The sequence below is a fragment of the Parambassis ranga genome, chromosome 9 (assembly GCF_900634625.1).
Source record: "Parambassis ranga chromosome 9, fParRan2.1, whole genome shotgun sequence".
In the NCBI taxonomy this organism is placed as follows: domain Eukaryota; kingdom Metazoa; phylum Chordata; class Actinopteri; family Ambassidae; genus Parambassis; species Parambassis ranga.
In genome coordinates, this window is record NC_041030.1 from 8,825,392 (window position 1) to 9,046,957 (window position 221,566).

The window sequence follows — 221,566 nt, forward strand, 5'->3', positions numbered from 1 at the left end:
TGACTAAAGGAGAATTCTACTCACGATAGATAGATAGTCCTAGATAAAGAGAGATAGGTGCACTTTATTCAAATACAGCAGTTCACATTGCATTTGGCTCACAAATAGTTAAAATCAAAAGCTGTGTTGCTACAATAAAGTGTCCAAAGTTAAACATTAATATAGAATAAAACACTGACTTTTTAAAATGCTTATAAATATGAAACATGTGTGATAATATAAGGTCATTATATATATAATTTATTTAAACATGTTTTATATTGAAAAACTTTAAAAAACTTTAATTTGAACGAATGAATCTTTTATGCCATTTGGCTCAGACATCTATATAAGTTAGTAAGCTATCCGTCAGCCGCAGGCCGCAGGCTACTATGCTGTAATACCATTTTTTAACACGTGGTGTACCAGTGAGTCAGTGCGGCCTGTAGTGTGCCCTCAGGCCAACAACCGAGGAAGAAGAAGCATCAGTGCGACAGGTGCAGATGTATGGTGTAGAAATGAGCCAGCAAGCACCTTTATGATGAACTGCTGGATGAGCTACATGACCTCTGCCTGCTGTGGAGACCGGGACTCTGCTCCTGTTGATGTCAGGAGGCCGGAGGAGCTAACAGCCCTAACCTGTGCTCGGCTAAATGCTAAAAACAAACCGCGCTGTCGGCCACAGTTCGGTAAACATCTTTGTTTCAAGGAAAGTTCTGGATGGTGCTATTCAGCTACATCTAATTCTGGACAAACATAAATCAGGTAAGACTCATCTAATTGTTCCTTACGCTGTTCTGTAATGTCTGAGTCACAAAGATGTTTGATGACAGCGCAACACATCATGGTGACAGTAGTTAAAGTAACAGTTTGGTTCTGGACCCGGGTGATTGAAACATCATCAAAATTTGATTTATCAATAGTGTGTAGGACATACAGCATTATAATAGCAATGGATAGAGCTCTAGTTTAAAGAGATACAAATACAGTTACTGTACTGTACTGTACTTATACTGTTAGTAAATCTGTGGCATCATGATTAGTGGCGGAGAAAAGAATAAACAACATTCTGTTCTACAACTAGTTTTTGGACCTTTTCCCTGTACGAGATGAGTTTTTTTGATATGTTGTATTTGAGTTTAGAAAAATCACAGCTGGTGAAGGTGTTATCGGCTCATCTGAAATTTAAGCCTGACTATATACAAAACAGTTCATCCTGCCAATGGAATTTTAAAATTGCACTAACTTCACTGTTCATCTTGGATAAACCAGGCACAAAACTGTGATTCATATTGTGAAAAGCAGAGAAACAGTGGTGCTCTTATAATAATAGAGGTTGTGAGTGATCAGCATTTTTATGTTCCCTTCCAAAAGAACACATTTGTGTCTGGATTATTGCAGCAGATGTGTTGAACTGTCCTCCTTCTGTGGACACAAATGTTTGTAAAAGGGACAGAGGGGCAGACTGATAAGGAGGTGACGCACAAGAACGTGTCTGAATGTTGAGTGGCTGTTGTAAGGAGGATGATCAGAAACAGAGCCCTGTAAGCTTGGTGCTTCATTTGTGCAAACTGACTCCTTGTTTCTCCTAAACAAGCCAGGACAGAGTCAAAGCAATTGTGGCTGTATGCTGTCATTAGTAGATTTGATTCACAATCAACAGCCTCCCGCTGAGACAGATAAGAGAGGAGGTCCTGCAGTGATGATGTAGACAGATGTAGCTGTGTGTCTGAGATTTAAGTACATTCATTTAAAGCTACAAGTAGTTGGTTGTCATCAATAGAGGTTAACATACTGCACTCTTCTTACTGCATGTAGCCAATCACAGTCTGCTCCCCTGGCATGCTGGGATTTATCCTTCAAGTAGACTTAAAGAGAAAGCATTGGGAAGATAAGGTAAGGTAATTATTAAAGTTTCCTAATGGAAGAATCAGATCAATAGTGACAAGAGTGCTCACTAAGTGGACAATGCACACAGCAGTTTAATAGAATTTTAGATTTGATATTGTCCTCAATTACAAAGACATTGCCATAATGTCATGAATATATGATGATAGCAGGACACAGAAGTGTAATAAACACCTTAACCTTTTTTATGCAGTCACAGTAAAAAAAAACATGTGTTTTCCAACTGCCCATCAGATCCAGAAGACAGCAGCTTGTCCCTTAGATCAGATGCCAATTGTGGGGTGGGGGGTGTTTGCATCATAACATCTCCTCACTTGCTGGCTCACTTGCCTGATTTTAGAACTGTTTTGTTCAGGACAGTCCCTCACCGTGCAGTCCCCTGGCACTGTAAGATTAGAGGGGTGGGGTGCTTTAGTCACATTAATCAAGGGATGCACTTCTTTTACACATATTTGGTGCCACCTATTGTTGTGGATGTATTATTAACTTGGGCATGGTTTTCACATCACTGAGAGACATTTGAAGAGAATATTTTGTGCAAGGGCACACTCATGTCAAATACTTGACTGTTATAAGTTCGTTCGTAGCCACCTATATAATGGACAGGATGTATGAGAAATGTAGCCAACATGGCCTGTGTGTAAGGGAAGAGGACTTGTTGTTGAAAGAGCTAGACCCCAGAAGATTATCATTGATGTAGGCACGTTGTTGTTCAATTCAGCCAAATCACACAATCAGAGCTGAAGGTTATAAGCTTTAAAGACAGAACATTTTCATGCAGGGTCCAAGGCTGAGCCTAAGTGTTATATAAAGCAAAGAAGATGTGATGTTATCATGGAGGGTTTCCCTACATGCAGACAGCTGCTTCTGTGGGAAATATCAAAAGCTGTAAAGATACTTGTCACCACAAGTATCTTTACAGCTTTAAAGCTTATAACCTTCAGCTCTGATTGTGTGATTTGGCTGAATTTAACAACAACGTGCCTACATCAATGATAATCTTCTGGGATCTAGCTCTTTCAACAACAAGTCCTCTTCCCTTACACACAGGCCATGTTGGCTACATTTCTCATGTCATATTCTCCTAAGCATAAGGAGATCATCTGACCTGCTAGTCTAAACATCATTATTGTTGATCGGTGAAAGCCATTGATCAGGCCTCAGTTTTTTCTTTGTAAATGTTTGTGATCCTGTTTTAATTTGTTTGCTTATTAAATATTGCCACACATGCTTTAACAAAAATACGTCAAAAGCATGCAGTTTTTTCCATGAAAGGAAATCGCTTAATGCCAACTGAGTTATCCTTCAGCTACTGCAGGACAAGTATTTTAGTGTCACCGTGTAAAAGCATTTCTCAGAACTTACAATTTGCCGTGGTTTTCAGTTCCACTTACAGACATGATTATCAGGGCCCTTCTGACGTATGACTAACCCACTCATGGAGAAAAGTATGTTTAGGTGTTCACAAGAAGTCCAATTCACAGATCATACCTCAATATAGAGCAGGAAGCGTAACCTGATAATCGTGCATCGTGAAACATTAGAAACTGTTTTGTTAAAGGGCCTCTAGTCACGAGCAATAAGGCTCTTCAGAGTTTAGTAGAATGACATAATGAGAATATTTATAATTACTGTTATTGCAGTGTTCACATCATTTCTGTGCCCCACTCGAAATAATTATGTTGCCAGACTGTAATTGTCATTCAGATTGCATTGTGATCTCTTTCTTCAAAGCCGATAGAGTTTGTTCACTGCTCAATGAGTCATAAGTAACAGTGATTCATGTCAGCCAGAAAATCCCTTTTATGAATGCAAGCGCACTTGATGACTGGAAGTGCTAAAAATCTGAGACTGATTAGACCCAGCTTTAATAAAAGGCTGCTCTGGGTCCACTCAGTGTAGCTAAATGTACTTTTGGTATCTTGTTGTTACAGTTTATATCTTCACAGGGAAAGTTCAATAGCCATTTAGTTTAGGCCGCAGTCGGATATGTGAGTATTTTACAGTCAAGAATAGTGGTGCTGCTAATATGCCTAGAGATAAACACTGGGTTTCTCTTAGTATGATAATATTGCAGTGGCTGAGAGATCAGTGCACACCAGGCAGCAGTAACAAAAGACTAATAACATACAAACTATGTTATAATCACCATTATTATTTGCTGTTGCTAGAGGCAGCCTGTGCAATGTCTGTGCGTGTGCTAAGAAACCATTGTGGTTCATGTCTGTGAGAAGACCTGTGAAATATCAGGAGGACCACACAACAAATCTTGTGGTTCTAGCAAAAATGTGCACCATTGCAAGCATGCTCAGTTGCAAATCAAAGGGCTCCAGATAAGATCTAATGGCTCACACTCAGTATCATGCTGCATGTTGATAATCCTCATTGTTCACCCAGGGTCAAAAAAATGAAAAGAGCGGCCACACTGCCTCCATTAAATACCTTGTTGCAACCTGCTTCTTAGAACTAAATAGCATGCAGGGACAATAATAGCAAATTACATAAAGGGGCTCCAAAGGATAGAAAGTTGGTGAGATAAAAGCTGTATGTTTTATATAAAAAATGTGTTTTTCTTTATTAAAATCAGAAAATAACACTAGGTTTTATATCGCTCCATTACTGCTGTACAACATGAATGATAGAAGAGAGCATTACTCACAGATGAACAGTTATTTGCCATGTAATTCATTCATATCAATTTGAAATGTTAAATGGAAGGAAATGCTTCAAAACATCATTATATAGATGTTAGAACACAAATAAAAGTCTGTACAACATACAAATAATATGATTCAAATAAAAAACATTCGGCTTCTTTCTTTTGTCATGGTGCAAACATGGTGCCTGGCCGAGCAGAAGCACAGATGTTTACAGCAGTATTTGGGTTGAGTTTACAAAATAAACCCTGGTGAATTAAAGAGGCGAATACACAGCCAGTACATTTCAGTACCTTTAATACAGTTCCTAACAATACATTATACCATTATTGAGCCACGGCACAGAATTTACATTCAAAAAAAAATCCCACACTTAGTCATGTACCTTTCCTATAGAGCAGGTCCAAATCCTATTTTATTACCGTACACAAACTAAATGGCCTTAAGTTGTTTATCTAATTTACATGACGGCATGTCATTTGTGTCTCTACGGTCTCTACATGGCCGTGGTTTTACACTTCTCTACACTCTGTATCGCGCACAATGAAGTTTGCCACATTACACTTGCACGCACACACAAACACACACAGACACACACTGACTGCACTAAGTTAATGTAGTGGTTGTGCTGCCAGACCAACACAATGCATGCGCTGACACAATAATATATTTGTTCACTTATATAACTCTAGGTTTTTATTTATTCTGCCCATCGCTATACTTTTCTGGCATAGATGAATTAAGACAAATTAGTTACAGTACCGGTAAAAACATAATAATTATTGTACCAATTAAGTAAAATAGGTTAATTTCCCACTGCACACCTGACGGCACATTAGTGAACATGTTACTGTTTCAGACTCAGCATGTCAGGCTGAAAGGATGTTGACCGAATTTAGAGCTGGATCAAAAACATCAGGGTGAAGTAGTTACAGCCAGATAAATGGACTCGGCAACATAATCCAGGTTACGGCTGTTGATTGCACTTATATTCAGACAGCCACTGGGGAGCAGGTACACGTGTCTTCTGTTTGACAGAAATTCTACTTGCTGTCCTAAAATGGATAAAAAAGTACATCAATAAACTCATAATAATATCATGGGTGTTACATACTGACGTTATTAACAAAAAATCCATCAGATTGATAATTTTAATTATTAATAAACATGATGAATAAAAACTGATTGAGGTCAATGTCTAACTCTACAGATGCGCTAAACAGATCACTGTCTATAATTATATTTATAGTTCATGATTTATTAAGTGAGCCTGGATGTCAGACTTCTATTCAATTTATAAATGAATGAAAAATTAGGTGCCAGTTTTAACACAATAGCAAGCACTATTGTAATAATGAATCCTTTAGGTCTGAGCTATGAGTAATTAGCTGTTCTTTCAATCACAACTTGATTGTGCTGCTGTCTTCTCACCATTCAAACCCATACAACAGAAAAGTCCTCCTTGTTCAGTCAAGTGGTCCCAGCAGCCTGGAGTTCCCAAGAGTCGCAGCTTTTCTCTCAAAATGGCCCTGATCAACCTACATCTCTCAACAATGCTCCTAATTTCTCCCTGCCTGGAAAAAACAGTAAACAACTTTCACATCAATACATGCAAAATATCAAATGAAATTTTGTTACTAGTATCCAGTATTGTTACTTTACAATATTGAATACTAGCCACAATCTTCAAAAACGCAATTGTTCCTTAAGTGAGCATGTCTCACCATTCAACAAGATGGGCTGAGTTACTGAGCACAGTGGCCACAACATGTGCTCCGCCTGCAGATGGTTGGGCCCACAGTGATCTCACTATTTTCACAGCTTGAGACTGCACAGATAACAGCTCAGAGTTCTGCTTTAAAACACACAGGAGGTGTCCAACAGCTTCACCTGGTGAAGAGGGAAGAGGAAGATATAAGGCACTGATGTACAATACTTGCTTAAGCTGAAAAGGGTACTATTGGATTATAAAGTGGAAAGAACAGTAAAAGAAATATGCTAGAATTTAGATAAAATAAAGCAACAATATAAGTGCTTAAAAAAGAAAGGTAGGAAAAGGTGCATACAAATACAGACAGAAAAAGTGCATAGATAAACATATATACTACTATGTTAATATGACGAACATTAAAATGACATAAATATAAAACATCACAAAATTAAGTATGTGGGTGATCTGGAATATCTGTGGTCCTAAAATAAATCCTTGTTGTTTTAGTTGTTATTTATTTTAAGAATAAACTCTCCCTGGGACATAGGATGAAAACCAGTTATATCCTGTTATGCAAATGTGACACTGTAGTCTGATAGAATGTTGCGATAACCTGTATCAATAGCAGCACTAAGAATGAGACGTACATTGAAGGCCTAGTAGCATCCAGATGATGTCATCAACTGCTTTCAAAGGGCTGTCGCAGTGTTTTGATTAGTGCAGAACAGTATCTGAAACATTTTATTCTGATTTCACTAAAATATTCATGGTCATATACTGTAGAAATAGGAAAAGAGCTTCATGCTTCTCTGTTGTGATTATGTACAGCTACAGAACCAAGGCTACGGTTTGAAGGCAACAGAACATTATTTTGACAAACAAGACTTTTCTATTTCATGCGGAGCCCACACAGTTTGAAAACGCAAAGGAAAAGAAAAATCATGCCTCCACAGTGACCATCACCCATCCATACAGTGTGTCCAATAAATAAAGTAAATAGGATTCAGTGGGTCAAGTGAATTCACTGTGGTGCATATAATTTATCAATGCATTTGTAACAATGTATTCTCACCATATAGTCCAAAACAATGGGAGAAGGACTGAGCACAGAGGAGCTCCATACCCTGTGACACACAGTACTGCACGGGCCAGGCATCTCGCTCCAAATCTCCATAGCAGAGCGCCTGTGCAGGCAGCAGGAGGAAAGGGAAAAGCCTGCGCCTCTGTGGGAAAGAGATATGGAGACACCAAATTATGTGAATGAAATCAAAAAGAGCTACACAGCTGACAAAAATGATTTAATCCTCCATTAAAGATCATATTGTAAATGTACAGTCACCATAAGGACTTGTGTGACCATGGCCCACTGTTTCTGAGAGAGGTCTGCTCCAGTTGGGTAGTGAGCAGACGCTGACAGAACCACTACACTTCTCTCAGGAGCCTGCTCCAAATCCTCCAGAAGCTTCTCCAAACAAACACCTCGGTGCAAGTTGTCCCAGTAATAATACTGATGGATATCTTGTATCCCTGCTGCCTGGAAGATACCAGCCAATGAGTCTGCAGGGTGGATCAAGATAGAACATTATATTAGATGCCTAAAGCAAAACAAACCACTGAAGATCAATGCCACTTTCATCCCAACTATGTAATTACAATATGGTGCCTTCACCACAACCTCTAGTCTCAGCTGCAACACTCAATGTGAACTGTATTTTATTCACACAGAATTATTGAGTGTAATTGTAATTCATGCTAACTTGTGTTTCTATGGACACAGCTCACCCCCCCCCCATTCAATAAATTTATTCTGTACATTAATGGTCTTCTTGTGGTCTGAGTCAACATAGCAGCGTACAGTAGCACTTGCCAGAAACATTACTACTGTAGTTGTTAGACAAGAATGAGACATGGGCTGTGGCCTTCCCAGTGATTAGATCCATTATAACAACAGACAATGACAGAAATAACACCACAGGATGCTGTGGTGTTATTTCTGTAACCTCATAGGTTTTATTCACCATCACAAGGGGACGAGATGTACACAGGCCCACACCAAGCAGGACTGCTATTGTACCACTGCCTCAAGAGTTCAGCTCCAAGACGCACAGCACCAATAAAACCAGGAGTTTGGACACCAAATACCTGCAACAAAAGTTACCACCAAGGGTTAAGTTATTACAAGAATAGAGTGCCTATCATATTGATTTATACTGAAAAAACTAAAGGCAAACCCCTGACTTCATAATTAGGTTTGATTGACAGCATGATTGGATTAAAAAGGCTACAGCTTAATCTGTGTTCAAGTTTGTACCAGAACTACAGTACAATAAGTCATAGTGTAGACCGTATGAACAGCAGAGATTACCCTGTTCTCCATTTTAGCCCGAGAACTCCTCCCCAGAGTAACCTCGGTGGCTTGACGGGAGAATTCCATCAGACCAAAAGAAGATGGGTACTCTGGGCGAAGCGTCGGGTCAGCGCTTAACTGTTGTCTTATTTTTCCAACAAGATGCAATTCCAAAGTCTTTCCTTCTTCATTGTAATATTCTGTGGAACAAACAAGGTGAATGAGAGGGAAATGGTCACAGAAACACTCAGACACTCATCCTACAATACAATTGCCGCACTATTTCCTAAAATTGTGCAATGAGTATTTTTATGTCTGATTGCTCTGTCTTCTATAAACAAACAAGTGGCCAATAGTACAGGTAGTGTACGTCTGTTGTAACGCGTCAGCAAAAGGCTTAAAACGTAATTGTACTGTACCATTACTGTACCAAGAAGCTGAAACTCAGCCTCTGCACTCTAAACTGCCTCTTCACAAATGGTACAATCACATGGACCTGCTTTCCACAAAGCAAGGACACAAAACTCAGAGCTGCTGCTCTATAAATGCTGATTGCCAGGACCTGTATTGAATATTGAAAAATTCTTGTTCTGGTTTGCTGTGAGCTTTTATCAAAATGTCTGAATAATGCATCAAAGAATGTCTATAGACCTCTGTCAGTCAGTTATTTACTGTAAATGGCTAGCAACTGATCACATGTGCTGCTTAGATTTAGAGCTGGGGTAATCCTCTCTTTTTTTGTTGACTACATACCTTTTAAAGCTTCATGACAGACACATTTTTATGCTATGCAACTGCTGTTGCTATAGTTATAATAAAGGCATATTTTTCAGTGTGCCTCTTCAAAGACTATAGCTACCATACGCCATTCCGACATGACAGATTTTGCAGTGAAGAAAACCTGTATAAACAAACAGTAGGCCAAGGCATTGTCATAAATATTCATTTAAGGAGTCACCCTTCCTTATCTTGTCGAAAAAAAAAAAAAGCCAATAAAAAGCATCATAACACAAGCAGACTCACCTCTCCCTGCCAGATAAACTTTCCTGGCCTGCGTGTCTTTCTCGAAGGCGGACAGCAGCCTCGTTTCAGGGCCCACTGTTACAGAGTGAGAACTAGTAAACATTGTGAGATGACCTCCTGGGTCTCCATTTTGCTTGACCTCTTTTCCATCCAGGCTGCTCTTGGGTTGGCTCATCTTGAACCCAGCCAGACAAATCAGCCGGGTATATGTGAGCCTTTTGTTTAGGCTCTGTTGCCAAGCTACAGCACGTATTTGGATACTGTCACCCAGGCAACAGTGATGGATGAGTTTGTCACGCCCTCATTTGTGGGTCTGGCGAGTTTACTTTTGCCATCACAGTGAGCTATCATCAAATAGGCTTGCCTGTTTGGAAATGAAAGGATCAGTTATCAGTTAAGTTAAAAACACAACCAGCTCTAGAATAAGCCTGTTTGCTTCATCTGCAAACAATGACTGTAAATTAGTCCTGAGAGGATCCTCATGTTCTCATTGATGTTTGTTTCAGGAGTTCTTTTGTGGCTGTCATTAATTAAAAAGACCGCAATATGCAGTGAGTTGAGAGGCAACCATTTGTTCACCCAGGGCATGAAGAATGAGCATGAGCTTGGATTTATGTTTACAAAGGATTCCCTGCATTGAAAAATTGATTTATCTCAGACATATGCATACAATAAAGGATTCTTCAGAGATCAAACAACCTCTTCATTGTGGAGGCATAGTTCATTTGAAATAAAAAAAAAATGTAGAAAATAAGAATTCTGCGTATGTGTGTACTCCCAGTCATGTTCTTTGTTACTCAGAAACCTATCAAAGAGACACACATCTTGACGGTCTAGTGGCTCTTTGGGTTGTAACACTACAGTGCTTATGGGATTTCTGGGAAATGAAGGTTTTCTTTCCAGCATGGGAACTGAAAACCATTTCAAGGGGATGAAGGAAGTAGTGGTGAGTCTCACCGTAAATGAAAACCCTGAATCAAAATAAACATCTAGCAGGTAATATAAAAAGGGGAAAATAAGTGAGCCAGGTTTTATGGAGCTGGAATCACAAATCACTGCACTAGATGGCAGTAGATGGCCAAATCAAGCAGTTGCACTCCAATTAGGTAACTGTGGAATGATGTAAAAGGCACTTGATTCTTTCAGAGAAAAGCAGAAAATTGTTATGTGAAATTGCATTTTCCCCCCCAGGCATAAAGTTATGACAGTAAGTCCATTGGTAATGTGTACAACTTAGCATTCCAAGGTGGATTGTAGTGATTTCATATGTCCTTCTGACTGTCGTCAGTGCAGAATAAGTGATTTCTTTCTGAAGAGTGCAAAATTTACCTTTCACTGAGTACAGCTGGACATGTGATCATCTGGCTGAAATATTAGTATGATGTCCATATCCATATCCAGTGGTCCAGCTGTATGTAATATAAATTACAAACCTCAACATGGGCCCAGCAGCAAATATTTCTTTCCTCAATTCTTGTATCTGTGACTATACTGTAATGTCATGAAGCTATTAAAGAGAACACTACATTGTAAGCTAGACCCAAGGTTAAGCATGCTTCCATGTTACTAGGAGGAGTCTGCCATACTTGATCTAATTATGAAGAAGCTGATTACATTACATTTAAGCAACTGGTGAGATCTGAAGTCTAAGTTTAGTGTCAAATGATTTTTTTGTAGTTCAAAGTCTGTTCTAAAAAAAATCCAAGTGTCCTGAAAGAAACTCTGAACAATCTGTTAATACAGAAAAAGCAGAAAAGTTGTGTCAAACAGTCCGCTGCATATTTTAGGTGAGATTGTTTGCACGTGTAATCAAGAGAAGACAGAGAAAAATGTGGAGTGGATCCAAGATGAACTTGACTTTAATGGAACAGCCTTTGTCACAATGAAGAAGAAAACATTCACACACAAAAACATGACATATGGTTACTTTGTTGTATTGGAAGTTGGACTAAAAGTGTGTTCGTTTTTTTTTAAGTTTCACCACCATCACCTCTTGTGCACACTGCTGAATGTGTGACTGTGTATAAATTCAACCAAAATGAAGTCTTCATTTGTTAAGAGTTATTTCCTGCAATTATATCTTATCAAAAAGTCCCAGTTGTACCTTAAGTGGTGGCTATTCTTTTCTTTTCCCTACAAAAGTGTTTAGAAATGATTTCAATCTGATCCTACTCATGGAAAACATCAGCTGATAACAACAATGTGGCCTGGCTTCAGAAGGAATTTCTTTCATTCTTAGTTGTTGTGGCTTTTGTTGTTGTGTTGGTCACAGTTTGTTTTGTAGATGTTTTTTTTTTTTTGTTTTTTTTTTTGTTCATAGTCCCAATTGTTGTAAATGTTTCTCTCATAACATGAGATGAGGCTTAAACAGTAGCTAAAACAGAGCAGATGACAGTGGTTTTAGTGGGCGAAGGATTAGCTAAATTTGCATTGGAACATTGCATTGACATTTTTCATATCAACAGCAGTTTTACATTGTGGTGGAAGTGTATTTTCCAGTATGGGGGTAGGGCACCCTTGGGAGGTCACGAGTTGCCCAAAGGAACGAAAAAGTTTTTTATTATTATTATGTTGTTCTGTTTATTTTGTCTTGGAGACTAAAAAAGTTTCTTTCCTTTTTTTTTCTACTTGTGAATGTGATTTTCTATCCTCAGGCAACCCTGATACACACTGAGGTCATTGTGATCAAGGAGCAAAAGTATTGACATTGATTTAAGAGCAAACATTTGGAAGCCCTGATGTGGTTTGAATTCCTCCTTCTGAAAATGTAATTTCAAAAACACCAATTTACCAATTTAATAAACTTCTTTTGTTCCAGATTGAAATTAAATTATTTAATCTGAAAATAGCCTGTTAAATTTAATATGATACATTTTGTATTAGATAAACATGCAAAAAGTAACTTAAGGGACTTCCACGGTGGTGAATTTGCACACAGAGTACATGTTACGCAGTTCCATAGTAGTTTATTTCTTAATGCAACAGTTGATGTTGAGGAAATAACACACCACAAAGTGTGGATGTGTCAGTACAATAAAATAAATTATGTGAAGTTTCCTCCATCCCATTATTTATTTATTTTAGTTTTATAATGGACCTTGTGTGTTATTGAGCTTATACCATGGCTACTAAACAAGGAAAAAAGAGGGAGGGAGTTTGCCAGCCATTTACAATATTGCATCCTGTACAACTCTGTATATTACTGATGGGTAGAAAATTATATTAAAAAGTGTCCTGTTGTCTGTAGGAGCCATTATCAGCCATGATATACCTTAACATAGTCCAGGGACACACAACTGAAACATTAAGACTTTAAACAGACACAAGCTCACTGATTGAGCTGAAAAGTTTCTGTGATGAAAACAAGAATCTTTCTAGAATGAAGACAGCCTTGCAAGAGTTATTACTCAACTTTTGTATTTTGCTACAGATTCAGTGTATCATAAATACATAACTTACAACATACTGTACAACATAGGTTTATGTCGACATTAAAGACAACCACAGGCCACTCTGTGTCCAAAGATTCACTGGAATGCACTTAAAACTTGAAGTAATTGTCTTAATAAGGAACAGTGTGTCTTTTCCAAACAGTATAAAAGACGCCTGGAGGCTTTTCTGTGGCGTCTCCGATGTCTGCTGAGAAGTGCTGAGGTACAGCAGTCCATCTCCTGTCTGTAAAAAAAAAAAACCACAGCTACAGTGTTCCCATCAGACCAAAATCAGCTGTTTCTCCGTGGTCTACCCAGTCAGCTCTATGGGGTGAGCTTGGTTTCAGCTGCAGCCCGTGTCAGTGCCGATGATTGTAGTTTTCCTTTAGCTTGTCTTCATTGCTGTTTGGTCTCAGACTTTGCAGGTATCACAGTAACAGCTGGAGAACGTAGTTTGCTTCAGTAGATTGACATTTTACAGTTCATCCGTCGTTTTCCTGCAGCGTGAAGCTGGAAAGACAAAGACACATGAGCATGTAGTGTTTCTATAGAAATGAATCTGCACACAATTCTGAATAGTCTTAAGTCTGATGTCATTATGAAACTCATCTTTAACGTAGTGAGTGAGATGTGACCACACAAACACATGTTGTTTTCCTGTGTGTTACCGCCTGTCACACCCTGTACAGTATTTCAGTTTTAATCAGATAAAAAGCTCTCGAACCAGCAGCAGCATTTTGTAAGCATGTTGGTATTTTCATGCTACAACATTATCATTGCACCTTTTATGAATTTCTTCTTAAGTCTTAATTACAGGCAGTTGTTGCACTGTTGCCCTCATCCTTTTGTCCTTTGTGAACCTTTTTTTTCTTCTCAACAAGACAGGAATTCTGATGCTATCACCGCCACTCTACATGTCTCCACAGGAAGACATAAACAACCTTGAACTGTGAGCTTCACAGAAATGTGAATGCATATGGGAAAAATGGGCAGGACACAGTTTCTTTTGAGTTCCCTGAGTTTTATGGAACCCTTTGTAGCTATACAGGGGGAGATGTAATCGCTGCCTGTTTCACCTGTGACACATACTGTAGAGAGCCAGATTACTTGATGGTGCTCTTGGCAGATTTAATAAACAGAGGCGTAAAGAATATTTGTAAGGTTTCACACTTAAAATAAGGGATTATTTTAAACTGTAAACATGGTGTCCATGTTTAGTTAGTTAGTCTTTGTAAATGCTCTCAATAAAACTAAGTAAAGACCCTTGAATCAACTTAGAAGTGTACAAGACCTTCTGTCACTTAACCTGACTGTCAACAGGTGCTGATTGAAGGAGTGTAATAGAAAATGTATTACTCGACATATATTTAAGGATTTGCGGTTTGATAGATGTGTTGGGGTGTTTATAAACTTATGCAAATATTATTTTTGATTGTGAAAACTACTGATTATTATATGTTTAAAGTTTCCAATGATACCAAATGTATACTAACCTTTTACATTTTAAGTTAACCTTTCATTTTAAATAGTCTGAATTCCACCTGATTAAACTCTTACCCCTTTCACACCAAAAAGCTTAAGTTATTGATTGTAGGTGTCGTGATATGGATTTACAAAAATCACATTGAGTTTTGGTTTGTTGCCTTTTTATCTGGCCAGGCTTTAACAATTTAGAACCACAGTGTTGATGAATGTTTGCTCAGCTCCCGGATGCCTCCATTTAAAGACCGTGATGCAGTGTGATTGCCTCTGATATCAGCCAGGCTTGAAAAGAAGTGTTGGAGGTTTCCCACAGGTCAACACCACCATGTTTTTCTTTATCCTGACTCCTTGTTTCATGCTCTCTTGGGCCTGATCTGGCTCTAAGCTAAGTGAATGCACATGAAGCCAGTGTGTGAAACTCTTTGCAGGCACAATTAGCATACTGCAGAGAAAACCTGAGAATTTCAGGGTTCACAGCACAGGAAAAAAAGCATTGTGTGTGTGCATCGGTCCCTCCTGAAGCACATTCAAAACATTGAGTTGCCTTGACTTGTTATGCTGGTATTCAGGTTGCTTTGAGGTCACACGTGGCACCATAAGCTACCACACATTAGCATCTCAGTGTAGCAAAAAGCTTGTCACTAGCAGACTCTGCATCAAATGTGACTTAATCTGTACAACCTAGTAGATATAACTGTTTACACTTCTCTTAATTTGTCCACCATATTTACTGCATGCTATATTTGTATACTAACACAGCTTGCATTGATAAATCACTGGCATTTGGGAGGACACTGCATGCATGTGTGGGTAATGTAATTATATCTACATATTTAGCCAGTATAATGATACAATTTGTTCCAGTAACACACAGTTACTTACAGTATAAACCGGAGATGCCAGGCTTATAAACACAATGTTCTTTTAGATTTGTTCTTATGAGTTGTCTGACATATTTACACAATCATTTGGAGTAATGAGCCGCTTGTAATGACTTTAGTGAGTCAGTGTTTGTACCGGAAATGTCATTCGCCACCATCTCCCTGTGCAACATCTACTTTTTGTGTAGTACTACTTATTTGTGTTTATTTAGCACACCAGAATTTTAATTCACAATCTGATGTCATGATATTCAACCATAGTCATAGTCATATTCCTTTATATGTTACATAGCATCAGTGACAAAAAGTGTCTAATATTTTTACTACTGGTGGATTTGATGCCGATTTTAGGCATCCTTTTCATTTGTTTTATTCTCCTAATGTGTACAGTTTAGTGGCTTTTAGTGCACGGTTGCAGATAGCTATGACCTTATCAGCTTGCCAGCGTTTGGTTTGTCCAACATGTTGCGGCAGCATGGTGAGAAGACGACCAGCTTCCTATGTAGTGGAGTTATTTAAAGACTAACAAGCTTAACGAAGTGACAGGCAAAAGTCAATTTTCAGAGGGGAAGTTTTAGATACCATCTTATTTCAAACACAGGATGTTCACCCAGCAGATAAGGTCTAGGCCTCATTATTATTATTGCTTATATTTCTGTACCCAATTGATTGGGTGAAAAAAAAATCATGCATTGGAATTGAATAGAACTAATTATCTGCCATTACCACGGTGACAGATTTCACCAATAGAGAGAGCTGCACTATTTCAGCCATTATCAGGCACACACATAGCTGTAATTATAAAATATAATCTCACACCTGAATATCTACTGTAAAGCACTGCATATATAATACATTGGTCCTGTTCCTATATGCTCAGAAACAGAGCTCTTGTCATAAATGTAAAGCAGTTAAACAGACACACAGCTTTTTCATCTCTGCTTCACATTCAATAGGATATTTAGCCCACGACCTATTTAGCTGCTGCTCTTTGAAATAAAATGTTCCGATCTGTGTTAGCTTAACTTAAGTGTTCTCAATCATGGATAAACTGTGCTTACAAACTCCCTCTGCTCATAACACAGCAATGCCTTTCAAATACACCAAGATTTATCTCAAATACCTCCAATATGCATATTACGACTAATGTTAGCAGCAGTATAATAGACAAAAACAAAGGCAGACAGCTCAGCTCATGTAATTAGGCTTTCACAGGGAAAAATGCACTTGTCATACAATGTGGTGCGTGACAGAAGCTGATGGTTGTTCTGGATGTTGATAAGGGCACCGCTGATATACCAGCATGTGTTTCTGTGAAAACAAAGTAACTATTGATAATGTCTCTCATGTTCAGTGTGCTGCAGCCATACTTCCTTAGTAACTAGTGTCACTGGTTCCAAGTCAGCTTTTTCATCAGTCTGGACTTAACCTTGCTGTTGTGTGTTTTCCCAGGTTTTAGGGAAATATGTTTGCTTTTGTGTTCCTAGTTAAATGGGCAGAAAGTGACTGTGGAGGTTAATGCCAGACAGCAGCATTGGCACTAAAAAAAGATCAGCATTGCGGACTGTACCTGGAACAGTTTGTCATGTCCCTTCGTTAAAACCTGTCTTTGCGCTTTGGACCCGTCAGAGTCATTCTGGAACGGCTGGTCTCACTTAGATTTGTAATCCTGCTCAAAGCGCTGGGTGAGTCCGCTGAGCCTTCCCCTTGGGGTGATTTACTACAGAACACACCGGGCTCCTTTTAAGGAAGACTTTTATATGCTCCTAAATGTCTCCTGTTTTATAGCCCCATTGATTATGTCTGTAAAATTCCTCTGAGGGGATATCATGTAAGGAGAAGAGGAAAATGATTTATAGTGTGTAGAGTAAATATTTAAAATGAAACATCCCCTATCCATAAAACTGGGCTTCTTGTGGGAATTCAAATGAAAAGGCAGTGGCAGTAGTGTTAAGAGAGGTGCCTTTTGTCAAATACAAATAAATTATGAGACTAAAAACTTTTATTTTACATTTCTATGCATTTACTTAAATATTATATATAAATTTTAACCTAAATGTTTGATGTGTAGCAACACTTAAGACATGACATAAGTTGGATAAATTAGCTACATGTGGTAATTAAATATAATAATATTACTTTTAATATCAATAAAATCATATTATTATTTGTATATATTATTATTTGTATATATTATAAATAAGGTATGTGTCTATAATAACTTATAAATCCTGCTGCAATATGTAGTTTCCTCTGTTCTATAATAGCCCTGCTATCAACTTGTGGTTGTGTATTAGAATAGTAATAGTGCACATATTTAGCTGTCCAAACCCAGTTGACCTGTATAAATGAGTATGTTCCTATTGGCTGTCAGTCTTGTAAACAGCATCTCCAGTTATGGGGGAAGTCTTGTGCATAAGTGATAAAGATTTATCTGCAGCAGGGGGTGTTGGGCAGGGCTCGCTGAGGCCCACTGACAGGCAGGCGGCCACGCTAATATTTGTCCTCAAATGATGCCGTATGGTGTTCCAAATCAGCCTTTTTCTACACGTCTCCCCGCTGTCTTTACAGAGCAACCAGTCCACCTTCATTATTGCAGGACACAGCACAAGCTTCTATTTTTACAAAAGGAAAGTTGATAGACAATACAAAATTAATGGCATTAATTATTATATCTTTAGTAAGCACTGTATACAATATAATATATACCCACCATAAAGCCTGTTCTATATTTATACACTGACTGCAGGTATAGTCCATTAAATGTTTATTGAATCATGCCTAAAAACCTAAATATTCTTTTCAGTTGTAATACTGTAAGAGCCCAACAGCAGCCAGTACTTCAGAAATGATTTATTTTTCTGCACTGTTCCACTCAATATATTTTACTCCTGGACTGCAGCACACTGATGTATTTGAACATGGCCAAATATGGATCTCTACTTCTATCAAATGCACAAAATATAAGCCTTCAATCACATAGGAGATATTTCACATTTTTATTTGCAGCCCTAAGATGCTTTGCTCTGAGAATACGAAACTAAACTAACTATCCTAATTTCTTAATTATCCTTATCTTTTTATCTGAAACATGCATGCATGTTTACCATCATTGTTGTGTTGTGGGTTAATTTAAGTGATTCCTCATGACATTAATTATACACTTTTCACTGGGCCTTTTCACGCTGTCCATTCATGTCACATGACAGGTCTGCATTATTAATGACAGGCTTGTCATGGGGGCAAAGGCAAATATTGCTCTAGCTGCAGAAATAACGGTGATACTCTGTCAAATAGTTTACACTGAGATGTTGGATGTTATATTGTTTGCATTTAAAAATGTATTTATTTAGATGTCCTATCAATTGAAACAATCACTCAAGTAAAAACTTTGCTGTAATGATTGTGATCATCTTGGTGCAGATGCAACTGTCAGTGTTGAAGATGAGCCAAAAAGACTATATTATGCCTTTGAAGAAAGTGAGTTTTTTTAAGGGTTTAAATAAAAGATGATTTGATGAAGTGCATGAAAATCAAATTGTAAAAGAAAAAAAGCAACTTACAGTGTGGTTTCAGGTTCAGAAATATCACTGAACTGCGTGCTTCCGTTGGAGCGCACAGGACCGGGGGAAGCCTCCTCACTTTTGCTGCTTCCCTGCGTACTGGCCAGGCTCTCGCTGCACTCAGTCCTGCTTGTAGTAGACTTTTGAAAAGAGTTAGCTGTACCTGACTCAGCTTGCCATAGAAAGCAGGAGCAGCGGGTCTGCAGTTCTTTATAGAAAGTATTAAGCCATGAAGTGGACAGCCATGGGCAGCCCAGGATGCTCTTGAATGCTGTACGAAACTCTGGGCTCCTGCAGTAGATGATTGGATTGAGGCCGGAGTTGATGTAACCCAGCCAGTTTAACAGTCGAAAGAGCCACTTTGTGGGAATGTCTCTGTTGAAAGCGTTGATGATGTTGGCAACAAAGAATGGTAGCCAACACACAGTGAAAGTCCCCATGATGATCCCCAAAGTCTTCAGGGCTTTATGTTCTTTGACTAGCATTAGTCGTGATGGCCTGCGCTTGGCGCTCTTTCTCTTCACAGCACTGTTACTGGAGCCCGCACAAGCTGATGGCAGGACATTGTTGATGTGGGGACCAACTTGAGTTTGTGCTGCTGGATAGTCATTCTGAAAACGAATCCGATTTTTATCTATGAGCTGGACTTGCCGTGTTGCTATGATGAACACTTTTGCATACACAAATATCATTATGAACAGTGGAATGTAAAAGGACACTATGGAAGATATAATAGCAAAGAACTTGTTGGTCACAAAGTCACAACATTGTGGGTTTTCGTAGCAGTCTCTTGCCTCACTGTCGTCGTTGTCCTGCCAGTACCCTTGCATTATCGGTACAAAGGAAATTAAGGTGGATACAAGCCACACTAAACAAACTATTATTCTGGCGCGGCACTTACTGAGTAGAACCTTGTATCGTAGGGGCCTTGTAATGGCTATGTAACGGTCCACTGCTATGGCACAGAGTGTCTCAATGCTTGCTGTCACACAGAGGACATCCACAGAAGTCCAGAGGTTGCACAAGATTGTATTATTGAGTTTCCATTTACCTGTCACCACAATAGTGGTCCCTAGAGGCACCACAATGACCCCCATGATGAGGTCTGCACACGCTAAAGACATGATGAAGATGTTTGTTGTCGATTGTAGCTGTGAAGTACGTGCTACAGCGATGATGACCAGCAAGTTTCCCACCACTGTGATCAGTATAATGATGACCAGAACAATGAGAATCCAGGGTCCGAGTGCTTGGTCGTCAAACGCTGTGGCGTTCACAGAGGTTTTGCTTAGATTGGCATCCATTATTCACCAACTCAACTCAGTCAGTTGAAGGTGTTTCGTTCTCACATAAAAGTTAACATCAGTGAAGATTCTGCCTTTCTTACACATGAATCTGCTCAAAATGATGAAGTTCGTCCCACTGAATGATTTCTTTTCTGTTTAGTTGCTGTTCATATTTCACACCTTTTGAGTCTTGTTTAGTAGTGGTCAGAAGAGACTCTCCATCTTTCCCAAGACGTAATAGTTTGCTTGTTTGCTTTTAACAGGTTCTCCAAGAGAAAAAAAAAATAGAATCCAAATGGTCCACAGAGCCCCGAAACAATATTACTTCAGAGTTGCAGCACTTTCACAAATCCAAACAAAATGTCAAGTGAATAAAAAAGTTCGGGAGAGGAAAAACAAGCACTGTCCATTTAAAAACGTCCACTGGGATTAGTTCTTTTGCTAAATCTTGCATGAGCAACAGTGCCACTGTGGGACTGTTTGGAGATCAAGCAAACAGTGACGCTGTTACAAGAACCAGCAGAGTGCACCAGAGTGGCTGCCCACTCTTTCTTTTGGTCTCTCTCTCTCTCTCTCTTACTCACTCACTCACTCACTCACAAACACACACACACACTCTCTCTCTCTCTCGCTGTCCCTCTCTCAGTGCAGGTTGCCCAAGATTGTACTGGCTGTAATCACACCCTGGCTGAAGGGAGGAGTTGAAAAGTGTGCTTGTGTGTTGAAGCCATAAAGGGATCAGCCACACATGTATATTATACAGACAGACAACTAGCATTAAAATGTAAAATGTATGATTTCCTATTAAGTCTGGATTCTACTGATATTGTGTTGAGTGTAACAGCTACAGCTTGTTGACTCATTAACTATATCTGTCACCAGACTATTTCAGCAGTGTGGCAGTCAAATCATGCAGGACTATGTCAAACACACTCCTCCAACACTCAACATATTTCTAGTCTACTTTTCATTCATCTGAACACCAGCTTTGCATATACTGGACCATATCAGAAGTTTTGCTCATTATCTCCACTGTAAAGTTTATTTGTAATACAGTTTGTGGTCAGCTTGGGAGACCACAAGGCACGAGGCACTCCTGACTGTAGAGAACAAGTGCCCTCTCTTTGACTCTCAGCTGTAAAAGAAAATAATAGATCGCTATCTCACTGTTACTCAAGCCAGTGCGCTGAAGAAGAACAATCAGGCAAATTCCTGCCTTTCATGTGATTCACTTCTGATATCCAGCACTGCTGTAGTGCTGGATAGATGTCTTTAGTCGCATTACTTGCAAATGCACCTACAACCTATATTGAAAACCTCAAATACACCTTTACGTTTATTGTTACAATGGTAATTTGTGGATTGTAGCTTTGAAGAGCTTTTTAGCTTTTATGGAAGTGCATGTAAAATCTTAACACTAAAGACAAGACCCTTTATCATGGCAGACAAGATAATGCTGAAGAAACTGACATCAGGTGGGAGACATTTGTCTTGTAGCATTTAGTATTGTAAAAGTGCCTAAAATAAAAGTGTTCTAAAATAAAACCATGATCTGTAACACAAGCCAAGTGCTTTGGCTTGTGTTAAAAGGGTTAAAAAATATAATAAATGTTAGATTTGTGGTCACCATATGTACAATTCAAAATGTCAACATTTTTTTCAAGCTAGTTTTATTATTTTGATGATTTAGCATTACCAAGTACTGAGCTTCACATATTATAAGATAGGCACTCCAAACCTGAGCTGCAGCCAAGAAATGTTTAGCTTAGCTTAGAATGAAGAAATGGGAGGGAGCTAGCTTAGTTCTGTCCAAAGCAAATAAAACACCAGCACCTCAAGCTTTTGCAGTTTTACACTTTTGTTTTTGTTCAGATTAAACAAATAAGATATAGTGTGAAAATTTGTGAACTTTATAGGTGCTGGTTGGTGGATTTTCTCCTCTAAGGACAGAGCCAGGTGTTTCCTTTTATTTCCAGTCTTTATACCAGGCAGAGGTTGAACCAGCTGCTAGGTTGAGCTTCCTATTTAACATAAGAGCTGTGTCAATTTTCTTATCTAAGTCTTGGCAAGAATGCGAATAAGCATATTTCCCAAAAATGTCACTCTATTCGTATAAGAGTTTTTTCCCTGACTGATGCACTTTAATAGTAGTAATCATTTAAAAACAAATGCTCTTGAGAGAGAATCCAGATATTCTTTGTTGTGCCTGATTGGGGCATGCTTCTCTTTGCCTTATATAATGCCTTCTTCCTTTTTGCTCCATTTAGGTTTAAATGCCTATTTTTTTCTTAGTGTGTCACTCATCTGACAGGAAGTTGTGGAGATGTAAGTGCATTCACAAAAGGAAAAAGCAAGCAAAAAGCAAAACAGTGGTGCCTTTCTAAACTTGATGACCAAGAGGCCCCATCTGACAGCATTTCTGTAGATGAAGGTCACCGCTAGAGCTGACAGCTTGACAGCTGCTCATTTGTCTTTGCGTGAGAAGATGCCATTGGTGAATCTGGACTTGGTCCTAGTCTAGTCAAGCACAGCAGCTGGCACAGGCAGAGTTGTTGATAGTGGATTCAGCCATGACGGCATTCTCACCATTACATAGCCCTGTTATGGTAACATTAGTGTACTATGTACACAGTGATTTATGCTGCATAATAAGAAGTTGTTTAGTAAAATAACTTCAGATTTTGTAATTCTGATTTTTATCAAACATACATTTTATACAAATTGGCTGTGGTATCTAAGTGCTGTGTTGCAGATAATTCAACTGACGTTGGCATGATAACCATCTACTTGTAGACCACATCTACATTGAATACAAGCGGATGGGTAGTGAGTCAAAAGCAGGGGCGTCAATCACCCTATTTTCATGTGCATTTTGAAGATTGTCTTTTAACTTATGTGAAAATTACATTTGCTGCAAAAGTTAAGACGTAGCAAACACTGACCTCACATATTAAAAGTAACAGAAGATTTACCTCACCTGATGGCTCCACTAAATGTGGATCAAAGAAAAGACAAAAACATTACAGCAATTTTATATGGTGATTATGTTTTGTTGCTTTTTTTTATTAGACATTTACATTTACTACTGTGTTTCAACAAAACTAGTGTCTTAGTATCTTAGATGAAAAAACAGGCTTATGTAGTCTATTCTAACCATCCAACAACCAATCTGCAAGATGATCTACTCAGTAACCTAGGCAACATAAACCAGTGGCTGAAGTATGGTGTAATGTAAGTGGTGTGGAGAAGGTCTTTGCAATACTTTAAAAAACCTGCCCATTGTGCTCTTCAGTATTTCTTCCCTGGTCACTAAATTGTATGACATCACTGATGTAACGCATGGCAGACAACTGTATAAGTCATCTTGTTTTATGCAACGATTCAGCTTTGTGCAGCAAGGCTCACTATGGTGACTGGTGTGTTCACATGCGTTATGGGTGGCACAGTAATGGATCGACTAGTAATTGTCTATTTAGCCAGACAACAGCAACTCCTCCTAGAAAAAAGGATACCAGGCTCACGTCGTTGATGTTGTACAGCAGTGCACCTGATGTGAGAAATATGTATCTGAAATATTTGCAACACCATTACCTGTTCCCTGCATTGTGTGAAATGAGTTGTAGCTTTGAAGATATATTTGACAGCAGCTGCATACTTCCTTGAAAGAAAATCCGATTTACACTGAACACAACCATCCAGGATCTGCTTAGTTCATGATGGCAGGCTGTAAATCATCACAGCAGTCATAAAGCTTCAGCCTACACACTCACTCCCCATACATCCTCTACCCTGGGATTGTTTCCCACATCTCCATGGAAACCTCTAAACCGATACGTTCCATTCAGCAGTACCATGTAGTGCAGGTCTGAGGTCTGTGGCAGCCATCTGGACTTTACAAATCTACATTTCAATCCAAAGTCCAATTCATTTGGCCAACATTGTGAAGCTGGCAAAAGCCAGAGGGTGTAAATCTAGACGAACTCAGAAATCAACATTGTGAACTGCTGAGATTCAGCAGATGTATTTGTATAAGACTACATGTGAATCCTCAAGTTGTTTGGATCTGCTGAAGTGCCACCCATTGCTAAAGAGAAAAGAGAGACACTTAATGTCTTCATCATGTCAAACAAACAGAACAGGAGCTTGGCTACATATATTTTAGCTCAACAAATTGTGATACATCATGCTACACGTTCATAAACTACCACAAGAGTCTGGGTTAAATTTTAAACAGTCTTCCTTGAGATTCTTTCACACCACTCCTTTACTGCAGTTTAGATTGTTGTGACTTTTCCGTACATCAGATGTTTACAAATGTCTCCTGTGAGTCTTTTTTTCTCTTTTGCACAGGAAACTCTCCATTAGCTGGAGAAGCTAATCAAAACTGAAAGGAGTGGCTGTGTGTGCATAACAAAATTTCAGACCAAAGAGCAGTAATGATGGCTACACTTTATCTTGTAAGAAAAAAAGAAGCTTGATATAATAATATGCATTACACACTGTTACAGGCACAGAGAATTGGAAAATCTGGAAGCAAACGAGTCACGGAAATTACACTTGACCAGAGAACATTTCTTCCTCATGTCTGCATCCTGTGGGGGATAAAGCCCAAAAGCAATTCCTTTGCCAGCAGATATGTAGTATGCAACCATGTGTTGAGGTGAGAGGAGGGTGGTTTACAGACTGCGCTGTTCAGCTTTCCGCAACTATCATGTTGTGGGTAAATCGCACTCATTATGCGCTGAGTGGAACCACATGGTGAGGGTTTCTGGGGATGTATGCAGGGAATACTAAGGGTTTAAGGCACCAGTGGCCTCTGTCCCTGCATACACTGCACCCTTAGGACCAATGTATTTTTGGAATCATTCAAAGCATTTTCTTCTAACTCCATGCCCCCCAATGCAAACTTATGCTTTATGTGCATTTTATGGGATCCTTGATTTGTTAGTAATCACTTTTCAAATGAAATTAAAAGCACTGGTGTGTTAGTGGCATCCGAAATTGAGTAACACCAGTGTGTAGAACATGCAAAAACATTTTTTTCTTTGCTTCCATGGAAACATTGTGCAACAACATGAAAGAAACATAGTCCTTGTGTAGATATTTTATGTTTTATATCACAAATTATACCTTTAAGCTTAATGTAATGTTTGGATTTGTGTGTTTTCTTTAAGAATATCCATATAGGATTCAGCTTCTGTTGATCAATAGTTACCGAAATCAGGATCCAAGATACACATCTCGTTTGGCTAGTTAAAAAAAAAAAAAAAAAAAAAAAAATCATGCTGACGTTTTCATTTGGTAAACACTGACACTGTGATCTCCTTTGTCCCTGTGTGCGGTGAAACTGCTAAATCCTGTGTCAGTAGGAGCAGGTCAGTATGAGGCTTTAAATCTGTAAGACTGCTGACGATGACCATTACAACACGCTATTAAAAATACATACAGCCACAAGGTCTACCATTATTGTCCAAAGGCAAACAATAAATATAAGACAAAGGTTGACACTAGCTTTATATCCTAATAAAACAAGTGGTGTGCTTCTGATCATCCTCCGAATCAGTGTCAGGGTAATGAAGGCAGGAGTGCAATGTTCTGGCGCCAGAGACAGAGACACACAGACCATGAGAGAGAGGAGAGTTCTAGTAAGATCCAGCTCTCATCAGGTCTTGAGGGGCCCAGTGACTATAGCTTGCGTCAGTTGCATATTAACCCTCCACAGACTGTGTTCACACACTCAATTAGTGGCGGCAGTGTAGGTGACATCCTCTAGCAGGCCTGATCGTCTGTCAGGTAAACATGTAAGATAAAGTTTAGCCACGTCAAAATGCTGATGTCCGGAGTGATGACAGTCTTGTCAGTACAGAAAAAGAATGTGAGACAAAACAACAGTTAATTGAGCATAGTGAGGTAAAAATAGGGGCAGAAGAATATCCCTAAAAGTATAATTGGTAGGTCAAACAACAGTCTGGAGGCAGGCAGATACAAACATGCTTTAAAAGGTGGTTCTAATCATCAGCAACTTCCTACAGTGTTGGAATCTGATATTCAGCAGACATCCCTAATCCATAACAAACCATAAGGAAATGTGGGGCACAGCAGTAATTTAATTTATAACATCTGTTTAAAATGTGGAAGAAGTAAGGTTCCCTTACAGACAACAGATCTGTGTAGTTCTAAAACCAGACAGTGGTTTACATTCTGTCATGTACTCCCTGAAAGAATAATCTGAGCCAAGAACAAGGTAGTGACACAGAATTAAGCTTTAAGATAAAAAAAAAAGAAAAAACATAAACCAAACCAAAGCACGAAGATACAGCACCGCATATCTTTTTATAGCGCAGATTATCAGTCAGTTGTTGAGAACGGTACTGCTTGTTTGCAAGACTGAAACAGGTTTGAACAGATTTGACATTATGAACATTGTGTTCAAGATTGTAAGATATGAACAGTTCTGGGAATCGTGTTGTTAGCCAGTCGACCTTATCCTCCAACCGATCACTCTACTTTCACATACAAGAGACTTCGTGTTGCTGTCCTATTTGCTAAATTTGTGTCATAAACAAAAGCTGTGGTGTCTGCGCTCTGTCAGCAAGCTGTCATTGTCCCGCTCTAATTTTCTAAACCCCAGTGAAAAGTGTGACTTCAGACATTACCTCGAGTGACGGACTGACACGCTCCAAAACATAGTATGTGCAGTCACACTGAAAGAGGGACAGATATACACTCATTTTCCAGACTAATGTCAAAGCCCAGCCCAGTCTGAGTGAGTACTTTGGGCTGCACTTAATAAACAAGGTGTACCATTTTCTCTGGCTGCATAAAGTCCAGCATGTAATAATTGAGACGTGGGAAGCCCGTCAATCAGGGACATAAACAGTCCTTATTTGGGCTCACAGAACCCCTTTGACTGGCCTGCATCCTCAGTGGTCATGCTGCAGTAACCAAATGTTTCCACTAGCTTGTCATGTACATCTGCACTGAACAGTGCTCTAGCCACAGTGTTTCAAGGCACAGCATTGTATCTCAGCATTGCACCACCTCCCACATTAAGTGTGCTCATTACAGAATGAGACATTTATTGTATTTTAAGGGTCAGAGAGAATGTTCTTTTAATATTTCTTGTAAAAAGACCACAGCTGTGGTGAATCTGACAAAGAGCACAGGTCATCTGAAATGCAGCCAGGACATTCTCCTTTAGAGTTAATATGTGGAGAGTCACCTGATAAAACAGATGAAACAAACACAACCACACTCCCACTAGTACACACACACATTCTTGTCCTGTTAAAAATTGCAGGGACATTTCACTGACTTCTATTCATCTCCTAATCTCAATCTCTAACCTTAAACTGAACCCTCACCACTTAACCTTAATGCTGAGGCAAAACCAAAACCAGTAATACATTCCTTGGTTTTTATTCATCCTCGACTACATTTACACAAAACTATATGAACCAAAAATGTAAACATTACTCTCAGCATACAGGCTGGGTGACTAGGAATGAAAGAAACCTCCATGGAAAGATAAAAGATAATCTCAGTTGTGGGGGCAGTGAGCGAGAACAGAGGACAAACCTGTGCAAGACAAATATGTACACAGGTATTTTTATCTTTCTACTATATTTAGTATTTAATGGAATTGAATGGGCTTTTACTGTTTTTTGAAAATGAAAATAAAAGTATATTTACGAAATTTTGATGTTTACCTGTCCAGGGTGTACCCCGCCTCTCACTCGAAGTTAGCTGGGATAGGCTTCAGCCCCCCCCCCCCCCCCCCTCCCGTCACCCTTCAGTGCAGGATGAATTGGGTTGATCGATGATGGATGGATGAATGGATGGAAATTTAAATGTTTTAAAAAATGCTGTTACATCTATATTATAATTCTGTATATAATGTAAGCAGAATTGAAATATATTAAATTGTATTTTGACTTTGCACTGCGTCCACCTTCTGTCATAAGATGTTTTCGTAGATACGACCCAATCAGATGTGTTCTTTTAGCGGGTAGCTCTGTGGAAGTAAACCAACTGTGTGTAGCCTGCAAACCATCACGTCACATTTTTTGCAGATTACAGGTGACAGTGTATGGGGAATAATGAACAAGGCAGTGCGAGAATTTTGACAAGTTCAGCTGAGCAGTGCTCATGCCGCTGCCAGCTCACTATTATGCCTGCGTTAACGTGCCAAATTCAATCTCATGTGGAGTACACTACCAGCCTTGTCTTTCCACACGTTGGCAATGTGATCAGTTATGTTGACCTAAGAATAAAATGTATTTAATTTCAAAATAGCAATTAACAACAGAAAAAAAGCCAATAGAAGGGATTTTGGCCTCCATACAGCGCTATGCCCTGCTGTTTGTTTTGAAAATATACTGACTAGTTTGATAAAGTCACAAGATCTGTTCCAAAAGCTGTTTTTAACCCAAGTGGAAAAACTGACATTAACACTGACCAGTATTTTCTCTCAGCTGCTTCCCTAACATTAGAGACTTCAAGAACAATAAACCCAAACATAGTACTACCTATTAACCTTTTTTCCACCTTCTCTCAGTGAGAGTAATTACACAAACACCACTGACGTATGCAGGCAAACTCACCTTTTAATGGGTCACAGAAAGTGGTGTGAAGAGCTCCCAGCCTGGACTTCAGAGAGAGACTAAGAGAGATGCTGTCAACTTTCATTATGCACAATCACAGAGTTGGTGTTGGACTTTCTGAGCAGTCTGGCAGTCCAAACAACAAAAATAAACTATCTGGCTTTTTTAGCTGCTCTTGGACAGGTTGGTATTTTTGAGGGAAAAAATCAGGAATACTTGTGTTTTCATTCCTTTTGCCAGATAAACTTCATAGTGTCATGCATCTGTACAGAAAAAATAAATCATATAGACTCCTGGATTCAGTCTGTAAAGGTTGAAGCACTGTGTGAATTTCATATTCTTTTATAATGATAGCAGCAATAATAACTTTAATACATGGTAAAATACAAAATCCAAGTAACATTGATATTTTGAGGTTTGTAATCCATAATCTGTAGTGGATTAAAATTGTAAAAATAACCCATTTACCATTTCTGCGAAATGACTTTTCTTTCTTTTTCACTTAGCACAGTCTTATATCAGGATACACCGGGGATGGTGTTACAGCATTCTGCTGGTCTAATTATTATGTTTTCGAGTGGACTTGAGGTCTTAACAGCAATGTGGGAATTGAAGTTACCTGGCATTTGAATTCAGCTACTACTACTGTTTGTCTGAATGTGTGAACCTCTTTAAATAAATCTTGTGAGGCCTGTGGATTAGACCTGATTTGTTGAATGTCCAACGAAAGCTCACAGATACCAAAGCATGTTGCGTGTAGTTCACTAGTTCCTGTTGGGACTCATGAGATCAGAAAATATGTAGAGTAAATGGTTTGAGTGTAGCTGCTTACTCTCAGACAGCTGTCTGCTCCATGTATGAAATCACTTTATAAAATCCCATACATTCAAATTAAACAGAGAACATGCATATTATCAGAACCAGTGCAAGCTGGTGGTGAAATTGATTTTGTGTGCTACCAAATAAATTATAGCCACAGATTAGCTAGTTAAAGTAAAATAACATTCTCATTCTCTATTTCTATCTCTGTCTGTCTCTCTCTATATTTATCTACAAACACACACACACACCCCGTTTGACACATTTTCACTGGTCGAATGACTGAATGACATGCGTGACGATGGACCTGAACTCTTACCATGTAGCTACACTGGACCCTGAATAAAGGCATTACAGAGGCCAGACAGCTGGGCCTACCTTCTTTGAAAAGAAGCTCACTCCAGTGGCCTTTTCTGAGAGGCAAAGATGTTAATGGCCAAGTCATTAAAGTCTAGCGTTCTGATGAACTCCTGCTCGACAGAGAGCATAGCCAGGGCGTTTATTCTGTCCTGTTCCATTTTACTTTGTAGAAAAGACTTTAAGTGCGCCCACTGTTTTTTTGTTATCAAATCAACCGAAATTACAAGTAAATCAGAAGGGGGTGGGGGGGGGGGTGTGAAATGACACCTGTCAATCATTTACCCGCCACCAGCCCGCTGCTGATTGGTCGGAACTGATCGGCCTGTGAGTGAAATGAAGTTAGCCCAAATGGTCAGTAAACGGTGAGGGCCGAACACGATACCCGTCAATCATCTACACCCAGAAAATGAGTAAGAGCAGATTGATGCCCTCGGGTTTCATAAAATTCCCATTCTAAATCCCATTTAGAAATATCCTGTGTTATTCATTTGGTGCTGTTGCCACTTTAGGTTTCACTAATACTAAACGTTAAACTTATTATTTAGAGAATAGCTTCTCATCTTTATTGCATAACATACTGGTGGCTTAGCCCCACTAGCCCATTTATACCAGCCGTCACTGATCAGAACAGAACATGAAATCTCATGTTAAATCTTGTTTATATATGTGTTTTATTCTCTTCTCTTTTCCCCAAATATAGTTGACACATGTTTATGATTCGGAGTTCCACATTGACCTCCCATTTGACTTTTATATTAAGTCTGTACCCAAGTTTATAATCATATTCTTATTTTAGATAGTAAGCCACAAGAGGATTGGACAGGGCTGACCTCACTCGTATCTGACAACATGTATTGACTAATTATCAGGACTGTTGGACTGTTCCTCTGCATTGTAACTTCTCTGCCAGTCTTGCTAAAATGAACTGTAGTTTGGGTATTTATTATCCAATTGTTTGGATCCTACAGTAATTGGAGATTGTATAGCATATGAATCAGTGATTTGTTAAACACTGCTTTTTTGTTTGCTTGTTCAGTTTTGTTTGTTTTCACTTTTTTTAAATTGCAGGACTCTAACATATCCATTTAGGGCATTTTCTTTTCAACTGTAATTGCTCCTACCCTCTGCCTATCACCACCCCATCAAAAAAACACAAGCTTGCTGCACAAGCCTGTTATTATCAGCATTGCTGAGAACCTATTGACATGGTTTCATGCTCAGATCCAAGTGTGCTTGCTGAGCAACTGCTCACCTTGCTTCACTGTGAAATTTCATCCTTATATAAGTGTAGTATTTTCTCCAGGCAATTTCTATTCTACAGCAAAATACAATTATTTGTATTATTTGTACAATTTTATAGGTTTGTTTAGTCTTCAGTATGTGAGATGTTTTGCAAAACGTTGAAGAATATAAGGACATTTAACTGTGCAAGAACAAAGGTGTTTATTATTTCCACCAATAATATTCGTTTGGTCATTAAAAGCTGATTATTTGTCAACAGTGTGTAAAAATTGTTTTTTACTTCCTACAAATGGCCAAAAATAAGTTATTACAAGGTGTAACTGTTACAACCACGGCCTTAACAAATACTGTGCAGTGCTATTTTCCTGTTGTGGGTTGGTATGCAGTGAAGCCCTAATGTAGTTTTGCTTTTCAGCACTCAACATGCCCATATGGGCAAAGAAACACACTCACTGTAAATACAAAGCACAGTGGTAGAAAAATGTAGTCATAAATGTATGTCATTTTAGATGTACATTGATGAGGAGTGGAGGACATATTCCTTGGTGCCTATGGGTGACTGCACCTTTAAGACTTTGTTAGAGGGCTCTGGCGCCATGTAAAGCATATTGTAATAAGGCTTAACATGCTGATTGGAGATAAAGCTGTGAAAAGGAAATGTAGAGGAAGGGGAACTGGGTTGTGTAATCTACTACTGAATGATCCCTCATTGAGGAGGAGAACATGTTGTAGAATTAAGAGTATTTTGTTGGATTATGCTTGATAAAGTAAAATCATGCTCCATGTTATTGCTTAGTTATTTCTCTAATTGCACTGTTGGTGATCCCAGGAGGCTTGAGAGATAAAGGGACAAGCGAGCAGTCGGGGGAAGGCGGCATCTGCCTTCCTTTGTTCAAAAATTCCTGTACTGCACGCAAGTCCCTTGACATGCTCACCTCTTTAACACCAGTTAGACTAGACACACCTCAACATTGGATTCTAATGTAACATGGCCTGTTTACCTGTATGTTCGCAAGAATGTTGATTGGCCAGTTCATGCTTGATTTCCACCGGGGAGACAGAACACACCAAATGATCGATGTGAATGTTAGAATGCGTGGGCAGAGGAGGGATAAGCTTGAAGGAGACGATAGGTAGGAGAGGTTTTAGGCTTCGAGACAACTGAAGGACGTGAATGGCATGAAAACATGAGAGTGCGCCCTCCGATAGCATCTCCTCAGTCAGCTTCCTCTTGCTTTGGAACATTGCTCACATTGCTAATGGTATATGTAGGCAGTCGACAAGCTTAAACCTGTTCCTCTGACTTTTAAATAGCACAGGCGGGCCTTGTGTTTGGTTCCTCCTTTGTGGCATGGCCAGTCTAGTACCAGCCCAAAAAATGCAAACAGGACATCTCATTGCTCAAGGGAAACCAATCCTCATTATGTGGGAAAAAAAACATCATGGTTAGAGAAACATGTCTTGTTATCCCAAAGTCATTAGAGGTACTGCCTCTGAGCCAGAATAATAGGCTGTAAATGTTGCCCAAAATGCCCAATCTTTTGCTTTCTGCACTTCATAGAACGGCACTCATTTCTTAAGATACGACAAAAAAAACTATAAAATGTTGATTTTTCACTTTATATCCACATTATCTTTGAAAGTCTTCAGTACAGACTTACAAGTGTAACTCAGTTTGTTATCTGATTTCCAGTTAGTCAAGTTGGTCACAAACAAGGTCAAGGTCAGCCGAACGGTAGAGAAGTGGAAAACAGAGAAGATTACTCAGTGTTGATTACAGCTGACGACAGCGGGACAGATTTCTAATGGAATTATGTGTTACTGAGACTTTGATTGCTCCTGTAATTACTAGCTTATCAGCAACGGACTAATGACAGTGTGATCAGGTGGGCAGCATTACCTCAGTGCCCCACTGTGGATCTCTATGTCGCTGTTTAGATACAGATCAGATATTAAAGAGTGATACAAATCAGAGCAGAGAAAATCTGTGCTAAAACTGCTTTAGTTTTTGGAAATAAAGGACAGTAAAATGGTTAAATGATGACATTAAACATTCAGAGTTTTATCTGTTGCAATCAAATGCAACAGACATAAAGTATGGCTTCACATTTTTAGGATTTTACTGTAAACTTTTAACCAAAAGTATGAAACAAAATTTAAGCAAAACCAAAAAAATCAGCTTGGTGTTTTTCCACTGAAGGAACCCATGGGTCATTTTTGGTCTTGGTACAGGATCTAGCTGCTGGAAATCCATTCAATCATCAAAACCTGCAGGACTCTATGTTGAATAGATAAATTCAGCCAGCTTTATTACCTCCTGCATTAAAAAAATCAGCAACCCAGCAGAAAACAGACAAGAAGAAGACATGGAACTGAAAACTGCACCAGTGAGGAGTTGCAGACTTTGTTTGTTTATTACATCACACAATGGAAACACAACAGGGCAGATTAGGGGCCCCTGCCAGACCCGAGTTCCTGCAGTGAAAAAAGCCTCATCTAGCTGGCTGAGGTTTGTTTTTTCTTCATGATTACTTTGTTTATTGTTAATGTATTCTGCTCCTAGACCCACTCCTGTTTGTATTATTGTTATGATGCCATTTAACGTATTGGCTCCTGTGCACAGTAATGTGTTTGCTGCACATGCTTTTAAAGCTCTGAAGTGTTCATCATCACCTTGTGCTGTAAACCTTTTATGAATGTGTTTCCCTGTCCTTTACTGCATCAGCTGCAGCCGTGATGTTGGTAGATTAGACCCGCAGTTACCAGAAGAAATGCCCCCTTATAGACCTAATTTAATGACACTAAATAACAGTCCTAGGCTAAATGGGGACTTAATAGCCATGGGGAAGTTATTTTCTGAGATGTGGAAGCAATTGCCTTTTCTGATTGTGACTCATCTGTGACAGAACAGACAGAATGACCTTTGGTTTTCTGCTGCAAACTATCAGACTACATTTTTTTTAACAAAATAAAATTCTGTCTTCCATGTTTACGCCTCTAGCTGTTTGGTTTTCCCATTCCTGTGATTTTACCCCTGCCTTGTTTTTATTGATTTATTGCTGTTGTTTTTGCTGCATGCTTTGAAATATCTGTATTGGTGACCTTTGGAAGGATGTAACTACAGAAATGTGAACAACTTCCTGGAGCTAAAGAGTCTGAATTTGAGAGTAAATATACTTTTCCAAGCTCATACTTTATTAACATTTTGTATTTAAACAATAATAAATATAACTACAGTTGCAGATTTGAAAATACATTTTTCTATTGCTTCCTAGTGGCTTTGTGGTCTTTCAAATTACTGCCTGTGAGCATGTACCACTAGTCAAACATTAAGCTGAGCGGTAGACCGTGATCCAGTGTGCGTCCATGCACAGAAGTTTTGTCCATTATTTCATGCACTTTGCACGTGTGTCTGTTTGTATAAATTCTTTGCATGTGTTCGTGTCTAATGTGCAAAAAGCCGACTACATAAACCTATCTGTAATGATGGTTTTCCCACAGTGTGGAAGATGCAAGCTGCTAAAGTGAGAACAAATATTTGTCCACAGACCATTTTTTCATGCTGCGTTGAAATGATTGCCATTTTCCAAGCGAAGAGCCACAAATGTGGACACACAGGAGGTTAAGTTCAGTAATCCTGAGATTGTGTGATTCTGCACAGCAGTCCTTCCCACCAGGAGACAGAGGTACAACACTTTGCCAAGAGTCGTAAGTAGTTAAAATCAAATAAAGTGATCTGATTATCCTGTCTATTGTCATGACCCTCTTAGCCCTAATAGAGTGGATGACAAAGCCAGTGTGCGCTAATGGATTTTGTAAGAGTGCACTGCCAGAGATGAGTTCAGCTGGAGTGTACATCACAAAGAAAAAGTTCATTAAATATGCTTCAGTGATTTCTCAGGCACTTTTGGAACACCCGCCCCTCTTATTGCATGGAGGGAGTTAATGTAGGTGGCTACAGAGACCCATGGGAAACCAGGAGAGTTTTTCTTTTATCTAGCACAGTGTCTGATTTGGATTTGATTGGATTAGTTTTACCTCAGCCTATTTTGGTCTCTCACAGTGTTGAGTCTGCTAGTTAGCTGCAACTTTAAAGCCATAAAGTTGGAACTGTTACTGGAGTTAACCTTGCAAATGTGCATTTTTTCATGTCTTTCGTCTTTTGTCTGGCTCCGATGTTTGCTTTCTCAGTCTCCAAGTGTCTTCTAATTGAATTCCTCATTTATCTAAGACTAAAATCATGCTTCCTTCTTGAGTTCAAGTTTCCTGGGTTGCTGATAGATTGCTGATGCCAGGAGGGCAGGTCAAGTCTCATGCCAAAGATGATCTGATGCTGAGTGTTACTGAGTACATCAGGGGCCATGAGGATCCTGCTTAGTGTTTAGTGTTGTAAGAGCAGTAGTTGTGACAACAGCATGATTGTCAGGGCTAAAATCTGTGTGTTAGTTTCAGACTTTACTTTGAGCTGATAATGAGGGAGCTCACTACTTGACGACCCCTGCATTTTTCACATTCTTCAACAGGTGTTGGACACATTTCATCTCACTGTACATCACACACTGCCGCAAATTTAAATTTAAAAAAACTTCTGACGCCAAAAGTCAAGCTGTTCCAAATGTGTCCAGAAAGACAAGAGAAAGATTACATGAAATATGTAACACAGTCCTTGATAGAGTATATCTAGGTAATTATCACTGTTACACTACTATATGAGCACACAATGTGTGAAAGCTATGTGTTAATTCATAACAGGTGCACACGCTCAGTCATGCCATTGACAATTTCCAGAAACACAGTGAATCAAGTTTCCCCGCTGAGCTTTTTTTAACTCTCGATGTGATCACGGTACAAAGGAAATTTCCAGTGCTGCATGTCGGTGTGTTGAATGAACGGTGTTGCCATGTGTGCTGTGTAAACTCGACCTCCATCTGCAGTTCCTAAAGCAGGTAAAGCCCAGATGGCTAGATTACAGCTGACCATGTTTTCACCCTAAAAAAAAACATCACAACAGCAGAAAAACAAAATAGCAGAGGGTGGCTTTCTTTGTATTCGCACAAGTATCACTTTCCTTGGCCCTTCTGATGAGAGAGTAGATGGCTGGCAGCTGCTCTCTGGACAATATGACAGGACATCACAATATATGCAGTAATACGGGGATTGATTTCATAAAAGTAAATCAAAGGCTTGTATACATTGCACAAACGTCATGCATGCTGTCTCCTTGTCTGATAACATAATAATCCAGCTGCAGTAGTTTCTGTTCTTCATGTCTGAATGAGCAGAAATAGCCTGTCTTTGATGTTGCGACACAGTATCCTCTGTTGTTGTTGTTGTTGTCGGTGTGTGGCCTGAGAGCAAGCCTCTCTCTCCCAAACACTATATTGTTTGCCCTCACTGTGTCATCCCTTCCCAGCTTTAGGGAGTGACCAAGGTCTGTGAGATTTGTCATTTCAGTCAGGCGCCATTTGTATATCCAGACACATTCATCATTCATCAGATGATCAGATTCTTTTTAGTTTTCTTTCCAGATCAGATAAACCTGCATTTCACCTTTCACCTTCTAGCCTTTACCTCACACCCATCTGCAAAAAAAAGAGTATTAGCATTAGCATTGCTGTGAGCTGATTGGAGATGACATACCAGAGGCCGCCTTGCTTATCAGCACAGGAATTATGCAACTTCATGTATATGATGAAACTTTGATGTTTGAGATTAAGAAGCTGTTTAGTTCCAGTGCAGGGAGTCGCCTCCCCACAGCTGGCTCAGATGGATTGTTGGGGAACAGGTCTGTTTTTAGACTTGTGTAATAAGTTTCACCCTGATAGTGGCTGCAGAGTACAGAGGCTTTTCTGATGTATTTAGTCCTTAATAGCTAAATAAACACTGTTGAGTGTGTAAGACTAGCATTATCAGCAATCCAGAAGATAACACAGGGTGTTTTTACTGGAGGAGACAATGGGAAATGAGGGCTCGGGGTAGGGATGGAGGGACTGGAGGGTGGGGGTACATGAGACCATTGTGAACGTAGAAATGTCTGGGTTTCTTTACACCATGAGATTAATCTCTCTCGCACATGCACACACACACACACACATAACCACAGCCAATGGGATTTTGTGGGAACTTAGCTTAGACCAATGGGAATCCTCACTACAATTATACACTTCAAAGGCGTGTTCCCTTGAGATGCTAGGTATATATGTTCTAAATAGGAAAACAAGAGATAGTTGCATAGACCTATATATTTATTTGGAATGCCTCAGGGGTGTATTTTAAGCCAGTGGTGCAGTTAACAGTTGCTTGTGAATGGATACATTGACATTCCAGTCTTGTTCTCAGGCCCTCATGCTGGTCTCTACATGGCCATCCCCCTGGGTCAAGCCCTGCCACAGGGCAGCTGCAGCTGATTCCTGTTTAAGATTTTACTCAAGACTGAGAGAGACAGTCAATGAATTGAAGCACATACCTTTCCTCTACTGCCAATAAATGCAAAGAATTTATGAGACATGTAGGACAGGAAATCACATTAGACTGCATTACATTAGATTCCTGCAAGCCAAATATGGCAAGAACAATGCCTTTTTTTATAGTAATGTGATTACTTTTCCACTAATTTATCACTATTTTAAATTCAATAAATGCATTACAGTACTAAAAAGAGTTTGAGGGTTGGCTTGTTTGTTACCTTAAATGGATGGTTGCTATTAATTTGAGCTAGCATGCATTAGCTTGGTGCAGCAGTAGTCTAGGATGATAATGCTATCCACAGGTGTCAGACGTAGTGTGAACCCAAGTGTTGCATGTGAACATGTAGCTTTTGTGGTCTTGTATTGCTTCTACACACAGAATAATAGATGCTTTGCCATCTGACAAAGCTTATGTTTACAAAGCGACTCCCTATGTATGCAAATGTATACACATATAAGAGTAGAACTCAGCCTAAGCTACTAAAAACACAGCGATGTGTAGTTACACAAATGAAAACATAATTAGGAATACTATATTTCATATCCGCTTATCCCTTAAATCCTGCACTGCTTTGGTTTCTTGGTCCTGGCATTCTGCATGCTGGCTCTCTGTCAGTCTGAATAAAACAGAGCCATCATAACACCCACACAGACTGTGGAAGAAATATTCTATGCTGGCATGTCAACTGATCTATCTGTGGTAAATGAAATAAAAAAAACCCGTACATGTCCTCTGACCATGTACAGTCACATGAATATTAAAACACATTGCTTTCTAGGAAGTAGTAAACACTGACAATAAATTGGCCATAAATGTTTTTTATCTGGGAGTAAACAGTGCTAGAAACTTTTCTGTTTTAAATTGGAATGTGGTACTTCATGATACTCTTAGCTAATTTAAAAGAAATGTTATGATTTCAGTCCGTGTTATATGAGAATTAATCATAGTCTTGCACAACTGTAGCAAGCAGCTGTGTTGTCATAGATAATCTTTGCTTCACTTTCCTAGGCTCAGTTATGACTTTTAAATCATTACAGATGATTTTGCTGCTGCGTTTGTATTTAAGAGTCCGGGTGAGGCATATCTATCTGTCAATCTATTTAGTTTTAGATTTTAATGCATTTTATTTTCTGTTTTCAGTTAAAACAAAAATCACATTTCTATAATGGTACATTAGGTCTCTACATTAGGTCGACTCTCTGGAGAGAAGCTGATTACTTCTTGGGATTACATCACATTAATGGATGTGATGTTATCGACAGTGACATACTGGCATACTGCCATACTGCGGCTCATTCCTAGCCTCTTCTCCCATGATAACTGTGATTACAGGACACATTGAACATTCCTACTTAGGTTGGGAAATGGCTTTTCAAGGACGCTAAATTGCCTTGTATAGGTTCTGTGTGTCAATTTAGCTTTGGAAGCATTGGAGGTACTAAATGCTGACCGTGTACTTTGTGCTGTCAGCAGCCAAAAACAGCCAGTTTCTGGTTTTAGCCTGGTGAGTAACTTTAATGATGTGATGATGTGTGGTGTTGATTCCTCAGGTCAGAGGCCAGCGGATACAGTGGGATAAACTGAGTTGTGTCTTTTGAGGTGAAGTGAACGTTCTGCTGCTTCCACTTCTGTGGTGGCTTTACTTGGCGCAGGGCACTCAGCCCGTTCTCATACTTCATTAATCCTTTCCCAGCTCGACGCTGCCTACAACCAATGATCTATTGGAACAGAGGTTGTTTCAAATTGTCACCACTTTACCCACCCATCTGCTACTATGATTTATAACCCACCAGAGCCAAGGAAAAGCACAAGGAAATTGCTTCTATGTGGTTTACTTTGACAACATCCATTGACTTCTAAAGGAGACAAACACATCGCTCTATCAAGTAGTTAATAGCTGGAGACAATGATTTATTGAATTAGGTCAACAGATATAGAAACAAAACCCATCCAGGGTTCATATGCCTTTTTTTATGAAAGCCAGAAAGTATTCTTCCATATTTCCTTCAGATCAATCTTATCTGTCCTGCTGATGAAAATGGTTTTAAAACATGGAGACTTCCAGAGACTCAGGTTCACACAGCAGAGCCAGGGGCTGAGGTAACCAGGTTCCCACAATACCCACAATAATATACACAGAGTTATTGTTATTGGAACACGGTCTGCATTTTTATGTTGACGTGTCAGCCACCATAGTGTAGGTCCTCTTTCATCCACCAAGAGGGAGGTGTATTCAGTTTGTTGCAAAAAACAAACACAAAATTAACTGTGTGCTAACGTGTTTTATTTTTTCTGTGTAAAATATTCTAAAATTAGTGTCCAAATTTGGCCATTAAATTGAACCAAAAATCAGTATTTTATATAACATCATTATATATGTTGTCCACTGCCTGCATCACTGTCTTGAAACTGCTTTTATAACATACGGTATATATCCATATGTTTATAGCAATACTTCTATCCCACCCGAGTTATATCCTTGTACTGTAGGAGGAAACGTGGCAACTCTGCGAAAACATTTCAAACACAGTACCACACTGAGGACCTGACTGCTGCAACCTAAGCCTTGACAGATTGTGCCATCTGTACTGTATATTACAAGCTATGTTTACTGTGATATATTATTGTGAACACTTAACTTTCTGCAAAAATAACAGCTGTATAAAAAAATAATTCATTTACCCAGCATAACTCTTAGTCCCGTTTCCGTACTTATGGCCAACAGTTATGTTGGCTATGAAAACACATTGCTTTCCAGCTTTCACTAATTGTTGATGTCTGGGGATGCAGGGCTGGAATAGAGCGCTATTGGCTGAGCAGCAGGAGCAGTGCCTGGATAAAAAATTGGAGAGTAAAAGTTGTCATTTAAAGACATTCACTTGAAGAGTAGTAGTGGAAGAGTTTTTGAAATTGATCAGATTAGATGTGAAAAAAATCATGGTCTAAGCAGGAGAAAGCATTATCCTCCTACTGCTGCCCAGTTGTTATTTCAATCTGCAGGTCTGTGCTGCCAGAAACCTGCGTGTGTTATTTTGGAGACCAGAGATGAGATGTCAGGCTCAGGAAACATTGCTGATGCGTATGACAACCCCCTTAATGCCTGCTTCAATTCACACCATCCATCTCATTTTACAGTGACTGGTCATTTGTCTTATGTTTGTCAACCTTTTCCCTCAGCCAAGCATGAAGTAGGCTTTGACTGAGCCTCCTCTGGGAAGAACTATAAAACTTGCACGTACGCAATGAAGGTTCAGTGATGGACTTAAATCTAGCAGACGACCTTCAGAACTCCTGAACTTTTAAGAACCCTTTTAATGAAGGTAATCTCATATCGTTCAGATGAGCAACTTTCACACATAGTTTGATCTTTTCACACTGAACGATGTGATAAGTCACAAATATAGCCTTGCTGTTGCCCATAACAATACATTCTTCAGTCCTTTCTCACCTCTCCTTTCATCTCAGAAAGAGAAGTCCACGTTGACTCTAATTTTGGATCAGAGACGGTTCCTTTCCTTTTATAGGAGAGGCGCTCCTGCCTCGGTGGGTAGACCGTGCTGTTTCTTGCCACTTTTGCAAACGTTTTTCATTCGTACGTATATACATAACATCAAACATAACATGCATCACTTCTACGGTTTGAGAGTTATACTTGTGAAATGGTGTGTGTGCTAGTCTGTATTACCAACACTCTACTGATGACTGAAGCTGAGCAGATGTGAATTTTGAATTATAGTCTCCTAAATTGCAATATTGTTTTACAGGTTTGTCCCACCTTGGTCCATTGTTCTTGCTCCTTTGTAGTCTGTGTGGTATTTCTGTAACTTTACTAGCTAAAAATCATATTTTTTTAATGAATTTTTATTGAGAAAATTACAAATTCAAAGAGGTAGATTTACATAGGTATGCTGTCATGTTTTGTCCACCTCTACAGAATGATAGCAACAGCTGTATGTCCAAACCTGCACATCACACGCATCCATAAGTTGTGTCTGTGCCATCTTATCCATTTTGCTTTTGTTACCTCCACTCAGTTTCCTCTAGGGAGTCTGAGGTCAGGCCTAAGGACTCCGCTGACTACTTATTGGTGTGAAACTACAATACACCAGGGGTTTGTTGTGCAGTTGATGAATGCAGTGTGTAGTGCCAGGAGCTAGGATGAAAGTGATATCCGCTCTGGAGGGAACAAGCAGCTTTATTTTCCTCCACAGAATGTGGTGTCTAAATTCAGTGTGAACATTCCACACACAAAATAACCACATCTGAGCTCAACGCTGCTGAAAGCATCGGTTATCATAAGGGCTGCCGACTCCTTTTTAAAATACCATCATTGGCATCATCTGTAAGAAATACCTGAGTGAATCGATAGTGTGAAAAGAAATTCAATCAGAATGGTTAAAAATAGGGATAAAGGAATCATCAGTGGTATCAGTTCACGCTGAATGTTCCAATTTGCATCTTCACACACCCAGCTCTGTCTAATGACTGTGATGTAGATCTTTTATTTTTTTTTAGCTTTTTTTCATGATAATAACTCATGAGAACATTGCTTCAAATGGTGATTGAAAGGTCCTTTTGTGACAGACCCCCCCTAGAGACATTGATTACAGGGTCACCTCTATACACTTGCAGAGATAGACAGCAGTTTCTAAATATGTTTTGCTCAGTAATCCCCTATGATCAGGCATTGAAACCCAAAGCAAACATTAGAAAATTCAACACTGGGGAATATTCTTGATTAAATTGTATTTTGAAGACAAACTCTTTACAGAATCAGAATAAGAATTCCTTTATTTATCCCTGTGGGGGAAATTCTTTTTACGTCAAAGATCTACTACCCTGGTTTCTCTTTAGTCGGCTTATATCCATTATGCACTTTATTTTGTTACTTTCATTTATGTTTTATATATATATATATATATTTTTTTTTTATCTTACTTTAAAAGCTCATCTTTTCGATCGGTTATGACCATTACGTAATAAGTGCACATGGAGGCATGTTATCCTATCAAGTGGGGAAAATCTTGGCCCAAGAGAAAAAAAAGAAGACAGAAGATCCTCCTCCAACCTGTAGGAAATGAGATCTTATCTAATACAATATGGATAAAGTTTGATATCTGCAATTAAAGGCTTCACACTATGAGCTGTGATTGACGGACATGTTTCTGCAGCTGGCAGCCCACTCTGACTTTAAGAACATTTTAAATACCGTACATGATGAAATACATTATTTCAAATAAACTCTATCATTGACATGACAGCCAATGCAGCTACAAAGGAGTTAAATGCTCCCTGATGACATCCCACAGTCATTTCCTCATTCCTGAAAAAAGAGTCTTATCTTCCTGAAACGACTGTCTCTGTTTACTAACACAGGGAAGTATTCTTGCTTAGTGTACTGTGACCAAAAATAATTTAGAAAAAAAAGAAATAGGGTAAAATGCTCCCCTCTTCTGTCTGTATGATGTACTCCACCCTTTACTGGAGAAAAGAGGCACATTCCACAGGAAGTTTACCCGTCGCCTCTTCCCTTCATCCCTTGGTCTTCCTGCCTCGACTGATCTTTGCTGATTACGGTTGGCTGGGTGGGCCGATAAGAGATGCTAATGAGGAGAGGAGACCTATGGCTATTTAGCGATACAAATCGTTTTCACAGGCAGATAAGTCATGACATTTTTGCAATAAAGATTAAACATTATATTGACATACTCAGCTCACACACAGAGTTTGAAGTTCAAATCCAGCCCATCACAAAGCTAACACGTCCATTAAGTCAGTCAGTGATTTGATTTTTCTGCTTTTGTCTTTTGTAGCAGCTGCAACAAGTTCCATCAGATTGTATGATTGTTCCAGACAGGTCAGCTGTTTGTCACCATAGCTGTCAACATCATCCACTCCCAGCCAGCACACCTGCTGCCACTACAATCACAAGGCTAATCCAGAACCTGCTGCTTTATTGTCTGTGACCGCCTGTCATCACATACTGTGAGACGGAGCACGTCCCTATGCCACAAACACTATGCATGCATTCAATATTTCACTAAAGAGTAGGTGATGCTCAGACATACAGAGAATGTGATTCAGGAGAGCGCAGCCAACATCACAGCGGTAGAGGGATACGTACAGTTTGCCTCACAACGTGATGTCTGCATGGCTTTTCCTCTTAAGTCTAAACCCATGAATGTCTGGACCATTCATAAATATGAGCGATCATCTGTCTGTATTGGTGTTACCAAAGTATTTCCCTGCCTGGCGACTGCTGTGCATCAAACAGGGCAGTACAGCCAACATTTTAAACACACCATAGATAAAGAAAATAGGAACAGTACTTCCTATTAGAATAATATGAATGAAGTAATGGTACTTGGCTTGAGAGAAGGCGTTTTGGACCGGACAGTCCAGCTCTTTTGCTTTCCAAATGGACTGTTTATATGCATGCAAAACCATCCATCTTGCACAGATGTTAGATGTTATATTATGCACCCACAACTAACAGAGACATTTCCTTTTGTGAACGCTGAAAACTTTGAACACATTATTTGTAGTTTACACATGTTTATTAATGCATTTCATGCAAGTAGCAAGTAACAGGTTTATCAAAATAGCCTACCCTGCCCACCATGTATGTTTTTAATTAGGTAAACTTTCCCAGGTTGCTGAAGCAAAAATTAACATTACATTGATAGAGGATATGACCTCAGTGTGATCTCTCAGCTACACATCTGATGCCAGGAAACAGAAGGCAGATTTAGGATTCCACCACTTTGAGATTCTGAATGCAAATAAGCCCTAAAACCAACCAATGAATGCATCACGAGCAGAAAATATGAGGCTGCACTGGGTGGCCCTTTTGTTTTTGCACTTTATATATTTGTTACTGACATCTTAAAGGCATCTTTATATCCTCCAGGGTTTTAAAATATATCTTCTATTGAATTAGCACTTCAAGGGGAATGAAAATGAAATTAGCTTGTGTTGGCTGCCAGTGAGGCATTACAGGAAGCTTTTACGCTTCACAGCCAGGCTTAAAATGCAAAAAGGGAAATCTGTTCTCAATTTTCTGCGCTATTACTTTGTATGGGTTCCTTTTACTAAAATATATTCAGTGCAACACGAGTGGAAATTGGTGGAAAATCGAGTGAAGAAGAATTATGTTAAAACCATTCAAACCTTGATAGGTAAAGGGCCCCAGCTACGGTGCATGAATCTGGAAAATTTGAAAGTAAAATAAAGACTTCTTCATCCTGTGTCTGCGCAGACACTGCGTGGCTCTGGTGAGGGTGAAGTCAGGGACTGTGTTATAGTTAAGAAAGCAATCTGCTGTGATATGAGCCATGACCTAGTCCAGACTAGGTTATAATGAAAGTGATCAACATGTTCCCTTAAAATGTCCCCTTTGATACTCAAGATGCACTTTACTGCACAGTGTCAGTATTTCTCAGGGAGCCAGGTTTATTTCAAAAATGTACCTGTTTGGCTTCCAGAGTCCTGAAGCTCTATATAATGTCAGAGTTTGGACCATACCTATGGAAAGCTTTGAGCTTCTGACAAATGGGTGCAATAATTAAGGCTTGAACCTCTCCATTGTTGAACCCCAAGAAAGTCAAGAGTGTTTGCTCAGGTATGTGATGATTGGCTTTCTCTTACAGGGGGATGAGATCCAGATGTGCAGTGTGTCTGCTGCTTGAGTGAAAGAGGGCACTCCAGCTCTCACATGTGGCTACATTATGTCTCACACACTCTAAATGTCTAATAATCAGCTGCTCTAAAACAGCAGTGAATGCCAAAACAAGCCAGGCGATAGGAAGGAATCTGACAGTAGCTCTTCTAGCAATCGTGTGAGATTTGTTTTTCAAAAATAAACTGCTATATGCCAGGAACTGGAATACAGATGTTTTGTTGAAATTTAATATACACACAGATCTGGATAACGACTACTGTGTTTTTATCAAGCTTGATGGAATATCTAATCAAAACTTGGATGCTGGTCGAAGTCTCTACAGTAACATAAAGACAAACCACATTTTGGAGGTTTTGCATATATGATGGATTAGATTACGATCAACAGTATTTTCATATGGGGCTGGGGCTGCTTGTTTTTAGCTAAAGTCACCTAACATGCATGCATACATACATACATACATAAACGTAACAATTAGCTGTGACACGTATGACAAGCAGACAATAGACAATACTGCATGATAATACTGTATGAACAGTGGAAAGAACGTGAAAGGTCATTTCAAGCTGAAAAAGGCCATCTAGATGAGAATGGCTACCTGGAATTAAGGAAAGATAAAGGTCAGGACGTAAGTGGTTTCGGATATGCATATGTGGGTGGGTGTGTGCAGAGATTGCTTAAACCAAAACAGAACCAATAAATCAATCTTTTTAATACATTTTATTAAAGAGAGAGGATTTGGAAAATTCACAGGTAGGTAAAAGTGTCAAATGAATCCTCATTTTTTCAAGTTATAAAACGTGGCAGCACAGTGTACCAATTTTAAGAGTAGTGATAATATTTAATTATAAAAATGCATTTTTATATTGGAGGATATTTTCACACATGAAGAAGAAATCGTAAAAGACACTCCAACATCTTGTGCTGTTTTGCAATTCTGTGTGTTCAATGTAAATTAATTTATGGAATTCAGTTAGATTATCTGTCTATTCTGTTTTATTTACCTTCTTCAGTTACATTAACTGTATTTCTGTTCATGTCTGCTGCTATGCATGCATACAAGTTTTTTTACTGTATATATTGTATTTATTGTTCTTTGCTGCTATTTCCTTATGGGGATTAATATAGTAAATCTTAATCTTAGGTTACTAAAAAAAACGTTTTCCTCCACTGAAGGTTTTACAGCATCCCTTCAACCCTGCCGAGCATGAAATATTTTTGTTGGAGGCTTGCTTTCATATTTCAAAATCTAATATTTCAGTGTCTGATGTTCATTAATGAGCTCAAAAAGACACACAAACATGCTTATTAATATCAGAGTTAATTATACCCTTTTTTTTAAATTGGCAGATTTCAGACTTCTCCAATGACGTCAGTGCAGCTCTGCTCAGCTCACAGACACCATTAGACTCTACTTGTTGGTATGCATACATAACACTTGCTTTTTTGACCTTGCTTTTTTACCTTATCTAAATCCAGACGCCAAATTGTAAGGATGTTTTGGTTCTCAGGAGACCACACAAAATTAGAACAAAGTATGTTTACCTTTAGCTTTTGGGTCAGTAGAGATCTAGCATAGTGTAGATGATCACACACAGGGAAAAGAGTGCATCAGAGCTTTGTCATTTATCACCAGAGCACTAACAACTGTGCAGCTGAAATAACTTAATGGCTCAATTATTTCAGCAAAATGGTCACCACATGTTTAAAAGCGTGGCTACATTGTGATTCCAAGGCATAAGCTGTGCTCAAATGAATGTTGTGAATTCTGTAAACAAGTAATTGTGCGTGCATACATTGTCAAAGAGAGATGTGAAGCATTACTGCTCTGTAACACATTAAGTATTTTAACCATTTGCTGTGAAAATTATAAACACTAACTTAGCTGTTGAAATGTTTTGTTCCAGCTTTGTCCAAAGCCTGATATGACTCACACAGACAGCATGCAAACTCTGACAGATACATCTCTTTTGCTGAGGTGAGGCATGATTACTGTTCTGTCCTTGAATGAAGATTTGTAGAGTGAAAATGTGCTAGGTGAAAAAACCATAGCAACATTTATTGTGTGATGAAACAGTGACCCCTGCAGGAGAGTGTCCTGAATAACATAAACATGCTTTAGACAGGGACTGGAGGTGAAAAGTACTGAGGCGGCAAATAAAGTTGAATATTCCAAACAGACTACAAAAACAAATTGTTAAAAATAATATATATAGGTTTAGACCATATGGGTTTATTTGATCATTTCTTATCCCCTATATAACCCCTATGTAACAGTAAGAGCAACATGTTTTTGGATTAGACTAGATGGCCTTATCTGAAATTGTCAATAATTCTTAGGACAGATAGACACAGACACAGTTACCTCCTGATAGACACACCTGTCACATTCTCTTAAAAAATGAGATGGCTGTGTTGCAAGACATCAAAAGCTCATTGTTCATTTGAAAACAAAGCTATGGATCTGTAGAATGAAATCCTGCTGTATAATCCTATAGCACTGCATACTGAAGCAGAAAACCGTGTGGAGGGTTTGTCACAGAAAATAATACATTTAAAAACAATGAACCTCTGAGTCTGAACAGGACAAAGTCCTTCAAGTTCTGACTTTGTCATTTGAATGTATAAAAATGTGGTGGACCATGCAGTCACACTAGCTTACATTGTGTAATGTCATAGACTCAATAATTTCTGTGAAACAAACATTTTGTTCTAATTTTTTTGCAAAATTATTATTATTTTACAGCTTTGACATAAAATGCAATATTTATTCTCAGCCTATGGTTGTGTGACCGTTGATTTTCAGCTTTGCTTGTATTAAGTGAGGAAAAATATAAAAAAAATGAAGCTCAATCTGTGAGAGCTACACAAACATCAATAAACAACATGGCAGAATGGCTCAAGACATTGAACTATATCTACTTCAATTGAATAGGATAAATGACTTGATATTTCACAGGTAAGCATTAAATTATGTGGCTGTAAATGTTCTCATGATTCATGTGGTCAAAAGCAAGCTGTCCAACAAGAGCCGTGTTTACATTCATGCTGTGGAGTAAGAGATAAATGCACTGGATCTGACAATGGTCAGTGTGCCCCACTGAACAGTGCTCTGCTATACAAGAAGCAAATTCATCTATAAAATGTCACAGTCTTGTTTTATTGGACTGAATAGACTCATGTTTTCCAGAAAGCTCATAGGTCTGTAGAAGGACACGTTTTGTCTAAATAATATCCCTTTGATCACAGCTTGTGATGTAATTAAAGATACAAAGGGGGCTGAGCGAGGGTCGGATGCACAAATGGACTACAAACTTCACATTTTCTCTGCTTTTGATTTCAGGCTGTGAGACAGAAAGAGCTAACAAGAGAAGAAGCACCAAGCGCGGAGGTCAGATGCAGCATTTGCACTGAGACGCCACATAGCACCGCACACTTGGACTCACATCTACGGCCAAGTTAGAGTTCCCAATTAACCTAACGAGCATGTGTTTGGAATGTGAGGGAAAAACCCATGCAGGCTCAGGGAGAAGGTGCGAACCCCAGACAGACACCAGGAACCTTCTAGCTGCCCCGTGACCACTGCATCAGTAAGAAGTAAGAACATCAGTAAGAACATTTTCCAATTCATTAATATAGAGGAACTCTAATAAATGTAGACAACTTGATAACAACAGAATTCCACAAAACATAAACAACACTTAACCGGAGACTGAGACAGAAACAATACAATGGTAAAATAAATATAGTGTCAAATACAGTGTCGTCCATAAAATGCTATGTAATGGTCATCGGTCAATAAATAAAAAGATAGGCTAATAAATAGTTTAAATATAGTCTACAAATTTTGAAGTAGTTGTTGAGACATGGTGTGTAAAGTGTGTGTCAGAGGTCATTAGGTACTCAGAATACAGCTAAGACTATATAGAAATTAATGTAAACAAATAGTTGTTTATGATTACTTTAGTCCAGCTAGTCAATCCACCAAAAATTGGTTTTCAAAACATATTTTTATGAAAATTAAATTCAAAAAGTCATACTTCAACAACAAACTTGACTGGACTCACAACACAGACGCACTGTACAGGAAGGGCCAGAGCAGGCTCTACCTGCTGAGGAGACTGCGGTCTTTTGGAGTGAAAGGGGCACACTTTATGACTCTGTGGTGGCATCGGTCATCCGCATGGTCTGCTGGAACAGCAGCATCACTGAGAGGGAGAGGAAGAAGCTGGACAGAGTCATCAGGAGGTCCAGCTCTGTCCTGGGCTGCTCTCTGGACTCAGTGCAGGAGGTGGGTGAGAGGAGGGTCCTGGCAAAACTAACATCCATGCTGGACAATGAGTCCCACCCCCTGCAGGACACCCTGTCAGCTCTGCAGAGCAGCTCCACCCTCGGTGTGTGAAGGAGAGATACAGAAGGTCTTTCCTTCCTGCTGCTGTCAGGCTGTATAATAAACACTTCTGATAGGTGCAATACTCACACACCACAGTGTACAATAAATTATTTATTTAGTTTTTGATGCACTATGTACAGTTTATAAACCATTTCTACCTCCACTCACCTGTGCAATAACTGTTCAATATGTAAACTGCAATAACTGCAATAACTGTTAATATGTAAACTGTTTATAATGTATATATCTTTTTATTGGTAGTCTATTTTATAATGTATAAATCTTTTTCTTAACTTATCCTTTGCTGTCTGTATGCCGTTGCAAAATTGCAATTTCCCCATTGTGGGACTAATAAAGGTTTCTTAATTTTAAGCTTAATCTATAATGGTATGATAAGAAAAATATCATACATTCATGCTGTGACCGATTAGAAAACATGTCAGTGGATTTATTCTTGGTTCAACTAGTATTAAAAATTATCCAAAGGGAATTATATGTATTATATATTGTGTTACGAAAGGGTTACTTCTGGCTGGGGTAGACAGGTGTGTCAAGCACTGACAGTCAAGACACAAACTAATGCGATGGACTCCAAATCCGGTTGTTTTTCAAATTAAAAGACTCTTCAGCCTCCCATATCCAAAAAGTGAAATGAAATAACTTTACTTCTGCGCCACGGCCGGTACCGGTCTGTGGCGTTAATCTCCGGGGGTCTTGGACCACCACTCTCTTACTGCAGAGCAGACTGTGGGCGACTGTGCAGTGCAGCGCTGAGCCAGTCAGGTTATTTTGAACTAACAGGAAGTTATTGTTCATCTGACCAATGGCATCAGGAGCAGTCCAGCAGGACTGGAATCCACAGAGGAGCTGAAGAAGACTCCTGCTATCTACTCTGCCTGTAGCTTCGTTAGCTCGGTTATTAAGTTAACCTGGCTGACCAGCCTTCTCTGCAGCAGTGGAGGTCTGTCATTTTTACAGCGGTACCGACGAGCAGAGCAGCCAGTGAACTAAGTGATATTTCAGGTCGACGACATCGGCGGACATGTGTAATAAGCTACACTGGACACCAAGGACCTACCTGGCTGCCAGTCTGCTGACTGACAGCTGTCACCGAGCTGCTTAGCTTGTTAGCTAGCTCCGTGAGCTAACAGCTAATAAATGTTTTTTCGGCTAAATTAACCAGCCAGCACCGGTTCCAGTTTAGAGCAGAAAGCGGCGACTTTCTTTCAGTGTTTGACTCCGCCTGCTGTTCAAACCATGACCTAGCGGGGGAGCGTCGGCCAGCAGTGTTTGGAATATTTTGAGGTCCTGCTAGTTTAGCTAGCTTGTAGCTTTTAGCTAGCGGCATTCATTCAATTAGTGGAAAAACTGCTGAACGTCAACATCACCACCTCAGTGATTAGAAACTGAATATATCCACAACAATTTCTGCTTCGGGACAAGTATATTTGGACCTAGACGTGTTTTGGATAACATCTGGGCGAAATGAAGAAATTTTTTGATTCTCGACGGGACTTTGCGGGCTCCGGGCCTGGTTCCGGAGCCGGTGGAGGAGGCGCTGGTTCCGGCGGTGGTGGCAGCTTCATCGGACGTGTGTTCACCATTGGACGATATCAAGTGACCGTGGAGGAGATTGTCGCCGAAGGTGAACTACGTGGCTTTCCCTTGTGTGGATTAAACACATGTCACACAACCACTTTCCATGTAGCTACACAGCCTGAACGGTGTTTTTGACAATCAAATAACATAATTACAAAAAACAGTAAACCTGTTTTTGTTTTTAGCTAGTAGGTAAACGTTGCTAGCATAGTGATATCTTACCATGCTTAGTTATTGGTAGAAAGCTATGAAAGTCGCATTATCAGCTACCTAAGGTAGCCCTATGATTCTTATTTACTTGCCAGGTAGACATTTCCTCATTGGTCTGAGCTTGCTTTTTTGAGTAATGACCACTGTAGTAGAAATAGTAAAGGGGTTTATTATAGAGATATTAGATGATCAGACTTTCTCCTCTTCACTCTTCACCTGAAGGCTGGTACATGGTATAACTGGATTTTCTACTGTGCTGTGAAAGACCAGACCCATGCTGATTCATCTGTCCTGTTATTTACTGAGGGAGTGACAAATGCCAGATGTAGATTGCAAACATTTGGATAAACAGAAGGAGGGAATGGTTATTAGAATATGTTCCTTCTAGTTAGTTAGTCTAGGCTAGTTTTGGTATGTTATGTTATGTATGTTTGGTATTAGATGAGTTCAAGTGTGAGGGTTGGTTGGTTGGATATAGTCTTAATGAGAATATGATTAAACAGGGCAGTACATTTCTCATGGTCATTTGTGCAGTCAGAGTCTGCCATGCTCTGTTAGCTAAGAGGGCCTGATACTAAATAATAGATGAAAAAAGACTGATTAATTTATCAGTACTATAGATGGGGACCATCTGTTTGGCTTCACTCTGGCTTTATGAATGAACTTCAGAACTACCCTGCACTGAAACAGAAACTTGGGTGAAAGTTCCTAATTTCTGTGAGTGGAACCTATTGCAAGTGTCTTATCAGTCCATGGAAAACCACGGCCTTGGTGTATACATTGACCCGAGAGGTACCATTTGGTTTGGCAAAGTACCTCAAAACTAGGGTTTTGCATAGACAGTGAAAAACATTTCACTTGTGATTGTACATCTTTTGCAAAATGCTACAGATCATATTTTCCTGTTCTGGCAGTAGACCTGCTATTTGCAATTTGAGCTCCACTGGTGTCACTAGACCTATTTATTCAAATGATTATTGTTGCAGGACTAATACTTCTTGTAGTTGCTTGCTGGCTGTTCCAGGTGAAACATGGTGGGGTTTTTTTGTTTTTGTTTTGTTGGTCCCTTGTCTTCTTTATTACTCTGCTGCCTTTGTTGTAATAGACAGTTTTTACAATACTGAGAATACTGCACTCAGGGATACATTACACTTGCTCAGATTTTAGCCTTAAGCCCTGAGATAGATTCTTGAAAGTATCATTTTGAAGATTGTGTTTTTGATATTCGGGTTTGAGACTAAAGTCTGAGATTTCATTCTTACTCTCAATAGTGTCAGTTGTCTTGTGTTGAGATAGAATTACAGTTGGTAACATTAGTCTCTCCTTTTTCTGCTGCTACGTGGGCATGAGTCATTCCCTTATTTGTTAGTCAAAATCCAGTTTACTATGGAAAAGAACTGTCTTAGACTGACTTAGACAGCAGAGACCATGCCAATTTTCTCTCTAGTAGATGTGTGCTGCCAATATTACTCGCTGCAGTGTACATGTTTGTAAACAGGATAGTAGCTTTTGAACAGGAGTCGTGCATTAGTCCAAAGCCTAGATGGCCATTATGTAAGTTCCATTAAAATGATGAAAAGTAATGCACTTTTTATCATATTGCCTCGAGATATATTTTTTGTGCATTTGCTTGAGCATGCATGCATGCAAAGTCAGAGTAGTGTAATCCTGACAGTCACTTACGTCAAGTGGCAGTGGCTATTTGTGGATGTACTTACACTTGTTTGGTCACACCGTCTTCTGAGATTGTAGAGACCACTGCTAAAAGTTGCTCAAGATGGCTGCTAATCCTTCTAATTTCTAACTGGCATCCTTTTAGATTAGACTGTGAGAGACAGCAGTGGCTCCGCTGTTTTTACTGTGATGGACCACACTCACAAGGCCACCCCTTTCTCTCTATTCTGTGTGGGCCTAAGCTGGGTCTATGTGACTCACTGAAACTTCATCTTAAACATGTGCTTCTTGTGTCTTACAGCCAAGTGCCAATTCCTTATTGCTTTTGTATGACTGCTGCTTCTTACACTTCCAGTCACTGAAATTACGATGACGACTAAAAAATTGCCATGTGTCATTCATAGTGGCCTAACTTAATCCTTTTAAAAGAAGAACAATGAAATGCACATGACTTCATTTCTGTCTGAAAAAGTCTAGTCTTCAAAAAGTGTTGCTGTTGCTTAATGCTCCATTAATTTCTTTAACAGTACAGCTTGCAGTAATGTAGCCCCAGGCAGTCCTAATCAAACGTCATCCAGCCTGATCACATGGAGCTGTCCATGGCTTAATGATGCCAGCTGGATGAGTAAGCCTAGTGCATCGCATTAACATGAACTGTAAGAGAAAAAACTGTAACAAAATTAACATTGTAAGGTGAGGTAATGTAACATCATAGTTATACTTTTACTAGTGTAAACCTTAGGCCAGCTCATATATATATATACATTCCTGCAATGGCAGCAGATTATCACCTGGCCCACAGTAGAGTACATTGTTATTTTACATTTCTGTGATAAAAAAGATCTAAACATATGCATGCTGTTTGTGTGTCTCGCTTCATGCATAATCTTGCTGATATGGTGGATGTGGTGTGATGTTAAGAGTTGAATGTACACAGCCATCAGGTGTTTTCTTTCTTGATTTGTGTTGGCATCAGTACAGGATGATGAATCCTCTCAGTTCCCTCTTCTGTGGGAACTGCTGACTCACACGATGCTCTTTAAAGCTGTTCTTCTTCCAGCATGCTAGCCAGACAAACATGCACTCATCACACTTACACTTCTTTCCCTACCTTTTTACTTACTGTAACATCATGAAATTTCCATTTTTCTATCGTTGGCATCATTAGATATCAGGGTTAACATGCAATATATCTGGTCTGTCAGGGTAAGAGGTACACTCAGGCTCATAGAATCATGTCTTGTACAGGAGTCTTTGCAGTAATTTTGTGTCTGTCTCTCTTATTTGCAGGAGGCTTTGCCATAGTTTTTTTGGTGCGGACTCATCAAGGCCTGCGCTGCGCCCTTAAAAGAATGTATGTCAACAATGAACACGATCTGCAGGTCTGCAAGCTTGAGATCCAGATTATGGTGAGTAAGATTGTCCAGCAACTATTTTTTGCCACTTGACACAACAAACTGTCATGTAGAGGAGGATTTAATGTTAACCTGCTAGCATCAGACACAGAGAAATACAGATACAAGTACATTATGGTCTTAACATGTCCTGCATATGTTATCTTAAAAATTACCCTTTGACCCAGAAAATAATTGCGATAACACAAGAGAGCCCTGGGGTCAGTTTGGGGATAATGCCTTTTTAACACGTGAAGTTCTAAAGTTCTGTTTTATCTAAACTTCCTTGTCCTTACATTTCCCAACTGGAGTCTTTTACCGTAAGTTGAAACCCAGCAGTTCCTGCAGCCACACCCTGTGTGGCATGATTATCGGTGGATCAGTATTTCAAGCATTTAGGTGGATAAAAATAGACTCAGTAGTGTGGGAAATGAATGGATTTTGTAATTCACAAAACCAAATGTTTTAGAACTGTGTAATCTATGAAAATGATATCACTGTGTGCAATTGTTGCTCTCTGTGTTTATTTACACAGAGGGACCTGGTGGGTAACAAAAACATAGTTGGTTTCCTGGACTCCAGTATAACTGCAGTTGGAGCTGGTGATGTGTGGGAAGTCCTAATCTTAATGGACTTCTGTCGAGGTAAATTCCCCCCCGCCATGTTTTTCAATCCCTGTTTAATTCAAAGCCTCATTACCCTCGGCTCCTCGCAGCATCCTGTACTGTTGAAGGCAAATATTCAACTGATAGCTGTGGTAGTCAATAGAACTTCTGTTTCAGTTGATACATATCTGAGTAGCGATATTTATGCAAAGTTCAAATGTGGAAGAGTAGTTCTTTTGTATACATTTATTAAGTAAATGCTGTTAAAATATGCAGCTGTTTTATATAAGCACTAATGATAACACACTTGTACAGTTAAATATCAATGCTCATCTTCCATATGTTTGAAGATCAAGACCATGATATTTACACGCTTGGTTTAGTAGAATCAAGCTGAAAAAACCTTTATATTTTTTTTAAATATAAAGACAAACAGATTATACAGTAGCAGTGATCAATTAGGCACATTGTTAATTCGTTGTTCTTTAGGCTCTCAGTGATATTTTTCCTTCTCTAGGTGGTCAGGTGGTGAACCTAATGAACCAGCGTTTACAGACAGGCTTCACTGAAGCCGAGGTTTTGCAGATCTTTTGTGACACGTGCGAGGCAGTTGCTCGACTCCACCAGTGCAAGACTCCAATCATCCATCGAGATCTCAAGGCAGGCCTAATTCATTTCCTAATATGTCCTCACTACTCACTGCACCGGGCGACCTAATTGATGACCACATAAATTGTGACGCCGTGTTGCCAAGTCTCATCTTGCCTTCCTTGTGTAGGTGGAAAATATTCTTCTGCATGACCGGGGACATTATGTGCTTTGTGACTTTGGAAGTGCCACCAACTGCTTCCAAAACCCACAGTCAGAGGGGGTCCCAGTTGTGGAGGAGGAAATAAAGAAGTCAGTTTGTATCTGACCACATTGTTTACATCTTCTGTCTTTCTAACTAACGTTTATAAGCTCATTGGTCTGCTGTTAATGCCAGGTACACCACTCTGTCATACCGTGCTCCAGAGATGGTTAACCTCTATGGTGGAAAGGTCATCACAACAAAGGCAGACATTTGGGTGAGGCAAACTTTCCAAAACTTCATTGTTAATTCAACAATGTAATAGCTGTTGTATCAGATTATTTAACTCATGATAGGCTGTACACGAGTTAGGATTGTCTTTACATTTGCACTGTAATATGTGTTTCTAGGCTATGGGTTGTCTACTCTATAAGCTGTGCTTCTTCACGCTGCCATTCGGCGAGAGCCAGGTGGCTATCTGTGACGGTAGTTTCACTATCCCAGACAACTCCCGCTACTCCCAGGACATGCACTGTCTCATTAGTGAGTAATCCTTCCCCATGTTGTTTTAATGTGCATGTGCATTCTGTGTGCTATTAGGTTTAAATGTGTATGTGTCTAATCCAAAATAATTCTGTTTGTGTCAGGGTACATGCTAGAACCTGACCCAGATATGAGACCAGATATCTACCAAGTATCCTACTTTGCCTTTAAAATGGTTCGACGAGAATGTCCAGTCCCAAATGTACATGTAAGTCTTTACATAGTCTTATTTATAGTCTGTTTACTTATTTTTTTGGTGTGCTTTCCAGGTTTGTCATTTTTCGTGCTATATAAGTTGCCAGTGAAAGATTGGCAAGATATCTTTTTGATACTTGATTGAGATTTTGCTGAAGTGCAGGTCTTCTTCTTACTGTTATAGAATTTGACTATTCCTGCAAAACTCCCTGAGCCCATTAGAGCCAGTGAAGCAGTGGCCAAAAAAAATCAAACCAAAGCCAGGTGAGTTTGAAGCCAAACACGTTAAAGGGTAGTATTATTTTATATAATGTCTCGACCCTCACTCTCTGTTTTCCATCCATCAGGCTGACAGACCCAGTTCCCACCACAGAAACCTCAATTGCACCTCGACAACGGCCCAAAGCTGGCCAGGCTCAGCCGCAGCCTATATCAGGCATTCTTCCCATCCAGCCAGCACTAACCCCACGCAAGAGGCCCAATGTGGCTCCTGGGGCACCCCAGGCTATAGGTACAAGTAGCTCTGTGATATCTGTATGTGTCAGGATAAAGACTGTAAATCAACTGCATTAGAGTTTTAAAGAACTTGACTGTAAAGCTTATCCATACCTTGTATTTCCAGTGTGCCAATTAATGGAGTCATTCAAATAACAGGTCCACTTGCAGAGACTTTTGCACACATTTGTTTAACTACACACAGTGTTCTTTTTACTTTTTACCCCTTTAGGTGTTGGTATCGGTGTCCCACCTACAGCTGTGTCCGCCGTCCAACCAGCTCAACAGGCTCCTGTTGCACAAACAGCGCCACATCCAGCACAGGCAGCCAACATGCAGCCACAGACTACACCTCAGCACCAGCAGCTCCTCATGAAGCAGCAGCAAGTCTCAGCCTTCTTAAGCCCACAGAGTAACCCCCAGGTAGGAATCCTGCCCAAACAAGGCTAGTAAGCACTGTTCAGCTGCAAAGTGTGTGTTGTCAGTCGACACACTGTTGCATTTTCAGATCAAAATCTGTGTGTTTTATGCTAGTTTTTCTGTATTTTCAGTTAATTTTTATTGTGTGCTGTTAAAAAATACACTGCCAAAAGTTTGTTGCGCTTGACAAAAATGAATTTTAGCTGGGCCAAAGTTTCAAAAAAATGAGCGTTGCTCATGATTGGCTGTGTGGTATTCCTGTATAGCCTCAGCTTGTACAGAACCTCCACTATCAACAGCAGCAACAACAAACCGCATCTGAGGCATCTACACCTCTGCAGTCCAAAGTTGTTGCCTTGCAACATCAGCAGCACGAAGTCTATGAAACAGCAGCTCTACATCTCACACCCATTCCTGAGTCTGCAGTCATTTGTTCGACAGAGGACCCAGAGGTTGTGGTAACATCATACTCCTGCTGCTGTCTGCTCTTCTTTTGGTCTGAGCTGATTTGTAACCCGTTTCTAATAAATCACATCCTAGATGTTAGATGCTATTTTCCTCTTCTTGAGCAGTTTAAAAATCAGAAACAAACTCCGAATGAACTTGTTGGTGCTGTGTAGAAATGTTTCATATGTTATAACCATACATGCTGTATGAATCATCAAAATCACTTCTAACCTGCCACTAAATTTTCAAATCAAGGTTTGATTTCTTTTTCTGTCTTACTTTTTTCCATAACTGATTTTCATGTTGTATAGAGTTGTGGGTTTGGGCATGTAATCTGCCTCTTTTTGAATCAGTTTTAATATTCTGTTTTTTCTTCTGTAATCTTACGTTTCTTCTTTATTTGTCATTGCAGACTGCTGGCAGAGGGATTCACAAAGTTGGCTCCCTGACACCCCCCTCGTCGCCAAAGATGGCTCCTAAGAGCGGCCACAGACGCATCCTGAGCGATGTCACCCACAGTGCTGTGTTTGGGGTCCCAGTCAGCAAGTCCACTCAGCTACTTCAGGCAGCCGCAGCTGAGGCCAGCCTTAACAAGTCTAAGTGAGCAGAATTCACTCCCTTTAGTGAGGATGAACTGTCCTTTCATTACACTGTGTGAAGCAATAGACAGTCCATTCATGTGACACAACCCCGGAGGACAAACAACCTTTTTATACCCCAGAGAATTGAGCTCAAGAAGAATCATTCAATTCAGTCTTTAAATAATTTTACTCACTCATTTACATACATCAGTAGGCCACTGTCTCTAATGCTCTTTATTGAATTTTATTGATTTATTTTTCCAAATCTTTGTGCTATAGATCAGCCAGCACTACACCGTCGGGCTCCCCCTGCTCGTCCCAGCAGAGTGTATATCATCCAGTTGATGCTGACCCCCAATCAGCACTCACTGCGCCCAAAACTCAGCCCAGCTGGAACCCCTTTGGGGATGATAACTTCTCCAAGCTAACAGCAGAGGAGCTTCTCAACAAAGATTTTGCTAAGCTAGCTGAGAGTGAGTCCATCTCATTCGCTGCATTCTTAAACATGTAGAATTTGTGTGTAGTTTCATTCATAAAACAAATATTTTGCTTGTGCACAGCTGCGGCAGAAGGAGAGAAGGTGACAGGCTCCAGTGAAAATCTTATTCCCGGGCTTGGTGCTTTTCCAGGTGAGACTTTGTTTAATTCTTCTTTGTGTGTTGTCTGATTGCACTCTATACTCCCTATAAGACTTTCTGTCAACAAGTGGACAGATGGTATGAGAGAGGTGGATTTGTTTTTATGCTGCTTTCTACATGAGTTGTCATATTAGTGTGCTCATGCATCCTGTTTTCCCTACCTGCTATTCTGTTCCTCTTGTTCTTATGCTCCCTCATTTATTTATTTATGTATTATGTATTTTTATCCATTGTGCAATCTTAAGCTGAGAGGTCTGCAGACTCTGCACGTGCAGGTTCAGCATTGTTGACTGTCCCGGAGCCTTTTAATTCCCTCTCACTTTCTGACACAGGTAATTTTCTTGTCAGCACAGAAGGAGCCAAGCCTTTGAGTCTCCCAGGCTTTGGGATCCTAAACAAATATAAATGGAATGGAAGCTATGAGTCACTTTTTATGAGGTAGTCCTTGATATCACACTTACCCAGAGGTTAGTTTATGAGTACTAGTTATGTGGTTTGGATTTGTACACAGTCCTATCTTGTTGACATAGCAAGCGGCTTCACAGTGGATTCTTGTCAGCTTCCATGAATAGACACCATAGCTCCAGCTAGATCGCATCTCATTTGCAGATCCGTGCTTTCACTGTTGCCTGGTAACACACAGGACAGATTCTCCTTTGTTAATTGGATTGCCAGAATGCTGCAGGAGCCTGCTTACCAGTGCCACTAAGAACAAGAGAAAACTAAGCATGCTGTCTTGTTAAATGATGAGCACTCTATGTTCTCCTCAGTTTAGCCTTAAGACCCTGGAGGTTAATATTTTTTAGCTGTGTAACCTTCTTTGTGTTGTTGCTGTTTAATGCCTGAAACTGGGAGGATAAAAATGTTGAGGCTATTACATAATGAAGGGTGTGGTTAATCTTCTCCACCCAGCGTGAGTTGTCTGTTTGAATGTCTCTGCAAACAGGATACACACAAGCAAACACACTCAGACTTGTGCAGATTATTAAGATCTGCATTTTGGAAGAGGGCAGAAAAAATGTTACCTAGCATTTTAATACTACATATGTTCACTATTGTGAAAACCTTTTCATCAGTGTTGGCCTCTTTTCTATAGTGAAGGGGGCAAAAGGTCACATCTGCTGTGCCATTTTCTGAGCCAACACATTCCTTATCTAAGACCCCCCACCCTATTTTGCCCCATAGCAGTTTCTTGTAAGTATGAGCTCTGGTGAAATCTTTTTTTTTTTTTTTTTTTTTTTTGCATGGAGTGCTTTTTTTTTACTTAAGCAGACCGGCCTTTATCATCAATAACATTTTGATGAGAGTTGATCATGCCCAGTTAACGGCGTATACAGTGTGTGTGTAATGTTTGCACTTATTGAAAATGAGTTAAGAAGTTTTTGCATAGTGATGGCTGTAAAGGGACCCGGTGACTCTGGCATAATATGTGGAATTAAATGGTTGGTGTTGAAGTTTGTCCTTAAGAGCATGAAAAAATGTTTTCTGCCGTATTGTTTTAGTGTCATATTTCTACTGGTAAACAATAGCAGAGGTTTGGAACTTGAAACCATGCAACGTGACTCAAAGTGTGGCTGCTTTGGGCTTGCTCTTACTGTCGGTGTTGTATTGCTGCTGGAACCCGAATTTCCCTGAGGAACCTTCCCAAATAAAATAGAATAAAGTATATTCTATTCTAACATAAAACTAAAAAACTAAATATACAATGATTTTTATGGTTTCACTAATACATGCCAGTCATGTAAATAATTTGTCTGTTGTATTATTTTTTATCTTGCATCCCTTTAGTCATTTGCTTCTGTTTTTTTTTCTTTAGTATGCTCGGTTGTCCCTTGTTGACTTTCCCTCTCTCTTTTGGCATCTCTCTTTACTTCACTCCATCTTCTTTCTCTGGCTCACTCACAGAGAATCTGATTGAGGGACTGAAGTCCCCCGAACCTTCTCTGCTGCTTCCTGACCTTTTAACCCTGGCTGACCCCTTCAATACTTCTGCAGAAAGCTCCACCAATGGTACCAGCTCTGTTCTTGTCCTCCTGCATTGTCCCAAAATTCCCATCTGCTCTGCATGTGTTTTCCCTGCCTTCTGTTTTTTTTTTCTCACATGGTAAAAAAGAAAGACCTACCGGGAAAAGAAGACTGTCCTTGATCCCCAATAAAACAATCTTTGATTTCTTTTACACTGCTAATTAATACTAAATAATTATATTATTGTTGTTTTCACTTCCTGTCTCTGTGTAGCAAAGGGAGGTGTGTGTGTGGATTCACTGATTCCTGGTTTGGAAGCTCCACAGGCCCAGAGACATTCAGGCCAGCCCGAGCTCATCCCTGTCAGCATGCCAGGTTAGCATCCTGGAATTGGAAATCTTAGCAGAATGTTTTGCAGCTTTTTTACTAAGGACTAACTGAAGTGTGGTCCTGATCCTACCTTAATCTCCTATTAAATTTAATTTTTTGTCTTTGACAATTGCTGTATACCTGATCACATTGTCCTGACAAAGATGGTGCAGTGACGAATGAATTGAGGGTTTGGCTCTGCCTTTGACATTGATCGATATTAGCTGGATCCAGCATGTAGGTTTTAGGCCACTGCTGAGTGTAGGTGTCTCTTTTATAGCTGACAGTGAGAGCACTCGTGTACATGTAAAACACTGACCTGTCTTACTAACAAAATGCACATTCGTCTGCTCCTTATGCTAACTGCCTTATTATTAATCTAAACCCTTGTCCCTCTGGCTTTGCTTCATCCTGTCTCAGACTCTCTCACTGGGGAGGACTCTCTGCTGGTTTGCGATCTGTTATCTCATACTTCTCCGGGAAGCCAGTCTGTTTCTGCTCTCCCTTCCTCTTCCCCCTGCTCCTCTGCTGCTCCTTCTGGTCCTGGATCCTGTCTAGAGGAGCGGGCACCTGGTCAGACTGCTTCTGGTAAGACCTCCTCTTTGCAGCTAGCTGTATATGTCTCTGAGTGTTTAAGCCACACAGTAGGAAACTGATGCAATCCAAGGCTTTTAAACATTGGGGGTACCATTTATTTTTAATCTACTCGCATCTTACTTTATTTGCTCTTTTCTTTGGCTGAGTTAACTTCTGCCTCTCTTCCATCGTTACTTCACTTCCCCCTCCTTCGCTGCAGACTCTGCTTTTCTTATGTCGTGTGGGGAGAAGGGCAATGAGGACGAGTTTGACCCTATTCCAGTGCTCATCTCCAAAAACACAAATCAAGGTAAGGTCCTGCAGAGATGAGCACTCGCTTGCTGAGGCCCGTACCATCAGCCACAAAGATGAATGACTCCCTAGACCAGTCACCGTAGCTCACTCCTCTGATTGCTGATGTGAGACGTCTTGTATGGGTGTGCTTGTCACATCAAGGCTTTTTATCCCATCAAGCTCTCACATTAGTCATCTGCCTCTCCTTAGTTGCTGATGTTATAATGCCAGTGCCTATCTCTATTAGAGACTCCTTTTAGTTTATCTTAAAAGTATTCCTCATGTAATAACGGCATTCCCTTACTCCTTCTCCTGTAATGATGCAGCTGTATGAAAATGATCCCAGCTCACTCTCTGCTTGTTTCTCTTTCTGCTCCTTGTTCATGCTCTGCCATCATTTCCTTCATCCTCATTGTCGTCTCGCTCTTAATTTCTCCACATCACCCCCTTAATATGACTTATTCTTTTGCTTGTCTTTTCATGATCTCCCTCGGCTCCTCCATGTCCATCTCTGTCTCTGTTTCTCTTTCTTTCTGGCACGTTTCAGGTGGTCACTCGCGCAGCAACAGTGGCAGTTCAGAGTCCAGCATCCCCAACTTGGCCCGCTCCCTTCTGCTGGTGGATCAGCTCATCGACCTCTAGAGGGGGTGGGAGAGGTCGAAGGGGCAGTGTGCAATCCTTACAAAGGGATGGGGGGGAGGGTGGGAGGGAGTAGAGGCAGGTTAAACAGAGGCACATACATGTAGCACCTTATGAAGTGAGAGGAGCCAGCATAGATTGGTTCAGTGGGACCTTTCTCTTGATGTGCCTCCTTGGCCTCAACTCCATCTCTAGTTGCCTGATAAGCTGGTTTCATGTATCTTTGCTGGCCGTTGACATTCCCACGCTGGTAAACATCTTTTCATTAATGCTTGAGCATATCGTCTGCTTCTCTCCTGGCTTACACCATGGTCTTCCTCATGCTATCATCATACTTGCATTAGTCTCCCCCATTAAGTGCACAGCCATGGTGACCAGCTTTCATCGTACGCACAGGCTAAACTGCTTGATCACAGCTGCATTGTGTTCACTTTGTGCACTTGTTCACGGTTGAAGCTGTTTTTAAACAAGCCACCTTCACACGCGGTCATGTGTGTCAGGGGTCTGAGTAAAGGGTGTGGACTGAAAATGCTGTAGACCTCTTAGATAATTTGATGCACTTTCCACTAAAAGCTTTGAATTAAACTAGTGACCAAACAAAGATTAAGAAGCTGTGCTGCTGCACCGATCTAACTTCTTCTAAACCAGTGAAGGGTGGGCAGTCCTGTTTTAGTGTTGCGTGAGGAGAATAAGGCTGCCTTTTCGGTTTGGATATGATGGAAAACCACGTCTGCAGTACCTTAGGAAGTCTAATCTATGCTATTAAGCCCATATTGATCAGTCACAACATTCTTGTCTATGCTAACTTGGTTTTATTTCTCTATTTCTTTAAAATCCTAATATTGGTGAAGTCAGTGTTAACATGGTTGAGTAATTCAGCTCCACTGCCACAGCAAAACACTCCCACTGTCAACATCATCTAATTGCATCATTCTTATGCGCAGGGTCACAAACTTGCCCTCACATTCTTGACCTCTTGTCAAGACAAGCACAGCAGAAATGAAAGGGAACAAAACCGTTTGATTTGTAGTAATGCCAAAGCTGAAGGAGATTTTGTAATCATGCTGTTTGCCATATGTTCATCTGCTCTCAGGGTAAAAAAAATGAGCAGATATTTAGCAGCATACCACTGTTACACAGAAGGGAGTATGGTGTATGACATATATATATATATATATATATATATATATATATATATATATATATATATATATATATATATATATATATATATATATATATATATATATATATATACACACACACACACACTACACATTTTTTTCTGAGTATTAGCTTTACATCCCTTTTCTGCTTCTCTGTCGTTTCTCCATTCTTACCACACAACTGACCAGTTGGCCAATGCGACTCATTTCAGCCAGAGGAGATATTACAATACACTCCATTATATGTACATAAAATCATGCTTTTTTTCTCACGTTTACTCTTGTCAGCAGTAGAAGAAGTAGATTTTTATTGTGTAATATTTACTGGCATTTCACCTGTCATGATATGGCTAAGTGTGACTATAATTGATAGTGCTTTAGAATGAATGTATGAACTGAGTCCCATTATGAAATATGTCAAAATGTTTTAGGATATATAGATATGGATGTATTTAAGAGTGCAAAATGTTGCCCCTCTCCTCTGTCTAAAATCCTCTTCATTCATTTAGCTGGTGCTTTTTGTTTAGATGTCATCATCAGTACATGAAACAAAGTGCTCATGGCTTATCTGACTGGATTGTATTTGTAGAGGTCCATTGCCTGTTCTTTACATAGTGCTTGTACCTGATTGGGATACAGTCTTCTAACTCTTAAAGCAAGACAGAGCTAATGACGGAGTTTACTTCCTGATATCTCTGGAGTACCTTTTCTCTTTCATTGTGGACCGACGATATATATAGATATCATTACAATATATCACTGTTTCATCTTGCTGTCATGTTTGCTCTGTACTGTATCATGTTTGTATCATGTTTGCTCCTCTCTCTCTCTCTCTCTCTCTCTCTTTCTCCTTCATCCTCTCTCTCTCTCTCTCTCTCTCTCTCCCTCATCCTCTCTGACTAGCAGCAGGACTGGTTCCCCCTTAAGTTGACGGGTCCTGCTCAAGGTTTCTTCCTCTTAAAGGGAGTTTTTCCTTGCCACAGTGCTCTTAGGGGGGTTCCTGTGAAGCGCTTTGAGACAATGTCTGATTGTAATATGCGCTATATAAATAAAACTGAATTGAAAATTGAATTGAATTGATGAACTGACTTTTAAAAAGTTGCATCAAAACCACTGCAGCTAACTTTGTATTGCAGTTTTAATGTCAACATCCCATCAAGTATTACCTTTCATTCTGCCAATTCTCTTGCCAAGGAAGGCCCATAACCTTTTTTTTAGGACGCTTCAGATATGCTCCAAACAGCACGCTTCCCCCTGACATGCCATCACTAGATAGTCTACACCCTGAAAGTTCTGGACCTAGTTAGTCTTCTTTCCCTTCTATGACATTAAACACTAGGTATCAACTTTATTGTAACAATTGGTATGCTACTATTCTTGTTGTCTTTCCTCCTTCTACTGTAGTTAAGTCATTTCCATTTCTGTGGTTAATCTATGCAATCCACCTGTAATGCTTCTTGTCCTTATCAGACATAGTTCTGTATCCTGCACAATTCTAGCCTTGGCTATAGAGTTTTACTTGTGTTGCTGTGTGAAACTAATTCTAGTATTTACTGGGCTTGTTGGATTGAAATCAGGACATTACAATGTTACTTTGGTTATATCAAAATGTCTAAGTTGTATTTCCAGCAGGTGTTCAAATGTGAATTGAGGATCAATAGAGTGTACTTCTATTTGTATGAAGTGTCAAAAAGAGGAATACACAGCAGAGGGACAATAAAACTCATCAATGTGAATGTAAATTAAGTCTTGTTGGGTGATATTTGATTGTGGATTGGACATACTCCTCAAAAGTGTGGAAAGGGTTTTCCGGGTATTTATATATATATATATATATAGGCCGTGTAACATGAAAAAATGGTTTTATTTTTCACATATTTTATTGTGAGAAACAGCTGTTCTCCCACACACTTACATGCGGGTTGTTTTGATAGTCCCCTCTTTAAGTGGTCAGAGTATCAGTAATTTGTCAGTTTAATGAACTCTTGCTCAGATCGTGTGGAAAAGTGTATAATATGGGAAATGGGCCGTGGACAATTTATAATAGATTAGCAATGAGGGAAATCATCCAAGACATAAAAACAAAGCAAAAAAAACAGTGTTTCCTATTAATGGCTGCAACTAACATCTTCCCAAGAGCTGCCAGTTAACCACTGCTGTCAACACTGCTGAGGTAAGACTAAACTGTCTCTGCTCATTTGTTCAAATCCTGTTTGTCCCTAACAACATTTACCTTTGAGCCGTGAAGGTTCCTTTGTCCTTGTTTCCACAGAACCTACAGTGCTGACCCCCTCTAAGCTCCCCTCTGCCTCAACTTAATATAAATACTACTAAACGCCAAACTGTTTCCCACTAACGCCATGCAATGCTTTTTAAAGGTTGAGTTGAGGGTGCTGCAGCTGTGCTCAAACTAATTTGTGGAAACAAGGGTGTATGATGTTGTAATAGTAGAGCTGCTAGTCCTGTCTGTGTTATGTGACTTGTTCAGAGTAGAGTCTTTCTGTATTGCTGTAGTCTTGTGCTGGTTCTACACTGTTGGGTCATAGATCTGTTGTTTCTAGATTTTAGAGTGTGAGACTAAGAGTCAGTGGTTTACTAGAGAAATGAACTGCTGGACCTCAGATAGTGAAGTTCTCGAATTTGTGCTATAAGGTTTGTTGACCTCTGAAACATGTGTGTCTGTTTTCTTATACAGACCTGCAGGGGGAGAGTAATGGCTACACTGTGCTTGAGGAGGGCCAAGAGTCTGAAGCTCCAGAAGGAACTTCTCAATCAAACCAGGGCTGTGTGCACTCCAGTGATGAAGACGAGGAGAAAGATGACCATAAAGAAGAGCAGCAGGATGAGGAAGCCGTCGAGGGTCACGTAGCAGCTCATGACTGCAGCGGCTCCAGACCTCTGCTGCTGGACTCCGAGGATGAAGAAGAACACGGATCTCTGCCCTCATCACTGCACTGCAGCACAGAACCAACACAACCGTCCGCTACCTTCCATCAGCCGAGCACATTAGCTCAAAATCATTCCCAGCATGCAGACGAGCCAGCAGAGGGGACAGATGTGGCAGTGGATGTCTTCTCTAAAGCCCCCTTTCGGATCGCACAAGAGGACACAGGTGATGTTTTTGCCAATGCTCCGTTTCCACATGCCCACCATGCATCCCAGCAGCAGTTCGATGTATTTTCTCAAGCTCCCTTTGGAAAAAGGAAGGAGGGCACAGGAGCACAACCGCAGACCTCATATACCCACTCAGCTGGAGTTCACGCTGTAACCTCTGATCAAGGAGTGCTGGGACAAGTTGCCCAACAGCCGTTCCGCCCTCAAGCTCTAGCCAAATACTCTCGACACTTTGAGGGACCTGTGCCACAGCAGCCAGTAGCAGCTCATAGAGTAGTGTCTAATTTGGGCAGACAAGCCACTGTAGCATCAGTCCCTGTTGGGCCCCTGCACTCGTGGACCTCAGAAGTAAGTGCTGTAGACCCCTTCGTCTCTGCGCCCTTTCACCTCAAGGCCCCGCAAGAAAAGCCCTGAACGCACAATCTGAGGACAGGGCGAAGGAATCAGCGCCACTGAATTATGCAAACTGTAGCAGGCAACCTGCATGCTGTCACCAGCTCTGCAGCTGGACTGCAGGCCCGCATGGATCTCACTCTTAACTTGCTCCCATTAGATCTGATAGTGCAAGCTCATCTTTAGACTGAACTGACATCCCCCCCCCCATTCAAAGTCACCTTCCTGTAAACACCCACACACATAATATGGTGGTCAAGCATTTGATTGTTTTCTTGCCTACCTCAGTTACTTTTATGCTGAAATACCACACGGCAAGGAAGCTCATAGATTGTCTGCAGCTTTCTGTGCATTTAAGCTTTAAGGGACAGTTCACCCCAAAAATCAAGTATTGGATTTTTTTATGGCTTGTATGACTCCAGCTAACTTTCTTCTGCCTTTCACAAAAGAATGCAACCCCAAGGCACTGTGGTGCTTGAGGCACCAAAAAGTCAGATAGCAATGTCCGTTTCCACAAATTATGCCTCAGAAAATCCACAGACCTAGTGAAAATTGTAATTACACAACAGCCGTATTACTGCACTAAAGCAGAGGTCATCTTCCCTTAATGAATATAGGAGTTGAACCAAGGCATTACCAGCATCGTTTAAACTCAGTCATGGCAAACCTGAGCCTTTCTTTATGGTTGGATACACACCACTCTCTGCTCCATGATACACTGAGTAGATGGATAAATGCCATGGATATTTTATTTTGGGATGAACAGTCCCTTTAACTGTGAAACCTTGATCTGATAATGCCTCATTCGTGGTATTTTTCTTCTAATGGATGAATTCATCTTGAATAATGAGAAGCTTGAAAGCTGAAAAGACACTAAAAAGCACCATTAGAGTGTGAAAATTCTCTATTTATAATGAATTTAAACTGCCTTACACCCTCAGATTCAACAGTTTTGGGCCTTTTTCTCTTTATGCTTGACAGATAGTTATGAAGCAGATGCTGGACAAAAAATGCATAGACAATTCAAAGATGATGTTTGTTGACATTAATTGTAACTTTTTTTTTATCCAGAATGTTTGTGATATGTATTAATATGCTTGTGGTCGCTGTCCTGTCTTATGAAAATTGAACATCAGTGTTTGTTCCATGTAATGTACGAACCTTATATACATGCATAGAAAATTCATTACATTAGATCCTATGTTATATAAATGTAGAGGATGGAATTTTATTTGTATGTCTGACATCTCTGAAGCCTTACACTTCCAGTAGTTCCCTCCACATCAAAAAGCATTGATCACTTTTGCCTTTCGTGCCCTCCTTTAAAACAGAAACTGCTGCATTGACATCATTGTATTGCACTTGCATTCTGTCTGCAGTACAAACTCAAGATTTCCGTTCAGTGTATTTCTATAGTAGACGTATTTACGACAAATGTAACTGACATTTATGAACTGAAGTAGAAACTGACAGCTTATAAACGATGCTCTGCTGCAGTCACACGAATATCTACAGCACGTATGCTTCGCAGTTCCAGTCAGGGATTATAATAATAGCATCTCGTAAGTAAGATCTTGAATGGTGTCTGATTGATTACATTCCTTTGTTTTGGATTTATTTCCATCGCCATTTAGGACTATTTTTTTGTTTCTTTGTCGTGGAACACTCCTCTGTTCCCACTGTGGCACTTTTTTAGAAAAGAGGATACAGCCTGTTTCAACCCAAAGTTTAAATGATGTGCTCCTCAATGTCAGATCTGTTTTTTTTCTAAGTGTACAATCTATTTACTTTTATATAAATGTTCACTTTTGTCACCCTACTTGTATACATGAACATTGCACATAGGCACTGACACAGTCAGGGTTCTCTAAGAATGTGTTTTGTCTGTAACACAGCTCTAAGAATTTTGACTGACCGTTGTTGTGGAGGAAACATGGAGGAACAGCTGATGACACTGTTGTACAAGAAAGCACTCAAAATACTTGTTATGCTGCACAGCCTGCCTTTGAAACTATGTAGTAAGTCATTAAAAACTATTAAATGAATGTAAATCAGTTTTTAAGGTTTTGTCATTTTTACTATTGACTTAAATATACTTAATATTGTGAAAAGTAGTTAAAATCAACTTCATCTCAATAAACATAGAACGTACACTAACAGAGCCTGCTGCTACGTAATGAGAACCTTATGTAAAGTATATTCTAATACAAATAAGTTGAACGTAGTTCATGCAACATAACAAACCATGTTCTTTTACGGGCTTTTGGAATAATTCTTGCTATAATAGGTTTTCTGAATTAAAATATACAACGATTTAGTTAAATGTACGCTGTAAGAATTACAGCATGTATTGTATTGTCTTCCTTTTACGTCTCTTAAGCTGGTGCGTCTAGTTCCACACACTGCCGTCCAGTAGGTGGCGGTACTGCACCTTTGAGTTAGTTGCCATCAGAATCCCCAGAAGAAGAAACGGAAGTAGTAGAAGAAGAAAAGAGCTGGCGTAGTCTTTCGTTCAACAAAATAACGACATTTTTAACAAAGTATGCGGTAAGAATGAAGTTTTAACTGGTACACAATCTGAAATAAGATGTATGTGTGCAGTTATATAGAAAAAAGCAGTGGAGGTTCAGGTTTTGTATTTTTCTGCTATGAAAGCACGCGCCCTTTCATGCTAGCTAGGTGTTTTTGATCGCTGTTCTGTTTTTATTTATTTTAATCCCATCAGCTGAACTTCTGCATGTTGGGTTCAAACAAACAGGTAACGTAAGCAGCGTGTCTTTCTGAGCGCCATGGCTACTCAGAGAGTGCTCCCTCAGAGTAAAGAGACTCTGCTGCAGAACTACAACAAGAGGCTCAAAGATGACATCAGGTCCATCCTGGACAACTTCACAGAAATCATCAAAACAGCGAAGGTAGCGCCTACTGCGTTCCTGTCAGTTCCTCTGTGCATGTGTTTATTTCTACTCTCATGCCCCGTGTTTTCAGCATTCTTAGTACTGTGCCCACACACACCACCTGATAGTCTCCACCTTTTTCAGATAGAGGATGAGACACAGGTGTCTCGACCAACACAAGCGGAGCAGGATCATTATGAGATGCACGTCCGAGCAGCCAACATTGTAAGTTTTGTACAAAGCACCTGAATAAGCTAAGCATGGTAAGAACCCTGTTAGTTTATTAGAGGGAACAAAGCTACTATAATGTCTTGTTCCTGTTTTCTGGACCATGTTACAAACCTTTGTATAGAATCTGTATGTATCTTTATAGTGAGTGAAACGGGCACTTAATTGTGGAAAAAACCCACATATATTATGTAAATGTACCTAAATACAGTAATTCATGTAATTTCTTCACCAGTTTCCCTGCTATGTTGTTACTGTGTCAGGTACGTGCCGGCGAGTCCCTCATGAAGCTGGTGTCGGATCTGAAGCAGTTCCTGATTCTGAACGACTTTCCCTCTGTGAATGATGCCATCAGCCTCCAGAACCAGCAGCTCCGCTCACTGCAGGAGGAGTGCGACAAAAAGCTCACATCGCTCCGGGATGAGATCGCCGTTGACCTATATGAGCTAGAGGAAGAATATTACTCCTCCAGGTACAAGTAGGCTCATACTTGCCCCCATCCCACCACCCCACTGTTGTTCCATGCCCAGCACCATGTACTGCCTCACCTTTTACCATTTACTGCTAAGCCCGGGTCTGAGCTCGGCAAACTTTTGTCGTCACATCCAAACAGAACCACTCATCAACACAAATCATTGCTGAGGGTCATTGTGAAGGACTTCACTAAGTGCTTTTACCTTGTCATTCATTGGTAGTGAGTGCCTTGACTATAATTATAATTTTTTGTAAATATTAATGTGTTACAGTAGGTCAAAAGTACAGAGGGTCTCAGATTTGAAGGGGCTTGCCACTGTGGTGTGTAATGGGGCATTCAGTGCAGTTTACTGTTGCACTGAATTTTTTTTTCTGAACAAAAAGCATCAGTGAAGATTCACTGCAGGTATTTATCTATATGTCAGATCAGACTACTACTGGTCTGCAGCAAATTAACCTGAGAAAAGTTTTATTTACATATTATCAGGTACATGGGAATGCAACTAAAATGTCTGCTAGTGTTTTTACTTGGATATTTTTAAATGGACAGCAATGACCAGTGTTTATTGGAAAGATTCTGGATGTTTCAGCACCAAAAAAAAATATTAGCAAGGAACACATTGACAAAGATAAACCTATAGGAGATTTTATTGAATCAGTCATTTAAGATTTTTTTATATGCAATATTTAAATTCAAAGTAATGTGATTTTAAAGATGGATTGTAGAATTTGACACAAATAAGACACTGCTGTTATTTATTTGTTACTTAGTTTCTCAAACAGATTTGTTCTGTAAAGCAATGAGGAGATTATTGTTGACTCCGTCCGTACAACCATGTAAGTGGTGTACCAGCATTTGTCAGCTTAGACCCAGAGTGATTGAGAAATAAAGTAGAGACAAAACGCTGCAGCAGTTTGTCTTTTTATTTATTAATTGTTTTTTCGTTCTTTTTGTTTTTTTTAAAGAAAGTTCTGAGCGGTGTTTCTTGGTCCTGTTTGGAGCATGCTGGGTGTGGTCTTGCCTTCTTTGCTGCACTTGCTCTGCTTTTTCCTCCATCAGCAACTAATCCCACTGCTGAACTGAAATCCACAGTTGATCAGTCATCCCTCTATATAGTAACATGACAATAAGTAGTTGTTTTCATGTGCTGACTGTTTCCAGTGCTTCTGCATAACCTCAGTGCATATATGGAATGTGTGCCTTCACGTGCTCCTCCATGTGTATGAATGTGCTTATTCTGACCTGCCGCTCTTGTCTGCTCCTCTTTTTCTGTGCTGCGCTGATTCTTTGCCTCCTACTGGTTTCTGCTCTGCAAAGCTACAGTCAGTGGGACAGCACTGATCTGCCACTGTGCGAGGCCTACCGGCGCCGAGACAGTTGGGCCTCCCCGGACAGCAGCTGCAGTTCTAACCAGGGTGACCGCGAGGATGTGGACGGACCTCCCCCGCAGGAGACAAACCCCCAACACCACCTCAATGGACATGGCGCTGCCTCCATGGAGAAACCCTAACAAAACTGGACACTGGTTTGAACACAGAACACTGAACCTTCCATTGAATGTTACAAGCTAGTCTTTAATTAGTGCTGCCGCATATTTTTTTTTCCAAACTGGACTTAAACTTATTTTACATTAACAGACACCGGGAAAATAATCCACTGCACAGAATCAAACATTCCCCCAGTTTAATTAATGCAGATAATTGATGCACTATATAAATGCATTGTCCAACTTTGCTCAAGTATTGAATAGGAGTGTATGAACTTAGATTGATCTTGTAATGTTTGTTTTTGTTATTTCTGACTTTTCATATTAAAGAACATTTCAAGTGTGGGTTTAATTTTTATTTTTTTTTAGCCATGTTTCTGAAAACCTAGAGATACAAATTAACAACAATGTAAGACTCATGAACTAAAAAACAAACTGAACAATGCAAAGCCGGATGTCACTCAGCACAGCTTGTTATTGTCTATGTTCTTCCCTTGCATACTATGGTCTTTATTGCCTTATTTCTTAGTTATCAGGCAGTTCTGAGAAAACGCATTACATAATTTCATCATCTAAATACACAGCAGTTGAACGAAGCTATATACAATAATTACAAGGCTCAATATGGTCTTAGATGATCCCTAAAGAAACAGTTCACAAATTACACTTGTGCCTTAATACATAAAGATGGTGTTATGTTGTGTAATTCCACAAAAAAAGCTTGTTAATATCTTCGATTCATTTTCTTGAACTTCTCATAGTGGTAGTCATCTGTGGCCTTTTCATTACTCGGGCGTTTGCGATAGTTTGGTGGTGATGCAGCTGTGGAAAGAGTATAGTTCAGAATATATATATATATATATATATATATATATATATTAGGAATACTTTTTTGTGTGTTGGTTAGTACAGTGTTTACAGCAGCACTGCACCAAACACAGCATAAATATATTCTCTTACTCTCTGGTCCCGGTTTCTCTGTGTCACCCACGCGGAGTGGTCTCGCTTTAGGTTCTTCTTTGTGCCTGTGGTGCCTCTGTGGTGCATTCACATCCTCGTGATAGACTGCAGGGAGAGAAATGCATGATTGCATGATTAGGAAATCGCCTTTCGACTCTTAATTTATGTTTCTGTTTACAAGCTGACAGAACTTACAGCGGTTGTGTTGGACATAGTTGACAGCAATATTCGTGGGTACAAACGATGTGCCATGGTCTTTTTTCTTGTTCCTTTGTTCTGCTATAAGTTTGGCTTTTGCCTCCTCTGTTTGGATAATGTTCTTTATCTTTGCACTGGAAGAAAATAACACAAACAAATCAGAAAATAGTTCTCTGCCAATCACTGCTATGTCTCAATGGAAAATATCTAGGGAATCTACATACTCAATGCCAAGATCAACTTCAGGGATCCCACTCAGCATCTGGTTGGATAACATTTCCTCTGTCTTCTTGGCAGAGTTGACTCGGATGTTGTCGGGCAGCTCATACAGGTGGTCCTCTGCATTCTTTACTTTAATTTTCTGTTCCTCAGCTTCAACCAAGCCTTTCTTCTTTTTAAGCTCGGTCTCAATATATTTCATCCTGAGGGGAGATTAAATGTAATTAATTACATAAAAAACAGATTGTAACCAGCTATGTGAGTCTCCATATTTGTATACGTACATATCTGCGTCCTCATCTCTTCTGTTGGTCTCAGCTGAGAAAGACGTGCCCAGGTTGAGGTCTGTCTCATCTTCTGTCCTACATGTACAACAAAGGTCATCTTGACACATACTCTAAATTGTATTTTGTAATGATACAGCATGTTGAATACAATGCAACAGAATCTGTGAGGCAGGCACAGAGTTACTTACATGTCTCTATTCCTGTCTTTTACCTTCTTCATGTCCACAATCCCACCAGTCTTCAGTTTAAAGGGGTCATTCTGTAAGAGAGTCATTTCGTTTATATGGTTGATTTTATTATTAATCGACTTGAAATCTAAATTTCTAAAGGATCACTTACGTCAATTTCAGCCTCTGGTGGCAGCTTTTCGCCAACCAATAGGGCAGTCACACTAAACAAAAAATGTAACACAATTTCTTATAATTACTATTATTATTATTAAACAGGTTTTTTAACAACGCATTACTATATAAAACAGAGATGCAAGTGCTGCATTCACGTACCTGACGCCGTTCTGTCGTCTCCTCAGGCTCTGAAGCTCTTTAGCCTCCTCTACCTTTGATCTAAACAATCAGAAATACATAAAAATGTAAAATATGTAAAAGTTAAATCAGATTAACCTCCTCTAGCAACGTGTAACTTTTTGATGTTGATGCAGAGGCAGCTGGCTAGCTAGCATAACGTTTCTGTAATTATCATGTCGTTACCAAAATATGTTACCTGACTTCTTCGGTTGTCTCATCCTCCTCCTCATCTGACGAATCCCTTCTCCTCCTGATGTTTTTACCACAGGGCATTTTAAAACACTCTAATGTTATTTTTTAGCTCTCGAAAGTTGTGCTGGGTGATAGCTTAATGTTGCACAACGGGGGGGAAACTTAACAACCGTACGACAATAATACGTCACTTCCGTATGTGTAACGACTACTTCCGTTCTTTTTAGGGACTCATAACAAATATGGCGACTTACAGACAGGTCGGCAGGTTGTTTGGAATTTCAGCAAGACTTGCACACCCGTAGGTTTACCTATTTGTCAAATATGAGTGAGCAATGTCGTCTGATTTCACTTTTTGTGTGTGTATGAATGCATTGACACCTAACATCCTAGGCTAACATGAGCTAGCCGTCTTGCTAGCATGCTGGCTAAATGACGCAGACTGAGCATTGCCTAAACTCTTTCAGTCACTAACCTATAAGCAATTATGCTCGATAATACACCTTTTAGGACTTCCTAAATAACTTGCTTATAACTATTTACACACTTTACTGCCTTTTTGTTTACATTTGGAATTTACAACATTTCCTTAATTATTTTTTTGCTTTTATGATTAATTAAAAAATCTGCCACAAATTCTTGACAGGGTTGAGACAATTCCTGCAAGAAAGGAAAAAACGAAACTAAAACGGCTACAAAGGGTTTATGTCTTAACATTGTGCACAAATAATGTTTAGTAAATTGGTCTAATAATCCCACTGGTCTTAAATTCATCACTGTTACCTCTTTACATGGGAATGGGATAGATGAAAGCAAATGTGTATCAAGTGTCTCATATTTGTTAGTTTCACTGTTGTAACCATTGACATTTCTTATTTTACAGTCTTGCTGGCAGTGGGTGCCAGATCGCCGGATTACATTGGCCGTCACATGCAACAGCAGTTACAAACAAATGGCCCCAAAACCCTCTTTGGGTTGTTCCTGGTTTGTATTCCATTAACTGTTTTTCTGAAATGTAACAAGTTCATACAGATGTGGTTGACATAAAGTCACTTTTAATCTCATACCACAGTAGCAGGTGCTGATTGGCTTTTTAACAAACGCTCAGGAATAATAATAAAAAAAACACAGTTGTATTTGTACGTGCAGTGCAAATGCTGTATAAGACACATCATTGTAGCTTGTGGAGAAACAGTTAATCATGTTATCATTCTTTCTCTTTGTGTTGTGTCTCTTTCCAGGAAGGACTATGTTTGTGCAGACACAGGACACACCAAATCCAAACAGTCTGAAGTTCATGCCTGGTCGGACAGTTCTTGATACAGGAACCATGAATTTTGCCGGACCCCGTGATGCATACTGCTCGCCTCTTGCAAGGTATATGACTTCATAGAAAGTTACTGATCATAGTGAATACATTCAGATTTAGTGTAGATTTACCTAACACTATGAATGCTTACATTTTACACTTCTTATTACTGTTAGGTCAGTTACTTTAAGATATTTGTTACCTACTTTAGTGCCAATAGTGTGGGAATCAAAGCAGTATAGAATAAAAACTTCTATTAAGTGACTCAGTAGACTTCTGTCTGCACCTCAAGGATGTCCTTGAGTCTACACACAGTCCTTTTAAGCAGTACTGATTAACATGTAATATAAAGCAGCAATAACTATGTGTTCTGCATTTATCACAGCAAAGAAAAAATATTTACAGATTGTAGCTGAAGTAACAAGGTCAAGTGGGAGAAGTGTTGTGGCTGATGTGCTTTGTAGCTGTGGTTTTAATGTAATGTCATAGTGTAGGGGCATGCCAGATATAACTCCAGTGTTTTCGAGCCATGATTTCAGGCCTGCCCAACACAAACTTGACCTGAAGACAAAAATACACTGTATATTCCACATACATTTTCTGACAGGAATCGTGTGCTTATAAACACAACCTCAGTAACACTCTGTGTTGTACACAGACAGCTGTTTAGAATTGATGGTGTCAAGAGTGTCTTCCTAGGCCCCGACTTCATCACTATCACGAAGGTAAAAGTGCATCCAGTTTACATGAGTTTCATAGTTCTGAAATTGTTTGTGATAATGTGTGTTCTCTTTCTTGTCACTAAGTCGGATGCAAATATGGAGTGGAAAGTAATAAAACCTGATGTGTTTGCTGCCATCATGGACTTTTTTACCTCCGGACTTCCTGTTGTTAATGAGGACAGCACACCGAGTGCCGATACAGGTCAGGATTGCAGTCAGCTATATAGGGAAATACTGAAACAGACAGAACTGGTTGGACAAGCTGTCTTTAAATTGTCCACTTGTGGTTTCAGCGGCGTCAGATGATGATGATGAAGTAGTTGCTATGATCAAAGAATTGCTGGATACTCGAATAAGGTACCTGCTTTTGAAGTTGTAATCTGATTTCCATACCTGCTGCTTGCCTCTGTAGTTTCATGTGTTCTTTTTTTACACCTGTTGATGTTCCCCAGGCCTACAGTGCAGGAAGACGGAGGCGATGTTGTGTATCGGGGATTTGAAGATGGCATTGTTAAACTGAAGCTGCAGGGCTCCTGCACCACCTGCCCCAGTTCTGTTGCTACATTAAAGAATGGAATTCAAAACATGCTGCAGTTTTACGTCCCTGAAGTGGAATCAGTGGAGCAGGTTTGTCTGCTTTTAGTTACATACACTTTATATCTGACTTCTCCACTGATATTGTATATTTAACAACCAAGAGAAATTATTGTATTAAATGACTGAAATAGTAACACTTGAATCTAAACTATCCTGACATTTGCATTCAGAGTTTGCTGCAGTTTAGTGTAATCCACTCTGTCCTCTGCATGTGCAGTGATGCAGTATTCCAACTCACAGCCTTGTTTGTCCTCTTAATGGTGATAGCTGCCACAGATTCCAATTTCAGGTTCATCTGTTTATAGCACTTGGGTTTCAAGTATGCAGTGACTGGCTGTTTGCCTCGTTTAAAGTTCTGCATTTGAATCATGCTTTGTCTTTGGTTATGTGTCCAGTGGCAGTTTATTCTATGCCTGTTAGTAGAGTCCAAGGACACAAAAACATGAAAACTGCACTTTAAGGATGGTAACCTGATGTGTGGTTTTCTGCAGGTGAAGGATGAGGATGAGGAGGAGGCTGCTCAACTTTGAACTACTGAAACCAGAACCATATTTACACATTCCTCTGTCTCCCAGCAAGCTGCCTGCTGTAATGCAAGCCATAGATGCATTAAAATGAGCTGATATAATATAGCACAGCTGTGAATGAACTCATCACCATTATTCAGCCAGATGTCAGTATTGGTTTTGGTAGCTGTAGCGCCCTGTCGTAGAAACAGGTGACTGTAGAGGTAAATAAATTGTATTTATTTATTTCAAATTATCACAATTTCTGAATCACCCTGTATGTATAAAATACATTATCCTGTATGTATATAAATAAAGTTTGTTAAACTCTTGACTCTAGGTACATTCTTCTTTAGTACATGTAGAAGGTACCAGCAGATCCTCAGAATTATTGTTAATCATGTTTTGTCAAAAGGGAAAGACATTTTCCAAGTAAAACATTGTACCCAAATATTTCTAAATGTGAATTAATCTGAATATTCTGTCGTTCTTTAGCAGTAGGAATGCTATAAAATCCTTGCTTGGACAGATTTTGAATAAGTACTTCTATATTCCGTGTCAGTTGGCAGGAAGAACAGGCCTGTCTTTATGCAGTGATGATGACTCCAGTGTGCAGGATCTGGAAACTGTCCCGCCCCCTGGTCGTATCCGGGTGCCACGTCAGATATGCGTACATCACCTAGGTGCACCCTAATTGACAGGATAGCTCGACCAATCGGAAGACGCCATGGAAGAAGGCGCCTGGCTCTGATTCAGTAAAATCGGAGGGGGGCGAGGCTTTCTGACAAGGCGTTCCCTAGCTACGAGAGAGTCCTCCTGAGTAGCTTTAACTGGCACCCGAACAGCAGACATGTGTGGTGAGTAGTGGATTTAATTTACCTGTGTGTTATTCAATCAGAAGTAAATGTTGTTCCATACTGTTTTATCCAGCCCCTAAAGTAAAGGCTGCTATCGTTATTAGCATTAAGCTAAATGTTGATATTAGCTGTGGGTGGCTAGCTTGAGGTTGGATAGCGACCATGAGCTGCTGTTGCTGATTCTGTTAGCTAAATATAAAACGGAGTGGGTTTCGTTTTGCTGTACATGCTGTTTGTAAATACTGACGAACAGCGTCAAACGGCAGGTCGATGTCTTTTTGTCATCATAGCCTGCTCTCTTCCTGCTAACGTCAAAAAGCTAACCTGGATTGCGGTTATATTACGCCCACCACCAGTTTCCACTAGGCAAACCTGTCACTGTGGTTTTGTTGGTCAAAATAAATGATACACATCGTCGGTATTTATATTTTATTGTCTTAAAATGAAATAGTAACTTAAAGTATTCCCTGCTTGTATGTGACAGCTATACGTCCCTAGCATGCTGAGTTAGTGCCTTAAACTTTGGTTGTGAGTATGTTTTGGACCTAGTTGAGGTGTGCTAGTTGTCCTCATGTCAGACTTGGGGACTGATGACTGATAGCTGATGAGCTTTCTGTTTCTCATCACTGTCAGCACAATCTGAGCACGCTAATCTAACCAGATAGACTAGTTGGTATTCTCAGGATGCCAGAACAAACTCTTTTCTATTAATATCTGCTACCACTGTAAATGCCTCTTTAGTTTATCTTTGCTCCTGTTTCTTCAGTGGAGGTGGTTCTTGTGATTTCTTTCCCGCCCTCTTGCTGCAGCGCTGCCCATCCTGAATGAATGCTCTGTTGATGAAGCAGACTGCCTGCTAGCTCTGCATTTGCATGTATCTGTTAATGCTTAGCTGTGTGACAGGGCTGTATTTCATGCCAGCCCCCTTAGGCCTTTTACTGTGCCACTCCTTTAAATATGTCTGCAAACCATCTGGCTGGATGCCAGCTGGGCATAATAATACTAATAATACATAATAAGTACTGATTTGTTTGAGTACTAGTATTAGATGTCTCAATAAAATAGTCAAGTTATCAGTTATCACACATAAATAAAGGACATTTTTCTTTATGTAGCTAACAATTACCTCCACCCAACACTCACCATTTCCCAAGGCAAGACTTCATTTTGTGAAGCACACGGCTCAAATATACACATCATTGTCTATAAGCAGTTCTTGTGGGCAAGGCGGATAACAGTATCTGTTTTTCAGTATAGTTCCTCCTGTAAGACTGGTTTCTCATGGGTTACTCATCAGGTTTTTCACACAGATTCCCAAAAAGAAGATATCCGTATTTCCATCTAATAGCTGACCCCACATCCACTGTGGTTTTCATAGTGTGAACAGCTACCTAAAAATTGAAATTACTTACCTTGGGTTTTTTTCCTGAGACCTGTCCTAATATTACATCAATTATTCGCCCTACTGCGTTCTGTTTTATCAAATCAGTGCTCAATAGCAGCCGTCTGTGCCGTATGTATTAATACCACTCTGACAGAAGTGCAGCTGAAAGACCATTTCCAGCACAAGCCAAATTTAAAACAATAGTTAAAATAATTCATCTATTGATATATTGCCCATTTTTCTTTATATACACACATATAAACTAACCAACCAACTAGAGCTGGATGGCTACTACATTATATACTTGTCATAAGTGTGAGTCACAAGACGCATAGAATGAAAATCATGTTAGTACAGTATATCTGTGATGGGTCAATGTCATCTGACTGATTCATATATCAGGATTTTTTTTATACTGATATTTTTTCACCCTTTTCCAGGAATCTTTGCCTATCTTAACTACCATGTGCCAAGGACTCGCCGTGAGATCCTTGAGATCCTCCTCAAAGGTCTACAGCGCCTGGAGTACAGAGGCTACGACTCAGCCGGTGAGAGACATGGAAAAAGGCTTTTCACCAAGAACAAAGAACCATTTACTTCCAGCCTCTTGACAGACAATGCCACAGAGTTACTAATAGTTTGACAGCAGTGCTGCGTTTATACTCGCTCAAGCTTGGCACTGGATACAAAGCATGACTAATGGTGACTGAATTATTGAATAGTACCATTTGCTTGGTTAGACCAAGACCGATGGAGTTCATTTACTGTAGGCTGAATCATTTGCATTTCACTAACAGTTATTGCCTGCTTTAGTATAGTTTAGCACACCCCTGTGGTGGATTTCTGCTCTAACATTAGATGAAAAACTGGACATGACTTAAAGAGCAATTCTAAAGCACCACCATACATTTAAAATGTGTTGCTAAGCTCATGTCATCTCTCTCATTCTCATATCTTTTGTTAGGTGTGGGAATTGATGGGGAAAATGCCAAGGAATCAAATAACAGGTCTATCCAGCTGATCAAGCAGCGTGGAAAAGTGAAAGCCCTTGACGAGGAGATCCACAGTAAGTGGAGGTTACGTTTCTCATTGGTTAAACCCTCAGTTTCCCATTCTGTGAGGTTGGATAACATTTTCTGTGTTGGTTTGACCTTTAGAACAGGAGGATATAGACCTGGATGTGGAGTTTGATGTCCACCTTGGTATTGCTCACACCCGCTGGGCCACCCATGGTGTACCCAGCCCTGTCAACAGTCACCCACACAGATCTGACAAGAACAACGGTCAGTTGCAAACAAAACTCTCTACAGAGTAAATGTTTTATATATAGCACAACAGCTCAGTAAGTGTGTTGATATGTAAACTTTCTGATTTTCCTTTGAACCTGCTTGTTTGCAGAATTTATCGTTATTCACAATGGAATAGTCACCAACTACAAAGATCTGAGGAAATTCTTGGTGAGAACGTTTTTTATCATTTGTTGTACACACATTTTCAGCATTTATACACAGGCCTCACTTTCTGGCTTCATCCCCACAGGAGAGCAAAGGCTATGAGTTTGAGTCAGAGACTGATACAGAGTCCATTGCCAAGCTGGTGAAGTACATGTACGACAACCGGGAGAGTGACGACATCAGTTTTGCCACACTGGTTGAACGGGTGACTCAGCAGCTGGTAAGGACTCCCTAATGCACTGCTTCTGCTGTTAACAGAAAACCGACGAAGTGTTTGTTCTTCCACCTGCCAGGAGGGAGCTTTTGCACTGGTCTTCAAGAGTGTCCACTATCCTGGAGAGGCAGTAGGCACAAGGTAGGATATTTCTTTCTTTCATCAAAGTGTTGTGTTTTGTCTGAATTTGAAAATTTCCATTTTCTTTATTTTTAGGGTGGTTTTTGCTATATGTAAAACTGTCCATAAAGATGTGGTCTAAAATATTCTTGTCTTTTCTTCAGGAGGGGAAGTCCTCTGCTGATTGGAGTGCGCAGTGATCACAAGTTGTCCAGTGATCATATTCCTGTGCTCTACCGCTCCTGTAGGTATTTTGATTTGTATTTGTATTTAATTCATCTACATGTCACTGGAGGAGTGGGACTGAGACCTGCTTTATTTCCCAGCTGCTAAAGACAAGAAGAGCTGCAGTGCCCTTCCCAGGACAGACCAGGATACCTGCCTGTTCCCTGTGGATGAGAAAGCTGTGGAGTACTACTTTGCCTCAGATGCAAGGTAAGTAGATAGCAGCATCTGCTTTGCATCGCCCTTCAACAGCGCACACAGAGTGGTTCGTTTGTCTTTGGAGCGTAATGAAATGTTTGATGTGGATTGTTATCCATCTGTGTTGTCACAACAGCGCAGTGATTGAGCACACCAACCGGGTGATCTTCCTGGAGGACGATGATGTAGCTGCTGTGACGGATGGCCGGCTGTCCATCCACAGGATAAAGCGCACAGCTGGAGATTACCCAGCCCGCGCCATTCAGACCCTGCAGATGGAACTACAGCAGATCATGAAAGGTGAGAGGGTGGTCAAACTCAAGAGTTCACATTGTTCCCCCACCATATATCACTCTTGCCCATATATGCTAATAAACCTTTTGTACCGTGCCCTTTAAATTTGTCCTGAACCTTGTTATTATCGTGTAAGTCGTAACATGTTACTGGCTGTATAAATAGCAGAACCTTTACGGTATCCCTAGGGCCATTCTTGTTATCACCTAGATAATCACAAGTCTGCTGGTTGGATCAGCTACTCCCCCAGGAAATTCAGACAGACATTGTCTATTTGTACCTTAGTTGAAACATTTGCGCTCAGTATGCAGAATCACAGAACAGTATGTTTTGTTGAATTGGTTTTGCAGTTTATGGTTTATGCACACATAACTTTGACAAGGTTTTATTTTACAGTAACAAACAACAGTCCTATTGCTTTTTTTCTGAGAAGAGTATTTTACATATCTTATTACATTGATGCATTTGGCAGATGGTAAACTACTGAAGGAGATCGTAGCAGCATCTTCACTCTTCACTGTTCCCAGTGATAAAAAAACATTTTTTTCAGTGGAAAGTCGTAAAAAAAAAACACAAAATCGCAAAAAGTACTAAATATTGCCTTTAAATTGTCTCATTGTATCTGACAAAAACAAAATGTTATTATCAAAAAAGCAAGCAGAAGTAATTGTATGTGAAAAATCTAAAGCCATTTCCTCAGTTGTCCAGCAGAGGGCGAAGGTGAACTGATGTTGGCTGCACTCGACATTCCTTTGTGGTCCTGTCATTACTCAGCCTCTCTCTTCTGTCTGACTTTCTGGAGCTTTCTGCTGAATAACCTAATTCGCATGACCCAAATTACTGTCAGAGGCACACAGCAAAAAGATTGCATTTTTCACCATCATAGTTTATTATTTATGGGGAAAAGAGTGTCTTCCTAAAGCCTCATGGTTGTTTATTTTATTTGAGTAATGACTTATTTTGTGTATCTCCCTACAGTTCCAGGAAAGACTGAATAGCCTGTAAAGGTTGTCTTACACCTCCAGGAGGTCGTGCTTGTGTGTCAAAAAGACCTTTCTCAGTCAGGCCACATGTGGACTGCCACTTTATTAAAAAGTCTATCACTGTGTGCTTATGAGACATTTACCTTTTTTACAAGTGTTGGAAATGTTCCCCTGATATTTGATCCTCCCATTACAGGCAACTTCAGCGCCTTCATGCAGAAGGAGATTTTTGAGCAGCCAGAGTCTGTGGTGAACACCATGAGAGGGAGAGTCAACTTTGACAACAACACAGGTTAGAGAGGAACCTTAATAGGTTTCTCATTTTTATTCTTTATAAAAGATTTCAGAATCCAATTCCCACATGTTCTGTTCAATTTAAATTAAAATACGTATGTTTCTCTGATTATGCATGGCTAGATTCAGCTGCATTCATACAAGTGAAACCTGCATATGCAGCTTGTCTGTGACACTTAAAACATTGTTTCTCAGCTGTCTTCTGGGATCTTTGATAATGAGGTGGAAAATAATGATGAGCAGAATGATGGATTAGCTGTCGGGTTTGCTTTTCAGTGATGCTGGGTGGACTGAAGGACCATATTAAAGAGATTCAGAGGTGTCGGCGCCTTATCCTTATTGCCTGTGGCACCAGCTACCATGCTGGAGTAGCAGTGAGTAGCCTTTAACCAACCACCTTTTCTTCTTCTGATGTGCAAAGTCATGTCATAAAAATATCCACATTCATCTGTCATACCAAGGGGAAATGTCATGTCTATAATGTGGACACATGTATGCGGTATGTGTGCTGGCAGTTTATTTCCTCTGTTGCCTACCCAGACTCGCCAGGTCCTGGAGGAGTTAACTGAGCTGCCTGTCATGGTGGAGCTGGCCAGTGACTTCTTGGACAGGAACACGCCTGTGTTCCGAGACGACGTCTGCTTCTTTATCAGCCAGTCAGGTGAGGGGACCAGTGCCATCTTGACTAAATCTTGTGCAAATTCCCATTTGTATTTCATCTTCCATCTAGAGAAGTCTCTTCCTAATTTATTTCTTAAACTGTGTCAACTTCTCAAACAAAAGTTTTCTCACCTAATACTCTGCTTCTACGGTTGCATGGAGGTCTCTGAGGTGCAAAGGCTGTTCCCCAATAGATCAGCATCATTTTATTGTTTGAATTGTTTTCCTTTTTTGCCCACTCTGCAGGAGAGACCGCTGACAGCCTGATGGCCCTGCGCTATTGTAAGGAGAGGGGGGCTCTGACGGTTGGCGTCACCAACACAGTAGGCAGCTCCATCTCCAGGGAGACAGACTGTGGTGTCCACATCAATGCGGGGCCAGAGATTGGAGTAGCCAGCACCAAGGTAAACCATAATCTGCCACCTGGAAGGAGAAATATATGATTTTTTTGGAGGGAGGTGAAGTGACTCTCTGATACTTGACACATACTACACTTGAAGCAACTGTACACCAGTTTGTTGCATCATCTCATATGAACTCTACGCCCGCTGACACTGAATGAAACCCAGATGAAAACTCCATTGTGAGCCTAGTCCCGCCTTTTGGAAGCTGACATTATCCTCCACTCTGATCCCACAGGGATTTGAAGACGCCTGATATTCTCATCTTGACTAATGTAAAGCTAGGACTCTTGGTTTTTATACCTCTCCTCCTTCTCACTCTCATAACCCAAAGGATCTGCCAGCTGAGTCTCAGGGCTGAGAAGTGAAAGCTTCAGCCTTTAACTAGAGAGCATAGAGAGTGGAGCAGGTCCGCCCCTGGCCCAGCCCTTGGGCTTGGCTCAGGGACTCTTGTGCTGCTCCAAAGCCCCAGAGCACGCCTCAGAGACGCCATCATTTACTGCCTGGCTGACTGGGCCGCACACCCACACCCACCTCGACCAAATGCTGCTCATTTACGACATCAAATCACTGAACATGTATTGCACCCAACTGTTGAATGACTCCAAATTAATCTATTTGGTTTCTGTGTTTAATGCTAATTTAAGTTTTTTGTTAACTGGAAAGCAGAGTGGGGAAAAAGTAAAATTACTTTGGATTCATTCAGTATTGATGGAATAAGTTGAGACTCTTTGATGCTGTCATAAGGCAAATCCTTCTGGCAGGTCAACAGACAATAAATGGAAGAAGGCTGCTTCATGAACTGCATAACAGTGCGCATAGGGAACTGACACACTCACAGTTTGTTTTCTAGTTCACAACTGTTGCAGATTAAGAGAAGTTACCCTCTGAGCTGTAGACATATATCTGGTTGTATTTGTTGGCTAGTAGTTGCTTGTCCTGCATGTAAAACAGTGAAAAGTTTGCATCATAAACATAGAGGAATACCACATTTTACTATGTGGATTAAATGTGTTGCCACATCTAAGCCATCAGCAATGACTGTCAGTTTGGAGGGACTGTGGTTAGCGTGTTGTCAAGGGAGGAAAAAAACAGTGTAAAGGTTTTACAGATATTTTCTTGGCACAACATATTGGCATTTCTGAGTCCGGAGGGTCCTGTGAATTGTCTTGGCTTCTCTCAAACACTGATTAAATCTCCCAAATGGGCATGGAGATCCTCCAAACATGCTCCGAGATGAAGGAACAGAGAAAGGGTGGGCGGTGATGACGGCAGGCACGCAGCCTCAGATATGCTGAGCTTATGAGCGGTGACATTTCCAGAATGATCAGAGAGCGTGCTCCATAATGGGACTTTTTCAGGATGAGCAACAGCAGCTTGACTGAGGAAAACTGCATGCATTTTAATACTGCGTAGTGCACTAAAACCTACCTCTCCTGCCACTTCTCATATGGTGCAGATTATTAGCTGGAGACAAAGCGATCAAAACAGGGACATGAGAGACCTCACATACTTCACTGAAAGGTTTAGGGATCTAAAGGCTGCTGCTCCATATTGTGCTGACAAATAGGAAAACTATTATTGTTCTAGTATGACCAAATAACACCTACCTGCTATACTCTTATAAGAACTAATTTATCTCCTTTGTTTTTTTTGCCCTGCAGGCCTACACCAGTCAGTTTGTGGCCCTGATCATGTTTGCACTTCTGATGTGCGATGACAGGATTTCCATGCAGCCCAGACGTCGTGAGATAATCCAGGGCCTGAGAGTTCTTCCAGGTAAATCAAGACACGAATCTTCAGGTTTAGCCAGAGAAATCCTGATTGCATGTGAGATTAGAATGTGTAAGGATGGAAAAGATCAAATGCATTCCAACCCTGTTTGCTTTTTTATCTCTGAAGAGGAATCGAAGTGATGAGGCAGAGAGATTAGAGAAGCAGATTGAGACGAGGACTGGCTGTAGCTTTTGGCTTTGGGCCTTTGCAGTTCTCTCAATCTAAAGCACATGATGGCATGTCATTAGGATAGGGTAAACTAATGAGGAATGCCTGGCCCCTTTGCCACTCCTTGCCTCAACATTATAAGATGATTAAAACCAGGTTCCAACATGTAACATGCAACAGTATTTTTACACAGTGTTTGATTGAAAATTATATATGTGTATGTATGTATGTGTATATGTTTTAATTGTTGCTCTTATTTTACTTCTTTTTAGGGAAACAAAACATATTGAATTTTTTCTTGTCTGTGTTAGATCTGATCAAGGAAGTCCTCAGTTTGGATGATGAAATCCAGAAGTTGGCAGCAGAGCTGTACCAGCAGAAGAGTGTACTGATCATGGGCAGAGGATACCATTATGCTACCTGCCTGGAAGGAGCACTGGTGAGCAAATTTATTTTTCATTATTTGACATGTATGCTTGTTTATTTTTCTTCTACAAAAAAAATGAAAAAACACATTCAGGTCTCAAAAATATCACATTACTACAAAGCTTTACTGAGGTTTATGTTTGCAGATCACTCACAATAACCTCACTGTGAGCTTGTTTATCGTCCTCTGTAGAAAATCAAGGAAATCACATACATGCATTCAGAAGGCATCCTGGCTGGAGAGCTTAAACATGGGCCACTGGCATTGGTGGATAATCTCATGCCGGTTATCATGATCATCATGAGAGACCACACCTATATCAAATGTCAGAACGCCCTGCAGCAAGTCGTTGCCCGCCAGGTAAGACATATATTCTGGTGAGGTTATATTTGCTTGAAATATTAAAGCAACATGTTATTTTCCTTTTAAATTCTGATCACTGGGTTAGTCTGCAGTTTGTTTATTTTCTCATTGACATGCACATAGAACACATGACCTAACAATGCTGTCAAATATACCATAGACGCCAAAGGCTATTTTATTTCAAGTTCATGTAAAGTCCAAACAAACTGTTCAGCATTACATTTGGCGATTTTGCATGTTAGATTAATTTTCACAGACCTGCTCCTTCATCGCAGTTAATACAAGGGAGGGGTTGGTTCAGCGTGACATCATCGCTGACAGTAATCTGCAGCAGATGTGGATTTAAGAGGTGTGAAAATCAACAGAAGGAGGAAAAAAACAGGTATTCAGCCTTTTGTGACTCATGTGACATGTGAAGCCTTCTGCTTGATTTACAGGGCCGCCCGATTGTGATCTGTGACAAAGATGACTACGAGACCATTAAAAACTCCAGTCGCACTATCAAAGTGCCTCACTGCGTGGACTGCCTGCAGGGCATACTGAGCGTCATTCCTCTGCAGCTGCTGTCCTTCCACCTGGCTGTCCTCCGGGGTTACGATGTAAGTACTGTCCCTTTAGGCTCAGCCACAACTGATAACTGAAGTATTTACGTGCTCAAATGACACAGGGCAGTATCTGTATAATAGCTGTATCTGTAATAGCTTTAATTACAGAATCTAAGCCAAGTGTTTTCACATTCTCTGTCCCTGATTATCTGGCAGTGTAGGCAGACACTGAAGAGCCTCTGACAGAAATAAACACACAGTGTTTATATGTGAATCATAGTGTTCTCAACTGCCTTACTAACCTACTTTCAGAAGGAGGTAAATCTCTAGAACATTGTGGTGGAGATGATACTGACAGTGAGGTTAGCAGCCATGTTGAAAGAATTACAGTGGCATGTAAACCATCTGTCCACAAAGTCAGACGTGTCAATGTTGACTTGTTGGCGAAGCACACAGTCTGTTACTGGTAAATGCGCTATTGCTCCTTTAATTTTACCAGCGCTGTTGCATCTTTGTGTACTTCTCTAGATCTGCTGAATTGCAGAATGTTAAAGGCCAAAGGAAACAACATGTAAATATAGTGAGTGTTGATGCACTTTAGAAAGAGATGACCTGACAGAGTAGTCCAGCAGAAGCAAACATTTACAAGCACACAGCTCCATCGCACGCCTACCCTAATTTTTTCAAAGTCTGAGTGATGAGTAGTCCTCCAGCCAGGAATTCAGGGATTATAAAATCCAAACTGCCATATCACTGGCTCGCACATGAAAGTGTGTTTTTGTTAAGACCTTAGTAAATATATACTTGATAGTTTGACAGCTGCATTTAGTGAGTAGCAGACATGCTCTATTACGTTGTGTCCATTTATAGTTGTTAAATGACCTCCTCCTATTTAAATACAGGTGGACTGTCCAAGAAACCTGGCCAAGTCTGTGACAGTAGAGTGAAACGCACCATTCATCACCAAAACAGAAGCCTGGCAGACACACATTCACAAAAAACACCAAGAGCGTGGCGCCAGTACGAAGAAACCGAGAGAAGACAAAGGCCTGTTTGTGTGTCTCATGTTGTGGCTCTTTTTAATGCAATCTTTTACTCAACAGTTGTATATCTGACTGTTTTTCACTATTTCCTCAGAAATTGGGCATCATCATCATCATCATACTCTTAGAGAAGTTGTTTTGTCTGTGGTGGCAGGGGTGGGCCTCATAAGTTTATCAAACCTTTATTTGTGAATCTGTAGCAACTGGCCATGACTATTTCTTTTTCATGCTCAGAAGTTGGGAGCAGACCCTTCATGTGTACTTGTGCTGATTGGTCTCTCTGGGATCTGATGCTGAAGCTGCTTACTGACAGAAGTTCGGCTTTAAAGACCTCACTGGCTCATTTCTCTCTTTTAGTGCAATGATTTGTAGGTTAGTTGGGATACTTTTCTTTGGCAGCTAATCATTTGAAGTGTCTTTACTTCACAGTTGAAGTAAACCGCAGTCTTGAATCATTCCAAGCCACAGGTCATCACTTCTTTATAATTGTAGCAAAGTTTGCCAGTTTTGACTCAGTTTCCCTCCCCTTGGATGTGCTTCTGAGAACATGCAGTGTACTGCAGGAGCCGCATCACAATACACACACTGTAAACTCAAAAGCTTGTTCGTGTCTATAAACCCGGCTCTGCACCTAGTCCGCTCGATTAACAAGATGAAGTTCATTAGCTTTAGTGGATTACTTACTCTCTGTTACTGTAAATGCTCTGTCAGTAGATTCTCATGTTGTCTAACAAAGAGAGACCTTGTAGTTCACTAGTCTTGTTGTTTCAAATTAAAATAATTTAAGTGAAATAATGTTACTAACCTGAAGTAGAATTTGCACACTATTGTTAGCCCACACCCTGCCACCATGCCTGCTGCAGTTCAAACATTGGGACCATTTGTAGTTTAGTTCTTTTTTTTTTCTGTTTTCTAACGTTTTATATTCTTGAAGTTACTTTTTTGTTTAAAAAGTGAATGTTACCATCATTTGAAATGTCACACCAAAAAAATATTCTGACTTTGACAGATGAAAACCAAAACATAACCTGTATGTTTTCTACATGTTCATTCAATGTTTCTGTAGGCAAACATGTACTGATGCTGGTAGACTGTGTTATGAAGTCATTTTGAAGGCAGTATGCTATGCCGTAGATATTTAGGTAGTCGGATGCCAGCTGTGTGCCTGTGATCCCAGATGTCTTCTTATTCAAAAGCCAAGAACAGAGATGTTGTATGCTTAGTTGTGAAGAGGTAAATACAATATGTAGTGATCACATCAGTCATCACATATTTTAGGTTTGACGGTATTTATCTTGCTATTGCAATCAAGCCTTAACTTTTTTTTCTATTTCTTTTTTCCCCCAACATTGTGCTTCTGAGCCAGTGAAAGGGTTTAAAAACTGGACACTGTTGTTACAGGTACTTTTGTAACTCACATACAGTAGGTGAGCAAAGTTTGATCTTGTTACTTGGATGCATTGACAAAGGATGCTGCACTGAATCTTGGCACCATCTGGTTGTGGGGTTACTGAGGGAGTGGGACACTATTTATTAGTGGAACTGATGCAATAAAATGTCAAGTACTCCTCTTTTAAAGTGTCCCGGGTCATTTAATTTGCAGGTGCAGTGACACATCTTAAAATACTGAACTCTGTGGTGGATTGGACAAGTAAGCAAATGTTTTACATTAATTTATTATAAACAAACAGACATTTGAGGATATACATTTCAAATAAAACTTAAAATTGGTTTGTATAAAACAATGGGGTTTCTTAAAGTGACAATAGATTGCCAACAAGGGTGTAAAAATTTGACACTAATGGTCTGATGCATGCACACAATGTAATGGTGGAGACCTTGGGTCTGAAAGGACAGCATGCAGCTAACAGAACTGGTGCTGCCACATTAACAAGAGAAAGGATAGTCAGACAAACGGACTCTAAACATCTGCATAGCAAAGCTATTCCCTGCAGCAGTGACTTTAACCACTCTACAGATCTCCTTCCTCCACAGCAAAGAGCAGAGCAGCTGTTGTTTCTGCAGCCCTGTGATGATGAAGTCCAGGTGGAGCAGCTTGAGCGTCCACGTATCTTTTGTGAGAGGAGCAAACCTGCCAGCCTCAGCCTGAAGAATGCGTTCAGCCTCAGCATGACAGAGAGGTAAAGAGCAAAGCTGTTGGTGAAAGCAAGTGCAGCTTTCAGGAGGATTTCATTGCACTTACTAACCACAACAATGGCTTCACAGGCAGAGGCAGAGGAACTGCAGAAGACAGTCACGATTCTGACCAAGAGAAGTTGCCATTCTCCAGCCGCAGGCAGCGCTGTGGGTAGTCTTCCGTCTACAAAGAGCATCATGTGAAGTGTTGCAGGTAACTTCCTCTGTGCAGCAGCTGCCAGGCCCTTCACCAGTCTGAACACACCAAAGCGTCACAGCAGATTTAAGTGTGAGTGAATGACTGTCGACAGGTGTCATTAATTGATGCAGCAACATTCACACCATGTTGCTGCATCAAGTCACTATTCTAAAGACATTTGATTTAGGCTCGGGATTTTTTGGGGGGTACTTGCCACATTATAGCCAGTAAAGCACATGTCTAACCTTAATGATGAATCTGTTGTATTTCAGTTTATTTTAGCCAAAAACCAGGAGTCTGCTCAGGAGGGAACAGAGCTGAAAACACAGTAAATCAACTGTCTCCTGCCGTGTATCTAATTTTTATGAGAAGATGGTAAACAGCATTTTGGAATGCTTGTACCAATTTAATCATGCGTGCAGCCAGGATATTTGGCATGATAGATCTCATTAGTATAAACATGTTTCACCACATTGATCTGCAGATGATACACAAAAACATAACAAAACCAAAGTAAATATTGCAGCATCTTGGTTTTTAGGGAAGCAATTAGCAGCAGTAAGTGTACCTTGAATTGGCAGCGCTGAGCGTGTTCGCTGTTGTGTATGTGGCATAATTAGTGCAAGAGGCAATCAGCAGGCACACCTGGTATTTATTGAGTTTCCTGCTCCTTGCTCATGAAAATGAAACAATGAAACAACTGCTGGAGGAAAGTTCCCTTTTAAAAATGCTTACAAATATACAATTTTTTCTAAATACTCATTACCTAGTTCTACCCGGTACTACGGATCCCAGCTGGAAGCACAAAGTTGGACTCACTTAAGTGTTGGCAAAGACTCAAAACAATATTTTCAGTTCCACTGATTAAGTTCTGGGATTTATGAAAAGAACCACCCAAAGTCCACACAAAGAGGATAAACTAACGCCTGTTGTAGCTGAATGTTTTGTCATAGAGGTCTGTGATGCAGTCAGTGTTGTGTTGTGCAGTATATGTTGAACATCTGTGACATATTGTGGAAAGGAAAGCTGGCAGCTGAGTTAAGATATCTTTGCACTAAGCCAGTCTGACATGTGAGAGCCACTGAAAACTGCCCCGCATTATAATGTCCTTGCACATTGTCAACTTCGAATAGGGACAAAAAAAAAAAAAACTATAAAACTACAGCTCGTTATCCCGCTCTGTCCTCACCATTGTCCCCAAATTATGTCATGAACGATCAGCACCAGCTCGCCTTTCCGGCAGCCTGTCCACATTTCCTGAGGATTAGAATGTGTCTAATATTTTCCAAGATAGCTCACTCCATTCGTGCATGTGACATAATGCAACATATGAACATCTGGAGTGAGTTATCTGCGGAGCGCTGTATATTCTCTTTCTCTTTGTGTGTGAGTGAGGTGCTCTGTGCTTTTTACAAACAACTCTCCACTGTGTGAATGTGGCAACAGTATCAGTCAGGATACCACCATCATTTTTATCATAACAGATGGTCAGAACTTTAGGGTCAACTGCTCAGGGAGTGTGTGGGAGTTTTTTTGAAAGGAGCCCTGCCTTTGCACACATTGCATTTACATTTGATTGTCTGAAAATATGCATATTTTTTGTTATTTTCTTAAAGAATACCAAGTAGCTAGGTATGATTTTTATTCATATATCCCTCTAACTTTTTAATTGTGTCCATATAGTTTGGTGGTGTGTATGTGTTGTGCTAAAACCCACGTCTTTTCTCTTAGGAGGCTGTTTTCTGTGCATAGTTCCTTACAAGAGTTTAAACAGGAGGATTATATTGGATAAAAAGTGGCTTAAGACCTATTACAGGTAATTTACAAGTTCTTGATGAAAGCTAACATCAAACAAATGGCTTTGTGGCTGTTGGCGCTTTGTCAGAAAGTAAATCAAAGTTATTAAAGTGCAGAAAGACAGTTTTACACTCAGAAGTGTCTCCTCATCTTTTGAATCCAGCAGACAAGCTGTAGGTGTTGGTATTGTCTGAAGGTTCCATATTTTAAGATTTTAACTATTTTTAAAATGTGGTTTCCATTCTGCTGCTCCTCTGGTCACTGTAACAAGTGTTCCTAGGTTAATTAATCATCAGTGTTCAGTTGGACTGGCTGAGGTGGTCGGCTACAACAGCAGTAAGCGTGTTTAGTTTTATTGTATATTCTGATGAGTACAAAAAAAACAGCTGTCTTTGACTCACATTAGGCTGCTTGAATATTGTAGTTTAACAAAAATAACTTCAGATATGTTGCATTGCTGTTTCAGTAAGCTCACTGTGCATCAGCAGTGATTATCATTCTTACCTTAGAATTAAAAACAATGTGATCTATTTGACGATAAAAGTTTTTAAAAAAAAAAAAGCATTTACGTTGAATAAAACAAGTACAAAAGTTATAAAAAAACTGTTGACTCAACCACTGTTGCATGCAATTTCTCAACATTCAAGAATTCAGATGTTCTTCTACATCATCCTAAGTCTGCTGTATGTGGAACACTTTCATCAGGAGTCTTTTTCTCTTATCATGGACATGTTTTAGTGTCATGACCGTTGTGAACACAGCTGTGCTCCTTGTTCAGGGTGTACGTACAGAGGCCTTAATGCAAACTGTCGTCTTCTTCTTGGTCACCCAGGCTTGTGCACCTCTGAGGACCATGGAGGCAAATGTTTCTCAGCAGGCCGGCATGACGTCATTTATAGGGAATGTCTGTGTAATTCAAGCATCCAAGCAATTGCACTGTTGGCTAGATGTGTACAAAAGTCACTGTAGACAAATAGCTGAAAATGAGTCCCCGCTCAGAATCGCTGCAGCCTGTTGAGCACGGCACAAAGGCACATGTCCCCGCTTCCAGGTGGTGAACACAGAGTTGCTGTTTTAAAATCTGATGTGACAGTCTCCTGTGTCCTGGTCAGGTCGAGGCGGTGGGCGGGCAGGTGGAGGGGCTCGTACAGGAGGAGGTCCCTGTGGAGGAGGAGGCAGGGAGCCACCTGGAGAGGCGCAGGGTGGAGGGGTGGGTGGAAGTGGTGGCGGCGCAGGTATGTGCAGAGTGGTCGGAGGGAGGGCCCGGTTGGGGGGTGGCGTGTAAGGCGGAGGAGTAATAGGAGGTGACGGAGTGTTGGAATTAGGAGGAGGTGTTGGAGGCAGCGAGGGAAGGGTGGAGAAAGAGAAGGACAGAGATGATGGAGAGCTGCTGGGGGTTGGTGGGAGAGTCCCCTGTGGAGCAGGTGGCTTCCTGTTGGGAGGGTTGTAGATAGGAGATGCGTGATGGTTGAAGTGTGGGTAGCGAGGAGGGGATTTTATGCGGGTGAAGTTTATGCATCGCCCCTGAAATGCAAAAACAAATAGATTGATTAGAAACTGGGACTTTCTTGAGTTGCAAAACAGTCTTTAAAAATTAAATTTGCCTCTTTACTGCACATTAGACATGCAGTAGGAAACTGAGCTAGGAAAAAATCCAGTCCAGCACAGATGTGAAATATAAAATTATTTTAGATTTTTTTTTTCCTTTTTCATATTGACAAATGTCTCTGTATTCAGACATTTTAATTTCATTGTCTGGAGTTTAGAAAGTGAAGCCTTTATTTCTTTGGCAAAATGCGCTTTTCCTGCTCTGACAGCTGAATTAGTTGAAGATATAAAACCGTCCCTTGCTGCTTTCTATTACAAATTGACTGATGAGTACAGCAGATTATACTCAGAGTCTTACTTTTCTGTACCGCTCGCACACAGCTACATTACGTATGGTTTAAGGTCAACAAACTTCTAGATTCACGGTTGCAGTTTTGGTGAGTGACTATACAAATACTCAGCTGGACAAGTTAACCTGCCATCACTTTCCCTCCACCCAAACCAAAAGTGAGGTCATGCAAGAGACACTCTCATATTGTAGAAACAAGCTACACCCCTGGAGCAGCTGCACTGAAGCGACTGATTGGGGAGTTGCAGTGGATGGATAAGGAGTGACAGCACTGCCTCTCATTCAACATGGGGCAAAATGACCTTTGAGAAGGAATATTCTGCAGCAGTAAACTGCTGTCTTGGCCACTCATGGTTCTTGCTGATCACTAAAAACACTGTGGCCCTTTAAAGGCTCGGAAATACTTGACATCTTAAAGGAACCTGTCTTTGGTTTCTCTCCAGCAGCCACAGGATCAACACATCTCCTCCTCCAGCACTGCACTCACTGAGAGTGGCTTATAAAAGCAAGGCCTTGACAAGAGATCCCTAATTGCAATCAGAACCAGCTTGTTTACTGAAGAAGGAAACAAGAACCAAGTTCTTTTTTTCCACTTCACTAATGAAGAGCTTTTATGGTGAGGAAGACTTACACCGTTTAATTAAAGAGTTGTGTGTTGGCTGTATACTTTAAAGGAGGAAATTTAAAGGAGGAAATATAATTCCAGAGCTGGTAATATTGTTGTGCGGGAAAGGATGTGGGCAAACACAGAACTGGGAGGGAGAAGAAGGGACACTGTTGGTTGCAATCTGTAACTTGGCCACTAGGTGTCACTCTATCCTACCCAGTGGTCCTTTAATAATACTGTGATTGTAGTACTACAGGTTTTCTTATCATTCCTTGTCTATTGTGTATTTCTGAATTATCATTGCTTGCTGTAAAACAAAGCCTTAAAGCACTAAACATTGTTTGCCTACACATTTGTTGCCTACACTAGTTTATGCCATCACACCAGCGTTCATTGCATAATTTAATACATATTTTCTTCATCCCTGGGTACAGGACCCCCCTCCTTTTCTACAACAGGCTGTGTCTGACATGACCTCATCCTTGAGTCACGGTTCCATGAGCATGGTTTCATGTGCCAAGTTCAGCTGTATATTCTTCTGTCAACACAGCTGTGTGCCACCTTACACAGCTCTGAGAATAGAAACGGCTTTTTTCTTTAGGCTGTATTTAAAGGCTGTCTGTTAGCACGAGGTGTCTGTACCTTCAGTAAACTTAACATAATGCCAAGTACTTGTTGTAATGTGCGACTTATAGGGTAATAAATTCAGATCAGCTCTTACATAAATATTTTCCCTGAGCCATGAGCCTGTACAGGACTCCCTCAGACTCATTTTTCACCACTTATAGAACCCACAGCCTCATACTGCTGCCAACTATGGAGGTCATCACACTTGTTACCCCCACTACGGCTGGCCTTTCAGGAATTACATTTGCCTTTATTATAATGACTCCACCAGATGCCTTCACATTCCGGTGCACTGCAGCCAGGGATGCTGAAGTCTGAATCCCAGCTCTCCACAAACTGTCCCTCTGTGCACTCTTCATTGCTTACAGCTGGTCTATTTTCTCGTCTTTTGGAGATAAAGAAGTATCTTAATTCAGCAACTGCAGATGCCTCACATCAGGATTAATGATGTATGCCTACCAGTGTGTTTTTCTTACCTTGTCACCTGGATGCGGTCTCATTACAGACACTCGGTCGTAGCCTTTCCTTAAAAGCACCCACAATGCATCCAGTTTGCTCTATGGAAACAGAAGAAACCACAGCAGTACAATTAGAAACCAACAAGAGCTGTCAACCCCTTTGTTCCACATTGTGCACTTCAGTCTAGCTGCAGAAAGATGACCAGTATTATATCACTCTTTCCTTCCTTTCAAAGTGACAACATGAAACAGTTTCAGTTAATTCTGGCTCTTCTTCTTCTTTAAACAGCGAATACTTTGAGGATAAGAGCAGAAAATGCAGCTGTTTTTCTTCACAAAACTGCTGGCTGTGCAGCCCTTCTCCCTGGAGGTCATTGCTACAGGAGTCTGGTTTCTATTAGTGATCCCCTGCTGACTGGGAATGCTTTAGAATGACTCCTTTAACCCCATGCTGGCTCTGGAGGACTGGCCTGTGTGCCAGTAGTCACCCAAGTATTATTACCTTAACACATCTCATGCTACTATCAGGATGACATTTTAATCATTCTATTACTTACACATCCTCAGCCAGATTAGCATGGAGTAATTTGTAGCAGATGTTGTAATTCATGCAGCTGAAAAAAGGCATTTGTCCCAGCAGGGCTATTCCACAATTAGGAATTAAATGTATGCTGTGGTATATTCAGAGCTCTTCGAAATCCAGCACTGAACAGTTCAAACTCCTTTAATTTATACTATGATGCACTGGAGACAGACTGCTTCCTCCTGTCTGCTGGCTCTGATACCTTGATTGGTGAGTACCACGTGCGCGGCCCAGGAGGCTTGTGCATGCCATTGTTGAGAACCCGAGGCGGGGGCGGCATATACTCCTGCTCAGGCATCTTCACTTTGGCATTTTTGGCCTTTTCCAGCTTTGCTCCTTCTTCAGTGGAGCCTTTCTCACCCCAGCGAACCTAAGAACAGACAGCCAGCCACATGGCACATGGTGGCAGTTGAGATTCTTTTTCATAATTTCATAGATGAGATTATATTAAATTTAATTTACTGACATTAATACCGAGCCGGTGATCACTGGAAAGTTTGTATAGTGTTAGTAGATATTTGAACCACCTCTCTGTGATTAATGCTAACTCATGTCCAGTCACATCTGCAGCACCGTCTCACCTCCATCCTTTTGATTCCCCCTACTCCTCTTCCTCCATAGTAGGATGCATCTACAGTCGGCCATTTCTTCTTTGGAGTGTCAGAGTCCTCATCATCCTACAGGATAGACACAGAAAATAGATTATCCCCCTTTGGCAATGCACAAAAGCTGAATTAATCTTTATTTTTGCAACTCAAATGTTTTTTTTCTGTTTTAAATAAATGCATATGTGGCAAAGGAAAACATAAAAAATGCCCTCTGAGAGACCACTTGGAAATTTATATGAAGTGAATACCTCTCTGTCTTCCCTTCCTACTCCAATCTTGGCCCTCGTTTCTGGTTGTCAGATCAGAGGAAATTGCACTGGCTTGTGATGTTTCAACTCTTTAATACACCCTGTCTGACTCATAATCTACCAGAATGCCACACAGAGGAAACTATAATGAGGGCTGAAAGATACATTTGAGGTGACCATTGTCATTGGAGCCTGTTTTGTTTGTTTTATCTTGTTTTGTTGGGGGGTGGAGGTTTAAATTCACCAATTAAAGCTAATTTTAAGTTTAATTTGGTGCAAGTCCCTGCAGCCTAATTCATTGCATGTAACTAGCTGCTGTTGCATTGAGTAATTGATTTCTCAGATTTTCACAGAATAAAAGTCTTAAAAGACACTGAAACAGTTTAGGGGGAAAACTAATTGTTATTCTAAGAGGGCGTTAACTCTCATCCCATGTGATGAATTACAAAACGATGACGGCAGTTTTGTAGCTAGGGAGTCAGTGAATGACGCTGTGTGGTCATTGAGGTTTAAACTGTCAGAATAAACCCGACAATTACACTAAACTAACACACTGGCAGCTGTTGAAAAATGTCAATGAGCAGCTCTTTTTTTTCATTTTAAACAGAGTGAGGGAGGAGATGGTGCAGCTCTTACCGAACTCTCCTCCACAGGTGGTGGTGGGGGTTCATGGATGATCTGTAGGTGGAGGGGAAAAAACAGATAAAACAAAATAAGGGAATGTGTTGTTACACACGCAGAGATGACAGAAGTCCCAAACACATGAATCAAAGTGTGTTTTTATACAATCTGCATGTCAGAGCTGTGTGTTCTCTGTGTGGAACGAGGTGGTTACACAACAACACTGAGGAATTGTTTTTTTTTCCTCTCCATGACTTACAAGAGCCAAGCACTGACCTAGAAATCTGCTATCCAGATTTTTTAGCCCGAGGTTGTTGATTAGCAGAGGAGAAGAGTAACAGGCTCATAAATACTGTACTATGTGCTCTTACGTCCTTTATGGAGCAGAGTTATCCATAAAATGTTATTGTATTTACTGGATTTATTTATCCGTATAGTTTTATTTTCACATTGTATATTCATACTTTGCCTTCTACCGTCTCCCCGTTCTGTTGGCCTGCCTGTGTGTGTCGCCACGCGAGCTGTCGCCGTGTTTCTCCTACACTAAACTCACTTGGCAAATTAAGTGATTCTGATTCTTATTTGTGATTTTCCTGCACGCTTATCCAAATCCTGGAACACAATATGATTCCCCATGGCAACCCAGCATCGTTTTCCTAAACACACTCCCCACACAGGATTTGAATTTGCAACTAAATGGTCAAGAACAGAAAAGTGAAAGGAGAGTGAGCCATGTTGTAAAAGCTGACATCTCCTGCTGGCAGTTCGCAGCTTTGCTGCTTCCAGAGCTGGAAACAGTGGAGAAGATTTTAGCAGAGACACTGCACTCTTCATTTGAAACACAGATTTTGACACAGACAGTTTGATGGTAACAGCAGAGTTTGTTGAGATATTATGATGCTGGCACTTTCTCCACTGTCTAAATAATGGCGCAGGCATGTTGTTTTCCAGCATTTCCTCCTTTTACTGTATCCAGAGCAGATGGTGGTCATAAAAACACTTTCTATGAAACTTTTTCTTTTACTTCTGGTGTCCTTCTCCTAAATGATCCTATGGTAACAGAGATAGCAACCAAAACATTCAGGTTCTGTTAGTTTTCATTTCCACACGGCTGGCTGGAAATTCCTAATTATTCAGAGCAGCTTATTGATGGAAGATTTTAGTCTCAGCTCTTCTATTGAATAACCGAGGGAGCATTGAGAGGTAAAACTTGGAGGTCACCTGCTGTGACCTTTGGACACACATTATTTCAACAGCAGCATAATTACTTAAACACATGTTGGACTTGAACTCTTCAGGCTGTCAACTAAATTCAGCTGCACGGTTCAGTTCGCCCTTTCTGACTTACAGACCGTGACCTTCTCCCCATGGGAGTGTTGTTTAGGTTAATGTGATGCCTCAGGGGGGGTGTTAGCCAGACAAGACAACCCAGAAAACAAGATGTTTCTCTTTTTCTGTATAATCTAAAAGCATGACCAGTGCCAGTGTTAGGAGGGTTCTTCTGTCGGTCAGCACTGTCTGTCACTGGAGTTCACCAGCTATGTTGACTATGTTGGTAGCTCATTGGGCATCTGTGGTTCCACTATCTGTAAGGTTGGCTGTGTCTTTGGGCTCCCAGTGGTTCCACTATTAGCGTGTGAATTTGAAAGTGGTGCAGTGTGAAGTGATCTGAGTAAGGACCATTTTAGTTTAATCAGCAGTCAATCATGCAGAATTTGATTGGTACTTTCATACATTCTTGAAATATAGAGCCATCTAAAATCTGAAGAGTTGATCAGAGGTGATCTCTAAAGCAGTGCGTGCGTTATTGAATTGACAGAGGACTCACCACAGTGCAGCAGAGAGGCCAGAACCACCAGAGGAGAGCCAAGACCAGGAGCAGCATGAGGATGAGCAGAGCTATGGCCAGGATGGTCCCATCAGACTGTAACAGAGACAGACACGTCAACACAGACTGAACCACTTCTCTAGGCTTTATCCTTTGTGCTACAACAAAACAGGCTTTATTGGTTTTATCTTCCAGTATTTCAGAGCGGGACTTTGAGGCTGAAATTCTTTAATCTGCATCCATCATTTAGACCTAAAATTAGATTGTAGTCTCTATACTGGGTTTTCTTAGATTCTTATTTATAGTTAGCTTTGTTTTTGGTGTTGGAACTAACAAACAAAAGCTAAATGCTGCATACATTAGGTTGTACTCACGCAGCTCACAGTGGTAATAGTAACCGAACTGGAGATGAAACTGAGCCCTTCGTTCATACTGACATAAAGATTTGCTGCCCTGGAAAAGAAAAAGAAAAATGTCTCCCTGTCAGCCAATGATGTGAAACTGTAGACAAGCAGAGGTTGACTTTCATTTCAAACCTCACATGTATTTACATAAACTTACATCCCCTCATCTTGCAGCACTGGTGCAGGGCAGAGAAGATATGTATCTTCCACGATCAAAGGCTTCACCACTACACAATGAGAGGGAAAAGGGGGTCATGAAAAACACCGCAGACCTCCATATACACCAACATCCAAAACAAGGTTCTACACCCACATCATGAACTCAATCACCTTTCAGATTATGTCACTGTTTAGCCTGATTACAGTAAGCATAGATCAGTTTATTGCCTGATTAGCAACACATGACTTCATTTTAATCCCATAACTATAGAGGGGGAAATGTTTAAATGACATCACATGTTAAACTGTCTGAGAGAAGAAGAAAAGTGCTACGTTGTCTATCAGCTGTATCCTTCTCAGAGCAAATAAGCACAGTATTTTTGTTTAAAACGCAAAATCTAGGCCGTGTCCTCATCCAGCTGGCTGTTAGAAAAGTCAATCCAAAAAGCATCATCATCATCCAGCCTGTCTGCTTATCCTGGCAGATGGACAGCATACTTCAGAACTGAGAAAATCAACACAAGTGGCCGCTCTTCTATGGAAATACAACGGAGTATAGCACAGAAGGAGGGGGGGGGGGCGCAGTGCAGCGAAACGGCTCCAAAGACTAACAGTATAGACCAATTCAATACATACTTATTAATAAAATGATTACATTATAATTAATACTACACTTGCAGTATGGTCACCATGATAAAAAAACATCTTGCTGAAAAGCAGCAATACTTATAAGAAAACAAGTAAGAAACATTACATTTTATTATTTTAATTATATATTTAATTCTAAAATAAAATTTAAGATTGCATAGAGATTCTGTTGGATGTTAGTATGTTATTATCACTGAGGTCCAGTCACTGCAATCTGCAGGTGTCCACTGTTTATATCGCTTGAGGATAAAGATCCTGGCAAACGTCCCCATGCTGTTTTATAGGAGGGTTTTTCAGAGAGGTTGTGTTTTACTGTAAGAAGCAGACAAATGGCAGAGTCCAGCTTTAGGACCAATAAAGTATTTGGAAGATGGCAGATGTCTAATATTTCAGAGATTAGTCAATGGGAATAACTCAGTGAGGTGATTTTGCTGTTGATTTTGGGGAACAGTAGCATGTTTGACTCACTGTAACAATGTTGTTGCTTAACAACTAAACTAAACCAGTGTTTGAAATAATAGTTCAATTATTTGTCTTTTTAAAAACCCACAATAAGAGTCAGATCTGCAGAGCAGTTATTGCTCTGTTTAAACACAGAACACACAAAACATACAAATACCTCATTGTCTGTCAGTGTTTCTTTTTTGTAAGGTTCAAACAAACATAAGGATGATTAACTTCAAACAAACACAGGATGATTAGTAAGCTTTGAAATGTGCATGAATTTAAATGACGTGTTAGGAGGGGAGAAGTGCTACTAGTTAGCATTAAATGTGCAGGTAGGCAGATTTTGTTTGCTATTTTACCAAAGTTGATTCCTTCTGTGTCTGCAAATTTATCAAACAGACAAGAGTACTGTGTGGAACTTCAGAAAATCCTCCATAAAATCTCATCTCTGATATTCTCACACTGCAACATCTGTCGCAGAACAATGGATAGCTCAGGGCAGGACCTGCCAAATCCCAGCACGCCTCACTGTATTTGCTTTTTCCAGGAGACACAAATTCAAACACTGATTCATGTGTTTGACACATGTAGTTGCATATTGCTGGCTTCCCTTTTACCATTTTACCATATTTGCAAAGTATGCTGAGGGCTGATGTGGAGGAGTCAACGAGAGCGAGTGAGGATGAGTGAGATACGTGAAAAGCTTTTCCTTTGTGTGCTACCAGTGGCCTTGTTATTTTCATTTAAAGGTTAGCCCTGATGTGAAGTAAACAGAGTACACTGGACTGCATGAAAACAATCTAAGAGAGTGAATGAGTCTGAGGAGGAGGAGTGGGGAGCATACATGTATAATAACTGACATAAGGAGATCATTTGAAAAATTGCTTCCATGTCTGCAGTTTCCAGGAAGTAGACTGTTGTATCACACAGAGACAATTACCATACATAGAAATTACATACATACATCAAAACATTTGATTCAACAGACACAGTATAGAGAAGTGTTATCGCCCAGCATGGTGATGAACATCAGAACAGACCACTTGGATGAGAACAATTCCATTAAAGTGGTTGACTCATTAAGTGACTTGAGGGTACCCTGACATCAAAAGCGTCTAGTCATCATTTTTACTTCAACAGACTTTTATATGGTGAGTATCTTGCTTTCTAATTAGACTAGCAGCTACTGTGGCACATGGTAGGAAGTGGTTTTCACGACTATTACTGTAAGTCTGCTTGTAAAGACCTCGGGGGAAACTGTTACATCCCAGGTTTCTGCTTCTTCCTTTTATGTGGTACTGCTCTTATTGTATCTGTTGTTGTGGACTCTGACTGTTTTTTTTTCCTACAATGTGTTGTTTTAAAAAAGCCATGACACCAGTAACAGCAGCATGGCTGCTTGTTTGATCACAGAGGTTTCCAGCTGTGTGCCTGACTCCTGATTTTCGAGGAAGAAGAAGCTCAGCTTGGTGTAATTTGGTGTAATTTGATTCTTTCCTGCTCACTCACCTGTTTATTGCAGCTGTTTTTATTCTGAGTGGTCAGCTTTGAGCTAATGCGCATGGGTTATGTGAGCAGAAGCAAAGCATGAAGTAAATTAGGGATGCTTTACTTACTCTTAGTCAGAGTGTCGTTGATTCGGAAGCTGCACAAGACTTTGTCAACATTTCGGGCGTGTAGGAATCCATTCCCTCTCACCACCACCTGGAAGGACTCTGGTGAGATAAGAAGAGATATGAGCCACAATATGCATTTATTACCATATTGATCAGATTATGGAATTAAGAAATAGTTTTTAATAGTTCATCTCTGGATGTAACATAGGTCAGTGACTGACAGAAAGTTTCATACACTCTGTGAGTACAGTAGTCACCTAGGACAGACCTGCCTGTGGTTTAACCAGCCCTGAGCATGAGTAGCACAGCAATGCAGGGTCAGTGTAAGGGTTGAGGGGTTAACCCTATCAGAATGTGCTACTGAAGACAGTTAATCTTCCTTATCGTACCTCCTGCACAGATACTGGAGGGCTCAGCTGCCAGGATCTCGATGCAGGACTTCTTCAGAATCTGAGGATAATAAAAACAAAAGGAGCACTGTTTGTGTCTTCTAAAGGGAGTGAGAGCCTCAGCCATCGTTACGCATTGACCTTTCGCTGCTGAAAAGCTATTATTTCCTTCTGCACGTGTACCGTGTTGCTGTCCAGGAATATACCCACTGTAACCCTAAAGATTCATGACCCACTGGCCCCCTCACACAGGTTTTCAGTTCAATGTTAATCTGCTCCAGATGACAGTCAGCTGCCTGACCTCTACCTCCACTCCATGAGCTCTGTAGCTCAATGACAACAGCACCTTCACAACAAACTGTTTTTCATTTGTCAAGCTAATACACAAATGTGACTGAAGACCCCTGAGGCGGGTCTTAGGAGATACAGCACATACTTTGATCATGTTTGGCTCATTGTCAGTCACTCTGATCAAAAGCAGGAAAGTCACAGCAGGTTTTCATTGAATTCTGTCCCTGGCCTGGCTCCATGACTCTAATAACTTTTTGTGATTTAAATCTGTTTTGCTTAGTTTCCTGTGGGCCTTTAGATCAGTGACTAAGGAAACATCATCAAAATTATATGCAAAAGCAAAATAGTAAATTTTGTCCTGTGTATGTCCTGATTTGTTGATATTAATGACATTATGATGTGTGCAGAAACACTTACTGAATCAATGACCCCCTGTAAAGCCTCAAACCCGTCATTTACAGGAAAGACGTGGTCCTTACTGTCAGCGATCTTTGCCAGCTAGAATATAAACAAATGATTAAAATCCCAAACAGCATGCTTACTCATATAAAATGTTTAAAACTCAGTTGACTGCACAGATGTTTCCTAAAATTGTCTGATCACACCTCTGAGCAGGTGTGTCACATGACTAATCTGAGGCAGTTTACAGTGCTTCATTATGGCCACTGCTACATTTTACAGACTCGGCCCATCATATTTCCTTTCATGTTTTCATGTCTCATGTCAACACCAAGGAAGTAAGGAAACATTTTAAATTGTTTTAGCTGATATAAAAGAGAATAGACAGTAGCAGGATGTGTAATATAGTGCGACTTACTCTTTGGTGGAAACATTGGTTTAAATATTTTCAAAACACACACAGATTTCCAAAACTTTAACTCTTCAATATTGGTGTTGATTTTAGTCTTACGTTTGGATGTCATGAGAGATCACACACACACACACCTGTGTCTCATTGAAGTCCTTCACGCCCACGCAGTAAACTGAGGCACCCAGACTTCGGGAGCGGTTGGCCTGTCAGGTATGCACACAGATTCACAGCAAAAACAGGAAGAAGCTCAACACCTGGGTTCAATTACATCGCTGCATTTCACAACATCATCCAAAACACAGTCAAATAAAAGCCTGTGTTAGTCTGCACTCTGACAAGGTTTTACAAGAAGTTAGGCAATGCCATGTTTCCACACTGAATAATATTATCACAATTGATATGTTACACAGATGCAGAGTTTACAAGCCTATCATCATTTTCCAAGTAATGATGCCGGTAGATTTTTGGTGTTAATACTCAATGACAGCCTAAGTCCTCCTCACAGCCTCCAAGAGGAGCTGCTCCAGCTACTATAGAAACGTCATCCCCACTTCATCCATGCTGTCAGCATGTGTGTGAAGGCGCTCAGCGTTTCACACGCATTCACCTGCACTGCCCGAATAATAAATAAATCACAGAATCACAGCGCAGATGTTGCTGGGGTTTAAAAAACCTGACAGATACTCTGACCCCATTTTTGCAGACTAAAAGAAGAGCATCAAAGTGGTGATGTATGGAGGGGCAGCCTTTCATCTGGCCCATCACATGTTTAGTCTGTGTAACCATTGACCTCTCTCACCTCTCTCTCTGCGTAGTAGAAAAGATCCTCGTGCAGCTCTCCATCAGTCAGCGCTATGATAACACTGGCAGTGCGATAACCTGTAGGGAAAAGCATTGGCACACGTAAGCATAACAAAGGTAAAATACAAACCACCACTTAATATTTTGTTGCTCACTAAGATGGCGGTCACTGTAGCACATTTCATCTCAGATTCCACCTCCAGTTTAAGGCCTGTGTGGCCACTTTTTCAATTTTCAATGTTAATTTTTTTACAAAACTGTATTTGTACAAAGAGTTACGCACCTTCAGTGTTTCCATAGTATATCTGCTCACTCGCCTGTGAAAACAGAAAAGCTGGATTGAAACAGTGGACCTGTGTGGTTTATGTTCTGAAGCCAGACTAGACATAAAGCAGGTGCCAGAGTGCAGTTGGAAGGCTCACCCTCAGGATGCCCTCATGCATAAAAGTGTCTCCCCCTGGTTGAACCCTGTGGAGCTCCTCCAGACCTTTACGAATGCGCTCCCTAGACAGACACACAGAAGACACGGCAAACCACATTGCTGATAATCCGATCTAAATGAAATATTTATTTTGTCAACTGAACATACTTTTGACTAAAACCAGACACTGTGGGGCGTGGTAACAGAGTAATAATTTCCAAAAGGGCAACATTTTCTGAAAAATACAAGCAATGTGTAGCAGATGAACAAACTCAAACAGTAATGGTGTGCATTGGCTTGAGACACAGTCACGAAGACAGACAGGAAATGAACCCTGTGTAGAAATAAAAGTGTGGCTGCTGAGATACTGCTACGGAAAGATTAGACACATAAACTCTTCACAATGTGTCAAAAACCACATGATGAAGTAGTTGTCCAGGCTGAAGACACCGTAGACAGATCACAGAAAGGGAAAGTATCTGTCTGGAAATCATGGATCATGACCTCTGTCTAGATCTGGTATTACACTCATTCCTTTCAGATGAATGATAGAAAAGCAGAGGATTTAGATGAGTTCTGAGGGGATCTGCACCCACCTGTCTTCTGTCAGGCTCATTAAGATCCGTCCCTCAGTGGAGAACACAATAAAAGACATCCGCAACTGTGGGCTGGTGCGACAAGATGAGAAAAATACACTCTGTTCAATTGGAAAGCATTTCTTCTTGCATGTTTTCCCACAGACACCTGACATCACACCACTGTGATGTCTTTTTTTTACCTTATGAATTTTTGAGCTAGATGTTCAACAAAGTGGTAGATTTCAGTCCAGTGATTCTGCACACTCCCAGATCTGAGAAGAGAAAGGACACATTAATGTGCGCTGCAAGGCCTTCTCTCTGACAAGGACATGTGTAAAAGCCCTCCATCCACCTCAAAGTATTCTCACAGTCTGAAAAGATACAAAGCAAAAATGACAGCCATATTTTTTTTAAGTCCGTTTGCTCCTTTTAACTTTGTTCTTTGTAGTTCTTATATATTTCTTTACGTCTTACGGTAGATCTGTTTTTTAAACCGGTTTGTCTCTTGCTATAAAAGTCTGGTGTATTTTTGTAATCATTTGGGCTATTTTGTGTCTCTATTGTGGAATATTTGTGTCTCCTTCTGATAACTGAACATAGTTACGCATGTGTTTGTGGTAGTTTTGTGTTGTTTGGTGTCTCTTTGCAGGTCCTTGTGTCTATTTGGGGAAGCTTTGTTTCTGTTTGCAGTGGTTTCGCATCTCTTTGCTGTCATTTTGTCATTGTATTGCTCTTAAGATTTGCTCAGTAAGTTATTTCATGTCTCTGCAGTCATCGCCCTCTGACCCTTTGGGCTTGTGCCCAGTAGATCGGTCTATGGAATGGATTGTTTATAAGAGAAACAGCTGAATAAGGAGGATAAGAAGCTGAAGCTTGTGAGGAACAGCTGGAGTGGCCACAGTGCTTTTAAAATCTTTCTTAATGCCTCCGTAATTATTTCTGTATTAATAATCATCAGCATGTACCTACATTAAGCCTTCATCTGTCCAGCTGTGTTATCACAGCTCGGCCTTGCACTTTCTTTTCTCATTGTCTAATGAGCTCAGACATGAGTTGCATTTTTGCTTTGGCCTCAGTTTGTTGCGTCCTACATTATTGCTGGAAGAAATACTCTCTGTATATTTACTTGTATATATAACAGTGTAGCGGTTAATAACATCAACAGTCGGTCAGCTTGTGTGCTGTTTGCCATTGTTACTGATGACCCTTATCAAACAGTCTTTCATTTCAACTGTGTTTTTAGAAGCACATATTTTTCCATTGCACGACACAAGTCGCAGCGCAAACAACTCGGCCAACAGGCTGAAACTCTGGAACATCTGGACTGAATGGAGAAAGGCACCACAGACATGAAGCAGAGGAGGAAGAGGAGAGGAGGAAGGGTCGGCTATGATGAGACAACAGTGAAAGCAGGTGGACGAGGTCCCTAACAACAAAAAGGAGAGATATTGTCCTGCCTTTGGAAAAGAATGCAAAAAGTTAGACCTAACAGGTCACACAAAAATCTGTGCCATTAAAACATGGCCTAAACACAAACAATTGCTCTGTGTAACAGAGGAATTGCCTAATTTTTCCATCAGTGTGACTCGAGCTGGCACTGACATGTAGCGTAGGACAACTGGAAAATCTGTCTCCATCTCTGGAAGTGGACTCCCTACACAGTGACGCTACAGAGAAAGCATCCAATCACCTCTTGAACTAGTTGTTTTGACATAAAATATCCTTCAAAACAGATTGCAATATAAAGATATTTTAAAAATTGCATCATGCCCCTTGAAGAAAAAACAACCCATTATTTTGATTTAGTAGTGGTAGGCTTGGTCAGGTTCCCATGTTGCATAGCTGAAAGACAGCACACAGATAAACTGAATCCAGGTCAGATAAAGGAGAAAACGTATCTAAATGACGGCTCATTTTTGGAGGCCAACGATCCTGGCTACATACACAGACCGTGTTAATGTCCAGGATGACGAGGACCTGGCAAGAGTAGCCTGCAGCCGACTGATACACCTCTAAATCATTACCATCTGTAGACATGTGTCATGCTTCAGGCCTATCAGAACGCATTATCAGTCCATCCATGACACCAGTGTAGAGAAACAGTGATGAGGTCATAAAAACATCAGGGATGTTTTTGCACAATATTGCAGATGTGCTTGTGACACCTAAATAAAGAGGTCAGCAGCCTATAAGTAACTGAAATATCTACATCGCCCTCTGTCACCTCAGAAACACACAATCCATTAGACACATGTCAACAGAATTACACACATTCGTCCATCCTCTGCAACAGCAACAGGTAATGTGTGTCACTGTGTTGAAAACTTACTTGTCCAAAACAAAGTAGAGATCGAAGCCTCCAAAGCATGAGGACGGCTGAGCCTGCCTCCTGTCCTGGTTTGGTCCAGCATTACCAGCAGTAAGAACAACCAGCACAGCACCAAACACCACTGGAAACAGGGAGCTTCTAATCCAGCACAACGACATTATTCCAACTAAATATCAGATGATGAAGAAAAACAAAAATGTTAATCCTGCTTGCAGATTCTTCTTCAAATCCTCCACTGATGTCTTCTGCATAAAAAAGAAACAATATTCCAAAGCGGAGTTCTGAGTGCAGCTCAGAAACTGAAGAGGAGGAGACAGAGGGAGCATGTGGATCTCACTGTTGTTGGGACCCTTTCATTACAGGGTCCAACACAGCATGCACAAAGCTGACAAGAGCTCCACAACCTTCTGCCCTGGCTGTTTGTTAATTCCAAGGCCATGCAACAGAGAGATCCTCAAACTATGTAATTCTAACTCTTTTTTAAAACTCCTCTTGTGTTTTCAATTCTCTCTCTCTCTCTCTCTCTCTCTCCCTGGAGAGGAAGAGTGATGCAGGTAATACACTGGAAACAGCAGTGTGTGTTGGCTCATCCTGCCACCTAGTGGTGACAGATGGCTGCCACTGTATAACCCAACATTGCTCTATTGCTCAATTTGCTCATTGTCTTGTTTGATGACACAAAGTTCACAGGTGTACACTTCCTTCATCAGGCATAAAGGCTGACCTGCTGTGCTGGCTCCTATACTTCACACTTAGATCACAAACTCTAGTTTATAAAACATGCCAAAATATGGCACAGATATGGCACCGAATTCCAGACAAACTAAAACCCTACTTGTCAGACAGTGAGCATGAGACACAGCACACACCCCTAATCTAACATTATACTGCTGTAGTTTTTAAGGACATGTTGTTAACCCAAAATTATTTGAAAACTAAAGTAAATGAAGATGACCTATATGTTTGTATGAAGAGATGATAACCACAACTTAATCACCAACTAGCACATCTTGAGTCATTACAGGTTGACACAGAGTATGGAGTTGAGTGGACTGCACCATGTGGTCATCCACAACCTGAAGTTCAGCTGCAGCACTCACTGACTGAGCAGTCACAGCCTGAAGGTCCAATGTGTTAACTGTGAAATTATTATCAGAAACACTCCAGTAAAAACCTGATTAAAAATGTCAGGTTTATAGAAACTTAACACTAAATAAGGAAGCAAGTGGTGGTATGGTTCTAGGCTCAAAATCTGTCCTCAAGTAAAGTAAAGAGCAGCTGGAGGGTGATACACAACAAACAGAAGTAGCTCTTCTGTCTTCTAGTTAAGTTGAGTGAAACTTTTAAAAGAAGTATTGCTAGATTCAGGTCTGGGATTAATTAACAGTAGAATGCTGCAACTGCTCCTCCTCAGTGCCTCCAGAAATATAATTTCAAAAATAAAGATTACTGGAGGAGGCACATTATCACATTTCAACCCTGAGACAGGTTACCTTGCACCCCCAGTGGTGAGAAGGTCAAACTGGAACCCTCTAGTGGAGATGAACTACCTGCCTGAGAATTTAACCCAGGCCAAGACACCTACCAGCACCTACCTGCTTTAATAGCATCAGCATGCTGATTAGCACAGTCAGCAGGGAGAATGATGCTACAACAAGATCAAGAACCACCTGATGAAGAGGACGGAGGAGTGCCTGATGTTGCCCGTCACTACAGGGTGAGGACCACAGAGAGGACAGCTGAAACACTGTTAAATTAACACTAACATGTCTTCTGTCTCTCTCTGTTCACAGGCCAATGTGTGTCATGGGTTGTGGTTGATTATAAGTATGATAAGTTTTACGCTGTAATCCAGCACAAACAACCAAAACATGTAAACTAAGCTTTTATGTTAAAACCAGGTTAACCACACTGAGTCTCCATGCAGACAGACAGGCAGAGAACTGAACTTTAGCATTTTTCCAAAAAACGATCTGGATGCCATCTTGGCTCATCACTGTCAATGTTCAAGAGAGAATCTTACTCACCATCATGGATGAACACAGAGGTGATCAGGAACTTCTCCCGGCCTGTCTTCAGCTCTCAGGTGAACAGCACTTGCTCTGGACTTTGGCGGTAGATGCGCTTCAGTCTGTAGCTCAGGTGCAGAATAAAGTTTAAACAGTGCGGCCTGCTACTTATAGGGACCCATGGTTCCATCACTATGGCGACATGTTGCATTTTACTCAAATATATTATGTTTAAATGCTATGTTTAAATGTTTAAATTGAGACACTTTAGTGAGAATTATACATTTTAAATTAAAAAAAAGCAGTGTGGTGGAATATATATATATTTATAGCCTATTATATATTATTAATATACCGGTTTTGCTCATTTATAATCTTTAGTACTTTTTTTAGTGGTAAAATAATAAAATGACTGGTGTGAATAATAATAATAATAATAATAAATCAATGAGTTATCTGTAAGAGGCAGGTAAATATAAACATACAATGGATCAATTAATAAAGTAAAAACAGTTCTTTATACTAAATGGAGTTAGTTAGATTATATACAGGAATTACATGGGATGAGAAAGAAAGAATAATACAGAAGGAAGGAGAAAGAGGACTGAAAGAAAAGAAAGAAAAGGAGGGTCAAAACAAAAACGATAATCGATAAAAAATTACATAAAATAAGAAATAGAAATAATAAATTCTTTCATCCTTCACTAACCTAAGTAAGCTGTGCTACATATGACACACTAAGCTAAGGAAAGGTAAACTAAGTTCAATAAGCCCCAATGAACTCTTGGCTTAAATTCTCAACTTATTTATTTATTTTTCTCACTTATCACCATCTGTTACATTAAATGGTCATATAAGGATATAGCTATATTAAGTCATTTCTCATAGAAAGGGATCATGTCTGGAGGCCTCTTTCTACTCCTTCCACCCCAGTTAGACAATATAAACCAATAAATTCATCCCTCAAAATAAGAAACTGGGCATATCACAGATGGATCATCTTTCTTGTGGACTGTATAGCTGCATCTCTCGAGGTCAAACACTGCCAGACAGTCATCAGAGTACCCACGTGGGGTGGCATACCTGCAATCACACCGTAAACACACAGTCAAGAATAAAGAACAAATGAATAACCATGATCTGTGCACTTACGCAGGAAGACAACTGTCACAACTACAGTCCCAGCAAATGCTGTTTCTCCATGTAGATCCTACTGCATGCCATGTTTGATCATTAAAATCCAGACAGTGGGTGACATCTAAGATGGATGGAAACACATTACCATTATAATATGGTATGGTGTGATGGTGTGTGTGTGTGTAATGTTTTTACCTGAGCCTATATACATTGTAGCTTGATTTGACAGTGTCAGCAGGAGGTAAAAGCACAAAGCCTGCGTCAAGAATGTCTTCACAAGGAAAGAAAATCAAAAGCTATTTTATTTAAGATTGAACATGAAAGATGAAAATACATAAATCAGCAAAACATTTCAATTGAAAATAAAACTTACCATTATGGCATCAGACTTAAAGGACAGAGTGCTGGTCTGTAAACAGGCTGTAATAAAGTGGACACAGTACATAAACCTTTGGAATTAAACAAGAGAAAGTAGAGTTTCAAAACAAAAATGGTGTTTGTATTAGACAAGTCACTGTAGTATGTATCTGCTATGGTACACTTATATATCTTTATAATTTTAAAGATAAAGAATTTCAGCAAACGTGTTGCTAAATCAGTTGCTTCAGCCGTTGATAGTGCTGGATATGTGTGCATTTAGAGAAATGAGGTGTAGCTAAAGTAAACCAGTGTTGGGAAGGATACTGGGAAGTATTCAGTTACAGAATACAGATTACATGTACTAAAATGTAATTTGTAATGTATTCTGTTACATTACTCAGTCTGGATACTTCTGAATACTTGGATTACCGTACTTACACATTGATTGCTGTTGTTTCTTTTTTAGGTTTTGATCTTTGACGGAAATCTGCAGTGTAATGGTTGTGTAAGTGGTTTCTCCTGAAAACAGGGCTCAACTAAGTTGCACTACGGGTAACATTTTTTTATTATTATTTGAAGAGTAAAGTAGTGCAACTGCATTATAAAGCTGTTAATTGTCTGCCTTTGACCATTTTGGAGTAGTTTTGTTGATGCTCTTGGGCATCTTGCTTATTATACTGCCACAAGAGGCAGTATTACTTAACATACCTCAGACCTTACATTTTTTAGTTAATCAACTACTCAAATTTACTGAGTAGTCATAAATCTGCAGGACGATGATGAGGATGTTTTATGAGTCTGTGGTGACCAGTGCCATCATGTATGCTGTTGTCTGCTGGGGCAGCAGTCTGAGGGTGAGGGACATAAACAGACTCAACAGAATCATCAGGAAGGCCGGCCATGTTGTGGGAGAGGAACTGGTCTCTCTGACAGAGAGAGCAACAGACTCCGACTCTCACGATGCACCACTGAGAGACACAGGAAGTCATTCCTGGCTGTCTCAATCAAACTACTGAATTCTGAACTGTAACAGTCACTCAGACACTGTACATTCATACTGGTACATTCATGTCATGCTCTTTACCATGTAAAGGTTTATACAGTAGTAAATATGTTCTTTAAATACAACTTAGAGATTTAAATGCTGTCTAGGTATTTAGATATGTATTATAAATTTCTATTTCATATTTCAATCATCTTTTCTTCTATTTGTCTGTAACAACATACAAATATACATATATATATATATATATATATATATATATATATATATATATATATATATATGTATATATATATATAAACATTAATTCTGAAAGTGTTTTAGATGGTAAAACCTTTGTAAACAGGATAAGTTTAAAATGATAAGTGGGATTTCTGTTGCCTTTCTTCAGCCATGTTGTACCATGCTATTTACCAGCTTATTAATTAAAAATAAATGAAGCACAACTTTTGCTTTGTTTATTAATGGTGTTCAAGGTGAATATGACATTGAAAATAAAATAAAAGGTTCCCCGTGCGGTTTTCTTAATCAAACTTTTTCTATTTATTACAACACATGTAACAGATGATGAAGAATCTGTCTCGTGATGAAGAATCTGCTTTGATCACCGATTGCTAACCACGTTGTTGAGTGAAATTCTTCAACACAGTAGCTTACAGTTTTCTTCCTCAGCAATGCAATTAAATGTTAATTTAATTAAGTGTTAATTCAAGTATTAATCAAAAGTGAAACAAAATGTTGGCTCTTGGCTGGGTGGCTTCTCTTCATTACTTTGCCACTGCACCAAAAATTGGACACAATACTGTGGGGTCGCCCTTCTTGTGCACTTTGTATTCACAGGCCACAGGGTCGAAGACTGACTCACAGTCCTTAGGGAATGATGTTGGGGTGGAATACCTGCAGTCACACAGTAAAGAGAGACAACGAAAGAATGCGTCAAAAGAAAATGTTTTAAATGTATACACTAGAAAAATCTGTGTATTTACCCAGCACAACATCCTTCGCAAGTACAGTCCCAACATTTGCTGTTTCTCCAGTTGGATCCTACAGCATGCCATGTATCATCCACATCATCTTTACAATGAGACATACCTAAGTAGAAAAGAAAATATACGTAACTTATCTCTTCAGTGCAGTTTTAGTGTCTGATTTTATAGCTTTATTTTACTAATATTTTTTTGAATGTGTCACTTTTTTTGTTTACTTGGTTTCACGGTTTTGACGAAGCACTGAGCATTTGTCAGTGGCAGCAGAGCACACAGCAGCACAGCCAGAGCCAAATATCTCTGAGCAAAACACAAAGCACAGAGACTGCAGTTTCAACATTCAGTCACAAAATCCAACAAACTGAATCCAGAAAGGTATCCCAACATGCAAAAGAAAACACTGAAAAGTGAAACTATTTAATAATTAATACACATCATTGCTATTTATTTATTTCCAAGAATCACAACTTACCATTTTGGCAGTCAGACGTGTCAAGTGATTTATTTATTTTAAAGAATAAGAGGATACTATCGACTTGTTGGTAGGGTTCCTTCTTTTAAACAATCTGTGTGCAGGGACTTTGGAGTCAAACATGTGGGGAGAAAGGAGAAAAAGAGGAGTGGTCACTTATTGCCTGGAAAAGGTCAACACCTGAAAAATACATTATGGTGCTATTTTCTTTTTCTTTTGTACAAATTTCAGATTTGTATGTCATCATATGTAAAAGATATCTGTATATGTCCTTACAGAAGAAAGTCGCTCTAACTAGACTACAATTAGAACGGATTCTGTACATTTAGACATGTATATGTGAGTGTTTTTTTGTTTTGTATTGATTTGTTTTATTTTGCATTTCATTTTTTACAAACATGTTATGCTTTTTATCAAAACGTTCTTTGTGAAGCAGTGCTATGTAAGAGGAATATATCTTATTTTAAAGCACTATAACTCTACTTTTATTAACATCGAGCATTTTTGGGGGGTTAATGATCCAGGCCTTCTGAAATCCAGTCCACATTTTGCTACGTCACTCGCTGACGCGCCACAAACTGGGTTGCCAGTTTGGGAAAAAATACGGCCACAACCTCTCTGAGTTTTTAGTGCCAAGAAAAGGGGAGTGTAGACCTGAACCTGGCAACGAATCACACAACAAAAGGAAGCGAGGCTTCTGCGCACTAAATATTAATGTTTTTCTATAATCTTTCGAGATTATAGACAAATAACTAATTCTTTGGTTATTCTCGCCTCGGAGGAAGAGTTACAGTCGTCACTGCAAACATGGAGTAATCAAACAAAAAGGTAAACAACAGAACACCAGCTATGGTGTATGATTAGCTGTTAGCTTGCCATGCTAATGTTAACATGCTAGGCCAGCCCACCCGCTTACATGTTTACAGTTTTAAGAAGCAATAAACCGAATAGAAATAGGGAAATCAGGTTGTACCATATGCACGTTCTAATAATGTGGCGTTAAAAGTTAAGAGCCGGTCAAACGAGGTACTTAAACGACGTTTAGCGAAAAACATTCAGTACGTTCGCAGCAGCCAATGGGTGGAGCTCACTGGCTACAAAGCACCTGCATATTAGATGCTATACGTTTCTGTATAATTAATGTGCTGGATTTCATGACTAAATGCATGGTGGAAAGTACCCAAAGTTTTTAGTGTCTTTAGAGTCTTGCAACTATGAAAATATGACAGGGAAAGATACAAGGACCATATAAAAACACTTCAGCACAGCAACAACAACAACACCACTGCACTCCAATTTTGTAGTTGCAGGAAAACAATTCTATGATCAGGAGTATGGCATCACCAGTCTACATCCTGTTTTAGTGTGTCCTGGAAATAGATCTGCTGAACATTTTTCTGCCAAATATGTTAGTTCTAGTTCTTTAGGACCCATGGATGTATATGTGTATGTTCACAGGCTGTGAACATGTTTTCTGCTTCATTTCTTGGAAGGCAGGCAAATGAATTGATACTTGGATTTGTCTCTCTCATATAAAATCCCTTTCCTGACAGTTTTGTCTGAATCCGTCCATATTGCCGAGGCGTTTCCCGGGACCCTTTTGGGCCCAGGAAGAGGATGCATCGTAGTGGAGATAAGGATTTTCAGACATCAGCACGGAAGATGGGCACGTCCTTGCTTTTCCAGCTGTCAGCACATGAGAGGGAATTGGATTTGGTGTTTCTGGACCACAGCTATGCCAAACCATGGAATGCCCACCCAGATGCTAGCAGTGCTCGGCCAACAAGAACACTGTTTGTTACTCCTCGTCGTCAGCTTGAACCCTTGTCGTGAGTTCCCAAACATTATCTGTAAATGAATCAGATGTCTGGCTGGTTTGGGATTGTTTCTGAGCTTTTGGCAAACTCAAACTTTGTTGATCAGGTTGATCACAGAACAGTTTTTGTGTCTTGGATTAATTTGATCTTATTTTCTTTGTCTGTAGCGATTCTGAGTCTGCAATAGATGTGGAAACCGTCACACCTACACCTGTTCCTTTATATGATAACCACAAAGCTCTAAGTGTGATGAAGGAGTGTGAGCGCCATGTTCTGTTTGCTCGCACTGTTGCCGAGAGCCCTCCGCCCCCTGATGACTGGGAGGAGCATGTAAACAAGTAATCTAACACTTTACTATTATGTTTGACACTTTAATTTATCAAGAATTATAGTGTCTCTGTTGGAGTGCATTGTTTTGAAATAGTTTTCTTATTCTGTTTTAGAACTGGATGGTCTTTGGTTCAAAACAAATTGTTCAACAAAGTCCTCAAAGCACTACAAGCTGAAAGACTAGCCCGCTTAGCCAATGAAAATGTAAGTTGGGTTTATTTTTTCAAATTATAAAAGCTCTACATGGAGGTGACTCAAGCTTTATTCCTTTTTATGTGTTTAAATGCAATCTAACTGATGAATCTTGTTTTGTTCTTGTTTTACTAAGGCTTCCAATGAGCCAATTTTACGAAGGGTAGCTGTAGACAAGTGCGCTAGGAAGGTGCGGCATGCACTGGCTAGTGTGAACTGGGATACAAAACTGACACAGTGGTTACACAACACCATGATTGAATCTTTAAGCCTTGCCATGCTTGCTGCTTACCTGGATGTGCTGCAGACTCTCAAAAGCAAGGTGTGTAACTGAATTGTGTATATTTTCTGTAAAATGTGTGCATAGCCTAGTATTTTTGATTCATTGTCACTCCCTCTTTACATCTGGGAAGCTGCCCACACTGATTGACAGAATGTTGCTGTCATCGGCAAAGAGTGGCTCTCCGAGTTCAGAAGCTCTGTCACTGCTACTAAAAAGACCTTGGGACCCAGCTGTTGGAGTTCTCTCTCAAAATAAACCGGTAAAATATTTTTCATTTTTCATATTCATTTTCAAATAGAAAGCGTTTTTGTGCGATTTTGTATAATAAACTCTCTGTGGTCTGCAATGTATGAACACCACCATTCTTTCTATTCTTAAATATTTCAGAGCAAGCTCCCTGGATCCCCACTTATCCTTATTGCACCATCAAGCCCAACAAATCCGGCCCTCTCTACCTCACGGCGAATGAGATTCTGGCAGTCGCAGCTCTCCTGTTTGGGAAAGGTTTGATGTCTCACTTAATTGCTACAATATTTACGATATCTTTATTATCTGTCTGATAAGTGATTAAAAACCATTTCTATGCCAGGTCATTCCAGTGCACACTCATGTGAACAGTGGGGCCAATATTAGTGTCACCCAGTGTCTAGAGCACATGTTGGGTACTGTCAGGGCCAAAGTCATGGAGGTACAGTGTTTTTATTTGGTACACTTCTGTATGTTGATGCAGTGATTGTGTTAGTTTGTGAAACCTGTGTAGAATTGACTTTCATCTGGCTGGTTGTTATTCATTTGCTCGTTTCTTCACTTCACCATGTCTTTAGAAATGAAACAAGAAAAAAGAGCCTTGTTGAATACAGATTTATGTGCTGTATGTACCCACCAGGTTCACAGTCACTTCCCCCACAAGCCCATCATCCTGGTTGGCTGGAATGCTGGTGCTCTTATTGCTTGTCATGTAAGACTCCTATTTTCAAATTCTAACAATCTAAAAATGAGGCTACATGGTTATTAGCAGTTAATAAATGATTGTCATAGATGTTGATCAATTTAATGCTGTTTATTTTTAGGTATCTCTTATGGAGAATCTCACTGCCGTGGTGTCTCTTGGCTTTCCCTTGCTAACAGTCAATGGGCCAAGAGGGGTAAGAGCTAAAATAATATCTTCCGTTAGTATGCATATTCTTCTTTGTTGATACTTCATTTTATTATTTCTATTAAGAAAATGTTGATTTTTATTTAGTAAATTGTTGATCCTTTGCTGATTTGCAGGATGTGGATGACCCACTGCTAGACATGAAGACCCCACTTTTGTTTGTGGTCGGCCAGAATGCTCTCCAGTCCAGCACAGAAGGCATGGAGGAGTTCAGAGAGAAGCTGAGGGCTGACAACAGCATGGTGGTGGTAGGAGGAGCAGACGACAACCTCAGGTCAGTCACTTCTTAAATGAGTCAGAAAGCATGTGATAGAATTTTAATTTAATTCAGTATTAACACAATTTACCTCCACAGAATTAATTCGGCAAAAATGAAGTCAGAAGGACTGACGCAGACTATGGTGGACCGCTGTATTCAGGTTGGTCCTTGAAATACACACATTATGCAGTTTTTATTGTTGTGCTACTGGAACTGAAATGGAAATGAAATGATGTTTATACTTTGTGTTCTCACCGGTCTTCAGGATGAGATAGCTGACTTCCTGTCAGGTGTCCTTACACGTGCAGAGGGCCATGGTCATGGCTCAGGGGAGATGAGGGACTTGGACACAGAGAAAAAGAAAAGACCTCGACGTGAGCTGCCCTTTGACATGGAGAGAGGACGCCCTTCCTCCCCAGCGCTTAGAGTTCCCATCTCACCGTCAGGTTCCGAGGTTAGAAATGTTTTTTTTAGGGTTTAGCTGAACCACAGATGTCTTTAATGAAGGGTTTTCATTCAGGATAAGCTTCATAGGCATTTGAAATGTATTTGCCCAAGTAAATGAGAGCCTTTTCTTTTGTTACATCTGTGTTTGTTTGTATCATGCAGTGATTTAAGTATGTAAATTTAGAAACTGAATTTTCACAGCAGGTATAATAAATAGGCATTGTTGTCAACCATGTTCCAAACAAAGCTGTCTGTCTCCTCACTCTAAAAGGCTACGCAGTTTGCATATTTGGCGATTGGCACTAATGACTCATTACCTAACAGGTGTTTCTTTTCACTTTGTCCTCAGGATCTGTCTAGTGTCTGTAGCAGTCCGACATTAAGTCCCAAACCCAAGACATCTGGTCTGTCTCCAGCACAGAAGTCCAGTCTAATCACTGCCACGCAGCTCCTCAAGACACACATGCAGTGCTCTGGCACAGTGCTCACTCATAAGCAGGCTCAAGGTCAGTACACCGCCCTCCATTAACTCTGCACTGAAACCATGCTGCGAGCTTTCATGTTCACCCACACGTACACACTGATCCTCAGTCCCTTTACACAGCTTTCCTATGTGCCCCGCTTTGTTTGTTTGAACTTGTCACAGTGTGTCATTCACTGTAACTTCAGGTGAATTTTGCAAAAGCTCTGCAGGCTGAGCAGATGGGGGGTTGGTATGTGAGATAGGAAAATCTCTGTAAATATATTTTCAAGAGATTATCACGTCACGACATCTGATGGGGCAAGATGGAACGTGACTGAAATACTCTCTTCTCCTCTTGTCTCTTCTTTTCCTACAACTTTCCTTTCTGGCTATTTTCTAATTCATTCCAGCTCAGTTTGCTGCTTTTATGAAACAAAACATGCTTGTGAGGAAAAATCTTCCTCCTGGCACCCCTCCTTGTATTTTTGGTAAGTGTCTATCCCTCTACTTTCTTTTCTCTCCTCTGTCCCTTTCACTGTCCTTTCTTTTTTTCTCAACTTCAATTTTGTATGAATGTTGCATAGTACACTGTTGTACACTGTGATAGGGCCATCCAAGGATAAAAAAAAAAGGTTAAAGTTACTCCTGTCGATCGAAGGTCAGTTTGTTTATCTGTGTTTTATGTAATGTGTTATGCAGTTCCAGTGACCAGTGATCAGATGGAGGGTCTGGACAGAGATGAACAGCGGCCCCATGGCAAGAGAAGGCAAACACCTAGTCCCACACCAGGCAAAGTCTCCAAGAGAGCGAAGATCAAGGTCACTATTGTGTCCCAAAGCGAGTCAACAGGGGGCGCCATTAGCCCAGCTGCCCATGAAGGTACAACCCCTGGTTTCCTCACTGGATTACCCATTAGAGACACATGAATATATCTATAGCTCCAATTTGGTACCAAGACTGTCACACATCTCTAGTCTAGTATGTATTTTGTTTGAAAAGTGCCGGGGTTTTGTTGCTTTAGCATGAATAGCGTAAGCAGATAGTGTTTGGGAATTTCTGGAGTGTTTTAGACTTTTCCCTGAGTTATTTGACTTGTTATAACTTCCTCCTGTTCCATACAGCAGGTGTCTCTGGAAAGCCCTTAACAGTGACAGTGGGACAGACTGTGGCTGGTGCTAAGGAGCTGTCTGGACTTCTTACAGGCCAACGGTAAGCAAGGCAGCCCTGCACCAGCACATTGAGGTTAGAGCACTTAAAACCATACAAAACCAACTTACCATGCATACACCCACATCTGCCTCCAACCCTATTGGACAAAAGTGTTTCTGGTGCAGAGGGATTGATGAATGGTGTACTCAGACTTTGGGAGTGATGGCCAACAGCACTTGCTGGGGTAGCTCCTGAGTAGATTGGTGGTTATGTGTGTCACTACAGGTCTGGTAGTGTCTCAGAGGTGTCTGGTGCCCTGTCCCCAGGCTCCAGCTCATTCAACAGCGTGCAGCCTTGCATGGTGTCAGGGTCCTCCCCACCAGTCCAGGTGCAAGCTCCAGCTACTGCACAAGGTATCTCTGTCTTGTCCTGCCTTGCTCGCCTGTTTGCACTCCTAACTGTGCAGCTAAGCCTCAACACACAGTGCAGCTCTGACAGCTTTGCAGAGTGAGATTCAAGTTTTGAACACTGGTTCAGAACCGTGTGTGAGGACAACATATTTTAGCAAACATCATCATTGATCACCTCTTGCGCCATTGTTGTCACTGAACCAAACATTAACCTTTGGTCATGATCGTCATGATGTGCTTGTGTGCATCTCCATTTTAGTTTAGGCCTGTGGGGCAGATTGGAGGGGACAAAAAGCAATTCATAAAAGCATATGTTTTGTGGTAACATTCCTTTGGCAGTAATTCTATTCACATTTCATTGTTTGTCTGATTCATTGTTATTTTGTTTGTGCAGCACCTTCCGCCAGCAGTCTGCTACAAGGCCTAAGTTTCAGTCTTCAGGAGATCGTCACCAAAGCTCCTAGCTTGCCCTCTACAGCAGCCAACACAGGCAGTACCCAGGTACCTCATGTTGACATGGCTACCTTACATAAATGCTTGAAGGTCCATAATAATACCTCTGCTAATTACACTATGTGAAACGATTGATAACAATGTATTTATTATTAAGCAAAACCAAGGTAAACAATTTGTAGTTAGTTGACTAAACTTGAAAACCCCCAGTCTGAGCAGTCTATTGGTGTATTGACGCATTTCAACCTCAGCTTAATTTAGATAATCCTAATGCTCAGTAAACAGTATGATGAAAGCTCATATGCTGGTCTACAAAAAAGGGATTTATTAACGCTGTCTGTATTGGCTAATTTCTTTTTCACCAGTTTTACCAGATGCAAATTGTGTTACAAACATTGACAGATGGGAGTGAAAGAGCCTGTAATTCTTTCCCAATCTGTTCTTGAGCACGAATGGGAGGAAAACTTGAACTTTTTTTGTTTTTGCTTTCTTCTCCTTCACCCGCAGGCGGTTTGTGGGAAGCCCCAGGGTCCGGTTCTGAGCTCTGTCGGAACCAGCAGCAGTACTCTGCTCCGGGCAGTGCCTGTGGTCACCACAGGAGGAGTGGCTAAAACCACCGCCATCCATCAGCTGCTCACCAATGGCGGGCTGGCCAAACTTGCTAGCAGCTTGCCTGGTTTGGCACACATCACCAATCAGACTACTGGTATGTCTCGAACTGCCAAAACACGACGGCCACGTTGAATTCCCAGAGCCAGTTTGTCCTTTGTTTTGGACATAGTTCAGAATGTCTGTAGGCACAGGGAGGATTGCTGCAGTAGAGGAACTCTCTGTCGACTCATGTGGTGATGGTTTACCTGGAAGAGCCTGACTTTTGAGGTTTGCAGTCAGACCGTGCAGCTAATACAGTGTCTGGATCATTGCTTGTTTTGTTTTCATGTTCACAGAGAGCCATAGGGGGGATGTAAGGAGTTTGCTTTCCCATCTAATGTTGGACATATAATGTTTATGTAGAAATTAATGGAAAATAGAGCTGCGTGCAACCTTTTAATTTAAAAAAAATTGGGATTGACTAAAATCCGTAATACCTGGACTGCCTTCTGTGTGTTCTGCTTTGTGTGTTATTCGTCATTAAATGTTTATTTTCTTTGCCTCCTCATTTTATAAACCCTTCCATTAAATCACCTGCTTATTACAAACACGAATGCTGACCGTCTAGAGAGTTGTGTTAAAAGCATGGCATAACACAAACCCTGTTCCTGTTGTTAAAATAAAAACTGGAATCAAACTCATGTTTTCATCGTTTCTGTTTTTGTTACTGTGTGAATCCTCATTATCATCATCTGAAACCCTGCTTTTATTTGGATTTGCTCAAATAACAAACTGTGGAGATCGTTCTGTGATGACTTATCACAACACAATCATGCCAGAGTAAAATGCTCAAGTCCATTTTTATATTTAAGGACTGGCTTGTTATTGCTGAGCCATTCTGTTTGTGTGTTGTCAGGAGGGCAGAAAGCCCCCACTTCTATAACCGTGACCCTTCGAGGAGCTCAGTCCAGCAGAGGGGGACCTCTCACCCATGCTGGTGAGGTTGTGATGCCAGCTCAGACCCATGAAACCAAGGTGTGTCTCATCTGATAGACATGTTTTAGTTGGGGTTTATTTCCTTGCTGTCATAACTTGTTGCCTTTTTTGTTTACCTTTGCCTTACACCACACATCTCCATAAACAGACAATATCGCTTCCTGTACCTTATGAATATCCTCATCCCATTGGCAATTGGCAATTTGCTTGTCTATATGCTGTGATGACTTAAATACCTGCAGTATATTATACTAAGAATATGCCAAGTATTTGTAGTGTAATGTGCATTTTATTTTATATACAAATAGGCTATTGAGGATTTGCCTTGAGAGTGTGTACACACTGACATTATCGAGTGTAAGTGCAGCCTCAATGACAACTGTTTTAACACTAAAAATTCTAAGAATTACAGTGTGTTCGTAGGGTCAAACTGTTTCATATAAATAGGCTTCACTTTTTCTTGATTGTTAATTATGTTTTACTGTCCTCTTACAGCAGTGAAAACCTCATCTTCCTAAATCCATGTGGTGACACACCTGGTGTGAGATGGTACTGTGCCAGAGGCATCTGAGCCAGAGTCTGCTGATGAGACACGCCACTCCATAGCACGCAGAAACCCTGCGTCGCAGCCCCTCAGTGGACCCCCTTCTGTGGAGATGGTGGGAAAAGGCCAGACAGTCACTGTCTGCTCAGGCTGAGTCTCTACAATGCTCTCTGTTTGGAAGCGCTCTCCTGATGCCACAGCAATGGTTCTTATGGTCAGTGAACCTGCATCTAAGCATTGTTGATCATAGGTCTGGTTTGTGTGTTTTAGTTGTGATGTCAGCTTGTGTAGAGCATTTGGTTGTGAAAACCTAGTAGTTCTGAATATTATCAAATGACTATACTCATCATATAATTAAATTCATACCCTTACAGCAAGTCATAATTATGTAATTTGTGCAGTTTTTTTTCACCATGACCTCACCATCATATCCTAAAACTAATTTCAGCCTGGCTGGTTCTAATCATGTGACATAGTATATTGTTAAAAATGTCTCTTCCAACACATTACCATGGATAGGGCTTTTGTTTATTTCCCCTAGGTTGTTCAGATAATGATTATGATGGTTATCTTTTAATGACTTTTTCTCTATGAGCTCTGCAGGTTTGCTGTTGACAGAATGTCAGAATTTTGGTCATAATTTGTAAATTATTCAGAAATTATAGTGTAACAACAACAAAAAAGGGGCTTGCTATGTCAAAGTGGCCCTCTGATGTCTCACCCACCTGCCCTGTGTCATCGCGTCCTCGTTTATGGACTTTCTGTTTGAAATAAACAAATTTGTCTGAATAAACTTGCTCAGCTTTTTGCTAATGTAAACATTTGGTCTCATGTTATAACATTGAGCAAACTGAGAAACCCCTGTTCTTCAAAATATTATGATGCAGAACCCTCTCACGCGTGACGGTTATACTGCAGTGTTTACAGCAGTAGTGTAAACAGCCCACTCATCGCAGCAGACATCCTGTCTGAAATTCCACACAACGGCAGCGGTTAGATAAGATAAAGATAGGAGTGTGTCTCTTCATTCTTATATAAGCATTTGGATGTAATCGGCAGGGACAGGGCAGCTGATGCCAGACAGACAGAGAGCTGCTGGCATTTCCTCCCATCATCAGCACCAGCAGATATGCACAAAATGCATCTCTCCATTGAATCTCCTGCTGAGTTCAGTGTTATTGTTTAGAAATTAGTTTGATATTTGTGGGAGGAAAATTTCAGCTTAGATCAGAGATGGGATAGTGTGATAATTTTGTTTGCTATTTATCTTCAGTAAGAGCCTAACAGTAGGAACTGAAGCCTACAACAATAATGGGCCAAAAAAGTGCAAAAGAAAATCACCAGCACTGGAAAAACTAAAGAAAGTTTCATTCATTCACTGTATGTGATTCATAACTGTTGTCTTCACTTCGCCTCCCGTGGCTTTCATTAATGAAACAACAGAGCATCTTGCCAAAAAATAATATTATGATGTAGCTTTTATGTACAACTTATTTCATATTACTAATTTAACCATGCAGTGTAATCAACAGTTTTTGTTCTATTTATATTTGTCCTTATTGTAAGGAGCCCTTTACCTCAGTTTGTTTCAGGGTTTAAATAAAGTGGATTTATTATTCATAGCAGCTTTTTCTGTCATGTTCAGTGGGTGACCAAGAGGTGGCGCTGTGATCGCGTCAGTTTGCTCGGGACTGTTCCGGAAAGGTCAAACCAGTCAGTTTGCGTGCGTACGTGCGTGTGTGCGCGCGCGCGCGTTTTTGTGTGTGTGTGTGTGTGTGTGAGAGAGAGAGAGAGAGAGAGAGAGAGAGAGAGTGCGCGTGCGATAGCGCCGGTGAGAGGCTGGAGTCCTGCGCGCACGTGTGAATAATTGTGCGTGCGTAAACAGCGCGACGCTGGCTCGTGTGTGCTGATGTGATGTAAACAGCAGAGAGGCGGGGCTGCGCACAAGTTTAAAGTGAGAAAACACACAGAAAACAATAAAGTTTGTTTAATAAAAAACATTTAACAAGTTTATTTTTAGAAACGCGATTATAGATTTGATATATTTTGGACAATAAATAGAGGAATAATATCCACAGAGAAATGAGACTCAGTCAATGAAAGCGCCTCATACATTCTCCAAGCACCCCTGATGGATCCACAGTAAACACGCAGACGGGCATCACCGCCCCTGTGGAGCTGCCATATCATCAAAGTTTCTCAGGCAGTACTCTGCACTATAGCCCGGAGCTCCGGCTGGAGGAGAGAAATCACTGCCCCCAGAGCCAAGAAGACACCGGAGAAAGGCTGGATTTAAAACCCGCCCTCTGGAGGGATCTCGCCCCCCCTCCTCCAAAAAAACCTCCCATTTTTCTCTCTCTCTGTTTCTCACTCACTCTTCTCTCTCTCTTTCCCTCTGTACCTCTCTCGCCCCTCTCTCTTCCTTTACCTTTATCCCTCGCCTTTCGCCGTTTCCCCACCACAAACATGGATCTCTCGGCGAGGTGTTTGTTTCTCCTATCATGTCTTGGCGTGATATTGGCGATCGATTTGGAGGCGATTGATCCAGGCTACTATGTGGAGCCCACTGCCACATCAGAGACGATCGACTATAAGGATCCCTGTAAAGCTGGTGAGGATTTTCCCCGTTTTTCCCCCCAGTAGTGCTCTGTGTGTGTGGGTCTTTAACCTTATTTACGTGGAGGTAGAAACATGCCACGAATCTGTTGGTGGAGCTCGCAGATCGCGGCCAGAGAAACGCTTTCACAGAGATGACAGTGCTGGATGTAGTTTTTAAAAGGCTCGAGGGAACATTGTGTGCATTTGTTTTGTACAAAGTGACATAGTTTCTGCAGTTTGAAACATTTGGAGCACACACAGTCGCCTCGGATGAGCCAGCTCGCTGAGTCGCTGCACGAATGAAAATTCAGGGATGAATTCATTTTCTCGAGACATGAAAAGTTTTTGCTCGTTGAAAAGTTGCAGCCTGCACTGATTCCTCCAAAAATGTGAATCTCTTGTATGGTGTCTGCTGTGTGATATTTAAAAGTACAATGTCTGCAGTTTGATTTAAAGACTTCTGCTCCCTTCCTGGCTGCTTTTTGTCACTGCACAAATACTCTTTTTTTTCCCACCGGCTGTTCACACGGCCACTAAAACAAAGTGGAGGAGGGGAGAGACAGAGACAGAGAGAGAGTACAGTGTAGCTTAGAAATTAGAAACACATAATTGTGTTGGGTCAAAGTATAAACATGTCTGCTTCTTCTTCTGTGGTGGTGAGACCTGCATATTTTCCATGATCTGTCCAAAGCATATCTGAGTTGTCATACTATTTTTCTGTCTGTACTGTGAACTCACTGTCTTGCCAAATCCCTTTGGGGGAGTTTGAACAGATTGTGTTTTCCATCTGGTTAAAGTATTCAGGTTACAGATACAGAGAGAGCTGGCTTCAGTCTAGAATGACCTCTAAAGTCTGGGAACCGCTTACTTGATTTGTCGCTTGACAATGTGTGATGTGCATTGTTAAGCACAGTTCAGTCAGCTTTCCTTCATCTTCATCAGCCGGAGAGTGTGTGACTGTACGTAAACAGGAAAAAAAGGCTGCAGGTGAACATAAGTCATCAAGATGTTGCTTCCTGTTGCAGAATATCTGAGGATGGTCGATGATGCTGTGTTTATGTTTTTTCCCGACTTAGTAAATCACTGATATTTAACGACAACGTGTCAGTAGAGACTCACTTGTGACTAATGTTTATCTTGGAGGGGATGTTATCATTATCAGTAGTCCGGTGTGTCATTTCGGTGGAGTGTCGTTTTGTTTATGGTGTCCTCTGGGCATGTCTGTGGACAGGTGGTTGGGAGATGGCCACAAGTACACACTCCCACTCATTAACTCTCCCAGTCTACATCTTTTCCAACACCCACCTGCTTTTCTCTCCTAAGCAGGCAACCCTCACTCCAGACCAGTGTCTGCAGTTGATCATTCTTGGATTATTGATTTTTGCCCCTCCCCTCCTTACCTTTCTCATTTTTCAAGCGCATCACTACATTGAGTATATCTGATCGCTATCCGTGGCTGGAGGTCAGCGTTTTTATGTCACGCTGCTTCCGCCCAAAGGGAAAACGCTTACGCCGTCTAATGCAGCAGGGCCCTGTGAGGAGTGTGTTTCATCATTGTCCTCTGCAACAGTTCTTCTGTGTCTGAAGTTTTACTAATTTATTGGTTGATACATTGGTGTGAAATAGTTTCCCTTTTGTACTAGTGAATGTGAATATAATGGGTCCTGTTCAGGTGTTGGTGCAAAGCAGGATGACTTCATGTGGGACAGTCCTTCACAGCTGAGCAAAGAAAGCACAAAAACAGTTAACATTTACAAAGGATTGAATAACTCATCTCTGTACCAGACGTGATGGAAATGTGCTTTGATTGAAGTAAGCAGTGCAATAACACAATCTATTTAGGAGTTAACCAGTGGAAAATTCCTTAGTTTGCAGAACTCTAAACTTGGCAGCATCCCAGGAAGTCATTTAAGTCTCTAACAACACACTGAGATTAGATCCACTCATTTTTCAAAATGAAAAATGGATGAGAGACAGTTGTGCTCATTGTCTTCTCTGCTTTAATGATAACCACAAACCTGGTTTGACCCACATGCGTTCATTCAGACATATAAATCTAACCTGAAGCTCCTGTGTCAGCGTTGTCTGAAATTTGGAGATAAGCTGCAGACAGGTCAGCCTGTACACAGCTCTCTCCTCTGACTGGCGGGAGTACTGCACACAGACTGGGTCATTCACCTTGTGCCAAAGGGAAAGCACGACTAGAAGATGGAGGGCAGGCCGGTCACTGAGCCGCACACCAAACAGAGGTGAGGTGAGTGCAGGCCATTCATGAGGCAGGCCTGGTGGGTTAGACACAGTCTGCTTTCTGCCTCTGTAGAATTTGTTGCTGTCAACAGGGGCTCGTGTCCTTCTTGTCTTTGCTCACTGTGGACCACTGATGGTCTCTTTCTAATACACTGTAGACTATAGAATCCCCCAGAAAGTTTGACCTTTCTACCACAAGTTAAAATCCTGTTTGTCAGCTCAGAACACTGCTTATCCTTCAGTTTGGAAATGTGATGGGGCTGCCTGTTGAACATGATGACTGGGCCTTCAAGCAACACTTAAGCAGATGCTTTTCTTTTATCATGGAATGCAGGCTGTATAGGCGAGCTCACACTGGGTGTTTTTTTTACATGACAGGACCCCTGCCACTTCTCTCTCTGCAGGGTTCAGGTGATTAAGGAGCCGATCTATCGGCATGATCTCGCTGCATTAGTTGGGACAATATGTTTGTCGTCAGAGCTAAGTAATAACTAATCTTGCATTACATTAATACTAAGTTGGGGTACGGAGCCTAAGTAACAACAAATGCTCTGAGAGCGCTCATTCAAATGGTCTAAAGGATGCCCAATTAGCCCAAAACAATGAGCAGCTTAACACTCATTTCTTCATTATTCACAGTTATTTTTTTTCTAAACAGAAACCTCACGCTGTGGAGAGAAAGTGGAATTGTTTGTTACTCATGTAGTGAATTCTTAAGGAGGTTTCTTCTGCTGTAGGTAGCTATTATTTATGGAAAGTGTTGAAGGTTAATTCCAGATTTAGCTTATCCACGTTTCAACATTTCTTTTGGACATCTGCTCTGAGAAAACCTGCTCACACCAGTCTGTGAGCAGAACTGTGAAGTTTAGTCAAAGTTGAATATGCTTATGTGGCGATGAATTATTCATCTATGTGTGGATCTGAAATACTGTGTATGGTTGACATTAAAAAAAAGACAAATGGTTGGCAAGCTGATGACTCATTAAAGGAGTTCAACTGGCAGTAGGGTATATCAGTAATCAGTGGCAGGGATGATCTGGGAAATCCAATCTGCTAATGGGCTTGATGGAGTGTGAAATGTTACAGGGGAGGCAGTCTCTTGCTGTGTGCCCTTTGCAGCTGAAGCCGCTCTCATTTCGTCAATAAGATGGAAGCTGATGCGTGGTGACAGGAACTCAGTCTTGATCTGAGCTCTGGGTGATGAGACGTCAGGCTATTATTGGAAAATAATTTCTTGAACCTTATGCTGTAGTTTGTGACTCTTTTAGAACCTCTCTTCTAATTATACCTTAGTTACCTTTTTGTAATGAGCAGGGTGCAGATATGCAGACTCGTTTTCTCTCTTGCCTTTGGGCTCAAATTGCAGTGTTAGGAAATGTCAAGGTAAGCATTTGCTGAAGAAATAACATCTGGTGTTGTTTTTACAGAGGAGAAAAGCACCATATTTATAATACATCATCTCTGAGGTCAGGTTGTTCATTCTTAGAAAGTCTGATTTTCATGCTGCACATTGCCATTTTGCTGTTTTACTGCTTTTTTGGTGCAGCTTCAAACAAACAATGTCTGCAGGGACAATAGCTACACAGGCCAGGTTTAGGCAGAAAGGGCTGGTACTGCATGAAACCCTGAAAAGTGATATTTACACTGTCATCAGATGGTAATCACCTTAACGCAATACACTACTTGCCTCTATTGGAATTCAAATTGCAGCGTTTGTTACCAAACACAGGCTGTGAAAGGCGGTGCCAGGGTATTGTGATGCATTCCAGCCTTACATGTTGACCAGGCTTTTCCAGCCCTCCTCATTAGGGTCATGTATAGAGAAAGGCTGTCTAAATGAGTTCATAAGCACAGCGAGGAGGTAACTGTGGCTCCACAGTGGAGCTTCTTCTAAACATAGGCTGATGTTGCTGCCTGCATAGGCTTAGTATTGATGATTGTTCAGGTTTCAGTGGCAGATGTCATGGTCTGATATTCACAGGAGGAGATTTATGGGAATAGTCCTGGAGTATTTGACACTGCAGAGGTCGAGGCTGGGGCACTACACAAATCAATGGGATTAATTTGATTGAGGTCTCATGTGTAATCTGGCTGGATATGATGTTGGGGGTTAGTCTGCGAAGGATTATGATGGTTTAGATTAATTTATACATTTCAGTGTTGGGGGTAGATTGGACGTCCTCACAGGTCAATTTCCTTATACAACATTTCTACCAGTTCTTTGTTAAATTATCAATTAAGTTAAGAAAATACACAGATTTTTATTTTAAACGTGTTTCTTTAAACCCTTCTATTACCTAACTAATCTGCATAGACATCATTGTTATAGCTGCAGCTGTTTTAATTTAGGTAATGAATAATATTTGGAAAGAGGTGCAGCCTACTCGGCGGTGATCAAATGCCATCTGCCACGTTTACCAGGCAGTAATCTACTGTACAATGCATCAGTCTCACTCTGTTTGTAGTCCACATCTCCATATCTAGACAAGTTTTTAACCTTTCTCCATAGCCCGTCCTCAATCCGCAGAGTTGTGTACAAAAGATTCCTAAAACCGTGTGTCTGTGGATAATTAAAGCCAGGAGACAAGGGGATTAATTCACAATCCCTGAGAGTCTTTCCATAAAACCTGCAACAGCGTCACCAGGACGACTGCTGCGCCTGGGGGAAATGAGTCCTAATGCCACCGGGCTGTGCATTTGCTCACTTCAGTCTCCACTGTTGTCTGAGAACAATGATGCTGCGGATTAACCGGCCTGTCTCCAGAACAGTGCCGGATGATTGGGACTCAGAGAGCGCAGCCCTCTGTGAACCTTATGGGGGGTGGGAGAAAGCCTGCACCTTGTTATTTTGTCACAGCTTGCACATGAAACAGCTAATGTGCAGATACACTTCATGTTAAGGGAAGTGGTCTCCAACGATTCCTCGGTCGGTATGGATGTGAATTATTGAATTCTTTTTCATCATCGTATATGAAAGCCACTTGGAAGTAATTGTTCCAGTACTGCCTGTTCTTTTCAGCTAGTTCTGGGAATCAAATAAAAATGTGAAGATAAAAACAAAAAAAAGTCCTCCTGTAGTTGATCTATCCATCCTGTACAGCACAACATCTGGTAGCTTCCCCTTCACAGTAGTGCTTTTGGCAGTGGCTGTCAGTGTGAGTGCTGATTGTGAGTAGTCTGGTTTGTATCTCAGATTTAATTTGTGTTTTTTTTTTTGCAAGCACAAATTAGAGGATCCCTCTGACCCCTGGAATTTAAACATGTCTTCTGTGCATGCCCCATCTTGCCAGCAGTGATCTACACCTTTTCTTATTGCTGTCATTAGCCTCTAATCCGGTCGTTCTGCTGTGCATCTTCTACAACCTGGAGGGTGGAAAACCAGCCTGCATTGTAGCAAAGCCAGCCCCAGATTGTTTCAATAATACTCCTCTGGGACTTGAGCCAAGTACTTTTTTTGTCTGGGTTTCTATTGCGCTCTTCGCCTCTCTTGTCACAGACCTCTGTAAAAAAAAAAAGTTGCAAAAGATAAATAACCATCACACTGGATGTTTTTATTGCCTAAAACCTATGAGTGGCCTCATAAGTAACCACAAAAATGAACTTCTTGAAGTAAAGAGTGTGTATCAGGGTGACACATTGAAGATTGTCACACGTTTGACAAACCACTGTAAATCACTGCCATTAAGTCTTCATTTGAATGTTTGCCTATGAGAGCTGGCCTCCCCTCTGCCACACTGTCCTACACAGAAAGAAGGCTGTCATTTTCTTTCTGCTTCACATCTGCCTTCCCTATTCAGAACTGCGGTGTGGGTAGAGAGGATACGTCTCCTTCCTCTCTTCCTTTCCCTTCTTGTTGTCATCTCCTGTTCGGCGATGGATTACAGTGCCACCCCTTTGCCTTCTTTCCCCCCTCTTCTGCTTCTCCATGAAACAACCCCACCTCCCCCAAACTCCTGCATACAAGCTGGGCCATAAATTCTAAAAAACGTGCTGGTGTTAAAAGCCTGTGAAACTGAGCACCCTGTCTCTGCGGAGAGGGCTTCTAGCATAGGAGCATTTAGTAAGAAATCTAATAAAGCACATTCCTCATAAAGTGGGACTGTTTGGTTATTTTTCCCTCTCCTTGGCCTCATTAAAGAGCTATTACTTGTTCAAGGTGCCCCATATTACTCCATTGAGACAGTGTCAGCGTCTCACTGTGTCATATATGACAGTTCTCATTAACTATCCAAGGGCGCCAAAGCACACAGTGTGTTGTTAACATCTGGATTAAACTTGTTTCAATGGAGCATGTCAGCAACCAGGGAGCTGAGTTCACTCTCTTTGTTGAACAGAGTTAACTGAGACAAGGTTGTTAATCTGACTTACTACAGCTTCACAACCCTGTTTCAAGGCAAAAGAAAGACCAAAGAGAACACAATCAACAAAAGAATCTTTCTTTGTGAGCCCCAAGCTTTCCTCAATTGCTCTGACTGGGCCTGAATGCAGCCAACTCAAGTCTAAGCAGCAGGAAAAGCTTGAGGCTACAGAGCAGTGCAGACCGATGGTTCATATTGTGTTAGTTTTCTGACATTTCTGTTTGTCTGCTTTCAGCTGCCTTTCTGGGAGACATTGCTCTGGATGAGGAGGACCTGCGAATGTTTAAAGTGGAAAGAATAATAGATCTGGCCCAGAGAACTGTTCAGATTGTGAATCACACAGATACAGGTAAGAACATTCCTCATTAGAGCACACAATTCATGTTTTAAAATTGTCCTTTAGGGCACTCAAAATCTCTTCAGAGTCGACTGGATTTTTCAAAAGCCCTCTCTTAATATCTATGACTACAACTATCATGTTATCACCACACTATGCTACACCTGTAACACTGTATTAGAGGGTAATTGCAGGGCTTTGTCAGGTCCTCAAAATCAAAAAGCGCTATTTAGGCAACAGCTGTGAGTCAGCAGGGACGGATAGGCTTCACAATCCTATAAGGCATAGGTGTGCGTGAACCAACAAGCATCTGCCTGTTGCTGTCTGTGTTTCAACCTTTTTTTTTGTTGCTCAACACAATAGCACGCTGAGGGGAAGAATCACTTAAGGGGATTAAAAAAATACATTCCAGCTTCAAAGGATACACAGTGTAAGATTGATTTTCGGACTAACCTCTGAGACACAGAGTTAAGATTTAAGCCTCGGGACGGCAGTACAGACACACTCACCTTTTCAGTTTCCATTTGTCCACTTGAGTGTGTTACACCTCTGATTGTAATGTAGAGAAAAGGCTACTCCAGTGTCCAAAATGCAAAACACTATCAACATAAAAGAGATGTTTTCTGGAATATTCTGTGCCTCAGGATCATAATTTGTAGTCACAATACTTAGGCCACTGCAAATATCACACTGAATGTCTAATGTACTGCCAAACATATGACATAGAATGTGTGCACACACATATTTAAAACTGTACTTCAGCACCATCCCCTTCACAGGGTGATTGATAACATTTCATTTTAAGCAACAGCTCTCATTGTATGCACATGCAGTTGCAGCTCTTGTGGTATTTCTGTTTTGGGGTAATTAAAACAGTGAGTCAGCACTGTCTCAGAATCCATAAGTTCACTGTGTCAATGGCTCCAATCCAGGAATGTGAAAACAATCTTGTCCCAACACATGCCCTGTTCACCTGATTTGGTGCCCTCAGTGTACCTCTTCACCAAGATGAAGAAGGGGCTCAGAAGCAACCAGTTTGACAGTGATGAAAACACCAGTTTCTGGAAGTCCAAACCGTTTCTTTTACCACAAAGGGGTCTTCACCCCACACAGCTTCTGGACTGAATGTGTCTTAGAAACACCAAACAGCAGGGTCATTTTATTAAAATATAGTCAGAATAACAAATGACAAGCAATAAAGCCTTTGACCTAAAAATCCTTCACTGTCTAACTATGAATGAAGATAGCTGATTTTATCATAGTATTGTAATTAACACATCTTCCTCAAGTTTTGTCTCTCCAGCACTTCTTATCAGTTAACTGAGCTGATTTGGCTGTTATCAGCCTTTTCCACAACACATGCACAAGTGTACGTGCTAATTGATCTTGCCAGGCTGCTAAGATTTACTCCTGCAGACTGAAATTCAACAGAACACATTGTTCCAGGAAATTAAAAACACTTGCTGCAAACTGTGGCTTGCTTGTTAATCACATTTTGTTAGAAAAGATGAGTAGTCACGTCGCTCGCTTAAGAACAACAATTATTCAGCTCTCAGCCATGTCTCACTGTAAACTTATTCTTAACACTTACATTTATCATAAATCTGCAGATTTGCATTAAGGGGAAAACATTTGGATTCCAATGAACACAGAGATTTGAAGCAGATGGAAATAGTGTGGTCATGTCCCAGGGCCCCTCAGTAAGGTCTTTCTCAGCAGTTCTTAGTCCTGGTCATCAGACTCTCCTACACAAATTCAGCAATCCTCCCTAGAAGGAGTCACTTCTGCTTTTTTTCCTACCACAGAGTGTATTTTTATTTCATGTTGCAACATGTATACCAAAGGTCACAACTTCTCAGATCTATAGAATATAACTTAAAATCACAGACATCCATGTGATCCATTTTATCTTACTCTTAATCATAGTTGCAAAGTAGTTTCACACTATGATGAAAATGTTTTCAATTACCACCTCATTGGATGTTAATGTGATCAGATCATTCTTTCCAGATGTTTCTGAGTGAAACACATCGTCATTATTATGTGATTAAATCATAGGAACACAATCTTGGCACCTTTATAACACTGAAAGTAAAGATGACAATCAGAATTACTGTCATAATTAAATCATCAGTTAAACCGTTAACATTTATTTGCCACAAATGTGCATCATATTACTGAAATCAACAAACCTGCTTGTTCCTGTTTTTGTTTTTAATGTTTCTTTCATGCCTGTTCTGCGTTGTAATGAGCGCGCTGTATGCGGTTCACATGCTCCTTATTTTATTAACCTGGTTTAGGTGGAAGCTTAGTCTCCATGGTAACATTTATGCGTGGTTGAGTGACATTATAAAGATGAAATTAATTTGAAAGAAGAAAGAATTTGTCTTCAATAAAATCCATTCACTGCAAAACAGGAAGAATTGTGTTATTTGAACAAAAGCCTCTTTGAAGGAGTAAATGTAATTTCTTAAATGAGAAACAATAATTAAAATGTCTGAATGGCATCAAAAAGTAAAAAAATAGACACTTGTTACCCACGCAGCTATTTGGAGGTACAATAAATTGTCTTTTCATGCAAATGTTGGAGAGCAGTTTGCCCTGTCACACCGAGAAATGCACCGATCCATCTTTATTTTGTTAAAATCCTCAGGATCAGTCAGTCCGAGGAATCAAAACAGGCAAGGGTCACGGCGCAGGAAAAGGGCCGCTACCTCCAGACCAGAGCGTGTTTGGCCTGAAGGGGTTATTCCATATGTCATCAGTGGAAACTTTAGTGGTAAGTAACAACAGTATAGTCATCTATTGACACGTTTATGAAAGAATGCAGCCTAAGTTATCAAACGTTTTCTTTCAAATGAGCTTTTTTCCTGCTTGAAGGCCCTTATATGATTTGCTGTATTTCTCTGTGAAAGTGGAAGTTGCTGTGGGAAGTGTTGAGGCAGCATCTAAAAGACTAATTCTTACTTCTTCAAAATAACAAAGCAAAACAAATGGTAACAAATTGGATTTGATGATTGGTCATTATGGGGGTTTAACAAGGTGGAAAACCTTTTTCTCTCTCTAATGTTGTGACTTTATTTCCAGCGACTTCGGCTGAAAAATGTTAAGCTGTTGTGAGCTTATCTATTCATCTGTCTTTTCTCTATGTGTGTGTGTTTTCTCACCCTGTCTGACATCCTTTTCAGGCAGCCAGCGGGCGATATTCCGCCAAGCCATGAGGCACTGGGAGAAGCACACCTGCGTGACCTTTATTGAGAGGACACAGGAGGAGAGTTATATTGTCTTCACCTACCGACCATGTGGGTGAGTCAGTGGGATTTCTAGCTCTCACATGTGGAAAGTGAACAATGGTCAGCTGTTCTCTGCCTCTGTTGAGGCTTCATTATTTAAAGCTAATTATTTAGTGCTTAAGCCGCCCTCCTTGCCTCCTGCTCTGCAGCCTTTCTCCATTGTTCATCCTCTCTGTTTGCAGTCCCTCTGCAGTCAGTGTGAGTTGTTATTTTAGCCCCCTGCCAGTCCTGACAGAGACAGCCATTCAGTGGCCAGGAATTTCCTGTGCCTCATCATCATCATCATCACACTGAGCACTTGGCTCAGTCCTGTATGCCATTTATGACATCGATCATACGTGGCAGGACGGTGCTGCAGGGATGGACTTCCTCAGAGCCTCTCTAACCCATTTTACCACACTCCCCTGAAGTTAGACTCAGTGTCCACTCAGCACTTCTCTTTAAACAGATTCTCTGGTTGTTGCTCTTGTTGCTAAGCGACTATTGGCAACATGTATGAACGTGCAGGGTTTTCTTATTTCAGGATTAAATATTTTTTAATTAAAACATTTGGCACTGTTGGGAATGCAAACCAGTGTAGCCTATTAATTTGTGATTATGAGGGGAAAAGTAGGCCGGAGCTGTTAGAAAGGTTTCCAGGGAACACACCAGCCTCACATTTTAGACATTTAGGTACATTTTATGTGATGACATAATCTAGTTTGTGGACGATTTAGTCGTCCACAAACTAGATTATGTCATCACATAAAATGTACCTCTCCAGTTGATTTGTATCGTTCAACACAGCAGAAAGCGGATACAACTCATGAAACAGCCAACCGTTAATAGCTGTTTTTAGCCTGGTGGCCGGCCTCTGGAGCAACAAGGATGACATTATCCACACAGGCAGCAGTGGTTAGCAGGGGGAACGCTTGACTCTGCTGCATATTCAGCAGGCCCCCATCTGTCCTGTGCAAAGTTCAAGGCGTGTCTCAGGAGAGCCTGACTTGGCTCGCAGTAATTAGAGAGCGGCTGTCTGGCCCACAGGGCCATTATGTGTGTGCCCATCCTGCAGGCTCCCACACTGAACCTTTCATGGCACACTGAGTTGGAGCTCTGCAGCCAGCCGGCTTCCACCTTCACTCTCAGCATTTGCATTGGCAGACAGATGAATGAATGTCACTCCTGAATGGGTCACCTCAGTGCGACTCTTATAAAGTAGAATAGAGGTTGTTGAGGATGGTAATGTTTTCTTCACAGGTTTAATCATGTACATACATATCAGAGCAATTACATATAGTAGAACCAGAGATACATTCCTTCCTCTTCCTGTGTCTTTGTTTCCACTTGTTTATTCATGTACTGACACGTAAAGTTTGTGTGCATGTGTGTGTGCCTGGCTGCTGATTCATAGGTGCTGTTCTTATGTGGGTCGCCGTGGAGGAGGCCCCCAGGCCATATCCATTGGGAAAAACTGTGACAAGTTTGGCATCGTGGTGCATGAGCTGGGTCATGTGATTGGCTTCTGGCACGAACACACACGGCCCGACCGAGACGAACACGTCAGCATTATCAGGGATAACATTCAGCCAGGTAGGTCCCTCAGCAATAATGTGTGAGAGATATTTATTTACACAGAGTGTCTGTGCTACAGACTCATCATCAGCCTGCTGGTTTCTGTTTGGAAATGTTGAAGCACAACAAACTGCACTCACCCTCTGACATACATACATACAGATTCACAAGTTTGGCTCATATTTCAATTAATACTTACTTACGTATTACTCAATAATTTTTTTCTTCTCACAGGACAGGAGTACAACTTTTTGAAGATGGAGCCGGGTGAGGTGGACTCTCTGGGAGAAGTCTATGACTTTGACAGTATCATGCACTATGCCAGGAACACATTCTCCAGGTAGGAGTCAAGCCAAGTTCCACTACACCCCAGACGTGAAAACTAGTCTTAGATCAAGTCTGACTGAGTGCTTCTCATCATCATGTTTTCCATTCCTGCACATTAAGTTAATAGCTTTATAGATCTGTAATGCATCAGCTCTCTGTCTGCTGAATAATGTGGCCTGATTCCCAAAAACCGAGAACCTAAAGTTCTTCCCTACTAATAAACCTTTAGATGACAAATGTCGCTGTCAAGTTTTTTGAGAAAGCTTGCTGTTTTTTGAACATCTGTCTTGGAGCTGAAATGTTTCTTCAATAGTTCAGTTTAGCTGCAAAGAGATGAAAATGGTTTCTTAGGAGGAGAGGTGTGTCATTTTCAAGAAACTGCTAGCTTTGATTTTGACACCAGGCCTCTCTTCCTCTTTCTAAGTTTCCTTTGGCGAGACCTTTGTTTAGTCCCCACATTATACTGGGCTTTAGGGGTTCTGGAACAGCACTAATGTGATTTATGTAATATTTGGATAAGATTAAGTTGCCTATTGCTGTAGTGGGATTATTCAGAGTCAAAAAATAATATACACTGTGCATGAAGAAAGTTGTAACAGAAAGTCTGTGTGTGTCTGGTTCCATTTAGCTTCCAGGGCCTGAACAGAATCCTCTAAATTGGTGCAGTTTTACTTGATGCACTGGAAAAAATAAACATAGTTTTTTTTTTTTCAAAATTATTAAAATCTCTAAAATAATAAATAATTAAAATAGTGAGAGCCAAGTCTTTGATGCCATCATAAAAGTGTGTGTTTCTGGAATATAGCACATTCTTTTCAGATGAAGCCTCCTCTGCTCGGCTCCTGCTGCTTTTGCAGCCCCTGTAAAGCAGCATTGGTCCTGAGCTACCACAGCACCAGTAGTCCTGCTTCATCGCAACAAAAAACACCACTTTCAAGGTTATATGAAACCACTCCTTGTTAAGTTAATGCTTTCTTACCGTCCTCCTCATTATGCTCCCTAAAGCTCTTTAAGGAGTAGCGTTATGTCACCTGGAGTCTGCTGCAGAGCTTTTTAACACCTTCATAGCACCATGCTAATGAATGCTTTGCTACTAATTGTCCTCTGCACAGCTACAGCAGAATGTATTAACCTATAATAATCACATCCATATGGTAAGGAATAAAGTAGAGGAAATTTTATTGCCCTAATTAATGTTTCCCTTGCATATTAGGTTTCTGTAAGTTGCAGGTCTATCCAGAGGCATTTTTCTCTGTACCCATGACCACATTTCTCCATTGATACCAGGCTAAATAAATAGATTAACATGATTTGAAACTTGTGCATTTTAAGCTGATAAACCAATACCAAATTTGGTATCGAATTTACTGGAAGCGTGTTTAGAAAACTATAAACGTAGAACTGTTTTGTGTTAAACAAATTTGTCACCAGCTGACCTCACACTCTACTTTCTTTGCTACAGAAAGTCCTGCCAGATGTTGTGTCATTCGGTACTATACAGGAGTGTTGTGGTGTTCCGCGAGGAACCTTGACTAGAAAAAAACCACATGACAAACACTGGTTGGGCTTAATCACATTAGGCTGTGGTTAATACTAAGTGTTATTTACCAGCTGGGTGACTGCAGAGCCGAAATAGTCCTCTTGGGAGAAGTTGACTATGATTCAGCCTCTGATTCACTAAAAGCATCACTGCAAAGTGGCTTCTTGACAAATTAGCCACATACAGTATTAAATTATATTGTAAGCCGCGACGACACTTTTACAGTGATAATGATATCATTCTTACCTCATGTTAACATGGACCAGATATAAGTTTCACATTTTGTTTTTACCCTTCTTCTGGTCTGCAGTGGACAGCTGCAGGAAGTGCCGCACAAACTATGCAGTGTTGTACCTATCGCAGGAATAGTTGATATAAGAACCAGCTGTTGGCTGTTCTTGCTTGGCCTCTCTCTGTAAGCGATACATGTATATATTTGTTATTTATTCTCCATTTTCCTGGGCTCCTCTCTCTGTGTGGTGGCCTTCTCCCAGATAAAATGCCATGCTCTAGCGGCAAACAGATTCTGGGAAGCAGAGAGGGAATCTTTGTCTAAAAGGAGGCTGAGGCTGGAGGTAGGCCAATGTACAGAAATTCCTGTCTGGCCTTGTGCATCCAAACTGTAGGTCAAGAATGCTTCTCGCACAGAATGGAGCTGAAGTACTGCAGAGCTTGGTTCTGGTTTTAGAGTTGTTTACTGTACAGGAAAATGAAAGAACAGAGAGGTATAGAGTAACACTGGCACAACACAAGATAGGACACATAATAGTCCTGCTTTATACCATGTCAACAACAAGCTTTTCCTTCAGTGGGCTCATGGGTTTACAGAGTTCTTTTGGTGACATGAACAAAGTTCAGTAGTTGTTTTGTAAAAGGTTTTTATCTTTTGTTGACTTTCAGTTTTTGGTCCACAGAGCTGTTGTCACCCTTTAGGTCAAGATTTGGACTTAACCTCTAAATCCTGCAAATTTACAGCGTGTCCTGCAGCATGTTGCGCAAAGGAGCAGTCCAGTGCTGAAGTATATTTATGTTGGGGTAGTCAGCCCTGCTCTGTTTTCAGTCCATCGCTGTCCTGATTCGTGGAACTGTTCTGATCAATAAGACTTCCAGGACACTGTGGAGGAATGGCTGCCACTGTGGAATGTTTCACAGAGCTGTATCACAAGACGAGGGGCTCCTGTTAGCTTTTCACAAGTCATCCTAAGCACTTTCTCTTTAGCGCCGATTGGCTGATTTACCTGTGCCAGTGTCTTTCTTTGTGACCCCATTGTTAGCCAGCGTGTTTGCTGTGTGTTTTACAGTAAATCACCGTGGGAAGCCAGAGCCTTTGCCGCGGCTGTTGTTCGGAAGATTTCATGGCTTGTCTTGATGTTTTGCTGTGTCTCCTGGGGACACGCAGGGCTGATCCCAATGCTTTTTTGTCTGGGGTGTGTTACCCGACCCTCAGATCTGCTTGCCCCCCCCCCTCCTCTTTGCTCCAGAGATATTTTTTCAGGACTGGTGCATGGAGCAGTGCCAACTCAAATAGAGACCTGCCAGTGTGCCCTTTGTCTGTTCTGACACTGGCTGAGTGGCATTTTTGTTTTAACCAACAACCAGCATACGGGCTCCTGGAAGCTCACAGACAGAGAGCCAGGCAGAGTCTAAACTGTTAGCTCAGGCTGCTCTGTTTGCACATGCCTGGCGTTGATAGGCATGTCACCATGGGAACAGCCAGGGAGCCAGGCCGTTCCTCGCCAATAGTTGGAGAAAAATGAAGATGATAAACTAGCAAAGTGTCAAGTGAGGCAGCATTGTGAAAAAGAGTCTGTTCTGCCATTTTCCGAAGCTGAGCAGTGCTTCACCTGATCTTTTTTTATAGTTTTCTTTTTGGACTTTTATCAAGAATGTGGCTTATGATCTCGTCCATGCCTTCACAGCTTGTGCAGTTTATTTTGATCGCTTAGTAACTCTGGAGAAGGGCTTCAGCTATTAGTTTTGCTCCATCTGTAGGGCAGACATCAGTGAAGAATGATCTCAGTGTTAACCTCTACAACAGACCACGTGACCCTGACCTCAAAGGAAGACTGTGATAAGTGACTGCAACCATCCATCTGTTGCGGAGATCAGAGATGAGAAGGTCTGAAAGGATCATGAAGTAGACATCAAATAAAAACAGTGAGATTTCCTGCCCAGACGAGGAGCTTGTTGGTCATAATTTGTTGAAGTTTGTTATAGTACAAGCAGCTGGATTTATATATGAAATGATAGTGTTCTTGTGTCCATGTGTGGGGGGCATGAGTGCTAGTAATGCCAACAGGGATGAATTTCTGATCTGACTGATGGTAATACATCTAATCCTTGAGCAAACACGTTTCATGCCGTGCTCACATGTTGCAGTAGTTAGCAGAATTGCGTGCATGCCGTCCTAGCCGTCATGCAACATTAACAGCAGTCTCTCCCTCTGAATTACAGGGGCATCTTCCTGGACACCATCCTGCCACGTTACGATGTGAACGGAGTGCGACCACCCATTGGCCAGAGAACCAGACTCAGCAAAGGGGATATTGCACAGGCACGCAAACTCTACAAGTGCTCCAGTAAGACCAAAATGACAGATCCTGTCAGCTATGGGTTTTTCCTGTCTATTTTTGCATGTGTGCACAACAGAGCCCTGAGAGAGAGAGAGCGAGATAGAGAGAGGGAGGGAGGGAGAGAGGTCTGTACACTCCTCTTGACTTCTCCAGATGCAGCTCATACTGTGTGCATCTACTATTGATGTGGTGTGGTTCCTTGGCTGCAGCGTCCAAGGCTCCCAAGCTGGGAGGAGTGTAAACACTACCCAGGGACAGGAAGTTTGTCATCATCTTTCCCATATAGATGCAAAAGAACAGCTGGTCTTGCGAAGGCAAAAAATGATAGTTGGGAATTTACGTTCATGTCCGTACATGATGGCATCTGGAGTTTAAACTGTGCAACTGTACACAAAGGAGAGTTACATAAACCTGGCACCTTTACAAACCACTCCACTTTGTTTATGCTTCCATAGAGGGGAGAGAGAGGTTTTAATGCTGTTGAAGTAAACAGAATTTATAGCATTAACAGATGTACATTGACGATCAGCCTTCTGCTGAATACATCTGATGTCAGACAGTTAATTGTAGGTCAAGCCAGGATAGCTGAGCTGTCAGCCTCTGCTCAGAGAATAAACACAGCAATGGGTCACCAGAGATGGACTGGCCAGTGTGGTTTCAGAGATGAACTGAAAGTTTTAGCCTTAAATGGATCTCTGCGTGTGTGTTCTTTCAATTCATCCATCTCTTCCCTCACGACAATCTCTGTCTCGTGAGGAAGACTGGATGATGTGGCGCACACTGTGGGGGATGAGGTAGTGAGTCTCTCCACGTGTTCTTGGAATAAAATCCTTAAAGAGCCATGGATCTCCCATTCATGCATCATTCCTGTGAGTCTCTGTCATCCTGTGTGTGTGTGTGTCTGAGTGCTTGTTAAAGGGTTAGGATTGGCAGACCTCTGCCAAGCATTATTACCAACTGCTTGCAGCTCAGGGCTCGTTGTTGTGTTGCTTACACACGATCATCTAGAGGGGTAATGCATAAAGGCAGGCAGGGAAGATATTTTCTTAACTCCTACTAAAGCCAGCCAGAGGTAAAAATAACACAGAGGTAATTGTGAAAGCATAAACAGTTGATGATGGACAACTGAAGATACCATTCCACTCTCTATCATTTCCTCTCTGACTTAATGAAAGACATCTTTCCCCCACTTGGCAGGAGCTTCCCTCAGCCGCTCCATGAGGCTGTGTATTGTGTTTGGAACCAGTCCTTGCACACTTGCACACTTAGTTTTGCCAGTCAAACCAAGGGTTGTTTTTTTTTTCTTCACTGGCAACACGTACATAATGCATCACATCCTCCAGAGGGCCGGGTTATTTATAGAGGGCCAGGTTTATTTTCAGAGGATGCTCAGAGAAAGTGGCTCTCCATTCCTTTGTGTAATCCTCATCTGGAGCAGGTGGGGGAGGGGATGGGTGAGATACAGGATTATGGCTGAATATTATCAGCAGATGTGCCTTTGAACATAAAAGGGCTGCCCTCTACTTCACATTCAGTGTTATAATTCCAGCACCAAACATCTGTCTCTGCAGCGAGGTTTCCGGGGATTTGCTGTATGAGCTGTTTGTATAGTGACTGAAGGTGTTTTCAGGCAGGGACTAATTAGCAGTGCACGTGGCTCAGGTTTTACAATGCTGGTCTGTGTGCGTTTGTTTCTTCACACAGGATGTGGGGACAGTCTGCAGGACAGCAGCGGGAACTTCTCCTCTCCTGGCTTCCCAAATGGATACTCAGCCTACATGCACTGCATCTGGAGAATATCAGTCACACCGGGGGAAAAGGTACGAGCATATGGAAAGTGCCCAACTGTGCCTCAAAACAAGGACTTTACTCATATGGCTGTGGTGTGTCAGTAATCATGTTTTCTTTTTTTAAAGATCATTTTGAACTTCACCTCCATGGATCTGTACAGGAGTCACCTGTGTTGGTACGACCATGTGGAGATCAGAGATGGATACTGGAGGAAGGCACCACTCAAAGGTAGGTTTGTACTGGAACATAGGACCACAAGTAATGAACACGTCTTTTTTTTTAATGTAGAATAAACAGTACCATATTTAAACTGATCAATTGTATGCTTGGTGTGGATTTGTTTTCATTTCTGAAGGGATTTTTGAGCACACGTCATGGTAATCTTTGTTTATGTTTGTGTGTCTTCACCTGTGACTCAGGTCGTTTCTGCGGCGATAAGCTCCCCGAGCCAATCATCTCCACCGACAGCCGGCTGTGGATTGAGTTCCGCAGCAGCAGCAACTGGGTGGGGAAAGGTTTCTCGGCCGTTTACGAGGGTAAGCTCCCGCTCCATGCCCTCACTGCACCCTGTCGCTCAGCTGGCTGAACGCATGGCCAGTCACACATCCAGCAATGTGCCTAGAAGCTGCAGCTACATCCACAGTTTTTTGGCCCTCATGCTGCTGATGTGTCAGGCACTTTATGCTGCATTAATCAGATTTTGGCTCACCTTCACATTCAGCTCCATTGTTTCCAGACCGTGCAAAGAGATGAAGTGTATTTGTGTGTGTGGAGGCATTTCAGTTAATCCACATTGCGTAAATCAGTGGATCAGCAGTGACTTTTATTTTTTTTTTTAAGAGGCATGTACTGAAAATATTGTTATCGAGTGAGCTAAGTGTTGTTGTCATTATTGTTAATGTTGCATGCAGCTATCTGTGGTGGGGAAGTGAAGAAGGACAATGGTCAGATCCAGTCTCCAAACTACCCTGATGACTACAGGCCCAACAAAGTCTGCATATGGAAGATTTCTGTCACTCAGGGCTACCACGTAGGCCTCACCTTCCAGTCCTTTGAAGTAGGACACCAATCCTTTTTATAGATTAAAATCAAATCATGTTTATGGTTCCACTTATCCACTTACGCCAAATATTCTACCTTCCTGCAGATTGAGAGACATGACAGCTGTGCATACGACTACCTAGAGGTGCGTGATGGGATCTCTGAAAACAGCCCTCTGCTAGGCCGTTTCTGTGGCTACGACAAACCAGATGACATCAAAACCAGCTCCAACCATCTGTGGATGAAATTTGTTTCAGATGGGTCCGTCAACAAGGCCGGCTTTGCTGCCAACTTCTTCAAAGGTGAGAGGTTAAAGGCTGTAAACCTTTAGGAGTCAACATCTGCATAGCTGACAGGTCCCAGTTCACTTTTAATATTTTGGCAGTATAGCTCTGTTTCTTACGTATTGTTGTGCTTGAACCTTTGGGTTCAGCATGACCCTGTGTGCTTGGCTCGACTGTTGTTTTGGAGGGTTTCTCTTGTAAGCCATTGAGCCCGGGGGCCAGCTAAAAGGGCCCTAACATATCTTTGTGTTTTCAGAGATGGATGAGTGCTCCAAGCCGGACAACGGTCGCTGTGAGCAACGCTGTGTCAACACACTAGGCAGCTACAAGTGTGCCTGTGACCCAGGCTATGAGCTGGCTGCCGACAAGCGCAGCTGTGAGGGTAAGTACAGGGAATAAAGTCACCAGGCCTGCTCACCATGTCATTTACATGCTAAAGCACTTTACACAGTTAGCCACACAAACACAATAAGTACAGTCATTCCTAAAAGCCAGAAAACAGGCCGGGCACTGTATTTTAGAGATTTGAGTCACAACAGTGCAGGGTTTATTTTAATCTCAAATTATATGTTGTTTAACTGCTAGTAGACAAGCAGTGACCACCACCCCTCCTCGGCTCTTAGAGGAAATCTCTGTTGCTCACACAGAGTTGTGATCAATAAAAAAATAATGCATGACAAATATAATATAGTCAATAGACTGGAGCAGTAATCCTGCCAATATATTGTGACAGAGGGCATTTGCATCTACAGCATCTTACAGCAATCTCTCAAAGTAACAACCTGCTGTCAATAAAGTACAAAATATTTCTCATTAAAATAAAAAAGGGGATATTTTCACAATTACAGCTGCATTAGGATGCAGTGATAAATCATATGGATAAGAAAATAGTGCATTTGTATGTATTGCATGCAAAAATAGACAGATTAATGACAGGCCTCACACCACTGTCCACATCTAATAATCTCACAGTCTGCTGCAGCTGGTCAGGATCAACAGTGCACATTCATTTTAACTAAGAATAGCCAGGTGTGTAACACCAGTGGCTTCAACATGTTGTGTATTGCATAACAGATACAAAGCTTGCTAAAGTCCTTGGCAGGACAGTCAGTCTGTAAGCAGGGTTTTTCAGGATACATAATATCAGAGGTCAGCCCAACATTTTGGAGAATTTCCTGTGGAAACATGTGGTGATATCATTTATTTATTGTCCCTAAATGTGCATCTGTATCACGCTGTTTTTCCTTCTGTGTTGTATGCAGCTGCCTGTGGAGGTTTTATCACCAAGCTGAATGGATCAATCACCAGCCCAGGTTGGCCCAGAGAGTACCCTCCAAACAAGAACTGCATCTGGCAGCTGGTTGCCCCCACACAGTACCGCATCACTCTGCTCTTTGACGTCTTCGAGACTGAGGGCAATGACGTGAGCACTGGGGTTATTATGAATCGACATGGGGTGGGTTTGTTCTGTGCTCTTTACCTCTGTCACTGCAACAACACAGCTCTCTGTTTGCGTTCCTCCATCTTGTGTTTCATTATTAAAACCAAACAAAATGCCCCAGCTTCTTCTTCATGCGCTCTGTTTCTCTGCTCAGGTTTGCAAGTATGACTACGTAGAGGTGCGCAGCGGTCTTTCAGCCGACTCGCGGCTACATGGGAAGTTCTGTGGGGCAGAGAAACCAGAAGCTATCACCTCTCAGTACAACAACATGCGCATTGAGTTCAAATCGGACAACACAGTGTCGAAAAAGGGCTTTAAAGCTCAGTTCTTCTCAGGTGAGTCATCTAACCATGACTGTGAGTCCTGTCTTCAAAGTGAACAGTCACTTATGTTGTGTCCTCTGTACTTGGTCAGACAAAGATGAGTGCTCCAAGGAGAATGGCGGCTGTCAACATGAGTGTGTCAACACCTTTGGGAGCTACAGCTGTCAGTGCAGGAGTGGTTTTGTTCTGCATGAGAACAAACACGACTGTAAAGAAGGTATTTCTGCAGGAAAAAAAAATCTCAGCCGACAGAAAAATAGATTCAGAGAATCAATTACTCTTATTAAACAGTTTGAGTGCATCCTTCCTAATTGGCAGCAAGTGCTGACTGATGTGATGTCTCTTTTTACAGCTGGTTGTGATCACACTGTGAATAGTGTGAGCGGCACCATTACCAGCCCCAACTGGCCAGATAAATACCCCAGCAAGAAGGCATGCACCTGGGCACTCACCACCACTCCAGGCCATCGCATCAAAATTGTATGTGGCACTTCTCCTGCTCCCAGTTTCCCTTGCCAAATCATGTATTTATTTGTGTGATGCATATCAGTGTAATTGAATTGCTAAATCCACCAAGGACATCTGTGTTTACTGTGCTGGTGTCAGAAACTGATGATGTGTGGCTCCCCCTTCTGTTATTTTCGAAATTGTGATCAACTGTGCCACAGATACAGAGATTATTATAGTTTGCTGTAATATAGTCAGAGCCACGCTTATAATATCAATGCATGCTGCTGTTTCTAAATAATTCAGATATTTCTTTATAATTATTTATTTCTCTCATTTTGTTGACAGGCTTTTAATGAGATCGACATGGAAGCTCACCTGGAGTGTGCCTATGACCACATTGAGATTTATGATGGGCGAGATGGAAAAGCACCAAGCCTGGGTCGCTTCTGTGGCACCAAGAAGCCCCCACCCATCATATCCAGTGGAAACAAGCTGTTCATTCGTTTTTTCTCTGATAATTCTGTACAGAAAAAAGGATTCGAGGCTTCCCATTCTGCAGGTAAAAATACACTATGTGAAGTTAGGGTATCATTTTTACCTTTGCCTGTCAGTGTTAACAAAAACAAGTACATTACGTCAGCTGTGGATAGATGTTTCTGTGTTTTGTGGTTGCTGATTATAGCATCCATTTAAAAAGACAGAAAAAATAGGGCTCAGGTTTAAAATACCAGAACTGTTCTGTAACCACAGAGCTTCTCCCTAGCAGCTGCAGCATCCAGCTCATCTCTGTTTTTTTCCAGAGTGCGGAGGTCGTCTCAAGGCTGAAGTCAAAACCAAGGACCTGTTCTCCCATGCCCAGTTTGGGGACAATAACTACCCCGGTGCTTCTGACTGTCAGTGGGTGATTTCAGCTGAGAAAGGCTATGGTGTGGAGCTCATCTTCCAGACCTTTGAGATTGAGGAGGAGGCGGACTGCGGCTATGACTACATGGAGCTTTTTGATGGGGCTGACACCAAGTCTCCACGACTGGGACGTTACTGTGGCTCAGGGGTAAGATTTTCTAACACTGAATCATCAAAGTACTTTGCCCTGTTTTTACAGTTTAACAGCAGAAATGTTTTCAGACTATTGTTTAAGATTTGTGGCTGCAGCTGAGTAACTTATCCCTGCAGTTTGTAAAATGTAAACTCTATGGACCATCCTTCAGCGTTTGATTCCAGTCCATACTGCAGCCTAATCACTTTGTCAAAGATGACGTTGCTACGGAGGTGGTTGTAGCTCGACATAGGCACTACCTGAGTGTCCATAGACTGATCAGAGTCTCTGGCGCCTGCTCCCGGGGCAGCTCTGGCGAGTTTTATTAAAGAAGTAATCCGCCAATACTGAGGCTGCAGCTGGGGTCTGGAACTATGAGGCCAGCAGGGAATAGAAACACAAGTTTCCTCAGGTCAGAGAACAGCTTGATTTCATTTACACACTTCAATAATAAGCTCTGGCCCCGTACTCACGCGTGCTCCTATGAATCATTTGCTGGAGGGGACATAACACCCTCAGTGCCCCCGGGGAGCAGCTCCTCAATCAAGTTTCCTTTTATAAAACAGGTTGAAATAAACTGACACAATTCAGTCCAAAGTAGGGTGAAAACTCATTATAGTGAGGGGAGGCTTTCTCTCAGCCCAGGGGCTTTTCGCAGTTAAATAGTAGACTCTGTCTGGGTCTACAATAAAATTGGTAGGCTGCTTTGTTCTTGTGTTTTAAATCCCTTTTCCTAATAAACTAAGACTTGTGGGCTGTTGTAGATATATAATTCATGTTGAATGAATGGCAGCTTTAATCAGCAGTCTAGTGTTTTAACAGTCGGTTGCACAGGCTGTGGCTGCTCTGAAGCTCGTCATTGTCAGCCACAAGGCAGATGACTGAGGACCCTAACCAGCTAATTATTTTTCAAAATGATGATTTGAATTAATATTCAGCACTCTTCTGACAAACTGTCAGGTCAACTATCGAATACTTTTTGCTCATATAATACTGTTAACTCCCCATTTTGGCTGATGGTATGCTTGGTGCAGATGTATATGAAGTGCTGTGTGTTATATGGGTTTGTTCAGAAGAGAAGTGGGCTGCCTGCAGTGGTGCACCTGGTCCTAATCACCACGTTTCATCCTCACCTTAATGTCAGCCAAAGCCTGAATCAGACTAAATCTGTAATGGGCCAGTGACCCCAACATGGCTCCTGGCTGTTACAGAGGCCATTCATCACGGTCGCCAATCTGACTGCACGTGAAAAGTCTTAAGTTTTAATTGAGGTGCAGTCAGAGAAGCAGAAAGCCACAACCACAAATGAATCTGTTGTTTTGTCCTTCCTGACAGCCTCCAGAGGAGATCTACTCAGCGGGTGACTCCATTGTGATCAAGTTCCGCTCTGATGATACAATCAACAAAAAAGGATTTCATGTCCGCTACACTAGCACCAAGTTCCAGGACACACTTCACTCACGCAAGTGACCAGCGGTGGCCGGAAGGGGCCGTGCAGGGCTAAGGGGCAAACGGAGGGGCCCCCAGGGGAGGCGCCAGCCTGACGCTCGGAAACCTTCGGCCACCAAGATGAATCAGACACGACAGAACAGCCGCAAGACCACCAACCGCACCTCAGCTCCTAGGGGCTCTAGCTCCCCCCACAGACTGTGAGGAGTAAAGCCATTCTGCAGTACACCTTGTTTTTACCTTTTTATGGTTAGGATTGGGGTGGGAGGGTGATTGTCCGCTTTACGTGGACAGTAGGGGAAATTATATTGACCCAGTCCCCTCCAGATATTTTTTTTGATTGTTTCTTCTTCTTTTTTTTCTAAAAAACATGCCTCATAGTGAGAGGCACTAAGGAAAACAGTGGATTCTCAGGACCTGTAGGAAGGCAGGCATCAGCTGGACAGATCCCTGCTTTTGTCGGGCCAGCCCAACACATCCATGGGGAGGAGAGGGAGAGGAGGAGGAGGAGTATGGGATTGTTGCCTGCACTCCTCAATTATTGCTCTCCTCTCCTCACACTCTCATCCCTTTGGTTCAAGGATTCCTATCCATAAGAGGATTAAAAGGACTTGACTTGAGATTTTGATACTGTATGTCAGTCAATTGCATGTAATTACAAGGAAAGAAGGAAAACTGTACAGTGACAACACCAGCATTTGTAATTGGCATTGTCCTGGCAACCAGTGGCAAGATTCTCGTTGTTACCATTAACAAGGAAATTAAGGAAGCAGTTATCTTATTAAAGGACTAATAAATGAAATGCGGTCCATGTCTTCTGGGTGGTAATTGCTCGCCTGATGACTGGCTATTACTGTACCTCCATGTATAAAGTAATGTGTTTGATCTTCAAAGGGAACATGTGCTTTTCTCAGCTTGAACCAGTTAGCACTTTACAGTGAATTGTTCCAAAATCATGAGCTTATGAATTTTTGTGAAATGCAATGCCAGTTCACTTATTTTTAAATGCATTTTATCTCTCTTATTCGTTTTTTTTTTTTTTTTTTTAATTGCTCCATTTAGTTCCTCAGGCATACTTGAACATTGTGTGTGCCCTGTAACATGGGGTAATAAAGATGTTTCAGTGTTGATTTACAGTTCTGATGTAAAATAATTTCTCTCCAGAGAAAATGCCTTTTCTTGGTACAATGAAGTATTTCTCAAGAACCAAATGAGCCTGGGTATTTATTGTTATAGTGATTACATATATAATGTAAAGGTGGAAAGGTACTGTTGAAATTAGCCCTATAATTGCCTTCTAATGTATAGCCACTGGTCTATGTTGAATATACATTGTTGCTCACTCGTTCCTTCTCTCCTTTTATTTGTCATTCAGCACTATGTTGTGTGAACATGCTGCAGCCTCACAACGTGTTTAATGTCTGAACATTTATTCACAGCACTAATGTGGATCTGCAGATGTGTTTTTGTGGTGGGATTGTGTGCAAACCTTGGAGAAGGAGAAGACAGACAGAGGGCTTCAGTGGTGATGGTAATATTCTGACTGGCAGCAAACAGAAAAACAACAAAGTCAGATATAAATATATCTTATTATCTATTTATAGATGGAGCTTGTCATATCAGACTACAGTCTGAAAGCATTTCCTTTTCCACTTTGCTCCCTCTCCATTATTATGCTTTTGTGCATTTTGAGGGCATCAAGAGCATCAGAGCAAAGGGACTGTGACTGGGGCCTTAACATAATAAAAAGTACAGCTGAAACCTGCACCCTGAAGGGTGGGTTAACACACTTTAAAGGGCTCAAAACATATTCCACATTCATAAATAAATAAACCCGATTGCTGAACGATGCACGAACATTACTGTTTTACATGAATGTACTTCTTTCTTTATCTGCTAGAAGCTTACTTTCACATTTAAAAATCTAAACGGAGAAATTAAATTAAAAAAAGAGGCTCTCTGGAAGCAAAGTTTTTTTCTGATTTGACTCCTAAACAGCTCTTTATGTCTTATCCCTCTTTAATAACCAAAACATAAAACATTGATGCTCTGCTATTCAGTTAAATGTGAGCTGTTTCCTATGAATAATTAACAGCAGCCATCCGATGATGTGACGCTGTCATGTGACTGTAAGCAAACAGTGACAGGTCTTCATCCTGCTCTGCTGCTCTGTTACATAACAATGCAGAAGAAAACAGTGCTGAGCGTTCACTGAAGAAAAGACCTGAGGCTTTCTGCACCTGCTTTATTTGACTGTCACAAGTAACACACACACACAGAAATTTACTGCTCCTGCTGCAATTGAGACAGTCCCTGTCTTTAACCATTATTGTGTTATGGTGTTTGACAAACGGCCCTCACCTCACTGTTGGGGCAACAAGGAGCCGCCATCGATGGCTGCTTAAGTGGTGCTCTAAACTGTGTGAGAGCAGAGGACCGGGTTACAGTGAGTGACTGTGAGTGTGGTGGAGGGCATGCAAAGGGTACACCTGAGGAGCTGACAAGTGCTCTCTTCCCATTGATTCTGATGGTAAAAAAGACTTGACGCAGTCAAAGATCTGAGATACAACTATGTGAAGTCATAAAAGAAGGTGGCAACTTGTGCTAAGTGCTGGCTTACACCCGTGTGTGTTGGCAGCATCCAAAGTTCAGTTCAGAGGGTGTTCTGAGGAGAGCATCATACTGAGACATTTACATCGTACATTTAACAAAACAGTATAAATTTGGTTTGAACAACTTTTCATACAGCCACAGCGGGACATTATGTGGCCAAGAAGAAATAAAAACACACTAAGAAAACACAAAAAATTAAACAAACAGGATGTTTCACAATCTGAATCATGTCAGCCAGTGTCACACTAATCTTCATGGACGTCAGAGCGCTGCACTCTGTCAGTGTTTTTAACAGCAGCAGGTCACAGAACAGTCAGCAGCTCTTCACAACTCAAAAGCTTACACTGATGAAAACGGTGACTCAGCCAGTGTTTCCCAATGATTGCCCAGTCATCTAAGCTGAAGGCGATACCATAAAAAAACCTCAACTGAATCACCACATCAACCCGGAAAGGTCAACCCACTACTATGAGTCACTTACACCACTTTTTTTTTACTCACAATTTACTGATTAATACAAATGAAAAAATTCTGTGATGACAAACAGTTTTAATTACTGAGATCATTCTGACATCTTTGTGCTGTAAGGTACAAGAACATCGCTGACATTCCTCCTCCAGATGGAGGAAACTACAGTCCTCGGTTAGTTTGCATACAGAGGAACTCTGTCTGACATCATTTGTAAGTGGACGGACAGCAGCGTTTATGTGCTGATTGACTGCCAGGCCAACGCACCCAGCTGCCCGCCGACCCAGCAGAGAGCCGCTCCCAAAGCTGCAGCTACTATCACAGCCAGGCTGGCCTTCAACACGGCGCCTGGGTGTCTGCTGAAGTGGACAGGGGCCATGCAGGCCAACAAGGCCACAGTCACGGTCAGGGTGAAGAGAATAGATACGGCTGTGTTAATGGCCACAATCTGGCCAAACTTGGCAAAAGGCACAATGACACAGAAGAAGAGAGGGACTGTGGAGATCACCGTGGTGATGGCGCTGGACACTATGGCAACGCCCACGTGGTTGACTGCCTCCAGAGTCCGCCTCTGACGTACGGCAGGAGGATCCTGCAAACAAAACACAGGTTAAAGGAACAATTTGGCAACACACTAAACCAACAACATTTTATTTAAGAGACTTCAGGGCACATCTGGCCTAATTGATATGCAAATATTTCTCATTTTTTTATACATACTATGTTATGACCAGATATGGAGGACACAGTCTGCCCAGCCAGCAGGTATCCCTCCACCAAGTGCAGACAGTAATCCACAGATGATCCAACAAGTATAGACAGAGAAATTGCCTCTACTGCTCCCATTTCCCATCCCAGCCAATACATGACTGCTACGACCAGACAGATAACCCCTGTGGAGGGCCAAAAATTAAATCAATGTTTAAAATCCATTTTTGAGTTTCAAACCTGATGATATGCATCCTTGTTACCTAGAATAGTTATGAGCACAGGCAAGAGCAGCAGAGGATGTGCAGTAAACACGGACACAGCTGCCACACAGATGGCCAGAGACAGCAGCAGACTCCAGAGGGCACTCTCCACCCCTACAAACAGAGCAGAAAGCATCTTATTATGTTATATTTGTACATCAGTCTGCAATTTGACATCCACGCCACCTCTCACCTACCTATAATTTCCATGAAGATCTGTTTCCAGTGCTCACAGGTCTGGAAACCTCGCTGCAGAGCAGAGGACTGCGGGAGGCTGGCGAGTTGTTCCTGGATAAAGTTCTCCCACTGAAGGAAGTCGGAGTAGGTCTGAAAGGAGGATTTCCCCTTGTATGTTGTCTTGTTAGAGGAAAGATAGAGCATTAGGGATGGCGCAACCAGCAGCTCTCTGATGCTTGAAGATGAAAAGCTGAAAGATGAAGGGACTTACAGACTCAAAGGCCATGGACAGCCAGCGGACTTTGCCTCCGTGTATTCCCACTGCTCCGTGAGAGAGCTGCCCTGGGAGCAGGTTGGGTTCAGGGAGAGAGTGACACTCAGGATGAAGCAGAGGCAGAATAGAAGACAGCTTGTTGCCTGAAGGGAGCAAAAGAAAGAACATTACATTTTAAACACTTTATTCCTCAATGCATGATTCATTTTCTAATACTTTTATGCATTAATGCGCCGTCTTTCCAGAATAGGACTTGTGTGCATGTTTTATCCAGTTGTTTTAATAGTAGAATAATGGATTCCCCAGATTGAAGTCTCCATATGTCATACTTTAAAAACAAGAGCCCTAAGCTTAAAATATTCATTGACTATCATCAGAGAATAAAATTTACATTGAGAGTTATTACTTGTGCTTAAAAATGAATCTTCTGTGTGTGGGTGTTACCTGAAGGCAAACACTGTGCTCCTCCTGGCTTCACAAGTTGCTTGTTTGCACTCACAGCTTTACAAATTTTGCAAAGATGCCCCATTTCCTGGAAAATATCGAAGTCTGGATCTAATATAACGTTGCCCTTTGGAGAAGAACACATCAAGATTGTGAGGAAAGCACTCTAAAATGTGGCCCTGAGCTCTTTGTGTTGTTATGTAAGACAGGTGTAACCCTCACCATATCTCCAATCACATGATTGTCCCTTTTTTCGGTTCGGTTGACTCCCAGGATTCCAAACACGAGAAAAACCATGGCCCCGGTGTCGACCAGAGGACGCACCGCTGGGTGGCCACACATACCACCGCTGCATGGGTTGAAGCCAAAGGTTTTGGATAATTTCGTTTTGGCAGCAGATGAGGGCTCTTTGAAAATAGAAGCAAAGCAAAAAAATCGCTGTTTATTGATGTAGTGTAAAAATATCTGTATAGCAGAGTACTGTGGAAAAATCCTACACTTTAAGAAGCCATATCTGAAGAAGCTGACATATCAATGTGTTCTCCCTACTTTCTAAACTCAATATGAGATAACATGACATGAAAAAGACATTTCATCAGTGTGAATAATGCAGTCTGTCTTTCTGATGGGGTAACAAACCATTTTTATGTTAATGATGCTGTCTGACACTGAGACACTTGCTCACCACTGGGAAGAGGAGCATAAAAGCTTCCTTGTGTAGGTCCATCAGGCCCAGAACTGATGCCACAGCCTGGCGAGTTGACACACACACGGCTGGGATGAGGTCTCAGGCGCCGTTGTGCAAAGTACAGCTTCCTGAGAGGGGGAAGAGAGCAGAGCTGAAATGACAAATTCTCCAGTAAAAGAACATGACAGTCCATCTAACTCATGCTCAGAGTGTTTCCTTTGTGCTTTCACCTGCTGTGCTGCTGTGGAGATGCTGCGACATAAAAGGAAAACTCTGGCGTCCAGCCATGATGGGGATCGCATGAGCCAGATGTCATCATCCAGCTCGGGTACGGGCGGTACACATGGGAAACACACACCGTCATTCTGGTGGTGTAATTGCTGCAGGGCTGATTAAAAGCCTGTTCAGACACAAATAGATGGGTTTTAAGTCGCTTCTCTGGCACATATCACAGCTTGGTGTCATAACAATGCAACTAATTATTAAAAAAAAATCATCAAGTTCAGCTCCCAAACCTGAAATGATGACACCTCTTGATGATCTGTGCTGCACATTTTCCATGGAGACGGGATGCTGGTGTTAAGGGAGAAACGAAACAGTGTTGCAGAGGTGCCGAGGTTCAATTCTGATATGTACACTGTCAGCAAAAAGCCTAAAAAACAGGACAAAATGAAATATTTTAGAGTCTCTGAATTGGCTGCAAGGTATGGGCTTCTATGCACTCTATTTACCTGTTTGGTTGGTGCTTAAATTTGGTTTCACTGAGCTCCGAGGAGCAGAGGAGGTTGTTGTGCTTGTGCCCTGCTGATGTGTGGAAAACCTAAATGCTGATGGGGAAGTGTGAGTGTACAGTGGGTGGGGTTTTTCCATGAACACACCTGCAAGATAAAACATGCATATCATGATATTTGCTTGGGATCTATAAGTGCATTATTTCCCCTCCTCCACTGCTGCAGTCATTACCTGAGCACATGGGGCAGGAGATGCCCTGGCCGCTGAGGTTGCTCCTCAGAGCCAGCAGAGTCTGGAGGTTTGTGTCTTGGCGGAACAGAAGCGGGGCATGAGTGGCCGGCCTCAGGAGACAGCAGCAGCTGGCAGATAAAAGCAGAACCAGGAGAAAGACACCTGGGCCGGCAGGAAGACAATGATAAACAATGACAGAAAGGAGGGTCTGATGGAGTAGATAAAGTAGCTGAGGGACAGATCAAGCAAAGATCAATTACAGTCACTGCAGGAGAGTGAGGATGAATGCTTCATCAGAGGCGCTTGCTCTTCCTCTGACAGGCTGAATCCCCTCAGGACAGACAGAGATTACACCATTTCTTCAATAGTTCTTATTTAAGCTTGATCTTACTCTCATTACTAAATGACACATCAAGAACTCTGTACACAATTACAGAATTTTACCTCGGTCATTTTCTTAACCCTGAGTTTATTTTAAGTCTCACCTAGAACAGCTTTTCGTCGCTCCACAGCTGGCTCTGCCACTAAGTGCTTCAGGGCCCACTGGAGATTTGTGCTCACCACACCCACATGATGCTGCCCTGGAGGGGACAAAGGTGTCTCCACTGACAGGGACAGAATGGCTGCATCGCCGTCTGTGTCACAGGAACCTAGAAGAAACAAAAGGAAGGGCCTTAGTGGTGCCTGGACAGCCGCGTTTTATAGCCTGGACTCATTCCATTTCCAATTCTCCCCCTTGTCATCCATTCAACCCGAGGGAGATAATAATCTCACCTGGCTCCAACTCCACTGACAGAAGTGCCACATCATCATCCTCATCTGACAAAGGGCTGTGGCTCACTGACAGGCCCGAAAACCACTTCAAGCTTCACAGGGGATGAGAGTTTAAGGACAGAGACAGCTGAAGGGATTACATCTCGCCTGTAGTGTCGCACAGCATGCACAAATAACATCTCACACAAAAGTAAGGAAATGACGTCTCACCAATTCAACCAGGCATGTTCACGAGGCTCCACACAGTGAGTCCAGATACAAAGGGAGGCTGGCATCATGACAGAAACCCACAGCCAGCAGCAGCTGACAATGAGGGCCATGAATAGGCCGAAGTCATGCACGGCTGGGATCTGAGTGTCAGTGTAGAAGACCTTCAATTTGTGCTTATCACACAAAAATGTCTGACTGCTGAGAGAGGCACTTCTATTCAACCATAGCATAGGACTCATTTCTACCTCCTGAACAGAATCTATTAAGTGATGTTTTTTCCCCCATGGTTACCTGAGAGAAGGTGTTGGCAGCATAGGCAGCTGCAGTCGTGAAGGAGGTGAGAAAAGTAGCTCGGCCAGCTGTTTTGATTGTGTAGATCATTCGTTGCTGCGGCTGCCGCAAATGAGAAGCCTGTCTGAAGGTGCTGATGAACACAAATACATCATCCACCCCTGAGAGATGAAGAAAAACCAAGAGAAAGTCTCTTATTATATATAAATACAAAAGGAACAACAACAAAAATCTATTTTTTTTTCAAGTCAGCAGCCTGTTAGCTTAGCACAAATGTAGAAAATATAATGGTATATACACACTTTAATGTGCTGTAAATTTTCTGTTCTGCTGATTCCATGATCTTCCAATTAAAAAAAACTACCACAAAAAAATACATACTTTTAATGTTCTGCATAATCACCCAAAGACCTGAGCTGCACATTCGTGTAATTAGAGCTGAGTCACTCAGCATATCATATGTTTGTTTTTTATAATTAACTAAATGATAATAACCATAACTAACTAATGTAACCACTTGCCTAATGAACAACAAGAAGTCTGCCAAAGAGCAGCTCACAATAAAACCTCCCATTAAACCACTGTAAGACATATATCTTTAAACAGGGCAACTGTCAAAATTATGTTTGAGTTTTAACGATACCTGTATGTCTTTTTAAACCTTTGGACAGAGTTGGACTCTTTATAACCATCCTTATGTGCAGCTAAGCTAACGGGTCTTAAGCTTCTCAATGTCCATAATTCAGTCTACACAATAGCTTACCTATACCGATAATAACAAAGGCTGCCACTCCGTTGAGAATGCCCAGGTACCTCACCCCAAACACAACATGATACAAGAAAAGAGCCATCAAACAGCTCAGTCCAATGCTGGTGAGTCCAAAGAAAGTGAGGAAGACTGCAGAGAGACAAGAAAACATGGTGGTAAACATTATTCACACACAATAGGAGACCTGCGCACACCAGAACTGAAAACATCTGTCTAGCTTCAGAGGGAAGAGAGTTTCGGGATAAAGACATCTGATGGCATTACTTCTCACACAAAAGTTAGGAAATAATGCAATGCCAATGCAGGTGAAATAAGGAACAGCTCATACTGTACCAGAAAAGGAGGTGAGCACATAGACGAGGACAGTAATGCATGCTCCGCTGATGACAGCCAGCATCATATCATTGTAGAAGATGTGTCTCACCTCATCATCAAACAGCTCTGTTCCCCCATACAGTACCTTCACCTGACTGGAAGAAAGGGAAGCAGGCACAGAACTGTAAATAATGTGACTATAATGCAGAACTAAACTGAAATAAATGGCCAGTGTGGTGCAATGTTTTCCTGACCTGGTGGATTGGTTGGCCAGGATGTCTGCATACTGAACCACAAAGTTCTTGAAGTGAGTTCTTTGCTCATCTGCTCGGTCCTGCAGGGAGTAGTAAGACGGCAGAGGAGCTCCGAAGTGGATCTCGCTGCGTAAGAGAGAGGAGGAGAGATGCTCCGGGGACAGACTCTCATCCACGTACCAGTAGAACTGTGGGTGGGTGATGGCCAGGCTCAGGGAACCTTCAGAGGAATACATGAAGACAGCACAGTTAGGTTACAAACTGTCACAGAAAGAACTGGAAATTTTTCCCCTTCAGTGCAGACTCACCTTGAATATCAGCCAGGTCTGGGCCCATACCATCAAAGTATATCTTCCCTCCTCTCTCACTGGGGTAGAGGTAAGACAGTAATGAGCTGGGTGGGGAGCAGTAGGATGGTCCCAGTGGCAGATCCCTCAGCACCTCCATAGGCTTCCAGCAGAACTGATGGAACTGTGGATGCTGCATGAGCAGTCGCTCCACATGGTGAATCGTCTCCAGACGTTCTGGGGTGAAGATGTTTCTATCGCCTGATCCTTGAGCTACAAACACCAGCTCAATCCTCCACAGAGCCTGGCTCTGCAAGTAGTAATTGGGTACAAACCTACGCTTCCTAATGAGCGAAGAATTTCCTTCCCATAGTCTTCCTTCTTCCTCCTCTGTTCTGGGATTTGAGCTCTTGTGTTTCCCCAATTCCTTGTGACCCAGATCAGCCACTGTCCTTTCATCTCTGCTCCCTGCAGCTGCTCTCCTATGATCATCTGCAACTTGTAAAGACTGATTTTGCAGAGCAGGGAACTTCATGTCCTCATTATCTGTCCTGTTGATCATTGTCTGTCTGGCCAGCTTCTCTAGAAGCAGCTCCCGCAGGGCTTCAGCTTCAATGTTATCTATGTCTCGCCTACGCCTGTCCCACGACCCCAGCTGAGTCTTTACAGCAATGGTGAGAGCGTCAAAGCGCTCAGCAGAGAAGTGACTGTGAACCTCAAAGGCACTGTAGGAGAGGTCTATGTCCAGAGGAGGGCAGTAGAGCAGCATGTAGGCAAACAGGGCACATGGCAACAGGACAGCTGCCCCTAAGACCACTCCACAGGCCCAGGGCTGTGTGTAAACCCACCCCACTGCCCTCCACACTCCACAGACCCCATCATCACCAGAGGAACAGCTCTGTCCTGCTGCACGTGCTGTCCCATCCTCCTCCTCCAGCTGCTCCTCCTCTTCCTCGTCCTCGCCTCCCCAGCTGGTTTGAAACAGCAGCGGCTCATCCTCCACATCCATGCTGGCACCTGTCAGGGAGCCAAAACACCATTTGAGCATCACTCCTTTTTCTCTAATTGTACACAAAAGAGATGTTTGAACTACCAACAGATGACACATCAGGTAACACGAAGGGCAAGGTAACTTCCAAAGTTAAACTCAGTGAGCAAGGGCATGAGAGAATTAAGTCTGTCCTTAAGCAGCTGTCCACGCTGGCCTTCGCATATGGAGAAAATTGAGGGGGGAGACCTTTTCCCTCAAGGGCTTATAAGAGAAAACGGTTGGCTGAGTTCTTCTTTAAGATGCGGATCACAAAAGCTTGGGGGTGAGACAGGCTAAAAGCTGTGATTTAATTCTTCTCTCTGTCAGCGTGGCCATTATCACCTGGAGAGAGTCTTCTGGTGGCTCCCTACATATCAGCAGTCGATGTGGCTGCGTCTGCTCTGCACCAAATTAAATCATCTCACCTGTCTAATTACTGACAAGAAGAGTGAGCTGGGCATTAGACAGAGTTGTGGAAAAAGAGGGGGTTTATCTCAGATGATGGGCAGGCTTGGACTAATAGTGTCAATAGGTGCCACTTTCTTTTACCCAAGTCTTCTGCACACAAGACACTGCAGACAGTTTGCATTCAAGTGGCAGCGAGCTCGCTAACTGCAGCAATTTATCTATTCTCTTTAGAACAGTGCTTTAAGGTCAGCCAGGTAAGACACTGAATCTTGATTATGTGTAAAAGATAGCTGTGCCCAGTTCTGTAGCCTGAATAAAAATCCATTCAAAAAAGAATTTACACAGTATACTGCTAAATCAATATTTGTAAAAATGATTAAAGATTCCTGCAGTTAGAAAGCAGAGGAGAAAAACTCGATCCCTGAAGCTAAAAATTGAACAGTAGTCTTGTCGATTTCTGGGTTTTTAGTTTGTGCTCTGGCATCAAAATAAACTTTATTTTATGTTAGTGATCAGAAAATCGTCTCATCTGGTCACGCTCTGATACAAAGTTAGACTCCAGCTTGCTGATAATGCAGCAGCTTGTGGATGTGTTTAACAGGCAGGTTATTAAAAGCCCTCTCACTTTCTAACAGAGCCCGTTTTTAATGTTCTCAAACAACCACAGGACTTGGATGTGCTAATGCTGTTTCATGCTGGATTTTTCCTTTTATGAAGAAGATAATAAAGCCAGCAGAGCTGAAAACCCGGAGCTCCACGGTGTCTAATATTTCAAAAAAAAAAAAAAAAGAGTACAATTTTGGGCTGTTAGTATTGTTATCATTTTTAAATCTGGATAGCCCTTGAGTTTTATTAAATAGAGCGTCATCTTAGTGCACAGACAAGGATACCTAGCAGCTTTAATGGGAGAGCATTGAAAAGTGCCTGCACGTTTAGAGGACAAATTCATTAATGGTGTTAAATTGTGAAAACAAAGAAAAAAACTATAGCAAAATCATCCAATTATTTTCTGCTACTTCTAATTTACACCGCCTTTCCAAAATAACATTGTAAATAATTTGTTCCAATTAGCTGACGGTAATTTGAAGGCAGTATTATTCCTGTAACCAATTATTCCAGTAAGTAAACATCATGCTGTTTTCTGTACAGCTGTAATGGAAGATGCTTTTCCTTTTCAAAAATGGCAGAAATGACCAACCTTGGAGAAAAAAAAACCTGCAAAGATATAATTCTGTGTTTACAGGGAACAAAACTGAACAAACGGGCTAATTTTGGTAATTAGATCTCTGTAATGCTGTTCCATTTCATTTCTGTCTCTCTGCCTGGTTTTGATGACGGTACTCTCATCAGCAGAAGACGAGATGAGGCACACAGACAAGGGCAGCAATATGAGGAAAGAAGTGGAAAGGAAAGAAGAGAGGGGAGAAAAAAGCCTGGGGACTGAGTGAAGCCACACACACATCACAGACACATCACAGACACATCACAGACAGAACCCATCGAATAAATGACCAGCACCTCAAACATCTGTGAGGAGAAACCAGGATTTCTTTTTTGTTGCTAGTTAAAATTCATGGGTGAAAAAACCTAAATGAAACGCCTGTCACTGCATCTTCACAGCTCCATTTCTGCTTGTTTTAATGTCAATCTGACAATTCAAGGAACTCAGTGGAAACTGATAGGCAGACTTATCAGACATTACAGTTGTAGGAGAGATAGTGATGCACAGCCTCAGGTACACACCCTCCTCCCTTCTCTTCTTGATGAGTTTTATGCTTCTTTTGCATCCAAGAACATTGCACCTCATGTACAATAATTATGAGCGGTGTACAGCTGGAGAGCACACTGCGAGCGGTGCGGCGCCTGCTATAACTAATGTGTTTACAAGCTGCCAGGATTGTTCAACGCTGCTATTTTTCTGCAAAGATTAGAAAAACATTGTCAATTTAGGGCCTGTGCAGGTGTGGATTAAAAATAGAGTGTAATTTGCCATGCTGTTTTCTGTATTTATTGATATAAAAGCTGCTCTCATATGGCTCTGTCTGTGTTTAAACTGTGCTGTTTTCAATAGTGAAGCAGTGTGTTTCTTTTATTACTCAGAGGCCTGGGATGAATTTGTGCAGGTTTTGAGGCATTAACTGCCTGAAAATGGCCCTGCTCTTTTATTATGTATGTTGTGTTGCTGCCCTCATGTTAGAGTCAGTTGGGAGCTTTTTTTTTACATGTTTTTATAACAGTGTGTTGCCCAGGTGGTTATGCTGTACCTGCCTGTTAGTTGAAAGTACAGCGCCTGTGTATGATGTGGGTCCTGTTGTGCAGCACCACAGAGCAATATTTGACATTTTCGCTGTCGTGTTCAGCAAAGAGTCTGCTGAACTGTAAACCTCTCGTGACCCCCACTTTTTTCTGTATATATTTTTGTCCAATAAAATACACAGTGAAGTTCAGAGTCTATGTCCTTCCCCTCCGCACCTCTTGGGAGGGTGAGGTGGGAGCTCCATGCCGTCCCAGCATGCTCCGAGCCTGAACCCTTCACGTGTCAACATTTTTCCTCAACATCTTTCTCTGCTGCTCACTCTCTTTGCCCTTTTCCTCCCTTCAATCTCGCTGCCTTTTCTCCAAACATCTCAATCTTGTCCACAAAGGTTAGAGATTTGTAACCTTCATTACTGACAGCACCCCCCCCCCCCTTTCCTCCCCCTTCTCTCCTCCACACCCTCTTCAGTTTATCTCCTCTCTATCTCATCCAATATGGATATCACATGCTGCCTCCTGCCCCACACACACCCAGCCTGGTGTAAACTCAGCCAGCATAGCACCTTATTTAAAGGAGCATTGATTTCACCACTAGTGCTCTATGAACATATTCCTTATGCACGAGCACTCAGCAGCATGTTTATAGCAGACGTGCCTTCCGTTCTTTACGCACCATTCAGTCTGTGGTTTGAGTCAAACTCTCGACATCTATTTGCACCTAACAAAGGTGTTCATTTTCTTATTGTCGATGAATTTCTGCTCACGCTGAGGGAAGCACCAAGCTCTGTGCGCAGTGTGTGTGTAGCATCCTGGGGATATAACAAGCAATTTCTCCCACACTCTTCAATAAAATGGAATAAATTAACCTCTAAAGGTGTTTTTTTATAATTCTGGCTGCAAAAAATAAAAATAAAAAAATAATGCAGCCAATTTCTTAAAACTTTATTGATTTGCTAAAACATTTTTTTGTACTTTCTCCTTTATTTTCTTCATTATTCAATGTCTTTAACAGTGGATATTTTACGTTTCATCAATAAGTCAGCCAAAAACAAAAGCACTCCTGTCAGAGCAAATGCCTGCAATACAGAGGAGAGACTTACCTGAGGCTGATGAATTACAGGTGGAGCGTTCAGGCCTACTTGGTCCACTTGTAATGTGCTGAACTTGCGCTCAGCAATTTCATTTGTTCCATGCACTGATGAAGGAAAAAAAAAATCAGTTACTGCTTTAATGTCACAGTAAATAACTCATCAAGAGAGGAACAGCAGAGAAACCCTCAAAAGAGAATGACACATAGAGATCCACTTTCCCTCCTCACTCTACAGGAATCCTTAAATCTCAGCAGTTCATAATGTGTTGTTTTCCTCTCCTTTATGCACCCCAGTCCTTTCTCCCCCTCTCCGGTGCTCCCTCCCCTCCTTTCTTACCCGGTTGTCGAGGCGACAGAGTCAGTGAGAGACATTTCTTCCCAGAAGCTCCTCTCTCTCTCTCTCCCATGGCTTTGTTCAGCCTGCTCTGCTGACTGGCTCAATAGTGCGAGAGACACAAGGAGGGAAACGCAGCTTGAAAACCCGTGCGCACCACCGCGGACAACATGGAGAGCCTGGAGGGGTCATATGCATTGGTAAAAATATAATTTGTAATGATTCAGTCTCTGTTCAGCTGGAATATAAGGGATCCAAATGATGCGGTTGTCAAGATACTGCAAGCAAGCCCCCTCCCATCACGTCAGAGATGGTATGGTCTAGTCTAGTCTCAGTTGGTGGGGAGGTGGGGTGTGTTATAAGAGGGTGATCAGAATAACTGGCTACAGTGGGAGACAAAGCCCATGCAGTTCCAAATAATCACCTAAAATGAGAGTTTATTAGCTTTCAGCTCATTTTCATTTTTGAGTCCTGTGCTTACACACAAAGTAAGCTGTTCTCTTTTGCAAAATGCAGATTGACTGCTGTGTGTTCAGCACCAATAATACATAGAGGAGCTTGTAAATTTAGCAATGATTTGACTTGTCTTGTTTTCCTTGCAGTGCCAATAATGCATTCTCCTGGTCTGTAGCGCCCTTGTTCACTCTCATCTAACATTAATGACCAGCTCTCTACTCTTACTGCTACACTCAACTCATCCATCACCTCGCTTCTCAACCTCTACTCCTGTTTAACTGAGATCGCCTTGACATCAAAAGGTAATAATCCATCAACGAAATGGAAGCAGATAACAGAAGTGAAATCTCACTTTTCCAGCAGCAGGTAGATGCAGTGTGGGGTCAAACCAGGGAAAGCAAAGGTTTGGAAACAGATTTTTCTCATTTTCAGCTCTTCATCCTGTTAGTGTGACTGTGACAGACACCTCTGACTGACACACTTTTTCAGTCACTTTAGATCAATAGAGGGAAGAAGAGTGGATCTATCTATTGCTGCAGCACTGTGTGTGAAAAACAAACTGCTCCTAAAAAAAAGATCACTTGTTAGGACTGTATCTTACCAGTGAAACCCAAACACACTTCTGTCTGCACAACTTTCTTTCTTAGGTTTTAATGAGTTCCTTCAAAGTTGACAGACTTCATTCAGTAAACATGTTTCACAAATATTGGCAGGCAAGAACTCAGAGGCAGTTAACACATGATGATGATGATAATACACATTTAAATAATACAAACCATATATTCAGTCATACCTCCACACATGCACACTGAACACACACACATGCAACCTTGCACAAAGTTTTAAAGACAGGAAGTGGGAGCTACTGTTTGGTTGATGGTCCTGTTAAAGCAGGTCTTCCTCATTTGTATTTTGGTTATGAGGCGAAGAGGTTTGGACTCGGGGAGAGACCCGCCTGGAATTTTGGACTAGATGCATAATTTTACACACCCAGCTATATTGCATAATGAAAATGATGATTGGCACCAAGGCAAATGTCCCTGGCTAAATTAAGATGTACAGTTACAAGCTTAACTGCATGCAGGAGGTGTTAAGATAGTGAGTGTCTCCTTCCTGGGGGCAGTACGATTGAAGAGGGTCACTAATATGAAAGAAGATTATGTCTCTGTAACATTAACAGAGAAGAGAAGTGGATAATTGGTTTAGGGAAGTGAAAAGAGGTCCTACAATCTGGATCTAAAATCTAACAACCTTATAACATTATCTTCTGACATTTAAAACCATATCAATCATAGGGATTCTCTAACACTACACAGATATTTTATCCTATAGATGTAGCTGTCCACTTTGACGGAATGTTTGACTCTTTTTAATGATATCATACAAAATGTAACAGTGCACAGATAGGCTGATATGTAAATGTGACTCCTGAAAATAAACCTGATAATTACTAGAGCTACAGAGCTTGAAAAACAACCTGTAAATCCTGTAATTTCTGAAAATGCAGTGTGTCTCCAGTGTTGCACTGCAGCTGTCCTCGACCGAGCTAGGTATTATTAATTTTCTAGACACCGACATATTTGTAAGCACCTGCTAAAGAGGCTTAAAGGAAGCCCGATTTTTGGATGCGAACTTAAATACCCCACATATAATATAAATTGCACATTTACACGATATTATAACCTGACAAATATTTTCTCACAAAAAGATTTTGTTCACGGCTGTTTTACACCTTTCATCATTCGGCCTGAGTGTTTAATTGATCTCCTGCTCTCTCAACATTCACAGTGAAAAGCAGCAGCCCAAGTGCGCTGTTTACGGCGACAGCTGACAGAAAAAAAAGTCTAAATGTGCTATGGTCACTGGTCCATGAGAAAACAGTGGTACTGCCACAGACTTACAGATACACTCTGCTGTAAACTCACATACACTTTCATACTCTCAAAGCTGTCCCTATAACAACAGAACATGGTCCTCTGGCTACCACAGATGAGTCTCCCGGATCTCAGAGATGATGTTATTGGCTTTTTTAAGTGCCTAAAAAGGGAGAAAAAAAGGAGAAAGGCTTGTTAAATAACTGGGCTTAGAAACAGCAGGTAGAAGAAGAAGAAAAGGACTTGTAGTTTTGTGATGCTCAGAAGCTCACAGAAGCATCATCCAATTTTACCTCAAGCATCTGAGCAACCTCGGTCCGCTGCTGCGCCGTGTCCTGTGACTCAATGAGCAGCTCCTGCAGCAGTGGCTGTTTGTAAAGCTGACCAACCAGCTCGCTCTGCAGATGTTCTTTCACAAAGTTCACCAGGAAATGCATCACTGTCTTAGGCACACTGCAGACACACCAAAGTTTCTAAAATTAGACAATAAGTATCAAAAGCAACAACTGGGCTGCCACTAGACATAAAGGAGGAGAGGATGCTCTCTGGATTTGATCCAGCCAGACCTGTCTTGGATGCTTTTGCGGACAATGAGGAAGTAGCACTTGATGAGACGCTGGATGACCTCACAGTCTCTCTGCTCCCTTGTACTTAGCTTGCGGGATGCAGGTACCGCCTGCCAGAAAGGGGGCGATTTAAATGCTGAATGTCTGCAATGAATTCATTCTAAAGTGTTTTGTTCTATTGCTAATCCTGCCACTCACTGTGTCAAGGAGGTTAATGGCCTGGCCTTTACTGGGGCTGCCAAAGCCAGTGGCTGGGGCTTTCTCTTCTGCCACCTTCTCGTTCTTCCAGCGCTTCCCTCCATCAAAGGCCTCTGCCTGAAAATGAGAAATCCAGTGGAGTCAGAGGGTGACAGCTTTGGCTGAGCCTGGGATTGCAGTAAAATCTTTCAAAGGGATGTGAAATGTAATTGCCAAAGCTTTACAGAACACAGCTCCTGCTGTTTAGCCCAGGCGAGCAAGTGATAAATTTGAGTATTTGCTTTAAGCAGAGACAACTACCTGCTGACTGTTGACAGATGCTGAGACCTGCGCAGCATCTGTGAAGTCTGGATGCTTTGTGTTGATGTAGGCAAGCTCTATTGCTACTAAATTGTGTACCTAAGGAAAAAACACCATGGTGAGTTAACAGGGTGATGGTTTTTATAATTAATATAAGAGATCATCTTAGCTAAGCCGTGGATTACCATTTCATTAGTAATCGGCAAGCGCTTCCTCAATAATCCAGTCACTACCTCCACAATGGAGTCATGCAGTTTGGGAAATCGTAGAAGCTCCTTGAAAACGCAGGAAATATTTTATTAAAATGCTGCTACAATAAATAATGCATCAAGTCAGATGTGTAAAAAAGCATCATCCTCGCTTGTCTAACCTGTGTGCTAAAGGAAGAGCAGTGCTGGATGATCCTCTGCAGCTCCTCATAAACAAGCTCTACACAGCGCAGGCTGGGCTCCTCCAGACGCTTAATTTGCCGTTTCACCAACAATTCAAAGGATACCTCAGGCACAAAGAGCGCTGGCCGAGGACCCTGCAAGGAAAATCCCACATGTTCACAAATAAAAAACAGCTCTATCATTTAACAAATGAAAGAACTTCACCAGAATACTAACTGAAGAACCTGCACAAACAAAGGAAGGGCGAAGCTTACCGTGGCATTGCGGATGGCAGTGAGGATATCGAGATCAGTCAGCCCTCCCAGGGGGTCGATAGACTGCAAAGTCCGGCCAAAGGTCTCATGGAATATGTAACAGATCCGAGCACCTCCGCAGCTGTAGAAGAGATGGGTTCAGCTGTGACACTGATGCTGTGTGTCAGCAATGTTAACTCTGCCAAAATTAAACTCAGTCAACCAAAAAAGGTCAATATTTGCTTGCTGCATATTTACATGAATTAATTGCCTGGTGGTAAGAGAGCCGTGGAAATGAAGGCACCGACACAAGATGCTCATAACACTTCAGCTTATACTTATATTACCCAGATACTGTGCAACAGTGTAAGTAAAGTGCTGAGTTGTGCAAAAACTATGGCAGTATATGTAGCAACAACTGTTTCATGTATATAAGCTTGTTATGATATAACACCGAGGTCACACTCACAGCTCTGAGGTTTGGATGTATCTGGCTGTTCCCTCTATGGTGTTGCAATAATCACTCGCAAACTTGGTGACAATCTGCAACAGGGTAGCGCTGTGATCCTCCACAGGCTGACCATAGCTGTTTAACCTTGCCTGGTATTGGGCACTTAGCACCGTCACTCGTGTTTTCAGCTCTGGCAGGCAGTCTCGGATGTGGTGCATAAGCAGTCTGCTAAGAGTTTTGGCCAGATAGCGTGAGCCAGCGCGAGATACAAGTGAGGGGTAGTGACGCTGAAGGAAGGCCTGCTCATCCTTCATTGAATCCTCCAGGCTCTTCTGGGTATTGATGTCGTGCTGACTCCTAGAGGGGACACAAGATAGGACACAACATTATAATAAAACTCTTACATCTCTAAAGTAAATAGAGACATGGTTAAGATCACCATACATAAACATTTATTTTTTCAAACCTGTTAACCACCCCGATAATTCCGAGCCTCACTGGAATGACACGACCCAGAAGGACTTCCAGTGCATCAGTTCCAGCATCCATTAGATCAAGCTTAGAGACCACCAGCAGTGTTCGGCGGCCTGACAGACACATTTAGTAAAAACAAAACAAATAGAAAATCTTACAACATGACAGGATTAAATGACCACCACCACCCTGCCACCCTCACAGACAACTCCTACAGGCACATTCTTATTGTTGAGCCAACCATTCCTCTAAATGCACCATGACAGTAACATTAAGCATTAAGCATCCATTAACTATCAGGGTGCTGTTAACTGTTAAGATCAAGATTAAGTATCAATATGCTTACATGATTGAGTATAATGCATTCCTGCTGGACATTAAATAATTTAAAATGCATTTCAAGATGTTATGTAACAAGCAGAGAGAGAAAGAAAGGAAGAGAGAGAGAGAGAGAGTGAGAGACAAAGAGAGGGAGAGAAGAAAATCAAGCTAAAATCAGAGGGGACGAGGCGCCTGTATACAAAATGTCCTACCATCTGGATCGACCTCACGAGCCAATTTCAGTGCATCAGAGGTGGCCAAGTCAGAGTTGGCAGGGGACACTGCGAGGATGAGGGAGTTTGGATTGGAGATAAAGGACAAGATCATCTCTTGCACTTGAGCCTCGATGTCCTCTGGCTGGTCTCCAACAGGAACCTGAAGCATTGACAGTGAACAGCCAGTGTTACAGTACTATGTGATGATTTCAGATATCTAATTCAATCAGTCGTATCATGTACATATCACGTGTCACTGTGTTTGCTCAAATTAAATAATATCAACATCAATGTCGAGTGACTGAGTTTACCTTTGTGATTCCAGGTAAATCGACCAGAGTGAGATTGAGGACTTTTGGGGAGAAAATCTTTAAATATATAGGCTCAGGACTGATTCCCTGAAGGACATGAAAAGAAGACAGTTAAAAATAAATCTAGTTTTTTAATTTAAACTTGCAGCATTACAAGTTTTTTCACAGTGTTTCTCCTCACCTTGTTTTCACCTGACGTGCGATCAGTCTCCGTTTCAATTTCACGACGAATTTCCAGAAAATCTGTGAAGACCTTTTTTGAGCAAAGCGAGAGAATGAGGCATTGCCAAATCACACCAGATAATACAACACAACTGGCACAGTACACAACATTTAAACCTCTGAGATAAATATATACCTGATTCTTGCAGTGCAGGAAGGTTCCCCATTCGTCAGCTTTGACACCTGAACAAACAAGATTAAGAGAATTAGTCCGTAGAAAATGCCATCGATTCGGGGTTTGGGGAAAACAAAAATGCAAAGATGACAAGTTTACCCATATGATGAAAGACGCATGAATTAGTATTAGTATGAACACAATGTGTGAGAGTTCACAAAAGAAATAATGAGACTGAACAAATTTAGGACCATGCAGATCAAATATACTGAGACCTGGGTGGCTGTTTTGGGCATTTTGTTTAACCCCATTTCCTGAAGAAGTGGTGAAGAATAAGAGGAAGAAAGACAGTATGTTAGCAAAGAGAAACCAACGAGCAAGTAAACAAAGAGCAATAGCAGTTCAATACAAGCATAGCTAGCACTAACAGTCTCCATGCCTAGCCAGATATAGCAGATCTGCTGTTTACCTGCCTGTTTGTCTACAGCATATCCAAACTATATCCAAGCACATTAACAACAGCAGATTCATGTTTGCGTACCATTCTCTATCTTCAGTCTCTCCTTCAGAGGGGCAACATTAACAAGCTGTAACACCAGGGGTCGTCTTGTGACTATTCCTGATCCCCGTGGCAAGAAATCCCGTCCAACCAGACTTTCCAACACAGAGCTCTTTCCACTGCTCTGTTAGGGCACAAAATGAGAGCAGGTGAACTTTACAGATGACGGTGTATTATATCAGTGTTTCACACTCTATATATGTCTTCTGTTTTAGATCAAGCATACAATGACATATATGTATAGATAACAATAAAAAGGTTTTGTCTGTAATAAATATTTTCATGACTAACCTGCGATCCAACTACGACTATCTGAGGTAGCTGTATGACATCTGCGCCAACTGTGAGAAAGACCTCCTGCAGCCGGTTGATGGTGGGAATCAGAGTCTCCATCCTTCCAATAGACCCAGTCCTGTCTTAAAATAGTAAAACAAGATGATAAAGAGAAAGAATAGCAAGAGGATGCAGGTGATCACGAGTATTTATCGCTACTATTTCAAAGAGACATTAGCTGTTTTACGCTCAAAGCAATCATAAAATAAACAGTACAGCGTGTTACAAAAACAAAAATAGATTTAGGTGTCCTCTTAGGAGAACAGTGTTGCTTCGCCATAGGGAAGGTGGTCCTGATGAGAGGGGTGTACCGCCCCACTACCGGTTCGACCAACACCGTGCTAATTCTCCCCGAAAACACGGTATCTTTAAGTAGAATTCAAAAGTGAAACGGCTATTATTTCTATGTAACAACGATGACACCAGGTAACATGAAGGCGAAGAGACTTAACGTATCTGCTATTGCTAACCTGCTAACGCTAATTGGTATTGAGAGGAAGGAAGAGATGAGCTAGCTTATGTGCTAGCGTTGGCTTAGTTGCTACGCCAACCAATGCTCCATTCTGACCTTGTTGATGATCAAAACAATCTCTTCTTCTCCAACTTGTTTGCCCTTCATAGAAAATGCTCGGCGTCAAAAGTACAGCATTTTACAAGAACTGTTTTCCAAAATTAGCAACACATATAGACCGTCAGTTTACCACATAGGCGGTTCCGCATTACCCTCCATTAACCTGATTGGTCCATTCATACGAATGACAAGCTTTTCTTTCGCCTGATTGGCTGATAATAACTTAGACCCACCTTCTGAGGTCCCTCCAGATGGAAGACCCTTTCCTCAATCTAACCACTTATTACGATTTTAACAAAAAACTATAGAGAAGGCATTCAAAAAAGGCAAACGATTTTTTTTCCAATTTTAATGTCTGTTTATATATAAACATAGTATTTACAAATCACGGCCATGAGTAAATTACAAGATTAAACATGGATTACTTTCTCACAGATGGTTAACAAAAACACACCCAGTCATCATCCAACACAGACATGACTAATAAATACCCTCCTGTAGAAGTTAGTGTCCCCTGGGATTTGTAGCAGCATCATGTGAAAACAACAGCATAAAAGCATTCTTTGTATTCAGACACTGTGTGATCAGGTCTTGAGTCATTACTGCACCATCAAAACCAGGGGTGAGTTCAAAGTGGCTGTGTTTTTCTTCTTATCCAAGTCCTTTGCACGTGGATAAGAAAGCCTTATTGCTGAGATGGTCAACAGTCAGTGTTATCCACGTTCACTCAGCCACTGATTAGGTACACACCAGGGGCTCTTTGCAACAAAACAGATAACGTATTTTCCACAGCCTCACACTCTAAACACTGTATGCATCCGCAAGCACTGAGTGTCTCTGAAAAAAACAATCATAAAAAAGCAGCTTCAAGCTAGGCATTCTTAGTCCATGTATGAGGTGTCCATGCCCTCGCCATCTGGGTGAAGAAGTCTTCCTGCCAAACGCTCAATGTCATCCAGACTGAGTTGTCGAAGTGAACGTTCATAGTCCTTAAAAACAGAAAAAAAGCAGGTTAATATTTTCAACGGAGTTGAAATCCCACGATAAAAGCCTTCACATGTTTATGTTGTGTCTTCCACATTCCTCTTTTTCTAAGAAGACTTCACTGATATGTGATCTGAAGGCTGCAATTTAATGTTAACACTAACACTATTTAATATATCAGAAAGGAGAATTTGCATGTCCTAACACAAAGTATGTCAGATGTACAATGCCAAAAGTACCAGGAAATTTCAACCTCTACTTGATGCTGTCCTTCTATGTCTAGCTTTAAATTACGCTATTTAACAACTGTTAATTATCCTCACCAGTCCACTTATCTCAAACAACAAAACATCTAGCTTTAATCAGATCCCAACATGATCTGCCTAGAGGCAAAGCTGCTGCATGTAAATACCTTAATAAGCTGTTCATGGACTTTTGCTGCATCTGCTGGACTGAAGTGTCTTGCAAGTATAGTTGACACAGTCTGCCACACTCCTCCCTGTGAGGAGCTGCTGCTGGTGCTGCTGCTGCTGCTGGCAGCCATCCCCGAGGCTCCGGTCTTTTCCCCCACAGGACGGATTACCAGATTCAATTTAGCCTCTGGCCCAATGGAGTAATCACTCAGCCTGTGTTCATCTAAGAGAAGGCAATATAGTATACTGTCATTAAATATTTAAACATTTCAATTTTGTAGAAAGGGATTGGTGGATCTATCAATTGCAGTTATCAACTGTTGACATATCTACCTGCCAGCGCTTTCCCTTTGTAGAGTAACCGCTGCTGGTTTGCGGGTATGTTTAGACGTTCAGACACAAGCTCCTTGACTGCAGAGACCTTTTCATCTTCAGTCACCTGAAACAACACCATGACATAATGATAAACACAGTGTCACAAGCATTCAGTGGTGCAAAAAAGCATTAAACATTACATTAAACCAACATTTATAATGAAATCATACAGTGAATGTAAAGCCTGTATATCTCCTTGTTAGTCTATATCACGTTTACACGTACTACCACTTCTCATCCATGAACACTTAGTGTACAATAACTTGGGAAACACATCCCATTGTGATATATACTTGTTTCAATGCTCATTAGTCTTTATTGAGACAATGTTATCTATAGAACACTATTCTGTGGTGATTATTGCATTATAAGTGGCAGTAGTCCTTATACTCGAGTAATCCATTCAGCGGGCGGTGCCCGTTTCCTGAGATGCTCCTTGTTTGTGCCTCATTTCTCGCAGGCACAAACCGGAGCTAACATAGTAAAAAGTCGCGCATGCAAATAGCTTATAAATGCATACTGTGCTCTAAGCCTTGTTCAAAGATATGCTTTGTTGACGCATTAGCCAAGTGACTGTTATTCAAGAATGACCAAATAAGGACTTGACAGAGGTCACACACAAAGTCGCCAGCCGGCGGAAAGAAAGGACGAGCAAAAGTCTAATACTACATTAAACGTGTTTGTCAAGGATGTGGCTAGCAAGCTAGCCGCTGTATCGTAAAGCTATACGTGGGACATTATATACGTACAATCACCTAGTTTCTGCTATTCAGTACCGTTTAACAAATCATGTAAACCAAAGAATTATAAGAATGGTTGTTTCACTTAAAACGTATGTCTATGATCACCGCTACCCCGGCTAGCTTTCTGGTCAGCTAATATTGCGAATTATGTTAGCATCAGCTAGCTTAGCGCCGCATAACTTACCTGTACACAGCACTCTTTTCCTTGGAGTGGTTTCACTGTAAGAATCATTTTTGAAACAGCCTTGAAAAAAAATACAATCGTACAACAATAGATTCAATGGTCAAGCATCAAAATCTATCCAAGTAATGTTACTTTGTTAGTTCGTAACAGCCGCAACGGTTCCTCTCTTGTCAACGGCCCATCTTCTTCTCCTGCAGCGGTGTGCTCAGCTGAAACTGGTGCCCCTTACTGGCCGGAGGGCGGTATGACAGGTGGCAAATATTTAGCTCTAATGAATGGACGCAATATACAGTCTATTAAAATTAGGGATACTGAAATCTATACATCTTGTCTTTTTCATTCTTCATTCATTCACTTTACCATTTTTTGTCGATTTTATTCTACAGCTTAAGTTCAAGTTTGCTAACTGCACTCATGAGCTAATTAAACGGGCTGTCGTGTTACAGTTTCATTAAAAATGTAACTTTTTACAGCAGTTCTCATAAAGGTCACAACTGCTAACATCAGGACAGGTATAGGTAGGAAAAAACAGTGGACAACCTTGTGATCAATGAACACAGCGCGCCTCCCACATGTTCATTCGGGAGTTAAATGATGAATGTTCAGTGCTCAGTGGTACCGGATTCTCACCTGTCCCCATGGCGCATAAATACCCTGAGGTCCACCTGACCCAGTTGGGATCCAGTCCATTTCTCATTACGCCCTCCCTGATAGTCTCCGCTGTTTCGGTCATGTGACAACCTGCTGTGTCTGCCCAGCCCTGGTCAGCCTGAGGGAGCGAGAGAGAGAGAGAGAGAGAGAGAGAGAGAGAGGAGCATCCTTTACTTGGTTAGACACAGAAGGAGCTGTACCTGTCGAATGGACCGTCTGCTGCCAAACCAGGACACACCTATACAGGACAATTAACAAAGACTCCGACAACGATATTCAGACCGCATGTGGTAAGTGATCTCTGCGTGTGGTGTAAAAAAAAAGCCCACAGAACGGCACTATTATCGGACTGTAGTGATTTTATAACACTGACATTGACAAAGTGTAGAAACAAGAAGAAAATAACTGACACATTGATAACCTGATCAATGTGTCAGTTGTGTTATTTTTCTTCTTATGTGATTTTTAAAACTAAAACTCAGTAGTGAGGTTGTATAGCTATCAACGTGTTTTTTTATATAGTTTTGCAACTGCCCTTGAATTTTTTTTCTTCAACAAAGAGAGACAGTTGTTGAGTAAGTATCCTTGGAAACCAAACAATAGGCAACTGCATGAGTATAGAGTATATTGATTTTTATTCATGGCTAAAAGTCTATACCTACCTACACCAGGAAATATGCATTATATATATTAATGTAATGTGTACAAAGCATGTTCTTGTCTGTGTTTCTATCCAGAAAGGACCTATAAACTGATGTAACAGAAGTCAGACTGCTGGACCCATTCTATACTGGGTGTAGAAATATACATCTTTGCCTACTGTTTGCAGGAAATGGGAACACTTCGGGACCTCCAATTTGCCCTGCAGCTGAAGATTGAGGAGCTCCGCCAGAGGGACACATTAATTGATGAATTGGAGCTGGAGTTGGACACAAAGGACGAACTCATTCGGAGACTGCAGGAAGAACTGGATCGCTACAGAACCACTGTGTCCCTCCCAGGACCTTCTGCAGTCAGCGAAGGTACATGATGCTTTTAACATCAACAAGTAGCACAAGCCTGAATCCTGACTCACAGGTTTATTTTTCCTCCAGCTGGCTCAGCTCAGATTGAGGACAACCAGAGAGCCAAAAAACTGACAGTCATTTGTGAGCCCTTCAGTCTGGACCCTGTAACTCTCGCCATGGTTTCACACAGAAGCTGTGACAAAAGCCACGAGTAAGAGCGCACAGTGTTCCTATAGCTTCTGTTCTAAGAGAGAAATCCTCTTAAGCAGTCAGATTTTAATGTTTATTAATCATTTTTTAAACCTTGCAGCTTTCCATACTGCATTTAAAGTGTTTAATAATGTGTCCTTGAATGTTACATCAGTGTCTGATGCATTTGTGTGTTCAGGTCTCAGAGGCTGATTCAGGCAGCCTTTTTGAAAAATGATTTGTTGAAGAACCTTGACGAAGGGGAAGTCAGAGCCATCATCGCCTGCATGTATCGCACCACCATCAATCAGGGCTGCTATGTCATTCAGGAGGGGACAGTCAGTGCTCAGGCGTACGTGTTAGAAGGTAAATTATTTTCCTGTTGTGGATATTAATAAGATTTCCCTGAGATGACAGTTGCCTGATAAAATGATTTGTTTTTATCATCTGTATATCTTTAATAATATGTGATTAGATAACCTCTTCTGAGGTATTGGTGATGTAACAGGTGCATATTTGAGCAGGAAAGGAGAGGAGGCACTTAGGGGAGCAACAAGTGACCTGATGTTTTCTGCTAAAATGTCAATGTGAACCTGAACAGACAAGAGACTCTGCTTTGCACAGGACGCAGAGTTCATCAGTGTTTGATTGCACTGAGGAATCTTGGCTGCATGTATAATATAAAGAGTGTCTCTTCCTTGATTCCAGAGATTGTTTACCTGTTGTGTGTCTGTCTCTAATCCGGCACATGATGCTACTTCTTCTCTGAATGTGTGTTTGTTAACAGAAGGGAGGCTGGATATGACAAAAGATGGACTGAAGGTGCTCACGGTGGAGCCTGAGGACATGTTTGGGGAGCTAGCACTCCTCTACAACTGCACCCATTCCTTCTCTGTCTCAGGTATCAAAGCACCTTCTTGGTTTGTGTGCAGTCAGCCTGCTGGCATTTCACCGTGGTTCATTTTGGTGGGGATCTAAATAATTCTCGGTTAAGAGAACATCAGAAGAAGTGGTCGTAGATAGAAGATGTCTGTTGAATTTAAAATCAAAGACACAGCAGCTTCAAACGGTTTTTCTCAGGGATGTGGGGGAATTTAAAACATTGCTGCATCTGGCTCAGCTCCTCATCTCCTCCCTGTAATTTAACAAAATTTTAGCAAGTAATATTTACTGAAAGATTGCCAGACAAATGTGTGATATTGCTTAAGAAATAGAAAGTGTGCTGTCGCTTGCTTCTAGCATCGGATCACAGCGAGTCCTGTGGGAGACACTCTCTCAGCACACCACCTGACCTGGTTTCGCTCATAAATAGGCTGTGGAAATGGCTTAGTATATTTGTCTTGTTTGGTCCCAAAGTACCCTCATTCCTCTTTTTTTTACATGGCTTTCTTTATCTTCCAACAAGTCAGACGTTTTTGATTTACTGCTCCACACTTCCCGTGTGCTCATGCTGGAACTGTTTTTTTGTTCTCTGTCCATTTCTGTCAGCCCTTCCCTTTGGATTTGTTCAGGCCCTTCTGCGTTGATCTCCTTCCTGACCTGAAATTGCCTTTTCTTTCATTCCATCAATACAGCTTTTGCTTGTATGGGCTCTTTCATTGTGACAGTGATAAAGGTGCAGGTGAAAACCAGGCATCATCATCATCAGGTATCGGATGTTCAGCGTGAGAAAATAAAAAGCTGCTGGAGAAGGTGTCAGAAAAGCGCCCTTTGAGGGCAGAATTTTACTTTTCAAACATATCTGGGGCACCAGATAGATGTAAAAATCAGGTTTTGATAAAGCTGCTGTACTCTTATGGCAGTGAAGAAGTGTCTATCCAAACAGAGAGATAGATACATCAGGGCTGCGCCGTATTATCAGATCTAATTAGACTGTCTCAAGGATATCTACTTCCATTTGCAGGAAGCTTCAGTGAACCAATCAATATGGGTCATTATTAATTTACAGCACCCTTTTTCAAGCCCAGTTATAAAAAAGAGGGTAATTATGGCAAAGGAAATAAGATTAGATTTACTATTCTCTGTAACAAAAATACCCACATACAGCCTCAGCCTGCTTTCTGCCTGCTACTTCCTTTATTGCACGTCCATCCCAGACATGTGTCTTTGAGTCTTGTTTCCACCTGAGTGCCAGAGTCACTAACATGACCTTTATCACTATCGGTGCCTCTGTCCTTTGATCTGCAGCACAAACAGACAGCAAGCTGTGGGTTATCGATCGCAAGAGCTACCAGACCATCCTTATGCAGAGTGGTCTCCAGCACCTCTCTCACTCAGTGGAGCTGCTTAGCAGGTGAACATCAGGCCGACACACTTGATTTGATACGCAGTGGGCTCCAAACAAGCTGCTTTGTTTTCCAACAATATCACAAGGCTCCTTTTGGTGGTCATTCAAAATAATTCTGGATCTGAGAACAATATGCTTACACACCAATGAACTGCAGAAAATGAGCCGTTTCACATCTTCTTTTGTACCTGTGTGCAGCGTTCCTTTCCTTCAGTCACTGCCAGAGGAAGTCATCATGAAAATGTCTGATCTAATGGAAGAGGTACTGTCAGCAAAAATACACATTACATGCTTGATAATAGACAAAGTGAAATATTGTCACTGTTCTTCAGATAGAATGCAAACTGTAGCCCATGTGTGCAGACTGAAGGGCCATTTTCAGCCTTCTTTGTGTTGCAGAAAAGCATGTGCAGTGACTCTGAATGAATCCTTCCTTATATCTGGAGCTGGTACTTTTAATTCTGACATTTAATTCTCTTTTTTTTTCACCGTTTGCTCCACTTTCTGCCATTTATCTTCCACAGACACATTACACTGACAGTGATTACATCATTCGACAAGGGGCCGCAGGAGACACCTTTTACATCATTAGCAAAGGCCAGGTAAAGTTTGATTCTCTGCGCCTGCCGCACAGATGAAATGGGGCTTAGATTGTGAAGGACGAAATGTCAGAGTAGCTTTAGAAATGGCTTTGATGGAGATGGTGGTGATTGACTTTTCTGCATCGCTTGCACCATTAGCTCTCTTTCTTTACTTGTGTTCATTTTGCATTTTTCAGGTGAAAGTCACAGAAAAGAAGCCGGGGCATGAGGAGCAGACAGTCCTCTCTGAGCTGTCTGACAGACAGTGGTTTGGAGAAAAGGCTCTGTGGGGGTGAGAAGAACATCATTAACAGGATGATCTGTGGGAAATTATGCTTCGCATTGATGATATCTCGGCACTTTCTTTAGAGAGGACGTTCGGTCTGTGAATGTGATGGCTGTGGGAGACGTAACGTGTTTGATAATAGACAGAGAGTGAGTGTTAATGACACTAACTATGATCATTAATGATGTGTGTACTAACACATCAGATACATTACACTCTTTTAACTGTTCTGTTTCAGGACTTTCAAACAAATTATCGATGGACTGGTTTTTGACTGTCGTCAAGAGGTGCAGCAAAACAAGGAATCCAAAGTTGGGTGAGCAGCATTGGAGCAGTTTTATTTGCACCTGGAGGAAACTCAGGACACCAGCTCACTGACATTTCCCCTGTGAGCAGGTCAGACGTGGATTCCTCCCTCCTCTTTTCTTCATCCTTAAGCGATTTTCAGATCATTTGCACTCTGGGAGTCGGGGAGTTTGGTCACGTAGACCTGGTGAGCATTGTAGCAGATAACTAATAATGACACTGATCCGCTGTGCTGCTGCCTCATTGTGATTCCATGTTTCTGTAATGAAATATATTGATTTCCATCTGTCAGGTGCGACTAAAAAGCAACAGCAAGTGTCTTTTTGCTATGAGAGTCCTTGAGAAGAAGCTTGTCCTTAACAACGGGCAGCGAGAGCACATCCAGAGAGAAGGCCGCATCCTAATGGAGGCCCATTGTCCATTCATAGTCAGGTGTCTCATTCAGCTGTTATCTAATTAATGATGTCTTAGTGACATGTTAGTCGTCTAATATATCTCTTTTACTACAGGATACATAAAACATTCAGAGATGCCGAGTGCTGGTATATTTTGACAGAAGCATGTCTTGGTGGGGATTTATCCTCTCTACTCAAAGACAAGTGAGTAATCTAAAGGAAATCAATGATCAGAGATCACTTTCATCATGTTGAGAAAATATTTATGGTCCATAAAGACCTACGTCTGACTGTCATCACACGGACTTCTGAAAAAAATGATGATGATCTGTCAGTGAGGGTTGTGGTCTAAGGTGGAAGGAGATGAGCTCTTGTCTTGAATTCTTTAAACACAAAGTATGACGCCAGTGAGCAATAGTCAGCACAATACAGAGAATGGATGTCAGCCAATTATCACCCAAAGCTGTCTATCAGGATGCAGTGGTAACACAAGGGGAGCGTAGTCTTTCTCAAAGCATGGTGGGTTGCCTGGACAACCGTCCCTTCCTGAAAGGCCAGTCACTGTCACCTCCCAGATAACCATTGACACTTCCACAGAGATGGGTATCTCCCAGGAACATGTTCATGCATTTATCCTGTCCTGCTCACACTGCTGTTTCTACCATCACCCAACCCCCCCCCCCCCCCCAGTGTAACATCTTCTGCTCTTCTTCCTTTTTCAGAGGACATTTGGATGAGTGCAGCACCAGGTTCTACACAGCCTGTGTCGTTGAAGCGTTGACCTTCCTTCACTCTCAGGGTGTCGTCTACAGAGACGTCAAGCCTGAAAATGTTGTTCTGGATGAGCATGGTTATGCAAAACTGGTGTGACGTTTAGCCATCATATCAGATTACACATTATTTCTGTTGAGTTTTAGGCAGCATTAACGCAGTGGCATCTGTCTCATAGATTGGCTCCAGGTGTCTGAAGAAGCTGGAGGTGGGTAAGAAAACCTGGACGTTCTGTGGTACACTGGGTTACATGGCACCTGAAATCATCCTCAGCAAAGGCCACAGTGTGTCTGCTGACCTCTGGTCACTGGGCGTTTTTGTGTTTGAACTTCTGAGTGGTGGGTAAGCTTCACAGTGTTGTGCAGTCCGGCCTTCTACTTATAAGCTAATTTGGTTAGATAAAGGTTACGGTGATCAGCTCATGTGTTCCTGTGCAGGCTGCCATTTGGCTGCGCAGACCCGATGAAGATTCTTACTGCAACCACTCGTGGCATTGATCAGATCGACTTCCCAAAAACCATCAGCAAAAGTGCCTCCTCTCTCATAAAGAAACTGTGCAGGTGCAAACACAGATACACAGAAAACACACCCACTGTTTCTGTATTGTTTTATTTTTTTCCTGTCTGTCTGATATGTCACCTCTTGAATAAGAGAATCTGATTATTCATTCATAGTTTATTTATCCATGTTTTCTTGTTTGCTTTCCATCACCAAGGAGCAATCCCTCAGAGAGACTGGGCAGTCAGAGAAACGGGGCCAAGGACATTCAGAAGCACAAGTAAGAGGATGGATTTATTACACCGAAGAAAAACATTCAGGCCTGAGTGTGGAGAGACCGTGTGATGATTCTCTGTTTTTATTCAGATGGTTTGAAGGATTCAACTGGGACGGACTTTGTAAAGGAACGTTAATCCCTCCGGTGATTCCTAAAGTAAGATCAGTTTGGCTTGATAATTGTTTTGTTTTGATGCAACGAGTGGAGCTGCTTCACTAGCCTGATGTTGATTTTTCTTCCTGTCCTTCAGATGAAGCATCGTGTAGACAGCAGTGCATGTGCTCTCTATGCTGAGGACTCGGCGGAGCTGTGCACAGGCTGGGATGATTTCTGATTAGAAATCTTCATCACTTTCAGGTTTAGTCTTCACCAGTGGTTCACTGACCTTGCGATTTGATTATATTTTCAGACAACAAAATATTTTCCACAGTGTCCGTCCCTGCACATATTGTTTGATAATGAACCATGCTGCCTCCTCTGTTGAACTTCAGACTGTTTTTATGTGAAATCTCCACAAACAACAATGTGTTAATAAGTTATTAAACAAACAGGACACGTCATACAGTCTCCTTCTTCTTTCAGTGAGTCATTTTGGTGAGGATTGGCCTGTCAAATGCATGAGAGCAATTAAAAAGTGACGTCAGCGTCTGCCCAGTCCCGCACAAAAGAATCAAAGCTCAGGAAGTGAGGAAATTCACAGGAAGTTGTGTGACTTCGATTTCAAAATAAAGCGACCATCTAACGCTGTAGGCTGATTTTAAGCATATATTTTACATTTTATAGTTTATTAGAATCTACATGAAGTGAATATAAAGTAGCCCGATACTTTAATAAGAATACCATACAGACCTTTTATACTTATATCATTTTAAATGCAGTTCACTTTCAGTTTGCAGGGTCTATTTGTTCCACTTTAGCTTTCATTAAACAAAGTAGCGTATGGGAGATATTTAACAGCACTTTATGCAGGCATTGATCCCCTGTCATGTAGTCTGGATTTCCTAAATGCTAACTAACAAGAAAAACCCTGATTGTTTGTTTTTAAATGATTTGGGTGAGTTATGTAGGCTAGTTTTGCATTGTATTAGTTTTTTTTTACTTCTTTCTTGGTTTTAACTCGGTGGTGTGGATGGCTATTTTCTGCGGTATGTGTCACTCACTTTTCGCAGATTCCAGCAGTGTTTTACTTTCAAGGTGTTGACAGGAAGGAGCGGCGCACTGTGTGCAGCTGGACGCGTGCACGCATTTCGATGGATCTGTTGAAGTAGTTATAACTGAGGACCGCAATCAGGGGACATTTACATTCCTGCGTTCCACTCAGGTACGTTTCATTTGTGTCTTTCTTCTTCTCTGTTGTTTTCACTTGTCTCAGGTCCGTAATCAAACTTTCAGACAGACTAAGGAGGCTCAGATCCCCGTCTAAACAGAAGAAAAGTTTGGCAGCAGCTCGCTGATTCTCCAGGCTGCCGAGCAGAGAGGTTTGCTGCAGTGAGGATGAATCAATCTGTTAACTGTTACATGAAGTTTTAAAGAGTTTACTGCCTGGAGGAGCAACATGCTGCAGAGATGAGCACATCGGCACAGCTTAATACATTTAATGGAGTGATTCGTTGTAATCTTGCCATGTGTCAAGTTCTCACAGCACTTTGCTTGAACTTTGTCTACTACGCTACTTATGATCAATTAAAAGCAAATAAGTCACACAAAATACACTGAAAGCTGCATCAAAGTTTTCATGTGTTTTATTGGATACCTGTGAAAACACACATCAGTGTTATTCAATCAGAAGGACGTCGCCAATGTAGACACATCATGCTGAGAGTGAGTGGTGGAGGGCTGGGTGATTCCAGACACAGCTGATCCTCAAAGCATAGAAAAACTCATGTTAACTGGTGCAAATGTCCAGTGTTAGGCCCACTGCATTCAGAATCCCAATCAGATCTGTCAGGTGTAGTGGTGGTGCATACCTTGCATGAGAGCGTGTATGCTTAATGTTTAACAATGCAAGTCTGTAAAGTTTGTAAAGTGCACTGTGTCTTTAGGTTTAAGCGTTCATGTCTATCAGCTTCCTCCATTGTCACTGTCCCCAGATCAGCAGGTCACCATTGAGTGTCTGACTTACACATCAGGACAACATGTAGTTTTGCTTTGTAAACACAGAGAACATAGAGGAAATATTAAAATATTCAAGTTTAAACACATCACACATATCACACCTCTATCCTCCTCTCCTATCTATATATATATATATATATATATATATATATATATACATAAATTAAATATCAGCTCAGCATTGATATTTACTCTTATCGGATTACATCTATTTCACATATGGGATGAAACAGTGAATATTTTGTCTTTGAGCACAAATTCTATCATTCAAACTATATGCCCAAGAATATTAGGTTATCATAGCCTATAAAGAAAAAAGAAAGAAAGAATCAGACCCTAAACAACAGATAAATATGCTGACACTTCACAATGATAAAAATGCATGTTTTTAGTTATGAATAATGTAACCATCGGAGGTTTAGTTATTTATTTGTGTTTACTATATTTTGATAAGTTGTGCAGAAAAAAACCTGTAAAATAAAAGTACTTTCTTCAGGCTACAACCTCACCTGAACCCTAACTCACATCTTCTGATTTTGTAGAACCTGAATGTAACGAGGTGCTTTCAAATTCCTTTAGTCAAAAATCTGCAGTCCACTTGTGTGTTGTTGTGAATTTAAGCATAGTGATGTGGTATTTGGTCCAAGCTAAGGATAATTGTGGTTAGAGACAGTTTCTCCCCTGAACTGCAGGATTTCTGACATTCTTTTTCTGAAATCACACACCATGTCTTCCTCCTCTTCTGCTATCCTTTGTCTTTTATTTTTGTTGGGAATTGTGTCTTTTTTTACGTTTTTACCTATCGAGGTGTTTAGACATGCAACATGTTTGGAGTTGTCCACATGGCAGAGCGCCATCTCTGTGGCACCCTCTTTGTGTGGTTGACTGTTACACTGTGACAGTTGAGCCTGCAGGATTCACCGACTGATTCATAAGTGACATACACTATGTTTGGCTTTGCATAGAGATGTTTGAACCTGGTGCTGCTTGGTTAAGTTAAACTAAAACCTTGAGGCCTGGGGAAAAAGTTCCCAAATGTTGGTTTGAGTTGAAGAATTGTGATTGGTTTCAAGTAAATCGGAGACCCTGAGACTCATGGCCATCCTCTGGAAACTGGAGGTGCTCTCTACGTGCAGGATGTGAGGTCTTTCTCTATGAGTAATTGTAACCAAGTGTGTGTGTGTCTGTTCTTCACGCTTCATTTGGGAATCACAGCCAGAAAGGAGCAGAGTGTTTCATTCTTTCTGTTTTTTTGCTCATTTCCCCTCGCTGCCTGCCCGGCCGGCCTCACGTGTCAGTTTTGCAGCTCTGGGTCAGACCATTCCCTTCTCTGATCACATGGAGCGCGTGCAGACTTCACTGCTGCTGCTGCTGCTGGTGCGGCCACAAAATGCTGTGACCTCTCTCTCCTCCATTTAAAAAAGGCATCTCTTCAACAGCTCTGAAAGCTGCCGTACACAACCATTTCTCACTCTCCGTGTAATTCAAGGACATATTCTATGTAAGAATGTTGCTTTCAGCGCCTGTCATTACAGTCAGGCACTCTTTACAACTTCACCACTGCCAGTTTTACACATGCAGGAAATTGCCTTCACACCCCTCCTCTACAAAGGCCCTGTGCTTACTGCTTTTGCTTTACAACCATGGTTGATGATGTTGACAAATACAAACATATTGAGGAGCTGCACCCAGATTAGGACATTTTACATGTACTTATAAATGAACACAGGACAGCAAACTGCAGTTGTTTCAGCCTCTTTCTGCTAAAGACGAGCTGCACAGGTAGATGTTGTGGAAGGATAAAGCTGAAGTCAATAAGATATTGATGACATCTGTGTCTCATTTTATTTTTATCGCATAGTGAGATTGCCATTTCATAGTGTTATCCAAATGTGCAGTAAGAATCATTAAACCCCATAAGGAACTCCCATGATGCATCATGAAAAGCGGTGTAGCATCATGGATCGATATGTCTAAGCTGGCGTAGATGTTGGTGCAACAGTAATGATGCGATTAACAGTCCTGAGAAAATGATGCACGTAGTGTCCAAAAAGTGTGTTAAGTGTACAACAAACTCACTTTATAGTGAGACGCAGGCCAGGATTCAGTCTAATCTGACCCAGGAGTGAGTCCTGTTCACTGTTAATCTTCTGGGAGCAGGAGGATGTTCTTTAATCTGTCGATCATCTGTGGTGTCTGAGATGTGGTTTCAACACGTCTCAAAACTGCCTGCGTCTGGTCTGCCTGATATTGATTAGTGATGATCGATCACGCTCCTCTCTTGCTTTTTAATGGTACTTATTTTATGGCAAGAGAATTAAAAAATGTTCGACCGTTATGAATGAAGTTATCTTGCCAGATGAAACCAGTTTTTGGTTTCTACATGCTGCGTTGCTGGTGTGTTTGTCACAGTGGAGCGCGGCTCTGTCTCTGCATGTCAGCAGCAGTAAATGTGCACAGACATGCAGGCTGCCTCTTGCATGCTTGCTGTCTTCCTGCCGTTTTATGGCATTTCATATAGACTCTGTAGGGTTCCACTTCTTTTCCAGTTTCACACCGCTTGCTCCAAACCTACTTTTAATCTAATGTTACTGTTCAAACGTCACTCACACATATTGTGTGAAGCACTGCTCAGAATAAACTTAGGTGTGACCCCTGCAGCGTTCAGGCTTTTTTTCCCTTCCAGCAGGAACTGGCTCAGACTGAAGGTGCGTTTGTTTTGCTTCAGTATATTTTCACATGTGTTTGTCATTTCTTTTGTCTCGTGTCTTCCAGGGAGTATAAGCTGGGAGCACAATGGTCCTTGTCTGGTTGCTGACAATAGCCATAATGAATGGCGGTGCGGGAGGAGGGAGGGAGGGATGGAGAGCAGCAGAAAGGGGCTTCAGGAAGCTCTCTTCACAGCACACTGTCATTTTTTTTGATGTCACATTTCATAAAGCCCTTTGTTTCCTATTTATTTACCTAGTGAAGGGACTCTGCAGCAGCTGTGTTGCTTCAGCAGGCGTAAAGTGGCAAATGAACGGCTTTAGTTCGAATAAACTGGTGCTTGAAGCAGATTATAAATCCTCTGAGGATGAGTGTGGCATCGCTTTGCCCATACAGAGAACTGAAGGCAACAGCCTGATTAAAGAGGAGGGAGGGGTGAGATATCACCCGTTACCCCGTCTCCTATTGGGTACTTAGGGGGGAGAAAGTGGGTGAGAGGTTGAGGGGTGTTTGGGGAGGGGGGTAATTGTGGCAAAGGAGAGATTTATTCTGTGAGGTGAATTGTTCTCCTGGAGGAAGTTTGCTGAAGAGGGGTGAAATGAGCAGTTTTAGGTTCAGTCTTGTATGAGTGGAGTTTGTTTACTCCCTGTTTCTACCTGATTCATTCAGTTTTGATATGAACAAAAGTCTCTGGCAGGGAATCGTTAGGGGTGGACTTAGCCTCCCTCACCCCATCTCAGCACCAGCCTCTCGCTACTGTACTCACCCTGAGTCTCTCTCTCTCTCTTTCTCTCCCTGTGGGATGAAAGAGTGGCATAACATGACTGAGAGTAACCTCAGTGCCTGTTCTTGTTAAGCCAATCGTTATTACTTCCTGGTGTCTCTCCACTCACCCCCCCCCACCCACCCATCACCCGTCTCTGTAAAGAGCCCAGGCCCTTTCTTCTCTCAGTGAGCGCTGCCAAGCCTGTGGCCCAGTGTGCTTCAGTCTTTAAACCGCACTCCTCAGCCTGTGGTAGGATGTTTTGACTTCTTGTTTTACCTCTTGGTTGTTGTTGCATTATATATTTTAAACATTACAGGCTGTGTGAATGTATTGCAAGTAAAAAAAAGTTGTATATAAAGCCTTTTGTGGCTCCACAGAGAGCTGATTGAAGTCTGACAAAAGTGAGTCTGCAAGAGTATAAGGGTGAAAATGGAAACACATCTGTACCTGTGGAGTTATTGTTGTTGTTCCATTCACCTTGGAAGTCACAGTGACAGAGTGACATATCAGATCACAACACAAACACAGGAGCAAAAATACGACAATACAACAGGTTTGAAGACACCGATCCACAGAAGTGTCACTGCCACTGATGTGCAGAGCGGCCATCTAGGACTTTGAGGTCAGAGGTGATGAGGTAGAAGGTGGAGTTGCCAGTGTTACATGTCAGGACCTCCCCACAAAGCAGGGGAAGGTGGATTTGTTCAGAAGCAGGATCTCTGACACTGTCAGATGTCTTGTCAAGTTGTCTGAATGAAGCTTAAGAAAGAAGTAAACTCTGAATTTTGACAAAGAGAAGATTGTAGGGAATAAAAACAGGATGTGGAGACAGTAGCATTTTAGAGTACGAACAACTAAATGATATATTACTCCACCTGTCACTGCTCTGATGTGCAGAGCAGCCAGCTACACTGTATTACAATGCAGTGTTGTAACAGTTGTGTACTTAACGCTGAAACCAGTAAACTCTCAACAGCTCTCTGGACACACATCGAATTGAATCTTGCCAAGTTGTGGACAGTTAGCCGGTTTACAGTACTACCTGCCTTTTAGACCATGTCTGGGGCCTCTCTGAAGTATTGTCTGTTCCCTGCCTTGTTGTTATAGGAGAGTTAAACCATAAAGCTTTGTTTTTTCCAGGTTTGATCCAGTTATAATGTGAAGAGTAACAATGCATTTTAAAATCATTCCTCTTTCTGTTTTCCTCCCACATTAAATCGTTGAAGAAGAAATGGCACATGGTGAAACAGATTTGATTAAATCCAATGACTGGAAGGTGTTGAAGTCAAATTTTTTGGCAGAATTTCAATAGAAAATCTTTGAAACCTAAAAACAAATTTTGGCATTTTCATTTATCAGCAAATACATAAATATTGGAAATAATCATAACAATAATAAACATGCATAAATACAAAACAAACACATTAGAATCATTGCAGTTTTCAAACTCTCCACGTTAGCAGTTTTCTTGAGGCACAGCTAAACATGTTGCTTATGCACCATATAATTTACTTCTGGTCTTCTTTCCTCAGCTATGCATTTCCAGGAGTGGCTACAGTCACTTTGCCCAAGCACAGGACTCAAAGGCTCTGAATCAGAGGACTTCCGGAGTCTTTTACCGTCTCTGCCTCTGTCCTCCTTCTCCCTGTCCTCCCTCTATCTGTCGCCCTCCTCTCTGCTGGGTTTAGGAGCTCTAGCCTCCCTGACTGCGTACTGGCTGGTGACCCGACCTCGACCCATGCGTCCCCCCTGCGATCTACAAGCCCAGTCTGTTGCTGTCGTTGTGAGTAAATTACTGCGGCCGTCGGCCTATTTAGACTCATGAACATTTTTACACAAGTGTATTAGTTTGTGACAGTGGTGTGTGTTGTAGGGAGATCCCAGCTGCAGGCGATCGGCTCTTCTGAAAGATGACACTCTGCTGGAGTTTTACTATGATGACACCCGGACAGTGTTTGACATGTTCCAGAGGGGCCTGAGGATCGCAGGTGAGAACACACATTGCTATGATATTATCTGTCAGTAGAGAAGACAGCTGTACATTGTACTGTACATTATGATGTTTGCAGATGTCTGTATTTGCATAGTAGTTCATGTCAGGGATGTCAACAACCTCCTCTGTCTTTGTTACACAACTGGTTTGCATCCCACAGGAAGCGGCCCGTGCCTCGGGTACAGGATGCCAGGCCAGCCCTACCAGTGGATCTCCTACACTGAGGCGTGACATATTTGTAGTTTTTTATTTTAATCCTCTGCTGTACTCCTGAGTTTAATCTTTGCTGTCTCCTTCAGGTGGCTGAGCGAGCACAGGTGCTGGGCTCTGGGCTGTTGGCTAAAGGCTGCCAGCCGAATCCGCAGCAGTTTATTGGGATATTTGCACAAAACAGACCAGAGGTATGAAGGTCCTGTAAGACACACATAGTCCTTTTTCAATTAGATTGTTGATCTTATTGGAAAAGGAGTGTTATGTTGTTGTGAATCTTTTAAATTAAAATCTGATTTTTGTTTCATATTGAGAGAAAGATGCTGGGAGTGAATGTAGGTCATCAGGACAGCAACAGTTGGAGCTGTCTGCTCTCAAAGTCCTTATTTTAATATACCCATCAGGCATTTCTGTCACTCCTGTGCACACTAAAAGACAATTTTCTGCTCCATCAGAGCCTCTCACCTCTCATTAGACCAATCTGTATCCTGAGTGCTATCTGTTTGGCGGATGGCTTTATTTGTTTGTAAATAGGAAACGCATAGTAAAGTGATTCATTGTGTGTAACTCTCTAGTGTTCGATATCAGGTAATTGGTGAAAACTGGAAATAATGGGTCTAACGGTGCTGCTGTGTCTCCCCCTGCTGGTGACAGTGGATCATCTCAGAGCTGGCCTGCTACACCTACTCCATGGCGGTGGTGCCTCTGTATGAAACACTGGGGCTGGAGGCGATGGTCCATATTCTCAACCTTGGTGAGAAAACCTCCATGTAGAAACAACATCTATGAATTTTGTCTGCTTGTCTGCATTAAATCAAATAGCAGTGAGCTGAAAATATATTGAGCAGGTTGGAAATTCTTTAGTGAGTCACAAAAATACTTGATCACTGGTATTTTTATCATTATCAGTAGTGAAAATTCAGCTTTCTTACCTCTTACCTATAAAAGGTATTTGAATGAAAGCATCAAAACAAAAGTGTTTAAAAAACATTTCATGTGACTACAAACATCTGAAACGGGCCATATTTACATTTATTTGATTGCTGATTATAATATTTTTTTAAAATAGCCACTAGTTTTGAGTAGAGTTTGTGTTTTTGCTCGTCCCTTTGCGGCCGGCAGAAGGCTTCACTGATTTCTCACACTTTGATGAGAACATTCCTTCACAAACTTTCTCTGTGTGCGCTTCAGCCGAGATCTCTCTGGTGATGTGTGACCGGGAGGAGAAGGCGGCAGCACTGTTAGAGAACAAAGAGAAAGGCGAGACTCCAAAGCTCTCCTGTTTGGTTCTGTTTAATGAGTTCAGCCAAGCCTTCGTGGAAAGGGCAAAGACCTGCCAGGTGGAGGTTTTGAAACTGGAGCAGCTCATGGTGAGCCGGGTGGAAGTCCCCTCCTTCGTAACGCTGACTCATTTGAAATGAAATCCCCCTTTAATCACATTGTCGATGGTGATGTGTAAATTGACTTCTGTTTGTCCACATCTTAGGACCTGGGAAGGCAGAACCTCAAAGATCCTGTGGTGAGTTTATCGTCTCTCAGCTGCGACATCACCGCATCAAACTGATTCAAGTAAATAGCTCAGCTCCCTCTAAATGCCAGCATGACAGCTTTATCGTTGCTCCTGTCCCATAAGATATCATTAACAGTCACTTGTAAACAGGGCTTAAATTAAGAGTGGAGGAAGCCCAATGTCATATTCTCATATTTTATTGCTGCCTGCTGTAGCCGCCCCAGCCTCAGGATCTGGCCGTGGTCTGCTTCACCAGCGGAACCACAGGTACCGTCTGATCTCATACGTCTCTCCATAATTATCCTTCACTCACATCATTAGAGAAATATCCTTCAGTGCCCACTAACAACCTCTCTTTATGGCACCGCTGTAGTTTCCTTTGCTGTGCAGCAGTACACTGAAATAATGTCTTGTTTATTTATCCAGGGAAGCCCAAGGGAGCCATGATCACCCACGGCAACATCGCCTCCAACACTTCCTCTGTCATTAAGATCCTGGAGGTCTGTCTACATTTCCACCTCCCTGTCTAATTGAGAACAGCCTTACAGCTACCATCACTTCCCCATCTGTCTGTGTGTCTTAAAGCTGCCCCCCCTTCCTGCTGTGTGTAATGGTATGATTAATTGGTTGTTTGATTGGCCCTGTCACTGCAAGGTACTTTAACTAATTGCCCCTGTATAAAGATTCTGCTGTCTAACTGCTGTTGAAAAAGCCGTACAGCATGTTTGATTGCCTGCGAGGCTTCGCCCTGTGCTGCTGCTTAATCTGTCCCCTGTGCTTTGCTCATTTTACTTCTCTTGCAGGGTTCCTTTGTGATCCAACAGGAGGATGTGTCGATCTCCTACCTGCCGCTTGCCCACATGTTTGAGAGGATGATTCAGGTACCTAATGTTATTTTTTTCTAGTGTGTGTGATGGTCTTGTGTAAAGTCACCCAACGTAATCTATTTCCGTCACAGGTCTCCATGTTCTGCCATGGGGCCCGAGTAGGATTCTACCAAGGGGACATTTCTCTTCTTATGGACGACATTAAAACTCTCAAACCGACATTCTTCCCTGTTGTGCCTCGTTTACTCAATCGCATCTATGACAAGGTTGGCTAATGCGCTCGCATCTTTCTATTTACTGAACCGGAACAATAGGATGTAAACATTGTTTTTGTATATTTCTATAAAGATCCTGGGTTCGGTGACCTCTCCGCTGCGACGGGCCTTGCTTCACTACGCTGTGAGGAGGAAGCAGGCAGAGCTCAGCAGCGGGGTTGTACGCAACAACAGCCTGTGGGACAAACTGGTCTTCAACAAGATCCAGGTCAGCTGCTGAAGTAGATCACTTTATTGCTTTGTAATGACAGCATGATCATTATGGCTAAAAGAATTGATTATGTCTGTAAAAGATAAATAGAAAATTGGACAAAAATTTCAGCGTTTACCTTCCTTGATGCTGCGTAACAAAAAAAGAAAAAGGTCAAGCTCTATGATGGCTTTTGCAGCCACAAAGAAGGTGGAGAGGTCTCTGGCCTTACAGGTGTCACTGTCTGTGTTTTGTAATATTTAACACAGTGGCACATGTAAACCAGCAGCCCTACCAATAATCACCAAATTTATATACAAACTTTACAAGAGAGGCACGACTATTCCAGCAATCGGTGTCAAAATCACCTGGAGCATATTGGCCTTGTGGGAGTGTAACAGACAAGAACTGAAAGATTTTGGCTTGGTATGATCAATACAGATGGGCAAACGTGACCAAGGTTATGATTGTATTTTAACAGATTTTCATACGCTCTCGTTTCAGGCCAGTTTAGGAGGTAATCTGCGCTTTGCCCTGACTGCGTCGGCACCCATCTCCCCCACTGTGCTGTCCTTCCTCAGAGCCACTCTGGGCTGTCTGATATTTGAGGGCTATGGCCAGACAGAGTGCACAGCAGGCTGCACATTCTCCATGCCGGGGGACTGGAGCACAGGTAGAACACTGATCTGATTGTATGTATATTTGTTTTATTCCCAATTCCCTCGTTCTGTGCTCAGCTGATGTGTGGATATCTCTGTCAGGCCATGTTGGTGCTCCCTTACCCTGTGCCACGGTGAAGGTGGTTGACATCCCTGACATGAACTACTATGCTAAGAATGGAGAGGGAGAGGTGAGCTAGTGCAGAGGCTCAGTCACATTTTATATATTACCACACTTGTACGTGTTGACATTTGTCACTGCTTTGTCCTGTCAGATTTGTGTTCGTGGTCCCAGTGTGTTCAGGGGTTACCTGAGGGACCCAGAGAGGACAGCTGAGGCTTTGGACAGTGATGGCTGGCTGCACACCGGGGATGTGGGCCAGTGGCTTCCAGTAAGATTAGACATTAGTCAGCCTGTAGTCGTCTTGTACTATACTGTGTATTAAAACTGTTTGTTTTTACACAGAATGGGACGCTACGCATCATTGACCGAAAGAAGCACATCTTCAAGTTGTCTCAGGGAGAGTACATCGCTCCAGAGAAAATAGAAAATGTCTACATGCGTTGTGTTCCTGTCCTCCAGGTGTTCGTGCATGGAGATAGTTTACAGGTACAACACACATACAAAGTCATTTCTATTTAGGAAATCCACAAAACTTTTGCTCATGTTTGAGTGTAAACTTGATTTTCTCTTGTATGTACCAGTCTTATCTCATAGGCATAGTGGTGCCTGACCCTGAGGTGTTTGTTCACTGGGCTAAAGTTCAGGGATTTGTGGGGTCCTATGAGGAGCTGTGCCAAAATCCTGTACGTGTGAATCATCAATTTAAATAACTCCTTTGAGATGGATTTGAAAATTAACATTTTGTCTGTCTTAACACAGGATGTGAAGAAGGCAGTATTGGAGGACATGGGTGCTGTGGGGAAAGAAGCAGGCCTGAAGTCCTTTGAACAAGTGAGTGATCTGTGCTGAGGTTACAAACATGCTGTCGGACAGTTACTCACATTGCTTTTAATCACTCCAGGTGAAGGACCTGTATTTGCATACAGAGACATTCAGCATCGCCAACGGCCTTCTGACACCCACCCTGAAGAGCAGACGTGCAGACATTCGCAGAGTCTTTCAGGAACAGATAAAAAGCATGTACAGCAAAACACCAATTTAACTCCACTCACTGTCACTACCTACAGGGTCTGGTGCCCAGTAAAAGGGAATTGAATGGGACCGAAAGGAAGAAAGTTCTACTTACCCTGCATTGCCTCGTTTAAAACCTACAAGTGAATTTATTTTGGACTGTCGTTATTTTGCTTTAAAGAATTTTTAACTCACCTGTGATCACATGTCCCTTACACTAGCAGTAATAGTTTTACATTACAGTTCTAATCCCACTAATACAACGCTCTGATTTACTAGAGATTTTAGAGGATCATAAATTATTACCGAGGAGAATCACAAAGTTATTAGAAAGCAGCCATTTGAAATGTTACCTTTTTTTCTTAAGAAGGGACTCTTTGCACTTGTGGACACTGTTGCTGTAGCTTTGTTTCATGGTTTTAGGGTGTCATAAGCAGTTGAGACAGTAAGACTAATGGGAGTTTTACCTTTCAATGAACTGTAAAAAGATGCTGTAAATGATGCTTGTACTAATTTTCTCAACAAGACACAACTGACTAATTTCAGTAAAGTCAAAGTGAACAGGAATAAACGTAAGTAATGAATAACTCTTGTGTGACTCTGCTACTTTTGTAAAAACCATCAGAACTCTGACCACAATAAATTGAGACTGGCTGCTGTTCTCATAGTTTATTGATTTCAAGGTTGATTGTTCCATGAGAAAACAGCTGAAAAACTTCACTTGACAGTTTGTGGTATTAATACATTAAAAACCTAAATAAAACCACACTAATGTTAAAGTCTTATTTTAAAAATCAACCATTTCTATAACTGACAAATTTAGAAAAGCACCTTCATTAATACAGTGATTTTAACAAAAGGACATAATAAGCATTTACTTCCACAACAAAGAATAAATAAGTGACTTTCTGGTATGACACCTCATAAGAACCCTCTAACGTAACACAGGAACAATCAGTTTGTATGTTCATCATACTGAGGCTCTACCTGATCGAAGCTGGAAACAAAGGAGTACAATGACAGTATGATTTGGTCCAAAAATCAAGAGAAGCCTAAAAAAAATCAAAAGAGGCTTCCACCCTGGTGTTAAGGGTACAGATAAATAACTTTGTAGAGCACTGGCAATTTGCGAGGTTCTTTGCAAACAAACACTCTGACCAACAATAGAACAAAGGATGGATGATGTGAACAAAAGAAAAAGCCATGCGTCATTAACCAGTGTTTTCCACTAGAGGACGCACTAGCCTTTGTTTTCGTAGGACAGCTGCTGGTTATCTGCAGCCTAAGCTTTCGACCTTTCGACACCGATGCACTTCACATGAATTAGTTTTCACGTTACATTCAAAGTCAGGACAAAGTAGGCACATTATGCACAGATGATGTTACAAATATTACCATGTAAACCCCTTTAAAAAGCCCTCACACAGAGTGAACTTACAGAAAATCAGAGAAGGCCAAAATAGATTACATTCCATCTGTAGTGTTTGTCATTTCAGAGGTGGGCAATAAAACAGTTTCACAGATTGTTGGTAACATAGCAGATGTGACTAATAGAAACATTTCCTCGCTCACTTCCTACTTTAGAAACAAATGCTCATAGATATCTTTGAAACCACTGAGTGTAACCCTGTTAATTAGTTCTGACGAGAGCTGTTTGAATCCTTTATAAAAAAAAGAAAAGAAAACATATTGGCTTATAACGTTGCACTTGGCTGATGGCTTAGTTAATGTGGCATGTAGCTGCTTTAAATGTCTTTGTAGAGAAAATGAAAGATTAGGGTATAGTGCAAGAGCAATGGAGGAAGGGGGTAACGAGGCCGCAAGGAAACAAACTGATAATCAAGTTAAGGCCATTGCTGTCCGTTTGAACTCCGGAGGAGCTTGAAAAGAGTGCAGTCCATTGAGTGAGGCATGAAAAGAGCAGCTTCCAGCTTGTCGTCTTCCCTCCATTAGTCATCAGCGACAATGGACAGAGCACGCAACTCGCTGAGCTTGGCCTCGGTTTCCTTCTCTCTCTGTTCGTCAGTCAACCCTGCCTGGTCGATCTGGTCTGTTAAGTCGCTGAAGATCTTGTACATTTCAGTGAAATAGACCACCTGATGGGCCAGAGAGAAAAACACAAAAATCTATGAAAAAAACTGGACAGGATGATGCCTCTTGAGGAAAAAAACATAAATTCATACCCAAAACTGCTGCACTCACACAATCTAAGCGTGCATTTACTTACACAAGTCTGAAGCTGCTGGTCTTCAACCCTGCTAAAAGGAAGTGATTTGAGAGGAGAATAGGGGAGCCCACAGATATCAAACAACTCTGACAAAGCCCCAAAAACCCAGCACTTCGGTGGGTAGTGACCCTGCTTTTCTCTCCCAATCTGAACAAGAGATAGAGAGTGTTCACTGAAAGCTTTCTTGACACTTCCCACCCCTGCTTCTTCCCCTTAGTTCATGAGTCAGGCTCCCTAGAGAGTTGCTTTGATGATTAATAGACTTTAATCACATTACAAGACTCCAGAAGAGTGGGCAGAGAATGAAAGTACTGGGAAATACAACCCCTTGAAACCCACACACACACACACACACATCTCAATATTTATTCATGCAACGATGCATGCGATGCGATGCTCTTAAGGTGGAATCATTGTGCCTGAGTGTTCTATTGCAGGCTGAGGGGCAAATGTTTAGTGATTCACCTAAGGGTTTTATTATTACTATGTGTTGGACAGAACTGACACCAGTCAGCCTAGGGAAGCTTCTAAACCACGTTGTACAAGTTTCCAGCCTGTAAGAACGATGCATGTTTATACAAATATTTGCCACCTAAACCACATGAGTGGGCCATAAGTATTGGGTTACTGCTGTTTGTGGGGGTAAAGCGGATATATTTTTTTCCAAAGCAGTGGCTTGTTGAAAGGGCCATCGGAAGTGTCCATATGACCAGTGATGATAATGTACACCAGATCAGTGTCTAGGCGCCCTCTGTAGCAAAGACTACTATTACAATTAGTCGAGCCACCACAAAGAGGTAAACGCAGTCTCTCACAACTGTGACCACCTACGATACACTACGGAGCCTTTGGGTGAAACACAGCTTTGATTTACATGACTTCTGTCTGGGCATTTTTCATAGCATAATTGCAGCTGCTTAATATTTATACAGAGAGGTGACACTTTGACCTCTGATTAAAATAATGTAAGCTGCAGTAAGTCATTAAACACTGTCACCACTGTAGGAGAATCCACTGAAAATGTGATTAATTTCAACTGAAGACAATGTCTCAATTCATCAACATCTGTACAGGTAGACAGCTCAGGCTGTGTTTCCCACTAACAGTTGTTGGATTGGACTCATTGTAGTGAAGCTGAAGGCTCGCAACAAGGACAGCCTTTGTGCCTTTTCCTGCTGCTGCTGCTGCTGCTGCTGCTGCTGCTGGGAGCTGAACAGCAACAAGCGGCTGGGAGAGAACGGAGCGGAGGATGAACCAAGTATATACAACAAGGCTGGGGATGAGGTCCACTGACCACCCACATGTGGCTGTGTGTGTAAATGATCATTCATGTGCATGAACTACATGAATAAAGATAATACAGAGAGGATAAAATAGCTAGTGGGACTAATAGATGCTCCCACACCACAAAAAGCCACATACAAATGCCTAAAAATGTGACTTGATGTGAAAAGGGAAAAAAACTGAAAGTAGATCTGTGAAAATATTTTATATTGTATACAACTGACTGCTCCATTTTCTCATTTTAAGTTCAAAGTGCATCACAGCAGTCCATAGTTGTGATTAGGTCTGAGATAATCTGGTTTACCAATTAAGAGTGTGCCAGTGAGTCCCAAAGAGGAAATGACATGACCAGGCAGGTCTGTGGAGAGGGAGGGGGGGGGGGATGCTAACTTGAGACGCTTTAAGAGAAGCTTCAGGTTAGAGGAAGGCTTGCGATGGAGCCAGACAGATGAGGCCTGGCTAAACACAGCAGTGTGGGCCGTCACTGGGGGTTAATCACATTAGGACTGTGTGGAGGGAGACAGACTGCTTGGGCTAAACACGCCCTTCATCAAACACTTTATCCACTGTTTAACCAATGCTCAGAGGATGTAGCAGCACACTGTTAGGAGGGTGTGTGCATGCAGCTGTGAGAGCCTCACAGGATAACCATTTGTTGGGGGGGTTGGGGGTATTCACTAACCTGCGCCCGGATGAGAGCCTCAAAGCTGGGCTGAAAGTAGTCGATGCGGCTTTGGTAGAACTTGGGCATCTCGTCCAACAGCTGCTTGTTCTTTACCTCAAAGTCTTCCTTGACTGGTCGGAGCTCTTCTCTTGCCTGGTGTGTCAGGGAAAGAGGAAACAAGAGAAGAGGTTATCAGTTAGTCCTGACTTTAGAGACCATTGGTTTACATAGTTCACATTACTTATTAGACAACTTCCCACAAAAAAATATGAACAAGCAGCTACAGATTAAGAGAAAGACAAACAAGAAAGCACTTGGTTTTAAGTAAATTCATTGCTCGAGCCATCATTAGTGTTCTTTTTCTTATTGTTCACAGAGATATTTGCCTAATTCCCACGGAGAGGCAGTGCAAAAAAAGGCTGTAATCACGACCACAGTGAGGAGGAGTGGGTAATGTGGGCAGACTTGGCTGTGAGTGGACTCCAGCACCACTGATCTGTGTGTGAATGTATTAGTGGGTAGTCTACTGTAGGCATGGAGTTATGGAATGCACAATGAATAAGTGTGAGAGGGTGAGAATATTTATTAAGGGGAAGGGGGGAGTCGCTATATTCAAACTGCAACATATTGTTTATCGACTGTATTATGGGATGGTCTCTTCACCTTAGCTGGTTTTCTTTTCACATGGCAGTCGAAATGGCATGCAAGTGTTTAGTCAGGATCATTTCTTTAAGTGTACAGGGATTCAAAGGGCAGGGATGCAGGGGCCTCTTCAAGGCTTTGTTCCCCTGACAGTGCTTTTCTCAATGTGTGTGGGTGGCTCACCATGTGAAGATGTGTTAGCGGCAACAGCATAGGCAACACTGCAGCACTATCTGTGAATGTGTGCGTTTCTGTAGTGGCCTCGTGGTGTGTGTGTGTATGTGTGTGTCTACAATTCTCAATTACGTGCCTGTAGATGTGCAGCAGTGCCTTTTTGAAAAGGCACTACTTGAGAGCCTGGTAGCTTGCGTGGGTGAAGGAGCGCACATGTACAGTATGCATGTGCTCAACTATTTTTGTTCATATCCAGTCAGCATTTGTGTCTTTTTCCACTTATTGTGCTCTATTCACAATACGTGCAACATGTAAGAACAAGTGAACTCTGCTCCTGCACAGTTAGAGGGAGTGTTTGAGTGGACCAACACGTGCACGGATGCAAGCTTTAAACTGATGGTACCTGATGCAGTTTCACCATAACCGGCCCGGTTTTTTCTTTCTCTTCATACTTCTCCACTTTGGACTGCAACCGTTTGTAGTCCTGCAGCGCCTGTTCCCGACGTTTCACTGCCATGTTAAGGCTTGGGAAGACGCCACTGTACCTGCAAAAAACAAGCAAACAGAAAACCTTAGGCATACCTAGTGTAACCAGGGCATGAAACAAAACATGCACAAGCATGCATGCAGGCATTTGCTCACACAGGAGTATTAGGATGAAAAACAAAAATATATAAACCCATTTTTTCCCCTATCCTCTGAAATTTTAGTCGTGCATTTAGTACTTTGCATCGTATCTTCATAAAAGTCATTATGATTTAATGAAATCTCTCTGTTCAACATCTTATTGTGGAGGTACTCTCAAACCCCAGAGGACAGCTCTGCATTAAGCTTCCTCTAATCTATTATCTAATTACTGTAGTTCAGAATGGCATGAAACAATTCATTTTGTGACAATTATCATATTCCAAATGAAAATATATTCTTGCAACAAGAATCCTAGTCTTCAGCACTAAAAATAGGAAAACATTCATCTGTAACTTAGCAACAGGAGTCTTCATCCTGGGACTTGTTGCACTGCTTCTATGGCTGTTTTTAATGGGAAGCAGGAATACGGTATACAGTCAATATGTGCCTAATAATATTCAAAGAATATTCAATAACAATATAAAATTTAAAGCTAACATATTTAGAATATAGTATCTGAACTTGACATATATGCAGCATATTAAATATGCAGAAAATACCCCACAGTGTTTCTTACTACTCAGTTGGTTACTCTCTATCTTCATTTTTAAAGACACGACAAAGGTCTGAGAAGAAGTTGAAGCTGGAAGAAAGACAGCACCAATGTGTCTGCAAAATCCAGCAGTTATTTACAAATTGACAGCTGAGAAACATCATGGTTTTTGGCCTTTTTCACGTGTAAACAGAAACCACTGAGTGTTTTTCAGAAGCATGATTATTCACACAGGTGCCTATGAGTCAGTAATAAAAACAATTGTAATGAAGAATTAGATAGAGCTTTTTTGAATGACTCATTTAAAGCATTTCATACACTGTGTAGGCACACTACTACAATAGTTTATTATGTGCGCCTCTGCCCATAGCGTTATTAGCCACAGAATGTGTGGGCTTTATGATTTACGTTGCTCTCTATGCCAACCCTTGCCCTGCTCTGAGCAGCAGATGAGGGAACCACTGAGAACCTGTAAATTTATTGTGAAATCCTAGATTACAATGGTGTCTGTCTGGGCACCTTAATGGAGGCCTGGGGGTGGGGGGTGGGGGTTAAGAGTGACGTGAACTGAGTCTCTCTTTCAGACAAGCAGGGATTGTTTCTGACAGGAAGTTAAGCAAGGAGTGGTCTTGTAGCTTTTGAGTGACATCACGGAGCACAGCTCAGCCCAGCCCACGGCCCACGCTCTACTGCTATTTATAAAATACCACTTTGGCCCAGTTTACGGCAGGGGTGGATGCCGATCCTCAAGTCTACTATCTGCTCCAGTGTACACATACTTGAAGTGCCAAGGGATTATGTAACTGCCCTCTAGGCATGACTGCTTTCCAGCACAATCCTATTGGCTGATGACAACACAGCAGCAAACCAGATTTCAGACGACACAAAGCCTGAGAGAAATCTCACCAGCACACTCCACCTGATAGCATGTTGACACACCACAACGGTCAGCAGTTTGCACTCTAAGGAGGGACAACATTACCAGAAACTAATGTTTCAGCAATACAGAGACACTGCTGGCCTCTTACAGGACAATATGCCACATTAGCTCTGGTTTAGGAGGCAGGTAAAGACGTTATGATAGTTTGTCTAAAGCTGCCAGACTCTGGACATTTCCCTCGATGTCCTGGCCTTGGCTGGACAACTACCGGTCAGACACTAAGGTCTGCCTTTGTGGTCAGGCCTGTCTAGATGAGGTCCTCTTCTAGTTATGGGCTGCACAGTGGCCCCAGTGCACACCACTGTCCATGTGACAGGTCAGGGTGTGGTGAACAGGCTGGATAGAAATAGCATCTGAACCAGAGAGTGTGTTTATGAGCGGCTGCCAATCCACAGACAGGCCAGTGTGACCCGTCAGCCAAGCCCAAGTCTGGTCTAGACACCCTCAGTGAAGAAGGCTGGCTGTCCTCTATCACCATCGCAAAAAACACAAGCAAGCCACTAAAATACCACCGATTACCACTATTATGTGTGTCATGAAATTTTTAAGCTTACATCATGTGGCAAAATTTTTTTTTTAAATGAAATAAACTAATAACTACTGCCTGTCCTATAAGTTGTTTAAGAGCAGGGAGCAATGAGAACTTGTGTGATGCACATGCCAGAAAAAACTCTTTTTTTTCCAGTAAAAAAACATCTGATCTGCTGCAACCTGCCTTGTGCGTTGTTGCTTAAAACTCAGACACCATAAACTCCCAAGCTACATAATAAACCAGATAAGATGGGAAAAAAACATCCTGTCAAATAAGCTTCATTTAGAAAAAAAAAAGAAACCCAATCACTGCCCCTCAAAAACCTGCACAGCTAAGGCCAAATAGTCCTACTGGCTCCAGACCTCACAACCTGCTCCAGAGTCTTCCTCCAAATGAGAAGGGTGAGGGTGGTTTGTCCAGTCCTAGCACAACTCTGGGCAAAGGTTTCAAAACAGGCTTGACTTCTGTCTCACTCAAAAGAGCAACAGAGCAGAAAGGGCTAGGTTAGAACGCCTAGATAACACAAATGCCTCAAAGCCCACGCACTCCCCTCACATAACACAGTGATGTCATACAGTGACCCCGCAGAGTGGATGAAAATCACGTCTGGCCTGAACAAGAGCAAGAAGTGGGGTGCTGCTTTCTTTTATTTACTGTGCATTTCACCACACAGTATTAAGGATGTTCAGCAAAAAGAAAAAGAAAAAGCAATCACACACATTGACACTGTCATCTTCCATTAACATGACATTCTCCTTTTCAACTCTTCACTAATTGCCATTACAATGACACAAGATCACCAGTGGAGTATTCTGAGACAAATAAACAATGAAAAATATTCATTAGTGAAGGACTAATGGAATTTTAATGGACGCTTTAAAGTACAGCAGCTTTTGTGGCTTCTATAGAAGACACTTCGATAAACTAACAACTAATATTGCTGTTTTTTAAGAAAGGAAAAAGTTAATAGGGAGGTCAGTGGCATTAAAATGTGTTTAGAAACTTACTTCCCCTGTTTTAGAATCATGTAAATGCCTAACTTTATGGCCTTAAAATACCATTTCTGTCTGACAGCACCCCCCTCTAAAATCTGGATTTGTGCAAATCTTCATGTTTGTGCGAGTGTGCACTGTCCTGAGACAGTTCTCCGTCTCAACCAATCCACAGCTCTGGGCCCAGGAAGCTGGGCCCTTTGCCATATTCTGAGCCTGCCCACACGTCCGCCTGCCGCCCACCAGGAAGAGGAAATTAGAACCATTCCATCCTGTCACTGCTCCGCCACCAGAGCACACACATGCAAACACACACACACACACACACTAACCTAACCTATTCATGTTTTGACAGAAGATTTTCTTCACAATTGTTATTTTACAAAATGACAGCTCTATGGGGGAGAGAGTTCAACACAAATTACCTACAGAAACAGAATACATGCACTCTTTTTTGCAGCACATGTTAAATCTCCTGGGAGGAGCCAAGAGGAGGAAGCACAACCTTAACAAGCACTCCGGAAAGACGAGTGGGATAGTCCAACCACTCCCTTTAGTACCTCTGCTTTGCATTATGTGCGTGTATGCGCGTGCAAAGTGAGGCTTAAGGAATGGAATTGCACTCACTGCTGTCTCAAATGGGGGCGAGTATTAGGAATGAAAACCAAATAAACTTTCTTCCAGACACACAACCACCACAACAGCACTGCTCACTCCCAAGTTCATTTTTACAATCTGTATTACTACACTGCAGGCCTTTTTGTGGCCCTGCACTGCAACGGGATACCAGACTTTATCTACTCGGAGAGTCATATGGAACATATGCCACAACACAGAACTAAAATGCCCTTACAACATATTTCAATGATTTGGCTGAGCTTCTAAAATAATTGGTAAATCTTATGTAAAAAAATTACACAACATACACAATCACTCAACAAAAATCTAATTTACCATATATAACTATGTGACATATAAAGCCAGCTTTAAAGTTAAGATAGGAACTTAAAAAGTATGCTAAAACTGACACTTACTTTTTCAGAGGGTCGATGACAGTCTTCTGGATCTGGTTGACCTGTAATAAAACAAAAATGATTAACTTTAGCTAAAGTCACCCTCACATTAAAGGAAGTGACATTACAAATTGTTATTCATTGTCAAATTGAGTTACATCAGAACAGAACTTGGAACCAAATAGCTTCTACATCTCTCGCTCATTAGCAGCAAAGCAATGCCGTAGTACAAACATTAACAATTGTGTATATTTCAAACAGAGCACTCAAGAAAAAAAGGGAGGGGGGCTTCCAAAGAAACTTTCATGACGTTGACTCTTATTGTACACAAGCCCTGAGGAGAAACCCCTGAATATTCATTGAGCTTGCGATACAAAAGGATGGAACTGTCAGGGGACGGACATGAAAGCAAAGCCCAACTGATTTCAAATCCTGTGGAGGGTGGGCTGCCTTACAAGATGAAAGTTCTTTGCAAACAAACATTTTAACAATAACAGTTTATATTTTCCTGCATTCTCCTTCTGGTTGCCTGAACTGACAGGGGAGAGAAAGAGGGGAAGGGGGGTGTTAAATGGAAGTAAACGAACATCTCGTCTCGAGGCCTCCAGCCCCAGCACCAAGTCTCATCGACAGAAGTTGGCGCACAATTAATAAAGTTTCCAGCATCATTTACATTGCAGATTCAAACTGACTGGTACTAGATCTGCAAGTATACAAACAGAGCCAAGTTTACAAGGCAATCGCATCAAGTAAGGAGCAAATCCTACAAACAGTGATGGAGAATTTAAAGCGAGATGTAAAGTGACAGCTGCATGAGAACAGTGCACAGCTCCACTAATCATATGTTCACTTGCTATTGGAAGGACAGTCAATCACATGTAAACAAGGAAGCACAATCGCAGCTGCTTTGTAAAATGCCCTGACCATCTATGAGAACATACAGCAACACTTGCTGCCTCACACAGGCAGAATTCCAAGTACAAAATGGTTGATTGTGGTTTGAGGGAAAACAGAGAACCAATAACAAATAAGTACATGGGAATTCACATTTTCTTTGTTTTACATATTCACACCATCTCCCCCTCCCCAACTTGAGCTGCGCTGGAGCTTCTAAGGTGAGAGCATGCAGCGAGGAGGGAGAAGAACAGCGGCAGATTTGCTTAAGCATGCCGGTGCCCTCTACCCTTTGCCCCTTCCCACAGAGAGGGGGGGGAGAGCTATTCCTTGGAGGCCCTGCAGAGCCTGAGGCCGACGCTCAAGCAGCAGTCTCCATCAGTGAGTCACGGGGCAGAGGCCATCCCGGCACACAGGCCTCCCAAAAATACACACAGATCGCAGAGGAAATCAATATCCCTCCAAACGGAGCATCCTCTACTGCGCTGCCGCCATCTACACTGGGGCTCAGCTTCGGCAGCAGTGTGCCGGCGGGGCTGTGCGCCCTCCTCAGCCCCAGAAATAAACACACAGACCTGGGCCACTGCTGCCTTCATTATCGCTGCACGTTTTATCTGCTGGCTCTCTCACTTGCGGGCCCTGCGGCAGAACATCTCGTCTCAACACAGAGAAGAGCAAAGGGTGGATGCTTTTGTGTCTGTTTTGCTGGAGCAGTAAGGTTTGCTGCTGGTGCCGTCAGAATCAACAGCCAGCTTGAAGGGAGAAGTTATGGAGTAGTGTTCCACTGAGCTGTGCTAGATTTTAAACACCTAGCGCACCTAAAGGTGATACATATAAGCAGACTGACCAGAAACGACTCACAATCACTATTTTGCCTTTAGCTCACTTTTAGCCACTCTATAAACAGGAGCCACACAAGCCCAGCCTCAAACCTGAGACTGAACATTGTGTTAGGGCAAGGATTTTTATTTAGTAAGACTGAAACAAGTGCAGAGAAAATCAGGTGTGACCTAGCTGTCAAAATCCACTCTGGATGAAAGTGTGTTAAAAAAGAAACAACCACGTCAATACAGTTGGTGACTGTTGTCCTGTACAAGTAGGAATCTGTGGTGGGATCAAAGTGCCCGGCTGAATCACTGTCAAACATACAGTCACATAGCCAAGCAGGCAAACTACGCACCATATAGCCAGAAAATTGATCCACTACTATACGCTTTACAGACACAAAACACATAAAAATACACACGTTAGGATGAAAAAGGACTGCCTAAAGCTATTAATAAAGTTTATAATTTTAGCCAGGAGGAAACAGGGGGGGCATGGAGATTGTGATGCTAAGGACAACTCTAATCTTCTTTAAATGATTCAAGTGTGCATAGTTTAAATGAGAAGAAGAAGAAAGCAAATTCGATAAAAATCTGAAGAATGTGAAACTATCCTGAAAACAGCCAAACTGGCAGGAGTGCTCTCCTGGGCACTCAACCAAGCCAAGTCCTGGAACATAAGCACCCTGGGTCACAAACCCACACGCTCAGTCCAACCTACATTTTACTTTGTCTAGTCACTTAAAATGGCTCCTGTAAAATTTGATGAGCTGTGAGCAAAGCCAATCTGGTAAAAAGACTGCTATGTTAAAGCTGGAGACGCAAAGAAACAAAAGTGATTGCTATAAAGTAGATCAAAACAATATTTTCATTTTCTGTTGGAAAATCAAGTTGCTTTCTGTCAAAGTTAAAACAAAGCTTTTGGCTTGATATTGTGACAAAAATGCATATTCGTTATTCAATTTAAGTTATATTGCTATTTATTCACTATGCCAAGCTATCCAGATGGACAATACGCACACACTTTAAAACATTTTTACAGAAATTTGGGTTATAGCATAGACACAGCTTCACTTGCATACCGTGGGGAACACTTTATGGTTTGATTTTTCTAGTTCACTTCATGGGATTTTACAGAAAATATAAATCATGTCTTCTCAACCCAATATGTACATTTCCAGGTGACAGATGGTCTGTTATTCCTGAGATACAACACTGCAGTTTTACCACGGAATAATAAATGTATCCACCGTTTGCAAAGGAATTCATTTTCTGCACCTTGTTAGATCGGTGGTTATGAAATCATTCTGGTTCACAACAAAATATGAAAAGAAAAGGGGAATATTTTAAGGCAACAAATGTGAAAAGCTTGGAACACCTACTAGCAGGGCAATGAGTCAAGAAAACACAGATGGAAAAAAGTCAATTCGTATATGCCTTAGTATGATCTCCTGTGTTCTCTCCTGCATTTTTTTCCTCTTTAAATGTCTACCCTTCACAGTGTAGTGCCTTGAGGATGAACACATGCGGTGCCACTATGATTCACATTATACCTACCTGTGGCAATGATTCTAATCAAACTCTGAAGTGCAACCTGCAAATAAACTCAGAGCCAAAGAAGAGATTTTCTCAAAGTACAGCTGTGGAAGAGTGGGCAAGAGAATGCTGTGTTGCTTACAGTTCTGAAAATGTCGGTCTAGCTATAGTTGGCCCCCTAGGACAAAATATAAAGGAGCGAGAAGCAGCGACCTTAAAGCAAATGCAGTCTAATTCAACAGATGCTGCAAATGTCAACACATAAACCACAAATATGTACAACATGTAGGACAATTAACATAAAGAATAGGTTGGGAAATGTTTTGGCTAAACTTGTAATATGGTCAGACTGTCATTCACATGGTACTCTGAACATCTGGGGACTTGTTGGGGACATTTTTTCATCTGGTACAACCAACAAAAATGCAGCGCATTAAAGAGGTGGTGATCTCCACAAATGAGGAAAAATGTCTGGCTCTGACCTTGCAAGACAAAATGAGGGTGAGCCCTCAACACAAAAAAAGTGATAAACTGAAGTCAAATGTTTGTTACAGTAAGGAATGCAAGCAACACAATAGGGGTGTTTTCTATACAAGCTGTGATTTACTCAAATATGAATTTTGTGGCAGGGCATATTCTTCTGTTGAAAAATGGCTCTTCCATTGTATGAGTTATTTTAGACACCAGTGAGTCACAAATGCATCAATTTTCACAGCTGATAACCAGTAGCTTGAGCTTATAGAGGATGATACCACAGATGCTTTTCAAAAACAGCAGAAGGAAAGACATACGGATAGTTTTAGTCTACAGGCAGTACAATATTGACAAATATGAAAACATGCATTTCAACAGTGTTTACTTTGTTCATCTGTGGAAAAAAATATTTGCCATTTCTACAAAGAAAACGCAGAGCGATCGCAAAGAAGTGAGATAACATACTAAAAATGTAAAGAGTATAAAAGGATCTTACCTTCTCCTGGTTGAAGGAATCCATCAGTTTCATAGCCGTATCTAAGGAGTTCATGGACTCCAGGAAGGCCTGGTCCTGCTCACACAGCGGGTTACTTAGCAGGTCTGCAGAAATCTTAACGGCTGCTTTGGACATGGCTGAAGCCCACACACAGACCCAGACACAAAGCAGAGAATGATGTTAAAACACAGTTTATGAAAAAGGCAATTTGGTTTATTTATATACCAGATTTCCCTCATTCTCAATTGTTGGGGTGATTTTTGTGGATTACACTAAGGCTTTAGGCGTTTCATCAGTGTCTGTGGTAGGATATTCAATGGTGAACTTTTAAAAAAGAGCAGTTCTGCCCCCATTGTAAAAATCTGAGGGGGTGGTGGGGCTGTCTGCCGTATTGAATATTCACAAGTGCAGCAAGGACTCTTTGCCATGTTTCTACACTGACAGGGCCAATTACTGTTAATCTGCACTCATGCCACTTTGTTTAGACACAGAGCACATATCAGATTATGGCTTCACTGTCAAAATAAATGAGCTACAATGAGAAGACCCGAGCTGACAAGAAAGGCTGTGGTGAAAATGGGCTTTATGGAGCTCTGAAACACTCATCGGTCTTTTCACAGTCCCTTGGGATTCTCTCAAGACCAATTCCCACCCAATCAATTATCACAATGTAGCATTTCTCCCTTAGCTCCAAGTAACAAATCATTGATTTGACCTGGTCTGCTATGACTGAGAGACATGCAAATCAAATGGTGACAAATCAGTGAAACTCATGTCCACTGTAATCTACCGGGACTGAAACACGAAGAACAGTAAACGCTCAGTCACTGCACAGGTACCCTTACTACTATGCCTTTTGTTACTCTGCCTAATTTAAGTTGTGTACTGGAGGAGCTCTTAAAAGATATGAATGTCTTTCACCTGATTGTTATTAAATTCAATAGAACTACACCACCTCTAAACCGATAAATGAGGGTCGATATAAAAAGCAGTGTATTAAATGCAGTGCTGACATGCAGAGTAGGTCCACGTCTTTGTTTGGTAGCAGTTCGAGATGGGACCTGTGCAACAGATGGAATCCATTAACGATAATGAGGCCCTGACAGCTATGACACTTTGATGATGCAGACATCCATATTCCAGAGCACAAAGGAGAGGAAATGAAGAAGCCTCTCACTGCTCCATCCGTCCCTGCTCCTCCACCCCCACAACTGACTACTTACCACAGGCCATGTCTACTGCTACTTCCCAAATACCCAAAACCAACAAATAAGCAAATAAATGTAGAGTAAACAAGAGTTTTGTGGAAGACAAGTGTGCATTTAAACAATGGCAGAGAAGCGAAAAGACGCCCGCTAGGATGGCCTGTACAAGAAAGATTAGGCGGAAACTCAAACTTTTGTCTCATTTCAAACCTTTTGAAAAGATAACTCACCACAAACAAACCAATGCAACAAAACATCTTTATAGCCCTGGAAAAACCTGCCAAGCAACATCCAAGTATGTTGGTGCACAAGTGGAGATCAATGGCATGCCAGTCACACACGTTGGTAGGAGAACACACCTAAATCAGCCTCAGTGCTTTTCTTCATGTCTTTGTGAAGCTTCTTCGTCTGATCTTCCAGCCTGTGGAACAAGCGCGTAGTGGCACAGTAAGACATCAGCAAAGACAATACATAGATAAAGCAAGCACAATTCTAGAAAACAAAATTGGTGTGGTTCGTGGAGGAATTACACATTTCACTGATTCCACATAAAATATGTTGGCTAATTAACAATGCAGGGAATCCTTCTTGTTACTGTCAACTGCATTTCCGCTCAAAAGCATTAATGTCTTCAGTCATTCCACTGCACATATTCCATTGATGGGTGTTAAAAATGGCAATTACCAGACTATGGAGGCTGAAAACACATGCCATTCATTATATCAATTAAGGCAAACAAGGGGTTTAGAATCTCCCCTGAGACTGCCATCATATCATTTCTCCTAGTTTAATGAAAAATGCAATGTGGCGGGGTTTCACTTCCATCACTGCTTTTCAAGGATTATAATAAATAGGAAAACAGAAACTGTAATCCTGTTGGATTTCTGGTACGGTCAGTAGCCACAAGATGTAGACATTTATAAAATTGATATGGCTATTTCAGACAAAATGGAAGTCAGTCGCCTACAGTACAGGGAACTGATGCTTTTTTATGGTTGTTGAGCAGCTGGGAAACAAACACACACCGGCTTATTCCTGCATATTCACAGTGCATAAACCAAACACAAACTGTTAAATATAGGGACATTAGTAATATTAGGCAATGTGAGATTGCACTTGTATTTCAACAGCTGTGATTTTAGTCAACTGGAATCTCAATTTTATTTATTCATTTATATTATCTCCCAACAAAGGCGTGTGATGATGTAGGCACACAATTTAAATATTTTTAAATGATTATTTGCCCTCTTAAGTCTTTTGTGGTCTTGACATTTTGGGGTGATTTTATGCTAAACTGCCACAGACCAGATGGAGGTTGTTCCAAAAATGTCATTTGCAGTAAATGATGTAACTTCATCTCTTACTGTTCACACCACAGGAAAAAAAACATTCTGTCAGAACAATCTCCACAGTAACTTCTTGTGTCCCTCTCACCAATTAGATGTAACTGGGTCTCACAAGCCATGTCAGCCTTCCTCTAAAGTAATGAAAATGGACGACTACTTTTCACACATTTATTTCCAATAGTTCAGGCAGGATTTAGTCTTTATCAAATGATTCCTGTTTATTCGCATTCACAATTTACTGTATTCAGTAAGCAAACATTATGAATGCGCAAACACAGTGCAGAGTGCAGACTTCAGGCAAACTGTTTTCTGTTTTGTTGGGAACATCTAATGTGCATTTGAAAAGCTGACCTAAGAGACAATATTTCCACGCAGCTATCATATTACAAATCTGCTTTGAGTCATACCTGCAACTACAAAACTGATCATGACATTTTTATAGACATCTGGAAAAACAGATTTGGCCAGTTTTCTCCTTTCTGTTATTCTTCCAGAGGCAGTTTGGAAATCATTTTGCATAACTGTCATAAATGTAGTGTAAAGTGCTATATGCAACTCTTATTTCAGTGCATCATGAATTACAAACAGAAATTTAAACAGTGTAGTACAGGTACTTCAGTGATGAAACATATTAAGGTGAGGAGAAAAACAGCATAATGGCAAAACCCTGCCAATCACAGTGTCAAAACAGTGGGTGAAAGCATATGTAAACAAACTAGCGTGCTCTAAAACCAATGCCTGTACACTCAAAATGTGCTCTTGTAGTGTTTGTTTGTGCATGTGAAATTCATGTTCCAGACACTACCTCCTACTTAAAAATGTGTTGCACAATACTGTTGCATCTTCTCCACTCTGTCAGCACCGACAGTGAGAGAGCCTCTCTGGATGAGTGCCAGGTGAGCCTCAAGTCTCTATCCAAAAGGTGCTAAAGAGCGACCTATTGGAGCAGCTGCTGCCCCTTACACCAGTCATACCAGCCACAATCATCACACCACATCATCTAATGAAAACTAGAAAGGCAATACTGCATTTTCTGGGTAAGACAAAGACATAGATGCCAAGTATGCTGCCAGCTAACGAACAGGCATGTTTGCCATTTACACAAGAACATCACAAAAAGATCATGTGTAAAAACTAGTTACTTACTAAAGATGTCTAATTTCAGTCAATTAAAGATGATTAAAGATTTAAAATATAAACTGACGTTTGATTTTTTTCCCCACCAACACAGGTAAACATCTTGATCTTCCAACATCTTTGGTGTAAAAGTAGAAATTGTCTATCAGGTAAACTGTTTTTAGGCTGCAGATGCACCTTGATGCGTTGATATGGATCTCTAGGGTGGAGAACCTTAATGCCTGTACAAGTCTGCTGCTCTGACTCATCTATAAGGTCTATTGGCACCACACCTTACTGATACAGGGTCCTCCTACTCAGCAAAACCTGAGAGGAAAATTGTGCTCCCACTCATTTTGCTGGGCCCTCAGGGAGTTTCTATAACCACAGCCTCACCGTAAGGCAAGGCCCTGATGTACTGAACTTTTGAGTGTGCGTTTTTAAGTGCTCTGTACCCTCATCTTATTTGTTTAGAAACAAATAGCACTTTACAGTTGACACAAGATTTATTTTAGTTTTAGGCAGAAAAATAGATTTGCGTTTTGACCAATTTGAAAACTTAGTACTTATATAAAATGCCTTTATGAGGGAAATGATGAGAAAAACACATTTTAGGAAACATGCATATAAGGATTTCCAACAGTACAACATATAAAATCAGTGTAAAATACCAACTTACTTTTGGAGTTTTTCATATTCTCGCTCAAAGTCCCTTTCGACCTAAAAAGGAACGAATGCACATACATTACATACGCAACATTTTTAGAAAAAAAATAAAAATCAGGCTATTGACTGGATAAATAACTTGTTGTCGAGTTAGCTAAGCCAGCCAGGACAGTAAACCAGGGCTTGCTGACATGTGTTGACCCACTGTGTTGGTCTGAAATGAGGTTTAAGATAGTTTGTTCAACTATGTCAAGACAGTTACAGAGGCCTCATGGGTTCCTGTCTTGTGGTTCTGTGGGCTCCAATGTTTAAACACAGCGGCCAAAACAACGAAGGAGGTAGCTGACACTTTGTCACCAGTGGATCATCTAACTGGGCTGCCTCTAACCCACTCCATGGTTTTTACTTAGGATGGCACAGGAAGCTGGAAACCCAGTCTGACAGTGGCTGCTGGGCCACAGAGCCATTACAGTGGAAGTGGTTTTCTCCAGCAAGGAGAACACCCCACTCACTGTCACTTCAAGGTAACCCCCTCTACCTCCTTCAATGGCTTGGACAAATTGCCATCCAATAATCTTTTGACAGTGGCACACTACTATTCTTGTTGCTTGACAGCTTTAGCTTTACCCTAAGCCTAAACACTTTTAATACTGCCTCAAAGTTTGTCTTATTCACCTAAATCTTTCACAAGAAAAAGAAAGAATGTGAAAGTGTGTTTTAGTGACTTACAGTTTTGGAGACAATCTGTTTTTTCGGCTGTCCAATCTTGAAGGGAATCCTGAAATGACAAAGAAAGCAATGAGAGGTAACAGACATATGAAACTGGAAAATGACTCTGTATCAGGTGAGATTACTGAAAGCTTAGATTTTCATCAGCCGCATGGTGCCTGCCGAGATGTCGGCACAGGTCTAGGGTTGAACAAGTGGCTGCCACTGACACACACACACACACACACACACAGAATCATGTACATTAACTTCATGTCATCACTGATCACATCTGGCTGCCACTGCAGGCGGATATCACTCAACAGAAGTGGTTGCCCCCTCTCTGTGGTTTTTTTTCAGCATGACCCAGGCTGGCAATCAAACACAGATGTTGTATTGTGCATCAAGGAAAAGCATTTTTCTAAATGTCTATCAGACATGCTCATATGCCAAGACAATGTCACAGAAAGGACAACAATTAACCCCAAAACATGCCATAAGGTTTGCTGCATCTCCAAAAGCTGTATGCAATTTTTAGGTTGAACAACTTTTCTTCACTCAAAAAAGAAAACACACAGAGATCTCCACTCCAGTTTTTGTAAAAGAAACGTGTTCTCCTTAGTTAAAACAATCTTTTATCCCCATTTCAAAACCTTGCCTGTGCCTTGATAAGTTGCTGCCTAGCATCAGAGAGGCTTAGGAAACCATGAGACAGAAAACACTGCTGCACCAATGTGATTGGCTCTTAGCTGTCATTCATGTGGCACTAATGGTCTGAAATCTAAGCTGTATGATGGACAGTTGCTACTGACAGGCAGGGTGAGGCAGCAGCTGCGTCAAAAGAAAGGTGTGTAGACTAATGAGATGGAAAAGAGAGGGTGTGATGTAGGGGCCTTGTTGTGCAACCAGGCAATGCTACTGATGTGTGTGGAAGATCCTTTTGATGACAGCTCAATCACAAAACTACACATGGTCAAAAAAGAGCAGGATTAATCTAACAAAAAATATAAAGGAACTGGTTTCACTCGTGGCTTAGTATTTGATTAGCTGGTTCTGTGGTGTACTTCAGCTTGTATCAGCTATCAATTGTCCTGACCTCATTTTCAATTGGTATATATACGACATTCAGCCATCAGAATCCAAACAGTGAAAAAACATTTGATAACTTTTGGCTCAGGAAAGTGGTTTCACCCATGATGTCATCATTTGGATGAGCCAAAATGGAAAATAACCACAGAAATTAGTCAGCTTCACTATGGTGACTCATACTTTATTGATGAACTGATAGTCACTCTGTAACGTCACACAATAATTACAGTACGTATGCAAACAGCAGTTTTCATGCTGTACAGGATTTCTTTTGTAAAGTCCAACAGCTGCATAACTTACGTAACAGAAGAGTTCTTTGAATGTACGATTAGACAAGAGCTCAAACTCTTCTCCCAAAGCTACAATAACATGAAGCAAATTCCCACAGCCACGCTACATATTAAAAGATCAGTTTTCACCAGATGATTTAGGACAAAACAACTGAGCACTAGTTCAGCCCATCTAGGCACATAACAGAAAGACGATCATCAAGAGTTTTTGTCTTGCTGCTGATAAACTAGTTTTTTAATGTTAATTAACCCGTTCCATCAGTGTGGCTGACTAGGACTTGTTGTGACAACTGTTCCACTTGCTAATGTAATATTTTTACGTTTGGCACATGCCCCAATGATTTGTGAGACGTTTGCCCACATCATTTTCCAGTATTTGTGAATGATGAAATCCTAATTCAGGCAGAAATTACAACTACACCAGTGACTCATACTGTATATTCCAATAGGATTTAAACTAAAAGCTGCTATACATACTACACTAACATGCATGTGGTGGCTGAATTTTCTCTGTAATAAGGAGTATGATAATGTGTTTAATGTATGTGACTAAATGTATAAACTGTAATTTAAGAAAAGTGATTGGACATTTAGATTTTTTTTCAGCATTGCAGTTCAGAAGAAGTTCAGAAGCAGCTATTGATGTTTGCTCCCAATTGGTGGGTGTGTCTGGAGGAAAATCATGACATCCGCTGCAAAAACCCAATGGAAGAATTAAGTATAAACACTGCAACAGTACCCCAGCCATCAATGCATCATGAAACATATATTTAAATATTTGCTTTCAATGCTCTCATTTTGCTATACTGCACTACTGGCAGGGACAGGACCCAACATTTTATTTCTAGATGGCGTGAAGGTTGTCTGCCCAAAGGTAACTATATTAGGAAGGATTTTCCCTTTAAGCTACTAAAGCATATACTGTATGTGTTTGGAAAAAAATTGAAGGACACTCCTAATGTTATAGATGTAGAGTATTTGCACTTCTAGAAAGAGCCAAAGGAAAGTGGCCACTCTCTTCAGCTGCTCATGAGAACTGGCAAACACAGAGTGAAGTGTGCTTCAGGGAGGGGAGAGGAAAACTGCAAGCAGAGGGAGGGAATGAGAAAGAGGCAGGATGGTAGTCACTGTGAGAATCATTTCTAACGTTTCTTCACACAGCAATATTTCTGTAGGGGCTGTCACATTTAGAAACATTGGTAACTCTGGCCCTGTGAACCCAGAACTGGTGTCTGGCATGGCAGAGATCTGACCACAAGACAGCCGAAGACAACAAAAATGGTCTGTTACGCAATCTGGTCCTTTGGAAATCAAATGTAAACATATTGAATTACAGAAACATAATGAAGAAATGGGTGTCACTGGTAATGTTCGGTCATTTCCCATTTCTATGTCCAGATGCATTAAAAACTATTCTTTTACACTTTTGCCATCACTGTCAACCACTTGGTCAACTTGCATTTCCACAGCTATCTGATCTTTGCTGTAATAGGATAAACGTCACTGCCATCAAGCAAGCACGTAGGCAAGAACAAAGACATAACAGTCCCCTCTGTCTGGGACACATTATGCACTGACTGGAAGAACCGATGGCTGTTCACCAAATCTGCAAGTGTGTACACCATTAGAGAGATAGTGCATCATTTGACCACGAATATTCCATGGAGCACAGAGAACTAGTTGAAGATGTTGGGAAGTGGAATTGTTCTGATGATGACCCCAAAGTCAAACCTCTCACGTCATAGCAGCAAGTGTGCAGGCCCTGCAGGAATGCATCAGTCAGCAGAGCCCATAAAGAACTCTTTTTACTGGTTGGACACCCAACTCTTGACCTTGTGTTTGTCAGTGCGTGCTGGAAAAGGGTCGCCTGCCATCTATTGAGTGTCTGACTGAGTGACGCCATCTTCCTTACTTGATTACAGTCTTGCCTGAAAATGACACTTAGAATGTGTAATGTATTACAAAATGAGGTTAACATACATACAAATCTGCAATAAATGTTTATGTGATGTAGAAACAAAAGCCAGTTATTATGCAATAGAGGTTACTCTTAAAGTAAGTGTATCAATAAGTCTGTCAAATTACCTGATTGGGTAGAATATCTGAGCAGATGTCTTAAAAGACAAAAGGTTCTTTCAAACATGTGCTCTTTCTATTACAGTGTAAATCCAGTGGTTGCTGTTTATGCACAGGAAGCATCATAATCTAATTTTCAGAGTGCTTCTCTCAAGCTCCTATTGTTGCAACATTTTTAGAAAATTCGTCTAATAAATCTTGTGTCCTGCTATTGATGGCAGTTCTTGAGAGGGTAACTTAGTGCAAGAAAGCAACTGAGTGGAAACTCTTGTACCTTGTGTCTTCTCTTTTTGACAGCACTGTTACTGTAAGTCCTGCCTTCTTCTTAAATTTTATTTAAGATATAAGTGAGGAATACTGCCAATGAGTAAGGTGGTGTTCCACAACCTACAGCGAAATTAAGTGGCTGTTTTTGCTGTAAATGTTCTTTGTATTACTTTCAACATTGCAGAAGTCTGAACCGAATGCAGTCCTATTAACAGATAGGCATCAGCAGACTTCTGAGACATTAAGTGAAGAGAGGCTGTTCACATCTAGGAGCAAAGACACCACAAGGAAAGACATATTCCTGAGAGGTCAGAGAGGAAAAGGAGTATGACAAGTATGAACGGGCCATGTCGATGGCAACGTGGAAGGAGATGCAGGATGCTAAGAATGCTTTCCAGTGTCAAGAACATGACGGCAAACATTAGTCATGTGCCTGGCTGTCTTTATCACTGTAAAGAGTATATCTGAATAAAGGGGAAAGTTTAATGTAAATCTAAACCATGTCTGAGTGACAGAATGCCATCACATTAACAGATCGAAGAAGCTAGCAACATTATGGCTGTCTAAAAGTGCTGTTGTGAGGTCCAACTGTTCACTCCAACTGTCTTATTTCACTGAACTTAATGTTTGTGTGATCAATACAAAAAACAGTAACTGTACTCATTTGCACATTTTATATAATAATATAATGACAGTAATATGTAGATGATAATGGTAGTCAGAATTTCTTAGATACTTTTATCCTTAAGTTATCATCTAATCTGAAACACACTGATCAAAAAATGTTGTTCACTGGGAAAAAAAAACTTTTAGGCACAGTCATAAATAATGATGATGATGAATCCCGTACCTGGCTGGCACCAGTTAACATGTTTAGCGTATCAACACAAGGACCCAGTGTTCGGAAATATACAGTACATTCAAAGAAAAGTAAATAAAACAACCACACATGTACACAAGAGTATAAAAAAACAGATTACATTTTCCCAACAGATAACAGACCCCCCCATAACAACACAGACGCTGATTAATGTGGACTGCAGATTAAATCCCTTTAAATGGCTTCACCACTGACCCCGCTGACCTGACAATGAGCTAACCCATGTTTTCAATGTTAAAGGCACAGCTATGCTTCTTTACAGTATACACAACCAGATAAACTACAACGTTACGACACCTGAGAGTCCTTCACTCGTCATTCTCTTCAGCACTCAAAACTAGCTAACGTGAACTAAGTAGCAAACTAGCAAGTTGCTACACGACTTGAACAAACATCTTTCGATCGAGGAAAACAAACATAGATGTCTACAACAGTTGCTCTTTGCATCAAATGTTTTACATAAACTGCTTTGTGCAGACTTGTTACTCAAATAGGAACAAAAAGGGCAGCAAACATGTTTTATTCGGGAGTTTAACAAGCTAGAGCTAACTACTACTGGACTCTTGTGTGTAGTGCCTCCAGGAAATAGTCGGAGCCCGCAACGACAAGCCAGAACTACAGTAATACGTAAAATATTTACATGTTATGTTTCATTCTTATATATAATTACAGTTTTGTAGCCGAAATACATACCAGCTCATTTTGAGTGATTTTGTTTTTATTCCGGTTTCATTGAGTAGTGTTATTATCTTCCGTGAATCATCCCTATCCACCACTGACAACAACCGAGCTTAAACAGGAAGTCCGGAGCAGAGCCGCTCGTGTTTCCTCCAAATAAGTTTTTTTTTTTTTGACAGAAGCAAATAAATAAATAATAAACAATAATCCGCCACGATATCCTAATATAATAGTATGAGACGGACAGTGTTTTTGTTATACATTTATGTACAGTATTTATAGTTTTGATTTCGTAATTTAAACTGTGTGTGTGTGTGTGTGTGTGTACGCGCATGGATGTGCTCGCGCTTACGTGGAGACCCAAGTCAACTGAAGGCAAGTTATATTTTTCTTTATTCAAGTACTTACATAGAAATAACAAAACAATTGCATTACAACAAACTGAAGTGCCAAGTAAACAGGAGAGCACACCTCCCCATCACAAGGATATAGTAAAATTCATTTCAATATTCAGCTCATCATAAAAGGACCTTATTATAAGGTAATAAAACATGAAGTAGGCTAAAGACATCCACAACATATTAAACAAGACCTCTTGTTTTTCTTTAACAAAAAAAAAGCCAACAGAACAGTTATCCCAGTGTGTGTTTCCAATTGTCTGTCTTGCATTGTTGTTAGGTTTAT

At 41.2% G+C, this 221,566-nt stretch overlaps 17 protein-coding genes across 46 annotated transcripts; 8 read left to right on the forward strand and 9 right to left on the reverse strand.

Annotated features, from left to right (window-relative positions):
• Positions 1–5,459: 5,459 nt before the first annotated feature.
• On the reverse strand, positions 5,460–9,800 carry got1l1 (glutamic-oxaloacetic transaminase 1 like 1). The gene is made up of 8 exons (XM_028413931.1): positions 9,626–9,800; positions 8,621–8,802; positions 8,274–8,397; positions 7,595–7,812; positions 7,328–7,478; positions 6,269–6,434; positions 5,976–6,118; positions 5,460–5,599 (listed from the first exon to the last, which is right to left on the reverse strand). The coding sequence occupies exons 1-8, from the start codon at positions 9,798–9,800 to the stop codon at positions 5,460–5,462; spliced, it is 1,299 nt and encodes a 432-aa protein (XP_028269732.1).
• Positions 9,801–12,253: 2,453 nt separating this feature from the next.
• adrb3a (adrenoceptor beta 3a) lies at positions 12,254–20,864 on the reverse strand. Its single transcript, XM_028414167.1, has 2 exons — positions 18,983–20,864; positions 12,254–13,566 (listed from the first exon to the last, which is right to left on the reverse strand). The coding sequence occupies exons 1-2, from the start codon at positions 20,284–20,286 to the stop codon at positions 13,539–13,541; spliced, it is 1,332 nt and encodes a 443-aa protein (XP_028269968.1). The 5' UTR covers positions 20,287–20,864; the 3' UTR covers positions 12,254–13,538.
• Positions 20,865–50,627: 29,763 nt separating this feature from the next.
• aak1a (AP2 associated kinase 1a) lies at positions 50,628–69,995 on the forward strand. Of its 8 annotated transcripts, XM_028413730.1 has the most exons (21): positions 50,628–51,479; positions 54,608–54,726; positions 55,247–55,355; positions 55,834–55,976; positions 56,095–56,216; positions 56,302–56,383; positions 56,517–56,649; positions 56,754–56,857; positions 57,029–57,108; positions 57,192–57,355; positions 57,572–57,762; positions 58,026–58,211; positions 58,619–58,806; positions 59,067–59,260; positions 59,348–59,416; positions 61,331–61,435; positions 61,664–61,765; positions 62,180–62,347; positions 62,556–62,645; positions 63,177–63,276; positions 67,130–67,257. In XM_028413730.1, exons 1-20 carry the CDS (start codon positions 51,320–51,322, stop codon positions 63,269–63,271), a joined length of 2,604 nt encoding a protein of 867 aa, XP_028269531.1. In that variant the 5' UTR covers positions 50,628–51,319; the 3' UTR covers positions 63,272–63,276; positions 67,130–67,257. The 8 variants fall into 8 exon arrangements, with proteins under 8 accessions (XP_028269531.1, XP_028269524.1, XP_028269527.1 ...); XM_028413723.1 differs by lacking the exon at positions 63,177–63,276 and having other exon boundaries at positions 50,631–51,479; positions 67,130–69,995; XM_028413726.1 differs by lacking the exons at positions 58,026–58,211; positions 63,177–63,276 and having other exon boundaries at positions 50,631–51,479; positions 67,130–69,995.
• A 357-nt stretch (positions 69,996–70,352) lies between these two features.
• On the forward strand, positions 70,353–73,376 carry med22 (mediator complex subunit 22). 7 transcript variants are annotated; one of them, XM_028414257.1, is made up of 5 exons: positions 70,353–70,481; positions 70,700–70,853; positions 70,980–71,060; positions 71,327–71,535; positions 72,856–73,376. In XM_028414257.1, exons 2-5 carry the CDS (start codon positions 70,731–70,733, stop codon positions 73,046–73,048), a joined length of 606 nt encoding a protein of 201 aa, XP_028270058.1. In that variant the 5' UTR covers positions 70,353–70,481; positions 70,700–70,730; the 3' UTR covers positions 73,049–73,376. The 7 variants fall into 7 exon arrangements, with proteins under 7 accessions (XP_028270058.1, XP_028270056.1, XP_028270062.1 ...); XM_028414255.1 differs by having other exon boundaries at positions 70,388–70,488; XM_028414261.1 differs by lacking the exon at positions 72,856–73,376 and adding an exon at positions 72,504–72,846 and having other exon boundaries at positions 70,388–70,488.
• Positions 73,359–75,598, reverse strand: c9h9orf78 (chromosome 9 C9orf78 homolog). The gene is made up of 9 exons (XM_028414252.1): positions 75,409–75,598; positions 75,192–75,251; positions 75,028–75,079; positions 74,877–74,947; positions 74,686–74,763; positions 74,407–74,604; positions 74,180–74,316; positions 73,985–74,089; positions 73,359–73,846 (listed from the first exon to the last, which is right to left on the reverse strand). The coding sequence occupies exons 1-9, from the start codon at positions 75,483–75,485 to the stop codon at positions 73,749–73,751; spliced, it is 876 nt and encodes a 291-aa protein (XP_028270053.1). The 5' UTR covers positions 75,486–75,598; the 3' UTR covers positions 73,359–73,748.
• nfu1 (NFU1 iron-sulfur cluster scaffold homolog (S. cerevisiae)) lies at positions 75,584–78,872 on the forward strand. Its single transcript, XM_028414254.1, has 8 exons — positions 75,584–75,705; positions 76,288–76,388; positions 76,646–76,781; positions 77,372–77,438; positions 77,520–77,637; positions 77,729–77,792; positions 77,888–78,062; positions 78,524–78,872. Exons 1-8 carry the CDS (start codon positions 75,647–75,649, stop codon positions 78,560–78,562), a joined length of 759 nt encoding a protein of 252 aa, XP_028270055.1. The 5' UTR covers positions 75,584–75,646; the 3' UTR covers positions 78,563–78,872.
• Positions 78,873–79,262: 390 nt separating this feature from the next.
• On the forward strand, positions 79,263–91,522 carry gfpt1 (glutamine--fructose-6-phosphate transaminase 1). Its single transcript, XM_028414380.1, has 19 exons — positions 79,263–79,395; positions 81,220–81,327; positions 81,744–81,845; positions 81,937–82,062; positions 82,178–82,236; positions 82,319–82,453; positions 82,527–82,588; positions 82,732–82,811; positions 82,894–83,002; positions 83,127–83,290; positions 84,464–84,559; positions 84,838–84,935; positions 85,102–85,222; positions 85,468–85,625; positions 87,287–87,401; positions 87,878–88,005; positions 88,186–88,353; positions 88,794–88,955; positions 89,804–91,522. Exons 1-19 carry the CDS (start codon positions 79,389–79,391, stop codon positions 89,846–89,848), a joined length of 2,043 nt encoding a protein of 680 aa, XP_028270181.1. The 5' UTR covers positions 79,263–79,388; the 3' UTR covers positions 89,849–91,522.
• Positions 91,523–94,413: 2,891 nt separating this feature from the next.
• antxr1a (ANTXR cell adhesion molecule 1a) lies at positions 94,414–114,217 on the reverse strand. Of its 5 annotated transcripts, none has more exons than XM_028413893.1 (22): positions 113,967–114,217; positions 113,789–113,864; positions 113,609–113,714; positions 112,475–113,539; positions 110,448–110,613; positions 108,319–108,390; positions 108,137–108,208; positions 107,542–107,623; positions 107,403–107,436; positions 107,118–107,197; positions 106,453–106,521; positions 105,925–106,005; positions 105,217–105,277; positions 104,828–104,926; positions 102,115–102,184; positions 101,928–102,006; positions 101,554–101,649; positions 99,741–99,782; positions 98,830–98,925; positions 98,451–98,618; positions 97,684–97,764; positions 94,414–95,600 (listed from the first exon to the last, which is right to left on the reverse strand). In XM_028413893.1, exons 5-22 carry the CDS (start codon positions 110,603–110,605, stop codon positions 95,151–95,153), a joined length of 1,890 nt encoding a protein of 629 aa, XP_028269694.1. In that variant the 5' UTR covers positions 110,606–110,613; positions 112,475–113,539; positions 113,609–113,714; positions 113,789–113,864; positions 113,967–114,217; the 3' UTR covers positions 94,414–95,150. The 5 variants fall into 5 exon arrangements, 4 of the variants coding, with proteins under 4 accessions (XP_028269694.1, XP_028269696.1, XP_028269695.1 ...); XM_028413896.1 differs by lacking the exon at positions 94,414–95,600 and adding an exon at positions 97,452–97,592; XM_028413895.1 differs by lacking the exon at positions 110,448–110,613.
• A 1,180-nt stretch (positions 114,218–115,397) lies between these two features.
• On the reverse strand, positions 115,398–116,550 carry msmbl (microseminoprotein, beta-like). The gene is made up of 4 exons (XM_028414824.1): positions 116,415–116,550; positions 116,161–116,242; positions 115,943–116,048; positions 115,398–115,853 (listed from the first exon to the last, which is right to left on the reverse strand). Exons 1-4 carry the CDS (start codon positions 116,415–116,417, stop codon positions 115,724–115,726), a joined length of 321 nt encoding a protein of 106 aa, XP_028270625.1. The 5' UTR covers positions 116,418–116,550; the 3' UTR covers positions 115,398–115,723.
• Positions 116,551–117,067: 517 nt separating this feature from the next.
• kansl3 (KAT8 regulatory NSL complex subunit 3) lies at positions 117,068–126,238 on the forward strand. Of its 7 annotated transcripts, none has more exons than XM_028414717.1 (22): positions 117,068–117,242; positions 117,968–118,243; positions 118,399–118,569; positions 118,675–118,765; positions 118,890–119,075; positions 119,167–119,295; positions 119,424–119,540; positions 119,626–119,724; positions 119,923–119,994; positions 120,107–120,181; positions 120,309–120,466; positions 120,548–120,611; positions 120,717–120,905; positions 121,248–121,404; positions 121,772–121,849; positions 122,061–122,240; positions 122,483–122,570; positions 122,796–122,923; positions 123,315–123,421; positions 123,881–124,079; positions 124,881–124,999; positions 125,456–126,238. In XM_028414717.1, exons 2-22 carry the CDS (start codon positions 118,032–118,034, stop codon positions 125,459–125,461), a joined length of 2,625 nt encoding a protein of 874 aa, XP_028270518.1. In that variant the 5' UTR covers positions 117,068–117,242; positions 117,968–118,031; the 3' UTR covers positions 125,462–126,238. The 7 variants fall into 7 exon arrangements, with proteins under 7 accessions (XP_028270518.1, XP_028270519.1, XP_028270520.1 ...); XM_028414718.1 differs by having other exon boundaries at positions 122,486–122,570; XM_028414719.1 differs by lacking the exon at positions 121,772–121,849.
• Positions 126,239–127,726: 1,488 nt separating this feature from the next.
• Positions 127,727–153,559, forward strand: bmp1a (bone morphogenetic protein 1a). Of its 2 annotated transcripts, none has more exons than XM_028413786.1 (20): positions 127,727–128,115; positions 134,943–135,056; positions 137,698–137,823; positions 138,233–138,350; positions 139,731–139,909; positions 140,126–140,231; positions 144,213–144,337; positions 146,036–146,151; positions 146,248–146,350; positions 146,542–146,658; positions 147,034–147,179; positions 147,270–147,465; positions 147,704–147,829; positions 148,710–148,903; positions 149,043–149,223; positions 149,303–149,428; positions 149,564–149,691; positions 150,007–150,220; positions 150,462–150,712; positions 152,033–153,559. In XM_028413786.1, exons 1-20 carry the CDS (start codon positions 127,971–127,973, stop codon positions 152,165–152,167), a joined length of 2,946 nt encoding a protein of 981 aa, XP_028269587.1. In that variant the 5' UTR covers positions 127,727–127,970; the 3' UTR covers positions 152,168–153,559. The 2 variants fall into 2 exon arrangements, with proteins under 2 accessions (XP_028269587.1, XP_028269588.1); XM_028413787.1 differs by having other exon boundaries at positions 127,729–128,115; positions 148,710–148,870.
• Positions 153,560–155,462: 1,903 nt separating this feature from the next.
• On the reverse strand, positions 155,463–162,653 carry disp3 (dispatched RND transporter family member 3). Its single transcript, XM_028414585.1, has 20 exons — positions 161,666–162,653; positions 161,358–161,577; positions 161,122–161,258; positions 160,783–160,917; positions 160,020–160,180; positions 159,729–159,868; positions 159,519–159,610; positions 159,230–159,394; positions 158,745–158,906; positions 158,513–158,659; positions 158,297–158,433; positions 158,012–158,181; positions 157,779–157,909; positions 157,316–157,500; positions 157,094–157,220; positions 156,647–156,792; positions 156,396–156,555; positions 156,199–156,312; positions 155,948–156,120; positions 155,463–155,819 (listed from the first exon to the last, which is right to left on the reverse strand). The coding sequence occupies exons 1-20, from the start codon at positions 162,651–162,653 to the stop codon at positions 155,463–155,465; spliced, it is 4,047 nt and encodes a 1,348-aa protein (XP_028270386.1).
• A 5,235-nt stretch (positions 162,654–167,888) lies between these two features.
• LOC114441095 (dynamin-1-like protein) lies at positions 167,889–174,495 on the reverse strand. Of its 3 annotated transcripts, none has more exons than XM_028413871.1 (18): positions 174,351–174,495; positions 173,741–173,861; positions 173,432–173,573; positions 173,166–173,204; positions 172,912–172,958; positions 172,735–172,806; positions 172,554–172,640; positions 172,240–172,402; positions 171,699–171,819; positions 171,251–171,589; positions 170,803–170,923; positions 170,527–170,682; positions 170,342–170,431; positions 170,157–170,255; positions 169,857–169,973; positions 169,659–169,768; positions 169,386–169,545; positions 167,889–169,255 (listed from the first exon to the last, which is right to left on the reverse strand). In XM_028413871.1, exons 2-18 carry the CDS (start codon positions 173,840–173,842, stop codon positions 169,199–169,201), a joined length of 2,022 nt encoding a protein of 673 aa, XP_028269672.1. In that variant the 5' UTR covers positions 173,843–173,861; positions 174,351–174,495; the 3' UTR covers positions 167,889–169,198. The 3 variants fall into 3 exon arrangements, with proteins under 3 accessions (XP_028269672.1, XP_028269674.1, XP_028269673.1); XM_028413873.1 differs by having other exon boundaries at positions 173,741–173,865; positions 174,351–174,370; XM_028413872.1 differs by lacking the exon at positions 173,166–173,204 and having other exon boundaries at positions 167,891–169,255; positions 173,741–173,865.
• Positions 174,496–174,693: 198 nt separating this feature from the next.
• On the reverse strand, positions 174,694–177,271 carry ubl4a (ubiquitin like 4A). 2 transcript variants are annotated; one of them, XM_028413876.1, is made up of 5 exons: positions 177,185–177,271; positions 177,053–177,087; positions 176,084–176,189; positions 175,750–175,973; positions 174,694–175,342 (listed from the first exon to the last, which is right to left on the reverse strand). In XM_028413876.1, coding segments are annotated over exons 1-5 (474 nt in total). In that variant the 5' UTR covers positions 177,186–177,271; the 3' UTR covers positions 174,694–175,234. The 2 variants fall into 2 exon arrangements, with proteins under 2 accessions (XP_028269677.1, XP_028269676.1); XM_028413875.1 differs by having other exon boundaries at positions 177,053–177,256.
• A 1,264-nt stretch (positions 177,272–178,535) lies between these two features.
• On the forward strand, positions 178,536–184,634 carry prkg1l (protein kinase cGMP-dependent 1, like). The gene is made up of 19 exons (XM_028413874.1): positions 178,536–178,725; positions 178,798–178,921; positions 179,099–179,265; positions 179,687–179,800; positions 181,087–181,192; positions 181,385–181,448; positions 181,711–181,788; positions 181,965–182,059; positions 182,137–182,202; positions 182,292–182,369; positions 182,450–182,546; positions 182,652–182,791; positions 182,869–182,958; positions 183,477–183,618; positions 183,704–183,867; positions 183,963–184,085; positions 184,241–184,303; positions 184,390–184,456; positions 184,551–184,634. The coding sequence occupies exons 1-19, from the start codon at positions 178,536–178,538 to the stop codon at positions 184,632–184,634; spliced, it is 2,052 nt and encodes a 683-aa protein (XP_028269675.1).
• An 893-nt stretch (positions 184,635–185,527) lies between these two features.
• On the forward strand, positions 185,528–197,247 carry acsl2 (acyl-CoA synthetase long chain family member 2). Of its 3 annotated transcripts, none has more exons than XM_028413899.1 (20): positions 185,528–185,621; positions 191,423–191,673; positions 191,764–191,878; positions 192,044–192,108; positions 192,183–192,284; positions 192,748–192,847; positions 193,285–193,463; positions 193,580–193,612; positions 193,819–193,870; positions 194,030–194,103; positions 194,407–194,484; positions 194,562–194,696; positions 194,779–194,913; positions 195,400–195,568; positions 195,657–195,745; positions 195,830–195,946; positions 196,021–196,164; positions 196,260–196,361; positions 196,438–196,509; positions 196,580–197,247. In XM_028413899.1, the coding sequence occupies exons 2-20, from the start codon at positions 191,425–191,427 to the stop codon at positions 196,718–196,720; spliced, it is 2,151 nt and encodes a 716-aa protein (XP_028269700.1). In that variant the 5' UTR covers positions 185,528–185,621; positions 191,423–191,424; the 3' UTR covers positions 196,721–197,247. The 3 variants fall into 3 exon arrangements, with proteins under 3 accessions (XP_028269700.1, XP_028269702.1, XP_028269701.1); XM_028413901.1 differs by having other exon boundaries at positions 185,582–185,621; positions 191,579–191,673; XM_028413900.1 differs by lacking the exon at positions 185,528–185,621 and adding an exon at positions 190,045–190,139.
• Positions 197,248–197,343: 96 nt separating this feature from the next.
• On the reverse strand, positions 197,344–221,005 carry bin3 (bridging integrator 3). The gene is made up of 9 exons (XM_028414509.1): positions 220,898–221,005; positions 215,624–215,672; positions 214,908–214,948; positions 212,126–212,187; positions 210,562–210,698; positions 206,359–206,399; positions 202,084–202,225; positions 200,883–201,017; positions 197,344–198,785 (listed from the first exon to the last, which is right to left on the reverse strand). The coding sequence occupies exons 1-9, from the start codon at positions 220,903–220,905 to the stop codon at positions 198,639–198,641; spliced, it is 762 nt and encodes a 253-aa protein (XP_028270310.1). The 5' UTR covers positions 220,906–221,005; the 3' UTR covers positions 197,344–198,638.
• Between the last annotated feature and the right edge of the window lie 561 nt (positions 221,006–221,566).

Coding starts and splice junctions, on each gene's coding strand:
- got1l1 (XM_028413931.1), bottom strand. CDS start 9,800: ATGAGCCAACCCAAGAGCAGCCTGGATGGAAAAGAGGTCAAGCAAAAT. Junction 6,435..7,327: donor CCATTGTTTTGGACTATATG/GTGAGAATACAT, acceptor CCTCTTCACCAG/GTGAAGCTGTTGGACACCTC. Junction 5,600..5,975: donor CTGTTGTATGGGTTTGAATG/GTGAGAAGACAG, acceptor TATCCATTTTAG/GACAGCAAGTAGAATTTCTG.
- adrb3a (XM_028414167.1), bottom strand. CDS start 20,286: ATGGATGCCAATCTAAGCAAAACCTCTGTGAACGCCACAGCGTTTGAC. Junction 13,567..18,982: donor TCTGAACCTGAAACCACACT/GTAAGTTGCTTT, acceptor TTGTCTTTCCAG/CTTCACGCTGCAGGAAAACG.
- aak1a (XM_028413723.1), top strand. CDS start 51,320: ATGAAGAAATTTTTTGATTCTCGACGGGACTTTGCGGGCTCCGGGCCT. Junction 58,807..59,066: donor GCCAGCCTTAACAAGTCTAA/GTGAGCAGAATT, acceptor TTTGTGCTATAG/ATCAGCCAGCACTACACCGT. Junction 59,417..61,330: donor CGGGCTTGGTGCTTTTCCAG/GTGAGACTTTGT, acceptor GCTCACTCACAG/AGAATCTGATTGAGGGACTG.
- med22 (XM_028414257.1), top strand. CDS start 70,731: ATGGCTACTCAGAGAGTGCTCCCTCAGAGTAAAGAGACTCTGCTGCAG. Junction 70,854..70,979: donor AAATCATCAAAACAGCGAAG/GTAGCGCCTACT, acceptor CACCTTTTTCAG/ATAGAGGATGAGACACAGGT. Junction 71,536..72,855: donor GAAGAATATTACTCCTCCAG/GTACAAGTAGGC, acceptor TGCTCTGCAAAG/CTACAGTCAGTGGGACAGCA.
- c9h9orf78 (XM_028414252.1), bottom strand. CDS start 75,485: ATGCCCTGTGGTAAAAACATCAGGAGGAGAAGGGATTCGTCAGATGAG. Junction 75,252..75,408: donor GAGACAACCGAAGAAGTCAG/GTAACATATTTT, acceptor CTGATTGTTTAG/ATCAAAGGTAGAGGAGGCTA. Junction 74,605..74,685: donor AGAGATGAGGACGCAGATAT/GTACGTATACAA, acceptor ATCTCCCCTCAG/GATGAAATATATTGAGACCG.
- nfu1 (XM_028414254.1), top strand. CDS start 75,647: ATGGCGACTTACAGACAGGTCGGCAGGTTGTTTGGAATTTCAGCAAGA. Junction 76,782..77,371: donor TACTGCTCGCCTCTTGCAAG/GTATATGACTTC, acceptor TGTTGTACACAG/ACAGCTGTTTAGAATTGATG. Junction 77,439..77,519: donor ACTTCATCACTATCACGAAG/GTAAAAGTGCAT, acceptor CTTGTCACTAAG/TCGGATGCAAATATGGAGTG.
- gfpt1 (XM_028414380.1), top strand. Junction 84,560..84,837: donor CAACTTTGACAACAACACAG/GTTAGAGAGGAA, acceptor TTTGCTTTTCAG/TGATGCTGGGTGGACTGAAG. Junction 88,354..88,793: donor AGCAAGTCGTTGCCCGCCAG/GTAAGACATATA, acceptor CTTGATTTACAG/GGCCGCCCGATTGTGATCTG.
- antxr1a (XM_028413893.1), bottom strand. CDS start 110,605: ATGTCGTTGTGCTGGATTAGAAGCTCCCTGTTTCCAGTGGTGTTTGGT. Junction 107,198..107,402: donor ATACTATGGAAACACTGAAG/GTGCGTAACTCT, acceptor TTTTCCCTACAG/GTTATCGCACTGCCAGTGTT. Junction 105,278..105,924: donor TACAGGGGGTCATTGATTCA/GTAAGTGTTTCT, acceptor TATTATCCTCAG/ATTCTGAAGAAGTCCTGCAT.
- msmbl (XM_028414824.1), bottom strand. Junction 116,049..116,160: donor CGTCAAAACCGTGAAACCAA/GTAAACAAAAAA, acceptor TTTTCTACTTAG/GTATGTCTCATTGTAAAGAT. Junction 115,854..115,942: donor TGCGAAGGATGTTGTGCTGG/GTAAATACACAG, acceptor GTGTGACTGCAG/GTATTCCACCCCAACATCAT.
- kansl3 (XM_028414717.1), top strand. CDS start 118,032: ATGCATCGTAGTGGAGATAAGGATTTTCAGACATCAGCACGGAAGATG. Junction 121,405..121,771: donor CACTCATAAGCAGGCTCAAG/GTCAGTACACCG, acceptor AATTCATTCCAG/CTCAGTTTGCTGCTTTTATG. Junction 122,241..122,482: donor TAGCCCAGCTGCCCATGAAG/GTACAACCCCTG, acceptor TGTTCCATACAG/CAGGTGTCTCTGGAAAGCCC.
- bmp1a (XM_028413786.1), top strand. CDS start 127,971: ATGGATCTCTCGGCGAGGTGTTTGTTTCTCCTATCATGTCTTGGCGTG. Junction 138,351..139,730: donor TTCACCTACCGACCATGTGG/GTGAGTCAGTGG, acceptor GCTGATTCATAG/GTGCTGTTCTTATGTGGGTC. Junction 147,830..148,709: donor CGACAAGCGCAGCTGTGAGG/GTAAGTACAGGG, acceptor TGTTGTATGCAG/CTGCCTGTGGAGGTTTTATC.
- disp3 (XM_028414585.1), bottom strand. CDS start 162,653: ATGGATGTGGAGGATGAGCCGCTGCTGTTTCAAACCAGCTGGGGAGGC. Junction 161,578..161,665: donor AGACCTGGCTGATATTCAAG/GTGAGTCTGCAC, acceptor ATTCCTCTGAAG/GTTCCCTGAGCCTGGCCATC. Junction 158,660..158,744: donor CTCCTGCCCCATGTGCTCAG/GTAATGACTGCA, acceptor TTTATCTTGCAG/GTGTGTTCATGGAAAAACCC.
- LOC114441095 (XM_028413871.1), bottom strand. CDS start 173,842: ATGGAGACTCTGATTCCCACCATCAACCGGCTGCAGGAGGTCTTTCTC. Junction 173,574..173,740: donor TAGTCGTAGTTGGATCGCAG/GTTAGTCATGAA, acceptor GTGCCCTAACAG/AGCAGTGGAAAGAGCTCTGT. Junction 170,432..170,526: donor GCTCTTCCTTTAGCACACAG/GTTAGACAAGCG, acceptor TGCGTTTTCAAG/GAGCTTCTACGATTTCCCAA.
- ubl4a (XM_028413875.1), bottom strand. CDS start 177,100: ATGATTCTTACAGTGAAACCACTCCAAGGAAAAGAGTGCTGTGTACAG. Junction 176,190..177,052: donor GAAAAGAGTGCTGTGTACAG/GTAAGTTATGCG, acceptor GTGTTGTTTCAG/GTGACTGAAGATGAAAAGGT. Junction 175,974..176,083: donor CAAAGGGAAAGCGCTGGCAG/GTAGATATGTCA, acceptor GCCTTCTCTTAG/ATGAACACAGGCTGAGTGAT.
- prkg1l (XM_028413874.1), top strand. CDS start 178,536: ATGGGAACACTTCGGGACCTCCAATTTGCCCTGCAGCTGAAGATTGAG. Junction 182,959..183,476: donor TCCTCTCTACTCAAAGACAA/GTGAGTAATCTA, acceptor TTCCTTTTTCAG/AGGACATTTGGATGAGTGCA. Junction 184,457..184,550: donor TCCCTCCGGTGATTCCTAAA/GTAAGATCAGTT, acceptor CCTGTCCTTCAG/ATGAAGCATCGTGTAGACAG.
- acsl2 (XM_028413899.1), top strand. CDS start 191,425: ATGCATTTCCAGGAGTGGCTACAGTCACTTTGCCCAAGCACAGGACTC. Junction 192,109..192,182: donor AGTGGATCTCCTACACTGAG/GCGTGACATATT, acceptor TGTCTCCTTCAG/GTGGCTGAGCGAGCACAGGT. Junction 192,848..193,284: donor GGTCCATATTCTCAACCTTG/GTGAGAAAACCT, acceptor TGTGCGCTTCAG/CCGAGATCTCTCTGGTGATG.
- bin3 (XM_028414509.1), bottom strand. Junction 212,188..214,907: donor GAATATGAAAAACTCCAAAA/GTAAGTTGGTAT, acceptor CTTGTTCCACAG/GCTGGAAGATCAGACGAAGA. Junction 210,699..212,125: donor AAGCACTGAGGCTGATTTAG/GTGTGTTCTCCT, acceptor TGTGGGCTTCAG/CCATGTCCAAAGCAGCCGTT.